At 45.1% G+C, this 256,986-nt stretch overlaps 4 protein-coding genes across 5 annotated transcripts; all 4 read right to left on the bottom strand.

Moving 5' to 3' along the window:
* Nucleotides 1-35,095: 35,095 nt before the first annotated feature.
* On the bottom strand, nucleotides 35,096-105,113 carry LOC134357511 (arrestin domain-containing protein 3-like). Its single transcript, XM_063069132.1, has 7 exons — nucleotides 104,463-105,113; nucleotides 64,789-64,861; nucleotides 64,553-64,706; nucleotides 56,579-56,681; nucleotides 54,471-54,727; nucleotides 42,305-42,467; nucleotides 35,096-36,468 (listed from the first exon to the last, which is right to left on the bottom strand). Exons 1-7 carry the CDS (start codon nucleotides 104,707-104,709, stop codon nucleotides 36,419-36,421), a joined length of 1,047 nt encoding a protein of 348 aa, XP_062925202.1. The 5' UTR covers nucleotides 104,710-105,113; the 3' UTR covers nucleotides 35,096-36,418.
* A 2,710-nt stretch (nucleotides 105,114-107,823) lies between these two features.
* LOC134357617 (uncharacterized) lies at nucleotides 107,824-155,828 on the bottom strand. Its single transcript, XM_063069241.1, has 3 exons — nucleotides 155,522-155,828; nucleotides 108,315-108,445; nucleotides 107,824-108,075 (listed from the first exon to the last, which is right to left on the bottom strand). The coding sequence occupies exons 1-3, from the start codon at nucleotides 155,766-155,768 to the stop codon at nucleotides 107,824-107,826; spliced, it is 630 nt and encodes a 209-aa protein (XP_062925311.1). The 5' UTR covers nucleotides 155,769-155,828.
* Nucleotides 155,829-178,740: 22,912 nt separating this feature from the next.
* On the bottom strand, nucleotides 178,741-233,435 carry LOC134357203 (arrestin domain-containing protein 3-like). Of its 2 annotated transcripts, none has more exons than XM_063068474.1 (7): nucleotides 232,959-233,435; nucleotides 205,664-205,736; nucleotides 205,428-205,581; nucleotides 197,549-197,651; nucleotides 195,441-195,697; nucleotides 186,726-186,888; nucleotides 178,741-181,807 (listed from the first exon to the last, which is right to left on the bottom strand). In XM_063068474.1, the coding sequence occupies exons 1-7, from the start codon at nucleotides 233,203-233,205 to the stop codon at nucleotides 181,758-181,760; spliced, it is 1,047 nt and encodes a 348-aa protein (XP_062924544.1). In that variant the 5' UTR covers nucleotides 233,206-233,435; the 3' UTR covers nucleotides 178,741-181,757. The 2 variants fall into 2 exon arrangements, with proteins under 2 accessions (XP_062924544.1, XP_062924545.1); XM_063068475.1 differs by lacking the exon at nucleotides 232,959-233,435 and adding an exon at nucleotides 215,152-216,065.
* A 97-nt stretch (nucleotides 233,436-233,532) lies between these two features.
* On the bottom strand, nucleotides 233,533-256,769 carry LOC134357204 (arrestin domain-containing protein 3-like). Its single transcript, XM_063068476.1, has 2 exons — nucleotides 256,269-256,769; nucleotides 233,533-233,699 (listed from the first exon to the last, which is right to left on the bottom strand). The coding sequence occupies exons 1-2, from the start codon at nucleotides 256,513-256,515 to the stop codon at nucleotides 233,533-233,535; spliced, it is 414 nt and encodes a 137-aa protein (XP_062924546.1). The 5' UTR covers nucleotides 256,516-256,769.
* Between the last annotated feature and the right edge of the window lie 217 nt (nucleotides 256,770-256,986).

Raw genomic sequence — 256,986 nt, 5'->3', positions numbered from 1 at the left:
CTTACTTCATCCTCCTTCCCCCACCCACCTGGTCTCACCCATCACTTTCTAGCTTGATCTCCTTAAAAGTCCCCCTTTCTTCCCACTCTTTGCCTCCTGTGAATTGTCCCTTGATTAGGTTAGGGTTAATCAGGGGTTGCTGGGCAGCACAGCTGTATCTCTAAACAAAATCTTTACACAGAATAATTTTAATTATTTACAATGACCAATTAACCTACTGACTTTGACATTATGTCTTTGGACTGTGGGAAGAAACTGGAGGACCTGGGGAAAACCGCATTCTATAGGGAGGACGTACAGACTCCATTCAGAGGATACCAGGATTGAGCTCTGAACTCTGACGCCCTGAGCTATAATTGTGCCACACTAACCATTGCTTAGGTTAATTGGTCATTGTAAATTGTCTCGCGATTAGGTTACGGTTAAATCAGGTGTTGATGGGTGGCGCAACGTGAAGGGCCAGAAGGGCCTATTGCATGCTCTATCTCTATATGAAAACAAACAAACAAATAAACTTGAATCTTGAATCTTGAACGCGCAAGCTGAAGGGATTTAATTTGGCATCAGGCCTGGCACAGACATCCTGGGTGGAAGGCCTATCCCTGTGCTGTGATGTTCTGCAGATGATTTGGCTCCGATCTTCCTCCATTACACCGTCCAGCACTTTAAGTTTTCCAAACATTTTGTCTCCATTCCTAAACTCAGATATCTGTTCCATGTGTTAACTATTCAGTATTCTAAAAATTCCTGATGTTTGTCATATATCAGTTTGAACTTCATCTGCTCCAGGGGTTCCAAGCCTTTTTTATGCCGTGGACCAATACCATTAAGCAAGGGGTCAGTTGACCTCAGGTTGGGAACCCCTGTTCTGCGGATCTCTTGTGCCTATGATGTGCTACTCCACTGTAAATTCTCTTTCAGGGATGCTTATCCTGAAGAAGTTTAAATCTTCTCTTTGACTGGAGTTCAGTGAGACGTTCTCTCTCTGCTCCCCTCCATGATCTCCGCTGCCCCCCCGACTTTTTGATCATGTGTTCACCCTGACTCAGGTTCCTTCCTCTCCAACCCTTTACCTTTCTACCCACCTGGCTTCACCTATCATTTTCCAGGTTGTCCTCCTTCCTCTTCCACCACTTTTTTATCCTGGTGCCTTCCCCCTTCCTTTCCAGTGCTAATAAAGGGTGTCAGCCCGAAACATCAACTGTTTAATAATCTCCATAGATGCTGCCTAATCTGTGAGTTCCTCCAGCATTTTGTGTGTGCCACTCTGAACTTCTCTGCCACTCCCCAATTACAGAGCATTCTGACTGGTTACATCACCTTCTGGTGTGGAGGGGCCACTGCGCAGAGGCTGCAGAACTTAGCCAGCTTCATTGTGGAACAACCCTCCCCACCAGCAAGGACATCCTCAAAAGACGATGCCTCAAGAAGGTAGCATCCATCATTAAGGACCCTCATGCCCAGGACATTCCCCTCAAGTTCAAGTTCCTCGGTATACGTTACCAGAGATCTCACCTGGACTGTGCACACTGGCTGTATGGCAAAAAAAGCAGAATAGCATCTCTTCCACCTCAGGCGACTGAAGAAATTCAGCGTGGGCCTCCAAATCCTCAAGACCTTGACCTTCTACAGGGGCATCATTGAGAGCATCCTGACTGGCTGTATAACCACCCGGTATGGGAACTGCCCCAACCTTGATCGCTGGGCACTGCAGAGAGTGGTACGGACAGCCCAGCGCATCTGTGGATGTGAACTTCCCTCCACTGAGGACGTTTATAGCAACAGGTACGTTAAAAAAGGCCCGGGAGATCATCAGGGATACCAGTCAGCCAAACCATAGCCTGTTTCAGCTGCTTCTGTTTGGCAAATGCTACTGCAGCACTAAAGCCAGGACCAACAGGCTACGGGACAGCTTCTTTTTACAAGCCACTTGACTTATAAATTCACGTCTGTACATTGCGATGGAGTCATAACACAACCATTTTTACTCCCTCACATTGTGGAATAGATGTAAGATTTAAATACATTCAAATTCAAATTCTTCTCATTGCTGCCATTAAAGAGGAGGTACTGGAGCCTGAACACACACTTACCGTTTCAGGAACAGCTTCTTCCCCTCCACCATCTGATTTCTGAATGGACAATGAACCCATGAACACGACCTCATTATTTTTGTCTTCTTTTTGCACTACTTCTTTAAATTTTTATATATATTTCTGATTGCTGTTTATTGTATTGTATTGCTGTGCTATTGCAATACAACAAATTACATGATGTATGAAAGTGTTATTAAACTTGATTCTGATTCCAGTTCTGTTTCCGAGTCCAATTCTGATTCCAATTCCGATCCTGATTCCGATTCCAATACTGATTCCAGTCCCAATTCTGATTCCAATTCCAATTTTGATTCTCCTTCCTCAACCGTCTCTCAGCTTCCTTCATCTAGACCTGACCGTTTTTTTCTCCCTGCTTCCTCTGCGACCTCCCCTTACAGTCACAAAAAATATTTATATTTCTCTGCCATAGATCCCACCTATTGCTTTCCATACCTTTGTTCCCATTCAATGATGAAATCTATTTTGCCCATTTTAGACAAATTATAAGTGACTACATTGCCCCAGGTACTCTTAACATCCTGCAAACTTTACAAAATATCCATCATGTCCCTTTACAAAATACCCACCTTGACCCTTTTCAGAATACCTACCTTGACACCTTTCAGAATACCCATCTTCACCCTTTTCAGAATACCCACCTTGACCCTTTTCAGAATACCCACTTTGACCCTTTTCAGAATACCCACCTTCACCCTTTTCAGAATACCCACCTTCACCCTTTTCAGAATACCCATCTTGACCCTCTTCAGAATACCCCCCCGACCCTTTTCAGAATACCCACCTTGTCCCTCTTCAGAATATCCGCTATGACCCTTTTCAAAATATCGACCTTGATCCTTTTAAATATACCAAACTTTACCCCTTTCTCCTTGCAAAACTCGACTTCATCTGCAATCTTTTCGCTTAAAATGCACAACTGTATTGTAATTCCCAAACCTGCGGCTTTATAAGGCATTGGCCAGCCCATATTTGGAGTACTGCAAGCAGTCTTTGGCCCCTTATTTAAGAATGGATGTGCTGGCATTGGAGATGGTCCAGAGGAGGTTCCCAAGAATGATTTCAGGTATGAAAGTGTTAAAACATGAGGTTTCTCCTGGCTCTGTGCCTATACTTGCTGGAAGTTAGAAGAATGAGAAGGAGATTGCATTGAAACATATCGAATATTGAAAGACCTGGATAGAGTGGATGTGGAGAGGATGCTTCCTATAGTGGATGAGTCTAGAATCGGATGGCACAGCCTCAGAATAGAAGGACGTCCCTTCAGGGATGAGGAGGATTTGCTTTAGCTAGAGAGTGGCGAATCTGTAAAATTCATTGCCATTGATGGCTGTGGAGGCCAAGTCATTGGGTATATTTAAAGTGGAGGTTAATGGATCTTTGATTAGTCAGTGAGTCTAAAATTATGGGGAGTAGATGGAAGAATGGGGTTAAGAGAGATAATAAGTCACCCATAATGGAATGGCGGTGCAGACTCTGTGGGCCAGATTGCCTAATTCTGCTCCCCTGTCTAATGGTGTTATAGTCTTAAGGTTTTGGGCTTTCTAGCCTCAAGCCTACCAGTGTCTCAGGATTTTGTCTAATTCGGTGAGATCACCTTCCATTGTTCGAATTTTCCAATCCTAGCCAATTCTCATTTTGGTCTACAGATGGCGGAGCTTACTGGCAATCACATAGAAAAAACTCGATCTGTTAAATCATATAATTGAAATTAAATGATCTGTCTGGTACATGTAAATAGGATTCTTCCATGAACGGCCTCAAGTGACAGGAGGAGGGTTGGTCATGGGTCTAGTAATCCCATCCTGTGAAAACCCAGAGCTACAGAAACACCAACAGAAGCTCCTGAGGCCTCATCTCTGGGAGAGGAAGGATACTTCAAGAAGATGGGGACAATGTGAAAGACTGGCCCAGGACAAAGGACCAGTGTTGGTGGCCTATGCCCCAGAAGGGGTGATGGGCTTAAGAAGATAATTCTAATGTGTACTCCTGTGGTTATTTTCTTGGAATATTATTACATATTTGTAATCCACTGGAATGTTTCTCTGTGTAAAGTTATTATATAACTTACATTTGCATGTACTGATTGTGTTCTGTCTTTTTATAAACAATTTCCAATTCTTATTGAAATCTTAAAGTTGCCTCCTCATATTCAATGACCCATCTTATTGCATATTGGCTGAAATTTTGGCTGATTTGAAATGAGCTCCAGAAACCATGTTTCCGATGTAAATTAGAAACAGTTTCTGATTCCCCAGTGCCTTGGACACCATGTCCAGACCATCCTCTCTGAAACAGCACTACTTATCAAAGCTGTACTTCCTTCAAATGAAACTTTTTATCTCCTCTTAGCTGTTCGCTCTGAATCCCCATTGAATTAAACTTAACTCCTGTGGGGAAATTGTAACTTCAAAGGTTTCAAAGGTCCAATTCAATGTCAGAGAAATGTATACGATATACATCCTGAAATGCTTTTTCTTCACAACCATCCACGAAAACAGAGAAGTGCCCCAAGAATGAACAACAGTTAAATGTTAGAACCCCAAACTACGCCCTCCCAGCTCTCCTCCCTCCCTTGCGTAAGTGGCAAACAATTCCCCTCCCCCCACCAGCAAAAATAAAGCGCACCCGCTACCAGCACTCAAGTGTGAGCAAAGGGATAGCAAAGACACGGACTTGCAGTTACCCCAAAGACTACATTGTTCATCTGATAATTCGACATGCTGCAGGCTCTCTCTCTCCTAATAAGGGAGAAAGAGATGACTCCATTTTCCAACGACTCCATTTTCTAACTTTAGACAATAATGTAAAATGGGCAAGATCAGATTAGCATCGGAGACACAAGAGATTGCTGATTTTGAAATCTGGAACAATTTGATGCAGGATTTCACCCCGAAATGTTGACAATTCCTTTTCTCCCACAGACGCTGCGTGATCCACTGCATTCTGTAAAATCAGATTGACAGGCTGTTTATACAATGTTCTTGTGCTGGGAGCCATGGCAGTGTAACGGTTAGTGTAATGCTATAACAGTCTTGGTGTCGGAGTCCGGAGCTCAGTTCTGGTGTTCTAGTTTTCTCCTTCAGTCCAAAGATGTACCGGCTAGGTTAACTGGTCATGGTAAATTGTCCAATTGTCCAAAGGGAGTGCAGAAGACAACAAATTGTACAAATACAAAAAAAGGAAACAATAATGATAGATAAATGAATAAGCAATGAATATTGAGAACATGAGATGCAGAGGCCTTGATAGAGAGGATGGTGGGAGAGCCTAAGACCAGAGGACACAGCCTCGGAATAGAGGGATGTCCTTTTAGAAAGGAGATGAGGAGGAATTTGGTTAGCTGGAGAGCGGTGAATCTGTGAAATTCGTTGCTGCAGGTAGCTGTGGAGGGCAAGTCTGTATGTGTATTTAAGGCAGAGGTTGATAGATTCTTGATTGGTCAGGGCATGAAGGGATACGGGGAGAAGGCAGGAGATCAGGCAGAGAAGAGAAATGGATCAGCTGTGAGGAAATGGTGGAGCAGACCTGATGGACCAAATGACCTAATTCTGCTCCTATGTCTTATGGTCTTATGATCTTATGATGCTGAGTCCATTGGTTGTGAGAATATTTTAATGATGGGGCAAGTGAAATTGAGTGAAGTCATCCCCTTTGGTTCAAGAGCCTGATGGTTGAGGGGTAATGACCGTTCCTGAAACTGGTGGTGTGAGTCCTAAGGCTTCTGTACCTCCTTCCTGATGGCAGCAGCGAGAAGAGAGCATGGCCTGGGTGGTGGGCATCCCATGATTAGGTTAGGGTTAATCAGGGTTTTGGGGTGGCTGGCTCTAAGGGACAAGAGGGCCTACACTGCACCGTATGCTAACTAAATGAATAAAAAAACTTCTGAATTAACCTATCATTAAATTTAGTCTCTCTTTAATGATTCTATTTCTAATGCTCCAATTGAAGAAAATATGTCTGCTCTACTCACACTATCAAAACCATTCATACTTTTTAAAGCAACACACACAAAATGCTGGAGGAGCTTGACAGGTCAGGTAGCATCTATGGAAAAGTAAACAGTCGATGTTCCAGGCGTTTACTTTTATCTATTGGTGCTGCCTGACCTGCTGAGTTGCTTCAGCGTTTTATGTGTGTTGCTTTGGAATTCCAGCATCTGCAGATTTTCTCATGTTTGTAATACTTTTCAATACCTTTTAGTTAACTATTAGATTAGCTTAATTTGTCACATGTACATGAAAATCAGTAGTGAAAAATGTCATTTGCGGCAAATCAAATCCGCGAGGATTGTGATGGGGGCAGTTGTCATGCTTCCAGCTTCAATGCAGCATGTCCACGACTCGCTAATCCTAGTCTGTATGTCTTTAGAATGTGGTAGAAAATTAAAGAAACCCAGAGGAAACCCTTGTGGTCATGGGGAGGACGTACAAACTCCTGACAGACAGTGGCGGGAATCGAACTCCAATCGCCGATTGCTGGCGCTGTAAAGTGTTACACTAACTGCTGTGAAGCTGAGCTGTCTGAATTCATATTTTCAAATTGCTATGTTGGGATTTTAAACTGACATTCACCAGACCATTAATCAGAATCAGAATCAGGTTTACTATCACCGGCATGTGATGTGAAATTTGTTAACTTAGCAGCAGCAGTTCAATGCAATACATAATCTAGCAGTGAGAGAGAAAAATAATAAATAAAATAAAACATAATAATAAATAAACAAGTAAATAAATTATGTATAATAAATAGATTATCAAAAATGTGCAAAAACAGAAATACTGTATATTAAAAAAGGTGAGGTAGTGTCCAAAGCTTCAATGTCCATTTAGGAATCGGATGGCAGAGGGGAAGAAGCTGTTCCTGAATCACTGAGTGTGTGCCTTCAGGCTTCTGTACCTCCTACCTGATGGTAACAGTGAGAAAAGGGCATGTCCTGGGTGCTGGAGGTCTTTAATAATGGATGCTGCCTTTCTGAGACACCGCTCCCTAAAGATGTCCTGGGTTCTTTGTAGGCTAGTGCCCAAGATGGAGCTGACTAGATTTACAACCTTCTGCAGCTTCTTTCAGTCCTGTGCAGTAGCCCCTCCATACCACACAGTGATGCAGCCTGTCAGAATGCTCTCCATGGTACAACTATAGAAGTTTTTGAGTGTATTTGTTGACATGCCAAATCTCTTCAAACTCCTAATAACGTATAGCCGCTGTCTTGCCTTCTTTATAACTACATCAATATGTTGGGACCTGGTTAGATTCTCAGAGATCTTGACACCCAGGAACTTGAAGCTGCGCATTCTCTCCACTTCTGATCCCTCTATGAGGATTGGTATGTCTTCCTTCGACTTACCCTTCCTGAAGTTCACAATCAGCTCTTTCATCTTACTGACGTTGAGTGCCAGGTTGTTGCTGCAGCACCACTCCACTAGTTGGCATATCTCACTCCTGTACACTCTGTCGTCACCACCTGAGATTCAACCAACAGTTGTTGTATCTTCAGCAAATTTATAGATGGTAAATTTATATATGACTTATAGATGATAAATTTGTAAAAACTTGCGGGGGGGGTCATAGTAATTCGGCTTATGAAAAGTCAGGAGGTAAAATTTCAGGAGTTAGGAGAGAAGAGAAGGGAGTGGTAGAACTGGATGTCACTAGGGCAAGTCTGAAAGCTGGCACTATTATTTATGGAGATACAGTGTGGGACAGGTCCTTACAGCCCAGCAACACCCAATTTAACCCTGGTCTAATCACTGTACAATTTACAATGACTAATTAACCTACTAAATGTTTCGTCTTTGGACTGAAGGGAAAAAACCAGAGCACTCGAATACAACCCATGCACTCAACAGGGAATTGAACTCTGAACTCTGATGTCCCGCACTGTAACAGCACTGCGTTAACAGCTACTCTCCCGTGGCGCCTTTACCTGGTGCAACAGCATCAGAGTGGTGCCAGAGTGGTCATATAGGACTGGAGGAGATCTCCTGCAGAACAACACCCAAAATGCTGGAGGAAGTCAGCAGGTCAGGCAGCACCTATGGAGAGGAATAAGCAGTCACCATTTCAGGCCAAGGCCCTCCACTGGGAATCAGATGCTGCCTCACCCGCTGACATCCTCCAGCATTTTGTGTGTGTTACTCTGAATCAGAGGGGATAACTTCACTTGCCCCATCTCTGAACTGTCCCACAACCAATGGACTCACTTTCAAGGACTCTTCATCTCATGTTCTTGAAATGTATTGCTATATATTTATAATAATCATTTTTTCTTTCTTTTTTGTCTTTTGCACATTGGATGTTTATCCGTCCTGTTGGGTACGGTCTTTCATTGGTTCTGTTATGTTTCTTGTATTTACTGTGAATGCCCACAAGAAAGTGACTCTCAGGGTTGTATGTGGTGATATATACCTAGTTTGATAATAAATTTATTTTGAACTTTGATCTGCAGAATCTCTTGTGTTTAGGACTAGAGTTGCACAGGGCAACTGACGTTTTCATTTTGGCTTAACACGAAAGAGTGAATGGTATATGTCTTTGGAATGTGGGAGGAAACTTGAGCATCTGGCAGAAACGGGGAAAATGTAGAGACAGCAGTGAAAATCTGTCCCTGGATCTGACAGCAGGTAATGTAATAGTATTATGCTAACTGTTACGCTACCATGCCATCTCCATTACTAGTTGTTGTGTTTTTGTATAAAAGTTTATCTATGTATTACATTAATTGTCAATCATTATGGAACAATGCCACAAAATAGATATTATTCCTTCAATTTCCAGATATTTTCTTGATAGGGTTCCCCGTGCAAGGTTCTTTCAGAAAGTAAGGAGGCATGGGATCCAAGGAGACCTTGCTTTGTGGATCCAGAATTGGCTTCCCACAGAAGGCAAAGGCTGGTTGTAGGTGGTTCGTATTCTGCATGGAGGACGGTGACCAGTGGTGTTCCGTATGGTTCTGCTCTGGGACCCCTCCTGTTTGTGATATTTATAAATGACCTGGATGAGGTAGTAGAAGGGTGGGTTAGTAAGTTTGCTGATGACACAGAAGTTCAGGGTGTTGTGGATAGTCTGGAGGGTTGTCAGAGGTTACAGTAGTTCGTCGATAGGATGCAGAACTGGGCGGAACAGTGGCAGATGAGTTCAACCCAGATAAGTGTGAAGTGGTTCATTTTGGTAGGTCAAATTTGAAGACAGAATATAGTATTAATGGTAGGATGTGTAAACTATAGAAGGAGTGCAGAGGAGATTTAAAAGGATGTTGCCTGGATTGGAGAGTGTGCTTTATGAGAATAGGTTGAGTGAACTTGGTCTTTTCTCCTTGGAGTGACAGAGGAAGAGAGGTGACCTGATAGAGGTGTATTAGATGACAAAAGGCATTGATTGTGTGGATAGCCAGAGGCTTTTTCCCAGGGCTAAAATGGCTAACACAAGGGGGCATAGTTTTAAGGTACTTAGAAATAGGTACAAGGGGGATGTCAGGGGTAAGTTTTTCACACAGAGAGTGGTGGGTGCGGGGAATACATTGCTGGTGACAGTGGTGGAGGCGGATACAATAGGGACTTTTAAGAGACTCTTAGGTACATGGAGCTTAGAAAAATGGAGGGCTGTGCAGTAGGGTATTCTACTGGAGTAGGTTACATGGTCGGCACAACTTTGTGGGCCTGAGGGCCTGTAATGTGCTGTAGATTTCTATGTTATATGCTCTATGTTGATAACAGGCTGGAATATTGCATGCAACCCTATCATTTCAAGGAAAGTAGACATGCTTTCCTTCAGCAGCTTCATGTTCCTGGATATCAACATCACAGAAGATCTACCCTACACCCACCACACTTTTGCAGTCATGAGGAAAACACACCAGCCACTATATTTCATTAGGAGTTTGAGGAGATTTGGTATGTATCAGCAAAGACGATAGATTTACCATGGAGAGCATTGTGACTGATAGTATTACCATCTGGTATGGAGCATCAATGCATGGGATCACAAGAGGCTTCAGAGGGTTGTAGACTTAGCCAACTGCATCATGGATACAACCCTCCATGCCATTGAGGACATCTTTGAAATGCAGTGCCTCAGGAAAGTGACATCTGTGCTGAAGGACCCTCACCATCTAGGACATGTCCTCTTCTCATTGTCATCATTGGGGATGAGGAACAGGAGGCCGAAGATGCACACTCCACATTTTACGAAGCGCTTATTCCCCTCTACCATCAGATTTCTTACACAATCTTGCTATTCCTCTTTTGCTCCTTGTATCTATATTTCTATCTATCTATTGTATTTTAAATAATGCTGCCACAAATCAACAAATTTCATAACCACTGTCAGTGCTAATAAAGCTGATTCAGTTCTGCAAAAGTCCTGTCGTTCTCAGCTAACCAGTGCCCTCTGCTGGAATGTTTGGATGTGTGGTTTAGTTCCTATAAACTTGCGGGACTGAAAATGTTGTCAATATTTTCTCTCTGAAGTGTGATCTTTGAGGTAGCCGAGTAGATCTGAGAGAATTGGGTTAGGGGATAAGGGGTGAGAATATGTAGGTGGAGGATTGACTTCTGGTGGCTTTCCCAATGACCAGTCCTGCAAAAGTAGATAAGAGTTGTGATGAAATTCTGCTCCTTTGGCACCACTGAGATTTGTAAAGAGAAAGTAGCAGAGGTAATGTAGCGGTTATACCTATGATGCTGGACCCTCACACCAAGATTTATGGTTGACTTATGATTGCAACCAGAAGATGGATGGAATGTCCCCCGTGCCCAGGAGTCTAACTGGAGTAGCACACACAAAACATGGAGGAACTCAGCAGGCCTCGCAGCATCCACGATGGTAAATAGTCAACAGTTCATTTCCCTGCCTGATCTGCTGAGTTCCTCCAGCGTTTAGTGTGTGTTGTTCCAGATTTCCAGTATCTGAAGAATCTCTTGCATCTCCAAGGAATTACTATAGGTAGAGAGTGGTGAATCTGTGGAATTCATTGCCACAGACATCTGTGGAAGCCAAGTCATTTGGTATGTTGAAGGTAGAGGTTGATAGGTTCTTGATTAGTAAGGACGTCAATGGCTATGGGAAGAATATACGCATTGACTTGGCCTCCGCTGCGGTCCGTGACAAGAAATTTCACAGATTGCTTATCTTCTGGCTAAAGAAGTTCCTCCTCATCTGTTCTGAAGGGTTGTCCTTCTATTCTGAGGTTGAGCCCTCTGTTCCTAGACTCCCCCACTATAGGAAACATCCTCTCCACATGCATTCTATTTCTTTCAATATTCATTAGGTTTTAATAAGAACCCTCCCCCCCTCACCATTCTCCTAAACTCCAGTAAGTACAGAGCCAGAACCAACAAACACCTCTCATACATTAACCCGTTCATTCCTGGGATCATTCTTAGGTACCTCATCTAGATGCTCTGCAAAGTCAGCACATCCTTTTCTAGATAAGGAGCCCAAAACTGCTGAAAATATTCCTTGAGTAAGATGATGTTACAGGAAGGCTTCTAAAGGAGCAGGGCAAGTTGAAGAGCAACCTCTCAACTTCAGTGTTTGCTTCTCTCTGTGACAGCTGAGGCCTGCTGTCTGATTGCTCCTCAATAGCACTGCTTCATTGTTATTTCAATCAAAAAGAGCCACCCCGCTGAGATAATTGTTTGATGCTGAACAGCTGGAAATTTCAGATTCTGTCATTGGAAAGAAATCAGGAATAGTTGATGAAGACATCCTAAACTTCGTTCTGAGAGGAGGTGGTACATATAAGAGATTAGATTTATTTCGTCACATGTACATTGCAAGATTGAAATGCAATGTTTGCATCAATGACCAACAGAGGCTGGTGTTGGGACAGCCTGCAAGTGTTGTCATACTTCCAACGCCAACACAGCACACCCACAACGTACTGACCCTAACCTGTATGTCACTGCTTGTCTGGAAACCGAGGCACCCATAGGAAGCCTACACGGACACAAGGAGAACACACAAGCTTCTTACTGAGAGCAGTGGGAGTGGAACAAGGGGAATTGAGTATAAGAGCAAAGAGGTCCTTCTGCAGCTGTACAGGGCCCTGGTGAGACCACACCTGGAGTACTGTGTGCAGTTTTGGTCTCCAAATTTGAGGAAGGACATTCTTGCTATTGAGGGAGTTCAGCGTGGGTTCACAAGGTTAATTCCCGGGATGGCAGAACTGTCATATGTTGAAAGATTGGAGCGACTGGGCTTGTATACTCTGGAATTTAGGAGGCTGAGAGGGGATCTTATTGAAACATATAAGATTATTAAGGGATTGGACACGCTGGAGGCAGGAGATATGTTCCCACTGATGGGTGAGTCCAGAACCAGAGGCCACAGTTTAAGTATAAGGGGTAGGCCATTTAGAACGGAGTTGAGGAAAAACTTTTTCACCCAGGGAGTGGTGGATATATGGAATGCTCTGCCCCAGAAAGCTGTGGAGGCCAAGTCTCTGGATGCTTTCAAGAAAGAGATGGATAGAGCTCTTAAAGATAGCGGAATCAAAGGTTATGGGGATAAGGCAGGAACTGGTTACTGATTATGGATGATCAGCCATAATGAATGGCGGTGCTGGCTCGAGGGGCCGAATGGCCTACTCCTGCACCTATTGTCTATTGTCTATTGTCTATTGGAACCCTGTCCGCTGCTGCTGTAAAACGTTACGCTAGCCGTTATGCTACCATGCCGGCAAGCCGCAGATCTATTCAAATAGTGTTTGATGTCTTTCTACGAGCATGTTTGTGTAGACATTTCACTGCATCCTGAAACACTCCAGGAATGTTTTTACTGTGATAAGATAGTAATCCCAGGACAGATCCTCTTCCTCTGATATGAAAATGCTGTCACAAGAAAGCAGCATCCATCATCAAAGATTCCCACCACCATCCATCTCCTCTCACTACTGCCATCTGGAAGGATGTATGGGAGCTTTAGGTCCCAAACCACCAGGTTCAGGAACAGTTATTGCCCGACAACCATCAGGCTCCTGAACCAGCGTGGACAACTTCACTCACCTCAACTCTGAACTGACTCACTTTCAAAGACTCTACAACTCATGTTCTCAGTATTATTTATTTACTTTTCTGGCTGAGACCCTTGGTCAGTCCTGATGAAGGGTCTTGTCCCGAAATGTCAACTGTTTAATCTTTTCCATAGATGTTGTTGTGGCCAGTTGAGTTTCTCCAGCATTTTGTGTGTGTATTCTGGATTTCCAGCATCTGCTAATTTTTTCTTGTTTATTTATTTACTTATTTATTATTATTATTTTATTCTCAGCCAAGCTGCTAAAACCTGAGGTAAGGATATTGTTCATGTTCCATAGTATTTCAATTTCCTCTTTTAATTCAGCATATTTCTGGTGTTTATCACTTATTAATTTCTGTATGTTATGTGTGTTTGGAATGGCTATATCTATTAAGTCTGTTGTTCTTGCTTGTTTATCCTGTAATATTATATGTGGACGGTTATTATGGATTGTCCTATCTGTAATAGTGGATTGGTGGTAATATAAAGTGCAGGGCTCTGACTCTAAAACTCGATCATGCTTGTATTTATAGGAAGATATGGTATCTTTTATGTGTTTGTATTTTAAAGCAAGATATTGGTGAATGATGTTTACCATTTGATTGAGCCTGTGTAAGTAATCAGATTGAGTTAAACTGCTACAAGATCCTATAATCAGTTGGATTGTTGGGTGGGGAAAGATGTGCTTGGTGGTGGGATCCTGTTAGAGGTAGCAGAAGTTACGAAGAATTATGTGCTGGACACGGAGGATAATGGAGTAGTAGTTGAGTAGAAGAGGAACCGTGAACTTGGTGTGGCAGGGGAGGATGGGTTGGGTGCAGATATGTGTGAAATGGAAGAGATGTGGGTGAGGGCAGTGTTGATGATATTAGAAGGGAAGACCCTTTCCTTGAAGAAGGATATCTCAGTTGTTCTGGAATGAAAAGCCTCAAACTGAGAGCAAATGTGATGGAGACAGAGGAACTGAGAGAAAGGGATGGCAATTTTACAAGTGACAGGGTGGGAAGTGGTATAGTCCAGATATTGTGAGAGTCAGTGGGTTTACAAAAGATGTCAGCAGATAATTGTCTGCAGAGATGGAGACAGGGAGACTGAGAAAGGGGAGAGAGGTTTTGGAAAGGGAGCAAGTAAATTTGAGGGCAGGGGGGCATTGGAGGCACAACTGAGGAAATTGACGAGCTCAACATGGGTGCAGGAAACAGCACCAATGCAGTCATCGATGTAGCAGAGGAAGAGTTGGGGAGTGCTGCTGGTGTAAGCTTGGACATGGATGATGTCAGAAGATGAATCTCAAGGTTGTATATGGTATACATACTTCGATAATAAATGTACTTTGAACTTTGAACTTTGAACAAAAGCTGGGTTTGATATCTGACTGCATCAGTCACACCATAAATAGTTAGAGTGCTTTACACTAGCTGGTTAACCACGTCCTGTGAGTGGATTCTGAGATCTATATCTCTATCTTATTTCCTTTCCTGAAAAAGAATAATTTTCTGCATAACCTTAGCCACCCCATGATCTTGGCCACATCATCTCAGCCTGCCAGAGCTATCATGTTGGCTGGAGAACTTGCTATATTGAATATTGTGGATACATTTTTGTAGCATCTTCCTGATCCATCTCTACTGCTCATTTACTGTACACATGGTATCCCAGTTACCTGATTATTGCCCTCTCTGTCAGATTTCTGCCATCAATCGGCATGATTTGCAATGGAATATTGCTCGAAGTGGTTAACCACAACGTGAAAATGTATTATCAAATCTGTATTGTCATCTTGCTAAATTTTCTGGACTAAGAACATATAGTTAGGCACCCTGGGAAAGATTTTGAGGTTTTGGAGAGGGTGCAGAAAAGGTTTACTGGGATTAGAGGGCATGTTCTATAATGAGAGGTTGGACACATTTAGGTTGTTGTCTCTGGAGTGACAGAGGCTGAGGGAGATCTGACAGAGGTTTATTAGTATAGGCAGATGGGGTTAACTGGGTTGATTACTAATTTATTTGGGTGAGCACAACATTGTGAGCCAAAGAGCCTGTTCTTGTGCTGTACTGTTCTAAGTTCTATCAGAGGACAGTACAGTAATGTACAGGCCGCTCAGCCCACAATGTTGTACCGATCTTTTAACCTACTCCAAGATCAACCTATCCTTTCCTCCCACATAGCCCTCCATGAGCCTATCACAGAATTTCTTAAATGTCCCTAATACTGTATATCTGCCTCTACCACTGCCCTTGCCAGCACATTCCATACACCGACCACCCTCTGTGTAAAAAACAAACCTACCCCTGACATCTCCCATATATTATCCCCCAAACAGCTTAAAACTATGCTCTGTTTATTAGCCATTTCCACTCTGAGAAAAAGGCGCTGGCTGACCATTCTATCAATGCTTCAAGAAGGAATAAATACCCATGGATTGGTAGTGGTATGTTTCAAACCCACAACTCTAGGGAACGAAGACTTACTCCAGCGATTTACACTGCTTGGCCACACGACAACACAACAGCTGCGTTGGGCTTGTTTTCCTTGGAGTGAAGCAGCCCGAGAGATGACCTGATTGACGTATGGATAGAGCAGATGGTCAGAGTACAAAAGCAAGAAGACATAAGTTAGGAAGGAAGGAGTTTTGGTGATTCTTCGGGCTGCTCCCAGCACAATCCCTGAAATGACATTTTCCACTGAATGTTTCGATTTCTCATTGTACGTACATGTGACAAACATGTGCGGGCACTTGGGATTTGTGTGGACAGGTTGCACAGATCTCAAAAGCTTCATTCTCTTTGCTGTCGATTTCCAATCTATTCCCAAGCCATTTATTGAATAAAATCAACTCTACGTAGCTGCAACATGACTCCAGGATTAGAACAAAGTTGTTTACAGTAAATTGCCCTTGCAAGCCACTCAGGTCAAGGAGCAACACAGGAGCAGCAATAAATATGCATCTGTTGCATTTGTAACTAGCGGCCTCACACCCCGGTGAGATAAGGACATGCCTGCAAAGTCAGCCCCGGCAGACTATGTGGATGAGATCTACAGTGAGATCCAACTGCCACAAAGGCAGCACTGCCCCACTCCAACACTCCATCGAGAGTAAAAGGCATGAAGAGGCACAGAAGGCGTCATGGTTATCCATTGCAAGCAAGGAAGACCTCAGTTCCTGATGTCTACTCGTACCACTGGACCCGGACTTCTGAAGTCAAGAGAGTGTAACTGCCCCAGTGCAACAGCTTTTCCACTTTAAACGATGTTCCACCCAGGTTTCCCGGCATTGACAGACATGATGGACAACCACCATATTGCAGCTGAATTCTAAAAAATTCAGGCAGAGCATCTTATTTGGACATATCTTTTATAACATGAACAATGGATAAGATAGATTTATCCTACATAATGGTTATTAATATAATTACTTTGTTATTAATTTACATTTGTAGAAGCTTGAAAATGAATAATGGATAAGATGGATTTATCCTATAATGGGCGTTAATATAGTTACTTGTTATTAATTACATTTGTGGAAGCTCGAGACTGGATGGATATTCAACAGGGAGTTCAGTGTTTTCTTCAGAAAAAGCGGCTTTTGAAAAAGGCAATAAACCACTTGTTTGTAAATACCAAAAGAGTTCTTAAATTTGGCGACAGAGGAGGCAAGAAGCTGAATCCCAGATCTTAGTCGACACTGTGGAGTAGCAATTAGTTCAACGCTATTACATCACCAGTGTTAGATTGGGGTTCAATTTCCCCTCCTTACATAAAGTGACTGTTTTGATTTCCTCGGGTGTTCTGGTTTCCTCCCTCATTCCAAAGACATGCAGGTGAGTGTTAGAGAGCTGTGGACATGTTATATTGGCACTGGAAGTGTGGTGACACTTGTAGGTTGCTCAGCACAACCCTCACCGATTTGATTCGACACAAACCACATACTTGGCTGAATGTTTCAATGAACACGTGACAAATAAAGCTAATCTTTAATCTCAATCATTCAGCTATGATTGATCTGGCTGGTAATGCAACATAATCTCATTTAAAAGTTTTGTTTTTCTCCCAGAGAACGTGGAGTTGTTTTCAGTTCCAAGGCCTGGTGAAAATCCAATGCTGGCCTTAAAATTGTCATTCATCACTGCTCTCCCCAGGATCCTGCTGCATCATTATAAGACCTTGTGAAATATACACAAACTTCCAACATATGAAAAATGAACCACAATGTTCACAAATTTAGTTCAAACTTGTTCCAAAGTTTCTTAATGTAACTCTCGCTTCGGCTAGTGGCTTAATATAGGGAGTGATAACCCTCAGCCCGGCCAAACTTAAGAAATCTTGTTTAGGTGGATGCTGCGCGGTGTGTCCCCTGTTACAAATCAGTACCCCGAGATAACAAACAGTACACAATATGCAATTAAACGATTAAGCTTTATAATTCTTACTTTGACTGTATGGTTAGTAAAGAGACGAGAAAAAAAGGGCCCAACCTTATTAAATAGTCTGTTGCGCAAAGTTGAAGCCCACTGATAAGTCGATCATCCACCATCAACCTCCTCTGATCGTCGCTGCCCTTCGGACCCTCGCTCCAAGTCCACCCCATCCGGAGGTCTACCAAGTCTCTACATTTGCGTCTTCTCTCCTCATCTCTACCCAGCAAAAGACCCGTCAAAAATCTCCTTCCAGATTCACAAGACAGAGCAACAAGATCCTGACTGGCTAACATGCATAACTACAGTCCTGTTATCTCCAGCCATAACCCAAACATTGCTGCTGCAGAGAAACCGTTACCTCAGCAGTGAATGTTACAGAGAAACCATTTCATTGGTCTTAGCAGTGAAACATTACAGAGAAGCCATTACATTAGCAGTGAATCCTTACAGCGCGTTATATTAAGCAAGTATGATTTCTGAATGAACGGCTTGATCTTGGAATGCTATATCAGAGAGGATTGATGTTGTCTGCAGGTAGGGTGAGATAGTCAAGGGAGGATTATTTGGTTGCCCCATATAGAGGGTTTAAAGACATTACAGAAGAGGTTCATTGGGTTGCTGCTCGTATTAGAGGGAACATCATTACAAGGGGAGACTGGACAAACTTCGGTTGTTTATTTTGGAGCGACAGAGACTGAGGGGAAACCTGAGAAAGGTTTTCACTATAGATTATAAAAGTCATTGGTGAAGTAGACAGACAGTATATTTTTTCTAGGGGTTGAAAGGTGGAAATGAATTTAAGGTGAGGTTGGTAAGTGTAATGAAAATGCGTGGGGCCAAGTTGTTTGTAGAGAGAGAGGTGTGGGAGCATTGAATGAGCTACCTATGATGGCAATGAAGCGGGGTGATCAAGAGGCTCTTAGATAGACACATGAATGTACAGGGAATGAAAGGATGTGTAGAAAAAGGAACTGGTTTAATTGGGCATTTGATGATAATTTAATGGGTTCAGCACAACATTGTGGGCCAAGAGGCCTGTTCCTATGCTGTTCTGTTCTATAATTGCAGAGCACTACAACACAGATATAGGCCCTTCGATCCATCTAGTCCATGCCAACCCGATATTCTGCCTTGTTCCATATACTTGCACTCCCACCATATTCCACCCATGTACCTATCCAAATTTAAATGTTACAACTGATCCCTTATCTATTACCTCCACTGGCAATTCGTTCCATACACACACTACCCTCTGCGTGAAGAAGTTCGCCCCTTTATTCCCCTTAAACGTTTCACCTTTCATCCTTAATCTATGAACTCTAGTTCTAATCTCACCCAACCTGAGGAAAAAAAACCCTGCTTGATTCAACTTATCTATATCCCTCATAATTCTGGCTATCTCTGCAAGATCTTCCCTTATTTACCTCTATTTCAAGGAATAGAGTGCAAACCTATTAAACCTTTCCCTATAACTCAGGTGCTTAAGTCTTGTAAAAGTTCTCTGTACATTTTCATACTTACTGCTATATTTTCTGTAGGCAGGTGACCAGAAATGCACATAATACTGTTAATTCAGCCTTACCAACATCCTGTACAGCTTCAGTATAACATCCCAGTTCCTGTACTCAGTGCTCAAATTATGAAGGCCGATGTGCCAAAATCACTCTTTATGACCCTATTTACCTGTTGTATGTTCTAGTTCTCCATACACATAATCAAATAGGATGGTATTTAAAATCTCCAGAATCTTGAAAATCGGAAACTGTTTCAAAATCAGGTATAATATCATTGGCATATGTTGTGAAATTTATTGTTATGCAGCAGCTGTATTTGGCAATATGTAATAATAGAAAAAATATAAATTACAACAAGTATATATATATATAATACTTATGTGTTGGCACCTGGCCAAGTAGTTAAGGCATTGGACGAGCGATCTGAAGGTCGCTAGTTCAAGCCTCAGCTGAGGCAGCGTGTTGTGTCCTTGAGCAAGGCACTTAACCACACATTGCTCTGCGACGACACCGGTGCCAAGCTGTATTGGCCCTAGTGCCCTTCCCTTGGACAGAATCGGTGGTGTGGAAGGGGAGACTTGCAGCATGGGCAACTGCCGGTCTTCCATTCAACCTTGCCCAGGCCTGCGCCCTGGAAACCTTCCAAGGCGCAAATCCATGATCTCACGAGACTAACGGATTCCTATAAAAAAAATAGTTAAATAAGTGGGGCAAAAATAAAAATGTTAAAAAGTAGTGAAGTAGTATTCATGGGTTTAAAGTGCATTCAGAAATCTAATAGCAGAGAGGAAGATGATGGCTGCAGTTTTCTGAGGCATTGCTCCTTGAAGATGTCCTGGATATTATGGAGGCTAGTGCCCATGGTGGAGCTGACTTATTTTACAACTCTCTACAGGTTATTTTGCTTTTGTTCCTGTGGACTATCCCCACCCCCCCACCCATACTGGATGTTGATGCAGCCAGGTAGAAATCTCTCCATGGTACGTCTGTAGAAATTTCCAAGTTTGTTAGTCCAATACGTTACTGAGAAGCGTGTCCTGAATGAGATGAAATTCTGAGGCCTCAAGTGGATGAAAAACCTCTTCTGCTTTTCCTCTTGCTGTGTATTTCCCCTGGAGATTGCTGTGATTTGTTTCCATTTCATTTCTGTGCACCGGCCAATACCTGAGTATGATTATATACACACAGACACTAATGGTAGTGTGATTACTCGAGTAGAGTATGCCATTCTCCTTAGGGATTATTCACTTAGTGGAGAACATCTGTACATGACTTTATTTAATGTGGGGAGGCTGATGTATGGGCAACCACCACACAGTCGTTGACAGATCAGGGTTAGGGTCCAGTGACATGGAGTGCAAAGTGACTGGGGACTTGTTACTGCTGCAGCCCCCTCCATCTTCACCGTCATTGTGATGTGTCATCATCTTCTGTCAGCTCCACCATTGAGATCTTGGCTGGATCGCTCTTTGTCTGGGACCACGCCCTTGACCTTACCACTATGGGTGACCCTAGCGAGAGCTAAGTGCCAAATGACACTAATCTCAGGACCTCAGGAACTCACAAACCTCCCTGCCCCGGCAAGGTGGTTTCCCTTGGAGAGGACACTTTAACCACCATTGCACAACATTCCAACATCACAAAAACACTGTTCAGTTTCTCCTTCTGCTCCTGGTGGGGCCTTCCTGGGTTTAAATTTCCTGCACAAAATAATGACTGCACCACAAGGATATTTCATCATCTGTAAAACACTTATTGGACCAGGGGGTGAAAGATGTAAAAGGAAAAGAATTCTGTCTTCCTGCATCTTCTTGGATAACAAAATATCCAGGGATGTGTACATTGTCCATTCAGAAATCTGATGGCAGAGGGGAAAAGTCAGATCCTAAAATGTTGAGTGTGTGTCTTCAGGCTCCTGTACCTCCTCACGGATTGGTAGCATTGAGAAGAGAGCATCTCCTGGCTGATGAGGATCCTTAATGATGGATGCTGCCTTTTTGAGGCATCACCTTTGGATGCCTTCCACAATGGTAGGGAGGCCTGTGCCCATGAGGGAGCTGGCTGAGTTTGCAACGTTTGGCAGATTTTTCCTATCCTGTGCAGTGGCCCCTCCACACCAGAAGGTGAAGCAATGGTGAACCAGAGGGTGGAGGGGGAGGTGAGGACACTGAAGGATACAACCCTGAACTAATTACATAACTTACAGACTGTTTAAAGGACTCTTTATGACTCATGTACTCAATATTTTCAATACTCAATTTGTCTTCTTTTGCAGGTTGCTTGTTTGTGAGTTCTTGTGCACACAGTTTTTCATAAAGTCGATGGTATTTCTTTATTTTGCTGCATATGCCCACATATGTTGACATATATGTACTTTGATAATGAATTTTAATTAGTATCTGATTTTCTTCTTTCTATGAGCTGGTTATCACATTGTAGAATCTATGTTATTCTTCCTTGCTTCCTCATACACTATCAAAGTTCAGCCTGAAGTTACCGGAACGGCATAAAACTTGTCAACACTTACTGAGGAAGTTAATCCTTGCTCAAAACAATCGAAGCTGAGTTTGAGGTTTATTGTGGTTTTTTTTTAATATATATTTTCCGGCTTTTGTTCTGTTCTGTGTGTATTTTAATTGAGCTAACTTTTTTTTTACTTATTTTTTTACTGTTTTACAATTAGCTGATCCTTTTCATATTTATACCTTTTTTTTAGGGAGCGTATACCGGAAGTCATGGGGGTAGTTTTAGCGCTTGCTTCTTTCTGGCGGGTCTGCTTTAGATTTTGCCTTGGAGTCTTGGGGTGGGGGGTGGTGGGAGGGGCTTCACGTTTTAGTTTGTTTCTCTTTGGGCTATATACATTATTGAAGTACTGGTTGCGTCCTTTTCCCCGGTATCTTTTGTATGTTCTGTTTCCTCTCCGGGTTTGTGGGTCGCGCCTATTGTCAATCCTCCTTGTTGTGGGTTGACTTTAGGATTTATGGAGTCTATTATTAATTTTGTCTCCTGGAATACTAATGGTCTTAATCATCCTATTAAAAGGAAAAAAGTTTTTAAAGTGTTCCGGAGACTTAAAGCACAAATTTTATTTTTACAAGAGACCCATGTACGGAGGGGGGACAGACTACGTTTTTTCAAATTCTGGAAGGGACAACAATTTCATTCGAACTCCAATGCTAAGATTCGAGGCGTCTCTATTTTTATAGATTCCTCAGTTACTTTTATACAACAGGATATTATCTCTGATCCGAATGGTAGATTTTTATTGGTTAGTGGTTTACTATTTAATAAAAAAGTAGTTTTGGTTAATGTTTATGCTCCTAATATGGATTGTCCGGAATTTTATAAATCATTGTTTGATCAGTTTCCGAATTTGAACGAGTTTTCATTGATTTGGGGCGGAGATCTTAATACCTGTTTATCTCCAGCTTTGGACCGTTCGGCTCCTTTACGGACTTTACCTAATAAATCTGCAAATTTGATTAATTTTTTCCTTTCTGATTCTGGGTCGACGGACATTTGGCGTTTTCTGCATCCTCAGGAAAAAGATTTTTCCTTCTTTTCACATGTTCATCATTCCTATTCAAGAATTGATTATTTTTTCATTGATTCTCGTCTCATTCCTTCAGTGATTAAATGTGATTATGATTCTATAACCATTTCGGATCATGCTCCACTTAAGCTTTCTATTAAAATTATGGCCAATATACCAAACATAGACAATGGCGTTTTAATTCGCTGTTGCTTCAGGACTCGGACTTTGTTAATTTTATGAATGAACAGATTGAGCTTTTTTTTACAATTAACCATACAGAAGATATTTCGGTTAACACTCTTCGGGACACTTTTAAAGCCTATATTCGGGGTCAGATTATTTCGTATTCCGTTGCTTTGAGGAAGAAACAGAAGCAGGAGGAGATGGCAATTGTGGACAAGATTAAAGAAATTGATAAGAAATATGTTATGGCTCCTTCTGAGGAGCTATACAAACAAAGAACTGAACTTCAAATGGAACACAGTTTACTACTCTCGTCCTCGATTGTAAACCAATTAAAGAAAACAAGAAGTGATTTTTATGTTCACAGTGATAAAATTGGCAAGCTGCTGGCTAATCAATTGAAATCTAATTATGTTAAATCTCAAATCAATCAGATTTATAACCAAAATGATCGATTGATATTGGATCATGTGGGGATTAATCAAACCTTTTGTGATTTTTATTCTTCTTTATATCAATCAGAGTCTCCTCGAGATTCTAAATATATGAATGATTTTTTAGATAAGTTAGACTTCCCTCAGATTTCACAGGATATGTCTTCTTTATTAGATACTTCCATTACAATGGATGAGATTAAGAATGTTATTTTTTCTATGAATCTGGGGAAAGCTCCTGGCCCTGATGGGTTTACCGTTGAATTTTATAAATGTTTTGCTTCTTTATTGATTCCTTGGCTCTATAAGGTTTTTGAGGCTTCTTTGAAACTTGGTAAACTTCCGGAATCTTTTAATAGAGCATCAATTTCTTTAATACTAAAGAAGGATAAAGACCCTGCTCAATGTGCATCTTATAGACCAATATCTTTATTAAATGTTGATTCTAAAGTTTTTTCTAAGTTATTAGCAAATAGACTAGAAAAAGTACTTCCTTCTATTATTTCGGAAGACCAAACGGGTTTTATTAAAGGTCGTTACTCTTTTTATAATATTCGTACATTGTTAAATATCGTTTATACTCCCTCACAAAATGTTCCTGAGTGTGTTATTTCTTTAGATGCCGAGAAAGCTTTTGATAGAGTAGAATGGCCTTATTTATTTAAGGTGCTTGAAATGTTTAATTTTAGCTTGAAATTTATATCCTGGATTAAACTGTTATATCACTCCCCTGTAGCCTCGGTTCGTACTAACTCTTTAAACTCACCTTTTTTTCCTCTCTTTCGTGGTACTCGACAAGGCTGTCCTCTTAGTCCCCTATTATTTGATATTGCATTAGAACCTCTTGCAATTGCTATTCGAGAATCTTCAAATATTACTGGGATAACTCGGGGATTAAAGTCCCATAAATTATCACTCTATGCTGATGATTTACTTTTATATATTTCTAATCCTGAGAGATCCATTCTTGCTGTTTTAGAGTTATTAGCACAATTTGGTCTTTTCTCAGGTTATAAATTAAATCTTAGTAAGAGTGAACTTTTTCCGATTAATAAACATCTTCCCTTATATTATAAATTTCCATTTAAATTGATTAATAATTACTTTTCATATCTTGGGATTAAAATTACTTGTAAACATAAAGATTTATTTAAGACTAACTTTTTACCATTAATAGACCATATTACTCAACTTTCATCTAAATGGTTTCCCTTATATTTAACTTTGATTGGTCGTATTAATGCAGTTAAGATGTTTTTTTTGCCAAAATTTTTATATGTGTTTCAGGTATTACCAATTTTCGTTCCTAAATCTTTTTTTGATAAAGTTGACTCTAAAATTTCTTCATTTATTTGGCAGAATAAGAATCCGAGACTGGGTAAAATACATTTACAGAAAGCTAAGAGAGATGGAGGTTTAGCATTACCTAACTTTAGATTTTATTATTGGGCTATCAATATTCGACATATGAAATTTTGGTTACTTGACCGGGACATACTATCTATTCCTAAATGGGTAGCATTGGAATTACAATCTGTTCAGGGTTATACACTTGGTTCTATTTTAGGTTCCTCTCTTCCTTTTGATTCGAAACGCCTTAAGCAGGTCTCTAACCCGATAGTTAAATATGCTTTGCGCATTTGGTTTCAATTCAGAAAATTTTTTGATCTTAATCAATTCGGGTTAGCGATTCCTATTTTAGGTAACATATTTTTTCCTCCCTCTTTTACGGATCGCGCTTTTCAAACTTGGAAGACTAAGGGTATTTTACGGTTTTTGGATTTATTTTTAGATGGTTCCCTTATGTCTTTTGAACAATTATCTAATAAATATAACTTATCAAGAATACATTTTTTTAGATATTTACAAGTTAGAAATTTCCTAAGTACTATACTTTCTTCCTTTCCAATGCTTCCTCCTATATATATTTTAGATTCGATAATTAACCTTAATCCATGTCAGAAAGGTGCATCGGCTATGATTTATAATATTATTATGAAACTTAGGAAAGCTCCATTTGATAAGATTAGGGTAGATTGGGAACAGGAATTGGGGCTTACCATTTCTGTGGATGATTGGGGGCAGATTTTACAATTAGTTAATACTTCCTCTATTTGTGCTAAACATTCCCTAATTCAATTTAAAGTGGTTCATAGAGCACATATGTCCAAAGATAAGTTAGCGCGTTTTTACTCGCATATTAATCCTTTCTGTGATAGATGTTCGGGGCAGATAGCCTCTTTAACTCATATGTTTTGGTCTTGCCCTACTTTGGAAACTTTTTGGAGAGATATTTTCAATATTATTTCTAAGGTATTAAATATAGATATCTCTCCTCACCCTATTACTGCTATCTTTGGACTACCTAAAATTTCTAGTAATCTTTCCCCTTCAGCCCGTAGAATGATTGCATTTCTTACTTTAATGGCGAAAAGATGTATTTTACAACATTGGAAAGAGCTTAATGCTCCAACTACCTTTTTTTGGTTTTCTCAGACGATTTTATGTTTGAATTTGGAGAAAATTAGAAGTAACCTTTATGATTCTTCATTTAAATTTGAACAGATTTGGGGACCTTTTATTCGATATTTTCATTTAATGTAATATTTACCCTTCTTGTTTTTTTTCACTGTTTTAATGGAGGTCGGGATTGAGGACGTGATTTTAAGTTTAATTCTGTTTGGTTTCAAGTTAGCCCATTGCTTTGCCTTGCTTTTAGTTAGCTGCACGGTGGGTTTTTTTTGGGGGGGTTTTTTTTTCCTTTTTTTTCCATTGATATATATAAAATTTAGTATACTATTATGTTATCTTGGTTTCTTATGCTTAAATTACATTGTTTGTAGTATTTTCTTTTTGGTATTGTTATCTTTTGGAATTTTATTATACTTTAACATTGTATTAATGTTTATATGGCTTACCTTTTTTGTATACTTACTCAATAAAAAGATTTAAAAAGAAAGAACATCAGCAAGACCAAGGAGCTGATAGTAGACTTCAGGAGAGGGAAACCAGAGGTCCATGAGCTGGTAATCATCAGAGGATCAGAGGATGAGAAAGTCAGTAACTTTACAAACAATGACCTCACCTTAAGGACTCTTTATCTTGTTATTTCTTGTTCTCATTATTTACTGTTATTTATTCACATTTGCATTTGCACAGTTTGTTGTTTTCTATACTCTATTTGATCTTTCATTGATCCTGTTACAGTTACAATTGTAGAGATTTGCTTAGTATGTGTGTAGGAAAAAGAATCCCAGGATTGTATGTGGTAACATATTTGTACTCTGATAATAAAATTTACTGTACTTTGAAAAAAAAACAATCGAAGCAACAGAAAATCTACAGACACTGAAAACCAAAGCAACACACACAAGATGCTGGAGGAACTGGGCAGGCCAGGTGGTATCTATGGAAATGAATAAACAATCAATGTTTCAGGTCGGGACCTCAGCTCTTCTTTCAAGTCCTGATGAAGGGTCTTGGCCCAAAACGTTGACTGTTTTACTCTTTTCCACAAATGCCACCTTGTCTGCTGAGCTCCTCCAGCATTTTGTGTGTGTTGCCTCAACCCAATGCAAAACTCCTTTTGGAAATTTAAGTAACTATAACCAACACAATATAAAGCTTCATAACTAATAGAAAGTATTACAACCAACTACCATTGTACTCCAGCGATCATAGTTTTTTCTCTTAACCTTAACCTGAACTCAAATTGAATTCAAGCCAGCAGTCATTCAAAGGAGTTTACCTGATGTCTGAGTCAGTGATCGATCTTGTCCACAGTCTTTAACAAGTTGCACTCAGCTTGCCCGACACACCCCCATGGTAAACCATATATACATGTTGTAACTGGGTTACCTGTCTGGACACACCCCTCTGCTGACTGCTCCTGTGGCTCCTCCCACAGACCCCTGAATAAAGCCGATTGTGCCACTGCTCCTCCCTCAGTCTAGGGGCAGATACTCAGCATGGTTGAGGTCACATTTTACTGTTAATAAAAGCCTTTCAGTATTTACTCTACTTCCAGTCTTTTGGAGTAATTGATAGAGCATCAATTTTATTAGCAGTAATTCTAAAGCATGGAACACGTTCTGAGATCCAACAAGTTATACCTCGACCCGCAAACACCTGAAGCCGGAAACGCTCTCGAACTCTGGCTGGCCTGCTTCGAATCATACCTGGAGGAGATTGAAGTGACCAAGCCCACCGTGAAGCATAGAGTTCTGCTCTCCAAGGTCAGTCCACGGGTCTACTCGATGATCAGAGACCAGCCGAGCTACGACGGTGCGATGAGCACCCTCAAAAGACAATATCTGTGGCTGGTAAACACCGTCTATGCGCGACATTGCTTAGCAACACGGCAGCAGCGGCCTGGAGAGTCGAGCGCTGAGTTCGTCCGGGCCTGACAGACACTCGTGCAGACCTGCAATTGCCGAGAACTGACGGCTCAACACCACGCGGAACTCCTAGTAAAAGACGCCTTCGTCACAGGGACCAGGTCAGTGTATGTGCGCCAGCGGCTGCTGGAACACGCCGATCTTACCTTATGTTCGGCGATTGAACTGGCTGACATGCTGGAGGCTGCTCTGCACAACTCTGACGCTCTCCAGGCACGCGATCTCCTGACGGCCTCGTGGACGCCGCAGACCCCGCAACCCGCCGGCGAATTGACCTCGGCTGCTGCCAGTCACGAGTCCGCGAAGTGCTACTTCTGCGGACTCGAGAAGCACCCCCGGAAACGCTGCCCGGCCCGAGAAGCTACCTGCTCCAGCTGTGGAAAGAAAGGCCACTTTGCCAAGGCCTATAAGTCCAAACTGCGAGCGGGATCAAGCAGCACCACGTGTGAGGCATGGGGGTCGCCATCTTGCCTGCCGCCATCTTGCATGCACGCCACCACCACGTGCGAGATGGGGGGGGTCGCCATCTTGCCTACACGCCGCCACCACGTGCGAGACATGGGGGTGGCCATCTTACGACCCAGCAGTGCTCACCAAGCACCCCACCACGCCGGACCAAGACAGCAACTCAACTCTGGCCTCCGTGACCCTCGACCAAAGCGCTCCCCACCAGCTCGCAAGGTCAATGATGGATATCCTGGTGGAGGGGTGCAGGACAAGCTGCCTGTTTGACACGGGCAGCATAGAGAGTTTTATCCACCCGGACACGGTACAGCATTGCGGATTTGCGATACGGCTGGTAAGTCAGAGGGCCGCCATGGCTTCCGGGTCGCATACAACAGACATCCGGGGGGATTATGCAGTGACAGTAGTGGTGCAGGGCACAGAATATCGAGACTTTACATTACTGGTCATGCCTCAACTGTGTGCCCCTGTGCTGTTGGGGCTCGACTTCCAGAGCCACCTGAAAAGTGTGACGATGGAGTATGATTAGCCCCTCCCACCAATCACTGTTGGAAATCCTCAGTTTTGTAGGAATATGTCACATACCCCGCTACTGACCACACACACACACACACACACACACACACCGACCCGCGCATCCTACCCAACATCATGCCAACTGCCGCACTACCAACGCCACTTGCGGCCTCTCCACCCTCAGGATCCCTCCCCCACCGCTGTTCGCCAACCTGACCCCTGACTGTAAACCTGTGGCAACTAAAAGCAGGAGGTACAGCGTGGGGGACAGAGCCTTCATTAAGTCGGAGGTGCAGCGGCTGCTCAGGGAGGGGGTCATTGAGACAAGCACAAGTCCTTGGAGGGCGCAGGTGGTCGTTGTTCAGAACGGGTTGAAAAATAGGATGGTTGTGGACTATAGCCAGACCATCACTAGGTTCACGCAGCTCGACGCGTACCCTCTACCCTGCATCGTGGATATGGTCAATCAGATAGCACAGTACAAGGTGTACTCGACCATAAACCTAAAATCCGCTTACCATCAGCTCCCCATCCGCCGGGAGTACCGCCCTTACACTGCCTTCGAGGCAGACGGCAGGGTTTATCACTTCCTGCGTGTCTCCTTCAGTGTCACAAATGGTGTATCTGTCTTCCAGAGGGAAATGGACCGGATGGTGGACCAGTGCCAACTGAAGGCCACGTTCCCATATCTGGATAACATCACCATCTGCGGTCACAACCAGCAGGATCACGACAACAACCTCCAAAAATTTTTCTAAGCGGCCAAAACTTTCAACCTCACCTATAACGAGGACAAGTATGTGTTCGGAACCACCCGACTTGCTATCCTTGGGTGTGTCGTGGAGGACGGAGTCATTGGCCCTGACCCCCCTGTTGGAACTCCCTCTTTCCAACGCCCTCAGAGCCCTCAAAAGGTGCCTGGGCTTCTTTTCATATTACGCCCAATGGGTCCCTAACTACGCAGACAAGGCCCGCCCCCTGGTCAAGTCCACCACATTTCCCCTCTCAGACGAGGCCTGCGCGGCCTTCAGCTGCATTAATGGGGATGTTGCCAAAGCAGCAATGCGTGCGGTGGATGAGGCCATTCCCTTCCAAGTAGAGAGTGATCCCTCTGACTTCGCACTGGCTGCTACCCTCAACCAGGCAGGAAGACCGGTGGTGTTCTTCTCCCGCACCCTTCAAGGCCCTGATATTCGGCACTCCGTGGTGGAGAAAGAGGCCCAGGCCATAGTGGAAGCTATTAGGCACTGGAGGCACTATCTCGCTGGCAAAAAGTTCACCCTGCTGACTGACCAGCGCTCAGTTGCATTCATGTTTAGTAACCAACAGTGGGGCAAAATCAAAAATGATAAAATTCTGAGGTGGAGAATCGAGCTCTCCACCTACAACTATGACATCATGTATAGGCCTGGGAAGCTCAATGAGCCCTCCGATGTCCTATCCCAGGGAATGTGACCAGTGCGCAGATCGACCGGCTATATGCCCTACATGTAGATCTTTGCCACCCAGGGGGTCACCCGGCTTTTCCACTTCGTGAAAACCCGGAACTTGCCTTACTCCCTTGAGGAGATCAGGACGATGACCAGGGACTGCCAAGTCTGCGCAGAGTGCAAACCGCACTTCTACCGACCCAAAAAGGCACAACTCATCAAAGCCACTCGCCCCTTTGAGCGACTGAGTGTTGACTTTCAGGGCCCCCTTCCCTCCACCAACCGCAATGTGTACTTTCTTAACATTATCGACGAGTACTCGCGGTTCCCGTTCGCCATCCCCTGCCCCGACACCACTACCACGTCAGTTATAAAAGCCCTGTGCAAGCCCTTCACTCTGTTCGGATACCCATGCTATATCCACAGTGACAGAGGGTCCTCATTTGAGTGATGAGCTGCGCCAATACCTACTAGCTAGGGGAGTTGCAACTAGTAGGACCACAAGCTGTAATCCCCGGGGGGAATGGACAGGTGGAGAAGGAGAATGCCACGGTGTGGAAAGCCACACTCTTAGACTTCAGGTCAAAGGGACTGCCGGTATCCTGCTGGCAGGAGGTCCTTCCCGAGGCACTCCACTCCATCCGCTCCCTGTTATGCACGGCCACCAATGCCACCCCTCATGAGTGACTCTTTTCTTTTCCCAGAAAGTCGACCGCTGGGACCACCCTACCAACTTGACTGATGTCCCCGGGGCCAGTGCTGCTCCGGAAACATGCGAGGAGCAATAAATACTCCCCGATGGTTGAGAGGGTTCACTTACTTCATGCGAACCCCCAGTATGCCTACGTGGTTTTACCTGATGGGCGGGAGAACACGGTCTCCATCCGCGACCTGGCGCCCGCAGGAGCTCCGGGCCCCTAACCTGAACACTCCATGGTGACTATTAACCCCGTACCCACCGATGTATATACCCACGAGACACTGCGCACTCCAAGCCCTACACAGACACCACACGACACTCCCATACCGGGCATGACGCACACGCATGAGGGATTACCGACGCCTAACGTGCTGACACCTCAAGTCAGGCTGGAACCAGCACAACCACCGTTGCCGGTGCAATTACCAGCGGTGCTACGTAGATCACAGCGATGGACTCGACCGCCTGATAGACTTGACCTGTAAATATACTTGTTTTTAAATATTGTCAGTCGCTTCACCCCACGGGACTCTTTTTAAAGAAGGAGGGGTGAATGTGGTAAACCATATATATATGTTGTAACTGGGTTACCTGTCTGGACAGGCCCCTCTGCTGACTGCTCCTGTGGCTCCTCCCACAGACCCTGAATAAAGGTGATTGTGCCACTGCTCCTCCCCTCTGTCCAGGGCAGATACTCAGCATGGTTGAGGTCACATTTTACTGCTAATAAAAGCCTTTCAGTAGTTACTGTACTTCCAGTCTTTTGGAGCAATTGATAGTGCATCAACCCTTTGGCAAAAGATTGATGCAATCAGCTAACACTTTACTTTTGTATTCAAAGATACAGCATGGTAACAATGAGCCAGCACCATGTGACCCATTAACTTGCCGATTGGGCAAGTTTGATTTGGCAGTCCTGCCGAAGGGTCTCTGCCCGAAATGGTGACTGTACTCTTTTTCATAGATGCTGCCTGGCCTGCTGAGTTCCTCCAGCATTTTGTGTGTGTTGCTCAGATTTCCAGCATCTGCAGATTTCCTCGCTTGTGATTTAATGTTTCAGGCACAGGATTGATGAAGATGATAGATACATGTTTCCTTTTATTCTTCATCCATTCTTTTGTTTTTTAATCTCTTTATATTCTGGTAGTATTCCAGGTCCAGCTGAATCTGGACAGACTTGTAGAGACACAAGAAAGCCTTGTATCAGTAGCAACACACACACAATGCTGGAGGAACTCAGCAGATCAGGCAGCATAAAGCATAGACATAGAAGCAGAATTAGACCATTCAGCCCATTGAGTCTGTTCCACCAATCCAGCATTATCCTTCTTTTGCCTTCTCATTGTAAACTTTGCCGTCCTTAATAATAAAGTACCTAACAACCTCTGCTTTAAATATAGCCACTGACTTGCCTCCACACCATCCGCTCTTCAATAAAAATGAATAAAGAGTCAACATTTTGGACCAACACTCTTCATCGGAACTGAAAAGGAAGAGGGAAGAAGCCAGAATAAGAAGGTGGAAGGAGAACAAACTGGCAGGTGGTAGGTGAAGCCAGGTGAGTGGGATGAAGAAAGAAGCTGGGACCTGATAGATAGAAGAGGTAAAGGGTTGAACAAGGAGGACTGGAGAGTGGACTATGGGAGAAAGAGAAGGAGGAGGGTCACTAGGGGAAGTTGAGGAAGGAGAAGAGGTGTCTTAAACCCGTAAACAATTTCATGATGCTTAACCTGCATTATAGTAGATGGAATACATTTTCCTGAATAGTCACTATTGTAATCCATGTAACAATGGGATCTAGGATCAGCCATGATGAAATGGCGGAACAGACTCAATGGGCTGAATGGCCTAATTCTGCCCCCATGTCTTATGGTCTTAGTGTAAAGGGTTAACTGATGAGCGTTTGGTGGCTCTGGGCCTGTACTCGCTAGAGTTTAGGAGAATGAGGGGGGATCTTATTGAAACCTCTCAAATATTGAAGGGCCTAAATAGACTGTATGTCGAGAGGGTGTTTCCTATAGTTCCTATAATCTCTTTAGCCAGTGGTGAATCTGTGGAATCCAAGTCATTGTGTATACTTAAGGCGAAAGTTGATAGGTTCTTGATTAATAAGAGTGTGAAATGTTATGGGCAGAAGGCATAAGAGTAGGGTTGAGAAGGATAATAAGTCAGCTATGACTGAATGGCGGAGCAAACTCGATAGGCCAAATGGCCTAATTCTGCTCCTGTGTCTTATGTAATCCGGAAATACGTAATCAAACAAAATCAGAGAAAAGAAGAAAAAGTAGGAGCTTTTAACCCCAATACTGAGCGTAGAACATTCAAAGACAATAATAAAGAAAACAAAGCCAATAGATTAGAGTGAAACTGATTTTACGAAGCTGGGAAATAGAAGATAAGAAGTTAAACACACTGACAAGTAACGATGCAAATATTATGCTGAGAACATTTCACGAGGTGTTCGGAGTTCATAAAAAATAGATTTGTTGAAAAGAACAAGTGAAACATTCAACACACATAAAAATTGCTGGTGAACGGAGCAGGCCAGGCAGCATCTATAGGAAGAGGAACAGTCGACGTTTCGGGCCGAGACCCTTCGTCAGGACTAACCAAAGGAAGAGCTAGTAAGAGATTTGAAAGTGGGAGGGGGAAGGGGAGATACAAAATGATAGGAGAAGACAGGAGGGGGAGGGATGGAGCTAAGAGCTGGAAAGTTGATTGGCAAAAGGGATATGAGAGGATCATGGGACGGACGGGAGGCCTAGGGAGAAAGAAAGGGAGAGGGGGGAAGCCCAGAGGATGGGAAAGGGGTATAGTGAGAAGGATGGAGGGAGAAAAAGGAGAAAAAGAAAAAAATATGTAATAATAAAAGATAAATAAATAACGGATGGGGCATTAACAGGTTAGAGAAGTCATTCACAAGACTCCATGCATGAATTAGTCATAAGCAAAGGCATACTTTCAAAATGTAGACACCACCAGCTGCACAGTGAAAAAATATGGAAGGAAATGGAAAGAACGAAGAAAGTCAACTTAGAAGGTAAAAAGGATTTAAGAAATTAAATTAAAGGTATATTAAAGCAATACTTACAAGGTTGATATCAAAAATGTGGGAGTTCATATATTTAAAAAAGGTGTTGGTACAGATCTTTTTTCTCTTAACAATCTAATTTTATTTTATTTAGGGATACAACACATTAACAGGATCTTGTTACCACAAGCCTGCACTGCCCAATTACACCCATGTGACCAATTAACCAACTACCTGGTACATCTTTGGACTGAGCGAGGGAACTGTAGCTCCCAGAGGAAACATACGAGGTCACAGGGAGAACGTACAGCTTCCTTACCGAAAGTGATGAGAACCAAATCTGGATCGCTGGTACCCCCAAAAATGTGGAATGTTCATGAATATGCAGGATCTTCTTTATGTTGTTCCAGTATTGCTGAAATGAGCAGAATGTAACAGTGGAGGACTTTAAAAATATAAAAAAGCTGTAATGAAATGCCTCCACCTGTCGGGAAAGAGCCTCTTTAGAGAATTTAGAACGTCAATAACAAACCTAAAACGCAAACAACAGGAATTCTGCAGATGCTGGAAATTCAAGCAACACACAAAAACCTAAGAAGGGAATTTAAATAAAATTTCTTTGGCCAAGGAGTGGTGGGAATGTGGAATTCACTACTCTATGGTGATGGTTGTGGCAAATATGTACTGTGCAAAAGCCTTAGGCATGTATATATACTGTAGTTAGGGTGCCCAAGCCTATAGCTAGGATGCCTAAGTACTGTATTTGGCAAAGTGGAGTGGAGAGTGAGTTTGTAAACTTGGTAGGTGCAGAGGATGTTGGGAACAGTGAGGGTGGAGTGCCACAGAAGATGCATGAGACAGGTGGCAAAAGAGTTTGGGGGCAGGGGCTGGCATGGATGCAGATACACCCAGCTCGGAGACACCAGGCAAGGTCATTTGATTCCAGACAATCAGTTTATTGATCATTACAGAATGTCTCTCTGGTGCTTCCCACTTCCACACATCTCCCTTCCCTTTTTCCCAACCATGATTCCCTTCTTCCTGTCCCCATCCCACTCTCAGTCCACAGTAAAGACCCAGATCAGCATCAGGTTTCATTTTCATTTTTAAATCTTTTTATTAATATATAGTCTTCTACAGCTATAAAATACAGAAATTCAACAAATTAGTATACATATAATTAATAAAGCTGAAAAAAAACATATATGCTAATAGGAAAAAAAATTATAAAAGAAGGAAAAAAGAGAACCCCAGCTAACTAAAAAAAAACTCCACTAACTATAACACAAAAAAAGAGAAAAAACCCATTAGGAACCAACTCCCGGAGCAATACGTCTTACAATAATTTATGTATATAAAAGAAGAAAAAGAAAACAACAACCGCCAAATCACATTTATATAATGTAAAATTGGAAGGAAACCATATAAATTGATTCAAATTAAATGATAATATTTAGCAAAAGAGCCCCACCTTCTGTCAAAATCAAATCGGGGATCAAAAGTTCTACTAATTTTTTCCAAACTAAGACATAACATTACTCGGGAAAACCATTGAGTTAGTGTAGGAGCAGAGATATCTTTCCACTTTAATAAAATAGCTCTTCTTGCCAACAATGTAATGAATGCAATTACATGTTGGTTTGAAAATGAAATACCCTGAATGTGATGTGGAACTATTCCAAATAGAACAGTCAATGTATTAGGTTGTAAATTAATTTTCAAAGCTTTAGAAATTGTAGAAAATAAAGATTTCCAAAAAGATTTCAATGAGGGACATGACCAGGACATATGTGACAAAGTAGCTACTTCATTTTCCCAACCATGATTCCCTTCTTCCTGTCCCCATCCCACTCTCAGTCCACAGTAGAGACCCAGATCAGCATCAGGTTTATCATCAGCCATGTATGCCATGATTTTTTTTGTGGCAGTACAGTGCAATACATGAAATTAGTACAGTATTGTCCAAAGGTATTAGGCAACCTTGCTATATACACATACAAACACACAAGACCATTAGACATGGAAGCAGAATTAAGCCATTTGGTCCATTGAATGTGCCGAAGAATTTTGCACATAACTGTACATTGAAGAGGTTGAACAAACAGAATAAGAACAGAGGAGTATGCCGGCAGATTCAGCTGCGTCTAGAGGTTCAATTGGACATGTCGTATTAAAGAACTTGTATAATGCAACCTATCTTAAAAAATCTGCTCCAGTTTAATTACTGCTATATACATTGCAGATTCATGGGTACAGAATGTACATAAATGTAAGACATCAGTTGATGATATTATGACAACACAAACATACACATTTGTAATGTATCAACTCATTAAAAATTAAGAACGTTTATAACTTTCTCTGAAGGTTAATAGAAAATTACACCAACATATTGAAGAACACTATTGTTGAAGTGTACTGGCTAATGTGCAAGTATTTTATTGTCTGTTAATATCATTCATAAAGATAATAAAATACAAATGCGATATAGTACAATGAATGATTTTTTTTGTTTCAAGCTTATTGTGTTTTTAAGTAGAAGACACTTTCCTGAGGAATTGTACTATACCAAAGGACAGAGGAGCCAACTAGACATCATATATCCGACCCTGCAGGATTCATTTAATCTTCATTCCGTGATACCTCTGAAGACTTTTCATTCCCTTCATGAGTAGAAGCCAGTATTCTTGTTGTTCACTATAAACCCAGCACGTACTGAAAAAGTAGAAAATTAAACCATTAACTATCTACCAATATACAATCAATTGTCTCATTTGAGTTTGACTCGCATTCCAAACAACCCACCCAGCAATCCAACCAAAATCCATCTGCCCTACCTCAGGCAGGTTCCGCAGAGCTACACACAGGCCTGAGGCTGCAATTGGTTTTAAAACATGAATTGAAAACTAAAATTAATGTAAATAAATCAAATAAAGTAATTAAATTATAAAAATTAAACAAAATAATAATCACTCACTTAAACGTTTGCATACTTAATGCATATTATGTTAATTTCCAGGTAGTAATATTACTGTATATGTTATGTGTGTGTTATATGTACTGTGTGGTGCACCTTGGTCTGGAGGAACATTGTTTTGTCTGGTGGTATACATGTGTACAGATGAATGACAATAGACTGAACTTGAACTTGAAGTCATGCACAGGCAGAGTGAACTACTTGAGTGAATATCTCCAATCTGAGGCCAGGCCATGGTGAAATGGTGAGATGATTCCCGTGCGTAAAGGCCTCTGTAATGTAAATACAGCTGCATAACCCTCGGACATCAAGATGGGCAAATGTGATTCTCCTTCTTTAACTTTCAGCATCTCATGTTCTTTCACGAAGGGGCACATTGAGTATACAGTTAGAATCAGATTTAATATCACTGGTATAGGTTTTGGAATTTGTTGTTTTGTGGCAGCAATACAATAGATAATACAGAAACAGTAAATTACAATTATATATGTATATACAGGATTACATTAAATAAGCAGTGCAAAAAGAGGAAAAATGGTGAGGTAGTGTTCATGGGTTTATTGTCCATTCAGAAATCTGATGGTAGAAGGGAAGAAGCTGTTCCTGAAACATAGAGTGTGTGTCTTCATGCTCCTGCACCTCCTCCATGATGGTAGCAATGAGAAAAAAGATATGTCCTGGGTGATGTGGGACTTCAATAACAGATGCCACCTTTTTGAGGCATTATCTATTGAAGGTGTCCTCAGTGCTGAGGGAGGTTGGTGCCCACGATGGAGCTGGCTGAGCTTACAACTTCTGGCAGTTTCTTCTGATTCAGTGCAGTGGCCCCTCCACACCAGACCGTGATGTAGCCCCTCCACACCAGACCGTGATGTAGCCAGTTAGAATGCTCTCCACAGCGTATCTGTCAAAATTTGTCAGTGCCTTTGGTAACAAACCAAGTCTCCTCAAGCTCCTAATGTATCAATATCTTTGGCCCAAGATCGATCTTCGGAGATGTTGACACCCAGGATTTTAGAGGAAAGGTCTTCTGGCTGTAGAACCAAGGTACGTCTCCTCTGACAACACAAGTAATCAAGATGAAATAGCAGCTAGGGGTGGTGGTGAAAAAGTCAAGGTTGGGCGGGTCAGTTTAGACTGCTGCCTGATGCTTTCCGGAACCCAGATTTAATCCTGACCTCACCTGCCATCTGTATGGCACTTGGTTCTTTTACATTTCAAAAATCAACTTTATTTGTGATAAAAATCTATACAAAAGGAATAAACAGTACAAGTCTTTATGAGAGAGACACAGAGACACACACATAGCACTCTGCCATGATGTGGCCCTCCTTCTCACGTCCAAGTGCTTCCTCTGTGTGCAGTAGCTGAAGGAGACAAGACTGTGGGTAGTTCTCCCAGCAATCGTGTGTTTTCAGCCGAGCATTCTGGTTCATTCTCACTTCCCAGATAGGTTAGTAGCCAACACTAACTTCTTCCTTAGTGCGGACAGGTGATAAAAGAATCAAATGGAGGTTGGTGCTATCAGTCAGGGGATGTTTACAATTACAGGTGGGGAACTCAGAAAAGTAGGGGTGAGACTGATGGGAACTAGTGTGCGCAATCGGGCCTTTTATCTTGCCAAACTAAATAGTAGAGATATCAACCTAAAAATTGTAATGTTGGGAAGTGAGTGTTTATGAAATATCCATTTTAACATTGTGTAAATAAATCTCAAGAATTTCCTGACAGTGAAGATCTTTGTACTCTTGCCATTCACCAGCCTGCCAAGTCTAGGACCAGAGGGCACAGCCTCAGAACAGAAGGAGGTCCCTTCAGAACAGGGATGTGGAGTAATTTCTTTAGCCAGAGGATAGTGAATCTGAGGAATTCATTGCTTCGGATGGCTGTGTAGGCCAGGTGATTGGGTATATTTAAATTGGAGGTTGATAAGTTTTTGATTAGTCAGGGCATCAAAGGTTAAAGGGAGAGGGTGGGCGAAGGGGTTGAGGGATAATAAATCAGCCACAATGGAAAGGCAGAGCAAACTCAAAAGGGCCAAATGGGCTAATGCTGCTCCTATCTTATGACCACAAGTTCACCCTTTCCCAAACAGATCCCCTAACAGCAACGCCCTCAATGGGGCAGACTCTAATCAGACTGACGTCCCAACATAGACACTATTGTGGGGTGGACACTAAATAATGCACATGGAAATGAAGAAAGAAATGCCCCAAGTTATAGGGATAGATTGAATAGTTTAGAACTTTATTCCCCTTGTACGTAGGAGAACGAGTGAAGATTTTAAAGAAGGATACAAATTTCTGATATGGTGTGCATTCAGCTTCTCCCTTTCAGGTTGTGTGAGATTAGACCTAGGGGTCATAGGTTAAGGAAGAAAGGTGAGATATTTAAGGGGAATCTGAGGGGGAACTTCATTCAGAGGGTGGTGAGAATGTGGAACTAACTACTAGTGGAAGTGCTGGATGTGGGTTCATTTCAAGATAGTTGAATATAATTTCCCATACACAAGTGTAAAGAAGAACGAAGTAATTATTACTCAGGATCTGATTTGTAACAGTTAGGAGAAGTTTTGGTAGGTACATGGATGGCAATGGTGTAGAGGATGATGGTCCAGGGCTGAGTCATTAGGACCTGGCAGATTAACAGTATGTCTAGACTGAACAGGCCTGGGGTGGACTTTGAACCACTGGGACTTTGCAGTTCTCCCTGTAACCCACAGCCCCATACTGTTTTTTCTCACTTCCCAGCAAAAATGATGATCAGGTGGGGCAGTGAGGGGGCTTAATACACGGCTAACCAGTCCTCCTATCCAGGTCCCCACCTTGCTCTGTCCCAATGAAGTCGCAGGTTCTTGTGTTTCTTGTATTTACTGACTGTGAATGCCCAGGAGAAAATGAATCTCAGGGTTGTATATGGTGACATATATGCATTTTGAGCTTTGATTGTACTTGGCAGTGGCTCACAAGAAGGTCAGTGGTTTAACTGCAACACTGGAGGTCAAGGGTGAACTCGGGATCCTGCTCTCTGGTACTGCCAGTATGAAGTTTGTTTGTCATAAATACAAGAGGTTCTGCAGATGCTGGAGGAACACAGGTCAGGTAGCATCTAGAGGAATAAACAGTCAACATTTTGGTTCAAGCATCTCCACTCCATCTTCCACAGATGGACTTTTACAGAGGCCAACCAGTTAAATTCCTATCCCAAATCACAGTTTGACATGTCAGTCCATGGCCTCCCCTTTTCCCATAATGAGCCCACTTTCAGGGTGGAGGAGCAAATCCTCATATTCCACCTAGGTAACCTCCAAACTGATGGCATGAACATTGACATCTCCTGCTACTTTTTTTCTTTTCCCCTCTCCCTTTATTCCCCAATCTGGCTTTTTATCTTTTCTCCTTATCTGCCTATCACCTCCTCCTCTCCCCATCTCCCACGGTCCACTGTCCTCTCCTATCAGATTCCTTCTCCAGCCCTTTACCCTTCCCATCCATCTGGCTTCACCTATCACCTTCTAGCTTTTCCTTTTTCCCTTCCCCATCTTTCTATTCTGATGTTTTCCTCCTTCCTTTCCAGTCCTGATGAAGGGTCTTGTGTCACACTGGCAGGGCATTGGGAGCAAGGGTGGACCCAAATGCAAGACACATCTTGTGAGGTTACTTAGATTTAGTTTATTGTTCGATACCAGGAGAGCTGGGCAGGAGCAGGAGTAGCGAACTGGACAAGGACTCAGGACTACGACTAGGCTGGGACAAGGGTCTGGGCTTGGACTCGGAATCGGCTCCCAGAACTAGAGGAGACATGAAGAGGCTAGGGTATGGACTCCGAGCCAGAGACTGGGCAAGGACCCAGTACCTGGGTCTTGCCTCGGGCTCGGACCCCAGAACCAGGCAAGGACATGACATGGGCTAGGGAGAGGAAGAACATGGGAACATAGAGCCTCAGTCTCGGGGAGCAGGTACATGGAGCCATGGATACCCACTCAGAACACAGAGTCGGGACCCCTCCTTGGGTACAGGATATAGGGCCGGGACTCACACACAGAACAGAGAGCCGGGACCCCTCCTCGGGTACAGGCCGGTGGGTTAACTGACAGACCCACCTCAGTGAGGAAACTTTGCAGGCTCGCTTTGGCAGGGGAGCTTGACAGGGTTGCTCAGGTGAGGAAAGGCGAATTACCAGCACTCGCTTCGGGCGGAGACTAGGCTTGCTCCGGCCAGATGACATTGGCACGCCATACCTTGGTGACTTTGCAAACGCTCCCACACCGAACGGCTGGAAGCCAGAGACTATAAACTACCGGTTCAGCCAAGTGTTAATTGCCTCTAATCACCAAAGTTGAGGGACATGGGAAAACAGGGAATCAACGGTCCGGATCGTAACGTAAACAAGCTAAATATAAACGGACCCCGATCCGGACCATGACATCTTGCCTTGAAATGTCAACTCTTCCTCACCCCCACCACCCCACCCCCCCCGCCCACCATAGCTGCTACCTGACTTTCTGAGTTCCTCCAGAAATTTATGTGTGTTGCTCTAGAGTTTGTATGGTCTCCTTTCCTTATGACTAGGTGGGATCTCCCAGTGCTGCAGTTTCTTCTCTCATCTGAAAGAGGTGCAGATTGATAGGCTAATTGTTCTTATTGCAAGAGTGATAGAAGAGAATAGGAATGGTTTAGTGTAGAATTTGTGGAAATGGGTTCTCTATGATGTATGGTGGGGTGGAGATGCATCTCTACCCAAGGAGGTGCAAGGCACTCCTTCCCTCTGCCATCCTGCAGGTCACACTTGGCCAAGTGTAGCACCTGCTTACCACCCACTTTCCCCGATCAGGGTCACGTGAAGCCATGGGAGCAGGCGGTGGATGGCCGCATGTACAGCTGGTGCATATCACTGACTACAGGCAGACAATCTCTGAAGAGAATTGATAATGGCTGGGTCACCCGTCTTGCAAAGACACTGCCCAGCAGTGCAATGGCAAACCACTTCTGTAGAAAAATTTCCTCAAGAACAATCATGGTCGTGGTCTTTCCATGACCACCCACATCATATGACATGTCAGATTACACACAAATGATGGTTAATGAAAAAAGTTTTGATTATCTGAGCCTCTGTTCCACTGCATTATACTTTATTATCATTGCTGTGATGGAATAATGCTGTAAAAATTGTTAACTTTAAGCTAAAAGGTTAAAGCAAACAGAATTCATTTTAATTGTGACTCCATAAAAACTCCACATGGATGGTCCCAAGCCCGGCTGTAAAAGGAGGAATGAGCATGGGGCTAGCATCCCATCCCGTAAAGACCCAGATCTCCAGAAATTCCAACAGAAGCTATAAGACCTCATTCCTGAGAGGAAGAGGAAGGCTTATCGAGAAGATGTATGAAGTAGTGTGGTGAAAGTGGAAGCCACAGGGCCAATCACCCTCCCATTAGCCCATGACTGAGGACTCTGGTGACCTCCTGTGGACGGACTCTGCCCCAGTATGAGTGATGGGCCGAAGAAGAATGGTCGGTGGACCCAACAGGCTGTTTCTCTGCTCTATCACCCAATAACTCAACCTTGCCCTTACCTTCAGGTCCAACAGGGAGTGCTTGGTTTACCCCACTGTAATCCATCCCATAATGGACATTAAAATCACCCGCTGGTTCAGCGTAAGGATGCTTTGGAAGTGTACCAATAACTATTGGCAAGTTGACGGTTAAATTCGTTGCTCTTGGAATCTGCACTGACACCTGAAAAACAAACATTTCCTTAATGATTTAAAAACTATATTGTCTATTTCTTTGCAAAATGTGTGCTATTGTCTTTTGTCCTTGCTCAGCCACTGTAGTTGCCACACTGATTCAAACATTTGATGGTTCACATCCAGTCTGCAAACTTCTACTGAAGAACGAGGAAACAAATTTTGTTGAATTATTCCATTGTTTATAATCACTTTGAGAAGTACAATTTACTGGATGCCATGATAACATAGCAGATAGTGCAACACCATTACAGCTCGGGACTTTGGAGTTTGGAGCTCAATCCAAGCATCCTCTGTAAGGAGTCAAGCCAATATAAGGTACACTATATAGAAAGACAATGTTTCTTCAAACCAAGGTGTAAACCTCATAACACACGATAAGGATAAAAATCTCCAGATGAATTACACATAAATAGCAAACTAAGGTGCATTGATATTAAATATTGTAAAGGTATGGAACAGAGGTATGAATACGATGTGGCAAGGAGTTCATTAGCCTAATGGCCTGGAGGAAGAAACTGTTTCTTATCCTGACCAGTCTTGTTTTTATGCATCATAGTCCCTGCTGATGGTAGAAAAGTCAAGAAAAATGCTGGATGGATGGGTGGGATCTTTAATGATACGAAGGGCCCTGTGTATGCAGCACTCCTGATAAATGTCCCCGATGGATGGTAGGGAGATCCTTATGATCCTCTCATCTGTTCTCACAGTCCTTTGGAGGGACTTCTAGTCTGATGCTTGACTGCTCCCACACCAGATGGAGATGCAACTTGTCAGGATGCTCTCAATGGTGCTCCTGTTGAGACAAGGTGGAGGTGGGAGGGTGCGAGCCTTGCTTGCATCAATCTTGTTAGGAAGTGGAGGCGTTGCTGTGTATTCTTGTTCAGGGAGGTGATATTAAGGGACCAGGTGAGGTCATTTGTGATGTGAATTCCCAGGAACTTTGTGCGCTTAACTCTCTGTATGGAGGAGCCTTGTATTCACAGAGGGGGATGGTTTGCCTGCACTTTTCTGAAGTTCACAATGACTTCCTTTGTCTTCTCAAAGTTCAGCCTTAGGTTGTTGTTCTTCTCACACCGACTCACCAGTTGCTCCACTTCCTCTCGATACTCCCTCTCATCATCGCTTTTGCTGAGGCCAACCACTGTTGTGTTATCTACACACTTGATGACACGGTTTGAGCTGGATCCTGCGACACAGTCGTGTATAAGCAGTGTGAACAGTAGCGGACTGAGCTCACAGCCTTGCGGAGTGCCAGTGCTCAGGGTCATGGGATGAGAGATGTTGCTGCCCACGCAGACTGACTAATTCCAGTATCCAATTGCAGAGGGAGGTGCTGAGACTCAGCGAGGACAGTTGCCCCACCAGTTTCTCGTGTATAATGGTACAGAATACTGAACTGAAGTCTAAACAGCAGTCTGGCATATGAGACCCCCAGTTGCCAGGTGGGACAGGACAGAGTGGAGGGCAGAGGCTATGGCATCAGTGGATCAATTCAAGTGATAAGCAAACTGGAAAGGGTGCAGTGTAGCTGGGAGAAAGGCATTAATGTGCTCCATGACAGTCACTCAAAGCATTTCATAATGGTTTCCCCATAGAAAGTATTGGTTTTCTCCAGTTCTTCTGGTTTTCTCCCACAGTCCAAAGTTATACTGGGTAGTAACGTAATTAATCATTTTAAATTGTGCTGTGATTAGGCTAGGGTTAAATCAGTGGGTTGCTGGCAGTGTGGCTCAAAGGGCCGGAAGGGCCAATTCCACACTGCATCTCTGTATTTATTCAAATGAATAAATTTGAATTGCCTGTAAACAGCTTTGCAATCTAAAATCCAGTTACGATATTGATATTGTATTGTTCACTGTATTATATTGAAACAGGTGCCTAATTATATCTCATGCATATCACAGCTTTAAATGTGCTCTGGAAATGCAGCCAAGTACAGCTCTCCCTTACGTCTGTATACAGGCAAAACAAGTATATCAGATTACAGCCAAACCTTAATAAGGACCCCTCAGAGGAAAATAGAAATTAATACTCTGCCACCCATCACAGAATCCATTTTTAGAAAAGGCCTCTATCCCTGCTCATTAATTTAATGGCAGCTTTAACTGAGGAGATATGTTGCAGCAATAATTTGGAATAGGTTATCAGAACTTAGTCTCAGATTTGCACAAACAACTGGTGACAGACCAGTCTATGGCCTTATCTTTACTACCAAGATGAGGCCAAACTGAGTTTGGACATGTGACACCTCATTGCGTCTGGGTAGCCTTCAACCTGATGGCATAAAAATTGATTCTCCAACTTCCAGGAATTTTTCCAACCTCCTCTTTTTTCCATTCCTCACATGGCTACCCCTCATCTCCTTCTACTGGCTCCCCTTCCCCTTCCTCCACAGCTCACTCCCTTCTATTAGATTCGCCTCCTTCAGCCCTTTACCTCATCCAACTACGTCTTACCAGTTTCCTATTTCATTTTCACTCCCCCACCTACCATCTTTCCCTTCATCTGTTCTCAGCCATCACCTGGCAGCAGGTACTCCTCCCTCTCCCCACCCCTCCTTATTCTGGCTTCCTCTCCCCTTCTTTTCCAGTCCTGATGAAGGCCCCATACATGGTGCCAGATCTGCTGAGTTCCTCCAACATTGTGCGTGCTGGTCACACTGCAAGATGGATCCCAAGACAAAGCACATTCAATCACCGAAGACATGCAATTGCCATTTACAGAAGGAAACATGGGGAACTGGAACAGAAGAAGTTGGCCATTTGGATGTTTAGGTCTACTATGCCAGGGCTCCCCAACGTTTTTGCACCGCGGACCGGTTTATTTTGACAATATTCTTGTGGACTGGCTGACCCCGGGGGGGGGAGGGGTGGGGTAGGGTTGCCAACGGACAAGAGTAGCAGTCAAATACGTTGTGCTTACCCCGAGAAAGACTACCATGACCATGAAGCCTTGCGTGGGCACCTGTGTGTGCATGCGTGACCTGAGCATGCGTGTACGGGCCGATTTTTTTCTACTAATCGTTTTTGACAATTCTGTTCCGGTGGCGGGGGGGGGGGGGTGATGTTAATCACGACTGGAATATAGGTGATAAGTGGCTAATACACTCAATTTTGTTTCTAAAAGGGTTTATCTAACAAATTTAATATTAAACACACAGCACATATTTTCCTCGCATGAATATAGTGATAAGTCAACTATCGGGGGAGGACAGGGGAGCTTGAAGTAAGTGTTGAACAAACTTTCTGCAGAAGTGTTAGAGGCAGGTCCGATATTATCATTTAAAGAAAAATTGGATAGGTATATGGATAGGAAAGGAATGGAGGGTTATGGGCTGATTGCAGGTCGATGGGACTAGGTGAGAGTAGCGTTCAGCATGGACTAGAAGGGCAGAGATGGCCTGTTTCCGTGCTGTAATCGTTATATGGTTATATAAGTCACTTATAAGTCAATAGCATCATAACATTTTAAGTAATGTTTGGATATTAAACACACAGCACGTATTTTCCCCGTATAAACATATAAAATCGTTGCAACACAAAAATATCGCTGAATCAGTGGGATCCCTGGGCTTGTTTCCCTGCAACAAGACGGTGTCAGTGAGGAGTGATAGGAGACAGTGATACTCGAAGGGGGTTCCTTATGTCCAGTCTGTTCCACAATTTAGTTTTCGTTGTATTCATTGCAGAGATAATGTTGGAAATGGAAGCAACGTTTTCAGTGCTTTTGTGACTGTCTCGGGATATTCAGCCTTGACTTTGATCAAGAATGCCGGCAGGGATGTTATGTCAAACATACTTTTCAGCCTGCCGTCATTTGCAAGCTCGAGGAGTTGATCTCCTTTCCGCACTGACATGGATGATGAGCGGGTAATGACCTCGCGTGCGTTCAAGTTCAACAGTGGGCGTGACAGGGAATGAGGAAAGGTGCAGCTGACTCCTATCGCCAAATCATATCATTTCCTCATGGCACGGTAGCACATGCTTTGCGGCCCGGTACCGGTCCATGGCCCAGTGGTTGAGGACTGCGGTGCTATGCCATTTGGTACAATCAGGGCTGACCTCCTGTCTCAATACCATATCCCTGCTCTCTCCATACGTGCCTTTATGACTTCTTTGTCTGGAAATCTATCTTCTTAAGTATACAAGGCCATGGTTAGCGTCACACTATTGCAGCTCGGGATGTCAGAGTTCAAAGTTCAATTGCAACATCCTCTGTAAGGGGTCTCTACGTCCTCCCCGTGGAATGCTTGGGTTTTCTGTAGATCCTCCAGTTTCCACCCACAGTCCAAATATGTACTGGGTAGTATGTTAATTGGTCATTGTAAATTGTCCAGTAATTAGATTAGGGTTAAATTGGGGGTTGCTGGGAGGACTGGAAGGACCCATTCCGACTGTATTTCTAAATAAATAAATTTAATGACATGGCTTCCACCACCTCTCCTTGGCAGAGAACTCCACAGATTCACCACTCTCATCTCAGCTGTAGATATCGCACCTCATGTCTTGAGATTGTGACCCACTGTCTATATTCTGCATATGAGAAGAAAACCCCATCCTGCCCAGATCCATTCTGTGTGGCCCGGCAGGAACTCAACAAGATCCCTCTTCATTCGTCTAAACACATGTGTCTGGCCAGCACACTTCCGACCATAGACTTGCCTTGTCAGAGATCAGTCCGGTGAACCTTTGCTGCTGGTGGTCTAAGGTAAGCATAGTTTTTCTCCAGTCAGGACGCCAAATGTCTAGCAGGCCTCACCAACACTCTCTTGTAACTGAGCCAGATGTCCTAACTGTGCATCCATGTGGAGTTTACACATTCTCCCCGTCAGCTTGTCATTTTAAAGCTCTTACAGTCCCAACAACACGTGGACTAATTGAGGCCATCCATTGACTGAGGTCGACCAAGGATAATGCATCCCAGCTGTCCCATGTGATACGCAAGCCAGGGCAGTATGGTATGGAGAGGAAGCTGTCGCCCATGCAGCAGGTTCCTCCTCTCTATGCACCCGATGAGCCGAAAGGAACGGCAGAGACTGATACAGATTGGTACCAGCAGCATCGCAGGAATTGCCAGTCAGCATTAAATTCAACACAAGACCACCTCAGGGACTCCAGCTCCGAATTTTTTCCTCAGGGTTTACTCCTGAAGCCTTCCCCATGAGTGGGTAGAGCCACAGAGCAGTGAAGGTTAGAGATCGGTTCTCCTTCTCTTAGCCGAGCTGCCAACCACGGCTGACGAGCCCCATCTGCCTGAAGTGACTGATTTAAAGTAGCCAGTAACCCGCCTTTTCCCTTCTCCTGTCAGTAGAAACAGATCCACCAGGCTTAGCAGCTAAGTCACATGTGAAGGCCAGGAGCTGGACTTGGTTGTCAGATGCTATTTGAGATGCACACCATTGGGAGCATTTAATTGGTAGTGGGAGCTTATCCACACCACCTCCCACTGGTTATAACATCGTTAAGGAATCTGGGCTGATTTACAGCATACGGGCTTATTTCATTACTACAGTACAAGAAGTTACCAGAAGAAGTGGTGCAAACAGGTATGAGAGCAGTGTTTAAGAGGCTTTTGGACAGACACACGAGCAGGCAGAGACTGAAGGGATATGGACCACGTGCAGGCAGACGTGATGAGCTTAAATTGGTGTCATATAACCATATAACAATCACAGCACGGAAACAGGCTATCTCGGCCCTTCTAGTCCATGCCGAACTCTTACTCACACCTAGTCCCACCGACCTGCACTCAGCTGACAACCCTCCATTCCTTTCCTGTCCATATATCTATCCAATTTAACTTTAAATGATAACATCGGACCTGCCTCAACCACTTCTGCTGGAAGCTCGTTACACACAGCCACCACTCTCTGAGTAAAGAAGTTCTCCCTCATGTTACCCCTAAACTTTTACCCTTTAACTCTCAACTCATGTCCTCTTGTTTGAATCTCCCCCACTCTCAATGGAAAAAGCCTATCCATGTCAACTCTATCTATCCCCCTCATAATTTTAAATACCTCTATCAAGTCCCCCCTCAACCTTCTATGTTCCAAAGAATAAAGACCCAACTTGTTTAACCTTTCTCTGTAACTTAGGAGATGAAAGCCAGGCAGCATTCTAGTAAATCTCCTCTGTACTCTCTCAATTTTATTGACATCTTTCCTATAATTCGGTGACCAGAACTGTACACAATACTCCAAATTTGGCCTTACCAATGCCTTATAGAATCTCAACATTACATCCCAACTCCTATACTCAATGCTCTGATTAATAAAGGCCAGCATACCAAAAGCTTTCTTCACCACCCTACCCACATGAGATTCCACCTTCAGCGAACTATGCACCATTATTCCTAGATCTCTCTGTTCTACTGTATTCTTCAATGCCCTACCATTTACCATGTATGTCCTATTTTGATTAGTCCTACCAAAATGTAGTACCTCACATTTATTAGCATTAAAGTCCATCTAACATCTTTCAGCCCACTATTCTAACTGGCCTAAATCTCTCTGCAAGCTTTGAAAACCTACTTTATTATCCACAACTCCACCTATCTTAGTATCATCTGCATACTTACTCATCCAATTTACCACCCCATCATCCAGATCATTAACATATATGACAAACAACATTGAACCCAGTACAGATCCTTGAGGCACACCACTGGTCACTGGCCTCCAATCTGACACACAGTTATCCATCACTTCTCTCTGGCATCTCCCATCCAGGTACTGCTGAATCCATTTCACTACTGCGATATTAGTACCTAACGATTGAACCTTCCTAACTAACCTTCTGTGTGGAACCTTGTCAAAGGCCTTACTGAAGTCCATATAGACAACATCCACCACTTTACCCTCATCAACTTTCCTAGAAACCTCAAAAATTCAATAAGATTTGTCAAACGTGACCTTCCACGCACAAGTCCATGTTGACTGTTCCTAATCAGACCCTGTCTATCCAGATAATTATATATGCCATCTCTAAGAGTACTTTCCATCAAGTTACCCCCCACTGACGTCAAACTCACAGGCCGATAATTGCTAGGTTTACTCTTAGAACCCTTTTTAAACAATGGAACAACCTCAGCAATACGCCAATACTCCGGCACCATCCCCGTTTCTAATGACATTTGAAATATTTCTGTCAGAGCCCCTGCTAATTCCACACTAACTTCCCTCAAGGTCCGAGGGAATATCCTGTCTGGACCCGGAGACTTAACCAATTCTTTAACAGATTTGACATTGTGACCCCTGCCCATCCCCCACATGAGCCATCTGTTGTCGGCCCCCAATCAACACATGTTCCACTCTCCTCTCCTACCCCTCCTCACAGTCCCCCACCCCGCTCTCATGACTACACCCCTCCCCAACATAAAACCACCACGGTGAGCTTCACAGCTGAACAGGTGAGAAGACAGCTGAAATGTCTCAACCCAAGCAAAGCTGCAGGACCGGATGGTGTCAGTACCAGGGTGCTCAAAGCCTGTGCCCCTCAGCTATGTGGAGTACTTCGCCATGTATTCAACCCGAGCCTGAGGCTCCGGAGGGTTCTTGTACTGTGGAAAACGTCCTGCCCCATCCCTGTGCCGAAGACGCTGCACCCCTGCGGCCTCAATGACTACAGACCGGTGGCATTGACCTCCCACATCATGAAGACCCTGGAGATACTTGTTCTGGAGCTGCTCCGGCCTATGGTCAGGCCACACTTAGATCCCCTCCAGTTCGCCTACCAGCCCCAACTAGGAATTGAGGATGCCATCATCTACCTGCTGAACCGTGTCTACCCCCACCTGGACAAGCCAGCGAGCACCGTGAGGGTCATGTTTTTTGACGCCTCCAGTGTGTTCAACACCATCCGCCCTGTTCTGCTGGGGGAGAAGCTGACAGCGATGCAGGTGGATGCTCCCCTGGTGTCATGGATTCTTGATTACCTGACTGGCGACCAAAGTAAGTGTGCTTGCAACGCTGTGTGTCCGACAGAGTGATCAGCAGCACCAGGGCTCCACAGGGGACTGTCTTGTCTTCCTTTCTCTTCACTATTTACATCTCGGACTTCAACTACTGCACAGAGTCTTGTCATCTTCAGAAGTTTTCGGATGACTCTGCCATAGTTGGATGCATCAGCAAGGGAGATGAGGTTGAGTACAGGGCTACTGTAGGAAACTTTGTCACCTGATGTGAGCAGAATTATCTGCAGCTTAATGCGAAAAAGACTAAGCAGCTGGTGGTAGACCTGAGGAGAGCTAAGGTACCGGCGACCCCTGTTTCCATCCAGGGGGTCAGTGTGGACATGGTGGAGGATTACAAATACCTGGGGACACGTATTGACAATAAACTGGACTGGTCAAAGAACACTGAGGCTGTCTATAAGAAGGGTCAGAGCCATCTCTATTTCCTGAGGAGACTGAGGTCCTTTAACATCTGCCGGACGATGCTGAGGATGTTCTACGAGTCTGTGGTGGCCAGTGCTATCATGTTTGCTGTTGTGTGCTGGGGCAGTAGGCTGAGGGTAGCAGACACCAACAGAATCAACAAACTTATTTGTAAGGCCAGTGATGTTGTGGGGATGGAACTGGACTCTCTCACGGTGGTGTCTGAAAAGAGGATGCTGTCTAAGTTGCATGCCATCTTGGTCAATGTCTCCCATCCACTACATAATGTACTGGGTGGGCACAGGAGTACATTCAGCCAGAGACACATTCCTCCAAGATGCAGCACAGAGCGTCATAGGAAGTCATTCCTGCCTGTGGCCATCAAACTTTACAACTCCTCCCTTGGAGGGTCAGACACCCTGTGCCAAATGGCTGGTCCTGGACTTATTTCGTAATTTACTGGCATAATTTACATATTACTATTTAACTATTTATGGTTCTATTACTATTTATTATTTATGGTGCAACTGTAGCGAAAACCAATTTCCCCCTGGGATCAATAATGTATGACTATGACTATGACTATATTCCTTAAAAGTGTCAGTACTTCCTCTCCTTTTATACTTTCCATAACTACCCTACTTGTTTCCCTTACCTTACACAATTCAATATCCTCCTCCTTAGTGAATACCAAAGAAAAGAAATTGTTCATAATCTCCCCCTTCTCTTTTGGCTCCGCACATAGCTGTCCACTCTGATTCTCTAAGGGACCAATTTTATCTCTCACTATCCTTTTGCTATTAATATAACTGTAGAAACGCTTTGGATTTATTTTCCCTTACTTGCCAAAGCAGCTTCATATCTTCTTTTAGCTTTTCAAATTTCTTTCTTAAGATTCTTTTTACATTCTTTATATTCCTTGTTTACTCCAAGCTGCCTGTATTTATTGTAGATCCCTCTCTTTTTCCGAACCAAGTTTCCAATAACCCTTGAAAACCACGGCTCTCTCAAACTTTTAACCTTTCCTTTCAACCTAACAGGAACATAAAGATCCTGAACCCTCAAAATGTCACCTTTAAATGACTTCCATTTCTCTATTATATCTTTCCCATAAAACAAATTGTCCCAATCCACTCCTTCTAAATCCTTTCGCATCTCCTCAAAGTTAGCCTTTCTCCAATCAAAAATCTCAACCCTGGGTCCAGTCCTATCCTCCTCCATAATTATATTGAAACTAATGGTATTGTGATCACTGGACCTGAAGTGCTCCCCAACACGTACCTCTGTCACCTGCCCTATCTCATTCCCTAACAGGAGATCCAACACTGCCCGTTCTCTAGTTGGTACTTCTATGTATTGCTGCAGAAAACTATCTTGCACACATTTTACAAACTCCAAACCATCCAGCCCTTTTACAGAATGGGCTTCCCAGTCAATGTGTGGAAAATTAAAATCTCCCACAATCACAACCTTGTGCTTACTACAAATATCTGCTATCTCCTTACAAATTTGCTCCTCCAGTTCTCGGTCCCCATTAGGTGGTCTATAATACACCCCTATAAGTGTCACAACACCTTTCCTATTCCTCAATTCCACCCAAATAGCCTCCCTAGACGAGTCCACTAATCTATCCTGCCAGAGCACCGCTGTTATATATTCTCTGACAAGCAATGCAACACCTCCCCCTCTTGCCCCTCCTATTCTATCACACCAGAAGCAATGAAATCCTGGAATACTTAGTTGCCAATCACACCCCTCCTGCAACCACATTTCACTAATAGCTACAACATTATATTTCCAGGTATCAATCCATGCTCTAAGCTCATCCACCTTTCTTACAATGCTCCTAGATTTAAAATAGATGCATTTAAGAAACTCTCCACCTCCCAATCTCTGTCCATCCCTAATGGAGCAAACAACTTTGTTACCTTTTTTTTTCCTTTTCCCCTCCATCTTCGGTCTGTGGGCTCCCATTCTCTGTCCCCTCCCTATTCTCCCTCACACACTGTCTATGAGCTTTCTCTATTTGTGAACTACCCTCCTCTCTCCTAGTCTCTTCAATTTGATTCCCACCCCCCAACCATTCTAGTTTAAAGTCTCCTCAGTAGCCCTCACAAATCTCCCCGCCAGGATATTGGTCCCCCTAGGATTTAAGTGCAACCCATCCTTTTTGTACAGGTCACACCTGCGCCAAAAGAGGTCCCAATGATCCAAAAACTTGAATCCCTGCCCCCTGCTCCAATCCCTCAGCCACGCATTTATCCTCCACCTCATTGCATTCCTACTCTCACTGTCGTGTGGTACAGGCAGTAATCCCGAAATTACTACCTTTGCGGTCCTTTTTCTCAACTCCCTTCCTAACTCCCTATATTCTCCTTTCAGGACCTCTTCCCTTTTCCTACCTATGTCATTGGTACCTATATGTACCACGACCTCTGGCTCCTCACCCTCCCACTTCAGGATATTTTAGACACGATCAGAAACATCCCAGACCCTGGCACCAGGTAGGCAAACTACCATCCGGGTCTCCTGACTGCATCCACAGAATTGCCTATCTGACCCCCTAACTATCGAGTCCCCTATTACTACTGCCCTCCTCTTCCTTTCCCTACCCTTCTGAGCTACAGGGCCGGACTCTGTGCGGAGGCACGGCCACTGTTGCTTCCCCCAGGTAAGCTGTCCCCGCCCCCCAACAGTACTCAAACAGGAGTACTTATTGTCAAGGGGCACAGCCACTGCGGTACTCTCTAGTACCTGCCCCTTCCCCTTACACTTCCTAACCGTGACCCACTTGTCTTCCTCCCATGGCCTCGGTGTCATCACCTGCTTGTAACTCCTCTCTATCAACTCCTCACTCTCCCTGACCAGACGAAGGTCATCAAGCTGCAGCTCCAGTTCCCTAATGTGGTCCTTTAGGAGCTGCAGCTCAGTGCACCTGGCACAGATGTGGACATCCGGGAGGCTGGGAGACTCCAGGACCTCCACATCCGACACCGAGAACAACAAGCTGCCCTCACACTCATACTTCCCGCCCTTTCCTCAAATAACAGGAAAAATTGAAAACCAAACCTACTTCGCCTCACCCATTTCTGCCTAAGCCCGTCGAGCCAAAGCCCTTAGGCCTTCACTCTGCTCCTGGCTTACTCCGCAGCCTGCAAAGCGACGCTGCCCGCTGTATAAGGCTGTGTTCCTTTTAAATCTTCCGCGCTTCACTGCTCGACATCACACGCCTGCGCAGTCCCGCCTCTCTTAACTCCGATGAAAAAACGAAAAATTCTAAATGGCTTCCGCTGCACTCCCGCTCCGATTCTTAGACTTTCTTCTCCGAATGGTGGGCATGGTGGGCAGAGATATCGCGGGCCAATGTGTTTGTTCTGTACTCTATCATAATCTGGTGTCATTTCCTTCCAATTTAGAAGAGATTTTGAACTAAATCGTACTGATTGGGGTCCTGATAAAAGGTGACAGCAGTCAATAAAGTGGGTGAAGAAATATTAAGACAAACAAGGCAATATCTGTAACAGCAAGTTCCATCTTGAACATTACCACACACTTTGTGGCATGGTCATATTGTCCATTGACCACACTGAAAAGTATAATTCAAAATGCTATCTACCTGAATGGAATACTCCATCTGGATAATAGTGCAGTACATCAGTGTTGGAGGAACTTCTGGAATTTTCAACAGCATTGTAATCCGGCTGTCTTTCTGTCTGGCTAGTACTGCCTCTCCCTGGATTTTGGTAACAAGCTCGGAGGACGTATTTTTTTTGAATTTTGCATGGTAGGTGATTGTTTTAAAAATGGCTGCCGTTGGATTGACTTTGCGGGACGAGTGATTCTCAATTTCAGCAAATACTTGAATTGTTTCACCTGGAAAAAGAGCAAAGTCCAGTTTACATAATCTTATGTATTCCCTCTCAATCAACAGTAGATGAATAAAACAATGAATAAATTACAATAATAATAATGATGGGAAGACTGCCATGGTAGCATGGCTGTTAGCTGAATGTTATAACAGCTCAGGCAGAGTTCGGAGTTCAATTTCAGCATCATCTGCAAGGATTCCGTACATCCTCCCTGTACCAATTGGTAAATTAATTGGTCACTCCAAGTTGTCCCATGATTAGATTAGGATTAAATCAGAGGTTGCCAGGCGGTGTGGCTAGAAAGGCCAGAAGAACCTGTTCTGTACTGCATCTCCAAATACAATAAATAGTTGGGAAAAGTTTTCACAACAATGAACTGCCGTGGTCTGCCTATGATTAGCTTTTTTTGTGACATGTGCATCAAAACAGAGTGAAATGCATTGCTTGCATCAAATCCATCCTGTGAGGATATATAGGGGATAGTCTGCAAAGGTTGCCATGATTATGACACCTACATAACATGGCCACAATTTACTAACCCTAACTGTACGTTCTTGGTATGGAGCAAGAACCCAAGCAAACCCACATGGTCACAGGAAGAACAGAAACTCCTGAAAGACAGCAGTAGGAGTTGAACCTCAATCAGCAATCGCTGGCGCTCTAAAGCGAATACGCTAACCAGTACTCTACAGGGCGGTTAGAGTTTTTAAAATGTGTATATTGAGATAGTATATATATTGGCTGTAATCTTCAAAATCTTTGTTCTGGAAAGCTCTAGACAGATTAAAAACTTCAGACGATAAACCTCTTTCCATAAAAGAAGGGAGATAGAAAATAATTTACTAGATTTATTTATTTCGAGGTACAGAACGCAACAGGCTCTTCTGAACTTGAACCACGCCACTCAGCAACCCTCCTTTAACCCCAGCCTAATCAGAAGGCAATTTACTATAACCAATTAACCTACCAACCGGTACATCTTTGACTATGGAAGGAAATCAGAGCCCCCAGTGAAGAGCCATGCATTCCACAGGAGGACCGACACAGGCTCCTTATGAATGACATTGGGATTGAACTGCAGCATCCCTTCCCCATTCTTTATTCCATATTCCCTAAAGGTCATGTCCAACCTCCGACACCCTGAGCAGTAACAGCATCACACCAACCGCCATCCTGCACGCTGGAGTCAATGAATTTCCTGTTGAAATGTAACAAATTCAGGGTGCGAGTTCCAAGAGCTATGAGGTAATGTTATAAAACATTGGTCAGACCACACATGGAGTATTGTGTTCAGTTCTGGTTGGCTCATTATATTGAAGAATGTGGAAGCTTTAGAGGTGTAGAGGAGACTTACCTGGAAGCTGACATGTGATAGATGAGACCAGATGAGTGGGGGAGAGGGGATAAAGTAAGAAGCTGGAAGGTCACAGGTGGAACAAGTAAAGGGCTGAAGCAGGAATTGGATAGGAGAGGTGAGCGGACCACGGGAGAAAGGGAAGGAGGAGGGGCAACAGGGGGAGGTGCGAAGCAGGTGAGGAGAAGTGGTAAGAGGTCAAGGGATGGGGAATAGAAGAGGGAAGGGGGGAGAAAAAAACAGAGGGAAAAAGTTACTGGAGGTGAAGAAATCAATGTTCATGCCATCAGGTTGGAGCCTAACCAGGCAGAATATGAAGTGTTGGCCTCATCGTGCAGTGAAAACCCTCTCACCACCTTATTCAGTATGACAGAAATAGTTTTGAGAAACCACTTAGAAGTTACTAAATAGAAAGCGTGTGGTGGTTGAATATTACGTTATTGTGAATGTGATATACACAGGGTAGGAAATTCAACAGTTTCCAGTGCTCCAGATTTTTACCTGGAACGTATCCTTTCCGATCAATTTTGGCATTTAGCACGACTGGTCCTGAGGCACAACAGCAGCAACAAATAGTTTTCTCATCCATTACTGATAGCGGTTCCTGTAAAATCAACATTAAACACCGACTTCCATCAAACTTCAAGTATATATACCATATGCAATTTTGAGATTCCACAAAAGCAATAAATAATGCGAACACGAGATAATGAGATAGTAAGTCCATAATGTGAGATCATCAGTTGTGGGATCATTTCAATGATGGGGCAAGTAAATGAAGTTATCCACCTTTATTTAAGAGCCTGATGGTTGAGGGGTAGTTAACTATTCTTGAACCTGGTGGTGTGAATCCTGAGGCTCTTGTACCTTCTATCTGACAGCAGCAGTGAGAAGACAGCATGACCTGGGTGGTGGAGATCTTTGATAATGGATGCTACTTTCCCATGACAGCAGATGTGCTCAGTGGTTTAGGATCATATCCAAAAATATACACAATATCCTCAAAACAACCATGCGAATCAAACACTAATCATACATTGGCCAACAAGATCTTCTGCATTGCCTTCACAGGAAGCAAATGTGCACTGAAAACAAAATTAAAACCACAATCACATTTTACAGAGTGTTTAGTGACCACATACAAAGTGCCACAACAGTCTTCCAAAAAAACTCCAGCAAATTTCAAAATGTTCAAAATACATTTAGTATGTATACCATATACAACCTTGAGATTTGTCTTCTTGCAGGCAGCCACAAAACAAAGAAACAGAATAGAATCCATGAAAAAAATGTCACACAACTGTCGAATACCCAAAGTGTAGAAAAAAAAACAAAACGTGCAAATAATAAAAAAGTAAACAAATAACACACGGAACATGATTCGCAGAGTCCCTGAAAGTGAGTCCATAGTCACAGAGCCATTTCAGAGCTGAGGCGAGTGAAGCTGGTCCAGGAGCTCGACAGCTGCAGACCATGTAGCTGCAGAGTGAGGTCAGAGCTGCAGTGCATTAAGCCTCCCGGAGTAGTGAGCTGAACACCAGCTCATCCTCTGCCCTTGACACCTTGATCATTTTTATCTGGCTCGGCACTTAAATCAGCTAAACATTGGTTCATTTTTCGGTCCAGGTCCCAGGCCCTGCTGCTTCAATCTAGCCAGAAGTCCACTCCAGCAATGGCTGCCGTGGCTATACCTACATTATCGAGAATCCAGTTCACCAAATCCTTCAGGATTCCGCAAAAACACCAGGTCGTACAGTCAGTTCTAAAGCACAACTCCCAAAGGGAAATTACAAGCTGTGGATTGCAGTGTTCGTATTCCAAAAACTGTGTAATTAATAGAAAAGTTAGCAGTTCTGTTTGCTGACCTCAGAAAATCAGGCAGCAGTTAGGGAGAGGAATAAGCAGCCAAAGTTTCAGGACAAGACCCTTTATCAGGACAATTTAACAGCAGAATCTATGTTCTGGCATATTCCAGAATGGGTCAAAGATTTCAATATAAAAATAAAAATCAGAATTGAGGTCAGTTGTTCTTCTCCCAGGCCACAAGACCCCAGAGGAATGTAAGAGGTGGAAACATATGCATAATTCACGACCACTGACACTGTGTTTGGTTTACTTTCAGAGACTGGTCTGTCATGATGACATTACCACGTGCAGTTTTTTTTTAAACCACACTTTCTGTTCAGTGTTTGGAGGACAAGAAGGGAGTTGTTACAGTCTTTCTTAAACTTTCAATGCCTCTGCTATTTTATTTACAAAAACCTACAAGACAACTGAACACCCTGCCACCATGCAGGTTTGATCATGTATGATATGCCAGTAATGTTATACCATTCGCTTTTATGTTGCACCATATACTGTATGCACATTATTTGTTAATATATTTGTCGTAATATTACTTTACATGTTAAGTGTGTGAGGTATATGTACTGTGTTGTGCACCTTGGTCTGGAGGAACATTGTTTCATTTGGTGGTACACATGTGTATGGTTGAATGACAATAAACTGAACTTGAACTCGACTGCAAAATGCCTGGAAGTCTCTAGCCGAATGATTTGTGTGTTTTTTTTTTAAAAAGGTGGAACAAATCTTATTTATGATTTTTGGCCAATCCCCTTTCTTCTGCGATTATCAAATTAGTTAGATACTGCCTGTTATGCAACTGGCATTCAGAGTAGTAATGGAGCCCCCCTCCATTTCTGTCTGCCCTTGGCCATCTTCTCTATTGTGCCCAGGTGTGTTTCGGGGTCCTCATTTCTGCCTCTACGATATGGCACCAAGTTGTCTTTGATCTCTCGTGTTTCCTCCACCCTTCACAGGTCCAATGACGTGATGACTCGATGACAGAGCAAGCCTCTCTTCTCATCGCATGCCCAATCCATCTCCAATGTTTCCTCATGATGATTGTTGGGGATCTTTCTTGACCAGAAAATACAGAGGATCTTCCAGAGGCTCATGGTGTGGAATGATGACAGCTTGGCACGGACGTTCTCTATTATGTGCCAGCATTCTGACCCGTACAAGAGTGTGCGAAGAACACAACTCTGGTACAGCTTCACCTTGATGTGGACACATTCAAGTTAATATATTAATATATTTTCAGAGTTTTAGTGCACATGCATAGCCCTGTTTTATTTTTAAAAATCAGGTTGTGAAGGCAGTGAAATGAATGAATGTAGATACAGAACTCAGCTGAGCGAGGAGGTGGAGATAGAAACATAACCAACAGCAGATATTAGTATCCAGTGTAAGAATGGCAAACAAACAGAGGAACTTGTGTAGAGTGTCAATTTAGCCATATTTTTAGACCATAAGACATAGCAGCAAAATTGGCTATTCAGCTCATCAAGTCTGCTCCTCCATTCAGTTATGGCTGACCCATTTTCCACGTCAACTCCATTCACCGGCCTCCTCCCCATTACCTTTAACACCATTACTAATCAAGAACCTATCAACCTCTGCTTTAAATATACCCAATGACCTGGGCTCCACATCCATCTGTGGCAATAGATTCCACAGATTTATCACCTTCTGGCTAAAGAAATTCCTCCTTTTGTCTGTTCTAAGGGGACATCCTTCTACACTGAGCTGTGCCCTCTAGTCCTAGACTCAGCCACAAAGGAACCGTCCTCACCACATCCACTTTCAATATTCAATAGGCTTCGTTGAGATTCCCCCACCCACACCCTCATCTTTCTAAACTGCAGTGAGTACAGGCCCAGAGTCAAACACTCCTGATACATTAACCCTTTCATTTCTGGGATCACTTTTGAAACGCTCCTCAGGACCCTCTCCAGTGTGAGCACATATGGGGTCCAAAACTACTGACAATTCTCCAAATATGGTCTGACCAATCCTTAAAGTCTCATTATTACATCCTTACTTTTATATTCTAGTCCTCTCTAAATGAATGCTAACATTGCATTCACATTCCTTACCAAAGACCGAGCCCGCAAGTTAGCCTTTAGGGAATCCTGCTCAAGGATTCCCAAGTCCTTTTACACCCGATTTCTGAATTTGTTCCCCATCTATAAAATAGTCAATACCTTTATTCCTTCCACAAAGTGCACAAACATACACTTCCCCACACAGTACTCTGTCTGCCTATTCTCTGAATCTGACCAAGCCCTTCCTCAACACTACCTTTCAATGACAAGGGGAAGATTTCATGGCAAAGAAACATTTCAGTCTCTTAAATGTTGAAACCTTTCAGGAGGCTTTTCCTGTGCAACACACACAAAATGCCTGGGGAACTCAGCAGGTCAGGTAGCATCTATGGGGCAGGAATGAACAACTGTGTTTCAGGCCAAGAGGAAATAGGCTTTAATGATAATTTAGAAATACACTCAATATGATAGTAAGTATAGGAATAGAGTGAGATGGAGGATAAATGCATGGCTGAGGGATTGGAGCAGCGGGCAGGGATTCAGATTTCTGGATCATTGGTACCTCTTTTGGGGCAGGCACGACCTGTACAAAAAGGATGGGTTGCACTTGAACCCGAGGGGGAGCAATATCCTGACAGGGAGGTTTCCCAAGGCTATTGGGGAGAGTTTAAACTAGAATTGCTGGTGCGTGGGAACTGAACTGAAGAGACAGAGGAAGGGGCGGTTGGCTCACAAATAGAGAAATCTTGGAGACAGTGCACAAGGGAGGACAGGCAGATGACAGAGAAGGGATACGCTCAGACCGAAGGTTTGAGATGTGTCTATTTTAATGCAAGCATCGTGAACAAAGCAGATGAGCTTAGAGTGTTGATCGGTACTTGAGGCTATGATGTTGTGGCCATTACAGAGACTTGGATAGCTCAAGGGCAGGAATGGTTACTTAGAGTGCCAGGATTTAGATGTTTCAGAAAGGACAGGGAGGGAGACAAAAGAGATGAGGCTGTGGAACTGCTGATCAGAGGTGGTGTCACGGCTGGAGAAAAGGAGGAAGTCATGGAGGGATTGTCTACTAAGTCTCTGCGGGTGGAAGTTAGGAACAGGAAGGGGTCAATAACTCTACTGTTTTTTTTTATATATAGACCATCAAATAATAACAGGGACATCGACGAGCAGATAAGCAGACAGATTCTGGAAAGATGCAATAATAACAGGGCTGTTGTGGTGGAAGATTTAAATTTCCTCCAATATTGACTGGCATTCTTCTAGAGTGAGGGGTTTAGATGGGGTGGAGTTTGTTAGGTGTGTTCAGGAAGGTTTCTTGACACAATAAATTGATAAGTCTACAAGGGGGGAGGCTGTACTTGATCTGGTATTGGGAAATGAACCTGGTCAGGTGTCAGGTCTCTCAGTGGGATAGAATTTTGGAGATAGTGATCACAATTCTATCTCCTTTATCATAGCATTGGAGAGGGATAGGAACAGACAAGTTAGGAAAGCATTTAATTGGAGCAAGGGGAAATATAAAGCTATCAGGCAGGACCTTGGAAGCATAAACTGGGAACAGATGTTCTCAGGGAAATGTACAGCAGAAATGTGGCAAATGTTCAGGGGATATTTGCGTGGAGTTCTGCATAGGTATGTTCCAATGAGAAAGGGGAAAGATGGTAGGGTACAGGATCCGTGGTGTATAAAGGCTGTTGAAAATCTAGTCAAGAAGAAAAGCCAAGGCTAGCAGGAAGGAGCTTAAGGAGGAAATTAGGAGAGCCAGGAGGGGCCATGGGAAGGCTTTGGCGAGCAGGATTAAAGAAAACCCCAAGGCATTCTCTACGTATGTGAAGAGCATGAGGATAAGCCATGAGAGAATAGGACCAATCAAGTGTGACAGTGGAAAACTGTATGAAACCAGAGGAGACAGCAGAGGTACTTAATGAATACTTTGCTTCAGTATTCACTATGGAAAAGGATCTTGGCAATTCTAGGGATGACTTACAGTGGATTGAAAAGCTTGAGCATATAGACATTAAGAAAGAGGATGCACTGGAACTTTTGGTAAGCATCAAGTTGGATAAGTCTCTGGGACCGGACGAGATGTACCCCAGGCTACTGTGGGAGGTGAGGGAGGAGATTGCTGACCCTCTGGCAGTGATCATTGCATAATCAATGGAACAGGAAAGGTTCCGGAGGACTGTTGGGTTGCAGATGTTGTTCCCTTATTCAAGAAGGAGGGGAGTAGAGATAGCCCAGGAAATTATTGACCAGTAAGTCTTATTTCAGTGGCTAGTAAATTAATGGAAAAGATCTTGAGAGGCAGGACTTATGAACATTTGGAGAGGCATAATACGATTAGGAATAGCCAGAATGCCTTTGTCAAAGGCAGGTCGTGCCTTACGAGCCTGATTGCATTTTTTGAGGATGTGACTAAACATGTTGATGAAGGTAGAGCAGTAAATGTAGTGTACATGGATTTCAAGCAAGGCATTTGATAAGGTACTCTATGCAAAGCTTATTGAGAAAGTAAGGAGGCATGGGATCCATGGGGACCTTGCTTTGTGTATCCAGAACTGGGTTGCCCACAGAAGGAAAAGGATGGTTGTAGACGGGTCATATTCTGCATGGAGGTCGGTGACCAGTGGTGTGCCTCAGGGATCTGTTCTGGGACCCCTACTCTTTGTGATTTTTACAAATGACCTGGATGAGGAGGTGGAGGGATGGGTTAGTAAATTTCATGATGACACAAAGGTTGTGGGTGTTGTGGATAGTGTGGAGGGCTGTCAGAGGTTAAAGCAGGACACTGATAGGGTGCAAAACTGGGCTGAAAAGTGGCAGATGTTCAACCCAGATAAGTGGGAGGTGGTTCATTTTGATAGGTCAAATATGATGGCAGAATATGGTATTAATGGTAAGAATCTTGACAGTGTGGAGGATCAGAGGGGTCTTGGGGTCCGAGTCCATTGGACACTCAAAGCTGCTGCGCAGGTTGACTCTGTGGTTAAGGCGGCATATGGTGCATTGGCCTTTATCAACTGTGGGATTGAGTTTAGGAGTCGAGAGGTAATGTTACAGCTATGTAGGACCGTGGTCAGACCCCACTTGGAGCACTGTGCTCAGTTCTGGTCACCTGACTACAAGAGGAATGTGGAATCTATAGAAAAGGTGCAGAGGAGATTTACAAGGATGTTGCCTGGATTAGGGAGCATACCTTATGAGAATAGGTTGAGTGAACTTGGTCTTTTCTCCTTGGAGCAGTGGAGAATGAGAGGTGACCTGATAGAGTTCTATCAGATGATGAGAGGCACTGATTGTGTGGATAGTCAGAGGCTTTTTCCCATGGCTGAAATGGCTAACATGAGAGGGCACAGTTTTAAGGTGCTTGGAAGTAGGTACAGAGGAGATGTCAGGGGCAAGTTTGTTTTTTTTAAAAAAAACGCAGAGGGTGATGAGTGCGTGGAATGGGCTGCCAGTGACGGCGGTGGAGGTGGATACGATAGGGTCTTTTAAGAGACTCCTGGATAGGTATGTGGAGCTTAGAAATATAGAGGGGTATGGGTAACCCTAGGTAATTTCTAAAGTACATGTTCGGCACAGCATTGTGGGCCTAAGGGCCTGTATTATGCTGTGAGTTTTCTACATTTCTATGTTCTATGTTCCTATGAAGTAGTTTTAGTCATATTTGTTTACTTACCTGCTTTTGAGTACAAATCTAAGACTTAGATAAATACTAATAATCTTTATTTGTCACAAGTACATTGGAATGTACAGTGAAAAGTGCCGTTTGCATCAATGACTAACGTAGTCTGAGGATTGTGCTGTGGATAGCCCGCAAGGTGTCGCCATGCTTCCGGCGCCAATTTAGCATGCCTGAAACTTACCACTACGAGTTGCGAGGTGGAGGTACACCTCTACCACAGGAGGTGTAAGGCGCTGTTTCTGTCTGTTAGCCTGCAAGTACCCATCAGCAAGGTATAGCACCTACTTACTCCTCACACACCCCTGCCTCCCGGATCAGGGTCACATGAAGCCATGGGAGCAGCAGGTGGATGGGTACATCAGCTGATGGTGCATGTCACCAGTCCTGGTTATGACGCCAGGCAGACTGTCTCTGAAGAGTACTGATACTGATTGTGGTCACCTGTATTGTAAAGACACTGCCCAGAAGGTGGCAATGGCAAATCACTTCTGCTGGAAAATTTGCCAAGAACAAACATGGTCACAGACCATGATCACACATGTCATATAACCTGGCATGTAATGGTGATGACACCTTACTAACCCCAACCTGCAGGTATATGGAATTTGAGAGGAGCCTGGAGCACCCAGAGCAAATTCACGTGGTTACAGGGAGAACGTACAAACTGCTTCCAGACAGCAGCGGGAATTGAACCGGATTGTTGGTACTGTAAAGCATTGTGCTGACCACTACACCACCATGCTGTGATCGAATTGCACTTAAGTAATTCAATGCATGAGGGCTTTGACCTTTCTGCCCCCACCCTTTCCCAGTAAAAGCTGTCAGTATTTTGTGAATGAACAGAACCAAATATTGTAAACTGGTTTATTAGACATTCACCCAAAACTCTGTGGAACCTACCAGTAGTGGTCCGGGAGCCCTAACATCGATCTGGTTAAGTACCGTGAATGGTTCTTTTACTTTTGTTCTCAGTTTCCAAGGTCTGTGCAGTTTGGCTGTCATCCAATAGTTCACATAGCCATGCCTACCCTTGAAGGAAGAAGGTACTGGTGGCCTGTTGGAGAACATAAACCAATATGAAGCATCATCTTTATTAATAACGAATCACGTTAATGATTTTCTCTGTCATAACTCACGCCTGTGGAAGCACAAGACTGAATGGATATTCATGCCTGCCGGATGTCAACATAGTAACTTCAGCAGAAGACTCTGTAGAAACAAATTCAGTTAGCATCTGTAGTATTTTGCTTTTGAGTTATCTTCAGAAATATTTATAGATGCAATACTGTGCAATAGTCTAGAGAATACATTATATATAAACGCAGTACTGTGGTAATTTTACAAATTGCACTGTACTGCTGCCACAATAAAAAACAAATTTCATGACATATGTGAGTGATGATAAACCCAATTCTGATGTGGGTCTCTATTGTGGACTGAGAGTGGGAAGGGGGCAAGGAGAGGGGAATCATGGTTGAGTAGAGGGGAGGAAGTGGGAAGCACCAGCAAGACATTCTGTAATGATCAATAAACCAATTATTTGGAATCAAATGACCTTGCCTGGTCTCTTGGTGTTGGGTGTTTCTGCACCCGTAACAACACCACCCGCCCCCCGCCCATCCATCCTGTCCCTGGCACTCCTTCTGTCCCACATCCCTCCCATGGCACATCAGCCTCACCATTCCCAATATCCTTTGCTCCTGCCAGATTTATAAACTTGCTCTCCATTCCATGTTGACGCATATAGTACTCTGCACAAGTCTTAGGCACTCAAGCTATACAAGTGCCAAAGACTTTAGCACAGTACTGCACAGCACGGAATAGGCCCTTCAAGCAGCACTACCCAGCAACCCACTATTTAACCTGAGCCTAATCACAGGACAATTTACAATGACCAATTAAGCTCCGAACCCACACATCTTTGGACGGAGAGGAAACTGGAGCAGCCAAAGAAAACGTACACACTCCTCACAGGTGATGTTGGAATTGAACACAGAACTCTGATGCCCTGAGCTGTGAATGTGTCGTGCTAACCACGGCGCCCAGCAAAAGTAAAGGCAAAAAATAATAGTGGAAATAGTCATAGAACATTCAGGCACAGAAGCAAGCCCTTCAGCCTATGCTGACCCATTAATCCCATTGACCTGCACCTAGACCATGGCCCTCTATACCCCTCCCATTCATGTACCTATCCAAATTTCACTTAAATGTTGATATCGAGCCCTCATCTGCCACTTGCGCTGGCAGCTCATTCTACACTCTCACCACCCTGAGTGAAGAAGTTCCCCCTCATATTTCCCTTAAAGAGTTCATCTTTGACCCTTAACCATGACGTCTAGATCTAGTTCCACTCAATCTCAGTGGAAAAAGCCTGTTTACATTTACCCCATCTATACCACTCAATTTTGTATACCTCTATCCATCTTTACACTCCAGGAAATAAAGACCAAAACTATTCAACTTATAACTCAGGCCCTCAAGTCCTGGTAACATTCTTGAAAATTCCCTCTGCCTCTTCCAATCAATTTGAAATCTTTCCAGTGGGCATGCGAGCAAACCTGCACAATACTCCAAATTAGCCTCAGAGTACTGAGAGACACAATGGATACATTGGTCACGATCTTTCAAGAATCACTCGATTTTGGCATGGTCCTGGAGGACAGACTAATATCTAAATGGGGAGAAGGTTCAAACATTAGAGGTGCATAGGGACTTAGGAGTCCTCATGCAATACTCCCAGAAGGTTAACTTACAGGTTGAGTCAGGGCTGAAGAAGGCAAATGCAAGGTTAGCATTCATTTCAAGGGGAATGGAATATAAAAGAAAGGAGATAATGCTGAGGCTCCATAAGACACTAGTCAGGCTGCACTTGGAGTATTGTCAATAGTTTTGGGCCCTCATCTCAGAAAGGATGTGTTGTTATTGGAGAGTGTCCAGAGGAGATTCACGAAGACAATTCCAGGAATTAAAGGGTGAAAATTTGAGGAGTGTTTACCAACTTTGGGCCTGTACTCACTGGAATTTTGAAGAATGTGTGGGCATCTCTGAAACCTACAGAATGTTGAAAGGACTAGATAGGGTGGATGTGGAGAGGATGTTTCCTAAGGTGGAGATATCCAGAACTAGAGGGCATAGCCTCAAACTTATGGGGTGTCAATAGACAATAGGTGCAGGAGTAGGCCATTCGAGTCAGCACCACCATTCACTGTGATCATGGCTGATCATCTACAATCAGTACCCTGTTCCTGCCTTCTCCCCATATCCCTTGACTCCACTATCTTTAAGAGCTCTATCTAACTCTTTCTTGAAAGAATCCAGAGAACTGGCCTCCACTGCCTTCTTAGGCAGAGCATTCCACAGGTCCATAACCCTCTATGTGAAAAAGTTTTTCCTCAACTTCATTCTAAATGGTCTACCCCTTATTCTTAAACTGTGGCCTCTGGTTCTGGACTCCCCCAACATCGGGAACATGTTTCCTGCCTCTAGTGTGTCCAATCCCTTAATAATCTTATATGTTTCAATCAGATCCCTCTCATCCTTCTAAATTCTAGTGTATACAAGCCCAGTCGCTCTAATCTCTCAATATATGATAGTCCTGCCATCCCTGGAATTAACCCAGTGAACCTATGCTGCACTCTCTCCCTAGCAAGAGTGTCCTTCCTCAAATTTGGAGACAAAAACTGCAGACAATACCCCAGGTGGGGTCTCACCAGGGCCTTGTACAACTGCAGAAGGACTTCTTTGCTCCTATACTCAACTCCCCTTGTTATGAAGGCCAACATGTCATTTTACTTTCAGTGACTGATGAACAAGGACACCCAGATCTCGTTGTACTTCCCCTTTTCCTAACTTGACACCATTCAGACAGTAATCTGCCTTCCTGTTCTTGCCACCAAAGTGGATAACCTCACATTTATCCACATTAAACTGCATCTGCCATGCATCTGCCCACTCACCCAACCTGTCCAAGTCACCGTGTACTCTCATAACATCCTCCTCACATTTCACATTGTCACCCAGCTTTGTGTCATCTGCAAATTTTCTAATGTTACTTTTAATCCCTTCATATAAATCATTAATGTATATTGTAAACAGCTGCGGTCCCAGCACTGAACCCTGCGGTACCCCACTGGTCACCGCCTGCCATTCCGAAAGGGACCCGTTAATCGCTACTCTTTGTTTCCTGTCAGCCAGCCAATTTTCAATCCATGTCAGTACTCTTGCCCCAATACCATATGCCCAAATTTTGCCCACTAATCTCCTATGTGGGACTTTATCAAAGGCTTTCTGAAAGTCCAGGTACACTATATCCACTGGCTCTCCCTTGACCATTTTCATAGTTACATCCTCAAAAAATTCCAGAAGATTAGTCAAGCACGATTTCCCCTTCGTAAATCCATGCTGACTTGGACCTATCCTGTTACTACCAACCAAACGTGTCGTACTTTCATCTTTTATAATTGACTCCAACATCTTTCCCACCACTGACGTCAGGCTAACCGGTCTATAATTCCCTGTTTTCTCTCTCTCTCCTTTCTTGAAAAGTGGGATAACATTAGCTACCCTCCAATCCGCTGGAACCGATCCTGAATCTATAGAACATTGGAAAATGATTATCAATGTGTCCACGATTTCTAGAACCACCTCCTTAAGTACCCTGGGATGCAGACCATCAGGCCTGTGGATTTATCATCCTTCAGTCCCATCCCCAACATCATTTTCTGCCTAATGTGAATTTCCTTCAGTTCCTCTGTTACCCTAGGCCCTCTGGCCACTATCACATCTGCGAGTTTGTTTGTGTCTTCCCTAGTGAAGGCAGATTCAAAGTTCAGCTCATCTGCCATTTCCGTGTTCCCCATAATAATTTCTCCCGTTTCTGTCTTCAAGGGCCCAACTTTGGTCTTAACTAATTTTTTCCTCTTCATATACCTAAAGAAGCTTTTACTATCCTCCGTTATATTCTTGCCTAGCTTACTTTTGTACCTCATCTTCCCCCCCACCCCATATTGCCTTTTTAGTTATCTTCTGTTGCTCCTTAAAAGTCTCCCAATCCTCTGGTTTCCCCCTCATCCTTGCTAAGTTATACTTCCTCTCTTATTTTTTTTATACTGCCCTTGAATTCCCTTGCCATCCATGGCCTCCCCTTACTCCCCTTAGGATCTTTCTTCCTCTTTGGTATGAGCTGATCCTGCACCTTCTGTATTATTCCCAGAAATACCTGCCCATTGTTGTTCCACTGTCATCCCTGCTAGGGTATCTTTCCAGTCAACTTTGGCCAGCTCCTCCCTCATGGGTCCATAGTCCCCTTTGTTCAACTATAATACTGACGTTTCCAATTTTCCCTTCTCCCTCTCAAATTGTAAATTAAAACTTACCATACTATGGTCACTACCTCCTAATGGCTCCTTCACCTTGAGTTCCCTTATCAAATCTGGCTTAATACACAACACTAAATCCAGAATTGCCTTCTCTCTGGTAGGCTCTGATACAAGCTGCTCTAAGAATCCATCTCTGAGGCTCTCCACAAACTCCCTTTCTTGGGGTCCAGTACCAACCTGATTTTCCCAGTCTACCCACATGTTGAAATCCCCCATAACAACCATAGTATTACCTTTGCGACATGCCAATTTTAACTAGCTTGCACCCTATATCCAGGCTACTGTTTGGGGGCCTGTAGTTAACTCCCATTAGGGTCTTTTTGCACTTAGTTTCTCAGTTCTATCCATATTGACTCTACATCTCCTGATTCTATGTCCCCCCTCACAAGTGACTGAATTTCATTCCTCACCAACAGTGCCACCCCACCCCCTCTGCCAACCTGTCTGTCCTTTCAATAGGATGTATATCCCTGAATATTCATTTCCCAGCCCTGGTCCTCTTGCAGCCATGTGTTCTTTTAGGACAGAAGTAAAGAGAAGCCAGAGATTAGTGAATCTGTGGAATGTTCTAGCACAGACTGTGGTGGAGGCCAAGTCTGTGGACGTATTTAAGGTGGAAGTTGATTGTTTCCTGATCAGTCAGGGCATCAAAAGATATGGGAAGGCGGTAGGTGCATGGGGCTGAGTGGAATCAGGGATCAGCCATGATGGAATGGCACAGCAGACTTGATGAGCTGAATGGCCCAATTCTACTCCTGTCTTATAGGCTTCAACAACGTCTTATAGAACTTGAATGTAACATCCTATCTCACGTACTCAGTATTTTGATTTATGAATGTCCTTTATGACCCTATCTAACCATAACGCCTTTTTTTTTGGAATTATGGATCGGTATTCCCAAATTTTCTGTTCTACTGCTCTCGGTGCCTGTCAAGACAAGCTAGGTATTCTAGAAAGTATTAGGACCCAGAGGCAAAAGAAAATAAGGTTTGAAAGTGATAGCAAGAATCCACTGACAGACTGGATGGAACCTGCTGCCTGAGTGCTGCTTCTGCCCGGAACATCGGGAGGACCCGGCAGCATCACAGCAGCAGTCCAGGAGCAGCATTGGACTGATAAAGACAGCGAAGGAGGTGCATGGTTGGTGGAAATGATGGATCCCACCAGGGGATCCAACTCCACATCCCCAAGTTGGTTTCCAAGAAGGCCCACTTCATACGGGCAAGGAGAAAGGAGGATGCTGAAAGACTAACACTGACGGCGTTGGCTTTTCCTCCAATTTTCCCACGCCAGCCATCAGATTAAAATCGATGACCCTTCCCAAGTTTAATGGCAGCAAACGTGATTTTTACAGGTGGAGAAAGGACTGGGAAGCACTCCAGAGGCAGGGAGAGCCAACTGGTTCAAGAAAGGTGAAAAAGGTTCAACTACTGGACAGTCTTGACAACAAAATCAGAAGAGACCTTCGCCTCACTACTTATAACACTGCAGATGACATTTTCCGTGTTCTAGAAAACCGCTATGGAAATCAAACTTGCATTGCTATTGAAATAGTAGAAGAGTTACAGAAAATGCCAGCTGTCAGAAATCATCAGCCACGGAAAATAGTGGAACTAATTCAAGCAGTGGAAAAGGCACTTCAAGACTTGAGTGACCTTGGAGATACAGGTGCTATCAAAACTCTGCTGGTGACAAGATCAATTGAAAGTAAACTTCCAGAAACTCTCAAAAAGGAATGGCTGGTCTATGTCACTGACAGGAAAAATGCTGTGACACCAAATAATCGGTTTGACAGTCTCTTGGAATTCCTCAAAGGGCAAGAGAGCATATATGAGCAGCTTGAGCAACTGAGGAATGAAGAGCCAAGTAGAAGAGAAACCAGGGCTGAGCCAAGACATGCCAGAACCAAGTCTACCAAGTCAGGTGACAACCATGCAGGGTGTGTAGTCTGTGGTGATGGAAAGCACAAAAGGAAGCTCTACTTTTGCAAACAGTTTGGAGCGCTAAAGCTACCAGAGAAAAAGGCTGCAGTAAGAAAGTTGGGGGCATGCAAGAAGCGTCTCGAGGTTCATGATGACAGTTCATACTGCAAACCAGCTTATCTGTGTAAAAACCAGGACTGCAAGGATGAGCATACTCCTGAGCATCATTACTATCTGTGTCCTAATGCTGAAATAAAGAAAAGCAACGCAAGTCAGAAAAAGAGCAGATTTGGTCCAGAGGAAGATAAAGGCAGGAAGAAATATACAGAGGATCAAGAGGGGTTCTTCAGCAAACTTTCACCAGAATTGGCCAAACAATGTCGTGATGTATTTTCAAACACTGCATCCAGAGCCTTCAGCACTGTGAAAGGTAAACTGGGCCTTCTGGTGGAAAGTGGATTGCAAGAGCTGCCAGTGATTATGATGCTTCGAGGTCGCAGCTAATGCTGGGCAAAAAATTGGGACGTTAATTGACTTGGCTTCAGACACCAATTATATAACCCACAAGGCCGCAAGCAGACTGAACCGTAGAAGTGAGGAAATCGCTCTTGTCGTCCATGGAGTTGGGGGGGGGGGGAGTTGGGAATGAAAGTTCAGGTGGAAACAAAGCAGTACCTTCTAGAAATCAGAGTAAACACTCTAAGGGCACTCTCAAATCACACCAATTGGTTTGTTATGGACTAGGCAGCATTGCAAGTGTCCACAAGTAAGTGACACCGAAGCAACTGCAGAAATTCTTCCCAGACATACTGCTTGATGAACTTGTGAGACCCAGAGAAATAAGTCTACTCATAAGCCAGAGAGAAGGTCAACTAGCGCCTCAGAGAACCAGAGCTGTTGGAGACCTCGTGCTGTGGGACGGACCACTGGGGAAGACGGTCGGAGGAGCACATCCTGATCTCTTTGAGGAGCTGTCTCTATCAGCCCTCAAGTCCAAGACACATTTTGCAAGGTCAATGAGAGCGGCTGCTGTAAAGTACGAAGAGCTCGCCAGCAGAGTCCCAGAGCAACTTCCATCAAACAAACAGGATGGCATCAAGCTCCAGGAGTCAGGTACTTCAAGCACCAACCGGGACTTCCTAGAGTGGTGGAAGTGGGATAGTATTGGTGCAGCACGTGAGCCAAAATGCGGGGGTTGTCGCTGCGGAAACTGCCAGCCGGGCAGCAAAGGAATGACTCTTGCTGAGGAGAAGGAACTTGAAGTTGTAAAAAGAGTCCTCACCTATGTCACAGGTGACCGCCACAGCAAGGGACCACATTGGCTCCTTGGTTAGAAGATCCAGCTTCCCTGCCAAACAATAAAAGAACAGTCGAGGCTACATTTCTCAGGAAGGAAAAGCAACTAGCCAAAGAATCCGAGTGGAAAGCTGCCTACACTGCTCAAGTGCATGACATGGTCGACCGTCGATCGAAGGGTTACAATGAAATTGTCCAAAGACACAGTCATCAACTGGAACGGGCCAGTCTGGTACGTGAGTCACCTTATTGCTCTGAATCTGCACTCTGTCACAACTCCGGTGAGACTCGTGTGGAACAGCAGCCAAAAGTTCAAAGGCGTGAGCTTGAACGACCTGCTAATGAAAGGTCCAGATGTCCTCAACCAGGTTTGCACTGTCCTACTCAGATTCAGGGGTGCAGTATATGCTGCCCTGGGTGATATAAAAAAGATGTACAATTCGGTTTGGTTGGAAGACCGAGAAGTGCACCTGCACAGATTCCTCTGGCGAGACTCCGAGGACGAGGAGCTGGGGGAATATGCAATCATAAGAGTGAACATCGGAGATAAACCAGCAGGGTGCATTGCACAGCTAGCAATGCGCGAAACTGTTAACCTCCCTCTTTTCACCCACCTCAAAGAGGAGTGGCAGGTGCTCCAACACGACAGCTACATTGATCACATTCTCATATCCCACAACAACCTTGACCAGCTGAAATCCATCACAGCAAATGTGGGGCAGATCCTGAAGGCCGGAGGTTTCGAGCTCAAGCCTTGGGTCTTTTCTGGGCAAAATGGGAGGAAAGAGTACAATGACAAGCTGGAGAAGTCCAAGGCAGAAACCATGGTCTTGCCAAACCAAATGCGCGATGATGACAACAAGGCAATTGGCCTGGGCTACATAGTAGTAGAGGATAAGCTCCTTGTGATGATTGCAATCAATTTCTTGAAGAGAAAGAAAAAAATGAGACTTGGACAAGACCTTCTACAAGAGCAAATCAGAGACCAGACGCCAAACCCCCTGACATGAAGAGAACTGCTCAGCCTAGTATCAGGGCTGTATGACCCAGTTGGCCTGGTAACTCCTGCTAAGCAGAAGGGAGCTATTTTGGTACAAAGGGTGTTCAAAGAGGCAAAGGGCGAAAGGTGTTCAGTCAAAGACACATGGGACATAGCACTCTCAGATGGCCTCAGGGAGGATGCAATTAAGCTCTTCGAGGAGTATGTTAAACTTGGCAAGGTGAAGTTCATCAGGGCACTGACTCTCCCATGCTTCACTGAGCAACCCTGGGCAATCACGTTCTCTGATGGAAGTGAGCATACTTATGGAGCAGTGATGTATCTAAGGTGGAACTCAGACCAGGACTCAATTGTCAGGCTGGTGGAATCTAAAGCCAAATTAACTCCCTTGGATCACAAAGATGATGCTGTCAAAGCAGAGGTGTGTGGAGCAGTGTTTGCCTCACGCCTGAGAAAGTACTTTGAGCTGCATAGCCGAATCCAAGTTGGGAGGTGGTACCATTTTGTTGATAGCCAAACAGTTCTTGGTGCAGTACAGCGAGAAAGCTATGGCTATCAAACATTCTTTGCAAATAGGATCAGAGAGATTCAAAACAGCACAGGGATCCAGGACTGGCGGTGGATTCCTGGTCCGCAAAATATTGCTGATGTAATCACCAGAGGAGCCAGCCCTCAAGACCCGGATGAAGACTCAGAGTGATAAAATGGGCCAAAGTTTTAGAGTTTGCCAGTGAATGAGTGGCCGATGAAATCAGCCAAAGAACTAGCAGCCACTGCCAGGGAAAGCATCAACAAGTTGCAAAAAAAGGCATTTGTTACTGCTTTGACAAGGGCCAGGGCAAAGAAACAAGAACCAGCACAAAAGCAGAACCAGGTCAAAACAGAACAACGGAGACCGCCTGCAGCATCAGCCATCCAAAGCCTTGTGGACATCAAGCAGTTCAGTGTTCTAACTCGACTAGTCAAAACAGTTGCATGGATCTGGAGAGTAGCAAAAAAGATTATTGGACAAAATCAAGCCGTGGACAGTTCAAAGTGGGAGGCAGTTTCTTTGACAGGAGTCATCTCAGTAAGGGAGCGAGAAGATGCTCTAAGAGACATTTTTCTAGCAGCACAAGAGGTCGAAACCTTCCCAAGCACCACTATAGACAGGCTGGTAGTCTACAAAAACCAAAACTCTTGGCTGTAGGTTTGCAGTGGCTGAGTGCAAATCTTCAAAGAAGATCAAGTTGGTGTCCCCACGTTACCCTATGATGCCTGGGTGTCCACACTGTTAGCTCAGGAGGCCCACACTGAGAGCCATGATGGAGTGGCCGATACCTTGCTCAAGATGAGAAGAAAGGCATGGGTCATAAGGGGAAGGAAAATTACCCAGAAAGTTGTTGTGTCATAAGGTGGTGGCTGGGAACGGACCCAAGTGCAAGACACAGACACTGAAGTACTAGGGACAGGACTAGGATACAGGGTGATAGCAAGGCCATGGACACGAAAACTGGGAACCCGGAACAGGACTGGACAAGAGAGCTAGGAGCCCGGGCTTGGACTCCGAGCCAGAGACTGGACAAGGACCCAGTACCTGGGTCTTGCCTCTGAATCGGATCCCAGAACAAGGAAAGGACGAGGCTTGGCTGGCAGGCAGGACGAGGCTGGAGTCTTCGGGCTAGAGGCTAGGCAGGAGGCTGGAGTCTTCAGTCTTGAGGCTAGAGGCTAGGCAGAAGGCTGGAGTCTTCGGGCTTGAGGCTAGGCAGGAGGCTGGAGTCTTCGGGCTTGAGGCTAGGCAGGAGGCTGGACTCTCGAGACTTGGCAAGAGTCAGGAGGCTGGAGTCTTCAGGCTTGAGGCTAGAGACTTGAGGCGAGGATTGACAGGAGGCTGGAGACGAAGCGAGGCTTGGCAGGAGGCAGGAAACTTGAGGCAAGGCGAGGGTGGAGGCTGGAGGCAGGAGACTGGAAGCTCCTTCTGGGCAGGACGTGGTACTCCACCCGACGGAGGCAAGGGACAGGAAGGGATAGAACCAACTGTAGATAACGGCAAGACGGCCTGGCTTACCCAACGGAGGCAAGGAACAGGAAGGGAGCTAGGTACGGGGTGGCTCCAGGACAAGACAGCAAGACAAGGCAAGGCTTCAGACAATGCAAGGCAAGACAGAACTTCAGGCGAGGCGAGAGTTACCGGCAAGGCTTCAGGCAAGGAAACAGAAGGCAGAGGAAGGGATACAAGGAGTAAGGACGAGAACAATCCATCAGCCACACCCTGGTCTCTGAAGGTATTTATGCAGCCAGCCCCAACGAGCATCAGCTGCCTCAATTAGAGCTCAACAAGAACACAAACAGGATAGACAGGAAAACCTGGAGCAAGGGTCGATGGACTGGACCGTGAACCGGAATACGGACTTCACAGACCGGACCATGACATGTCGATGGCTGCATGCTCTGCAGGAAGGCAAAAAACAAGGAAATGTCAACAAGTAATGGGTACTTGCCGCCAGAAAGAACTGAACCTGCTGCACCATTCCAGTTCACAACGGTGGACCTCTTTGGACCCTACCAAGCAAAAGATGACATCAAGAAAAGAGTAACACTGAAAGTCTGGGGAGTGGTCTTTTGCTGCATGGCCAACAGAGCCATCCACACAGAGTTGGTAAACACCCTATCAACCGAAGGATTCCTGATGGCCTATCAAAGGTTCACTGCAATCAGGGGACATCCAAGAAAGATCTGGTCAGATCCAGGCACGAATTTCATTGGAGCAAAACCAGTCTTGGAGGAGCTGTACAGATTCTTGGATGGCTTGAACGAAGCAGCCCTGCAGGAGACCGCAGCAAAAAATGGAATGGAGTGGATGTGGAAAATCCATCCGCCCGATTCTCCACACAGGAATGGTGCTGCAGAAGCCGCTGTACGCATTGTAAAGAGAGCACTCCAGAGTCTTGGGAAGGAATCTGGGCTCAGTTACAGCGAGTTCCAGACAACTCTTCACATAGCAGCCAACCTTGCCAATGAGCGCTCAATTGATGCCAGGGTACACAGCCGGGAAGACTGTATTCAGTATGTCACACCCAACACTATTCTATTCAGTCCAGCATCTCAAAGCAGGGATTTCAAAAACCTTTGACTTTTCCAGCTACCCCTATAAAAGACTCCGAGCAATGCAGTCAGAGGTGACCAAGTTCTGGAGGTGCAGGAGCCAACTCGCTGGTCCTAATTTGTTTGTCAGGAGCAAGTGGCATACTGCACAGAGAAGCATCACTGTTGGAGACATCGTCTGGTTAAGCAACCAGAATGTACTGAGAGGACATTTCAAGCTTGGCAGAGTCGTCAATACCAATCCAGACAGCAAAGGCATTGTGAGGGACGTCAACGTCAGGATCTTCCCAAGCTAGTGTTCCTGTGACAAAAGCTCTGAAGTAACAAGGCATCCAATCTCTGATGGGAAAAAGACAGGATCCAAGCCACCATCCTTCACAGGGACGTCAGGCGGCTGGTTGTCATACTTCCTGCTGAGGAACAGATGGAAAGTGAAGCCAACAAAACATCGTAAGAACACCGAACTGGGACCACCAAGTTTACCTTTGAAGCTGGCGATCTCCCCAGTGTTTCCATGGGAAGATCGAGTGGGAGATGTCAAGTCAAACTAGAGTTTCTAGAAAGTATTGGGACCTAGAGGCAAAAGAAAATAAGGTTTGAAAGTGATAGCAACAATCCACTGATAGACCGGATGGAACCCGCTGCCTGAGTGTTGCTTCTGCCCGGAACATCGGGAGGACGCGGCAGCATCACAGCGGCAGTCCGGGATCTGCGGTAACTTTAACTTGAGAGACTGTTTCATGGAGAAGCGCGCTGCTGGCACCGCGTTTCGGGTAGCGCCATTAGCTTCGCGTCCGTCACGGGGATCATCGCGCGCAGGCGCCTCGGGGAAATGGCGCCAGGTTTGAGAAGGGCTCGGGAACCTTCGGGAAGGTTCGCCCAGTTTGAAAACATAACGGTCTATGAGGGAGCGGAGAGGTGCAGGTCGGAATCCGTCTACAAAGTCCGCAGAGGTAGCCAGTTTTTCACCTAAATGTCTAATAACTAACGACTTATAGTCATAGTCATACTTTATTAATCCCGGGGGAAATTGGTTTTCGTTACAGTTGCTCCATAAACAATACAGAGTAATAGAACCATAAATAGTTAAATAGTAATATGTAATTTATGCCAGTAAATGATGAAATAAGTCCAGGACCAGCCTATTGGCTCAGGATGTCTGACCCTCCAAGGGAGGAGTTGTAAAGTTTGATGGCCACAGGCAGGAATGACTTCCTATGACGCTCTGTGTTGCATCTCGGTGGAATGAGTCTCCGGCTGAATGTACTCCTGTGCCCAACCAATACATTATGTAGTGGATGGGAGACATGGGAGAATCTGCTCTGGTCAGTCTTCACTGCTATCTCTCCATAGCAAATTTATCCTTTGTGTGGTGAAGACTGTACCTAATACTCCAGGTGTGGTCTCAGCAAGGCACTCCCTATGAAGTAACGGATTGTATTCAGGTCCTCTGGCATAAAGGCTAATGTACTATTTGCCTTCCTATCTGCCCAAATAATAGCTTTCAATTACTTAAGTTTAAACTCACCCAAGTCCTATTGAAAAATCAACATCTTCCAATTTTTTTTCCCCAAAGTAGGAAGTAGAGACAGTCATAGATCACCACAGCACAGAAACAGGCCCTTTGGCCCATCTAGTTTGTGCCAACTTGGTTTTCTGCTTCATCCTATCTACCTGCACCATAGCCTTCCAATGCTCTCATCCTCGTACCTTTCCAAACCCCTCTTAACTGTTACAATTGAACCCACATCCACCATTTCCGCTGGGAGTTTATGCCACACTCACACTACCCTCTGAGTAATGTGGCTCCCTCTCAGATTCCCCTTAAAGATTTCACCTTTCACACTTAACCCTTGACCAGGTCCCACCAAACCTGAGGGGAAAAAGCCTGCACGTATTCACCATCTATACCTCTCATAATTTTATATACAGTACTGTGCAAAAGTCTTAGCCACCCTAGCTGCATACAGGTGAGCCTGAGAGTTTTGCATAGTACTGTGCCTCTATAAGATCTTCCCTCATTCTCCTGCACTCCAGGGAATAAATTCATAACCTATTCAACCTCTCCTTGTACCTCATGTCCTCAAGCCCCTCAAGTTCCCAATGCAGAAGCCACAGGTTAATGAAAACCAATGTGCCGAAAGCTCTCTTTACAACACTATTTACCTGTGATGCCACTTGCATGAAATTATGGACCTGTATTCCCAGATCCACCTAACTGCACCTCTCAGTGCCCAGCGTTTACTGTGCAAGTCCTAACCTGGTTTGTCCTTCCAAAGAGCAACATATCATTGTGTTAGAAATGGTTAAAAAGGGTGTATGATGGGATGCTTGACCATTCTGGAGCAGCTGGACTTAAGACTATTGATGAGAGTCGAGAATAACCTTGGATGACAAGTTTAGTGCCAGGAATTCATACAAACAAGATCCTAGGCCCCTGGGACCAGGAGGGAGAATGTGTCTGGGGGTAAATTATGAGTCCTGATAACAGGGAACTGAGAGGGTTGTTAGACCCGCCTTGAGAGATAATTGACATATCTTTTAAATGGTTGATCATGTACTGACTGTGGGATGCTAAACAAAGTTATGTGAAGTTGTTTGTCTTGCTGTATAAATGAGCTGTGTGTGACCTAAAAATCAGGTCTGGTGGCTGTGGAGACTGCTGCCGACTCTCCATGATATCATGATAGAAAACTCTTAAAACGACACTGGAAGTCACTCTGGTGTTCCTAGTTTGTATTTCCATGACAATCACACTTGACTGCTTTCAATTCTATCTGCTATTTTTCAGCCCATTTTCCAGATCACTTTGGTTGACTTCCTCATTGTTCACTATACTGCAAAATGCTTTTTGTTTTTCTACTTAAGTGGATAACCACTTACGCGTTTTCTATTCAATTAATTGAGATACAGTGTGGGACAGGCCCTTTCAGCCTTTCAAGCCACACCACTCAGCAACCTCAATTTAACCCCAGCCTAATCATGGGACAATTTACAATGACTAATTAACCTACTAATCAGTACTGTGGGAGAAAACCAGAGCACCCGGAGGAAACCCACATATTAGGTTGAGAAACAGCTTTTCCCCCCAGGCTGCAAGACTACTGAACTCCCTGCCACCACCCAGTTCTCATCACGTATGAAGCACCAGTAGCGTTATACTATTTTTTTAAAACTTGTGCTCTATATGCACCTTGTTACTTGTCAATTTGTAGCAATATTATTTTATGTGTTGTGTGAGTTATACGTACCGTGTTGTGCACCTTGGTCTGGAGGAACGTAGTCGCGTTTGATGGTATACATGTGTACGTTTGAATGATGATAAAGCTGAACTTGAAATTGAACCTCTCATTTTCCCCCCACTTTCTTTCTTGTGGTAGCACGGCCACTCAGTTTGCTCATATTTTCTTGAAAGAATTTTGTATCATCATGACTGTCCAGTAACTGTCCTGCCATTTAGCAAACTGATAGATATTGCATTGGGTCCGCTGGGGAACTTGTTGATATAAATGGTTGGCTGAAACAGGAAAGTACTACTCCCTGCCATTCACAATGAACAGAAGCCTGCTAAACTGACTCCTATCGGGTCTCAATCCACACTAGTACATAAATCACTAATTCCATGCACCAATCTCCTACATGTCTTCTGGACATCCACAGTAGAGTAGTAGAGCTACTAGGACTTGATGTTTCAATCCCTATGGTAAGTTGGCACTCTTGATGTTGGCAGTGGTTTTGGAGTGATGACAAGGAGGGAGGGTAGGTACGTCATCAGGGTCAACAGATGGGCACCCTCCTTCTTTGACGTTTCATTGATAAGCCCACGACATCTCCAGAGAGCTCAACGGTGCTACCTGGCGTTCCAGATACATCCCCCTCAGTTCCATACCCTCCTGTCTTCATCTTGCAGCCCAGTTGTTGTCTTTCCTTTTAATCCAAATCCAATTGGTTCTTTCTTCTGCTGCATTTGACAAGGACTTGAATGTTTGTTGGAGGGAGTGACCCCTCACCCCCATCTTCTTCAATAGACTGGTCGTAGATGTAGCAAGGAATCCCCTGCATCCCACTTCTACAGGGAAAATCTTGGTCTTCCAGTCATTCTGGGCAGCTTCAGTTGCCAGTTCAGAGTACTTGGTCTTTTTCCTCTCATAAGCTTCTTCGACTCCATCTTTCTATGGTACTGTCAATTCCACAACATATTCCAGCTTGGCTGTTGTAGACCACAGGACCATGTCTGGCTGGAGTGTTGTAGCTGCAATGTCTGGGGGAAACACAGGCTTTTTTCCCCCAAGTCCATGTCCATTTTCCAATCCCGAGCAACCTGCAGAATGCTTTTTACATCTTTTAATGTTATATGGTGCTCTGGAGGTTGGCCTGCTGGTACATATCGTATAATGTGGACATTTCCTGCTGATGTTTGTGGGAGAGCATTTGTGATGATTCGCCTCTGTTCCAAGATTGATGCCAGCTGTCTGAGAACTTGGTTCTGCCACCAAGTGTACTGCCCCTGGGTGAGGCTCGTGGTGCACCCTGTTAAAATGTGCCTTAGTGATCCAGGTGCTTGACAAAGAGAGCAAATGGGGTCTTCTCCCCACCACTGGTTCAGGTTCTGGGGTGTGGGTAGGAGGTCATAAGTGGCTCTGATGACAAAACTTAGCCGAGATCCCTCCATCTCCCAGATGTCACGTCAGCTAAGTTTCCTCTTTTCCAGAGTCTCCCAATTAGTCCAGTGGCCCTGCTTGGTCATTGAGATGGCCCTGGCGTGTCGCTCTGCCTCCTCCTGTCTTCTCAACTCCTCCACCACGAGTCGTCTCTTCTGCACTGATGTTGCCTTGTGCCATTGAGGAACCTTTGGGACAAGCCCGAGCCTGGCTCTGCAATGTTGGACTTGGCCAACCTCATCCCTGAAGCGAAGAGCAGACTTAGCACTCTGAACAGCTTCAGATGGGGTCCACTTCCTCCCCGTTGCCACACGGGGGGGGGGGCCACTGTTTGAATAACAGTATCTTCAGATTCAGTGAGGGTCATGACCAACCTTGCATTCGAATTCTTCCACAAGACTTGCAATTGGTAATTCCAATTTGCCATTCCCGTACAGTCCAACAGGACTTAAGCATCGTGGAAGTCCAAGCCACTGTTTTACGTGTGTGCTGATCATTCTTTCAAGCTTTTCAACCTTGCTGATGAGGATTTCATACACTGTTAAAGGCCACATGAGTCTTGGGAGTATGCCTAACTGGAAGCACCACAGCTCGAGTTTTCCTGGCAGCGAGGTCTTGTTGATGCGAGCTATGTACATGATGGTATCCTTTTTGAGTTGTTCAAACTGCTCAGTGGCCTTGAGCTGAGCATCATACCATCAGCCCAAGCTCTTGACTGGCATTTCTGAAACAGTTGGGACAGGTGTCCCGTCAATCTGAAATCTTTTATCGGTGACTTGACCTTTGACAATGGAGGTGCTTCTGCACTTGCTGGGCTTGATCTTCATCCTCGCCCATGTGATGTTTTGATGAAGCTTTTCCAGAAGTCTCTTGGTGCAGGGGATGGTTGTCGTCAGTATCATTATATCGTCCAAATAGGTTCGTATCGGTGGTAACTGTTGACCAAACTGTAGCCCTTTTCCTCCCGCAACCCATTTTGAGGCTCTGATAATGAGCTCCATCACCATAGTGAAGGACAATGGGGAGATGGTGCACCCCGCCATGATGCCTACTTCCAGTGGTTGCCACGCTGTGGTGAAATCTGATGTTGTGAGACATATACTATTGAATTCCTATATGATTACATTTACATGTTCAACATAAGCAGATATACTCATTCCTACCAATAGCAGAACTAAGGGTGCAGAGAAGCACGGTGGTTAGCACAATGTTGTAAAGCAGGGGTCCACAACCTTTTTTGGCACCGCGGACTGGTTTAATATTGACAATATTCTTGCGGACCGGCCGACCGGGGGGTGGGGGTGTTCAAGTAGGGTTAAACTCACCTCAACACGTCTTTTACAGTTAGGGTTGCCAACTTTCTCACTCCCAAATAAGGGACAAAAGTAACAGTCAAATCCTGACGAAGGTTCCCAGCCCGAAACGTCGACTGTACCTCTTCCTATAGATGCTGCCTGGCCTGCTGCGTTCACCAGCATTTTTTGTGTGTATTGACAAGACACTTGTGTTTACCCCGAGAAAGACTACCATGACCATGAAGCCTTGCGCGGGCATCTATGTGCGCATGCGTGACGTTCGCATATGTGCCGGTTTTTTCCCATTAATCGGTTTTGCCTTAATCTTCCCGACTACACTGTGCATACATTATTTCTACTTTATATAGGCTGTGTATTTGTCATATCATTAATGCTTTTACTATATGTTAGAATTATTTTAGGTTTTATGTGTTATTTGGTATGATTTGGTAGGTTATTTTTTGGGTCTGGGAATGCTCAAAAATTTTTCCTGTATAAGTTAATAGTAATTGCTTCTTCGCTTTACGCCATTTCGGCACAAAAGGTTTCAAAGGAACGCTCTACCTTAGTGGAGGAAATACGGGACAAGGGCAGTCCTGTATGGGACAATCCAATTTAGCCCAATATACGCGATGTCCCGGCAAATACGGGACAGTTTTCAACCCTATGTTCAAGTTCAACAGTGTGTGACAGGGAATGAGGAAAGGTGCAGCTGACTCATATTGTTTCCTCGTGGCCCGGTAGCAGATGCTTTGCGGCCCAGTGGTTGGGTACTGCTGTTGTAAAGGCTTGGGATAGAGGAGTGCAGAGTTCAGTTCTGACATCATCTGTAAAGTGTCTGTGGATTTTCACCGTAGAACATGTGGGTTTCCTCCCACAGTCCAAAGACATTAGTAGATTAATTGGTCATTGCAAATTGTTCCGTGATTAGGCTAGGGTTAATCGGTGGGTTGCTGGGTGGCATAGCTCGAAGGGCCAACTCTGTAGTACATCTCAAATAAATAAACTCATTCCTACTAAACGGCAGAACTAATTTTTTCTTTTGCACAAATTGCTGGAGGAACTCAAGTCAGGCAGCAGGTATGGAAAAATAAAGAGCCAAGGTTTCGGGCCATGATCCTTGCCTTGATGAAGGCTTATTGGCCATTAATTCTCCTCCATAGATGACCTGCAGAGCTCCTCCGTGTTTTGTGTGTGTTGCTTTGGGTTCCCAGCATCTGTAGGACCTCTCGTTTCTCTCTTTTACCCCTTTCACCTTCTCCTGTTAGTTTGTACTTTTTAAAGTCAGAGTTGGGCGTTTTTGATACTAGTTATTACAATACTGTTCCCATATTAAGTGATTATTATGCATTTTCTGACTTTGCTATTTATGTACTTACCTAAATATTTTTTAAATATTGCAGAGGTTTAGAGGGCTGTGGCCAAACACACGCTGATTGGACAGTCTTGCTAGTCAACTAGAAAGGGTTAATATACTTTGTAGCCTGGGCCTTCCACCTTCGCAGCCTGAGATGCATCCTGACTGAGTCACCAACAATGAGGTCCTGGCCCGCGCCCAGATACCCAGCCCCTTCACCCTGCTCCAACAACACCGTCTCCGTTGGCTGGGCCACGTACACCGCATGTCAGACGGGAGGATCCCGAAAGACCTGCTGTACGGGGAACAGGCCTCCGGCAAGCGAGCACAAGGGTGGGCCCATCTTCGTTTCGAAGATGTCTGCAAGAGAGACATGAAGTCACTGAACATGAACGTCAAGAGGTGGGAGGACATCGCAAGCGATCGCTCTCGCTGGAGGCTGGATCTACGCAGAGGTCTGAAAAGAGGAGAAGAGAAGCTGAGGCTTGCTGCTGAAGAAAAGTGCACTCGTCGGAAAAACAGCACCAAGATAACACTGGAGGACAGCGCCTTCAAGTGCACCAGCTGAGACTGTCACTCCCGTGTGGGCCTCTATATCCACAACAGACGCTGATCTACCAACACAGACTGAAGCAAGATTTTCCAGGTGCAGATCCAGGTCTCGCGAGACCAACGGATGCCACAACAAGCCTGGGAAAAATACACACAGGACAAATACTTCTTTGGGTCTTTAATTCCTTCATCTGTTTTAGATGTTTGAATGCAGAAAAAGGGCATCAAAATAAAACAACAAAATGAATTTTAAAAACCACAGTTCCTGCTGTCACAATCTCAGCTTAATTTTGGTCCACACTTGTGTATCAACTAGTTAAGTACACAGTATGAAAATAAAACAAAAATACAGGTTTCCCCTGCCATCCAAAAATAGAGCGTTCCTATGAAGCGGTTCGTAAGCTGGAATGTCATAAAGCGAAGAAGAAATTACCATTAATTTATATGGGAAAAATTTGTGAGCGTTCGCAGACCCAAATATAATCTAGCAAATCATGCGAAATAACACATAAAACCTAAAATAGCAGTAACATATAGTAAAAGCAGGAATGATATGATGAATACACAGCCTATATAAAGTAGAAATACTTTTCCACAATCATTGCCGCACTGTTCTCCATAGTGAAAATCTCACGCAAGCGCTCTCCAGTAACTTTTAAGCTAAGAAGCTACCAAATCATACCAAATAACACGTAAAAATACGCAGCCAATATAAAGTAGAAATAATGTAAGTACAGTGTAGTATCACTAACCGGAATTGGGACAGCGCCGAGCACACTGATGATGGTGTATTAGGCTGAGTTGTCGGAGGTTGGGGTGGTGCAGTGGCCCTCACCCTCCAGGCCGCCAACTGATACCGATCCACGAAGCATGCAGGGGTACAGCAGTAGCCAGGACGCATCCAGCACATCTTTAAGAAAAAAGCCGAAACAAACAAGCTAGTTAATTAGGTGCCGCCCAGCATGTAAATGACGGCCCAGATCAGAGGTGACGCAATTGGCAATTGCCTCTGATCTGGGCCGACATTTATGTGCCGGGCAGCACCTAATTAATTGGCTTGTTTATTTTGGCTTTTCTCTTAAAGATGTGCTGGGTGCATTCCGGCCACCACTGCATTCTTCGTGGATCGGTATCTGTCCGCGGCCCAGGGGTTGGGGTGGTGGAACACTGGGGTGTCATCTCGTCGTCTGTTTCCATCAGGGCAGGCAGGTCATCTTCTTCCATGCCTGCCTCGATGTCGAAGGTCGAGGTTCGTTGTCTGCTGCGGCTGATGTGGAAGGCTTGCTTGACTGCTTAGCCTCGCGCATTTTTAGATGATACAGTTCTTTGTAAGCACTCAAACCATCTTGAAAATATGCCCTAAACTGACGTACCCTTTCAAAATTAAAATCATACTTTATCATTGCAGCGAAAATCTCACGTAGTTGCTTCACGTTCAGTTCCTGGACGACTTCACTTTCAGTCCGTTCGCTACTGCATTCGGTTTCAATTGTTATCCTTTCCTCTTCCAATTGCATCAGCTCTTTATCTATCAGTTCTTGGTCATGAGATGCCAAAACCTCTTCAACGTCATCTTTGTCAACTTCCACAAGCCAAACTCACTTTGTCCTTATTTCGTTCACCACGATCGAAACGATTAATTATGTCTAGTTTTACGCTAAGTGTAACACCGTTATGAGCTCTTTCAGGCTTTTCCGATACCTTAGAACTCATCTTGCTAACTGCTGCTCACAGGCATGTGTTTAAGCAATGCTGACGAGAATGCATTTCCGAGTCCAGGGGAGAGCGGCTGCTCAGGGCGCGTGCTTGCTTTTTTTCGCATGCTGCCTTTTTTAGTAACAGTGAAAACACCTTCTGTTAGCGAAAACAGGGAACTAATGTAGGTCTTTCATGACAGTAAGGTTTCGTAAAGCGAATGTTTGAAAAGCGGGGGACACTTATGTACAGAACCAATAGGGTAGTGGTAATTTTTGGCATACCTGTGCCTAACTTCCGAACATATATAGGCTAGACCCCAAAACGAATTGTCCTTGCTCATAAGGAGATAAGGATCTTCACACAACCATGCTACCCAGCATCGATACCTTACTCATGAAAATCTTTTGTTACCACATGCCCAACAGTCATTTGGGAAGAAAGCAGCTCCAAGTACTTGATGTTCTTTCTAGAACATTATAACTCTTGTTTCTACTCTGTATGTGCAAAATGATGTCACTGTTTTCTCTTGAAGGCACAGGTGGCTATTTTAGTGTTACCAGGATGAATACACAAGTGCACTTCAACAATAAATAATTATATCCAATGGTCACCTGGTTACATTCTCCTTTGCATACAGGTAAGCATCCTCGATTTCTCACTCACTGCAAAGGTACTTTAACCTTTTTAACTGCTTCTCTGAGTAGAACTGAACTTAGACTAACCAGTATCTGTGACACTGCTGCAGGACTTATGGAGGCCACATCTAGGACTGACCTTGGTTTGTGAAGTGGATTAGAGTCTGTCCAGCATTTACTCTTTTATTCCTGCGGGATGCTGCAACAGGAAGACTACCAGCATCTGAACCCGTATCAGCACTCACAGCCCCTATAATCTCAGTTGCAGAAGATACATTGTCAAGGCTAGGGTCGAGATTCCATATACCCTACTCTGACATATCTTCTACCAATATCGCTCCATTCTCTGAATCCCCGGAATCTGATTCATGTCTCAGGGAAGGGCTAGCCTGAATTACAGGAGTTTGCAGTTTCCTTCGAGGAGCTGGGGTGAGAATGTTCTCACAGGGGCTGATGTCTACCTTGTTTACCCTCTTAATAGGCCCTCCCTCCAAAGGTTCCAATGCGTATGTGTTATTTAGCATCTCTACCATCCTGTAGACAGTTGACTTCCAAACATCCTGGACCTTACTACGGCCTAATGTTCTGTTCTGGAGGTAAACTGGTGCATTTATGTCAACCTTAGGACAATGAATTTTATCCTTCTGTAAGGCAGTATATTCTACAGCCTTCTGTTCAGAGTATTCTTTTGCTCTGGCATGAGCATCACTCAGTCGTTTCTGGTGTATGGCTAACCTGTCATACTTCCTGTCTGCAAACTGTTCTTGCCCCAGCAGAGCATCCACGGGCAAGTGGGAATCAATACTGGACAGTAGGTAATAAGGGGACTATCCGGTGTTTGCGTGAGGTGTCACATTATACGCATACATTAACTCGGGTAGATGCTCTGGCCACCCGCGTTTCTTTTCTGGGACAACACACACAACAAATCTCGCATCGTCTTGTTGAAACACTCACACTGAATATTTCTTTACCCCGTACAGTTTGCAAAGCTCAGTTATAACCTCACTTTTGAAGTTACAGCCCTGGTCAGAATGCAACCACTCAGGAACACTGTACTTAATAAACCAAGAGCACCTTTGCTGTGGTGTCTGCCTTTTGATCCCGAGTTGGGAATGCTTGGGTGAATTTTGTAAAAACAACTGACTACTAAAACAATCTCACACCCATCAGCTGCCGGCTCAAGCACAGTGAAATCTACAGCAACTTTGAGCAGCAGAGAAGCAAGAAATTATTTCACGGGGGAGGGAGGGGGGGATGGATCTTAGGGTGCGGCATTTTAGTTAACACAACGTAGACAATTTTTGATCCACTGCCACATCCTCATGCATGCCCACCCAATAACACCTGCTTCTGAACAAGTGCACACTGTGCTCTATGCCTTGGTGGCCCATAAGAGTCATGTACATACCCTAACCATTTACTCCTCAAGCTGGTAGGTAGCAGAAGCTGATAAAACTCCCCATGCTTCTCATCCTCAACTGCACGATACAGTAATCCCTTACACTCCCTGATAGTGTCTCAGTGCTTTAACAGAGACAAAACAGGTTTATGCAGATCTTTACATTACTTGCCATTCGGCTTTTTTTTCTGTCCCACAAGTTTCTGAAGACGCTTAACACAGGGTCTTGCTGCTGAAAGGTGTACAAGTCTCCATTAGAATAACCCAGGAGGGTTGGAATATTTTCTTGCATCAGACCACTTACATCGCTGGTACCAGCTTCAGGAACTCAAATTTGCTTAACCTTACTGCTTTTAAGACCAGTGATAACCAGTGCCGGGTCAAGACAGTGCCGAGACTGTTCAGACTACAGATTGCCACAGAGCTGTCAAACTCAGCATCCTCTGAGATAGGCTCAAGCTCCCTAGAGAGAGAGTATCAGCCACGGTATTGCTCCGACCTGGATGATACTGAAAAAAGTCAAACACTGACAACTAAGATCCGTCTCTGCTCAATTGCTCCCAACTTTGCAGTTATCAAGTGGGATAACAGATTATTGTCAGTATTTATGGTGAACTGGGAATCCAATAAGAAACCTTGAAACTTCTCTACCATAGCCAGTAAAGGCCTTAGCTGAGCTTATTGTTCTTCACTACCCCAATGTCGAGCTGGTCTAGAATTGACTTTAACTTGTAGTTACTACACTTCTCCTTTATACCAACTGTCACTTGTTTAATGCCAGCTGAAGACTGCTGAAATTTTACAGCACATTGCTGATCACTATCTACGCACTCTACCTTTGACAGGATACCCAGCAGGCCCTAGGTGAGAGCCATACACCCTCTCGAAGGAGGTTTAAAACCTGTACTGATTGAGGTGAAGGAACCCTTAGGAGGCAGTGATCATAACATGATTGAGTTCACTGTGAAATTAGAAAAAGAGAAGCCGAAATCTGATGTGTCGGTGTTTCAGTGGAGTAAAGGAAACTACAGTGGCATGAGAGAGGAACTGGCCAAAGTTGACTGGAAAGAGACACTGGCGGGAAAGACGGCAGAGCAGCAGTGGCTGGAGTTTATGCGAGAAATGAGGAATGTGCAAGACAGGTATATTCCAAAAAAGAAGAAATTTTCGAGTGGAAAAAGGATGCAACCGTGGTTGACAAGAGAAGTCAAAGCCAAAGTTAAAGCTAAGGAGAGGGCATACAAGGAAGCAAAAATTAGTGGGAAGACAGAGGATTGGGAAGTCTTTAAAACCTTACAAAAGGAAACCAAGAAGGTCATTAAGAGAGAAAAGATTAACTATGAAAGGAAACTAGCAAATAATATCTAAGAGGATACTAAAAGCTTTTTCAAGTATATAAAGAGTAAAAGACAGGTGAGAGTAGATATAGGACCGATAGAAAATGATACTGGAGAAATTGTAATGGGAGATGAGGAGATGGCAGAGGAACTGAACAAGTATTTTGCATCAGTCTTCACTGAGGAAGACAGCAGGATACCGGACACTCAAGGGTGGCAGGGAAGAGAAGTGTGCGCAGTCACAATTACGACAGAGAAAGTACTCAGGAAGCTGAATAGGCTAAAGGTTGATAAATCTCCTGAACCAGATGGAATGCACCCTTGTGTTCTGAAGGAAGCAGCTGTGGAGATTGCGGAGGCATTAGCAATGATCTTTCAAAAGTCGATAGATTCTGGCATGGTTCCGGAGGACTGGAAGATTGCAAATGTCACTCCGCTATTTAAGAAGGGGGCAAGGAAGCAAAAAGGAAATTATAGACCTGTTAGCTTGACGTCGGTGGTTGGGAAGTTGTTGGAGTCGATTGTCAAGGATGAGGTTACAGAGTACCTGGAGGCATATGACAAGATAGGCAGAACTCAGCATGGATTCCTTAAAGGAAAATCCTGCCTGACAAACCTATTACAATTTTTTGAGGAAATTACCAGTAGGCTAGACAAGGGAGATGCAGTGGATGTTGTATATTTGGATTTTCAGAAGGCCTTTGACAAGGTGCCACACATGAGGCTGCTTAACAAGATAAGAGCCCATGGAATTACAGGAAAGTTACATACATGGATAGAGCGTTGGCTGATTGGCAGGAAACAGAGAGTGGGAATAAAGGGATCCTATTCTGGTTGGCTGCCGGTTACCAGTGGTGTTCCACAGGGATCAGTGTTGGGGCCGCTTCTTTTTACATTGTACATCAACGATTTGGATTATGGAATAGATAGCTTTGTGGCTAAGTTTGCTGACGATACGAAGATAGGTGGAGGGGCCGGTAGTGCTGAGGAAACGGAGAGTCTGCAGAGAGACTTGGCTAGATTGGAAGAATGGGCAGAGAAGTGGCAAATGAAGTACAATGTTGGAAAGTGTATGGTTATGCACTTTGGCAGAAAAAATAAACGGGCAGACTATTATTTAAATGGGGAAAGAATTCAAAGTTCTGAGATGCAACGGGACTTGGGAGTCCTCGTACAGGATTCCCTTATAGTTAACCTCCAGGTTGAGTTAGTAGTGAAGAAGGCGAATGCAATGTTGGCATTCATTTCTAGAGGAATAGAGTATAGGAGGAGGGATGTGATGTTGAGGCTCTATAAGGCGCTGGTGAGACCTCACTTGGAGTACTGTGGGCAGTTTTGGTCTCCTTATTTAAGAAAGGATGTGCTGACGTTGGAGAGGGCACAGAGAAGATTCACTAGAATGATTCCGGGAATGAGAGGGTTAACATATGAGGAACGTTTGTCCGCTCTTGGACTGTATTCCTTGGAGTTTAGAAGAATGAGGGGAGACCTCATAGGAACATTTCGAATGTTAAAAGGCATGGACAGAGTGGATGTGGCAAAGTTGTTTCCCATGATGGGGGAAGTCTAGTATGAGAGGGCATGACTTCAGGATTGAAGAGCGCCCTTTCAGAACAGAAATGCGAAAAAATTTTTTTAGTCAGAGGGTGGTGAATCTATGGAATTTGTTGCCACGGGCAGCAGTGGAGGCCAAGTCATTGGGTGTCATTAAGGCAGAGATTGATAGGTATCTGAGTAGCCAGGGCATCAAAGGTTATGGTGAGAAGGTGGGGCAGTGGGACTAAATAGGATAAAATGGATCAGTTCATGATAAAATGGTGGAGCAGACTCGATGGGCCGAATGGCCTACTTCTGCTCCTTTGTCTTATGGTCTTATGGTCTATACGACTACACTTGCCAACAAGTGTGGGAATATCTACAAGACCTCCTGGTAGAGGGATGTTAGACAGCTCAAGTAACATCTTATGGTCACTACCAGCATCTTCAGTGGCCTTCTTGCCACAATGGTAACTACAGATTCAGCAGGTATATGCTCAGCATCTTTTCCCAATACTTGGGACGATGGCTTTCTTTTCGTTAGTGTGCACCTGCACTTTCTGGAAAATATTTCTCCAGTCAGAATCCAACTTTCCTTCCAGGGTAGTGTCAAATTTGGTACCGAAAAGTTGTCTACTAGAAAGCCACAATTGGGTATCTTCACGCCCATTGCTTGAACCTCTAGCTCTAGGTACCCAAGGTGAGGAATATCAAGACTGTTAGCAGTTGTTAACCTAAGCCAGCCAGCAGTGGACAACATATCCTCATCCTCTCCATTCAGGTGTTCTTGAAAGAACTGCTCAGTCATGGTGTTCACTTGACTACCTGTGTTCAACAGACAACGGACAGCAACACCTGATATCTTAAGCTCAACAACAGGACATGTTCTACGGTATGTTGCAGCACATGGTCACGAGATGGCTGTACATTACCTGAGTCTAGGATTTTCCCTGAATTGTCCGACTCACAATAACCTGAGGACTGGAGGGTTCTGGTTCTACATCCCTTGCACTTTGTTTCTATGGGCAATTCTTGGCCACATGCCCTGCCACCTGACACTTGAAACATATTGGTTGCCCATCCTCTGTGAGCCTGGGCTGTAACTTAGGGCTACTACTAGTAGCATGTGCAACACCTCTCTGTACAGCAAGATCTTTCACTGCTTGAGTCAACTCACTAATGGCTTTGCCCTGCTCTGTAAATACGTTAAGGACATCGTCTAGAGTGACAGACTTAGATTCCTGCGCTTTAAGGGTTGAGCACTGTGTCTGGCTACTATTACACTTTTACCTTACAGTCTTTGCATTTCCTGAGGATTCTTCTAAACACCACAGATGAGCCTCTTGCACTTCTATTGTTGAGGATTCAGGGTTGTTCTGCTCAAATCTGTGGAGCTCCCTTCTAAGGGAAGAATTTCTGATCCTCTATAAATTGATCTCTTAGCACCATCTTCTCATTGCCCACAGCTTTAGGGAACGCTTTAGCAGCAAGTTAGAGCTTGGGCTAGGGCACATGAAAACTTTCTTATGCTGTCACCCTCATGCTGTTTGCGACTATAGGAGCTATACAACAGTTGGGTGCCTTATGGTTGTCACTAAAAGCTTCCCTAAGATAGGTGAACAGTCATCAGCCTGGTCTTCCTCATCATCACTGTGCATATGTTCTTCTTCTAGAGCTGCACCCCTGAGCAGTGACATAACAAAATCAAAGTGATCCTGCTCAGACTGATTTCTAGCACAAGCACCTGTTCGACTTCTTCAATAAGATCCTCAATAGACGTTCCATCTTTCTCAAAATCCCTGTAAACTGAGCAATGCGTCTTTTCCTTGGAACACATACATAGGACCTTTTGTTAAATTTATCTATAGTTGCCATGGCTTCCTTATACCTACTACTACACAACTCTCTAATTTACTCATTCAAATCAGGTTCGGTCTGTCCATCTTCTGAACGTAACACTGTGAAAACTCAAGTTCTTTAAAGTCTCTACGACGTGCCTGGTTGCTGATGTCTCCTGCAGAAAACACGATGGTTCACAGCCGCAGTTATTCTGGATCACTGTCACAATTCTAAGTCTTGGCGTCTGTCCTGGTGCTCTTCAACAATAATAAAAAAAGTATTCAACTGCCACCTGGTTACATATATAAGGAGTGGAGTTTAGAAGAATGAGGGGGGTTGTTTCCTATTGTGGGGGAATCTAGCACCAGAGTGTGCAGCCTCAAAATAGAGGGACATCCGTTTTGAACTGTGATGAGGAGGAACTTCTTTACCAGAGGGAGGTGAATCTGTGGAATTCATTGCCACGGATGGCTGTGGAGACCAAGTCATTGGGTATATCTAAAGTGGAGGCTTCCACAAACAAAACATAAATCTGCAGGTGGTGGAAATCCAAGCAACACTCACAAAGTGCTGAGGAATGTGTGTGTGTTGATATGTTCTGGATTAGTCAGGGTGTCAGAGGTTATGGGGAGAAAGCAGGAGAATGGCATTGAGAGGGATAACAAGTCAGCCGTGATGGAACAGTGGAGCAGACCCAAATGGCCTCATTCTGCTCTTAGGTTTATGGTCAACTCAGTCAGCAAGGGCGAGTTGGGCAAAAGGACCCATTTCTGTGCTGACCATGAATTATAATTAATTTTGTCTTATAGATGTCTGTAGAAAGGGAGAAGATTTTGTTTGTACATACAGGATCAGCCTGTATAAAATATTGAGCATCTTGACTTCAACAAGCTCTTTGACCCACTACCATCAAGCAGGTGGTACTGTAGCATTAGGACAAGGACTGTTAAGATAGGAAACAGCTTCTTCCCCCAGGCCATAAGACTACTCAACTCCCTATCACCACCCAGTTCTCACAAGACCACAAGATGTTGGAGCAAAATTGCACCACTTGGCCCATCGAGTCTGCTCCACGATTTCAGCATGGCTGATCCTTTTCCTTCTCAGCCCCAATCTACTTCTTTCTCCCCGTATCTATTCATGCCCAGACTAGTCAATAATCTATCTACCTCTTCCTTAAATATACCCAATGACTTGGCCTCCATAGCTGCCTGTGGAAACGAATTCCACAGATTCACCACTATCTGTCTCATAATGTATGAAGCACTCATAGCATTATGTTTACTTTTTAAAACTTGTACTGCAAATACATGTTATGATTTGTTAATTTATTTGTGGTAATACTATATTGTGTTATGTGTGTGTATTATATGTAGTGTGTTGTGCACCTTGGTCTGGAGGAATGTTGTTTCATTTGGTGGTGTACATGTGTACGGTTGAATAATGTGAACAGACATTATTTATCCTCAAAGATGAAGTGAATTGTTATCATTTTTATATATTAAAAAGTTAATGTTTTTCTGATTGCTGTGGAATACAACTTTTAGATATTCCATCTGAACAAAATGCCACACAATGTTCTCATTGATGTAAAACTGCTCTTATTCAGAAACAAATAATTAAGTAGCTCCTACAAAACATACATTTCAGAAACTATACACAAGATCATAACATGAGCAGAATTAAGCCATTCAGCCCCTCGAGTCTGCTATCACTGATGTATATGGTGACATTCTGGATTGTATGATTCCATCAGGTTATCATAGCCAGGGTGGGGGATGGTAGGGATAAGCATGCACCTCAAATAACCTCTGGCAACCAAGTCTAGCTCCTGGCCTTCACATGCGGCTTATCTGCCAAGCCCATGGAACCATTTCTACTGACAGAAAAAGGGGCAAAGTGCATTACTGGTTCCATAAAGAAACAATCTTCTTGGGTAGATAGTGCTCATCAGCTGTGGTTGGCACCCCATCTAGGAGGAGGAAAATTCTGATCTCAAACTTGCGTTACCTTGCGGCTATACCCACTCATGGGAAAGGCTTCAGGAGTAGACCCCGAGGGAAAAATCCGGAACCAAGTCCCTAGGCAGTTCAATGCTGGGTGGTGCCAAACTGTATCGATCTCTGGCATATATTTGGATTCAGCAGCTACGTGGAGAGGCGGAGCCTACAGCACAGGCAACAACTTGCTCTCCATATCGTACTGCCCTGGCTTGTAGGGCAGCTAGGATGCAATATTAATGGTGCACCCTGACCAATGGAGGGCCTCCAGGGTGGTATAATATTTAACATTGATAATATTTTGGAGGACACGTACAGATGCTGGACACAGTTTGGCATGCTCCTCTTGGGGGTCTGCAGTCACACACTGGAATTCAGAATCATGAAGTCATAGAAAAGTACAGCACAGAAACAGGCCCTTCAGCCAATCTAGTCTGTGCCAAACCATTTAACTGCCTACTCCCAGTAATCTACACCAGAACCATTGCCCTCAATACCCCTCCCTTCCATGTACCTATCCAAACTTCTCTTAGAAACATAGAAACATAGAAAATAGGTGCAGGAGTAGGCCATTTGGCCCTTTGAGCCTGCACCGCCATTCAGTATGATCATGGCTGATCATCCAACTCAGAACCCTGTACCAGCCTTCCCTCCATACCCCCGATCCCTTTAACCACAAGGGCCATATCTAACTCCCTCTTAAATATAGCCAATGAACTGGCCTCAACTGTTTCCTGTGGCAGAGAATTCCACAGATTCACCACTCTCTGTGTGAAGAAGTTTTTCCTAATCTCGGTCCTAAAAGGCTTCCCCTCTATCCTCAAACTGTGACCCCTCGTTCTGGACTTCCCCAACATGGGGAACAATCTTCCTGCATCTAGCCTGTCCAATCCCTTTAGGATTTTATACATTTCAATAAGATCCCCCCTCAATCTTCTAAATCCCAACGAGTATAAGCCTGGTTCATCCAGTCTTTCATCATATGAAAGTCCTGCCATCCCAGGAATCAATCTGGTGAACCTTCTTTGTACTCCCTTTATGACAAGGATATCTTTCCTCAGATTAGGGGACCAAAACTGCAAACAATACTCCAGGTGTGGTCTCACCAAGGCTTTGTACAACTGCAGTAGTACCTCCCTGCTCCTGTACTCGAATCCTCTTGCTATGAATGCCAGCATACCATTCGCCTTTTTCACCGCCTGCTGTACCTGCATACCCACTTTGAATGACTGGTGTATAATGACACCCAGGTCTCGTTGCACCTCCCCTTTTCCTAATTGGCCACCATTCAGATAATAATCTGTTTTCCTGCTCCTGCCACCAAAGTGGATAACCTCACATTTATCCACATTAAATTGCATCTGCCATGAATTTGCCCACTCACCTAACCTATCCAAGTCACTCTGCATCCTCTTAGCATCCTCCTCACAGCTAACACTGCCGCCCAGCTTCGTGTCATCTGCAAACTTGGAGATGCTGCATTTAATTCCCTCATCTAAGTCATTAATATATATTGTCAACAACTGGGGTCCCAGCACTGAGCCTTGCGGTACCCCACTAGTCACTGCCTGCCATTCTGAAAAGGTCCCGTTTATTCCCACTCTTTGCTTCCTGTCTGCCAACCAATTCTCCATCCACATCAATACCTTACCCCCAATACTGTGTGCTTTAAGTTTGCACACTAATCTCCTGTGTGGGACCTTGTCAAAAGCCTTTTGAAAATCCAAATATACCACATCCACTGGTTCTCCCCTATCCACTCTTCTAGTTACATCCTCAAAAAATTCTATGAGATTCGTCAGACATGATTTTCCTTTCACAAATCCATGCTGACTTTGTCCGGTGATTTCACTGCTTTCCAAATGTGCTGTTATCACATCTTTGATAACTGACTCTAGCATTTTCCCCACCACCAATGTTAGGTTAACCGGTCTATAGTTCCCCGGTTTCTCTCTCCCTCCTTTTTTAAAAAGTGGGGTTACATTAGCCACCCTCCAATCCTCAGGAACTAGTCCAGAATCTAAAGAGTTTTGAAAAATTATCACTAATGCATCCACTATTTCTTGGGCTACTTCCTTAAGCACTCTGGGATGTAGACCATCTGGCCCTGGGGATTTATCTGCCTTTAATCCCTTCAATTTACCTAACACCACTTCCCTACTAACATGTATTTCCCTCAGTTCCTCCATCTAACTGGACCCTCTGTCCCCTACTATTTCCGGAAGATTATTTATGTCTTCCTTAGTGAAGACAGAACCAAAGTAGTTATTCAATTGGTCTGCCACGTCCTTGCTCCCCATAATCAATTCACCTGTTTCTGTCTGCAGGGGACCTACATTTGTCTTAACCAATCTTCTTCTTTTCACATATCTATAAAAGCTTTTACAGTGAGTTTTTATGTTCCCTGCCAGTTTTCTCTCATAATCTTTTTTCCCTTTCCTAATTAAGCCCTTTGTCCTCCTCTGCTGGACTCTGAATTTCTCCCAGTCCTCAGGTGAGCCACTTTTTCTGGCTAATTTGTATGCTTCTTCTTTGGAATTGATACTATCCCTAATTTCCCTTGTCAGCCACGGGTGCACTACCTTCCTTGACTTATTCTTTTGCCAAACTGGGATGAACAATTGTTGTATTTCATCCATGCGATCTTTAAATGCTTGCCATTGCATATCCACCGTCAACCCTTTAAGTGTCATTTGCCAGCCTATCCTAGCTAATTCACGTCTCGTACCTTCAAAGTTACCCTTCTTTAAGTTCAGAACCTTTGTTTCTGAATTAACTATGTCACTCTCCATCTTAATGAAGAATTCCACCATATTATGGTCACTCTTACCCAAGGGGTCTCTCACGACAAGATTGCTAATTAACCCTTCCTCATTGCTCAATACCCAGTCTAGAATAGCCTGCTCTCTAGTTGGTTCCTCGACATGTTGGTTCAAAAAACCATCCCGCATACATTCCAAGAAATCCTCTTCCTCAGCACCCTTACCAATTTGGTTCACCCAATGTATATGTCGATTGAAGTCACCCATTATAACTGCTGTTCCTCTATTGCACGCATTTCTAATTTCCTGTTTAATACCATCCCCAACCTCACTACTACTGTTAGGTGGCCTGCACACAACTCCCACCAGCGTTTTCTGCCCCTTCGTGTTATGCAGCTCTACCCATATCAATTCCACATCCTCCCGGCTAATGTACTTCCTTTCTATTGCGTTCATCTCCTCTCTAACCAGCAATGCTACCCCATCTCCTTTTCTTTCATGTCTATCCCTGCTGAATATTGAATATCCCTGAATGTTGAGCTCCTATCCTTGGTCACCCAGGAGCCATGTCTCTGTGATCCCAACTATATCATATTCATTAATAACAATCTGCACTTTTAATTCATCCACCTTGTTACAAATGCTCCTTACATTGACACACAAAGCCTTCAGGCTCGCTTTTACAACACTCTTAGCCCTTATACGATTATGTTGAAAAGTGGCCCTTTCTGATTTTTGCCCTTGATTTGCCGGCCTGCGGCTTTTACTTTTCACCTTACTACTTTTTGCTTCTACCCTCATTTTACACCCCTGTCTCTCTGCACTTGTTCCCATCCCCCTGTTGTGAACTAACCTCCTCTCTCCTAGTCTCTTTAATTTGATACCCACCACCCAACCATTCTAGTTTAAAGTCTCCTCAGTAGCCCTCGCAAATCTCCCCGCCAGGATATTGGTCCCCCTAGGTTTCAAGTGTAACCTGTCCTTTTTGTACAGGTCACACCTGCGCCAAAAGAGGTCCCAATGATCCAAAAACTTGAATCCCTGCCCCCCTGCTCCAATCCCTCAGTCACACATTTATCCTCCACCTCATTGCATTCCTACTCTCACTGTCGCGTGGCACAGGCAGTAATCCCGAGATTACTACCTTTGCGGTCCTTTTTCTCAACTCCCTTCCTAACTCCCTATATTCTCCCTTCAGGACCTCTTCCCTTTTCCTACCTATGTCATTGGTACCTATATGTACCACGACCTCTGGCTCCTCACCCTCCCACTTCAGGATATCTTGGACACGATCAGAAATATCCTGGACCCTGGCACCAGGTAGGCAAACTGCCATCCGGGTCTCTGGACTGCGTCCACAGAATCGCCTATCTGACCCCCTTACTATCGAGTCCCCTATTACAACTGCCCTCCTCTTCCTTTCCCTACCCTTCTGAGCTACAGGGCCGGACTCTGTGCCGCAGGCACGGCCACTGTCGCTTCCCCCAGGTAAGCTGTCCCCCCCAACAGTACTCAAACAGGAGTACCTATTGTCAGGGGGCACAGCCACCCAGTACTCTCTATTACCTGACTCTTCCCCTTCCCCCTCCTAACCGTGACCCACCTGTCTGCTTCCCGTGGCCCCAGTGTGACCACCTACCTGTAACTCCTCTCTATCAACTCCTCACTCTCCCTAACCAGACGAAGGTCATCGAGCTGCAGCTCCAGTTCCCTAACGCGGTCCCTTAGGAGCTGCATCTCGGCACACCTGGCACAGATGTGGACGTCCGGGAGGCTTGGAGACTCCAGGGCCTCCCACATCCTGCACCGAGAACAACAAACTGCCCTCACACTCATACTGCCCCTGTCCTCAAATAACAACAAAAAATGACATTGAAATTCTTCTACATTGAAATCAAGCTTGCAAGCACCATCTGCACTGTAGCTGATTCCACACTCACGATCCTCTGAATGAAGTTTCCTCCAATGTTCTCCTTAAATATTTCACCCTTAACCCATGACCTCTAGTTGTAGTCCCACCCAACCTCAGGGTAAACACAAGTAGGCTTTTTCCACCATCTATAATTTACCCCTCAATTTTGTATGCTTCTCTCAAATCTTCTCTCAGCCTTCCGTGTTCCAAGGAATAAAGTCCAAATCTATTCAATCTTTCCTTATAACTCAGGTCCTCCAGTCCCAGCAAAAGAGAAATTTTTTTCTGTACTTTTTCCAACTTTATTTACATCTTTCTTGTAGTTAGGTGACCAAAACTGCACACAGTACTCCAAATTAGGTCTCACCAGTATCTTATACAACTTCATAACATCCCACCTCCTGTACTCAATACATTGATTTATGAAGGCCAATGTGCCAAAAGCTTTCTTTATCTACCACTGCCACCACTTTCAATTAATTATGGACCTATATTCCAAGATGCCTTTATCCTACCACACTCAATGCCCTACCGTTCACTGTACAAGACCTACCTGGTTGGTCCTACCAAAGTGCAACACCTCGCCCGTGTCTGCATTAAATTTCATTTGCCATTTTTCCGCCCATTTTTTCAGCTGGTTCAGATCCCACTGCCGGCCATGATAGCTTTCCCCACCGTCTGCTACACCCCCCAATCTTAGTGTCATCCACAAGTTTGCTGATCCAGTTAACTACAATTATCATCCAGATCATTGATATAAATGACAAACAACAGTGGACCCAGCACCAATCCCAGCGGCACACCATTGGACACTGGGTACAGTCAGAGAGGCAACCATCTACTACCACTCTCTGACTTCTCCCACAAAGACAATGTCTAATCCAATTTACTACCTCATCGTGAATGCCAAGCAACTGAACCTTTTTGACCAACCTCCCATGCAAGGACCTTGTCAAATGCCTTGCTAAAGTCCATGTAGACAACATCCACTGCCTTGCGTTCCTCAACTTTCTTGGTAACTTCCTTGAAAAGTTATAGGATTAGACATATCTAGCCAAAGACTCATAATTGGTCCCTTAGAATACTTTCCAAAAACTTTCCCACTACTGATGTCAAGTCCACTGATCTACAATTTCCTGGTTTATTTTTAAAGCCTTTCTTAAACAGTGGACCAACACGGACTATCCTCCAATTCTTGGTACCTCACCTGGCACCAAGGATGATTTAAGTATCTCTGCTAGGGCCCCTGCAGTTTCTGCACTTGCCTCCTACAGGATCCAATGGAACACCTTGTCAGGCCCTGGGGATTTATCAATCAAATCAAGTTTAATTATCACTCAAACCATACATGGGTACAGCCGAACAAGGCAATGTTCCTTTGGGGCAGAGGAACATGACATGCATTCAAGATAGTGAGGAAACACACACACACACACACACACACACACACTTACTTAAGAAAACATGTATACTCTTATGACCCTGAATAACATGCAAATTGATGTACAGCTCACAGCATTTCAATCTGTCATTCCACCAATTGAACACTTGAGGGCAGCACCAACAGGAGAGGCCAGCTCCCAACCGAGCACAAACTCCACACTACAGCGCCTCCAGCGTCTTCTTACCTGGACTGCAGCAGCAGGGAAGCCCTTGGCTTGAGTCCTAATCCTTGCTACAACCAAAGCCAAGCTGTTGCTTTGTCAACAAGGCTTTTGCGATTGCAAGAAAAACGACCAGACAATCACTCACGATTATACTGCATGCTGCTTTTGTGCACCAACTCCGATGCCTTCGAGTAGCAGAAGGCAACAGAGTCAGCACCCAGGTCAGTTCCTCCAAACCCTCTCCAGCCTGAGCCCCGGTTCCTTCAATGCCTCGGCCAGCTGCTCTGAACAAAGAGCAGATCACTGAAGCAGTGGACCTGCTGTACCCATTGTTCTTGGAGTCCAGTCTATCATAAAAAACATTTTAAAAAGAACAGTTCAACTTTGGTTGCCCCCTCCCCCCGAGAGGCCGCTGCATTCAAACATGCTGCCATCTTGCTGCAAGAATTGTATCCACTCGAATTAGTTTCAAGAGAGTAAACAGCTTCTCCTCTAATCTGTATAGGGTCCATGACTTTGCTGCTGCTTTTCCTCACTTCAATGGACTCTGTATCCATCTCCCATGCAAATACAGATCCAAAAAAAATCCACTTAAGATCTTCCCCATCTCATTTGGCTCCACATATAGATACCATTCTGATCTTCCTGAGGACCAGTTTTGTCCCTTGCAATCCTTTTGCTCTTAACATATCTGTAGAATCCCTAAGGATTCTTCTTCACCCAACCTGCTAGGGCAACCTCATGCTTTCTTTTAGCCCTCCTGATATCTTTCTTAAGTGTTCTCTTCCATCTCTTATACTCCACAAATACGTCATTTGTTCTTACCTGCTCTTTCCTTAACCATGGCCTCAATAATCTTGAAAACTAAAAGTTCCCTACACCTCTTATTTTTACCTTTTATTCTGACAAATACATGCAAGCTGCCTTCCCAAAATTATGTTTTTGAAGGCCTCCCACTTATCAAATACACCTTTGCCAGAAAACATCCTGTCCTAATCCATACTTGCCAGATTCTTTCTGATATGATCAAAGTTGTTCTTTCTCCAATTTAGAATCTCAACCCATGGACAAAACCTATTATCACGCTGCTTCCTGCACCCATATGGAGCATGTCGACTTCCAACTTTGCCTTGAACTTCCACCCTGCCCTCAAATTCACCTGGTCCATTTCTGACACCTCCCTCCCAATTCTTGATCTTCAGAGTGTGACGAAAAACCAAGTTATCAGAAGATTGATGCTGATGAGAGAGATAAGAGAGACAAAAGGGAGAAGCGTTCAAAATGTTAATGAGAGACGAGAGAGATTAACGAAAAGAGACACAGTTCCGAGTATTGACAGACCGGTTGCTTTGAACCTGAACTGTTAGCAGTTTGATGGACAGGCGATACCCCAGCAGGGGGATAAAAGGAACAGGTTCGCTAAGGCAAGACAGACACCACGAGATAACGAGACCCTGGAAGTGTGGTGTGCCCCCACAAGTTGGTGGGGTTTGGAGGTCTGGTCACGGGACCAACCATAGACGCGCAGGGTGAGAAGGTACGATCGGCGGGAACCTGGTGTGTGTGTCCGCCCTTGCCTGGGTGCCAGGTTCACCGCGGAAGAACAATCGTATCCGGAACGGAAGGGTCACAGTCGGTGACCTCCGAAGATATTAAAAGGGCTCGCCCGAAAGCTAACTGCGGGAAACATCAAAGGTCTGTGAATCGAAATTTGCATTCGCTCTCTCTCTCTCCAACGGCACAACAGCGTTTGCTGCGAACTGTACTCAGCTGAACTGAACTCTGCGTCACTTGAGACTGATCATTTTACCCCTGGACTGCGATAGAGCTTGATTGATTCCTATTATCCTAGTTCTGTGTACTTGTGTGTTTTATCATTGCTAACCTGTTGCATTTATATCCTTACGATTACAGTACTGTGTTACTTATTTCTTTAATAAAACTTTCTTAGTTCCAGTAATCCAGACTCCAAATAAGTGGTCCATTTCTGCTGGTTTGGCAACCCAGTTACGGGGTACGTAACAAGAGATATAGAGAGGCAGCTTATCTACTGATGTCTATTAAAAACCTATAGACCCTCACAGCTACCTGGACTATACCTCTTCCCACCCTGTTCCATGTAAAAATGTGATCTCCTTCTCTCAATTCCTGCATCTTCACCGCATTTGCTCTCAGAATGAGGCTTTTCATTTCAGACCAAAGGAAATGTCCTCCTTCAAAGAAAGGAGCTTCCCCTCCTCCACCATCAACACTGCTCTCAACTGCATCTTTTCACACACGTCTGCCTTCACCCCATACTCCTGTAACCCCACCAGGGATAAAACTCCTCTTGTCTTCGTTTACCACCCTACCAGTTTCCCCATCTACTACACAATTCTCTGTAACTTCTGCCATCTCCGACGGGATCCCACCACCAAGCACATCTTTCCCTCCCACCACTTCCTGCTTTATTCAGGGATCGCTCCCCACACGACTCCCTCGTCCATTCGTCTCTCCTCACTGATGTCCCTCATGGCACTTACCCTTGCAAGCATAACAAATGCTACACCTGCCCCCACACCACCTCCTCCCTCACTACCATTCAGGGCCCCAAACAGTCCTTCCAGGTGAGGCGGCACTTCACTTGTGAAACTGTTGAGGTCACCCACCGTGTCCGGTGTTCACAGTGTGGCCTCCTGTATATTGGTGAGACCTGATGTAGACTGGGAGACCGCTTCACCAAGCACCATCCGCCAGAAAAAGTGGCACGATGAGGCCACACTCAGGTTGGAGGAGCAACGCCTTATATTCTGTCTGGGTAGCCTCCAACCTGATGGCATGAACTTCGACCTCGAACTTCCGGTAATGACCCCCCCCCCGTTTCCCTCACTCACCTCATCTCCTTACCTGCCCATCACCTCCCTCTGGTGCTCCTCTGCTTTTTTCTTTCTTCCATGGCCTTCCGTCCTCTCCCCTCAGATTCCTTCTCCAGCCCTGTATCTCTTTCACCAATCAACTTCCCAGCTCTTTACTTCACCCCTCCCGCTACCGGTTTCACCTATCACCCAGTATTTCTTCCTGCCCCCCCCCCACCTTTTCTAGTCATTTTTTCCTCCAGTCCTGGTGAGAGGACGCCGCCCACAACGTCCACTGTACTCTCTTCTCCATAGATGCTGCCTGGCCCGCTGGGTTCATCCAGCATTTTGTGTGTCGCTATCGTTTTCCATATTTACTTGGAAACTAATGGCATTATGATTACCAGATGCGAAGTGTTCTACAGTACAAAGTGTACATACCGAGTCATGCGATCAAGCTATCCGAACGCCCACAATTTGGAAGTTAGAATTTTTACATTAATCTTCTACATCTTTAATCGTTTTCCGAGCTGACTAAAAGCTCCAGTGGCGCAGAGCACATCAGCCGCTGCCGCCTCTCCTCCACTGGCGGCCACACAAACTATTGTCAGCCAGAGAACGGGACACACGCCAGCTGCTGGGTTTGTGGACACTTTAAAGCCGGATTGTTTAAGATCCACGTGTAACGTGAGCGCGCACCTACCTGTCCCAATCAACATGTGCTTGTGCTTGAAGTATCGCAGCTGCTGAATGTAATGCTGAATCTCGTTGGTCTCGGAAGAAGTGTCCATTTCTGCCCAGTGAACGAACGCCTGGCCCTTGGCGTGGATTTTAAGAGCCTTCACCCGGATCTGCTCCGTAAGCTCCACCACAACCCGTCCGGAGACCAGCTCCCCGCAGGAGTAGGTGGGGCGGTCGTAGAGGATCGCGAAGGTCTTCACTTTGCCCATGGCTGCGGTGCGGGGACCGTGCTGGGACCTTCCGAGCAGCCGAACACCGATTCGGGATGATGTCTGACTCTGGGCTGGGAGCCGGCAATGGGCTCGACTCCGCTAAAAAAGGTTCCGTGACGAATGCCCACGGAAAAGGAGAGGCTTGTCAGACCGCACAGTGGTTCTGCTTCTGTTCTGAGGGAAGGGGAACTATTCAGTAGTACACGGATGTCCAAACCGCACACACCCTCAGTGCAAGATGCCCATCAATGTAAAGCTCACCTTTTGGGGTTTATACGGTTCCCATTTTTGTCGGGTTTATAAACTGAACAATCACGGAAAACGCGGGTAAGGATGGTGAACCGTGATCAGTCCGTGTGCTCCGTCGTTGTGAAACGGGAAGTTTCAAGTTGAAAGACGGACTCCGCCCGCTGCCCGCGTTACACAAACAACCAGCTGCAACACCAAACTCATTGTCAAGATACCTTGTCTAATCTGCAACTGGCAGCAGACATAGTAAAAAGCAGGAAACGCCCTTCAACCCACCGTGTGGTTGCCTGTCCTCCAGAACCAGCCGAATTTAGTTAACATTTCTATTTTTAGAATCACGATCAGGTTTAACATCACCAGCATACCTTGTCAAATTTGTCGTTTTGCAGTAGCAATACATAACAATAAAACGCTCTAAATTACAATAAATGTATTTGGGATATCGAACTGGGTGGCGGGGTGAAGGGCGTTTCTACCAATTGAATTTTTTTAAGTCTTACATCCATCCCACAACGTGAGGAAGTAAGAATCTTTGCGTTATGACTCCGTCACAATATTGAGTCGTGAATCTACAAGTCTAATTGCTTGTAGAAAGAAGCTGTCCCGTAGCCTGTTGGTCCTGGCTTTAATGCTGCGGTACCGTTGCCAGGCGGAGGCAGCTGAAAGTTCGTTGCAATTGCATCAATATATTGGGCCCAGGATACATCGTCAGAGATGTCGACACCCAGGAACATTCCCTTGTGCCCTACCATTCATTGTATAATCCTACACTAATTTGACTTTCCAAAATGCATCACCTCACAATTGAATGCATTCAGATCCGTTCGCCACTCCTTGGCCCTCTTCCTTATCTATCAAGATCACCTCTTGTGAGGTCTACAATGGCCTCTTTGCCCTCCTGGAATTAAAATGGGTGGCCACTGGAAGATCCCGTTTCGACTGGCGGATGGAGTGTAGGTGCTTGGAGAAACGGTCTCCCAATCTACGTCAGGTCTCACCAATATACAGGTGGCCACATCGGGAGTACCGTACACAGTACCGGACCCAGAGGCCATCCATTTTAATTCCACTTCCCATTCCAATTCCAATATGTCAATCGATGGCCTCCTCTACTGTTGTCATGAGGCCACACTCAGGTTGGATGAACAACGCCTTATATTATGTCTGGGTAGCCTCTGACCTGATGGCAGGAACATCAATTTCTCAAACTTCCGGTAATGGCGCCCTACCCTCCTTCACAATTCCCAATCCCATTGCCTCCCTCTAGTGCTCCTTGCCCCTTTTCTTTCTTCCATAGCCTTCTTTTCTCCCCTATCAGACTCCCCCTTCTTCAGCCCCCAATCAACTTCCCAGCTCTTTACTTCATCCCTCCCCCAACTGGTTTCACCTATCACCTTGTGTTACTCTCTCCACTACCCGACCTTTTAAATCTACTCATCTTTTTTTCCTCCAGTCCTGCCAAAGGGTCTCATCCTGAAAAATCGACTGTACTTTTTTCCCATGGATGCTGCCTGGCCTGCTGTGTTGCTCCAGCATTTTCTGTGTATTGCTGAGAATTGCCAGCATCTACAGATATTCTCTTGCAGGAAATATTTCTCAATGAGTACTGCCTGGTGGTTCAGGCAGCATCGATCGATCATCACAGCATCGAGAGGCTGGACAAAGCACGCATTAAGCCCTTGATCCGCTGCAATTTGCCCACCGCTGAAATCGGTCTACAGCACACACTATCTTATAGCCCTAATCTCTAAAGCATCTAGAAGGTAAAGGTATTTACATTCATCATCGTCATTGTCATTATGTGCCAAGTTGTATGATGTAGGTGATTAAGCTCTTTCCATGATCATGATTGTTCTTGGTAATTTATTCTACGGAAGTGGTTTGGCATTGCCTTCTTCTGGGTAGTGTCTTTCTTTACAAGACAGGTGACCACAGCCATTATTAATACTCTTCAGAGGTTGTCTGCCTGGCATCAGTGGTCCCATAACCAAGAGTTGTGATATGTGGCAGATGGAATACAGTGTTGGGAAATGTACGATAATGCATTTTGGTAAAAGGAGCAATAGTGTCGCACAGCGGCGTTTGATATGGCCCCACCCACAACAGGGCGTGAGGATTTGCGGCCCCTTTCACTCTTGATTCCAAGAGAGAACAGAGAATGTACACATGCCCAGACGGCGATGAAGCCGTCCGTACGCCCACAGTTGTAAAGTTTAGAAGTTTACACATTTATCGCCCGAATCTTTCACCGTTTTCTGAGCTGACTAAAGGGAGCCTAAAGAGCTGACTAAAGGGTCCCCCTCCCCCCTTGTCTTTCTCCCCGGACCTCCTGTCCCATGATCCTCTCATATGCCTTTTGCCAATCACTTGTCCAGCTCTTGGCTCCATCCCTTCCCCTCCTGTCTTCTCCTATCATTTTGGATCTCCCGCTCCCCCTCCCACTTTCAAATCTCTTACTAGCTCTTCCTTCAGTTAGTCCTGATGAACGGTCTCGGCCTGAAACGTCGATTGTACCTCTTCCTAGAGATGCTGCCTGGCCTGCTGCGTTCACCAGCAACTTTGATGTGTGTTGCTTAAAGGGAGCTCCAGTGGCTCAGAGGACATCAGCCGCTGTCGCCTCTCCTCCACTGGCGGTCACACTATTGTCAGACGGAGAACAGGCCTGTTGCTGGGTTTGTGGACACTTTAGAGCCGATTTGTAGAGATCTCCGTGCAACGTGAGCGCGCACCTACCTGTCCCAATCAACAGGTACTTGTGCTTGAAGTACAGCAGCTCCTGAGTGTAATGCCGAGTCTGTCTGGACTTGGAGCCGGATTGTCTCTCCGTCCAGTGAACGTACGCCTGGCCCTTGGCGTGGATTTTCAGAAGTTTAACCTCGATCTGCTCCCTGCTCCGTGCTCCGTAAGCTCCACCACAATCCGTCCGGAGACCAGCTCCCCGCAGGAGTAGGTGGGGCGGTCGTAGCGATCGCGAAGGTCTTCACTTTGCCCATGGCTGCGGTGCGGGGACCGTGCTGGGACCTTCCGAGCAGCCGAACACCGATTCGGGATGATGTCTGACTCTGGGCTGGGAGCCGGCGATGCGCTCCACCCCGCTTGAGAAATGTTGGTAAACTGCCAGCGGAGGCTTGTTTTACTTAGTTTCTGTTTGCGTTCTGAGGAACTAGTATTTTATAACAGTACACCATCTTCGTACTGTGCCACGATGAGGCACCATATGCCCTTTTGGTGTTCTTGCAGTCATCGTCCGCTTTTGTGTACGGAATGGCATAAATTAAATAGCTGATGAAAACTCATTAGTTTTCCAAAATTAAACTTTATTAATGATGTATACTAGAAATACAAAATCTCGCGCTGCAAGCCTTCATCGTAGCTTTCAGTCTATCCATTCGTGGAGTTACTTGTGTTGTTGACACGTTCTCTGTACAAGGCACCCATGATGCTCTTGGAGCCTCTAGACGATACAGACTAGACTTCTCAGAGGCTTAAATAAAGATGTAAAGATTAGCTTTATTTGTTACATGTACATTGAAATATTGAAACATAAAGTGAAATGTCTCATTTGCGCCCACAACCAACACAGCCCAAAGACGTGCTCACAAGTGTCACCACACTTCCCATATGCTCACTACTTACTAACCCTAACCTGTGCATCTTTGGAATGTGAGAGGAAACCCGAGCACCCGGAGGAAACCCATGCGGTCACGAAGAGAATGTACAAATGGTGCAATTGAACCCAGGTCGCTGGAAAATCTTCCAGCAACACCTGCTGATTGCATTTGTTATGCCAACTGCTACGCATATGCGCCACCATCGATGAACCTCAAAGCCCAGCAGCAGCAGGGCTTCCAACTGCAGTTCTTGCCCATGAAACCTCGGCATTGCACTGAGCTCCAGTGCACCCTGGAATGTGCCTGGCTGCAGAATTCCCAGACTGTCATCTTATTGTTCTGGAAGCGCAACAGGTTTTGGTGCATCTGTCACCGATTTGAAAATCTTCCAGCAACACCTGCTGATTGCATTTGTATCTGTCCCTGGAAACAGCCAGTCAAGCAGAATTACTGTTTGGAATGAAGCTTTTCAAGAACTCTCGCTTGTGACTTGTATCTACATCCATTTCCCTGCCTTCTTTACAAAGGGGTTGGCGATCATCTCATCTTCGTTGTTACCCCCATGGACTCTGCCACAGATTTTGAGCACCCTTGCAGGCAGACAGCTGAAAGGCGTCAGGACAATCATGCTGGTGAGTAGGCACATTCCAGCCAATTAGTGTTTCTTTGTGGTTGTATTTAACTTCCCTCCTCTCGTTTCAGTCTTGTCGGGGCTTGACCAAAGCATAGTGACGGCAACACTCCCTGCTCACCTTAATCCCCATTCCAGGAAAGAAGACTACAGTTTAGATTGATGCTGTAAAGTAGCAGAATTGATTTAGTATTAAGTTACTTCTTTCAAACTGCAGTGACAGTGCTAGCTTTTATTTTGAGAGTTTTAGTTAATGGCCTTGTTGGCTGAGCATTTGTTATTTCCCTTTTGTTCCATATAATTCTTATTAAAAACTAATGAACTGTTCAATCCACTTCAGTGTCTCTCCCTCTGCACATGGGCCATCATTGCACATCCTCATCACCCACAGGTATTCTTTTGAGGGTGTTGTGAGTGAGGGGTCCCTTTAATGTCACCTGTCAACTGTGGTCCAATTGGAGATGTTTGTAGTTTAGTATCAATTCCACACACCTGCTCCCCACACAATGTGAAGAAATGGGAAGTATCATTAATAAGAGAAGATCTACAGATGCTGGAAATTTGAGCAACATGCACAAAATGCTGGAGGATCTCAGCAGGCCAGACTCTTCAAACCCCCTCCCCCACCTTTTTCTATCTTCCATGGCCTTCTGTCTCTTTCACCAATCAACTTCCCAGCTCTTTACTTCATCCGTCCCCCTCCAAGTTTCACCTGTCACCTGGTGTTTTCTCTCTCCCCTCTCCCTACCTTTCAAACCTACTCCTCAGCTTTTTTTCTCCAGTCCTGCTGAAGGGTTTTGGTCCGAAACGTCGACTGCTTTTTTCCATAGATGCACCCTGACCTGTGAGTTCCTGCGGCATTTGTTGTGTGTTGCTGGGAAATACCATTGTTGCTGCTGAGTTGTTTTAGCAAGAAATGGCATCACATCTGACCAAACCTATGACTGGCAACAGGAATAGGCCCTTTGCCCTATTTTGTCACTGCAGCTACAAATCACTGATCCATACTGATCCCATTTCCCAGCACTCAACCTGTCACCTTCTCTTCCCTGGCATTTCATGTTCTTATCTAAATGCTTCATAAATGCAGAGAGTGTCACTGCCCCACTTCCCTGTCCTCTTAGGAAGTGAGACCTGTATTCCAACCATTGTCTGTGTGAAAAATTATTTTTTAAGTTTCATCTAATACGCTTTTCTCTCACTTTAAACCATTCCCTTTGGGTGTAGAAAACTCTTCTTCTTCTTAAGCTCATCACCCCTATTGGGGCATAAGCCACCAACAGCAGCCCACCAGAATCCTCTATCCTGGGCCAATAGAAGGTTGATCAGCCCCTTGGCTTCTGTTTTCACCAAAGAACTTCATACACCTTCTAGATGAAGATTCTTCCTCTCCCGGGAATGAGGCCTTTGGAGCTACTGTTAGTGTTTCTGTAGCTCTAGGTTTTTATGAGATGGGGTTGCTCACTCCATGCCCAACTCTTCCTCTTTCTCAGCTGGGCTTGGGACCGTCCATGGTGGAGTTGTAGAAAACTCTCCAAAGGGAAAGCCCAGTTCATAACATGTGAAGTCCTCCCAAACATTGAGCAAGTGTTTCCACAACCAATGGACTCACTTTCAAGGACTCTTCATCTCATGTTCTTGATATTTATTGCTTATAGTAATAGTCATAGTCATAGTCATACTTTATTGATCCCGGGGGAAATTGGTTTTTGTTACAGTTGCACCATAAATAATTAAATAGTAATATGTAAATTATGCCAGGAAATAAGTCCAGGACCAGCTATTGTCTCAGGGTGTCTGACCCTCCAAGGGAGGAGTTGTAAAGCTTGATGGCCACAGGCAGGAATGACTTCCTATGACGCTCTGTGTTGCATCTTGGTGGAATGAGTCTCTGGCTGAGTGTACTCCTGTGCCCAACCAATACATTATGTAGTGGATGGGAGACATTGTCCAAGGTGGCATGCAACTTGGACAGCATCCTCTTTTCAGACACCACCGTCAGAGAGTTCAGTTCCATCTCCACAACATCACTGGCGTTACGAATGAGTTTGTTGATTCTGTTGGTGTCTGCTACCCTCAGCCTGCTGCCCCAGCACACAACAGCAAACATGATTGCACTGGCCACTACAGACTCATAGAACATCCTCAGCATCGTCCGGCAGATGTTAAAGGACCTCAGTCTCCTCAGGAAATAGAGACGGCTCTGACCCTTCTTGTAGGCAGCTTCAGTGTTCTTTGACCAGTCCAATTTATTGTCAATTCATATCCCCAGGTATTTGTAATCCTCCACCACGTCCACACTGACCCCCTGGATGGAAACAGGGGTCACCGGTACCTTAGCTCTCCTCAGGTCTACCACTAGCTCCTTAGTCTTTTTCACATTAAGCTGCAGATAATTCTGCTCACACCATGTGACAAAGTTTCCTACCGTAGCCCTGTACTCAGCCTCATCTCCCCTGCTGATGCATCCAATTATGGCAGAGTCATCAGAAAACTTCTGTAGATGACAAGACTCTGTGCAGTAGTTGAAGTCCGAGGTGTAAATGGTGAAGAGAAAGGGAGACAAGACAGTCCCCTGTGGAGCCCCAGTGCTGCTGATCACTCTGTCGGACACACAGTGTTGCAAGCACACGTACTGTGGTCTGCCAGTCATTTATTTATTTATTATTATTATTTCCCGATTTGTATTTGCACAGTCAGTTGTCCTCTGTACTCTAGTTAAACGCCCCAGTTGGGTGGTCTTTTATTGATTCTGTTAATGGCTATTATTCTATCGATTTATTGAGTATGCCCACAACAAAATGAATCTCAGGATTGTATACACTGACATAATTTACTGATGGTACAACTATTGCTGGCAGAATTTCAGATAGTGGCGAGAAGACATACAGGATGGAGATATATCAGCTAGTTGAGTGGTGTCGCAGCAAAAACCTTACACTCAACATCAGTAAGACCAAAGTATTGGTTGTGGACTTCAGAAAGGGTAAGATGAGGGAACACACATCAGTCCTCACAGAGGAATCAGAAGAGCAAAGAGTGTCAGAAGTGTGTCTACATCTGTGAGGATCTATCCTGGCCTAACATATTGATGCAGTTACAAAGAAAGCACAATTGAGGCTATATTGCAGTAGGAGTTTGAGAAGACTTGGTATCACCAAAGGTACTGGCAAATTTCTACAGATTTACCATGGGAGCATTCTAACTGGCTGCATCACCATCTGATATAGTGGGGGGGGGGGCGGGTGGGGAGGTGGGGAAGCACTGCACTGGATTGGGAAAATCTGCAGAAGTTGTAAACTTAGTCAGCTCCATCATGGACACTAACCTCCCCAGCATCCAGTACATCTTCAAGGAGTGAAGCCTCAAAAAGGTGGCATCCATGATTAAGGACCCATATCACCCAGGCCATGCCACCGTCTCATTGCCACTATCAAGGAGGAGGTACAGGTACCTGAAGTCGCACACTCAGTGATTCAGGAACAGCTTCTTCCCCTCTGCCATCAGATTTCTGAATGGACATTGAACCCATGAACACGATCACACTACTTTTTTTTAACATTTATATATATTTCAAACTGGAGATCATGGTTTTCATTATTATGTATTGCAATGTACTGCTGCTGCAAAACAACAAATTTCACGACATGTGCTAGTGACATTAAACATGATGCTGGTTCTGAATTTACAAACTGTTCTATATCATGCTGTAACCAAAGACCACTATTCTCACCATCCACAACATCACCAACCTTCATGTCATCTGTATTCTTACTGATTGCCTCTGTTACATTCGCATTCAAATTATTACGGTATTGTGAGGAAAGAGTTAAAAGCAATGCCTCCTTGGTATATGCTAAAATAAAATTGAAGATGAGAGACAAAATGGTGTCAGCTTGGAATATGGTAATGGCCTGTTTTCCCCTTTATTAACCAACATTTAGTCTTTGTTTTGAACACACATCATTACAAGTAGATATCAGTGAAGGATGCTTTCCCCCTTACACCTGCTGTCTCTTTCGAGTTCAGTACGTCTCGGCTGAAGATTGTGAGAGATAAAAAGGGGTCTTGAAGGGTATTAAAGGGGAAATTTCTTTTTGCAAGGGAGGGTGTCTTCTCTTTGGCTGGGTCATGACTAATACTAAGAATTAGAGACAAGGTCAAGAACGTTGAGAGAGTGAGAGGGAAAGAGAGAGAAATCTGTGTGGGATATTGCTGGATGCTCCAACATTATGCAGATCAGCTCTTTAAGTGGATGATGAGTATTATTTTGCTTGCTGCACTATTACTACAGCAATCAATTGTCTTTCTGTATTGTATGCTTTATATAACAAATAATATGCTTTATAAGGGATCTCCCCCTCTGTGATTCCCTTGTTCATTCATCCCTCACCATTAATCTCCCTCCCTGCAAGTGGCCTAAGTGCTACACCTGCCCATTCACCTCCTCCCTCACCTCCATTCATGGCCCCTAACTGTCCTTCCAACAGTTCACCTCTGAATCTACTGGGATTGCCCATTGTGTGTGGTGCTCCCGATGCAGCCTCCTTTACATTGGTGAGACCCATCGTAAAATGAGAGACTGGTTCATTGAGCACCTCTGCTTCATTCACCAAAAGTGGAACTTCCTGGTGGCCAAACATTTTAATTCTGATTTCCATTCCCATTCTGACATGCTGGTCCATGGCCTCTTCTTGTGCCACAATGAGACCACTCTCAGGGTGGATGAGGAACACCTTATATTCTGTCTGGGTAGCATCCAACCTGATGACATGAATGTCAATTTCTCCTTGTGGTAAAAGCACTTTTCCCTCCCTCTCCCGTCTTCTTCTATTCCCCTCTCTGGCCTCTTACCTCTTCTTACCTGCGAACCCCTCTCCCTGGCGCCACTTGTTCATTTCTTTCTCCTCTAGTCTAGTGGACCCCAACCTCCGGGCTGGGAAGCATGCAGGGGTGCAGCGGTAGCTGGAGCACACCCAGCACATCTTTAAGAAAAAAGCCAAAATAAACAATCTAATTAATTAGGTGCCACCCAGAAGCCCGTCTTCATTAGAGGAACTGAGGTGGAGAGGGCCAATAACTTTAAATTCTTCGGTATTAAGGATCGACGTTTCTCTCTGAAAAATGTCAGAGGATCTGTCCTGGGACCAGCATGTAACTGGTCATTACAAAGAAAGCACGGCAGCGCCTATACTTTATTAGAAGTTTGTGTAGATTCAACATGTCACCTCGATCCTGACAGCCCTGTCTTTTCAGCCTGTCTGGGCTGGCGTTTAAATTGCCCAAACAATGGAACAGCTAAAGGCTCCAGCGCCCTGGAAAGAGGAGTGAACATCACGTAGAGCAAATGAAATCGGCAACGGCCTTTGATCTGGGCCGGCATTTACGTGCCGGGCAGCACCTAATTAATTAGCTTGTTTATTTTGGCTCTTTTCTTAAAGATGTGCTAGGTGTACTCTGGCTACCGCTGCACCCCTGCATGCTTCGCAGCCCGGTTTCGGTCTGCAGCCCGAAGGTTGGGGACCACTACTCTAGTCCACTGTCCTGTCCTATCAGATTCCCTCATTCCCAGCCCTTTACATTTTCTACCCACCTGGATTCACCTATCACCTTCCGGCTGTCCTTCCCCTCCCCCCCACCTTTTTATTCTGGCACCTTCCCCTTCCTTTCCAGTCCTGATGGAAAGTGTCAGGCCTGAAACATTCGACAAGTTATTCATTTCCGTAATTGCTACCTGACCTGCTGAGTTCTTCCAGCATTTTGTGTGTGTTGCTGTGGACTTCCAGGACTGCAGAATCTCTTGTGTATATGCTTTATAAACGTATGTCTGATTCATCAGGATGAGATATTTGGAAACAAAGGATGTATAATACACATGTGTACAGTACCTCCTTTGTTTATGGATACCTCGTTCTGCTGAATCAGCAAAGAACATGGAAATGGTTTAAAAATATTTTTGTTACAGGTATATAGCAAACAGTAGAGGTCCAAGCATTAACCCCTGTGATATACAATTAAGCAACGGTCCCTGCACTAACCCTTGTGATATACAATCGAGCAAAGACTCCTGCACTAACCCCTGTGATATACACCGAACAAAGTTCCCTATGCTAACCCCTGTGATATACACCGAACAAAAGTCCGTGCACTAACCCTTGTGTCATGCAAACCCTCATAGGTCCCTGGACTAACTTCTGTGGTTTATGACTGTGCAAAGGCCATCAGCCACAAAAACAACCTTTGAAGATCTATCCTGGGCCTGGCATATTAATGCAATTACAAAGAAAGCACAACAGCGACTATATTTCTTGAGGAGTTCGAGGAGAGTTGGTATTTCACCAATAACTCTAGCAATGTTCTACAGCTGTACCATGGAGAGCATTCTAACTAGTTGCATTACTGTATGGTTTGAAAGTGCCACTTCACAGGATCAGTAAAAACTGCAGAGTTGCAAACTCAGCAAGTTCCATCATGGGCACTAGCCTCCCCAGCATCGAGGACACCTTCAAAAGGGGATGGTCAAAAAGTGGCACCCATTATTAAGGACCCCATCACCCAGGACATGCCCTCTTCTCATTGCTACTATCAAGAAGGAGGTACAGAAGCCTGAAGACTTCTCATCAGGTGTCTGAATGGACAATGATTCCATGAACACTACTTCAGTATTTTCCCTCTCTTTTTGCACTACCTACCTAATTTAATTTTTTTTATATAGAGAACTGTTCAAAGGTCTGAGGCACACACACACACACACACACACACACACATATATATACTGTAGTTAGGGTACCTAAGACTTTTGTACTGTACTGTATATCGGTTAAAATAAGGTGGTTTGGATACAGAAGTAAGAGTACTTAGCTTTTTATTAGCTCAGCAGTATTTAGTATTACATGGTAACTGGAAAGACATAATATACAGTACTGTGCAAAAGTTTTAGGCAGCCTACCTATATATATGTGCCTAACACTTTTGTTCATGACTGCATATACTTCTTATTGTAATTTATAGTTTTTATTATTTATAATCATCATTATGTGTCATGTCATATGATGTAGGCGATCACGGTCTGTGACCATGATTGTCCTTGGCAAATTTTCTCCAGAAGTGGTTTGCCATTGCCCTCCTCTGGGCAGTGTCTTTATAAGATGGGTGACCCCAGCCACCCAGCCATTATCAATACTCTTCAGAGATTGTCTGCCTGACATCAGTGGTTGCATCACCAGGGCTTGCGATGTGCACCTCCTGCTCATACGACCATCCACCACCTGCTCCCATGGCTTCACGTGACCCTGATTGTGGGTTTAAGCAGGTGCTACACCTTTCCCAAGGGTGACCTGCAGGCCTGCGAAGAGAAGGAGCACCTTACAGCTCCCTTGGTGGAGAAGTATCTCCACCCTGCCACCCAAAGTTGTTTTTTTATTATGTATTGTAATGTACTGCTGCCTCAAAACAACAAATTTCATGACATATGCTGGTGATATTAGAGCTGATTGTGATTCAGATTCTGGTAGAGACAGATGCATCAGGGACATTTACAGTATGTGATTCTTAGATAGGCGTATAGATGACAGAAATGTGGGAGGGAATCAGAATCAGAATAAGGTTTATTATCACTGGCGTGTGTCAGGAGTACATAGCAAATCATGATAATAAAGAAAGAAAAAATAAGTAGATCAATTATAGTAAATATACAAATGTATATTATACAGATTAAAACAGTGCAAAAACAGAAATAATATATACTAGACAACGGGGTGACCCGTTAGGGCACCCTTTGAGAGGAGGGTAGTGCAGTCTGATATGACCAGAATGAACATTAAATTTTCCTGAATGCTATTAGTATCGCTTTGCTTTGAAAACTGAAGTAGAAAACCTCAGTTTATTAAAGAAAAACGACGCGTAGCAAAGCAAATATAGCCCCTCCTTGTTTAACGAAGGACACTTTTGATGGCATCACTTCTGGTTTATCTGCCACCCTTGTGGCTCTCGTTATTCTGGAGACATGCAGTCCTTTCACCCTCCGTCTCTTTATCACCTCTGCTGTTTGTTCTTTGTCTCTGATCGTGGAGATGTGCACTTCTCAGCTCCTTTGTCTCTTCCTCTCACCTCCTTCTGTGCCTGCTTTTGTCATTCTGGAGACGTGCAGCCCTTTCATCCCCTGTTTCTTCATCCCTTCCACTGTTTGTTGTTTGTCTCTGATCCTGGAGATGTGCATGCCTCTCCTCCTCTGTCTCTTCTTCTCTCATTTTTTTTTGTCCTGACTCTTTGATCCTGGAGTCGTGCGGCCCTGGCCTCATCTGATTCTTGTTCTCTCCCTCTCTTTGCCGCTTCCTGACGATGTTTGGTGTCATCTCTTGACCATAATATCCCCCTTCCCTTTCCACGTGGCATAATTAGGCTGACCATTTTTTTTTACCCTAATGCTGGATAGAAGATATGAAGCAGTAACACCAAAGGATACTGATTATTCTTGATGATGTGGCTGGCGCTCTCCTTAATGGACGTGATATAGTCACTGCTGTCTTTTGATTGCAGCAAAGGGTTTTATGGGTGTCTCGAAGTACGTCATTACAATAAGATTTAATTATCTCTTATTGATGGGTGGCAGTTAGATCTGTCCCAATCCTGCACATACTGATGGTGATTAGCAGAATGTATATCTCTAAGGATAAGTTAGCTCGTTTTTATGGTCATATAAATCCTGTCTGTGACAGATGTAATTCTGAGGTAGCTTCCTTGACACATATGTTCTGGTCTTGCCCTCTTTTGGAAAAATATTGGAAAGATATTTTTGATATTATTTCAGTAGTTTTACGTATTGATTTACAACCTCAACCAGTTATGTGAAGAGCATAAGGATGACAGGAGTGAAGGTAGGACCAATTAGAGATAAAGGTGGGAAGGTGTGCCTGGAAGCTGTGGAAGTGAGCGAGGTCCTCAATAAATACTTCTCTTCGGTATTCACCAATGAGAGGGAACTTGATGATGATGAGGACAATATGAGTGAGGCTGATATTCTGAAGCATGTTGATATTAAGGGAGAGGAGGTGTTGGAGTTGTTAAAATACATTAGGTCGGATAAGTCCCTGGGGCCTGATGGAATATTCCTTAGGCTGCTCCACGAGGCAAGGGAAGAGATTGCTGAGCCTCTGGCTAGGATCTTTATGTCCTCGTTGTCCATGGGAATGGTACTGGAGGATTGGAGGGAGGCGAATGTTGTCCCCTTGTTCAAAAAAGGTAGTAGGGATAGTCTGGGTAATATAGACCAGTGAGCCTTACGTCTGTGGTGGGAAAGCTGTTGGGAAAGATTCTTAGAGACAGGATCTATGGGCATTTAGAGAATCATGGTCTGAGCAGAGACAGTCAGCATGGTTTTGTGAAGGGCAGGGGGAGGGAACTTCGACTCAGACCATGAGAGGCCTGCGTTGGGCATTTTCATGCCTTACAAGGCACATATTGGAAGTCTATGTGGGGTGCCACTCCTCGCACAGACTAGAGCAATGTGTGATTAAGTGCCTTGCTCAAGGGCACAAACATGCTGCCACAGCTGAGGCTCGAACTAGTGACCTTGAGGTAACTAGACGAACGCCTTAACCACTTGGCCACGTGTGAAGGACAGATCGTGTCTAACAAGCCTGATAGAATTCTTTGAGGAGGTGACCAGGCATATAGATGAAGGTAGTGCAGTGGATGTGATCTACATGGATTTTAGTAAGACATTTGACAAGGTTCCACATGGTAGGCTTATTCAAAAAGTCAGAAGGCATGGGATCCAGGGAAGTTTGACCAGGTTGCTTTAGAATTGGCTTGCCTGCAGAAGGCAGGGGGTCATGGTGGAGGGAGTACATTTGGATTGGTGGTTTGTGACTAGTGGTGTCCCACAAGGATCTGTTCTGGGACGTCTAGTTTTCATGATTTTTATTAACGACCTGGATGTGAGGGTAGAAGGGTGGGTTGGCAAGTTTGCAGACGACACAAAGATTGGTGGTGTTGTAGATAGTGTAGAGGATTGTCAAAGATTGCAGAGAGACATTGATAGGATGCAGAAGTGGGCTGAGAAGTGGCAGATGGAGTTCAACCCGGTGAAGTGTGAGGTGGTACACTTTGGAAGGACAAACTCCAAGGCAGAGTATAAAGTAAATGGCAGGATACTTGGTAGTGTGGAGGAGCAGAGAGATCTGGGGGTGCATGTCCACAGATCCCTGAAAGTTGCCTCACAGGTAGATAGGGTAGTTAAGAAAGCTTAAGGGGTGTTAGCTTTCGTAAGTTGAGGGATAGAGTTTAAGAGTCGCGATGTAATGATGCAGCTCTATAAAACTCTGGTTAGGCCACACTTGGAGTACTGTGTCCAGTTCTGGTCGCCTCACTATAGGAAGGATGTGGAAGCATTGGAAAGGGTACAGAGGAGGTTTACCAGGATGCTGCCTGGTTTAGAGAGTATGGATTATGATCAGAGATTAAGGGAGCTAGGGTTTACTCTTTGGAGAGAAGGAGGATGAGAGGAGACATGATAAAGGTATACAAGATAATAAGAGGAATAAATCGATTGGATAGCCAGCGCCTCTTCCCCAGGGCACCACTGCTCAATACAAGAGGACATGGCTTTAAGGTAAGGGGTGGGAAGTTCAAGAGGGATATTAGAGGAAGGTTTTTTACTCAGAGAGTGGTTGGTGCGTGGAATGCGCTGCTTGAGTTAGTGGTGGAGGCAGATACACTAGTGAACCTACAACTGACAGGTATATGGAGGAATTTTAGATGGGGGCTTATATGGGAGGCAGGGTTTGAGGGTCGGCACAACATTGTGGGCCGAATGGCCTGTACTGTGCTGTACTCTTCTATGTTCTATGTTCTTTTACCACAATTTTTGGATTAGCAATGATAGACTTTATTAATTTATCCCCTTCAGCTTGTCGTTTGCTTGCATTTGTAACATTAATAGCCAGAAGATCCATTTTATTTAAATAGAAAGATTCTAATTCCCCTACTATATTTCAATGGTTTTCCCAAATTATAACATGTTTAAATTTGGAAAAAATTAGGAGTGGCACCACTGGTCCTTCGGTTAAATTTGAAGAAACTTGGAAGCCATTTATTCAACATTTTCATATGATTGTAGGGATGTGCTACACACAGAGCTAGAAATAATGACACGCAGTCTATAAGTTGCACTCAAGACTAGTTTATTCAAACTTCGCAGCACTGTCTTTTACGCAGTTCCGTTCCCGCCCTCTCCGGGCGGAAATGTCATCAGAGGTGCATTACAAAAGTCTCTTCCCACACATGGGCTTTCTTCCCTTGCTGGTGAAGAAGAAGGCCCAGCACCATTTTGGGGCCAGCCTCTGCTGACGCGCGGGCCATTTTGTGAGCCGGTTCGCCTGCGTAGAAAGTGGGTCTCCACATAACTCTCACCCCCCCCCCAGAACCGGTGATACACCCCCCCCCCAATGTCTGCAGTCTGGATCAGTCTCTGTTTGGGTGGTCTGCCTCTGCGCCGCGGTGCCTGAACCTCGACCGGCTGCACCAAGTCCACATGGGCCGGTTTGAGTCAGTCCACTGTGAAAACCTCCACTTTCCCCCTAACGTCCACGTGGACCCGTTGTTCCTGATCACCTTGAATGACCCCTCGTATGGCTGCTGTAGTGGTGCCCGGTATGTGCCCCTTCGTACAAATACAAACTTAACAGTTCTGCAGGTCTTTGGGTACGCAGATCGGGATCTGTCCATGCTGTGAAGTCGGTACGGGGGACAGGTTGCCAAGCCTTTCGCGTAGTCTGTCCAGGACTGCTGCGGGTTCTTCCTTTTGCCCCCTTGGGGCTGGTATGAACTCTCCTGGGACAACCAGGGGTGCGCCATACACCAGCTCAGCCGACGAGGTGTGCAGATCCTCTTTGGGCACTGTGCGGTTTCCAAGCAGGACCTAGGGAAGCTCATCCACCCAGTTAGGCCCTTTCAGGCAGGCCATGAGAGCCGACTTCAGGAGACGGTGGAAACGCTCCACTAGTCCGTTCGACTATGGGTGGTAGGCAGTTGTGTGGTGTAGCTGTGTTCCCAACAGGCTGGCCACAGCCAACCACAGGCTGGAGGTGAACTGGGCACCTCTGTCGGAGGTAATGTGGGCCGGTACCCCGAAGCGTGCTACCCAGGTTGCAGTCAGCTCTTGGGCACAGGAATCGGCAGTGGTGTTGGTGAGCGGGACCGCCTCTGGCCATCTCATGAACCGGTCTATCATAGTTAGGAGGTACCGCGCTCCTTGCGACACTGGCAGGGGCCCCACGATATCCACATGAATGTGGCCGAACCTCCAGCGGGTGGGTTCGAACTGCTGCGGTGGGGCTTTGGTGTGCCGCTGCACCTTGGCTGTTTGTCACCGCGTGCACATTTTGGCCCATTCGCTGACCTGTTTGCGAAGTCTGTGCCACATGAACTTGTTGGAGGCCATCTGGACAGTTGTCCTGATAGATGGGTGCACCAAGCCATGTATGGAGTTGAAAACTCGCTGCCGTCAGGCTGCCGGAACGATGGGGCGAGGTTGGCCGGTAGCCACCTTACACAGGAGGGTCCTCTCATCTGGGCCTACGAGAAAGTCTTGCAGCTGCAAACCAGAGAATGCAGTCCTGTAGCTGGGCATCTCATTGTCTGCCTGCTGCGCCTCCGCCAGTTCTGCATAGTCCACCCCCGGGACAGGGCCTGGATAGCTGGTCTGGAGAGTGCGTCCGCCACGACGTTGTCCTTTCCCGAGACATCCTGGATGTCCATCGTGTACTCGGAGATGTAGGACAGATGTTGCCACTGGCAGGCTGACCAGGGATCGGACACCTTCGTGAACGCGAAGGTCAATGGTTTGTGGTCTGTGAACGCGGTGAACGGCCTGCCTTCTAGGAAGTACCTGAAATGCTGGATTGCCAGATATAGTGCCAACAGCTCCCGGTTGACGGCACTGTACTTGAGTTCAGGTGACTGTAGGTGCCTGCTGAAGAACGCCAGGGGTTGCCAGTGCCCCTTGATGAGTTGCTCCAGCACCCCACCGACTGCTGTGTTGGATGCATCCACTGTGAGGGCGGTTGGAAAGTCCGTTCTGGGGTGCAGCAGCATCGCGGTGTCTGCCAAGGCTTCCTTGGCTTTAATGAAAGCAGCCGCGGCCTCTTTGTCCCAAGTAATGTCCTTGCCTTTACCCAACATCAGGGTGAACAAAGGGCGCATGATACGGGCTGCTGAGGGGAGGAAGCAGTGGTAGAGGTTCACCATACCAACAAACTCCTGCAGGCCTGTGTTGGGCCGGGCGAAGTGGTGGATCGCGTCTACCTTGGCGGGCAGAGGTGTTGCCCCGTCTTTAGTAATCCTGTGGCCCAGGAAGTCTATGGTGTCGAGTCTGAACTGGCATTTGGCCGGGTTGATCGTGAGGCCGAAATCACTCAGGCGGGAGTAGAGCTGGCGGAGGTGGGACAGATGCTCCTGACAACTACTGTTGGCTATGAGGATGTCGTCCAAATAGATGAACGCAAAGACCAGGTGGCATCCCACCGCATCCATTAGCCGCTGGAACGTCTGTGCAGCATTCTTTAGGCTGAACGGCATTTGGAGGAATTCGAACAGGCCGAACGAGGTGATGAGTGCTGTTTTGGGGATGTCTTCAGGGTGTACAGGGATTTGATGGTATCCCTGGACGAGCTCTACTTTGGAAAAGATGCTTGCTCCGTGCAGGTTTGCTGCAAGGTCCTGAATGTGCAGCACGGGGTAGCAGTCTGGAGTTGTAACCTCGTTCAGTCTGCAGTCGTTGCCGCATGGTCTCCAGTCCCTGGCTGGTTTGGGCACCATGTGCAGGGGGGAGGCCCATGGGCTGTCGGACCGCCGTATGATCCCCAATTCCTCCATCCTCTTGAACTCCTCCTTTGCCAGGCGGAGCTTGTCCGGGGGGAGCCTTCGTGCGCGGGCATGGAGGGGTGGTCCCTGGGTCAGAATGTGGTGCTGTACTCCGTGTCTGGGCATGACCGCCGTGAACTGCGGTGCCACAACCGATAGAAAGTCCGCCATCATTCTGGTGAATTCGTTGTCAGACAGCGTGATGGAGTCCAGGTGCGGGGCCGGCAACTTGGCTTCACCCAAGGAGAATGTCCTGAAAGTCTTGGCATGGACCAGTCTTTTCCCTTGCAAGTCGACCAGCAGGCTGTGAGCTCGCTGGAAGTCCGCCCCCAAGAGCGGTTGGGCCATGGCGGCCAGTGTGAAGTCCCACGTGAACCAGTTGGCGCCGAACTGCAGCTGCACTGTGCGGATGCCGTAGGTCTGTATCGTGTTGCCGTTTGCGGCCCTCAGGATGGGTCCCAGCTCCCTGTTGTGGGTGCCGTACCCCATCGGGGGTAAGACGCTGAGTTCCGCTCCAGTGTCGATCAAGAAGCGGTGTCCCGACTGTTTGTCCCAGACGTACAAGAGGCTGTCTTGGTGGCCAGCTGTAGCCATTAGCAGAGGCTGGCCCTGGCCTTTTCCAGGAACTTGCAGGGGGGGATTCTGTGCCCCACCGCTGGTGGTAGAAACCACTGTTCATTGGCCTCCTCACTCCTGCCTCTGGGTTGTGTGTGCTCCGTTGCCAGTCCTGGTCTGGCCTGCTGTTGGGCACGTGGTTTGGTAATCTGTCCGACATACGCCCCGCTCTCCCTCTTGGCTTTCCACAGCACATCTGCCCGGGCCGCCACCTTCCGGAGGTCACTGAAATCTGAGTCGGCCAGCAGCAGATGTATATCCTCGGGCAGTTGCTCTAGGAACGCCTGCTCAAACATGAGGCAGGGCTTGTGTCCTTCTGCCAGGGCCAGCATCTCGTTCATTAATGCTGACAGCGCTCTGTCTCCCAAACCGTCCAGCAGCAAGCATTATTAGAAATAATGACACACAGTCTGTAAGTTGCACTCGAGACTAGTTTATTCAAACTTAGCGGCACTGGCTTTTACGCAGTTCCGTTCCTGCCCTCTCCGGGTGGAAATGATGTCAGAGGTGCATTACAAAAGTCTCTTCCCGCATGTGGGCTTTCTCCCCTTGCTGGTGGAGAAGAAGGCCTAGCGCCATTTTGGGGCTGGCCTCTCTGCCAACCCACGTGCCATTTTGTGAGCTGGTTCGCCTGCATAGAAAGTAGGTTGCCACATGATGTAAGCTGACCTTTTCCGAATCCTTTTTAATAACTTTTATTTGTGTATAGAGGAGCAGAGTTAATGACAAATAATGATTTTAACCAATGAAATATGGGAGCCCAGTTTCTATTTTGTTTTGTTTTTTTTAGTGTAGGGGGTAAAAACTTTTGTTGAAACTTCTTCACGTTCAGTTATTAAGAGATTGGGAGATTTCAATTAAATATGTTACTTGGAGTCTGTGTCTGTATACGTTAACAGTTATTAATGAATCCCAATCTCTTTTTATCATTATCATTGTTCTGTTTATCAATTTGAAACTCAATAAAAAAGATTGTAAAAGAAAGAAAGATTAGCAGAATGTGACCCCTCGAAATAGAGCCGCCCTGCCCTTTTGGTCCGGTAGGTGTCACTGCTGAGGCTGGCTGTGCGCATGCATCGGGCTGTCGCGTCCCGATTTCCATGATGACGGATTGGCTGTCAGATGAATGCGAGCCTGTTGATTTTGGCGAATGAGCAATTTTATATGAAGATATAACCCTGAAATTTGCCTGCATTCTGTAAGTTAGCACATTTTAATTCGATTTAGCCAAAAAAAGTGCCGCTGTAATGCACCGTTTGCGCTATTTGGAGGTCACAGACAAACAGACAGACAGAGCATGAGAGTTTTAGTAGTATATAGATTTTAAAAAGTGAGGTAGTTTTCATGGGTTCAATGTCCATTTAGGAATTGTATGGCAGAGGGGAAGAAGCTGTTCTTGAATGGCTGAGTGTGTGCCTTCAGGCTCTGGTACCTCCTTCCTGCTGGTAACATTGAGCAGAGGGCATTCCCTGGGTTATGGGGATCCTTAATGATGGACGCCATCTTTCTGAGGCACTGCACCTTTAAGATGTCTTGGATACGACGAAGGCATGCACCCAAGATGGAAATGATTAATTTTCCAACTTTCTGTAGTTTTTTTCGGTCCTGTGCAGTAGCCCACCAACCTAACAGTAATGCAGCCTGTCAGAATGCTCTCAATGGTACACCTATATATAAGTTTTCAAATGTTTTGGTTGACAAACCGAATCTCCTCAAACTACCAATGAAATATAGCTGCTGTCTTGCCTTCTGTATAGCTGCATTGATATGTTGGTACCAGGTTAGATCCTCAGAGATATTGCCATCCAGGAACTCAAAGCTGCTCACTCTCTCCACTAATGATCTCTATGAAGATTGGTTCGCGTTTCCTCATCTCACCCTTCCTGATGTCCACAGTGAACTTTTTCATCTTACTGACATTCAGTGCAGGGTGTGCTGTGACACAACTCAACTAGCTGTTATATTTCACTCCTGTACACCCTGTCAACTCTCTCTGAGATTCTACCAGCAATGGTTGTATCATCAGCAAGTTTCTAGATAGTGTTTGAGCTATGTCTAGCCATACAGTCGTGGGTATAGGGGGAGTAGAGCAGTGGGCTAAGCACACACCCCTGAGGTGTTGATCGTTAGTGAGGAGGAGATATTATCGCCAATCTGCACAGATTGTGGTCTCCCAGTTATGAAGTCAAGGAACCAATTGCAGAGGGAGGTACAGAGGCCCAGGTTCTGTAGCTTATTCATCAGGACTGTGGGAATGATGGTGTTAAATGCTGAGCTATAGTCTATGAACAGCATCCTGATATAGGTGTTTGTATTGTCCAGGTGATCTAAGGCTGTGTGAAGAGCCAATGAGATTACATGCACTGTAGACTTATTGTGGTGATAGGCAAATTACAGTGAGTCCAGGTCCTTGCTGAGGCAGTAGTTCTTTCTGGCCATGACCAACTTCTCAAAGCATTTTATCACCGTAGATGTGAGTGCTACTGGACAATAGTCATAAAGGCAGCTTACACTACTCTTCTTGGCCACTGGTATAATTGTGACCTTTTAGAAGCAGGTGAGAACGCCAACTGTAGCAGTGAGAGGTTGAAAATATCCTTGAATACCCCTGTCAGTTGGTTTTCAGAGCCTTACCAGGTAGTCCATTGGGGCTTGCTGACTTGCAAGGGTTCACCCTCCTGAAAGACAGCCTGACATCGACACCTGACACTAAGGCCACAGGGTTACCAGGTGCAGCAGGGATCTTCACAGCTGTAGTTATATTCTCCTTTTCAAAGTGTGCATAGAAGACATTGAGCTCATCTGGTAGTGAAGCATCACTGCCATTCATGCTATTGGGTTTTGCTTTGTCGGAAGTAATGTCCTGCAAACCCTGCCATAGTTAACGTACATCTGATGTTGCCTCCAACCTCGCTGGGAATTGTCTCTTTGCTCTTGAAATAGCCCTCCGCAAGTCACACCTGGTTTTCCTGTACAGACCTGGGTCACCAGACTTAACTCCACAACTCTAGCCCTCAGCAGATGACATTCATCTTGGTTCATCCACGGTTTTTCATTAGGGAACATACAGCAAGTTTTCATAGGCATGCACACATCCACATACGTTTTAATGAAGTTGGTAACAACTGCAGCATACGCATCCAGATTTGAAGCTGAATCCCTGAATGCAGTCCAGACCACCGATTCAAAGCAGTCCTGTAGGCGCTCCTGTGCTTCCCTTGTCCTCACTACTGGTGCTGCAGTCTTCAGTCTCTGCCCATACTCAGGGAGTAGAAGTACAGCCAGGTGATCAGACTTCCTGAAGTGAGGGTGTTGAATAGCACAGTCGGCATTCACTGTCACTGGTGTAACAGTGGTCCATTGTGTTGCTTCCTCTAGTATTGCAAGTGAAATGTTGATGGTAATTGATTAGTGATTTTTTTCAGACCGGCCTGGTTAAAATCTCCCAAAACGATGAAGGTGTTCGGGTACACTGTTTTGTGCTTGTTGATGCCATTGCTCAAATCATCATTGATTAACATTGGCATGAGGTGGAACATATACTGCTACCAAAATGATCATGGAAATTTCCTGTGGCAGATAAAATGGATGTTACTGTAATTGCAAGATATTCCCGGTCTGGTGAGCAGAATTGGTACATTTGTGCACCAAGAGCAGTTGATCATGAGGCATACACCTCCACCTATGCTTTTGAGAGACTCTACAATCCTATCCTGAGTGTATAGTGAATCCATCAATATGAAGGGAATGCCCTGTATAAAAGGGGTTAACCAGGATTCCGTGAAACAAGGAAGCATGCAGTACTAATGTCCCTCTAATACAACATCCTAGCTCTGAGATCCTTGATTTGATATAACAGAGACTGTATATTTGCCAGCAAGACAGTTGGTAATGGGAGTCTAAAACCCCATTTCCTTAAATGCAGCTGTGTCCCTGACCTGCAGCCATGTTTCTTATGAGGAAATACGGCCACAATCGGTATTGCTTCCATCGGTTTTAAGCACAAGCACCGGTAGTTCATTCAATCGCATCTTTATAGCTGTACAGACCTTGGAAGAACAGTTGTGATTCTCAGTAGTATCAGGCTAAAGAGGAATATTTAATCGTAAGCATTGAGCCCTGCTGCACGAGATCGCTGTTCCCAAGGCTCCCTGGAAGTCTTCGGAAGGGTTATTTTATAAAAGATCAGCATGACGCCTTGAGCCAAAGGCTCTGTATTGTACTGCACTGTTCTACCCTCTATGTTCTTAGTCCGGTGTGACGAAGGCCCATCACTAACTACGGACAGCACATGGCGCACTCAGTAAAACACTCATCCCCAGCAGTAACAGTGACTGGGTCTGAAACAGAGCTGTTGCATGGAGCTGTCTCATATAGAGGCAGCAGCTACCTGCACAGGTGTGCTGATGGTGGAGGATACCATCTTTCATTGGATAATTGAGTTAATTAGCTTTTGGTTGGTCTAGGGGGAGGGGCTTAGCAGTTATAAGCCTCAGGTTACCAAGGCTTTGGGGTTAGTTTTCTTTGGTGTTTAGTCTGAGGGTGGCTATATATATATATGTATAGTTTTTGTCTTGTTTTGAGGTAAATAAAAGCACCGCAATTTATTTTTGTGACTCAAGCCATCTGGTTATTTTTCTTAAACAATTGACCCACAGTTTTTTGTGACATCCAGAAAAGTAGCTAGATGACGATACAGTTTTGATAATATATTTCCAGGATGTGGTTAACTACTTAGAGCCACATTCTGTCACAATTAATGCCAACTGATGCCAGAAATAGGATGGGGGGATGGGTGTAAGCATCGGGTGGTTGGGACACTATGTGTACGGTAAATGGACAGCAGACACGGATCAGGAAGATGCTACAAAAGAATGAGCTACCATATTCAATATAGCAATTTCTCCAGCCAGCACGATGAATCTGGCAGACTTAGATGATGCGGCCAAGGCTGTCCACCATGGGATGGCTAAGGTTATGCAGAAAATGTATCTCTTTTTTAGGAAATGAAATAAGATAGAGATATAGTTCTCACAATCCATTCACAGGATGTGGTTAACCAGCTAGTGTAACACGCTCTAACTATTGATGAAGTCAGACTTCAAATCTACCTGTGAACCCATGAACACTAACTCACAAGTTATTTTGCTTTTTGCACTACTTATTTTTAATACATTTCTTGTTGTAATTTATATTTTTATTATTTATATATTGCATTGTACTGCTGCCACAAAACAACAAATTTCATGACATATGTCAATGATATTAAATTTGATTCTGACTCTCACTCTGGTTTGGATTCTGATTCTGGTTCGGAGACATCCAGTAAGATTATAGCTGACAACATCTCTACAAAGGTATAAAGTTTGTTCTCCCTAGTACAAATTTCTCTCCAGAGTGCCAACATTGAGTATATTTGGGATAGAGTGTGCTGTAGGTTGTAGGGGAATGTAATCGGAAGAAACATAATATATGTAATGATGCATAATATGTAACAATAAAAATTACTATATATATATAAAATTAAATAAGTGGTGCACAAACAGAGCAGAAAAAGAAGAAACAAATGAGGTAGTCTTCATGGGTTCATTGTTCATTCAGAACCTGATGGCAGAGGGGAAGGAGCTGTTCCTGAAACATTGAATGTGTGTCTTCAGGTTCCTGTACCTCCTCCTTGATGGTAACAATGAAAAAAGTGCATGTCCTGGGTGATGGGGGTCCTTAATGATGTATGCCACCTTTCTGAGGCATCATGTTTTGAAGATGTCCTTGATTGTTGGGGAATCAAGTGTCAATGATGGAGCTGACCGGGGTCCTCAATGAGGGGCACCACCTTTTCGATCGGGAAGCTGGTGCCCATGATGGAGCTGGCTGAGTTGACAACTTTCTGAGCTTTTTCCAATCTTGTGCAGTGGCCCTCCATACCAGATGGTGATATAAGCAGTTAGAATGCTCTCCATGGTATATCTGTAGAAATCTGTGAGCATTTTTGGTGATGTACCAGGCCTTCAGGAACAGTTTCTTCCCCTCTGCCTCCAATTTCTAAATGAACATAGAACCTATGAACTTTTTTATTAACGCACACACATCGAAGTTGCTGGTGAACGTATCAGGCCAGGCAGCATCTCCAGGAAGAGGTACGGTCGACATTTCAGGCTGAGACCCTTCGTCAGGACTCGGCCCGAAACATCGACTGTACCTCTTCCTAGAGATGCTGCCTGGCCTGCTGCGTTCACTAACAACTTTGAGGTGTGTTGCTTGAATTTCCAGCATCTGCAGAATTCCTCACGTTAACTTTTTTATTATTTCTGTTTTTGCACTACTTATTTCAACTTAACCATTTAATATACATATAAATATATATACTTGCTGTAATTCATTTATTTTTTCTCTACATTTATCATGTATTGCATTGTACTGCTGCTGCTAAGTTAACAAATTTCACAATATATGTTGATGATATTAAAGCTGATTCTGATTCTCATCAAACTCCTAATGAAATGCAGGTGCTGTCCTACCATTTTTGTAATTGCATCAATATGTTGGGCCCAGGATAGATCTTCAGAGATTGCCATACATTGTAATGAAGAGCTGTAACATATCTATTGGAATCACGACAGTGAACAGCTGACATTTGTAATAAAATGGGGGGCATTCATTAATGAAGATTCAGATCAAAGCGATGAAAGACAGACTAAATTGCTGTAAGCCAGGTCTGTGGGTAACATAGAGATGGTGAACAATTGGCGTATGAATTGTGAATAGATGCAAGATGTGTCTGTTGCTAAGGACTGCATTCAGTGGTAATCAGACAAGTTAATACTGTATGATCAGGGATCAGAGACACAATACACTTGAGAATTTGGCTGTGCAATACAATTATATCAGTGAAATCTATTGGGCTTTTATGTATCAAACGTATGCACACGTTAATGACCCACAACTGTGCCATAAATGCTGATTCAGTCAGCTCCTTCATGGCCACAACCCACCGCACCAGCGAGGACATCACCAAGTGGTGGAGCCTCAAGGAGCTGACACCAATTACTACTGACACTCACCACCCAGGACATACCATCTTCTCATTGCTACCATCGAGGGTTAGGTGTAGGAGTTGAAGACCTACACCCAATGTTTGAAGACCAATCTCATGGGCACTATGGTAGCATAGCAGTGAGTGCAATGCTATTACAGCTTGGAGCGTCGGGATTCGGAGTTGAATTCCAATGCCATTTGTACATTTTCCTTGTAAACATGTGGTTTCCTCTGGGTGTTATGGTTTCCTCCCACATTCCAAACACGTATGGATTAGTAAGTAAGTTGGCCGTTGTACATTGAGCTGTGATTAGGCCTGGGTTGCTGGGTGCAGCTCATTGGGCAGAAGGGCCTGTTCCACATTGCATCTCAAATTAATAAATAAATAGATTTCCAAATGGTCCATGAGCACAAACCAATTAATCCTTTATTTGCACTGTTTACTTGTTTGTACTTGATGGTAATTTTATGTCCTAGCAGACTCCTGCTGCCACAAAACAATAAATTTCACATGTATGACGGATAATAAATCTGATTTTGATAAATGGTCATGGCCACATTTGATGGGCAGGTAATTATTAATTATTTATCTAATCTGTTAAAAAAAATTATGTATTCAGATTCCAGTTCAGGTTCTCATTTTACCTCCTTTGCATTGGTCTTGGCCTTCTCTTCTGCTGCAATGAGGCCACTCTCAGGGTGGAGAAGCAGCTCCTCATATTCCATCAAGGTAGCCTCCAACCTAATAGCAAGAACATTGATTTCTCCTGGTTTTCCTCCTTCTTCCCTTTCTCCCATGGTCCAATATGCTCTCCTGTCTGATTCTTTCTTCGCCTATCCTTGGTGGCCCTCCTTTTTCCCATTCTCTCATGATCCAAAATCCTCTCCTATCAGATTCCTTCCTCTCCAGCCCTTTGCCTTTCCACCCACCTGCCTTCACCTATCACCTTCCAGCTTGTCCTCCTTCTCCTCCCCTCACCTTTTAATTCTTGTATCTTTCCTCCTTTCCATTCCTGACAAAGGATCTTGGCCTGAAATGTTGACTGTGTATTCATTTCCATAGATGTTGCCTGACCTGCTGAATTCCTCCAGCATTTTATGTGTGTTACATAGGATTTCTAACATCTTCAGAATCTCTTGAATTTATCAAATAAGGCTTGTTGCAACTTTTTGCATTTCCTACTCTGGTCTCCATACAGCTAGACACCAGATGTGAAAATAAAACAGAAAGAATTCCCCTGTTTAAATGACATTGAATGGATAGGAAAGGTTTAGAGTAGGGGTTCCCAAACATTTTTACACCATGGACCCCTACATTAACCAAGGGAGGTGTGGAGCCCAGGTTGGGAACACTTGGTTTAGAGGGATATGGGTCAACTGCTGGCAAATGGCACAAGCTCAGGTAGACACTTTAGTACATAGAACATAAACACAACAGTCCCTTCACTGCTGTATGACACCAGGATTCCAGCAATAAACAAAATTAGCTTTTCAGTTTTATTTTTGTTGGCAACCATTTTTGAGAAATCAGTTGAACCAGTTTAATTGCAATTTTCGTGTTGGCCTATCCTGGTCTACTGCAACGATGACACAGTTCTTAAAATTTAGAGATACAGTACGGTAACAGATCCTTCCAGCCCAATGAGTTCATGTCACCCAGTTATACCCATGTGACCAATTAACCTACTAACCCATACATCTCGGGAATGCAAACAACAGGAATTCTGCAGATGCTGGAAATTCAAGCAACATACATCAAAGTTGCTGGTGAACGCAGCAGGCCAAGCAGCATCTATAGGAAGAGGTGCAGTCGACGTTTCAGGCCGAGACCCTTCGTCAGGGTCTCGGGAATGCAGGAGGAAACCAGAGCACCAAGAGGAACCCACACAGCCACAGGGAGAATGTACACACTCCTTACGGACAGTGGCGAGAATTGAACCCTGGTTGCTGGTGCTGTAAAGCGTTATGCTAATCACTACGTTACCAAGGTGACCTACTGCCAAAGAAGGTATGAGGGGTGGTGGTAACAGAATTCAAGAATGACTAGGTATTTAAAAAACAAATTTCCAGTGTACGGTACGTTTAATACATGGCTTTAAAACTGCAAGAAGGACCACATCCAGGGAATGAATTTTAGCTTTAAAGATTAGCTTTAGTATTTGTCACATAACGTTGAAACCTACAGTGGAATGCGTTGTTTGAGCAACCCCTCGGAGTATGTGCTGGGGACAGCCAGCCAGCATGAAATACCATTTGTGGAGTGGTGTGCAGCTTAAACAATTGGTAATAAAGTTTCAATTATCTGAGCCTTTTTAAAAGTGTTCTAATGAGTCATACTTTACGGTCATTGCTGGAATGGAACAATGCTGTAAAGATTGTTAACATAACGATAAAGGCTAAAGCAAACAGAACACATTTTAACTACATATATACAGAAAGGTGCCTAAAAAGGGCCAGTAATATCATAAAGGATCCCACCCACCCTGCTCATAGACTGTTTGTCCCACTCCCATCTGGGAGGAGGCTACGTAGCATCCACACCAGGACCACCAGGCTCAAAAACAGTTACTTTCCCCAAGCAGTAAGGCTGATCAACCCCTCCACCCACTAACTCCACTGCTACTTTATTATTTCCTGTCAGTCACCTTATGTAAAGCCTAGTGTCACTTTATATATTTTATATTTATGTTTATATTTTTATATTTATTGTATTTTTGATTATTATTGTGTTATTTATCTTTTTTTTTGTGCTGCATTAGATCTGGAGTAACAATTATTTCATTCTCCTTTACAGTTTTGCGTACAGGAAATGACATTAAACGGTCTTGAATATTGAATCAAGAATACAGCTGACTCCAAAGAAGGTGCTGAAACATACTTATGTTTAAAACACCGAATATGAAAATATGCATTAATGTATGAAGGGAACACAAACAAAAGTCTTCAATATATCTCAGTATTTGTGACCCAAATAGATTAATGTTATCAATATTATCATTGAGTATGGAACAGTTGGAAGCAAACCGACATCATGGAACAGACATATACTGTGGATCAGGTCTACCAGAACATGGTAATGAAACATGGCATTGGGTTGGCAACATGTACACTGATAAAGAGATGAGAGAGAACAAAGGCAGGGCAAAGGTTCATTGGACTGAAGCAAATTAAGCCTAGGGCTTCAGAAATACGATTTTTGAGTTCAAAAGCGAGCAAGTAACATGAATCCTCACTGAGCTCTAACCAGGTGCTAACAAAGAAACTAAAGTGGCCCAGTACTGATGCTCTTTACTTGCTGCTGCTATGAGGTATGAGCATCAAGGCTCACACCACCAGATTCAAGAACAGTGGCTACCCCATAACCATCAGGCTCTTGAACAAAAGGAGATATCTACACTCACTTGCCCATCCATTGAGATGTTCCCACAACCAGTGATGTCACTTTAAGGACTCTTTATCTTGTTATCTCGTGTTCTCGTTATTTCTTGCTATTTATTTATGTTTGCATTTGCACAGTTTATTGTCTTCTGCACTCTGGTTGGTCTTTCACTGATCCTGTTACAGTTACTATTCTACAGATTTGCTGAGTATGCCCATGGGAAAATGAATCTCAGGGTTGTATATGGTGATATATATGTACTTTAATAATACGATTTACTTTGAACTTTGATCCTCTCACTTTAGAAATGATATGAAGATCCTCGAGCGATTTACAGGTATGGTTCCATTTTTTTTGGCATAAGGATAGGTTCCTAATGTTGTCATAGTTGGGGAGGGGGGGTGAAGTGTGAATAAGATCCCACTACCTACCAAATACTCCCAATAGCGTGCACCTCTATCTCCGACTATTGGTTGATAGATTCTTGATTGGTCAGGACATGAAGGGATATGGGGAAAAGGCAGGAGATTGGGGCCGAGAGGAAAATTGGATCAGCCATGATGAAAGGCAGAGAAGACCCAAATGCCCTAATTCTGCTCCTATATCTTATGGACAATCAAGTCCAGTTCCTGGCTTTCAAGTGGCCTAGCTACTAGGCCCGGCTGGACCATTTCTACTAACAGGTGAAGGGGCAAAGATGGATTAAAACCAGTCATTTTGGGCAGACGGGGCTCATCAGCTATAGTTGGTAGGTCATCTATGAGAAGAAAAACTCTGATCTCAAATCTCTGCTGCCTTGCTGTACTTTCAAGTACTCACTCATGGAGAAGGCTTTGTGAGTAGACCTAGAGGAAAAATCCAAAGCTGGAGTCCCTAAGGTAGTCCTTTGTTGAGTTCAACATAGACTGGCAATGCTGGTGCCAAACTGTATCGGTTTTTGCCATTCCTTTGGATTCATCAGCTGGGTGCAGTGGGGGAACCTGCTCTCCATATTGTACTGCCCTGGCTTGGGTACTGGATTGTGTAGACAGCTAGGATGCGACACCCATGATGGACAGAGACCAACAGAGCACCTCAGGTCAGAAAGATGTTGCTCTTATCAATGGGGTAAAGGAGATTGCTGAGGGATTTGACACAAACAAACAACAGTTTTAATGATTAGCTACGGTTGACAAGAATAAGTATCTCGATAGTTAATGGTACTTGGACCAACACTCCAGTAAGTACAGGTTGAGTGGGTTCTGCACTCATTGCAGTTTAGGAGAATGAGGAAAGAGAATTACAATTAGAATCAGGTTTAATATCACTGGCATATGTCGTGAAATTTGTTGTTTTGCAGCAGCAGTATATTGCAGTACATAATAATTTTAAAAACTACATTACAATATGAAATATATATATATAATTAAATGAAGTAAATAGTGCGAAAAGAGAGCAAAAATTAGTGAGGTAGTTCTCATTGTCCATTCAGAACTCTGATGGTGGAGGGGAAGAAGCTGTTCCTGAACCACTGAGTGTGTGTCTTTAGGCTCGACCAGAAGCTCAGAGACCTCGGCCTTCACCCTGCCTTGTGTAGCTGGAACCTGGACTTCCTGTCAGATCGCTGACAGGTGGTAAGAGTGGGCTCCCTCACCTCTGACCCTCTGACCCTCAACACAGGTGTCCCTCAGGGCTGTGTCCTAAGCCCCCGCCTTTACTCTCTGTATACCCCTGACTGTGTCGCCACCCACAGCTCCAATCTGCTAATTAAATTTGCTGACGATACTACATTGATTGGCCTAATCACAAATAATAATGAGGCAGCCTACAGAGAGGAAGTCGGCACCCTGATACAGTGGTGTCAAAAGAACAACCTCTCCCTCAATGTCACAAAAACAAAGGAGCTGGTTGTGGACTACAGGAGGAACGGTGACAGGCTAACCCCAATTGACATCAATGGATCTGGGGTTGAGAGGGTGAACAGCTTTAAATTCATATGGAAACATAGAAAACCTACAGCACAACACAGGCCCTTCGGCCAACAAAGCTGTACCGAACATGTCCTTACCTTAGAAATTACCTAGGGTTACCCACAGCCCTCTGTTTTTCTAAGCATCATGTACCTGTCCAGGAGTCTCTTAAAAGACGCTATCATATCTGCCGCCACCGTGCTGGCAGCCCATTCCACGCGCTCACCACTCTCTGCAAAATAAACTTACTCCTGACATCTCCTCTGTACCTACTTCCAAGCACCATAAAATTATGCCCTCTCATGCTAGCTATTTCAGCCCTGGGAAAAAGCCTCTGACTATCCACACGATCAATGCCTCTCATTATCTTGTACACCTCTATCAGGTCACCTCTCATTCTCCGTCGCTCCAAGGAGAAAAGGCAGAGTTCACTTAACCTATTCTCATAAGGCATATTCCCCAATCCAGGCAACATCCTTGTAAATCTCCTCTGCACCCTTTCTATGGTTTCCACGTCCTTCCTGTAGAGAGGCAACCAGAATTCAGCACAGTACTCCAAATGGGGTCTGACCAGGGTCCTATATAACTGCAACTTACCTCTTGGCTCTTAAAATCAATCCCACGGTTGTGAAGCCTTCTTAACCACAGAGTCAACCTGCGTAGCAGCTTTGAGTGTCCTAAGCGATGTCCCCTTGGATCCCACGCCCCCTTACTTTCTCAATAAGCCTTGCATGGGGTACCTTATCAAATGCCTTGCTGAAATCTATATATACTACATCTACTGCTCTACCCTCATCAATGTGTTTAGTCACATCCTCAAAAGATTCGATCGGGCTCGTGAGGCATGACCTGCCTTTGACAAAGTCATGCTGACTATTCCTGATCATATTATGCTTCTCCAAATGTTCATAAATCCTGCCTCTCAAGATCTTTTCCATCAACTTGCCAACCAGTGAAGTAAGAGTCACTGGTCTATAATTTTCTGTGCTATCTCTACTCCCTTTCTTGAATAAGGGAACAACATTCGCAACCCTCCAATCCTCCAGAACCTCTCCCATCCCCATTGATGATGCAAAGATCATTGCCAGAGGCTCAGCAATCTCCTCCCTCACCTCCCACAGTAGCCTGGGGTGCATCTCATCCGGTCCCGGTGGCTGATCCAACTTGATGCTTTACAAAAGCTCCAGCACATCCTTTTTCTTAATGTCTATTTGCTCAAGCTTTTCAATTTGCTGTAAGTTATCCCTACAATCGCCAAGAATCTTTTCCATAGTGAATACTGAAGCAAAGTATTCATTAAATACTTCCGCAATCTCCTCCAGTTCCATACACACTTTTCCATTGTGACACTTGATTGGTCCTATTCTCTTACGTCTTATCCTCTTACTCTTCACATACTTGTAGAATGCCTTGGGGTTTTCCTTAATCCTGCTCACCAAGACCTTCTCATGGCCCCTCCTGGCTCCCCTAATTTTGTTCTTAAGCTCCTTCCTGCTAGTTTTATAATCTTCAAGATCTCTATCATTACCTAGTTTTTTGAGCCTTTTGTAACCTTTTCCTTTCTTTTTGACTAGATTTACAACAGCCTTTGTACACCACGGCACCTATATCCTACCATTTGTTCCTTGTCTCATTGGAATATACCTATGCAGAACTCCTCACAATTATCCCTTGAACATTTGCCACATTTCTGCTGTACATTTCCCTGAGAACATCTGTTCCCAATTTATGCTTACAAGTTTCTGCCTTATAGCCTCATATTTCCCCTTACTCCAATTAAACACTTCCCTAACTTGTTTGTTGTTATCCCCCTCTAATGCTATGGTAAAGGAAGTAGAATTGTGATCACTATCTCCAAAATGCTCTCCCACTGAGATCTGACACCTGACCTCAGCATACACATCACCGAGGATCTCACTTGGTCTGTACTTACCAGCTGTGTGGTGAGAAAAGCACAACAGTGTCTCTTTCACCTCAGACCATTGAAGAATTTTGGTATGGGCCCCCAAATCCTAAGGACTTTCTACAGGGGTATAATTAAGAGTAGCCTGAGTAGCCTGCTATGGGAAATGTACTTCCCTCAGTCGCAGGACTCTGTGGAGAGTGGTGCGGACAGCCCAACACATCTGTAGATGTGAATTTCCCACTATTCAGGACATTTACAAAGACAGGTGTGTAAAAAAAGCCCGAGGGATCATTGGGGACCCGAGTCATCCCAACCACAAGTTCCTGCTGCTACCATCTGGGAAACGGTACCGCAGCATAAAAGCCAGGACCAACAGCCTCTGGGACAGCTTCTTCCATCAGGCCATCAGACTAATTAATTCATGCTGATACAACTGTATTTCTATGTTATATTAACTGTCCTGTTGTACATACTATTTTACAAATTACTATAAATTGCAGATTGCACATTTAGATGAAGACATAACGTAAGGATTGTTACTCATGTATGTGAAGGAAGTAAGTCATAAAGTCAATTCAATTCAATTCATTGAAACCTACTGAATATTGAAAACCCTAGATAGAATGGATGGGGAGAGGATTAGGATCAGAGGGCACGGCCTCAGAATAGAAGGACGTCCTTTTAGAACAGAGATGAGGAGAAGTTTCTTTAGTTGGGGGCTGGGATGGGGAGGTGAATCAGTGGAACTCATTGCCACAGGTGGCTGTGGAGGCCATGTCATTGGCATATTTAAACCAGAGGTTGATAGGTTCTTGAGTAGTAAGGGTGTCAAAGGTTACGGGGAGAAGACAGGAGAACGGGGTTGAGAGCGAAAATTAATCAGCCATGATTGAATAGCAGCCTAGACTCGACAGGCTGAATAGCTAAATTTTGCTCCTATACGTTCTGGTGTTGTAGTCCACTGGAGAGAAATTTCGTGCTTCGACAGGGCCCTCTCATACAGCAGTTGTCAAGGAGCTGAAACTTTCTGCGTAGGAAAATTGTGGAAATGAAGATAATTGATTTTTTTCAGAAGGAAATGGGACAGGGTGTGAGAGAAAAAAATGCAAAGTAGACATAGGAGAGGAATTAAATATTCTAGACCATTCTACAACTAGGAAGGATTCCACAGTTTTTATAGCTTCATCACACGCAGTAAGGTGTACAAGGTGTATGCATGTCCAGGGAGGGGTAGCACCTTTGGTGAAGGGACTTGTTGCATCCATTCTGGGGCAGCTTGCTCATGTTTGGTCCCGACCAGACACTCAGCTCTCACCTGTGGCTCCAAGTAGCTGTTTGCATGTGACAGCAGCCACACTCCGGTACATTGTTTTGACAGGTACGTTAAACCAGGTGAGACTAGCCAGTGGCCTCAGAGCCCAGTGAGATAGGGACATGCCTGTTCTAGCATGTGAATTCAGGTCCCGTGGCCTTGAAAAGAGCAAAGGGCACGACGAGGCACAGAAGACGCACTGGAACCATGGAAGACCCCGGATGTGACACTTTCTTGTACCACTGGACTCAGACCCCTGAGGCTGAGAAGTGGAACTACCCCAGTGAAATGTCTTTTCCACTTAAAACTCTCCCACACAGGTTCCATCTTCTTCGGACATGCCAGACAACCACCTTACCACACACAGTAAGTTGAGCCTCCCTGTAGAGATCTATTCTATCTGTCCACACAATAAACACAACTTCAACGACAGACACATGCAGAATCTTACCTGCTCTCTGACACCACGTAACCTGAGGCTCCTGTGCTGGTTGGCACAGGTCTGTCACTGTATAACTCTGGGACACACTACTAGTGAGCTCTGTTCTGTCACTGCACTTGGTACTGAGATTTGGGATGTCACCAATGACTCCCACAAATTCCTACAGATGTACCATAGAGCAGCAACCCCCAACTGGCTGTATCAACATCTGGTACAGAGGGCCCATTGCACAGGATTGGAAAAAGCTGCAGAATGTTGCAAACTCCGTCAACTCCTTCACTGACATTTGACTCACCAACATGAAGGACATCTTCAAAACGTGGTGCCTCAGAAAGGTGGCATCCATCATTAAGGACCCCCATCACCCAGGACATGCCCTCTTCTCATTGCTACGTCAGGGAGGAGGTACAGAAGCCTGAAGACACACACTCAGCAATTCAGGAAGAGCTTCTTCTCCCTGACATCAGATTTCTCAATGGATAGTGAACCCATGAAAACTACCTGATTATTTTTTTGCTTTCCTTTTGCACTAATTTAATTTTTAATGTATATTTCTTACTGTAACAGTTTTATTATTATTGTGTATTGCAATGTACTGCTGCCGCAAAACAATAAATTTCATGAATTATGCCCGAGATATTAAAGCTGATTCTGGGTCTGCATCTCTGAGGGAGCAGACTGGCAAGTAGACTTTGCAGTGTGTTTCACTGGGTTACAGTGTCCGTAGTCAACTGGGTCCAAGTGCATACAGGAACAGAAACCATTCGGTACTGGTGGGTACACATCTGCCTTTAAATAGTAACACTGCGAAGTATTGGTTGCGTTATATGTGACTAGCATGATCGTATCACAGTTTGGTGCATTGCAGTTCAGGGTTTAACCCCTGCATCCTTTGACAGGAGTTTGTACGTCCTCCCCGTGTATGTGTGGGTTTCCTCCGGGTGCTCTGGTTTCCTCCCACGTTCCAAAGATGTACTGGTTAGTAGGTTAACAGCTGATTGTAAATTGTCCTCTGATTAGGATTAGGCTAGGGGTAAATTGGGGAGTTGGGTTTGGGTTAGGGTAGGTACTGCTGGCGACAGGTCTGCACTGTATAACACTAGGGTGGAGTACACGTGGGGATGGGTCTGTCACCATGTAATACTGGGGTACGGTACCGGAGGGGATGGGTCTGTCACTGTGTAACACTGGGGTACAGTACAGGTGGGGACAGGTCTGTCACTGTGTAACACTGGGGTATAGTACCGGTGGGGACAGGATGACTCTGTATTTCACTGGGGTACAGTACCGGTGGGGACAGGTCTGTCACTGTGTACCACCGGGGTACAGTACCGGTGGGGATGAGTCTGTCACTGTATAACATCAGGGTACAGTACCGGTGGGGATGGGTCTGTCACTGTATAACATCAGGGTACAGTACCGGTGGGGATGGGTCTGTCACTGTATAACACCAGGGTACAGGACCAGTGGGGATGGGTCTGTCACTGTATAACACCAGGGTACAGTACTGGTGGGGATGGGTCTGTCACTGTATAACATCAGGGTACAGTACCGGTGGGGATGGGTCTGTCACTGTATAACACCAGGGTACAGTACCGGTGGGGATGGGTCTGTCACTGTGTAACACTGGGGTACAGCACCAGTGGGAATGGGTCTGTCAGTGTATAACACCGGGGAACAGTACCGGTGGGGACGGGTCTGTCACTGTGTAACACCGGGATACAGTACCAGTGGTGACAGGTCTGTCACTGTGTAACACTGGGGTACAGTACAGGTGGGGACAGGTCTGTCACTGTGTAACACTGGGGTACGGTACCGGTGGGGATGGGTCTGTCAGTGTATAACACCGGGGAACAGTACCGGTGGGGACAGGTCTGTCACTGTGTAACACTGGGGTACAGTACAGGTGGGGACAGGATGACTCTGTATTTCACTGGGGTACAGTACCGGTGGGGACGGGTCTGTCACTGTGTAACACCGGGTTACGGTACCGGTGGGGATGGGCCTGTCACTGTGTGACACCAGGGTACAGTACCGGTGGGGACGGGTCTGTCACCGTGTAACACTGGGGTACAGTACCGGTGGGGATGGGTCTGTCAGTGTATAACACCGGGGAACAGTACCGGTGGGGACAGGTCTGTCACTGTGTAACACTGGGGTACAGTACAGGTGGGGACAGGTCTGTCACTGTGTAACACTGGAGTACAGTACCAGTGGGGACGGGTCTGTCACTGTGTAACACCGGGGTACAGTACCAGTGGGGACGGGTCTGTCACTGTGTAACACCGGGGTACAGTACCAGTGGGGACGGGTCTGTCACTGTGTCACACCGGGGTACAGTACCGGTGGGGACGGGTCTGTCACTGTGTAACACCGGGGTACAGTACCAGTGGGGACGGGTCTGTCACTGTGTCACACCGGGGTACAGTACCGGTGGAGACGGGTCTGTCACTGTGTAACACCGGGATACAGTACCGGTGGGGACGGGTCTGTCACTGTGTAACACTGGGGTACAGTACCGGTGGGGACAGGATGACTCTGTATTTCACTGGGCTACAGTACTGGTGGGGATGGGTCTGTCACTGTGTAACACTGGGGTACAGTACCGGTGGGGACGGGTCTGTCACTGTGTAACACCGGGGTACAGTACCAGTGGGGACGGGTCTGTCACTGTGTCACACCGGGGTACAGTACCGGTGGAGACGGGTCTGTCACTGTGTAACACCGGGATTCAGTACCGGTGGGGACGGGTCTGTCACTGTGTAACACTGGGGTACAGTACCGATGGGGACAGGATGACTCTGTATTTCACTGGGGAACAGTACCGGTGGGGACGGGTCTGTCACTGTGTAACACTGGGTTACGGTACCGGTGGGGACCGGTCTGTCACTGTGTAACACCGGGGTACAGGACCGGTAGGGATGGGCCTGTCACTGTGTGACACCGGGGTACAGTACCGGTGGGGACGGGTCTGTCACTGTGTAACATAGGGGTACAGTACCGGTGGGGATGAGTCTGTCACTGTATAACATCAGGGTACAGTACCGGTGGGGACGGGTCTGTCACCGTGTAACACTGGGGTACAGTACCGGTGGGGATGGGTCTGTCACTGTGTAACACTGGGGTACAGTATTGGTGGGGAGGGGTCTGTCAGTGTATAACACTGGGGTACAGTACCGGTGGGGACGGGTCTGTCACTGTGCAACACTGGGGTACAGTCAGGGCTGGATTTAGTGGGGCCAGGGCCCCTGCCGACACCGTAAAATGCTGTTGTGCTAAGGAAAAAAAGGCAAGAACAAGAGCAAAGGTTGTACTGTTCGAAATATCAACGCTGTGGACCAAGACATTGGTTTAGTACAATACGTAGGCTATAAACTTACAGGCCTTAAGAGGGAGGACAGAAAGTAATGCAGATTCTTAGTTTGAAGGATAGCATCTAAAGCACTCAAAAATTGTCCTAGGCTTAGTTGGCTTAGTTGTGATGGAGACGAAGTATGATGTACCCAATCTTAAATCTTTATTTAGCTATTTCTGCACATACCATAGGCCTTATTTCTCAAACAATGCCAAAGCATTTCTATCTCGGTATTTTTCCTCTATCGTGTGCTCTGAGAAAGTAAAATGGACATGAGAGACAAAAAGGCCAAGAAAGATAGTCAATGGCAAACTAGGCAACTTGACAATACTCCAACAATCTTTTTGAAAAATGAGATCTAGCACATACTAACCTATTGCTGTACTGTGTGGCTTGCAGAGTAAAGACCACTTATTACTTACTAGGTTTGTAAACAGTCAACTATTAGCCTATTGCCGCAAAAACAGGAACAGCACTGACACACAAGCCTAGATATTTACAAAGTCAGATGCCTGTTTATCAAAATTAAAGCCTAGTTCTTCTGGATTTCTTCGTAGCAAGGTCCTTGATCAGATCACTAAAATCCAGTTTCCGAACAGGATCACTTTCAAGTGACTTCACAGTAAGATGATTCAGCCTGTCCTGTCCCATCGTGGATCTGAGCCTATTCTTCACTAGCTTGAGCTTGCAGAAAGATCGCTCACCACTTGCATTAGTGACAGGGAGAGTCAGGTAAAGTCTGAAAGCAATGCTTACATTTGGGAAGATGACCTGCAAGTTTTTTTTCCTCTGAGGAAACATAAAAGCTGTGTTGCAGATGAAATATCTTTACCACTTACAAATTCCCTGAAATGGACAATCTCCTCCATAAAGTCTAACTCCAGGTCAGCTGAATATCTGCTTTGGAGATCAGATGCTCCCTTGAGCAGATCCTGTACGGAGAGAAGGGATATTGTTTAGGATGCCAAATGTGTTGTTAAGGTCATTATATGATGCAAATCTGTGATCAATTTCTGCAAGTAATCTATCCATCACGACCAAACAAAAACAGTAGCTGGGAATTTTTCTCTAGCTGACAAGCCAACATCAGGTGTTGTGGATTCACCCAGAAAGGCTTTACGTTTTCTTTTCTTTGTCGTTGGGTGTCTTCTTTGTACACTTGTGAGACTGTTGGAGACATAGTTTTATCTTAGGTCTCAAAAGTATCAAATTGATTACGCAAGCTTGCTATGTATCCCCGTAGTGATCTCACTAAATCCACAGCATTACACAGGTCTAGATTTTCAGCTTGAAATGCAGCATTTGCACTTTCAAAGCACTGAAGAATGCAATGCCACAATTTGCTCAGAAAAGCTCAAGCTTGTCCATTTTTTGTAGTGACCTTGCTTCATTTCTAGTTGCCACATTCCAATTAATGTCCTCTGCAATGCTCTTTAACGAATCTTGAATATTGGCATAATTTCCGCACAATGCCTGTGTGGCTTCTGCATGTGCAGCCCATCTAGTATTGGAGAGAGACTTCAGAGTTTCAATGCGCTTGTTCGCATTAGGCTGAAGTCCTGCGGTCACCACCTTCCACCTAGAAGTTGACTTGGAGCAGAAGTTGAACATATTCAGCACGAAGCTGAAAAAAATCAGCTGTTTCAACACAACAGTTGGCACTGTTGATTCCAACAAGATTCAATGTGTGTGCCGCAGATGGAACCCACTCAGCAAGAGGATTGATTTCCTTGATACGGGATTAAGTCTTTGTATGCACCGGACATATTTGCAGCATTGTCACAGCACTGCCCCCTGCAGTTGCTTATGTCAATATTCATCTCTCCTAAAACTTAGAGCAGAGACTCACATAAAGTGGCTCTCAATAGGTAGAAATGGTAAGAATCGCTCCTGAATGTTTCCATCAGTTGACACATAACATAAAATGAGTGTGAGCTGATCTACGTGTGCAACATCTGTGCTTGAATCGATGCTAATAGAAAAGTATTTGGCCATTTTGACTTCACTCTACGATCTCTGACAGAACTCGATCGCTCATGAGCTCAATGAACTCCTCACATGTTTTAGGTGAAAGATATGAAGGGGTGCCTGATCCTGCATTACCAAATTTCTGTATGTGCGCCTTCAAAAACGGGTCAAACTCACTTATTACCTATAGAATGCCCATCATGTGGTTGCCGTTATCAGGCCTGCCGAATATGTCACTGGATCTTCGGATAGCCAGTCCCCTCGCGACCAAAAACTTCACAACCGCCACCACTCTACTCAATACGTCGGTCCAGTAGACACACTCTGACTCGAACTGTTTTTACAGTTCTGTATCTATTCTTCTGCTGTTAGATGCTCGTGTAACGTAGGTCAGAATCGTTTTCCTGTGGTGTTCGCTATTTTCATACTCTCCTGTGCGCTCAGCGGCACGCTTCCAGTCGCTAAAGCCAGTTTCGAAGATGGACTGAACAGTTACCGTCACTGAAGATGCGGCATGCAAAACATAACACACAGCCGGTGAAAGGGGAATATAAGATCCATTGCCTTGAGATGTACTCGCCGTTTACGAACTTGCGTTTGAAGTGAAATTTGGAAAAAAAAAGTCTCTGCTGTTTGTATACTCGCTCCGAAGCTTTGATATCCACATCGTTATTCCGGCAGGACTCCGGCCCTTTCTTAGCCCAGTATGCTCGGACTGAATCATCCAACGTTTCCTTTCCCCAGCGAGCAGGATCAGTGCTGTAAGATCCTCAGTAGCGGTAACGTTAACATTAATGGCGACCCGACCTCGTTGTTCGGAGGCCTCTGTGGTCGGGAATTCCAAAGTCATGCTCTCTGCCTCTTACCGTTAGCTGCTGACAGTGGCAAGGACTGTGGTCCTGTGCTAACGCTGGTGCTAGCGCTAGCTGTTGAACAAGTCTCCGTTTGTCCGCCGGTCTCAGACTGTGACAAGAGCGATGGTACTGCTGCATCATCGAGAACAGGTTTTAAAAATTCAGTCAATTTCAATATATTTTTAACGCTTCTTTCTCACGGTCCTCTTTTTCTTGTTTCTTTTATCTTTTCTGTGCTCCACTCTCGTATTTTTTTGTCCGCCATGATGATAGCTACCTATTTTGAGACCCCTCTACAGCTCGGGCCCCTGGGCTGCAGCCCAGTCTAGTCCTGCCTAAAGTCCGGCCCTGGGTAGAGTACCGGTGGGGATGGGTCTGTCACTGTGTAACACTGGGGTACAGTACCGTTGGGGACGGGTCTGTCACCGTGTAACACTGGGGTACAGTACCGGTGGGGACAGGTTGATTCTGTATTTCACTGGGGTACAGTACCGGTGGGGACGGGTCTGTCACTGTGTAACACAGTGGTGCAGTACCAGTGGGGACAGGTCTGTCACTGTATAACACTGGGGTACAGTACCGGTGGGGGCAGGTCTGTCACTGTGTAACACTGGGGTATAGTACGGGTGGGGACAGGTTGATTCTGTATTTCACTGGGGTACAGTACCGGTGGGGACGGGTCTGTCACTATGTAACACTGGGGTACAGTACCGGTGGGGACGGGTCTGTCACTGTGTGACACCGGGGTACAATACCGGTGGGGACGGGCTTGTCACTGTGTGACACCGGGGTACAGTACCGGTGGGGACGGGTCTGTCACTGTGTGACACCGGGGTACAGTGCCGGTGGGGACGGGTCTGTCACAGTGTAACACAGTGGTACAGTACCGGTGGGGACAGGTCTGTCACTGTATAACACTGGGGTACAGTACCGGTGGGGACAGGTCTGTCACTGTGTAACACTGGGGTATAGTACCGGTGGGAACAGGTCTGTCACTGTGTAACACTGGGGTATAGTACCTGTGGGGACAGGTCTGTCACTGTGTAACACTGGGGTACAGTACCGGTGGGGACAGGTTGACTCTGTATTTCACTGCGGTACAGTACCGGTGGGGACGGGTCTGTCACTGTGTAACACTGGGGTACAGTACCGGTGGGGAACTGGTCTGTCACTGTGTGACACCGGGGTACAGTACCGGTGGAGACGGGCCTGTCACTGTGTAACACTGAGGTATAGTACCGGTGGGGACAGGTTGACTCTGTATTTCACTGGGGTACAGTACCGGTGGGGACGGGTCTGTCACTGTGTAACACTGGGGTACAGTACCGCTGGGGACGGGTCTGTCACTGTGTGACACCGGGGTACAGTACCGCTGGGGACGGGCCTGTCACTGTGTGACACTGGGGTACAGTACCGGTGGGGACGGGCCTGTCACTGTGTGACACCGGGGTACAGTACCGGTGGGGACGGGTCTGTCACTGTGTGACACCGGGGTACAGTGCCGGTGGGGACGGGTCTATCACAGTGTAACACAGTGGTACAGTACCGGTGGGGACAGGTCTGTCACTGTATAACACTGGGGTACAGTACCGGTGGGGACGGGTCTGTCACTGTGTAACACTGGGGTATAGTACCGGTGGGAACAGGTCTGTCACTGTGTAACACTGGGGTATAGTACCGGTGGGGACAGGTCTGTCACTGTGTAACACTGGGGTACAGTACCGGTGGGGACAGGTTGACTCTGTATTTCACTGGGGTACAGTACCGGTGGGGACGGGTCTGTCACTGTGTAACACTGGGGTACAGTACCGCTGGGGACGGGTCTGTCACTGTGTGACACCGGGGTACGGTACCGGTGGGGACGGGTCTGTCACTGTGTAACACTGGGGTACAGTACCGCTGGGGACGGGTCTGTCACTGTGTGACACTGGGGTACAGTACCGGTGGGGATGGGTCTGTCAGTGTATAACACCGGGGAACAGTACCGGTGGGGACAGGTCTGTCACTGTGTAACACTGGGGTACAGTACAGGTGGGGACAGGTCTGTCACTGTGTAACACTGGAGTACAGTACCAGTGGGGACGGGTCTGTCACTGTGTAACACCGGGGTACAGTACCAGTGGGGACGGGTCTGTCACTGTGTAACACCGGGGTACAGTACCAGTGGGGACGGGTCTGTCACTGTGTCACACCGGGGTACAGTACCGGTGGGGACGGGTCTGTCACTGTGTAACACCGGGGTACAGTACCAGTGGGGACGGGTCTGTCACTGTGTCACACCGGGGTACAGTACCGGTGGAGACGGGTCTGTCACTGTGTAACACCGGGATTCAGTACCGGTGGGGACGGGTCTGTCACTGTGTGACACCGGGGTACAGTGCCGGTGGGGACGGGTCTATCACAGTGTAACACAGTGGTACAGTACCGGTGGGGACAGGTCTGTCACTGTATAACACTGGGGTACAGTACCGGTGGGGACGGGTCTGTCACTGTGTAACACTGGGGTATAGTACCGGTGGGAACAGGTCTGTCACTGTGTAACACTGGGGTATAGTACCGGTGGGGACAGGTCTGTCACTGTGTAACACTGGGGTACAGTACCGGTGGGGACAGGTTGACTCTGTATTTCACTGGGGTACAGTACCGGTGGGGACGGGTCTGTCACAGTGTAACACAGTGGTACAGTACCGGTGGGGACAGGTCTGTCACTGTATAACACTGGGGTACAGTACCGGTGGGGACAGGTCTGTCACTGTGTAACACTGGGGTATAGTACCGGTGGGAACAGGTCTGTCACTGTGTAACACTGGGGTATAGTACCTGTGGGGACAGGTCTGTCACTGTGTAACACTGGGGTACAGTACCGGTGGGGACAGGTTGACTCTGTATTTCACTGCGGTACAGTACCGGTGGGGACGGGTCTGTCACTGTGTAACACTGGGGTACAGTACCGGTGGGGAACTGGTCTGTCACTGTGTGACACCGGGGTACAGTACCGGTGGAGACGGGCCTGTCACTGTGTAACACTGAGGTATAGTACCGGTGGGGACAGGTTGACTCTGTATTTCACTGGGGTACAGTACCGGTGGGGACGGGTCTGTCACTGTGTAACACTGGGGTACAGTACCGCTGGGGACAGGTCTGTCACTGTGTAACACTGGAGTACAGTACCAGTGGGGACGGGTCTGTCACTGTGTAACACCGGGGTACAGTACCAGTGGGGACGGGTCTGTCACTGTGTAACACCGGGGTACAGTACCAGTGGGGACGGGTCTGTCACTGTGTCACACCGGGGTACAGTACCGGTGGGGACGGGTCTGTCACTGTGTAACACCGGGGTACAGTACCAGTGGGGACGGGTCTGTCACTGTGTCACACCGGGGTACAGTACCGGTGGAGACGGGTCTGTCACTGTGTAACACCGGGATTCAGTACCGGTGGGGACGGGTCTGTCACTGTGTAACACTGGGGTACAGTACCGGTGGGGACAGGATGACTCTGTATTTCACTGGGCTACAGTACTGGTGGGGATGGGTCTGTCACTGTGTAACACTGGGGTACAGTACCGGTGGGGATGGGTCTGTCACTGTGTAACACTGGGGTACAGTACCGGTGGGGACGGGTCTGTCACTGTGTAACACCGGGGTACAGTACCAGTGGGGACGGGTCTGTCACTGTGTCACACCGGGGTACAGTACCGGTGGAGACGGGTCTGTCACTGTGTAACCCCGGGATTCAGTACCGGTGGGGACGGGTCTGTCACTGTGTAACACTGGGGTACAGTACCGATGGGGACAGGATGACTCTGTATTTCACTGGGGAACAGTACCGGTGGGGACGGGTCTGTCACTGTGTAACACTGGGTTACGGTACCGGTGGGGACCGGTCTGTCACTGTGTAACACCGGGGTACAGGACCGGTAGGGATGGGCCTGTCACTGTGTGACACCGGGGTACAGTACCGGTGGGGACGGGTCTGTCACTGTGTAACATAGGGGTACAGTACCGGTGGGGATGAGTCTGTCACTGTATAACATCAGGGTACAGTACCGGTGGGGACGGGTCTGTCACCGTGTAACACTGGGGTACAGTACCGGTGGGGATGGGTCTGTCACTGTGTAACACTGGGGTACAGTATTGGTGGGGAGGGGTCTGTCAGTGTATAACACTGGGGTACAGTACCGGTGGGGACGGGTCTGTCACTGTGCAACACTGGGGTACAGTCAGGGCTGGATTTAGTGGGGCCAGGGCCCCTGCCGACACCGTAAAATGCTGTTGTGCTAAGGAAAAAAAGGCAAGAACAAGAGCAAAGGTTGTACTGTTCGAAATATCAACGCTGTGGACCAAGACATTGGTTTAGTACAATACGTAGGCTATAAACTTACAGGCCTTAAGAGGGAGGACAGAAAGTAATGCAGATTCTTAGTTTGAAGGATAGCATCTAAAGCACTCAAAAATTGTCCTAGGCTTAGTTGGCTTAGTTGTGATGGAGACGAAGTATGATGTACCCAATCTTAAATCTTTATTTAGCTATTTCTGCACATACCATAGGCCTTATTTCTCAAACAATGCCAAAGCATTTCTATCTCGGTATTTTTCCTCTATCGTGTGCTCTGAGAAAGTAAAATGGACATGAGAGACAAAAAGGCCAAGAAAGATAGTCAATGGCAAACTAGGCAACTTGACAATACTCCAACAATCTTTTTGAAAAATGAGATCTAGCACATACTAACCTATTGCTGTACTGTGTGGCTTGCAGAGTAAAGACCACTTATTACTTACTAGGTTTGTAAACAGTCAACTATTAGCCTATTGCCGCAAAAACAGGAACAGCACTGACACACAAGCCTAGATATTTACAAAGTCAGATGCCTGTTTATCAAAATTAAAGCCTAGTTCTTCTGGATTTCTTCGTAGCAAGGTCCTTGATCAGATCACTAAAATCCAGTTTCCGAACAGGATCACTTTCAAGTGACTTCACAGTAAGATGATTCAGCCTGTCCTGTCCCATCGTGGATCTGAGCCTATTCTTCACTAGCTTGAGCTTGCAGAAAGATCGCTCACCACTTGCATTAGTGACAGGGAGAGTCAGGTAAAGTCTGAAAGCAATGCTTACATTTGGGAAGATGACCTGCAAGTTTTTTTTCCTCTGAGGAAACATAAAAGCTGTGTTGCAGATGAAATATCTTTACCACTTACAAATTCCCTGAAATGGACAATCTCCTCCATAAAGTCTAACTCCAGGTCAGCTGAATATCTGCTTTGGAGATCAGATGCTCCCTTGAGCAGATCCTGTACGGAGAGAAGGGATATTGTTTAGGATGCCAAATGTGTTGTTAAGGTCATTATATGATGCAAATCTGTGATCAATTTCTGCAAGTAATCTATCCATCACGACCAAACAAAAACAGTAGCTGGGAATTTTTCTCTAGCTGACAAGCCAACATCAGGTGTTGTGGATTCACCCAGAAAGGCTTTACGTTTTCTTTTCTTTGTCGTTGGGTGTCTTCTTTGTACACTTGTGAGACTGTTGGAGACATAGTTTTATCTTAGGTCTCAAAAGTATCAAATTGATTACGCAAGCTTGCTATGTATCCCCGTAGTGATCTCACTAAATCCACAGCATTACACAGGTCTAGATTTTCAGCTTGAAATGCAGCATTTGCACTTTCAAAGCACTGAAGAATGCAATGCCACAATTTGCTCAGAAAAGCTCAAGCTTGTCCATTTTTTGTAGTGACCTTGCTTCATTTCTAGTTGCCACATTCCAATTAATGTCCTCTGCAATGCTCTTTAACGAATCTTGAATATTGGCATAATTTCCGCACAATGCCTGTGTGGCTTCTGCATGTGCAGCCCATCTAGTATTGGAGAGAGACTTCAGAGTTTCAATGCGCTTGTTCGCATTAGGCTGAAGTCCTGCGGTCACCACCTTCCACCTAGAAGTTGACTTGGAGCAGAAGTTGAACATATTCAGCACGAAGCTGAAAAAAATCAGCTGTTTCAACACAACAGTTGGCACTGTTGATTCCAACAAGATTCAATGTGTGTGCCGCAGATGGAACCCACTCAGCAAGAGGATTGATTTCCTTGATACGGGATTAAGTCTTTGTATGCACCGGACATATTTGCAGCATTGTCACAGCACTGCCCCCTGCAGTTGCTTATGTCAATATTCATCTCTCCTAAAACTTAGAGCAGAGACTCACATAAAGTGGCTCTCAATAGGTAGAAATGGTAAGAATCGCTCCTGAATGTTTCCATCAGTTGACACATAACATAAAATGAGTGTGAGCTGATCTACGTGTGCAACATCTGTGCTTGAATCGATGCTAATAGAAAAGTATTTGGCCATTTTGACTTCACTCTACGATCTCTGACAGAACTCGATCGCTCATGAGCTCAATGAACTCCTCACATGTTTTAGGTGAAAGATATGAAGGGGTGCCTGATCCTGCATTACCAAATTTCTGTATGTGCGCCTTCAAAAACGGGTCAAACTCACTTATTACCTATAGAATGCCCATCATGTGGTTGCCGTTATCAGGCCTGCCGAATATGTCACTGGATCTTCGGATAGCCAGTCCCCTCGCGACCAAAAACTTCACAACCGCCACCACTCTACTCAATACGTCGGTCCAGTAGACACACTCTGACTCGAACTGTTTTTACAGTTCTGTATCTATTCTTCTGCTGTTAGATGCTCGTGTAACGTAGGTCAGAATCGTTTTCCTGTGGTGTTCGCTATTTTCATACTCTCCTGTGCGCTCAGCGGCACGCTTCCAGTCGCTAAAGCCAGTTTCGAAGATGGACTGAACAGTTACCGTCACTGAAGATGCGGCATGCAAAACATAACACACAGCCGGTGAAAGGGGAATATAAGATCCATTGCCTTGAGATGTACTCGCCGTTTACGAACTTGCGTTTGAAGTGAAATTTGGAAAAAAAAAGTCTCTGCTGTTTGTATACTCGCTCCGAAGCTTTGATATCCACATCGTTATTCCGGCAGGACTCCGGCCCTTTCTTAGCCCAGTATGCTCGGACTGAATCATCCAACGTTTCCTTTCCCCAGCGAGCAGGATCAGTGCTGTAAGATCCTCAGTAGCGGTAACGTTAACATTAATGGCGACCCGACCTCGTTGTTCGGAGGCCTCTGTGGTCGGGAATTCCAAAGTCATGCTCTCTGCCTCTTACCGTTAGCTGCTGACAGTGGCAAGGACTGTGGTCCTGTGCTAACGCTGGTGCTAGCGCTAGCTGTTGAACAAGTCTCCGTTTGTCCGCCGGTCTCAGACTGTGACAAGAGCGATGGTACTGCTGCATCATCGAGAACAGGTTTTAAAAATTCAGTCAATTTCAATATATTTTTAACGCTTCTTTCTCACGGTCCTCTTTTTCTTGTTTCTTTTATCTTTTCTGTGCTCCACTCTCGTATTTTTTTGTCCGCCATGATGATAGCTACCTATTTTGAGACCCCTCTACAGCTCGGGCCCCTGGGCTGCAGCCCAGTCTAGTCCTGCCTAAAGTCTGGCCCTGGGTAGAGTACCGGTGGGGATGGGTCTGTCACTGTGTAACACTGGGGTACAGTACCGTTGGGGACGGGTCTGTCACCGTGTAACACTGGGGTACAGTACCGGTGGGGACAGGTTGATTCTGTATTTCACTGGGGTACAGTACCGGTGGGGACGGGTCTGTCACTGTGTAACACAGTGATGCAGTACCAGTGGGGACAGGTCTGTCACTGTATAACACTGGGGTACAGTACCGGTGGGGGCAGGTCTGTCACTGTGTAACACTGGGGTATAGTACGGGTGGGGACAGGTTGATTCTGTATTTCACTGGGGTACAGTACCGGTGGGGACGGGTCTGTCACTATGTAACACTGGGGTACAGTACCGGTGGGGACGGGTCTGTCACTGTGTAACACAGTGGTGCAGTACCAGTGGGGACAGGTCTGTCACTGTATAACACTGGGGTACAGTACCGGTGGGGGCAGGTCTGTCACTGTGTAACACTGGGGTATAGTACGGGTGGGGACAGGTTGATTCTGTATTTCACTGGGGTACAGTACCGGTGGGGACGGGTCTGTCACTATGTAACACTGGGGTACAGTACCGGTGGGGACGGGTCTGTCACTGTGTGACACCGGGGTACAATTGGGGACGGGCTTGTCACTGTGTGACACCGGGGTACAGTACCGGTGGGGACGGGTCTGTCACTGTGTGACACCGGGGTACAGTGCCGGTGGGGACGGGTCTGTCACAGTGTAACACAGTGGTACAGTACCGGTGGGGACAGGTCTGTCACTGTATAACACTGGGGTACAGTACCGGTGGGGACAGGTCTGTCACTGTGTAACACTGGGGTATAGTACCGGTGGGAACAGGTCTGTCACTGTGTAACACTGGGGTATAGTACCTGTGGGGACAGGTCTGTCACTGTGTAACACTGGGGTACAGTACCGGTGGGGACAGGTTGACTCTGTATTTCACTGCGGTACAGTACCGGTGGGGACGGGTCTGTCACTGTGTAACACTGGGGTACAGTACCGGTGGGGAACTGGTCTGTCACTGTGTGACACCGGGGTACAGTACCGGTGGAGACGGGCCTGTCACTGTGTAACACTGAGGTATAGTACCGGTGGGGACAGGTTGACTCTGTATTTCACTGGGGTACAGTACCGGTGGGGACGGGTCTGTCACTGTGTAACACTGGGGTACAGTACCGCTGGGGACGGGTCTGTCACTGTGTGACACCGGGGTACAGTACCGCTGGGGACGGGCCTGTCACTGTGTGACACTGGGGTACAGTACCGGTGGGGACGGGCCTGTCACTGTGTGACACCGGGGTACAGTACCGGTGGGGACGGGTCTGTCACTGTGTGACACCGGGGTACAGTGCCGGTGGGGACGGGTCTATCACAGTGTAACACAGTGGTACAGTACCGGTGGGGACAGGTCTGTCACTGTATAACACTGGGGTACAGTACCGGTGGGGACGGGTCTGTCACTGTGTAACACTGGGGTATAGTACCGGTGGGAACAGGTCTGTCACTGTGTAACACTGGGGTATAGTACCGGTGGGGACAGGTCTGTCACTGTGTAACACTGGGGTACAGTACCGGTGGGGACAGGTTGACTCTGTATTTCACTGGGGTACAGTACCGGTGGGGACGGGTCTGTCACTGTGTAACACTGGGGTACAGTACCGCTGGGGACGGGTCTGTCACTGTGTGACACCGGGGTACGGTACCGGTGGGGACGGGTCTGTCACTGTGTAACACTGGGGTACAGTACCGCTGGGGACGGGTCTGTCACTGTGTGACACCGGGGTACAGTACCGCTGGGGACGGGTCTGTCACTGTGTGACACCGGGGTACAGTACCGCTGGGGACGGGCCTGTCACTGTGTGACACTGGGGTACAGTACCGGTGGGGACAGGTTGGCTCTGTATTTCACTGGGGTACACAGACTCCCTCTACTAAATGCAGGTTCAAAGAGCTGATTTATGCGCGGGTTTTAAAAGCTGTGTTTTGGACGATCTGTGCTCTCCCCAGTGGAAGTCATTAGTGCAGTGGGTGAGTTGCACATTGGGTTGATCGAAGCTGTTCTGTCAGATCGCCTGCACTGTCTCGACACTCTTACCCGTTCCAGTGAGAAGGTAGTCGTGTTTGAAGAATCGACGCTCCTGAGTATAAACCCGCGTGTGGTTGGAGGTCGAACCAGCGTGTCCTTCGGTCCAGCGAACGAAGGCATGGCCCTTGGCGTGGATTTTCAGAAGTTTAACCTCGATCTGCTCCGTAAGTTCCACCACAATCCGTCCGGAGACCAGCTCCCCGCAAGAGTAGGTGGGGCGGTTGTAGAGGATCGCGAAGGTCTTCACTTTGCCCATGGCTGCGGTGCGGGGACCGTGCTGGGACCTTCCGAGCAGCCGAACACCGATTCGGGATGATGTCTGACTCTGGGTTGGGAGCCAGGAATAGACTCCACCCCGCTGAAGGATTCTTGGTAAACTGACAGGAGAATTGTTTGTACTTCGATCCGGTTCGGTCCCGAGGAACCGGAGTTTTACAGAGGATTATCAATTTCTAAACTGTGCGCAAATTGCGCAAAATAGGGTGCGTTTGCCCCTTCCCACTAATCTCCCTCCTGGCACTTACCTCTGCAGGTGGAGAAAGGGCTGTAGTTCCTCCCTCACCTGCGAGCGAGGCAAAACTTCACCTGCGAATCTCTTGCTGACGTCTACTGTATCTCGTTCTCCTGGTGCAGATCTCTCTACATTGGCGAGACTCCACGTAATTTTAGTCGAGCAATTTACCTTCATCCGCAAAAAGTGTTAATTTCCCGGTGACCCAATCCCCTTTCGCATTCCGACCCGCCGGTCCATGGCCTCATCTTCTGCCACGATGAGGCCACCCTCAGGCTGGAGAAGCACTACCTCATATTCCGAATGGGTAGCCTCCAACCCGATGGCAATAGACAATAGACAATAGGTGCAGGGGTAGGCTATTCGGCCCTTCGAGCCAGCACCGCCATTCACTGTGATCATGGCTGATCATCCACAATCAGTACCATGTTCCTGCCTTCTCCCCATATTCCTTGACTCCGCATGAACATTGGTTTCTCCTCCCGCTTTTTTTCTCCCTCCCCCTTCCCTCTTCTAATCCTCACTCTGGTCTCTTACCTCTTCTCCTCACCTGCCAGCACCTCCCCTGGTGCCTCTCCACCTTTCTCCTATGGTCCACTCCTCTCTCCTATCAGATGCCTTCTTCTCCAGTCCTTTGCCTTTCCCACCTACGTCTCCCAGCTTCTTACTTCATCCCCCTGTCCCTTTCACTAATTTTTCCAGCTGATCCAGATTATGGGTGGGTGTCACAGGTGACCTTAAACAAGGGAAAACATACATTTGATAAACAACTTGGCATCCCTACCTGTTCAATTTAAACCTGACCTGGAGAGGAAGAAGATCCCATAAGGTACGTGGCTAGAAGGCGATAGGTGAAGCCAGGTGGGTGAGAAAGGGGAGACCGCTGGAGAGGAAGGAATCTGATGGGGAGGAGTATGGAGCGTGGGAGAAGGGGAAGGAGGAGCAGACCCAGGGGCAGGTGACAGGCAGCTGAGAAGAAGAGGTAAGAGGCCGAATTAATGGTTTGAAAAGGTGACTGAGGAATTGTACAAGTAAGTTTCAATGGATGTTATGTCTAGTCTTTTCACCAAACAAAACAACATTCCTGCAGACTAAGATGCAATACACAGTACATGTAACTCACATAGGGTACATAACACATAAAGTAATATTACCACAATTAAATTAACAAATAGTTAGGTTCATGTAGGATATAACTTAAAAGTAAACCTGTCATGGTCTGGTCGGTGAAATCCGCATTCCGGTTCACGGTCCGGTTCATCGATCCTTATTCCGGGTTTTCCTGTTTTCCCTTGTTCCATTGGGTGCCTTAATTGAGGCACCTGATCCTCTTCAAATCAAGGACTCCCTGCTGGACTGTTCCCTTCCCCTCCCCATCTGAATCCCTGACAGTTACCTTGGCACTCATCCCGGCCCTGCTTCCTAGAAAGCACCCTGGCCCTGTGACCAAGAAAAGTTCCTAGCCCTGCGTCCAAGAAAGGGTCCCGGCCCTGCATCCTAGGAAGCATCTCGGCCCTACGTCCTAAGAGGGTCCTGGCTCTGTACCCAAGAGCCTAATGAAGCCGAGTCCAGGAACCGAGCCAAGCCTAGTCCAAGAGCCTCGTCCTCATCCTGTGCTGGAGTTCCTTGTCCCGTGCTGGAGTTCCTCATCCTGTGCTGGAGTTCCTCGTCCTGTGCTGGAGTTTCCTCGTCCAGTCCAGGAGTACCTCGCTCAGCCCAGGAGTACCTCACCCAGCCCGGTGCTGGAGTTCCCTCGCCCAGCCCAGTAGTACCTTGCCCAGCCCAGGAGTACCTCACCCAGCCCGGTGCTGGAGTTCCCTCGCCCAGCCCAGGAGTCTCTCGTCCAGTCCAGGAGTATCAGTTTGAACTTCATCTGCTCCAGGGGTTCCAAGCCATTTTTATGCCATGGACCAATACCATTAAGCAAGGGGTCTGTTGACCTCAGGTTGGGAACCCCTATTCTGCGGATCTCTTGTGCTTATGATTTGCTGCTCCACTGCAAATTCTCTTTGAGGGATGCCTATCCTGAAGAAGTTTAAATCTTCTCTTTGACTGGAGTTCAGTGAGACACTTCCTCTCTGCTCCCCTCAGTGATCTCCGCTGCCCCCCCCGACTCTTCGATCGTGTGTTCATCCGACTCAGATTCCTTCCTCTCCAACCCTTTACCTTTCTACCCACCTGGCTTCACCTATCATTTTCCAGGTTGTCCTCCTTCCTCTTCCACCACTTTTTTATCCTGGCGCCTTCCCCCTTCCTTTCCAGTGCTAATAAAGGGTGTCAGCCCGAAACATCAACTGTTTAATAATCTCCATAGATGCTGCCTAATCTGTGAGTTCCTCCAGCATTTTGTGTGTGCCACTCTGAACTTTTCTGCCACTCCCCAATTACAGAGCATTCTGACTGGTTACATCACCTTCTGGTATGGAGGGGCCACTGCGCAGAGGCTGCAGAACTTAGCCAGCTTCATTGTGGAACAACCCTCCCCACCAGCAAGGACATCCTCAAAAGACGATGCCTCAAGAAGGTAGCATCCATCATTAAGGACCCTCATGCCCAGGACATTCCCCTCAAGTTCAAGTTCCTCGGTATACGTTACCAGAGATCTCACCTGGACTGTGCACACTGGCTGTATGGCAAAAAAAGCACAATAGCATCTCTTCCACCTCAGGCGACTGAAGAAATTCAGCGTGGGCCTCCAAATCCTCAAGACCTTGACCTTCTACAGGGGCATCATTGAGAGCATCCTGACTGGCTGTATCACTACCCGGTATGGGAACTGCCCCAACCTTGATCGCTGGGCACTGCAGAGAGTGGTACGGACAGCCCAGCGCATCTGTGGATGTGAACTTCCCTCCACTGAGGACGTTTATAGCAACAGGTACGTTAAAAAAGGCCCGGGAGATCATCAGGGATACCAGTCACCCAAACCACAGCCTGTTTCAGCTGCTTCTGTTTGGCAAATGCTACTGCAGCACTAAAGCCAGGACCATCAGGCTACGGGACAGCTTCTTTTTACAAGCCACTTGACTTATAAATTCACGTCTGTACATTGCGATGGAGTCATAACGCAACAATTTTTACTCCCTCACATTGTGGAATAGATGTAAGATTTAAATACATTCAAATTCAAATTCTTCTCATTGCTGCCATTAAAGAGGAGGTACTGGAGCCTGAACACACACTTACCGTTTCAGGAACAGCTTCTTCCCCTCCACCATCTGATTTCTGAATGGACAATGAACCCATGAACACGACCTCATTACTTTTGTCTTCTGTTTGCACTACTTGTTTAAATTTTTATATATATTTCTAATTGCTGTTTATTGTATTTTGAGTATTGCTGTGCTATTGCAATACAACAAATTTCATGATATATGAAAGTGATAAAAAACTTGATTCTGATTCCAATTTTGTCTCCGAGTCCAATTCTGATTCCAATTCTGATTCTGATTCCGATTCCAATACTGATTCCAGTTCTGATTCTGATTCCAATGCCAATTTTGATTCTCCTTCCTCAACCGTCTCTCAGCTTCCTTCATCTAGACCTGACCGTTTTTTTCTCCCTGCTTCCTCTGCGACCTCCCCTTACAATCACAAAAATTATTTATATTTCTCCGCCATAGATCCCACCTATTGCTTTCCATACCTTTGTTCCCATTCAATTATGAAATCTATTTTGCCCATTTTAGACAAATTATAAGTGACTACATTGCCCCAGGTACTCTTAACATCCTGCAAACTTTTCAAAATACCCATCATGTCCCTTTAGAAAATACCCACCTTGACCCTTTTCAGAATACCTACCTTAACCTTTTCAGAATACTCACCTTGACCCTTTTCAGAATATCCACCTTGACCCTCTTCAGAATACCCACCTTCACCCTTTTCAGAATACCCACCTTCACCCTTTTCAGAATACTCACCTTGACCCTTTTCAGAATATCCACCTTGACCCTTTTCAGAATGCCTACCTTCACCCTTTTCAGAATGCCCACCTTCACCCTTTTCAGAATACCCACCTTGACCCTCTTCCGAATACTGTACCCACCTTGACCCTTTTCAGAATACCCATCTTCACCCTTTTCAGAATACCCACTTTGACCCTTTTCAGAATACCCACCTTGACTCTTTTCAGAATACCCACCTTGACCCTTTTCAGAATACCCACCTTCACCCTTTTCAGAATACTCACCTTGACCCTTTTCAGAATATCCACCTTGACCCTTTTCAGAATATCCACCTTGACCCTTTTCAGAATGCCTACCTTGACCCTCTTCAGAATATCCGCTATGACCCTTTTCAAAATATCGACCTTGATCCTTTTAAATATACCAACCTTTACCCCTTTCTCCTTGCAACAGTCTACTTCATCTGCAATCTTTTCTCTTAAAATGCACAACTGTATTGTAATTCCCAAACCTGCAGCTTTATAAGGTATTGGCCAGCCCATATTTGGAGTACTGCAAGCAGTCTTTGGTCCCTTATTTAAGAAAGGCTGTGCTGGCATTGGAGATAGTCCAGAGGAAGTTCCCAAGAATGATTTCAGGAATGAAAGGGTTAATGCATGAGGTGTGTCTCCTGGCTCTGTGCCTATACTCGCTGGAAGTTAGAAGAATGAGAAGGAGATTTCATTGAAACCTACTGAATATTGAAAGGCCTGGATAGAGTGGATATGGAGAGGATGCTTCCTATAGCGGGTGAGTCTCGGATCGGATGGCACAGCCTCAGAATAGAAGGACGTCCCTTCAGGGATGAGGAGGAATTTCTTTAGCTAGAGAGTGGTGAATCTGTGGAATTCATTGCCATAGGTGGCTGTGGAGGCCAAGTCATTGGGTATATTTAAAGTGGAGGTTAATGGATCTTTGATTAGTCAGTGAGTCTAAAATTATGGGGAGTAGATGGAAGAATGGGGTTGAGAGAGATAATAAGTCACCCATAATGGAATGGCGGTGCAGACTCTGTGGGCCAGATTGCCTAATTCTGCTCCCCTGTCTAATGGTGTTATAGTCTTAAGGTTCTGGGCTTTCTAGCCTCAAGCCTACCAGTGTCTCAGGATTTTGTCTAATTCGGTGAGATCACCTTCCATTGTTCGAATTTTCCAATCCTAGCCAATTCTCATTTTGGTCTACAGATGGCGGAGCTTACTGGCGATCACATAGAAAAAACTCGATCTGTTAAATCATATAATTGAAATTAAATGATCTGTCTGGTACATGTAAATAGGACTCTTCCATGAGCGGCCTCAAGTGACAGGAGGAGGGTTGGTCATGGGTCTAGTAATCCCATCCGGTGAAAACCCAGAGCTACAGAAACACCAACAGAAGCTCCTGAGGCCTCATCTCTGGGAGAGGAAGGATACTTCAAGAAGATGAGGACAACGTGAAAGACTGGCCCAGGACAAAGGACCAGTGTTGGTGGCCTATGCCCCAGAAGGGGTGATGGGCTTAAGAAGATAATTCTAATGTGTACTCCTGTGGTTATTTTCTTGGAATATTATTACATATTTGTAATCCACTGGAATGTTTCTCTGTGTAAAGTTATTATATAACTTACATTTGCATGTACTGATTGTGTTCTGTCTTTTTATAAATAATTTCCAATTCTTACTGAAATCTTAAAGTTGCCTCCTCATATTCAATGACCCATCTTGTTGCATATTGGCTGAAATTTTGGCTGATTTGAAATGAGCTCCAGAAACCATGTTTCCGATGTAAATTAGAAACAGTTTCTGATTCCCCAGTGCCTTGGACACCATGTCCAGACCATCCTCTCTGAAACAGCACTACTTATCAAAGCTGTACTTCCTTCAAATGAAACTTTTTATCTCCTCTTAGCTGTTCGCTCTGAATCCCCATTGAATTAAACTTAACTCCTGTGGGGAAATTGTAACTTCAAAGGTTTCAAAGGTCCAATTCAATGTCAGAGAAATGTATACGATATACATCCTGAAATGCTTTTTCTTCACAACCATCCACGAAAACAGAGAAGTGCCCCAAGAATGAACAACAGTTAAATGTTAGAACCCCAAACTACGCCCCCCAGCTCTCCTCCCTCCCTTGCGTAAGTGGCAAACAATTCCCCTCCCCCCACCAGCAAAAATAAAGCGCACCCGCTACCAGCACTCAAGTGTGGGCAAAGGGATAGCAAAGACACGGACTTGCAGTTACCCCCAAGACCACGTTGTTCATCCGATAATTCGACACGCTGCAGGCTCTCTCTCTCTCCTAATAAGGCAGAAAGAGGTGACTCCATTTTCTAACTTTAGACAATAATGTAAAATGGGCAAGATCAGATTGGCATTGGAGACACAAGAGATTGCTGATTTTGAAATCTGGAACAATTTGATGTAGGGTTTCACCTCGAAATGTTGACAATTCCTTTCCTCCCACAGACGTTGCATGATCCACTGCATTCTGTAAAATCAGATTGACAGGCTGTTTATACACTGTTCTTGTGCTGGGAGCCATGGCAGTGTAACGGTTAGTGTAATGCTATAACAGTCATGGTGTCGGAGTCCGGAGCTCAGTTCTGGTGTTCTAGTTTTCTCCTTCAGTCCAAAGATGTACCGGCTAGGTTAACTGGTCATGGTAAATTGTCCAATTGTCCAAAGGGAGTGCAGAAGACAACAAATTGTACAAATACAAAAAAAGGAAACAATAATGATAGATAAATGAATAAGCAATGAATATTGAGAACATGAGATGCGGAGGCCTTGATAGAGAGGATGGTGGGAGAGCCTAAGGCCAGAGGACACAGCCTCGGAATAGAGCGATGTCCTTATAGAATGGAGACGAGGAGGAATTTGGTTAGCTGGAGAGCGGTGAATCTGTGAAATTCATTGCTGCAGGTAGCTGTGGAGGGCAAGTCTGTATGTGTATTTAAGGCAGAGGTTGATAGATTCTTGATTTGTCAGGACATGAAGGGATACGGGGAGAAGGCAGGAGATCAGGCAGAGAAGAGAAATGGATCAGCTGTGAGGAAATGGTGGAGCGGACCTGATGGACCAATTGACCCAATTCTGCTCCTATGTCTTATGGTCTTATGATCTTATGATGCTGAGTCCATTGGTTGTGAGAATATTTTAATGATGGGGCAAGTGAAATTGAGTGAAGTTATCCCCTTTGGTTCAAGAGCCTGATGGTTGAGGGGTAATGACCGTTCCTGAAACTGGTGGTGTGAGTCCTAAGGCTTCTGTACCTCCTTCCTGATGGCAGCAGCGAAAAGAGAGCATGGCCTGGGTGGTGGGCATCCCATGATTAGGTTAGGGTTAATCAGGGTTTTGGGGTGGCTGGCTCTAAGGGACAAGAGGGCCTACACTGCACCGTATGCTAACTAAATGAATAAAAAAACTTCTGAATTAACCTATCATTAAATTTAGTCTCTCTTTAATGATTCTATTTCTAATGCTCCAATTGAAGAAAATATGTCTGCTCTACTCACACTATCAAAACCATTCATACTTTTTAAAGCAACACACACAAAATGCTGGAGGAGCTTGACAGGTCAGGTAGCATCTATGGAAAAGTAAACAGTCGATGTTCCAGGCGTTTACTTTTATCTATTGGTGCTGCCTGACCTGCTGAGTTGCTTCAGCGTTTTATGTGTGTTGCTTTGGAAGTCCAGCATCTGAAGATTTTCTCATGTTTGTAATACTTTTCAATACCTTTTAGTTAACTATTAGATTAGCTTAATTTGTCACATGTACATGAAAATCAGTAGTGAAAAATGTCATTTGCGGCAAATCAAATCCGCGAGGATTGTGATGGGGGCAGTTGTCATGCTTCCAGCTTCAATGCAGCATGTCCACGACTCGCTAATCCTAGTCTGTATGTCTTTAGAATGTGGTAGAAAATTAAAGAAACCCAGAGGAAACCCTTGTGGTCATGGGGAGGACGTACAAACTCCTGACAGACAGTGGCGGGAATCGAACTCCAATCGCCGATTGCTGGCGCTGTAAAGTGTTACACTAACTGCTGTGAAGCTGAGCTGTCTGAATTCATATTTTCAAATTGCTATGTTGGGATTTTAAACTGACATTCACCAGACCATTAATCAGAATCAGAATCAGGTTTACTATCACCGGCATGTGATGTGAAATTTGTTAACTTAGCAGCAGCAGTTCAATGCAATACATAATCTAGCAGTGAGAGAGAAAAATAATAAATAAAATAAAACATAATAATAAATAAACAAGTAAATAAATTATGTATAATAAATAGATTATTAAAAATGTGCAAAACAAAACTACTGTATATTTAAAAAGTGAGGTAGTGTTCAAGGGTTCAATGTCCATTTAGGAATCGGATGGCAGAGGGGAAGAAGCTGTTCCTGAATCACTGAGTGTGTGCCTTCAGGCTTCTGTACCTCCTACCTGATGGTAACAGTGAGAAAAGGGCATGCCCTGGGTGCTGAAGGTCTTTAATAATGGATGCTGCCTTTCTGAGACACTGCTCCCTGAAGATGTCCTGGGTACTTTGTAGGCTAGTACCCAAGATGGAGCTGTCTAGATTTACAACCCTCTGCAGCTTCTTTTGGTCCTGTGCAGTAGCCCCTCCATACCAGACAGTGATTCAGCCTGTCAGAATGCTCTCCATGGTACAACTATAGAAGTTTTTGTGTGTATTTGTTGACATGCCAAGTTTCTTCAAACTCCTAATAAAGTATAGCCGCTGTCTTGCCTTCTTTGCAACTACATCGATATGTTGGGACCTGGTTAGATTCTCAGAGATCTTGACACTGAGGAACTTGAAGCTGCACATTCTCTCCACTTCTGATCCCTGCATTAACAGCTACGCTCCCGTGGCGCCCTTACCTGGCGCAGCAACGTCAGAGTGGAGTGCGAGAGTGGTCATATAGGACTGGAGGAGACGTCCTGCAGAACAGCACCCAAAATACTGGAGGAACTCAGCAGGTCAGGCAGCACCTATGGAGAGGAATAAGCAGTCACCATTTCAGGCCAAGGCCCTCCACTGGGAATCAGATGCTGCCTCACCCGCTGACGTCCTCCAGCATTTTGTGTGTGTTACTCTGAATCAGAGGGGATAACTTCACTTGCCCCATCTCTGAACTGTCCCACAACCAATGGACTCACTTTCAAGGACTCTTCATCTCATGTTCTTGAAATGTATTGCTATATATTTATAATAATCATTTTTTCTTTCTTTTTTGTCTTTTGCACATTGGATGTTCATCCGTCCTGTTGGGTACAGTCTTTCATTGGTTCTGTTATGTTTCTTGTATTTACTGTGAATGCCCACAAGAAAGTGACTCAAGGGTTGTATGTGGTGATATGTACCCAGTTTGATAATAAATTTTCTGGACTCATATAGTTAGGCGCCCTGGGAAAGATTTTGAGGTTCTGGAGAGGGTGCAGAAAAGGTTTACTGGGATTAGAGGGCATGTTCTATAATGAGAGGTTGGACACACTTAGGTTGTTGTCTCTGGAGTGACAGAGGCTGAGGGAGATCTGACAGAGGTTTATTAGTATAGGCAGATGGGGTTAACTGGGTTGATTACTAATTTATTTGGGTGAGCACAACATTGTGAGCCAAAGAGCCTGTTCTTGTGCTGTACTGTTCTAAGTTCTATCAGAGGACAGTACAGTAATGTACAGGCCGCTCAGCCCACAATGTTGTACCGATCTTTTAACCTACTCCAAGATCAACCTATCCTTTCCTCCCACATAGCCCTCCATGAGCCTATCACAGAATTTCTTAAATGTCCCTAATACTGTATATCTGCCTCTACCACTGCCCTTGCCAGCACATTCCATACACCGACCACCCTCTGTGTAAAAAACAAACCTACCCCTGACATCTCCCATATATTATCCCCCAAACAGCTTAAAACTATGCTCTGTTTATTAGCCATTTCCACTCTGAGAAAAAGGCGCTGGCTGACCATTCTATCAATGCTTCAAGAAGGAATAAATACCCATGGATTGGTAGTGGTATGTTTCAAACCCACAACTCTAGGGAAGGAAGACTTACTCCAGCGATTTACACTGCTTGGCCACACGACAACACAACAGCTGCGTTGGGCTTGTTTTCCTTGGAGTGAAGCAGCCCGAGAGATGACCTGATTGACGTATGGATAGAGCAGATGGTCAGAGTACAAAAGCAAGAAGACATAAGTTAGGAAGGAAGGAGTTTTGGTGATTCTTCGGGCTGCTCCCAGCACAATCCCTGAAATGACATTTTCCACTGAATGTTTCGATTTCTCATTGTACGTACATGTGACAAACATGTGCGGGCACTTGGGATTTGTGTGGACAGGTTGCACAGATCTCAAAAGCTTCATTCTCTTTGCTGTCGATTTCCAATCTATTCCCAAGCCATTTATTGAATAAAATCAACTCCACGTAGCTGCAACATGACTCCAGGATTAGAACAAAGTTGTTTACAGTAAATTGCCCTTGCAAGCCACTCAGGTCAAGGAGCAACACAGGAGCAGCAATAAATATGCATCTGTTGCATTTGTAACTAGCGGCCTCACACCCCGGTGAGATAAGGACATGCCTGCAAAGTCAGCCCCGGCAGACTATGTGGATGAGATCTACAGTGAGATCCAACTGCCACGAAGGCAGCACTGCCCCACTCCAACACTCCATCGAGAGTAAAAGGCATGAAGAGGCACAGAAGGCGTCATGGTTATCCATTGCAAGCAAGGAAGACCTCAGGTCCTGATGTCTACTCGTACCACTGGACCCGGACTTCTGAAGTCAAGAGAGTGTAACTGCCCCAGTGCAACAGCTTTTCCACTTTAAACGATGTTCCACCCAGGTTTCCCAGCATTGACAGACATGATGGACAACCACCATATTGCAGCTGAATTCTAAAAAATTCAGGCAGAGCAACTTATTTGGACATATCTTTTATAACATGAACAATGGAGAAAATAGATTTATCCTACATAATGGTTATTAATATAATTACTTTGTTATTAATTTACATTTGTAGAAGCTTGAAAATGAATAATGGATAAGATGGATTTATCCTATAATGGGCGTTAATATAGTTACTTGTTATTAATAAGTGAAAGCTCGAGACTGGATGGATATTCAACAGGGAGTTCAGTGTTTTCTTCAGAAAAAGCGGCTTTTGAAAAAGGCAATAAACCACTTGTTTGTAAATACCAAAAGAGTTCTTAAATTTGGCGACAGAGGAGGCAAGAAGCTGAATCCCAGATCTTAGTCGACACTGTGGAGTAGCACTTAGTTCAACGCTATTACATCACCAGTGTTAGATTGGGGTTCAATTTCCCCTCCTTACATAAAGTGACTGTTTTGATTTCCTCGGGTGTTCTGGTTTCCTCCCTCATTCCAAAGACATGCAGGTGAGTGTTAGAGAGCTGTGGACATGTTATATTGGCACTGGAAGTGTGGTGACACTTATAGGTTGCTCAGCACAACCCTCACCGATTTGATTCAACACAAACCACATACTTGGCTGAATGTTTCAATGAACACGTGACAAATAAAGCTAATCTTTAATCTCAATCATTCAGCTATGATTGATCTGGCTGGTAATGCAACATAATCTCATTTAAAAGTTTTGTTTTTCTCCCAGAGAACGTGGAGTTGTTTTCAGTTCCAAGGCCTGGTGAAAATCCAACGCTGGCCTTAAAATTGTCATTCATCACTGCTCTCCCCAGGATCCTGCTGCATCATTATAAGACCTTGTGAAGAATACACAAACTTCCAACATATGTAAAATGAACCACAATGTTCACAAATTTAGTTGAAATTTGTTCCAAAGTTTCTTAATGTAACTCTTGCTTCGGCTAGTGGCTTAATATAGGGGGTGATAACGCTCAGCCCGGCCAAACTTAAGAAATCTTGTTTGGGTGGATGCTGCGCAATGTATCCCCTGTTACAAATCAGTACCCGAAGATAACAAACAGTACGCAATATGCAATTAAACGATTAAGCTTTATAATTCTTACTTTGACTGTATGGTTAGTAAAGAGACGAAAAAAAAGGGCCCAACCTTGTTAAGTAGTCTGTTGCGCAAAGTTGAAGCTCACTGATAAGTCGATCATCCACCATCAACCTCCTCTGATCGTCGCTGCCCTTCGGACCCTCGCTCCAAGTCCGCCCCATCCGGCGGTCTACCAAGTCTCTACATTTGCGTCTTCTCTCCTCATCTCTACACAGCAAAAGACCCGTGAAAAATCTCCTTCCAGATTCACAAGACAAAGCAACAAAATCCTGACTGGCTAACATGCATAACTACAGTCCTGTTATCTCCAGCCATAACCCAAACATTGCTGCTACAGAGAAACCGTTACCTCAGCAGTGAATGTTACAGAGAAACCATTTCATTGGCCTTAGCAGTGAAACATTACAGAGAAGCCATTACATTAGCAGTGAATCCTTACAGCGCGTTATATTAAGCAAGTATGATTTCTGAATGAACGGCTTGATCTTGGAATGCTATATCAGAGAGGATTGATGTTGTCTGCAGGTAGGGTGAGATAGTCAAGGGAGGATTATTTGGTTGCCCCATATAGAGGGTTTAAAGACATTACAGAAGAGGTTCATTGGGTTGCTGCTCGGATTAGAGGGAACATCATTACAAGGGGAGACTGGACAACTTCGGTTGTTTATTTTGGAGCGACAGAGACTGAGAGGAAACCTGAGAAAGGTTTTCACTATAGATTATAAAAGTCATTGGTGAAGTAGACAGACAGTATATTTTTTCTAGGGGTTGAAATGTGGAAATGAATTTAAGGTGAGGTTGGTAAGTGTAATGAAAATGCGTGGGGCCAAGTTGTTTGTAGAGAGAGAGGTGTGGGAGCATTGAATGAGCTACCTATGATGGCAATGAAGCGGGGTGATCAAGAGGCTCTTAGATAGACACATGAATGTACAGGGAATGAAAGGATGTGTAGAAAAAGGAACTGGTTTAATTGGGCATTTGATTATAATTTAATGGGTTCAGCACAACATTGTGGGCCAAGAGGCCTGTTCCTATGCTGTTCTGTTCTATAATTGCAGAGCACTACAACACAGATATAGGCCCTTTGATCCATCTAGTCCATGCCTACCTGATATTCTGCTTGTTCCTTATACTTGCACTTCCACCATATTCCACCCATGTACCTATCCAAATTTAAATGTTACAACTGATCCCTTATCTATTACCTCCACTGGCAGTTCGTTCCATACACACACTACCCTCTGCGTGAAGAAGTTCGCCCCCATATTCCCCTTAAACGTTTCACCTTTCATCGTTAATCTATGAACTCTAGTTCTAATCTCACCCAACCTGAGGGAAAAAAACCCTGCTTGATTCAACTTATCTATATCCCTCATAATTCTGGCTATCTCTGCAAGATCTTATCAAAGATGTGATAACAGCACATTTGGAAAGCGGTGAAATCATCGGACAAAGTCAGCATGGATTTGTGAAAGGAAAATCATGTCTGACGAATCTCATAGAATTTTTTGAGGATGTAACTAGTAGAGTGGATAGGGGAGAACCAGTGGATGTGGTATATTTGGATTTTCAAAAGGCTTTTGATAAGGTCCCACACAGGAGATTAGTGTGCAAACTTAAAGCACACGGTATTGGGGGTAAGGTATTGATGTGGATAGAGAATTGGTTAGCAGACAGGAAGCAAAGAGTGGGAATAAACGGGACCTTTTCAGAATGGCAGGCGGTGACTAGTGGGGTACCGCAAGGCTCAGTGCTGGGACCCCAGTTGTTTACAATATATATCAATGACTTCGATGAGGGAATTAAATGCAGCATCTCCAAGTTTGCGGATGACACGAAGCTGGGTGGCAGTGTTAGCTGTGAGGAGGATGCTAAGAGAATGCAGAGTGAATTGGATAGGTTGGGTGAGTGGGCAAATTCATGGCAGATGCAATTTAATGTGGATAAATGTGAAGTTATCTACTTTGGTGGCAAAAATAGGAAAACAGATTATTATCTGAATGGTGGCCGATTAGGAAAAGGGGAGGTGCAACGAGACCTGGGTGTCATTATACACCAGTCATTGAAAGTGGGCATGCAGGTACAGCAGGCAGTGAAAAAGGCGAATGGTATGCTGGCATTTATAGCGAGAGGATTCGAGTACAGGAGCAGGGAGGTACTGCTGCAGTTGTATAAGGCCTTGGTGAGACCACACCTGGAGTATTGTGTGCAGTTTTGGTCCCCTAGTCTGAGGAAAGACATCCTTGCCATAGAGGGAGTACAAAGAAGGTTCACCAGATTGATTCCTGGGATGGCAGGACTTTCATATGAAGAAAGACTGGATGAACTGTGCTTGTACTCGTTGGAATTTAGAAGATTGAGGGGGGATCTGATTGAAACGTATAAAATCCTAAAGGGATTGGACAGGCTAGATGCAGGAAGATTGTTCCCGATGTTGGGGAAGTCCAGAACAAGGGGTCACAGTTTGAGGATAAAGGGGAAGCCTTTTAGGACCGAGATTAGGAAAAACTTCTTCACACAGAGAGTGGTGAATCTATGGAATTCTCTGCCACAGGAAACAGTTGAGGCCAGTTCATTGGCTATATTTAAGAGGGAGTTAGATATGGCCCTTGTGGCTACGGGGATCGGGGGTATGGAGGGAAGGCTGGGGCGGGGTTCTGAGTATGGATGATCAGCCATGATCATAATGAATGGCGGTGCAGGCTCGAAGGGCCGAATGGCCTACTCCTGCACCTATTTTCTATGTTTCTATGTTTCTATCTTCCCTTATTCACCTCTATTTCAAGGAATAGAGTACAAACTTATTAAACCTTTCCCTATAACTCAGGTGCTTAAGTCTTGTAAAAGTTCTCTGTACATTTTCATACTTACTGATATATTTTCTGTAGGCAGGTGACCAGAAATGCACATAATACTGTTAATTCAGCCTTACCAACATCCTGTACAGCTTCAGTATAACATCCCAGTTCCTGTACTCAGTGCTCAAATTATGAAGGCCGATGTGCCAAAATCACTATTTATGACCCTATTTACCTGTTGTATGTTCTAGTTCTCCATACACATAATCAAATAGGATGGTATTTAAAATCTCCAGAATCTTGAAAATAGGAAACTGTTTCAAAATCAGGTATAATATCATTGGCATATGTTGTGAAATTTATCGTTATGCAGCAGCTGTATTTGGCAATATGTAATAATAGAAAAAATATGAATTACAACAAGTATATATATAGATAAAATAGTTATGTGTTGGCATGGGCCAACTTGTTAAGGCAATGGACGAGCGATCTGAAGGTCGCTAGTTCAAGCCTCAGCTGAGGCAGCGTGTTGTGTCCTTGAGCAAGGCACTTAACCACACATTGCTCTGCGACGACACCGGTGCCAAGCTGTATTGGCCCTAGTGCCCTTCCCTTGGACAGCATCGGTGGTGTGGAGGGGGAGACTTGCAGCATGGGCAACTGCCGGTCTTCCATACAACCTTGCCCAGGCCTGCGCCCTGGAAACCTTCCAAGGTGCAAATCCATGATCTCACGAGACTAATGGATTCCTATAAAAAAAATAGTTAAATAAGTGGGGCAAAAAAAAAATGCTAAAAAGTAGTGAAGTAGTATTCATGGGTTTAAAGTGCATTCAGAAATCTAATAGCAGAGGGGAAATTATGATGGCTGCAGTTTTCTGAGGCATTGCTCCTTGAAGATGTCCTGGATATTATGGAGGCTAGTGCCCATGGTGGAGCTGACTTATTTTACAACTCTCTACAGGTTATTTTGCTTTTGTTCCTGTGGACTATCCCCACCCCCCCACCCATACTGGATGTTGATGCAGCCAGGTAGAAATCTCTCCATTGTACGTCTGTAGAAATTTCCAAGTTTGTTAGTCCAATACGTTACTGAGAAGTGTGTCCTGAATGAGATGAAATTCTGAGGCCTCAAGTGGATGAAAAACCTCTTCTGCCTTTTCCTCTTGCTGTGTATTTCCCCTGGAGATTGCTGTGATTTGTTTCCATTTCATTTCTGTGCACCGGCCAATACCTGAGTATGATTATATACACACAGACACTAATGGTAGTGTGATTACTCGAGTGGAGTATGCCACTCTCCTTAGGGATTATTCACTTAGTGGAGAACGTCTGTACATGACTTTATTTAATGTGGGGAGGCTGATGTATGGGCAACCACCACACAGTCGTTGACAGATCAGGGTTAGGGTCCAGTGACATGGAGTGCAAAGTGACTGGGGACTTGTTACTGCTGCAGCCCCCTCCATCTTCACCGTCATTGTGATGTGTCATCATCTTCTGTCAGCTCCACCACTGAGATCTTGGCTGGATCGCTCTTTGTCTGGGACCACGCCCTTGACCTTACCACTATGGGTGACCCTAGAGGGAGCTAAGTGCCAAATCACACCAATTTCAGGACCTCAGGAACTCACAAACCTCTCCGCCCCGGCAAGGTGGTTTCCCTTGGAGAGGACACTTTAACCACCATTGCACAACATTCCAACATCACAAAAACACTGTTCAATTTCTCCTTCTGCTCCTGGTGGGGCCTTCCTGGGTTTAAATTTCCTGCACAAAATAATGACTGCACCACAAGGATATTTCATCATCTGTAAAACACTTATTGTACCAGGGGGTGAAAGATGTAAAAGGAAAAGAATTCTGCCTTCCTGCATCTTCTTAGATAACAAAATAACCAGGTATGTGTACATTGTCCATTCAGAAATCTGATGGCAGAGGGGAAAAGTCAGATCCTAAAATGTTGAGTGTGTGTCTTCAGGCTCCTGTACCTCCTCACGGATTGGTAGCATTGAGAAGAGAGCATCTCCTGGCTGATGAGGATCCTTAATGATGGATGCTGCCTTTTTGAGGCATCACCTTTGGATGCCTTCCACAATGGTAGGGAGGCCTGTGCCCATGAGGGAGCTGGCTGAGTTTGCAACGTTTGGCAGATTTTTCCTATCCTGTGCAGTGGCCCCTCCACACCAGAAGGTGAAGCAATGGTGAACCAGAGGGTGGAGGGGGAGGTGAGGACACTGAAGGATACAACCCTGAACTAATTACATAACTTACAGACTGTTTAAAGGACTCTTTACAACTCATGTACTCAATATTTTCAATACTCAATTTGTCTTCTTTTGCAGCTTGCTTGTTTGTGAGTTTTTGTGTACACATAGTTTTTCATAAAGTCTATGGTATTTCTTTATTTTGCTGCATATGCCCACATATGTTGACATATATGTACTTTGATAATGAATTTTAATTAGTGTCTGATTTTCTTCTTTCTATGAGCTGGTTATCACATTGTAGAATCTGTGTTATTCTTCCTTGCTTCCTCATACACTGTCAAAGTTCAGCCTGAAGTTACCGGAACGGCATAAAACTTGTCAACACTTACTGAGGAAGTTAATCCTTGCTCAAAACAATCTAAGCAACAGAAAATCTACAGACACTGAAAACCAAAGCAACACACACAAGATGCAGGAGGAACTGGGCAGGCCAGGCGGTATCTATGGAAATGAATAAACAATCAATGTTTCAGGTCGGGACCTCAGCTCTTTTTTCAAGTCCTGATGAAGGGTCTTGGCCCAAAACGTTGACTGTTTTACTCTTTTCCACAGATGCCACCTTGTCTGCTGAGCTCCTCCAGCATTTTGTGTGTGTTGCCTCAACCCAATGCAAAACTCCTTTTGGAAATTTAAGTAACTATAACCAACACAATATAAAGCTTCATAACTAATAGAAAGTATTACAACCAACTACCATTGTACTCCAGCGATCATAGTTCTTTCTCTTAACCTTAACCTGAACTTAAGTGGAATTCAAGCCAGCAGTCATTCAAAGGAGTTTACCTCATGTCTGAGTCAGTGATCGATCTTGTCCACAGTCTTTAACAAGTTGCACTCAGCTTGCCCGACACCCCCCCATGGTAAACCATATATACATGTTGTAACTGGGTTACCTGTCTGGACACGCCTCTCTGCTGACTGCTCCTGTGGCTCCTCCCACAGACCCCTGAATAAAGCCGATTGTGCCACTGCTCCTCCCTCAGTCCAGGGGCAGATGCTCAGCATGGTTGAGGTCACATTTTACTGCTAATAAAAGCCTTTCAGTATTTACTCTACTTCCAGTCTTTTGGAGTAATTGATAGAGCATCAATTTTATTAGCAGTAATTCTAAAGCATGGAACACGTTCTGAGATCCAACAAGTTAGACCTCGACCCGCAAACACCTGAAGCCGGAAACGCTTTCGAACTCTGGCTGGCCTGCTTCGAATCATACCTGGAGGAGATTGAAGTGACCGAGCCCACTGTGAAGCACAGAGTTCTCCTCTCCAAGGTCAGTCCACGGGTCTACTCGATGATCAGAGACCAGCCGAGCTACGATGGCGCGATGAAAGCCCTCAAAAGACAATACCTGCAGCCAGTAAACACCATCTATGCGTGTCATTGCTTGGCGACGTGGCAGCAGCGGCCTGGAGAGTTGAGCGCTGAGTTCGTCCGGGCCTGACAGACACTCATGTGGACCTGCGATTACCGAGAACTGACGGCTCAACACCACGCGGAGCTCCTAGTAGGAGACGCATTTGTCACGGGGACCAGGTCAGTGTATGTGCGCCAGCAGCTGCTGGAACATGTCGATCTTACCTTATGTTCGGTGATTGAGCTGGCTGACACGCTGGAGGCCGCTCTGCACAACTCTGACACTCTCCAGGCACGCGATCTCCCGACAGCCTCGCGGACGCCGCAACCCGCCAGCCAATTGACCTCGGCTGCCGCCAGTCACAAGTCCGCGAAGTGCTACTTCTGCAGACTCGAGAAAAACCCCTGGAAACGCTGCCTGGCCTGAGAAGCTACCTGCTCCATCTGCAGAAAGAAGGGCCACTTCGCCAAGGCCTGTAAGTCCTTGAGGTGTGTGAGGCATAGGGGTTGCCATCTTGTCTTCCGCCATCTTGCGTGCAAGCCGGCATCACATGCGAGACATGGGAGCGGCCATCTTACGACCCAGGGCTGCTCACCAGGCACCCCACCACGCTGGACCAAGACAGTGACTCAACTCTGGTCTCCGTGACCCTCGACCAAAGTGCTCCCCACCAGTTCGCAAGGTCAATGATGACATCCTGGTGGAGAGGCGCAGGACAAGCTGCCTGTTTGACACGGGCAGCATGGAGAGTTTTATCCACCCGGACACGGTGCAGTATTGCGGACTCGCGATACGCTGGTAAGTCAGAGGGTCACCATGGCTTCCGGATCGCATACAACAGACATCCAGGCCCCTCCCACCAATCACTGTCGGAAACCCTCAGTTTTGTAGGGATACGTCACATACCCCGCTACTGACCACCCACACACACCGACCCGCACATCCCACCCAACACCATGCCAACAGCCGCACTACCGACACCGCTTGTGGCCTCTCCACCCTTAAGATCCCTCCCCTACCACTATTCGCCAACCTGACCCCTGACTGTAAACCTGTGGCAACTAAGAGCAGGAAGTACAGCGCGGGGGACAGAGCTTTCATTAAGTCGGAGGTGCAGCGGCTGCTCAGGGAGGGGCTCACTGAGGCAAACACAAGTCCTTGGAAGGCGCAGGTGGTCGTTGTTCGGAACGGGGAGAAAAATAGGATGGTTCTGGACTATAGCCAGACCATCAATAGGTTCACGCAGCTCGTCGCGTACCCGCTACCCCGCATTGTAGATATGGTCAATCAGATAGCACAGTACAAGGTGTACTCGACCATAGACCTAAAATCCGCTTACCATCAGCTCCCCATCTGCCAGGAGGACAGCCCTTACACCGCCTTCAAGGCGGACGGCAGGCTTTATCACTTCCTGCGCATCCCCTTCGGTGTCACGAATGGTGTATCTGTCTTCCAGAGGGAAATGGACCGGATGGTGGACCAGTGCCAACTGAAGGCCACCTTCCCATATCTGGATAACATCACCATTTGCGGTCACGACCGGCAGGATTACGACAACAACCTCCAAAAATTTTTCCAATCGGCCAAAGCTTTCAATCTCATATAACGAGGAGAGGTGTGTGTTTGGAACCACCTGACTTGCTATCCTTGGGTGTGTCGTGGAGAATGGAGTCATTGGCCCTGACCCCGACCGTATGTGCCCCCTGTTGGAACTCCCTCTTCCCAACACCCTCAGAGGCCTCAAAAGGTGCCTGGGCTTCTTTTCATATTACGCCCAATGGGTCCCTAACTACGCAGACAAGGCCCACCCCCTGGTCAAGTCCACCACATTTCCCCTCTCAGCTGAGGCCTGCGCGGCCTTCAGCCGCATTAATGGGGACATTGCCAAAGCAGCAATGCATGCGGTGGATGAGGCCATTCCCTTCCAAGTAGAGAGTGACGCCTCCGACTTTGCACTGGCTGCTACCCTCAACCAGGCTGGAAGACTGGTGGTGTTCTTCTCCCGCACCCTTCAAGGCCCTGAAATTAGGCACTCCGTGGTGGAGAAAGAGGCCCAGGCCATAGTGGAAGCTATTAGGCACTGGAGGTACTATCTCGCCGGCAAAAAGTTCACCCTGCTGACTGACTAGCGCTCAGTCGCATTCATAACCAACAGTGGGTCAAAATCAAAAATGATAAAATTCTGAGGTGGAGAATCGAGCTCTCCACCTACAACTATGACATCATGTACAGGCCTGGGAAGCTCAACGAGCCCTCCGATGTCCTATCCCGGGGAACGTGCGCCAGTGCGCAGATCAACCAGCTATACACCCTACATGTAGATCTTTGCCACCCGGGGGTCACCCGGCTTTTCCACTTCATGAAAGCCCGGAACCTGCCTTACTCCCTTGAGGAGATCAGGATGATGAGCGGGGACTGCCAAGTCTGCAAACCGCACTTCTACCGACCCGAAAAGGCACAACTAATCAAGGCCACCCGCCCCTTTGAGCGACTGAGTGTTGACTTTAAGGGCCCCCCTTCCCTCTACCGACCGCGATGTGTACTTCCTTAACATTATCGACGCGCACTCGCGGTTCCCCTTTGCCATCCCCTGCCCCGATACCACTACCACATCAGTTATAAAAGCCCTGTGCAAGCTCTTCACTCTGTTCGGATACCCATGCCATATGCACAGTGTCAGAGGGTCCTCGTTTATGAGTGACGAGCTGCGCCAATACCTGCTGGCTAGCGGTATTGCAACTAGTAGGGCCATGAGCTATAATCCCCGGGGGAATGGACTGGTGGAGAAGGAGAATGCCACGGTGTGGAAAGCCACACTCTTAGACCTCAGGTCAAAGGGACTGCCGGTCTCCCGCTGGCAGGAGGTCCTTCCCGAGGCACTCTACTCCATTCGCTTCCTGTTATGCATGGCCACCAATGCCACCCCTCATGAGTGACTCTTTTCTTTTCCCAGAAAGTCGACCAGTGGGACCACCCTACCAACTTGGCTGACGTCCCTGGGGCCAGTGCTACTCCGGAAACATGTGAGGAGCAATAAATACTCCCCGATGGTCGAGAGGATTCACTTACTTCATGCGAACCCCCAGTATGCCTATGTGGTTTTACCTGATGGGTGGGAGGACACCGTCTCCATCCGCGACCTGGCGCCCGCAGGAGCTCCGGGCCCCTAACCTGAACACTCCATGGTGACTATTAATCCCGCATCCACCGATATATATATATACCCACGAGACACCAAGCCGTATACAGACACCACACGACACTCCCATACCGGGCGCGACGCACACGCACGAGGGATTACCGACACCTAACATGCTGACACCTCAAGTCAGGCTGGAACCAGCACAACCGCCATCGCCGGTGCAATTACCACCGGTGCTACGTAGATCACAGCGATGGACTCGACCGCTTGATAGACTTGACCTGTAAATATACTTGTTTTTAAATATTGTCAGTCGTTTCACCCCGCGGGACTCTTTTTAAAGAAGGAGGGGTGAATGTGGTAAACCATATATATATATTGTAACTGGGTTACCTGTCTGGACAGGCCCCTCTGCTGACTGCTCCTGTGGCTCCTCCCACAGACCCTGAATAAAGGTGATTGTGCCACTGCTCCTCCCCTCTGTCCAGGGCAGATACTCAGCATGGTTGAGGTCACATTTTACTGCTAATAAAATCCTTTCAGTATTTACTGTACTTCCAGTCTTTTGGAGCAATTGATAGTGCATCAACCCTTTGGCAAAAGATTGATGCAATTGGCTAACACTTTACTTTTGTATTCAAAGATACAGCATGGTAACAATGAGCCAGCACCATGTGACCCATTAACTTGCCGATTGGGCAAGTTTGATTTGGCAGTCCTGCCGAAGGGTCTCTGCCCGAAATGGTGACTGTACTCTTTTTCATAGATGCTGCCTGGTCTGCTGAGTTCCTCCAGCATTTTGTGTGTGTTGCTTGGATTTCCAGCATCTGCAGATTTTCTCGTTTGTGATTTAATGTTTCAGGCACAGGATTGATGAAGATGATAGATACATGTTTCCTTTTATTTTTTATCCATTCTTTTGTTTATTAATCTCTTTATATTCTGGTAGTATTCCAGGTCCAGCTGAATCTGGACAGACTTGTAGAGACACAAGAAAGCCTTGTATCAGTAGCAACACACACACAATGCTGGAGGAACTCAGCAGATCAGGCAGCATAAAGCATAGACATAGAAGCAGAATTAGGCCATTCAGCCCATTGAGTCTGTTCCACCAATCCAGCATTATCCTTCTTTTGCCTTCTCATTGTAAACTTTGCCATCCTTAATAATAAAGTACCTAACAACCTCTGCTTTAAATATAGCCACTGACTTGGCCTCCACACCATCTGCTCTTCAATAAAAATGAATAAAGAGTCAACATTTTGGACCAACACTCTTCATCGGAACTGAAAAGGAAGAGGGAAGAAGCCAGAATAAGAAGGTGGAAGGAGAACAAACTGGCAGGTGGTAGGTGAAGCCAGGTGAGTGGGATGAAGAAAGAAGATGGGACCTGATAGATAGAAGAGGTAAAGGGTTGAACAAGGAGGACAGGAGAGTGGACTATGGGAGAAAGAGAAGGAGTAGGATCACTAGGGGAAGTTGAGGAAAGAGAAGAGGTATCTTGAATCCGTAAACAATTTTATGATGCTTATCCTGCATCATAATAGATGAAATACATTTTTCCGAATAGTCACTATTGTAATCTATGTAACAATGGGATCCAGGATCAGCCATGATGAAATGGCAGAACAGACTCAATGGGCTGAATGGTCTAATTCTGCCGCCATGTCTTATGGTCTTAGTGTAAAGGGTTAACTGATGAGCGTTTGGTGGCTCTGGGCCTGTACTCGCTAGAGTTTAGGAGAATGAGGGGGGATCTTATTGAAATCTCTCAAATATTGAAAGGCCTAGGTAGACTGTATGTGGAGCGGATGTTTCCTATAGTTCCTATAATCTCTTTAGCCAGTGGTGAATCTGTGGAATCCAAGTCATTGTGTATACTTAAGGTGAAAGTTGATAGGTTCTTGATTAATAAGAGTGTGAAATGTTATGGGCAGAAGGCATAAGAGTAGGGTTGAGAAGGATAATAAGTCAGCTATGACTGAATGGCGGAGCAAACTCGATAGGCCAAATGGCCTAGTTCTGCTCCTGTGTCTTATGTAATCCGGAAATACGTAATCAAACAAAATCAGAGAAAAGAAGAAAAAGTAGGGGGAGCTTTTAACCCCATACTGAGCATAGAACATTCAAGGACTTAACAATAAAGAAAACAAAGCCAATAGATTAGAGTGAAGCTGATTTTACGAAGCTGGGAAATAGAAGATAAGAAGTTAAACACACTGATAAGTAACGATGCAAATATTATGCTGAGAACATTTTACGAGGTGTTTGGAGTTCATAAAAAATAGATTTGTTTAAAAGAACAAGTGAAACATTCACTAGACTCCATGGATGAATTAGTCATAAGTAAAGGCATACCTTCAAAATGTAGACAACACCAGCTTCACAGTGAAAAAATACGCAAGGAAATGGAAAGAAGGAAGTAAGTCAACTTAGAAGGTAAAAAGGAATTAAGAAATTAAATTAAGGAATATTAAAGCAATATTTACAAGGTTGATATCAGAAATGTGGGAGTTTACATATTTAAAAAAGGTGTTGGTACAGATCTTTTTTCTCTTAACAATCTAATTTTATTTAGAGATACAACAGATTAACAGGACCTTGGTACCACAAGCCCGCACTGCCCAATTACACCTATTACCCCAATTAACCAACTACCTGGTATGTTTTTGGACTGAGAGAGGGAACTGCAGCTCCCAGAGGGAACATACGAGGTCACAGGGAGAACGTACAGCCTCCTTACCGAAAGTGAGAAGACCCAAATTTGGATCGCTGCGCCCCCAAGAATGTGGAATGTTCATGAATATGCAGGATCTTCTTTATGTTGTTCCAGTATTGCTGAAATGAGCAGAATGTAACAGTGGAGGACTTTAAAAATATAAAAAAGCTGTAATGAAATGCCTCCACCTGTCGGGAAAGAGCCTCTTTAGAGAACTTAGAAAGTCAATAACAAACCTAAAAAGGGAATTTAAATGAAATTTCTTTGGCCAAGGAGTGGTGGGAATGTGGAATTCACTACTCTATGGAGATGGTTGTGGCAAATATGTACTGTGTAAAAGCCTTAGGCATGTATATATACTGTAGTTAGGGTGCCCAAGCCTATAGCTAAGATGCCTAAGTACTGTATTTGTCGAAGTGGAGTGGAGAGTGAGTTTGTAAACTTGGTAGGAGCAGAGGATGTTGGGAACAGTGAGGGTGGAGTGCCACAGGGGTGGCATGAGACAGGTGGCAAAAGAATGTGGGGGCAGGGGCTGGCATGGATGCAGATACACCCAGCTCTGAGACACCAGGCAAGGTCATTTGATTCCAAACAGTTTATTGATCATTACAGAATGTCTCTCTGGTGCTTCCCACTTCCACCCATCTTCCTTCCCCTTTTCCCAACCATGATTCCCTTCTTCCTGACCCCATCCCACTGTCAGTCCACAGTAGAGACCCAGATCAGCATCAGGTTTACCATCAGCCATGTATGCCATGATTTTTTTTTGTGGCAGTACAGTGCAATACATGAAATTAGTACAGTATTGTCCAAAGGTATTAGGCAACCTTGCTGTATACACACACACACACAAGACCATAAGACATGGAAGCAGAATTAAGCCATTTGGTCCATTGAATGTGCCGAAGAATTTTGCACATAACTGTACATTGAAGAGGTTGAACAAACAGAATAAGAACAGAGGAGTATGCTGGCAGATTCAGCTGCGTCTAGAGGTTCAATTGGATATGTTGCATTAAAGAACTTGTATAATGCATCCTATCTTTAAAAAATCTGCTCCAGTTTAATTACTGCTATATACATTGCAGATTCATGGGTACAGAATGTACATAAATGTAAGACATCAGTTGATGATATTATGACAACACAAACATACACATTTGTAATGTATCAACTCATTAAGAATTAAGAACATTTATAACTTTCTCTGAAGGTTAATAGAAAATGACACCAACATATTGAAGAACACTATTGTTGAAGTGTACTGGCTAATGTGCAAGTATTTTATTGTCTGTTAATATCATTCATAAAGATAATAAAATACAAATGCAATAAAGTACAATTGATGATTTCTTTTGGTTTCAAGCTTATTGTGTTTTTAAGTAGAAGACACTTTCCTGAGGAATTGTACTATGCCAAAGGACAGAGGAGCCAACTAGACATCATATATCCAACCCTGCAGGATTCATTTAATCTTCATTCTGTGATACCTCTTGAAGACTTTTCATTCCCTTCATGAGTAGAAGCCAGTATTCTTGTTGTTCACTATAAACCCAGCACCTACTGAAAAAGTAGAAAATTAAACCATTAACTATATACCAATGTACAATCAATTGTCTCATTTGAGTTTGACTTGCATTCCAAGCAACCCACCCAGCAATCCAACCAAAATCCACCTGCCCTACCTCAGGCAGGTTCTGCAGAGCTACACACAGGCCTGAGGCTGCAATTGGCTTTAAAACATGAATTGAAAACTAAAATTAATGTAAGTAAATCAAAATATAAAGTAACTAAATTATAAAAATTAAACAAAAATAATAATCACTCACCTAATCCTTTGCATACTTAATGCACATTATTTTAATTTCCAGGTAGTAATATTACTGTATATGTTTTGTGTGAGTTATATGTACTGTATGGTGCACCTTGGTCTGGAGGAACATTGTTTTGTCTGGTGGTATACATGTGTACAGATTAATGACAATAGACTGAACTTGAACTTGAAGTCATGCACAGGCTGAGTGAATTACTTCAGTGAATATCTCCAATCTGAGGCCAGGCCATGGTGAAATGGTGAGATGATTCCCGTGTGTAAAGGCCTCTGTAATGTAAATACAGCTGCATAACCCTCAGACATCAAGGTGGGCAAATGTGATTCTCCTTCTTTAACTTTCAGCATCTCATGTTCTTTCACGAAGGGGCACATTGAGTACACAGTCAGAATCAGATTTAATATCGCTGGTATATGTTTTGGAATTTGTTGTTTTGTGGCAGCAATACAATAGATAATACAGAAACAGTAAATTACAATTATATATGTATTTACAGGATTACATTAAATAAGCAGTGCAAAAAGAGGAAAAATGGTGAGGTAGTGTTCATGGGTTTATTGTCCATTCAGAAATCTGATGGTAGAAGGGAAGAAGCTGTTCCTGAAACATTAAGTGTGTGTCTTCATGCTCCTGCACCCCCTCCATGATGGTAGCAATGAGAAAAAAAAATGTCCTGGGTGATGTGGGCCTTTAATAACAGATGCCGCCTTTTTGAGGCATTATCTATTGAAGATGTCCTCAGTGCTGAGGGAGGTTGGTGCCCACGATGGAGCTGGCTGAGCTTACAACTTCTGGCAGTTTCTTCCAATTCAGTGCAGTGGCCCCTCCACACCAGACCGTGATGTAGCCAGTTAGAATGCTCTCCACAGTGTATCTGCCAAAATTTGTCAGTGCCTTTGGTAGCAAACCAAGTCTCCTCAAGCTCCTAATGTATCAATATCTTTGGCCCAAGATCGATCTTCAGAGATGTTGACATCTAGGATCTTAGAGGAAAGGTCTTCTGGCTGTAGAACCAAGGTACGTCTCCTCTGACAACACAAGTAATCAAGATGAAATAGCAGCTAGGGGTGGTGGTGAAAAAGTCAAGGTTGGGCGGGTCAAGTGAAAAGCCCCAAGTGGGTGTGTATCAGTTTAGACTGCTGCCTGATGCTTTCCGGAACCCAGATTTAATCCTGACCTCACCTGCCATCTGTATGGCACTTGGTTCTTTTACATTTCAAAAATCGACTTTATTTGTGATAAAAATCTATACAAAAGGAATAAACAGTACAAGTCTTTATGAGAGAGACACAGAGACACACACATAGCACTCTGCCATGATGTGGCCCTCCTTCTCACGTCCAAGTGCTTCCTCTGTGTGCAGTAGCGGAAGGAGACAAGACTGTGGGTAGTTCTCCCTGCAATCATGTGTTTTCAGCCAAGCATTCTGGTTCATTCTCACTTCCCAGATAGGTTAGTAGCCAACACTAACTTCTTCCTTAGTGTGGACAGGTGATAAAATCGTCAAATGGAAGTCGGTGCTATCAGTCAGGGGATGTTTACAATTACGGGTGGGGAACTCAGAAAAGTGGGGGTGAGTCTGATGGGAACTAGTGTGTGCAATCGGGCCTTTTATCTTGCCAAGCTAAATTATAGAGATATCAACCTAAAAATTGTAATGTTGGCAAGTGAGTGTTTATGCAATATCCATTTTAACATTGTGTAAACAAATCTCAAGAATTTCCTGACAGTGAAGATCTTTATACTCTTGCCATTCACCAGCCTGCCAAGTCTAGGACCAGAGAGCACAGACTCAGAACAGAAGGAGGTCCCTTCAGAAGGGATGAGGAGTAACAGGGGGAAATGGGCTAATGCTGCTCCTATCTTATGACCACAAGTTCATCCTTTCCCAAACAGATCCCCTAACAGCAACACTCTCAATGGGGCAGACTCTAATCAGACTGACATCCCAACATAGACACTATTATGGGGTGGACAATGAATAATGCACATGGAAATGAAGAAAGAAATGCCCCAAGTTATAGGGATAGATTGAATAGTTTAGAACTTTATTCCCCTTGTACGTAGGAGAACGAGTGGAGATTTTAAAGGAGGATACAAATTTCTGATATGGTGTGCAATAAGGCTTCTCCCTTTCAGGTTGTGTGAGATTAGACCTAGGGGTCATAGGTTAAGGAAGAAAGGGGAAATATTTAAGGGGAATCTGAGGGGGAATTTCATTCAGATGGTGGTGAGAATGTGGAACTAACTGCCAGTGGAAGTGCTGGATGTGGGTTCATTTCAAGATAGTTGAATATAATTTCCCGCACACAAGTGTAAAGAAGAACAAAGTAATTATTAGTCTGGATCTGATTTGTAACAGTTAGGAGAAGTTTTGGTAGGTACATGGATGGCACGGGTGTAGAGGACGATGGTCCAGGTATGAGTCATTAGAACCTGGCAGATTAACAGTATGTCTAGACTAGACAGGCCTGGGGTGGGCTTTGAACCACTGGGACTTTGCAGCTGTCCCTGTACCACCCGCCCCCCCGCCCCGTACTGTTTTTCCTCACTTCCCAGGAAAAATAATGATCAGGGGTCAGTGAGGGGGCTTAATACATGGCTAACCAGTCCTATCTAGGTCCCCACCTTGCTCTGTCCCACTGAAGTCACAGGTGCCCAAAAACAAATAGCTTTATTTGTCAAACACACATCGAAACATACAGTGAAATGTGTCATTTTGCAACAATGGCCAACACGGGTCAAGGATACAAAGAAACACAATAGAATCAATGTGGTTTTTCATTGATTCTTGTGTTTCTTGTATTTACTGACTGTGAATGCCCAGGAGAAAATGAATCTCAGGGTTGGATATGGTGACATATATGCATTTTGAGCTTTGGTTGTACTTGGCAGTGGCTCACAAGAAGGTCAATGGTTTAACTGCAACACTGGAGGTCAAAGGTGAACTCAGGATCCTGCTCTCTGGTACTGCCAGTATAGAGTTTGTTTGTCATAAATACAAGAGGTTCTGCAGATGCTGGAGGAACACAGTAGGTCAGGTAGCATCTAGAGGAATAAACAGTCAATGTTTTGGTTCAAACATCTTCACTCCATTGTCCACAGATGGAATTTTGCAGAGGCCAACCAGTTAAATTCCTATCCCAAATCACAGTTTGACATGTCAGTCCATGGCCTCCCCTTTTCCCATAATGCGCCCACTTTCAGGGTGGAGGAGCAAAACCTCATATTCCACCTAGGTAACCTCCAAACTGATGGCATGAACATTGACATCTCCTGATATTTTTTTTTATTTTCCCCTCTCCCTTTATTCCCCCCTCTGGCTTCTTTTCTCCTCACCTGCCTATCACCTCCTCCTCTCCCCATCTCTCATGGTCCACTGTCCTCTCCTATCAGATTTCTTCTCCAGCCCTTTACCCTTCCCATCCATCTAGCTTCATCTATCACCTTCTAGCTCTTCCTTTTTCTCTTCCCCCCTCTTTCTATTCTGATGTCTTCCCCCTTCCTTTCCAGTACTGATGAAGGGTCTTGGCTTGAAATATCAACTCTTCCCCCCACCCCCCATAGCTACTACCTGACCTTCTGAGTTCCTCCAGAAATTTATGTGTGTTGCTCTAGAGTTTGTATGATCTCCTTTCCTTATGACTAGGTGGGATCTCCCAGTGCTGCAGTTTCTTCTCTCATCTGAAAGAGGTGCAGTTGTTCTTACTGCAAGAGTGATGGAAGTGAATAGGAATGGTTTAGTGTAGAATTTGTGGAAATGGGTTCTCTATGATGTGTGGTGGGGTGGAGATGCATCTCTACCCAAGGAGGTGCAAGGCACTCCTTCCCTCTGCCATCCTGCAGGTCACACTTGGCCAAATGTAGCACCTGCTTACCACCCACTTTCCCCGATCAGGGTCACGTGAAGCCATGGGAGCAGGTGGTGGATGGCCGCATGAACAGCTGGTGCATATCACAAGTCCTGGTTAGATGACCACTGACTCCAGGCAGACAATCTCTGAAGAGAATTGATAATGGCTGGGTCACCCGTCTTATAAAGACACTGCCCAGAAGTGCAATGGCAAACCATTTCTGAAGAAAAATTTCCTCAAGAACAATCATGGTCATGGTCTTTCCATGACCACCCACATCATACGACACGTCACATAACAGACAAATGATGGTTAATGAAAAATGTTTTGATTATCTGAGCCTCTGTTCTGCTGCATTATACTTTATTATCATTGCTGTAATGGAATAATGCTGTAAAAATTGTTAACTTTAAGCTAAAAGGTTAAAGCAAACAGAATTCATTTTAATTGTGACTCCATAAAAACTCCACATGGACGGTCCCAAGCCCGGCTGTAAAAGGAGGAATGAGCATGGGGTTAGCATCCCATCCCGTAAAGACTCAGATCTCCAGAAGCTCTAAGGACCTCATTCCTGAGAGGAAGAGGAAGGCTTATCGAGAAGATGTATGAAGTAGTGTGGTGAAAGTGGAAGCCACAGGGCCAATCACCCTCCCATTAGCCCATGACTGAGGACTCTGGTGACCTCCTGTGGACGGACTCTGCCCCAGTATGAGTGATGGGCCCAAGAAGAATGGTCGGTGGACTCAACAGGCCGTTTCTCTGCTCTATCACCCAATACCTCAACCTTGCCCTTACCTTCAGGTCCAACAGGAAGTGCTTGGTTTACCCCGCTGTAATCCATCCCATAATGGACATTAAAATCACCCGCTGGTTCAGCGTAAGGATGCATTGGAACTGTACCAATAACTATTGGCAAGTTGACGGTTAAATTCATTGCTCTTGGAATCTTCACTGACACCTGAAAAACAACAAGCATTTCCTTAATGATTTAAAAACTATATTGTCTATTTCTTTGCAAAATGTGTGCTATTGTCCTTGCTCAGCCACTGTAGTTGCCACATGGATTCAAACATTTGATGGTTCACATCCAGTCTGCAAACTTTTACTGAAGAACACGGAAACAAATTTTGTTGAGTTATTCCATTGTTTATAATCACTTTGAGAAGTACAGTTTACTGGGTGCCATGATAACATAGCAGATAGTGCAACACCATTACAGCTCGGGGCTTTGGAGTTTGGAGCTCAATCCAAGCATCCTCTGTAAGGAGTCAAGCCAATATAAGGTACACTATATAGAAACGAGACAATGTTTCTTCAAACCAAGGTGTAAAGCTCATAGCACACGATAAGGATAAAAAATCTCCAGATGAATTACACATGAATAGCAACCCAAGGTGCATTGATATTAAATATTGTAAAGGTACGGAACAGATTAACCAGTGACTCTTTGAATACGATGTGGCAAAGAGTTCATTAGCCTAATGGCCTGGGGGAAGAAACTGTTTCTCATCCTGACCAGTCTTGTTTTTATGCATCATAGTCCCTGCTGATGGTAGAAAGTTAAGAAAAATGCTGGATGGATGGGTGGGATCTTTAATGATACTAAGGGCCCTGTGTATGCAGCACTCCTGATAAATGTCCCCGATGGATGGTAGGGAGATCCTTATGATCCTCTCATCTGTTCTCATAGTCCTTTGGAGGGACTTCTAGTCTGATGCTTGACTGCTCCCACACCAGATGGAGATGCAACTTGTCAGGATGCTCTCAATGGTGCTCCTGTTGAGACAAGGTGGAAGTGGGAGGGTGCGAGCCTTGCTTGCATCAATCTTGTTAGGAAGTGGAGGCGTTGCTGTGTATTCTTGTTCAGGGAGGTGATATTAAGGGACCAGGTGAGGTCATTTGTGATGTGAATTCCCAGGAACTTTGTGCACTTAACTCTCTATGGAGGAGCCATGTATTCAGAGAGGGGGACGGTTTGCCTGCACTTTTCTAAAGTTCACAATGATTTCCTTTGTCTTCTCAAAGTTCAGCCTTAGGTTGTTGTTCTTCTCACACCGACTCACCAGTTGCTCCACCTCCTCTCGATACTCCCTCTCATCATCGCTTTTGCTGAGGCCAACCACTGTTGTGTTATCTACACACTTGATGACACAGTTTGAGCTGGATCCTGCGACACAGTCGTGTATCAGCAGTGTGAACAGTAGCGGACTGAGCTCACAGCCTTGCGGAGTGCCAGTGCTCAGCGTAATGGGATGAGAGATGTTGCTGCCCACACAGACTGACTAATTCCATTATCCAATTGCAGAGGGAGGTGCTGAGACTCAGCGAGGACAGTTGCCCCACCAGTTTCTGGTGTATAATGGTACAGAATACTGAACTGAAGTCTAAACAGCAGTCTGGCATATGAGACCCCCAGTTGCCAGGTGGGACAGGACAGAGTGGAGGGCAGAGGCTATGGCATCAGTGGATCAATTCAAGCGATAAGCAAACTGGAAAGGGTGCAGTGTAGCTGGGAGAAAGGCATTAATGTGCTCCATGACAGTCACTCAAAGCATTTCATAATGGTTTTTGTAAGTCCTCCCCATAGAAAGTATTGGTTTTCTCCAGTTCTTCTGGTTTTCTCCCACAGTCCAAAGTTATACTGGGTAGTAATGTAATTAATCATTTTAAATTGTGCTGTGATTAGGCTAGGGTTAAATCAGTGGGTTGCTGGCAGTGTGGCTCAAAGGGCCGGAAGGGCCAATTCCACACTGCATCTCTGTATTTATTCAAATGAATAAATTTGAATTGCCTGTAAACAGCTTTGCAATCTAAAATCCAGTTACGATATTGATATTGTATTGTTCACTGTATTATATTGAAACAGGTGCCTAATTATATCTCATGCATATCACAGCTTGAAATGTGCTCTGGAAATGCAGCCAAGTACAGCTCTCCCTTACGTCTGTATACAGGCAAAACAAGTATATCACATTACAGCCAAACCTTAATAAGGACCCCTCAGAGGAAAATAGAAATTAATACTCTGCCACCCATCACAGAATCCATTTTCAGAAAAGGCCTCTATCCTTGCTCATTAATTTAATGGCAGCTTTATCTGAGGAGATACGTTGCAGCAATAATTTGGAATAGGTTATCAGAACTTAGTCTCAGATTTGCACAAACAACTGGTGACAGACCAGTCTATGGCCTTATCTTTACTACCATGATGAGGCCAAACCGAGTTTGGACATGTGACACCTCATTGCGTCTGGGTAGTCTTCAACCTGATGGCATAAACATTGATTCTCCAACTTCCAGTAATTTTTCCAACCTCCTTTTTTCCATTCCTCACTTGGTTACTCCTCATCTCTCCCCCTCACCTTCTACTGGCTCCCCTTCCCCTTCCTCCACAGCTCACTCCCTTCTATTAGATTCGCCTCCTTCAGCCCTTTACCTCATCCAACTACGTCTTACCAGTTTCTTATTTCATTTTTACTCCCCCACCTACCATCTTTCCCTTCATCTGGTTCTCAGCCATCACCTGGCAGCAGGTACTCCTCCCTCTCCCCACCCCTCCTTATTCTGGCTTCCTCTCCCCTTCTTTTCCAGTCCTGATGAAGGCCCCATACATGGTGCCAGATCTGCTGAGTTCCTCCAACATTGTGCGTGCTGGTCACACTGCAAGATGGATCCCAAGACAAAGCACATTCAATCACCGAAGACATGCAATTGCCATTTACAGAAGGAAACATGGGGAACTCGAACAGAAGAAGTTGGCCATCTGGATGTTTAGGTCTACTATGCCAGGGCTCCCCAACGTTTTTGCACCGCGGACCGGTTTATTTTGACAATATTCTTGTGGACTGGCTGACCCCGGGGGGGGGGAGGGGTGGGGTAGGGTTGCCAACGGACAAGAGTAGCAGTCAAATACGTTGTGCTTACCCCGAGAAAGGCTACCATGACCATGAAGCCTTGCGTGGGCACCTGTGTGTACGGGCCGATTTTTTCCTACTAATCGTTTTTGGCAATTCTGTTCCGGTGGGGGGCGGGGCGGGATGTTAATCACGACCGGAATATAGGTGGTAAGTGGCTAATACACACAATTTCGTTTCTAAAAGGGTTTATCTAAAGAATTTTATATTAAGCACAGCACATATTTTCCTTGCATGAATATAGTGATAAGTCAATTATCAGAGGAGGACAGGGGAGCTTGAAGTAAGTGTTGAACGAACTTCCAGCAGAAGTGGTAGAGGCAGGTTCGATATTATCATTTAAAGTTAAATTGGATAGGTATATGGACAGGAAAGGAATGGAGGGTTATGGGCTGAGTGCAGGTCGGTGGGACTAGGTGATAGTAGCGTTCGGCATGGACTAGAAGGGCAGAGATGGCCTGTTCCCGTGCTGTAATTGTTATATGGTTATATAAGTCACTTACAAGTCAATAGCATCATAACATTTTAAGTAATGTTTGGACAGCACATATTTTCCCCTATTGAACATATAAAATCATTGCAACACACCAATATCGCTGAATCAGTGGGAGCCCTGGGCTTGTTTCCCTGCAACAACAGGGTCCTATCGAGGGGTGATGGGAGACAGCGATACTCGAAGGGGGATCCTTATGTCCAGTCTATTCCGCAATTTAGTTTTCGTTGCATTCATTGCAGAGGTATGTTGGAAATGGAAGCAATGTTTTCAGTGCTTTCGTGACTATCTCAGGATATTCAGCCTTGACTTTGATCCAGAATGCCGGCAGGGATGTTGTGTCAAACATACTTTTCAGCCCGCTGCCACTTGCAAGCTCGAGGAGTTGATCTTCTTCCCGCGCTGACATGGATGACGCGCGGGTAATGACCTCGCGTGCGTTCAAGTTCAACAGTGGGCGTGACAGGGAATGAGGAAAGGTGCTGCTGACTCCTATGGCCAAATCATATCATTTCCTCACGGCCCGGTAGCACATGCTTTGCGGCCCGGTACCGGTCCATGACCCAGTGGTTGAGGACCGCGGTGCTATGCCATTTGGTACAATCAGGACTGACCTCCTGTCTCAATACCATATCCCTGCTCTCTCCCTACGTGCCTTTATGACTTCTATGTCTGGAAATGTATCTTCTTAAGTATACAAGGCCATGGTTAGCGTCACACTATGCAGCTCAGGATGTCAGAGTTCAAAGTTCAATTCCAACATCCTCTGTAAGTAGTCTCTATGTCCTCCCCGTGGAATGCTTGGGTTTTCTCTAGATCCTCCAGTTTCCACCCACAGTCCAAATATGTACTGGGTAGTAGGTTAATTGGTCATTGTAAGTTGTCCAGTAATTAGATTAGGGTTAAATTGGGGATTGCTGGGTGGTACAGCTCGAAGAACTGGAAGGACCCATTCCGCACTGTATTTCTAAATAAATAAATTTAATGACATGGCTTCCACCACCTCTCCTTGGCAGAGAACTCCACAGATTCACCACTCTCATCTCAGCTGTAGATATCGCACCTCATGTCTTGAGATTGTGACCCACTGTCTATATTCTGCATATGAGAAGAAAACCCCATCCTGCTCAGATCCATTCTGTGTGGCCCGGCAGGAACTCAACAAGATCCCTCTTCATTCGTCTAAACACATGTGTCTGGCCAGCACACTTCCGACCATAGACTTGCCTTGTCAGAGATCAGTCCGGTGAACCTTTGCTGCTGGTGGTCTAAGGTAAGCATAGTTTTTCTCCAGTCAGGACGCCAAATGTCTAGCAGGCCTCACCAACACTCTCTTGTAACTGAGCCAGATGTCCTAACTGTGCATCCGTGTGGAGTTTACACATTCTCCCCGTCAGCTTGTCATTTTAAAGTTCTTACAGTCCCAACAACACGTGGACTAATTGAGGCCATCCATTGACTGAGGTCGACCAAGGATAATGCATCCCAGCTGTCCCATGTGATACGCAAGTCAGGGCAGTATGGTATGGAGAGGAAGCTGTCGCCCATGCAGCAGGTTCCTCCTCTCTATGCACCCGATGAGCCGAAAGGAACGGCAGAGACTGATACAGATTGGTACCAGCAGCATCGCAGGAATTGCCAGTCAGCATTAAATTCAACACAAGACCACCTCAGGGACTCCAGCTCCGAATTTTTTCCTCAGGGTTTACTCCTGAAGCCTTCCCCATGAGTGGGTAGAGCCACAGAGCAGTGAAGGTTAGAGATCGGTTCTCCTTCTCTTAGCCGAGCTGCCAACCACGGCTGACGAGCCCCATCTGCCTGAAGCGACTGATTTAAAGTAGCCAGTAACCCGCCTTTGCCCTTCTCCTGTCAGTAGAAACAGATCCACCAGGCTTAGCAGCTAAGTCACATGTAAAGACCAGGAGCTGGACTTGGTTGTCAGATGCTATTTGAGATGCACACCATAGGGAGCATTTAATTGGTAGTGGGAGCTTATCCACACCACCTCCCACTGGTTATAACATCGTTAAGGAATCTGGGCTGATCAACAGCATACCGGCTTATTTCAGTAGTACAGTACAAGAAGTTACCGCAAGTGGTGGGAACAGGTGTGAGAGCAGTGTTTAAGAGGCTTTTGGACAGACACACGAGCAGGCAGAGACTGAAGGGATATGGACCATGTGCAGGCAGACGTGATGAGCTTAAATTGGTGTCATATAACCATATAACAATTACAGCATGGAAACAGGCCATCTCGGCCCTTCTAGTCCCTGCCAAACTCTTACTCTCACCTAGTCCCACCGACCTGCACTCAGCCCATAACCCTCCATTCCTTTCCTGTCCATATACCTATCCAATTTAACTTTAAATGACAACATCAGACCTGCCTCAACCACTTCTGCTGGAAGCTTGTTCCACACAGCTACCACTCTCTGAGTAAAGAAGTTCCCCCTCATGTTACCCCTAAACTTTTCCCCTTTAACTCTCATGTCCTCTTGTTTGAATCTCCCCCACTCTCAATGGAAAGTGCCTATCCACATCAACTCTATCTACCCTGCCCTCATAATTTTAAATACCTCTATCAAGTCCCCCCTCAACCTTCTAAGCTCCAAAGAATAAAGACCCAACTTGTTCATCCTTTCTCTGTAACTTAGTTGAAACCCAGGCAGCATTCTAGTAAATCTCCTCTGTACTCTCTCAATTTTATTGACATCTTTCCTATAATTCGGTGACCAGAACTGCACACAATACTCCAAATTTGGCCTTACCAATGCCTTATACAATTTCAACATTACATCTCAACTTCTATCCTCAATACTCTGATTAATAAAGGCCAGCATACCAAAAGCTTTCTTCACCACCCTATCCACATGAGATTCCACCTTCAGGGAACTATGCACCATTATTCCTAGATCCCTCTGTTCTACTGCATTCTTCAATGCCCTACCATTTACCATGTATGTCCTATTTTGATTAGTCCTACCAAAATGTAGCACCTCACATTTATCAGCATTATACTCCATCTGCCATCTTTCAGCCCACTCTTCTAAGTGGTCCAAATCTCTCTGCAAGCTTGGAAAACCTACTTCATTATCCACAACTCCACCTATCTTAGTATCATCTGCATACTTACTCATCCAATTTACCACCCCATCATTCAGATCATTAATATATATGACAAACAACACTGGACCCAGTACAGATCCCTGAGTCACACCACTAGACACCGTTCTCCAATCTGACACACAGTTATCCACCACTACTCTCTGGCGTCTCCCATCCAGCCATTGCTGAATCCATTTCACTACTTCGATATTAATACCCAACGATTGAACGTTCCTAACTAACCTTCCATGTGGAACCTTGTCAAAGGCCTTACTGAAGTCCATATAGACAACATCCACTGCTTTACCCTCGTCAACTTTCCCAGTAACCTCAAAAAATTCAATAAGATTTGTCAAACATGACCTTCCACGCACAAATCCATGTTGACTGTTCCTAATCAGACCCTGTCTATCCAGATAATTATATATGCCATCTTTAAGAATACTTTCCATCAATTTACTCACCACTGACGTCAAACTCACAGGCCGATAATTGCTAGGTTTACTCTTAGAACCCTTTTTAAAACAATGGAACAACATGAGCAATATGCCAATCCTCCGGCACCATCCCCATTTCTAATGACATTTGAAATATTTCTGTCAGAGCCCCTGCTATTTCCACACTAACTTCCCTCAAGGTCCGAGGGAATATCCTGACTGGACCCAGAGACTTAACCACTTTTATATTCCTTAAAAGAGCCAGTATTTCCTCTTCTTTAACCATCATACTTTCCATAACTACCCTACTTGTTTCCCTTACCTTACACAATTCAATATCCTTCTCCTTAGTGAATACCGAAGAAAAGAAATTGTTCAAAATCTCCCCCATCTCTTTTGGCTCCGCACATAACCGTCCACTCTGATTCTCTAAGGGACCAATTTTATCCCTCACTATCCTTTTGCTAGTAATATAACTGTAGACACCCTTTGGATATATTTTCACCTTACTTGCCAAAGCAGCCTCATATCTTCTTTCAGCTTTTCTAATTTCTTTAAGATTCTTTTTACATTCTTTATATTCCTCGTTTACTCCAAGCTGCCTGTATTTATTGTAGATCCCTCTCTTTTTCCAAACCAAGTTTCCAATATCCCTTGAAAACCATGGCTCTCTCAAACTTTTAACCTTTCATTTCAACCTAACAGGAACACTTCCTAACCGTGACCCACTTGTCTTCTTCCCATGGCCTCGGTGTCATCACCTGCTTGTAACTCCTCTCTATCAACTCCTCACTCTCCCTGACCAGACGAAGGTCATTGAGCTGCAGCTCCAGTTCCCTAACGTCGTCCTTTAGGAGCTGCAGCTCAGTGCACCTGGCGCAGATGTGGACGTCTGGGAGGCTGGGAGACTCCGGAACCTCCCACATCCGACACCGAGAACAACAAGCTGCCCTCTCACTCATACTTCCCCCCGCTTTCCTCAAATAACAGGAAAAATTGAAAACCAAACCTTCTTCGCCTCACCCATTTCTGCCTAAGCCCGTTGAGCCAAAGCCCTTAGGTCTTCACTCTGCTCCCGGCTCACTCTACAGCCCGCAAAATGATGCTGCCGGCTGTATAAGGCTGTGTTCCTTTTAAATCTTCCGCGCTTCACTTCCCGACGTCACACGCCTGCGCAGTCCCGCCTCTCTTAACTCCGAAGAAAAAACGAAAAATTCAAAATGGCTTCCGCTGCACTCCCGCTCCGATTCTCAGACTTCCTTCTCTGAATGGTGAGCATGGTGGGCAGAGATATTGTGGGCCAATGTGTTTATTCTGTGCTCTACTCTATTATAATATGGTGTTGTTTCTTTCCAATTTAGAAGAGATTTTGAACTAAAATGTACTGATTGGGGTCCTGATGAAGGGTGACAGTAGTCAATAAAATGGGTGAAGAATTATTAAGACCAATAAGGCAATATCTGTAACAGCAAGTTCCATCTTGAACGTTACCACACACTTTGTGGCATGGTCATATTGTCCATTGACCACACTGAAAAGTATAATTCAAAATGCTGTCTACCTTAATGGAATACTCCATCTGGATAATACTGCAGTGCATCAGTGTTGGAGGAACTTCTGGAATTTTCAACAGCATTGTAATCCGGCTGTCTTTCTGTCCGGCTAGTACTGCCTCTCCCTGGATTTTGGTAACAAGCTCGGAGGACATTTTTGTTTTGGATTTTGCATGGTAGGTGATTGTTTTAAAAATGGCTGCCATTGGATTGACTTTGCGGGACGAGTGATTCTCAATTTCAGCAAATACTTGAATTGTTTCACCTGGAAGAACAGCAAAGTCCAGTTTACATAATCTTATGTATTCCCTCTCAATCTACAGTAGATGAATAAAACAATGAATAAATTACAATAATAATAATGATGGGAAGACTGCCATGGTAGCATGGCTGTTAGCTGAATGTTATAACAGCTCAGGCAGAGTTCGGAGTTCAATTTCAGCATCATCTGCAAGGATTCCGTACATCCTCCCTGTACCAATTGGTAAGTTAATTGGTCACTCCAAGTTGTCCCATGATTAGATTAGGGTTAAATCAGAGGTTGCCAGGCGGTGTGGCTAGGAAGGCCAGAAGAACCTGTTCTGTACTGCATCTCCAAATACAATAAATAGTTGGGACAAGTTTTCACAACAATGAACTGCCGTGGTCTGCCTATCATTAGCTTTTTTTGTGACATGTGCATCAAAACAGAGTGAAATGCATTGTTTGCATCAAATCCATCCTGTGAGGATATATAGGGGATAGTCTGCAAAGGTTGCCATGATTCTGACACCTACATAACATGGCCACAATTTACTAACCCTAACTGTACGTTCTTGGAATGGAGCAAGAACCCAAGCAAACCCACATGGTCACAGGAAGAACAGAAACTCCTGAAAGACAGCAGCAGGAGTTGAACCTCAATCAGCAATTGCTGGCGCTCTAAAGCGAATACGCTAACCAGTACTCTACCGGGTGGTTAGAGTTTTTAAAACGTGTATATTGAGATAGTATATGTATTGGCTTTAATCTTCAAAATCTTTGTTCTGGAAAGCTCTAGACAGATTAAAAACTTCAGATGACAAACTTCTTTTCATAAAAGAAGGGAGATAGAAAATAATTTACTAGATTTATTTATTTCGAGGTACAGAACGCAACAGGCTCTTCTGAAGTTGAACTGTGCCACTCAGCAACCCTCCTTTAACCCCAGCCTAATCAGAAGGCAATTTACTATAACCAATTAACCTACCAACCGGTACATCTTTGACTGTGGAAGGAAATCGGAGCCCCCAGTGAAGAGCCATGCATTCCACAGGAGGACCGACACAGGCTCCTTATGAATGACATTGGGATTGAACTGCAGCATCCCTTCCCCATTCTTTATTCCATATTCCCTAAAGGTCATGTCCAACCTCCGACACCCTGAGCAGTAACAGCATCACACCAACCGCCATCCTGCACGCTGGAGTCAATGAATTTCCTGTTGAAATGTAACAAATTCAGGGTGCGAGTTCCAAGAGCTATGAGGTAATGTTATAAAACATTGGTCAGACCACACATGGAGTATTGTGTTCAGTTCTGGTTGGCTCATTATATTGAAGAATGTGGAAGCTTTAGAGGTGTAGAGGAGACTTACCTGGAAGCTGACATGTGATAGATGAGACCAGATGAGTGGGGGAGAGGGGATAAAGTAAGAAGCTGGAAGGTCACAGGTGGAACAAGTAAAGGGCTGAAGCAGGAATTGGATAGGAGAGGTGAGCGGACCACGGGAGAAAGGGAAGGAGGAGGGGCAACAGGGGGAGGTGCTAGGCAGGTGAGGAGAAGTGGTAAGAGGTCAAGGGGTGGGGAATAGAAGAGGGAAGGGGGGAGAAAAAAACAGAGGGAAAAAGTTACTGAAGGTGGAGAAATCAATGTTCATGCCATCAGGTTGCAGCCTAACCAGGCAGAATATGAGATGTTGGCCTTATCATGCAGTGAAAACCCTCTCACCACCTTATTCAGTATGACAGAAATAGTTTAGAGAAACCATTTAGAAGTTACTAAATAGAAAGCGTGTGGTGGTTGAATATTACGTTATTGTGAATGTGATACACACAGGGTAGGAAATTCAACAGTTTCCAGTGCTCCAGATTTTTACCTGGAACGTATCCTCTCCGATCAATTTTGGCATTTAGCACGACTGGTCCTGAGGCACAACAGCAGCAACAAATAGTTTTCTCATCCATTACTGATAGCGGTTCCTGTAAAATCAACATTAAACACCGACTTCCATCAAAGTTCAAGTATATATACCATATGCAATTTTGAGATTCCACAAAAGCAATAAATAATGCGAACACGAGATAATGAGATAGTAAGTCCATAATGTGAGATCATCAGTTGTGGGACCATTTCAATGATGGGGCAAGTAAATGAAGTTATCCACCTTTATTTAAGAGCCTGATGGTTGAGGGGTAGTAACTATTCTTGAACCTGGTGGTATGAATCCTGAGGCTCTTGTACCTTCTATCTGACAGCAGCAGTGAGAAGACAGCATGACCTGGGTGGTGGAGATCTTTGATAATGGATGCTACTTTCCCATGACAGCAGATGTGCTCAGTGGTTTAGGATCATATCCAAAAATATACACAATATCCTCAAAACAACCATGCGAATCAAACACTAATCATACATTGGCCAACAAGATCTTCTGCATTGCCTTCACAGGAAGCAAATGTGCACTGAAAACAAAATTAAAACCAAAATCACATTTTACAGAGTGTTTAGCGACCACATACAAAGTGCCACAACAGTCTTCCAAAAAAACTCCAGCAAATTTCAAAATGTTCAAAATACATTTAGTATGTATACCATATACAACCTTGAGATTTGTCTTCTTGCAGGCAGCCACAAAACAAAGAAACAGAATAGAATCCATGAAAAAAATGTCACACAACTGTCGAATACCCAAAGTGCAGAAAAAAAAAATCGTGCAAATAATAAAAAAGTAAACAAATAACACACGGAACATGATTCACAGAGTCCCCGAAAGTGAGTCCACAGTCACAGAGCCATTTCAGAGCTGAGGCGAGTGAAGCTGGTCCAGGAGCTCGACGGCTGCAGACCATGTAGCTGCAGAGTGAGGTCAGAGCTGCAGTGCATTAAGCCTCCCGGAGTAGTGAGCTGAACACCAGCTCATCCTCTGCCCTTGACACCTTGATCATTTTTATCTGGCTCGGCAATTAAATCAGCTAAACACTGGTTCATTTTTCGGTCCAGGTCCCAAGCCCTGCTGCTTCAACCTAGCCAGAAGTCCACTCCAGCAATGGCTGCCGTGGCTATACCTACATTATCGAGAATCCAGTTCACCAAATCCTTCAGGATTCCGCAAAAACGCCAGGTCATACAGTCAGTTCTAAAGCACAACTCCCAAAGGGAAATTACAGGCTGTGGATTGCAGTGTTCATAATCCAAAAACTGTGTAATTAATAGAAAAGTTAGCAGTTCTGTTTGCTGACCTCAGAAAATCAGGCAGCAGCTAGGGAGAGGAATAAACAGCCAAAGTTTCAGGACAAGACCCTTTATCAGGACAATTTAACAGCAGAATCTATGTTCTGGCATATTCCAGAATGGGTCAAAGATTTCAATATAAAAATAAAAATCAGAATTGAGGTCAGTTGTTCTTCTCCCAGGCCACAAGACCCCAGAGGAATGTAAGAGGTGGAAACATATACATAATTCACGACCACTGACACTGTGTTTGGTTTACTTTCAGAGACTGGTCTGTCATGATGACATTACCACGTGCAGTTTTTTTTTTAAAACCACACTTTCTGTTCAGTGTTTGGAGGACAAGAAGGGAGTTATTACAGTCTTTCTTAAACTTTCAATGCCTCTGCTATTTTATTTACAAAAACCTACAAGACAACTGAACACCCTGCCACCATGCAGGTTTGATCATGTATGATATTGCCAGTAATGTTATACCATTCGCTTTTATGTTGCACCATATACTGTATGCACATTATTTGTTAATATATTTGTCGTAATATTACTTTACATGTTAAGTGTGTGAGGTATATGTACTGTGTTGTGCACCTTGGTCTGGAGGAACATTGTTTCATTTGGTGGTACACATGTGTATGGTTGAATGACAATAAACTGAACTTGAACTCGACTGCAAAATGCCTGGAAGTCTCTAGCCGAATGATTTGTGTGTTTTTTTTTAAAAAGGTGGAACAAATCTTATTTATGATTTTTGGCCAATCCCCTTTCTTCTGCGATTATCAAATTAGTTAGATACTGCCTGTTATGCAACTGGCATTCAGAGTAGTAATGGAGCCCCCCTCCATTTCTGTCTGCCCTTGGCCATCTTCTCTATTGTGCCCAGGTGTGTTTCGGGGTCCTCATTTCTGCCTCTACGATATGGCACCAAGTTGTCTTTGATCTCTCGTGTTTCCTCCACCCTTCACAGGTCCAATGACGTGATGACTCGATGACAGAGCAAGCCTCTCTTCTCATCGCATGCCCAATCCATCTCCAATGTTTCCTCATGATGATTGTTGGGGATCTTTCTTGACCAGAAAATACAGAGGATCTTCCAGAGGCTCATGGTGTGGAATGATGACAGCTTGGCACGGACGTTCTCTATTATGTGCCAGCATTCTGACCCGTACAAGAGTGTGCGAAGAACACAACTCTGGTACAGCTTCACCTTGATGTGGACACATTCAAGTTAATATATTAATATATTTTCAGAGTTTTAGTGCACATGCATAGCCCTGTTTTATTTTTAAAAATCAGGTTGTGAAGGCAGTGAAATGAATGAATGTAGATACAGAACTCAGCTGAGCGAGGAGGTGGAGATAGAAACATAACCAACAGCAGATATTAGTATCCAGTGTAAGAATGGCAAACAAACAGAGGAACTTGTGTAGAGTGTCAATTTAGCCATATTTTTAGACCATAAGACATAGCAGCAAAATTGGCTATTCAGCTCATCAAGTCTGCTCCTCCATTCAGTTATGGCTGACCCATTTTCCACGTCAACTCCATTCACCGGCCTCCTCCCCATTACCTTTAACACCATTACTAATCAAGAACCTATCAACCTCTGCTTTAAATATACCCAATGACCTGGGCTCCACATCCATCTGTGGCAATAGATTCCACAGATTTATCACCTTCTGGCTAAAGAAATTCCTCCTTTTGTCTGTTCTAAGGGGACATCCTTCTACACTGAGCTGTGCCCTCTAGTCCTAGACTCAGCCACAAAGGAACCGTCCTCACCACATCCACTTTCAATATTCAATAGGCTTCGTTGAGATTCCCCCACCCACACCCTCATCTTTCTAAACTGCAGTGAGTACAGGCCCAGAGTCAAACACTCCTGATACATTAACCCTTTCATTTCTGGGATCACTTTTGAAACGCTCCTCAGGACCCTCTCCAGTGTGAGCACATATGGGGTCCAAAACTACTGACAATTCTCCAAATATGGTCTGACCAATCCTTAAAGTCTCATTATTACATCCTTACTTTTATATTCTAGTCCTCTCTAAATGAATGCTAACATTGCATTCACATTCCTTACCAAAGACCCAGCCCGCAAGTTAGGGAATCCTGCTCAAGGATTCCCAAGTCCTTTTACACCCGATTTCTGAATTTGTTCCCCATCTATAAAATAGTCAATACCTTTATTCCTTCCACAAAGTGCACAAACATACACTTCCCCACACAGTACTCTGTCTGCCTATTCTCTGAATCTGACCAAGCCCTTCCTCAACACTACCTTTCAATGACAAGGGGAAGATTTCATGGCAAAGAAACATTTCAGTCTCTTAAATGTTGAAACCTTTCAGGAGGCTTTTCCTGTGCAACACACACAAAATGCCTGGGGAACTCAGCAGGTCAGGTAGCATCTATGGGGCAGGAATGAACAACTGTGTTTCAGGCCAAGAGGAAATGGGCTTTAATGATAATTTAGAAATACACTCAGTATGATAGTAAGTATAGGAATAGAGTGAGATGGAGGATAAATGCATGGCTGAGGGATTGGAGCAGCGGGCAGGGATTCAGATTTCTGGATCATTGGTACCTCTTTTGGGGCAGGCACGACCTGTACAAAAAGGATGGGTTGCACTTGACCCCGAGGGGGAGCAATATCCTGACAGGGAGGTTTCCCAAGGCTATTGGAGAGAGTTTAAACTAGAATTGCTGGTGGGTGGGAACTGAACTGAAGAGACAGAGGAAGGGGCGGTTGGCTCACAAATAGAGAAATCTTGGAGACAGTGCATAAGGGAGGACAGGCAGATGACAGAGAAGGGATACGCTCAGACCGAAGGTTTGAGATGTGTCTATTTTAATGCAAGCATCGTGAACAAAGCAGATGAGCTTAGAGTGTTGATCGGTACTTGAGGCTATGATGCTGTGGCCATTACAGAGACTTGGATAGCTCGAGGGCAGGAATGGTTACTTAGAGTGCTAGGATTTAGATGTTTCAGAAAGGACAGGGAGGGAGACAAAAGAGATGAGGCTGTGGAACTGCTGATCAGAGGTGGTGTCACGGCTGGAGAAAAGGAGGAAGTCATGGAGGGATTGTCTACTAAGTCTCTGTGGGTGGAAGTTAGGAACAGGAAGGGGTCAATAACTCTACTGTTTTTTTTATATACAGACCATCAAATAATAACAAGGACATCGACGAGCAGATAAGCAGACAGATTCTGGAAAGATGCAATAATAACAGGGCTGTTGTGGTGGAAGATTTAAATTCCCTCCAATATTGACTGGCATTCTTCTAGAGTGAGGGGTTTAGATGGGGTGGAGTTTGTTAGGTGTGTTCAGGAAGGTTTCTTGACACAATAAATTGATAAGTCTACAAGGGGGGAGGCTGTACTTGATCTGGTATTGGGAAATGAACCTGGTCAGGTGTCAGGTCTCTCAGTGGGAGAGCATTTTGGAGATAGCGATCACAATTTTATCTCCTTTGCCATAGCATTGGAGAGGGATAGGAACAGACAAGTTAGGAAAGTGTTTAATTGGAGCTAGGGGAAATATTAAGCTATCAGGCAGGACCTTGGAAGCATACACTGGGAACAGATGTTCTTAGGGAAATGTACGGCAGAAATGTGGCAAATGTTTAGGGGGTATTTGCGTAGGGTTCTACAAAGGTACATTCCAATGAGACAGAGAAAGGATGGTAGGGAACAGTATCCGTGGTGTAAAAAGGCTGTTGAAAATCTAGTCAAGAAGAAAAGCTTATGAAAAGTTAAAAAAACTAGGTAATGACAGAGATCTTAGAAGATTATAAGGCTAGCAGGAAGGAGCTTAAGGAGGAAATTAGGAGAGCCAGGAGGGGCCATGGGAAGGCTTTGGTGAGCAGGATTAAAGAAAACGCCAAGGCATTCTACAAGTATGTGAAGAGCATGAGGATAAGCCATGAGAGAATAGGACTAATCAAGTGTGACAGTGCAAAACTGTGTATGAAACCAGAGGAGACAGCAGAGGTACTTAATGAATACTTTGCTTCAGTATTCACTACGGAAAAGGATCTCGGCAATTCTAGGGATGACTTACAGTGGATTGAAAAGCTTGAGCATACAGACATTAAGAAAGAGAATGTGCTGGAACTTTTGGGAAGCATCAAGTTGGATAAGTCTCTGGGACTGGATGAGATGTACCCCAGGCTACTGTGGGAGGCAAGGGAGGAGATTGCTGACTCTCTGGCAGTGATCTTTGCATAATCAATGGGGACAGGAGTGTTCCGGAGGACTGCAGGGTTGCAGATGTTGTTCCCTTGTTCAAGAAAGGAGTAGAGATAGCCCAGGAAATTATTGATCAGTAACTCCTACTTCAGTGGTTGGTAAGTTAATGGAAGAGATCTTGAGAGGCAGGATTTATGAACATTTGGAGAGATATAATATGATTAGGATCCAAGGCATTTGATAAGGTACCCCATGCCAGGTTTATTGAGAAAGTAAGGAGGCATGGGATCCAAGGGGACATTGCTTTGTGTTTCCAGAACTGGCTTGCCCACAGAAGGCAAAGAGTGGTTGTAGATGGGTCATATTCTGCATGGAGGTCGGTGACCAGTGATGTGCCTCAGGGATCTGTTCTGGGACCCCTACTCTTTGTGATTTTTATAAATGACCTGGATGAGGAAGTGGATGGATGGGTTAGTAAATTTTCTGATGACACAAACGTTGGGTGTGTTGTGGATAGTTTGGAGGGCTGTCAGGTTACAGCGGGACACTGATAGGGTGCAAAGCTGGGCTGAGAAGTGGCAGATATTCAACCCAGATAAATGTGAGGTCATTCATTTTGATAGGTCAAGTATGATGGCAGAATATAGTATTAATGATAAGACTCTTGGCAGTGTGGAGGATCAGAGGGATCTTGGGGTTTGAGTCCATAGGACACTCATAGTTGCTGCGCAGGTTGACTCTGTGGTTAAGGCAGCATACAGTGCATTGGCCTTCATCAACTGTGGGATTGAGTTTAGGAGCCGAGAGGTAATGTTACAGCTATGTAGGACCCTGGTCAGACTCCACTTGGAGCACTGTGCTCAGTTCTGGTCACCTCACTACAAGAGGAATGTGGAATCTATAGAAAAGGTGCAGAGGAGATTTACAAGGATGTTGCCTGGATTAGGGAGCATACCTTATGAGAATAGGTTAAGTGAACTTGGTCTTTTCTCCTTGGAGCAGTGAAGAATGAGAGGTGACCTGATAGAGGTCTATCAGATGATGAGAGGCACTGATTGTGTGGATAGTCAAAGGCTTTTTCCCAGGGCTGAAGTGGCTAACACAAGAGGGCACAGCTTTAAGGTGCTTGGAAGTAGCTACAGAGGAGATGTCAGGGGCAAGTTTGTTTGTTTTTTTAAAAAAAAACGCAGAAGGTGGTGAGTGCGTGGAATGGGCTGCCAGTGACAGTGGTGGAGGCGGATACGATAGGGTCTTTTAAGAGACTCCTGGATAGGTATGTGGAGCTTAGAAATATAGAGGGGTATGGGTAACCCTAGGTAATTTCTAAAGTACATGTTCGGCACAGCATTGTGGGCCTAAGGGCCTGTATTATGCTGTGCGTTTTCTACATTTCTATGTTCTATGTTCCTATGAAGTAGTTTTAGTCATATTTGTTTACTTACCTGCTTCTTGAGTACAAAGACTTAGATAAATATTAATAATCTTTATTTGTCACAAGTACATTGGAATGTACAGTGAAAAGTGCCGTTTGCATCAATGACTAACGTAGTCTGAGGATTGTGCTGTGGATAGCCCACAAGGTGTCGCCATGCTTCCGGCGCCAATTTAGCATGCCTGTAACTTACCACTACGAGTTGAGGGGTGGAGGTACACCTCTACCACAGGAGGTGTAAGGCGCTGTTTCCGTCTGTTAGCCTGCAAGTACCCATCAGCAAGGTATAGCACCTACTTACTCCTCACACACCCCTGCCTCCCGGATCAGGGTCACATGAAGCCATGGGAGCAGCAGGTGGATGGGTACATCAGCTGATGGTGCATGTCACCAGTCCTGGTTATGACACCAGGCAGACTGTCTCTGAAGAATACTGATACTGATTGTGGTCACCTGTATTGTAAAGACACTGCCCAAGAGGTGGCAATGGCAAACCACTTCTGTTGGAAAATTTGCCAAGAACAAACATGGTCACAGACCATGATCACACATGTCATATAACCCAGCATGTAATGGTGATGACACCTTACTAACCCCAACCTGCAGGTATATGGAATTTGGGAGGAGCTTGGAGCACCCAGAGCAAATTCACGTGGTTACAGGGAGAATGTACAAACTGCTTCCAGACAGCAGCTGGAATTGAACTGAATTGGTGGTACTGTAAAGCGTTGTGCTGACCACTACACCACCATGCTGTGATTGAATTGGACTTAAGTAATTCAATGCATGACCTTTCTCCCCCACCCTTTCCCAGTAAAAGCTGTCAGTATTTTGTGAATGAGTAGAACAAAATATTGTAAACTGGTTTATTAAACATTCACCCAAAACTCTGTGGAACCTACCAGTAGTGGTCCGGGAGCACTAATGTCAATCTGGTTAAATACCGTGAATGGTTCTTTTACTTTTGTTCTCAGTTTCCAAGGTCTGTGCAGTTTGGCTGTCATCCAATAGCTCACATGGCCATATGTACCCTTAAAGGAAGAAGGTAGTGGCGGCCTGTTGGAGAACATAAACCAATATGAAGCATCATCTTCATTAATAATGAATCACATTAATGATTTTCTCTGTAATAACTCACGCGTGTGGAAGCACAAGACTGAACGGATACTCATGCCTGCCCGATGTCAACATAGTAACTTCATCAGAAGACTCTGTAGAAACAAATTCAGTTAGCATCTGTAGTATTTTGCTTTTGAGTTATCTTCAGAAATACTTATAGATGTAATACTGCGTAGTCCAAAGAATGAATATAATATATATATATATACATATATATATACACATATATATATATATACACATATATATATATATACACATATATATATATACACACACACACAGTACTGTGGTAATTTTACAAATTGCACTGTACTGCTGCCACAATAAAAAACAAATTTCATGACATATGTGAGTGATGATAAACCCAATTCTGATGTGGTTCTCTATTGTGGACTGAGAGTGGGAAGGGGGCAAGGAGAGGGCAATCATGGTTGAGTAGAGGGGAGGAAGTGGGAAGCACCAGCAAGACATTCTGTAATGATCAATAAACCAATTATTTGGAATCAAATGACCTTGCCTGGTCTCTTGGTGTTGGGTGTTTCTGCACCTGTAACAACACCACCCGCCCCCTGCCCCCCATCCCGTCCCTGGCACTCCTTCTGTCCCACATCCCTCCCATGGCACATCAGCCTCACCATTCCCAATATCCTTTGCTCCTGCCAGATTTATAAACTTGCTCTCGATTCAATGTTGACGCATATAGTACTCTGCACAAGTCTTAGGCACTCAAGCTATACAAGTGCCAAAGACTTTAGCACAGTACTGCACAGCACGGAATAGGCCCTTCAAGCCGCACTACCCAGCAACCCACTATTTAACCTGAGCCTAATCTCAGGACAATTTACAATGACCAATTAAGCTCCGAACCCACACATCTTTGGACGGAGAGGAAACTGGAGCAGCCAAAGAAAACGTACACACTCCTCACAGGTGATGTTGGAATTGAACACAGAACTCTGATGCCCTGAGCTGTGAATGTGTCGTGCTAACCACGACGCCCAGCAAAAGTAAAGGCAAAAAATAATAGTGGAAATAGTCATAGAACATTCAGGCACAGAAGCAAGCCCTTCAGCCTATGCTGACCCATTAATCCCATTGACCTGCACCTAGACCATGGTCCTCTATACCCCTCCCATTCATGTACCTATCCAAATTTCACTCAAATGTTGATATCGAGTCCTCATCCACCGTTTGCGCTGGCAGCTCATTCCACACTCTCACCACCCTGAGTGAAGAAGTTCCCCCTTATATTTCCCTTAAATCAGCGGTCCCCAACTACTGGGCCACAAAGCATGTGCTACCGGGCCGCGAGGAAACGATACGAGTCAGCTGCACCTTTCCTCATTCCCTGTCACGCATTGTTGAACTTGAACATAGGGTTGCCAACTGTCCCGTATTTGCCGGGACGTCCCGTAAATTGGGCTAAATTGGTTTGTCCAATATTTCCCCCGCTAAGGTCAAGCGTTTCTATGAAACCTTTCATGCCGAAATGGCGTGAAGCGAAGCAGCAATTAGAATTAACTTACATGGGAAAAATTTTTGAGCGTTCCCAGACCCAAAAAATAACCTAACAAATCATACCAAATAACAAATAAAACTGAAAATAAGTAACACTAACATATAGTAAAAGCAGAAATGATAATGACAAATACACAGCCAATATAAAGTAGAAATAATGTACGCATAGTCGGGAAGATGAAGGCAAAACTGATCGGTGGGGGGAAAAATTCAGCACGTACACGCATTCGCATGTCATATATGCGCATGTCTTTGCCCGCGCAAGGCTTCATGGTCATGGTAGTCTTTCCTAGGGTAAAGTGTCCTGGGATTTGACTGCTACTTTTGTCCCTTATTTGGGAGTGAGAAAGTTGGCAACCCTAACTGTAAGAGACACGTTGAGGCGAGTTTAACCCTACTTGAACACCACCCGCCCCCTCCCACCAAATCAGCCGGTCTGCAAGAATATTGTCAATATTAAATTGGTCAGCGGTGCAAAAGAGGTGGGGACCCCTGCCTTAAATAGTTCATCTTTGACCCTTAACCATGACCTATAGTTCTAGTACCACTCAATCTCAGTGGAAAAAACCTGTTTACATTTACCCCATCTATACCCTTCAATTTTGTATACCTCTATCCATCTTTACATTCCAGGGAATAAAGACCAAAACTATTCAACCTATAACTCAGACCCTCAAGTCCTGGCAACATCCTCGAAAAATTTCTCTCCCTCTTCCAATCAATTTGAAATCTTTCCTGTAGGCATGTGAGCAGACCTGCACAATACTCCATGGGGTGTCCTTTCAGGACAGCAGTAAAGAGGAATTTTTTTAGCCAGAGATTAGTGAATCTGTGGAATGTTTTACCACAGATTGTGGTGGAGGCCAAGTCTGTGGGTATACTTAAGGCGGAAGTTGATTGTTTCCTGATCAGTCAGGGCATCAAAGGATATAGGAAGGTGGCAGGTATATGGGGTTGAGTGGAATCACAGATCAGCCATGATGGAATTGTGGAGCAGACTTGATGGGCTGAATGGCCCAATACTACTCCTGTCTTATAGGCCTCAACAACGTCTTATAGAACTTGAATGTAACATCCCATCTCACGTACTCAGTATTTTGATTTATGAATGTCCTTTATGACCCTATCTACCCATGATGCCTTTTGTTTGGAATTTTGGATCACTGTTCCCAAATTCTCTGTTCTACTCGGGCATCAGTACCCTACCTACCACTCATTGTGCAAGTCCTTCCAACTTCTGCCATTTGTCAGCCCCTTTTTCCCAGCTGGTGCAGATCCCACTGTAAGCTATGAAAGTTGCTCAGTGTAAGAAGGCATATGGTCTGTTGGCCTTCATTAGTCGAGGGATTGAGTTCAGAACCACAAGGCCAAGTTCATAATCAGATTTAATATCATTGGCCACACTTACACAATGATGGAGGAACTCAGCAGCATCTTAACAAAAAAAAAAAGTATAATTGATGATTCAGGCCAAGACCCTTCAGCTGCCTGGCCTCCTGAGTTCCTCCAGCATTTTGTGTGTCTTGCATTGATTTCTAGCAACTGCAGATTTTCTCTTGTTTGTAACATCATTGGCACATGTCCTGAAATTTATTGTTTTGCAGTGGGAGGAGAAGATGGCGGCGCGACGCAGCTTGCAGCAGCTACTCCGGCGAATGATGCCTGTTATCTGTCAAGTAGGGTGCTGTGCACAGCCCTGATTTGATGGAAACAGACGTGAGAGCATGGAGGAACATCTGTGAAACTTCTGAAGTGCCTGCTTCGCTGCTGCTGTTACTGTGTGATCCTGAATCTCTGGAGGGGAAGGCTCCGAGTCCTTGGCTTCGCTTGTTGCTCGGCGGCCAGGGTGGGGTCGAAGCGCTCAGCAGAGATGGTGCTCAGTGCCTGGTGTCAGAGGGCTGGTCAGAGGCTCGAAGTTTTTGGACGTACTCAGAGTCGACAGCGGTCGGGTGCTTCCAATGCATCGGCAAGTCTGCGGCACTTGGAGTTCATGGCAGGGAGAGTTTCTCCTTTCTACCGTCTACGTGAGATGATGGGGCTATCAGGACTTGAAACTTTTTTTAAACCGTGCCCATGGTCTGCTCTTTATCAAATTATGGTATTGCTTTGCACTGTTGTAACTATATGTTACAATTATGTGGTTTTGTCAGTTTTAGTCTTGGTTTGTCCTGTGTTTCTGTGATATCACTCTGGAGGAACATTGCATCATTTTTTTAATGCATGCATTTCTAAATAACAATAAACAAGGACTGAGTGCCCTCATAATCTAAAAAACTATAAATGATGATAACACAGACACATGCACCAAATTAAGTATTGCAAAAAGAGCAAAAAAAGAGGTCATGCACATAGATTCGCTGTCCATTCAGAAATGTTACAGCTTTGTAAAACTCTGGTTAGAACACACTTTGAATATTGTGTATAGTTCTGGTCACCTCATTATTGGAAGCATGTGGAAGCTTTAGAGAAGGTGTACAGCAGACTTACCAGGATGCTGCCTGGATTAGAGAGCATTTCTTATGAGGGTCGATTGAGTGAGCTAGGGCTATTCCCTTTAGAGCAAAGGAGGATGAGAGGAGACTTGATCGAGATACCAGAGGCATTGGTGGAGTAAGCCAGCACCTTTTACCCAGCACAGAAATGGCTAATACAAGACGACATAATTTTAAGGCAATTGGAGAAATGTATATGTGGTGTGATGTCAGAGGAAACGTATAGGTGGTGTGATGTCAGAGGTAGTTCTTTCACCGCCCCCTCCCAAAGCGAGTCAGGGAAAAATACATACACAGGACAAGTACTTCTTTGGGTCTTTAATTCCTTCATCTGCTTTAGATGTTTGAATGCAGAAAAAGGGCATCAAAATAAAACAACAAAATGAATTTTAAAAACCACAGTTCCTGCTGTTACAGTCTCAACTTAATTTTGGCCCACACTTGTGTATCAACTAGTTAAGTACACTGTATGAAAATAAAACAAAATATACAGAACCAATAGGGTAGTGGTAATTTTTGGCATACCTGTGCTTAACTTCCAAACATGTATAGGCTAGACCCCAAAACGAATTGTCCTTGCTCATAAGGAGATAAGGATCTTCACACAACCATGCTACCCAGCATCGATACCTTACTCATGAAAATCTTTTGTTACCACATGCCCAACAGTCATTTGGGAAGAAAGCAGCTCCAAGTACTTGATGTTCTTTCTAGAACATTATAACTCTTGTTTCTACTCTGTATGTGCAAAATGATATCACTGTTTTCTCTTGAAGGCACAGGTGGCTATTTTAGTATTACCAGGATGAATACACAAGTGCACTTCAACAATAAATAATTATATCCAATGGTCACCTGGTTACATTCTCCTTTGCATACAGGTAAGCATCCTCGATTTCTCACTCACTGCAAAGGTACTTTAATCTTTTTAACTGCTTCTCTGAGTAGAACTGAACTTAGACTAACCAGTATCTGTGACACTGCTGCAGGACTTATGGAGGCCACATCTAGGACTGACCTTGGTTTGTGAAGTGGATTAGAGTCTGTCCAGCATTTACTCTTTTATTCCTGCGGGATGCTGCAACAGGAAGACTACCAGCATCTGAACCCGTATCAGCACTCACAGCCCCTATAATCTCAGTTGCAGAAGATACATTGTCAAGGCTAAGGTCGAGATTCCATATACCCTACTCTGACATATCTTCTACCAATATCGCTCCATTCTCTGAATCCCCGGAATCTGATTCATGTCTCAGGGAAGGGCTAGCCTGAATTACAGGAGTTTGCAGTCTCCTTCGAGGAGCTGGGGTGAGAATGTTCTCACAGGGGCTGATGTCTACCTTGTTTACCCTCTTAATAGGCCCTCCCTCCAAAGGTTCCAATGCGTATGTGTTATTTAGCATCTCTACCATCCTGTAGACAGTTGACTTCCAAACATCCTGGACCTTACTACGGCCTGGTGCATTTATGTCAACCTTAGGACAATGAATTTTATCCTTCTGTAAGGCAGTATATTCTACAGCCTTCTGTTCAGAGTATTCTTTTGCTCTGGCATGAGCATCACTCAGTCGTTTCTGGTGTATGGCTAACCTGTCATACTTCCTGTCTGCAAACTGTTCTTGCCCCAGCAGAGCATCCACGGGCAAGTGGGAATCAATACTGGACAGTAGGTAATAAGGGGACTATCCAGTGTTTGCGTGAGGTGTCACATTATACGCATACATTAACTCGGGTAGATGCTCTGGCCACCCGCGTTTCTTTTCTGGGACAACACACACAACAAATCTCGCATCGTCTTGTTGAAACACTCACACTGAATATTTCTTTACCCCGTACAGTTTGCAAAGCTCAGTTATAACCTCACTTTTGAAGTTACAGCCCTGGTCAGAATGCAACCACTCAGGAACACTGTACTTAATAAACCAAGAGCACCTTTGCTGTGGTGTCTGCCTTTTGATCCCGAGTTGGGAATGCTTGGGTGAATTTTGTAAAAACAACTGACTACTAAAACAATCTCACACCCATCAGCTGCCGGCTCAAGCACAGTGAAATCTACAGCAACTTTGAGCAGCAGAGAAGCAAGAAATTATTTCACGGGGGAGGGAGGGGGGGATGGATCTTAGGGTGCGGCATTTTAGTTAACAGAATGTGGACAACTTTTGATCCACTGCCACATCTTCATAACATCTCAACTTCTGTACTCAATACATTGATTTATGAAGGCCAATGTGCCAAAAGCTTTATCTACCTGTGCCACCACTTTCAATGAATTATTGACCTGTATTCCAAGATGCCTTTATCCTACCACACTCAATGCCCTACCATTCACTGTACAAGACCTACCTGGTTGGTCCTACCAAAGTGCAACACCTCACCCGTGTCTGCATTAATTTTATCTGCCATTTTTCAGCCCATTTTTTCAGCTGGTTCAGATCCCACTGCCGGCCATGATAGCTTTCCCCACTGTCCGCTACACCCCCCAATCTTAGTGTCATCCACAAGTTTGCTGATCCAGTTAACTACAATTATCATCCAGATCGTTGATATAGATGACAAACAACAGTGGACCCAGCACCAATCCCAGCGGCACACTATCGGACACGGGGTAGAGTCAGAGAGGCAATCATCTACTACCCCACTCTGACTTCTCCCACTAAGACCATGTCTAATCCAATTTACTACCTCATCGTGAATGCCAAGCAACTGAACCTTTTTGACCAACCTCCCTTGTCAAATACCTTGCTAAAGTCCATGTAGACAACATCCACTACCTTGCGTTCAGCAACTTTCTTGGTAACTTCCTTGAAAAGTTATAGGATTAGACATGTCTATCCAAAGACTCATAATTGGTCCCTTAGCATTCCTTCCAAAAACTTTTCCACTTCTGATGTCAAGTTCACTGACCTACAATTTCCTGGTTTATTTTTAAAGCCTTTCTTAAACAGTGGACCAACACGGACTATCCTCCAATTCTTGGTACCTCACCTGGCACCGAGGATGATTTAAGTATCTCTGCTAGGGCCCCTGCAGTTTCTGCACTTGCCTCCTACAGGATCCAATGGAACACCTTGTCAGGCCCTGGGGATTTATCAATCAAATCAAGTTTAATTATCACTCAAACCATACATGGGTACAGCCAAACAAGGCAATGTTCCTTTGGGGCAGAGGTAAATGACATACATTTAAAATAGTGAGGAAAAACACAGTTACTCAAGAAAACACGTATACTCTTATGACCCTGAATGACATGCAAATTGATGTACAGCTCCCAGCAATCCAACCTGTCATTCCACCAATTGAACACTGGAGGGCAGCACCAACAGGAGAGGCCAGCTCCCGACCGAGCACAAACTCCACACTACAGCGCCTCCAGCGTCTTCTTACCTGGACTGCAGCAGCAGGCAAGCCCTTGGCTTGAGTCTTAATCCTTGCTACAACCAAAGCCAAGTCCCTTGCAATCCTTTTGCTCTTAACATATCTGTAGAATCCCTAAGGATTCTGCTTCACCCTACCTGCTAGGGCAACCTCATGCTTTCTTTTAGCCCTCCTGATATCTTTCTTAAGTGTTCTCTTGCATCTCTTATACTCCACAAGTACCTCATTTGTTCTTACCTGCTCTTTCCTTAAACATGGCCTCAATAATCTTGAAAACTAAAAGTTCCCTACACCTCTTATTTTTACCTTTTATTCTGACAAATACATGCCAAAATTATGTTTGTGAATGCCTCCCACTTATCAAATACACCCTTGCCAGAAACCAGCCTGTCCTAATCCATACTTGCCAGATTCTTTCTGATATGATCAAAGTTGTTCTTTTTCCAATTTAGAATCTCAACCCATGGACAAACCCTATTATCATGCTGCTTCCCGCACCCATATGGAGCATGTCGACTTCCAACTTTGCCTTGAACTTCCACCCTGCCCTCAAATTCACCTGGTCCATTTCTGACACCTCCCTTCCAATTCTTGATCTTCAGAGATACAGAGGCAGCTTATCTACTGATGTCTATTAAAAACCTATAGACCCTCACAGCTACCTGGACTATACCTCTTCCCACCCTGTTCCATGTAAAAATGTGATACACTTTTCTCAATTCCTCCATCTCCACCACATTTGCTCTCAGAATGAGGCTTTTCATTTCAGACCAAAGGAAATGTCCTCCTTCAAAGAAAGGAGCTTCCCCTCCTCCACCATCAACACTGCTCTCAACTGCATCTTTTCACACACGTCTGCCTTCACCCCATACTCCTGTAACCCCACCAGGGATAAAACTCCTCTTGTCTTCGTTTACCACCCTACCAGTTTCCCCATCTACCACACAATTCTCTGTAACTTCTGCCATCTCCGACGGGATCCCACCACCAAGCACATCTTTCCCTCCCACCACTTCCTGCTTTATTCAGGGATCGCTCCCCACATGATTCCCTCGTCCATTCGTCTCTCCTCACTGATGTCCCTCATGGCACTTACCCTTGCAAGCATAACAAATGCTACACCTGCCCCCACACCACCTCCTCCCTCACTACCATTCAGGGCCCCAAACAGTCTTTCCAGGTGAGGTGACACTTCACTTGTGAAACTGTTGAGGTCACCCACCGTGTCCGGTGCTCACAGTGTGGCCTCCTGTATATTGGTGAGACCTGATGTAGACTGAGAGACCGCTTCACCAAGCACCATCCACCAGAAAAAGTGGCACGATGAGACCACACTCAGGTTGGAGCAGCAACACCTTATATTCTGTCTGGGTAGCCTCCAACCTGATGGCATGAACTTTGACCTCGAACTTCCGGTAATGACCCCCCCCTCCCCCGTTTCCCTCACTCACCTCATCTCCTTACCTGCCCATCACCTCCCTCTGGTGCTCCTCTGCCTTTTTCTTTCTTCCATGGCCTTCCGTCCTCTCCCCTCAGATTCCTTCTCCAGCCCTGTATCTCTTTCACCAATCAACTTCCCAGCTCTTTACTTCACCCCTCCCGCTACCGGTTTCACCTATCACCCAGTATTTCTTCCTGCCCCCCCGCCCCCACCTTTTCTAGTCAATTTTTCCTCCAGTCCTGGTGAGAGGACGCCGCCCACAACGTCCACTGTACTCTCTTCTCCATAGATGCTGCCTGGCCCGCTGGGTTCATTCAGCATTTTGTGTGTCGCTATCGTTTTCCATATTTACTTGGGAAACTAATGACATTATGATTACCAGATGCGAGGTGTTCTACAGTACAAAGTGCACATACCGAGTCATACGATCAAGCTATCCGAACGCCCACAATTTGGAAGTTAGAATTTTTACATTAATCTTCTACATCTTTAATCGTTTTCCGAGCTGACTAAAAGCTCCAGTGGCGCAGAGCACATCAGCCGCTGCCGCCTCTCCTCCACTGGCGGCCACACTAACTATTGTCAGCCGGAGAACGGGACACACGCCAGCTGCTGGGTTTGTGGACACTTTAAAGCCGGATTGTTTAAGATCCGCGTGTAACGTGAGCGCGCACCTACCTGTTCCAATCAACATGTGCTTGTGCTTGAAGTATCGCAGCTGCTGAGTATAACTCTCAGTCTGGTTGGTCTCGGAAGAAGTGTCCGTTTCTGTCCATTCAACATACGCCTGGCCCTTGGCGTGGATTTTAAGAGCCTTCACCTGGATCTGCTCCGTAAGCTCCACCACAATCCGTCCGGAGACCAGCTCCCCGCAGGAGTAGGTGGGGCGGTCGTAGAGGATCGCGAAGGTCTTCACTTTGCCCATGGCTGCGGTGCGGGGACCGTGCTGGGACCTTCCGAGCAGCCGAACACCGATTCGGGATGATGTCTGACTCTGGGCTGGGAGCCGGCAATGGGCTCGACTCCGCTAAAAAAGGTTCCGTGACGAATGCCCACGGAAAAGGAGAGGCTTGTCAGACCGCACAGTGGTTCTGCTTCTGTTCTGAGGGAAGGGGAACTATTCAGTAGTACACGGATGTCCAAACCGCACACACCCTCAGTGCAAGATGCCCATCAATGTAAAGCTCACCTTTTGGGGTTTATACGGTTCCCATTTTTGTCGGGTTTATAAACTGAACAATCACGGAAAACGCGGGTAAGGATGGTGAACCGTGATCAGTCCGTGTGCTCCGTCGTTGTGAAACGGGAAGTTTCAAGTTGAAAGACGGACTCCGCCCGCTGCCCGCGTTACGCAAACAACCAGCTGCAACACCAAACTCATTGTCAAGATACCTTGTCTAATCTGCAACTGGCAGCAGACATAGTAAAAAGCAGGAAACGCCCTTCAACCCACCGTGTGGTTGCCTGTCCTCCAGAACCAGCCGAATTTAGTTAACATTTCTATTTTTAGAATCACGATCAGGTTTAACATCACCAGCATACCTTGTCAAATTTGTCGTTTTGCAGTAGCAATACATAACAATAAAACGCTCTAAATTACAATAAATGTATTTAGGATATCGAACTGGGTGGCGGGGTGAAGGGCGTTTCTACCAATTGAATTTATTTAAGTCTTACATCCATCCCACAACGTGAGGAAGTAAGAATCTTTGCGTTATGACTCCGTCACAATATTGAGTCGTGAATCTACAAGTCTAATTGCTTGTAGAAAGAAGCTGTCCCGTAGCCTGTTGGTCCTGGCTTTAATGCTGCGGTACCGTTGCCAGGCGGAGGCAGCTGAAAGTTCGTTGCAATTGCATCAATATATTGGGCCCAGGATATATCGTCAGAGATGTCGACACCCAGGAACATTCCCTTGTGCCCTACCATTCATTGTATAATCCTACACTAATTTGACTTTCCAAAATGCATCACCTCACAATTGAATGCATTCAGATCCGTTCGCCACTCCTTGGCCCTCTTCCTTATCTATCAAGATCACCTCTTGTGAGGTCTACAATGGCCTCTTTGCCCTCCTGGAATTAAAATGGGTGGCCACTGGAAGATCCCATTTCGACTGGCGGATGGAGTGTAGGTGCTTGGAGAAACGGTCTCCCAATCTACGTCAGGTCTCACCAATATACAGGTGGACACATCGGGAGTACTGTGCACAGTACCGGACCCAGAGGCCATCCATTTTAATTCCACTTCCCATTCCAATTCCAATATGTCAATCGATGGCCTCCTCTACTGTTGTCATGAGGCCACACTCAGGTTGGATGAACAACGCCTTATATTCTGTCTGGGTAGCCTCCGAGCTGCTGGCAGGAACATCAATTTCTCAAACTTCCGGTAATGGCGCCCTACCCTCCTTCACAATTCCCAATCCCATTGCCTCCCTCTAGTGCTCCTTGCCCCTTTTCTTTCTTCCATAGCCTTCTTTTCTCCCCTATCAGACTCCCCCTTCTTCAGCCCCCAATCAACTTCCCAGCTCTTTACTTCATCCCTCCTCCAACTGGTTTCACCTATCACCTTGTGTTACTCTCTCCACTACCCGACCTTTTAAATCTACTCATTTTTTTTCCTCCAGTCCTGCCAAAGGGTCTCATCCTGAAAAATCGACTGTACTTTTTTCCCATGGACGCTGCCTGGCCTGCTGTGTTGCTCCAGCATTTTCTGTGTATTGCTGAGAATTGCCAGCATCTACAGATATTCTCTTGCAGGAAATATTTCTCAATGAGTACTGCCTGGTGGTTCAGGCAGCATCAATCGATCATCACAGCATCGAGAGGCTGGACAAAGCACGCATTAAGCCCTTGATCCGCTGCAATTTGCCCACCGCTGAAATCGGTCTACAGCACACACTATCTTATAGCCCTAATCTCTAAAGCATCTAGAAGGTAAAGGTATTTACATTCATCATCGTCATTGTCATTATGTGCCAAGTTGTATGATGTAGGTGATTAAGCTCTTTCCATGATCATGATTGTTCTTGGTAATTTATTCTACGGAAGTGGTTTGGCATTGCCTTCTTCTGAGTAGTGTCTTTCTTTACAAGACAGGTGACCACAGCCATTATCAATACTCTTCAGAGGTTGTCTGCCTGGCATCAGTGGTCCCATAACCAAGACTTGTGATATGTGGCAGATGGAATACAGTGTTGGGAAATGTACGATAATGCATTTTGGTAAAAGGAGCAATAGTGCAGACTATTATCTAAATGGGGAGAAAATTCAAACATCAGAGGTGCAGAGGGACTCAGGAGTCCTCGTGTAAGACTCCCAGAAGGTTAATTTACAGGTTGAGTCTGTGGTAAAGAAGGCAAATGCAATCTTGACATGTATTTCAAGGGAATAGAATATAAAAACAAGGAGATAATGCTGAAGTTTTATAAGTCATTCGTCAGGCTGCACTTGGAGTATTGTCAACAGTTTTGGGTCCCATATCTCAGAAAGGATGTGTTGTCATTGGAGAATGTCCAGAGGAGGTTCATGAGGATGATTCTAGGAATGAAGGGGTTAACATATGAGGAGTGTTTGGCAGCTTTGGGCCTGTACTCACTGGAATTTAGAAGAATGCATCAGGATCTCATTGAAACCTACCAAATGTTGAATGGACAAGATAAGGTGGATGTGGAGAGGTTGTTTCCTCTGGTGGGGCTATCCAGAACTAGAGGGCACAGCTTCAAAACTGAGGGGTGACATTTTAGAACAGTGGTCCCCCATTATTCTATATCCAGCCTCATTATCTATTGGTCCTATATCAACTCTCATCTTCTTTTTATTTTTTATATACTTGAAAAAGCCTTTACTATCCACTTTGATAAACCAATCTACCAATTTATTTACTCACCTCCCCAGCATCTAGGACACCTTTAAAAGGTGATGCCTCAAAAAGGCAGTATCCATCACTGAGGTCCCCCATCATGCAGGAAAAGGCGTCTTCTCATTGCTCCCATCACAGACCCTGAAGACTCACAGTCAGTGTTCCAGGAACAGCTTCTTCCCCTTCGTCATCAGATTTCAACGAACCCATGAACAGTACCTCACTATTTTCCCTCTTTTTGCACTAATTATTTATTTCTCATTGTATTTTTTATTATGTATTGAATTGAATTGACTATATTTCTTACATCCTTCACATACATGAGGAGTAAAAATCTTTACGTTACATCTCCCTCTAAATGTGCAATCATAGTAATTTGTACTTCATAATAAATAGAACAGTCAATGTAGCATAGAATCAGCGTGAGTTAATCAGTCTGATGGCCTGGTGGAAGAAGCTGTCCTGGAGCCTGTTGGTCCTGGCTTTTATGCTACGGTACCGTTTCCTGGATGGCAGCAGCTGGAATAGATTGTGGTTGGGGTGACTCGGGTTCCCAATGATCCTACAGGCCCTTTTTCACACCTGTCTTTGTAAATATCCTGAATCATGGGAAGTTCACAACAACAGATGTGCTGGGCTGTCCCCACCACTCTCTGCAGAGTCCTGTGATTAAGGGAGATATAGTCCCCATACCAGGCAGTGATGCAGCCAGTTAGGATGCTCTCAATTGTTCCCCTGTAGAAAGTTCTTAGGATTTGAGGGCCCACACCAAACTTCCTCAACTGTCTGAGGTGAGAGAGACACTGTTGTGGCTTTTTCACCAGACAGCTGGTGTGTACAGACCACATCAGGTCCTCAGTGATGTGCATGCCTAGGAACATAAAGCTATTTACCCTCTCAACCCCGGATGCATTGATGTCAAAAGGGGTAATATGCTGCCAATGCAAAACAACATTTTTCACGACCAATGCAGGACACACACGAGATTGTCCCGATGCCCCGCTGCTCCCCCGGAGGTCTCCTGTCACACAGCGGCGTTTGATATGGTCCTACCCACAACAGGGCGTGAGGATTCTCCCCTTTCACTCTTGATTCCGGGAGCGAACAGAGAATGTACACATGCCCAGACGGCGATGAAGCCGTCCGTACGCCCACAGTTGTAAAGTTAGAAGTTTACACGTTTATCGCCCGAATCTTTCACCGTTTCCCGAGCTGACTAAAGGGAGCTCCAGTGGCGCAGAGGACATCAGCCGCTGTCGCCTCTCCTCCACTGGTGGTCACACTATTGTCAGACGGAGAACAGGCCTGTTGCTGGGTTTGTGGACACTTTAAGGCCGATTTGTAGAGATCTCTGTGCAACGTGAGCGTGCACCTACGTGTCCCAATCAACAGGTACTTGTGCTTGAAGTACAGCAGCTCCTGATTGTAATGCCGAATCTATCTGGACTTGGAGCCGGATTGTCTCTCCATCCAGTGAACGTACGCCTGGCCCTTGGCATGGATTTTCAGAAGTTTAACCTCGATCTGCTCTGTAAGCTCCACCACAATCCGTCCAGAGACCCACTCCCCGCAGGAGTAGGTGGGGCGGTCGTAGAGGATCGCGAAGGTCTTCACTTTGCCCATGGCTGCGGTGCGGGGACCGTGCTGGGACCTTCCGAGCAGCCGAACACCGATTCGGGATGATGTCTGACTCTGGGCTGGGAGCCGGCGATGGGCTCCACCCCACTTGAGAAATGTTTCGTGACAAATGCCCACGGAAAAGGGGAGGCTTGTCCATATACGGATACGTGTACTGTGATCAGTCCGGCCGGGTGCTCCATTGTTGTGAAACTAGATGTTTCAGATTGAAAGACATGTTCCGCCACTTCCTGTATTACCCAAACAACGTGGTGCAAGCGACCAGCAGTAGCAACACCAAACTCTACCACACCTTGCCTAATCTGCAAACGGCATCAGATACAGAGTACAGCACAGAACATGCCATTCGGCCCACAATGTTGGGCCAATCAAGCTAAAAAGCAAATCAAAAACACCCAAACATTAATCCCTGCCACCTACACCATGTCCATATCCCTCCATCTTCCTTACATCCAAGTGCCTGTTTAAATGTCTCTTAGAAGCCTCTAATGTATTTGACTCTACCACCACATCAAGCAGAGCATTCCAGGCACCCACAACTCGAGATTAAAATATTTACTCCTCACACCCCCTTGAACCTACACCCTTTCACCTTCAATGCTTTCCCTCTGGCAGACATCCCACCCTGCAAAAACTCATTTCAGGGAGGTAGCACCATCAATTTGCGGGAGACTCCCGGAACTTCCGGGAGATGTGGGATGTCTGCAATAGAGTAGCTCCTTAGCAGCTGGCCAGCTAGTTTAAATAACGTTAGCTCTGCTAATGAACGAATGACACCTGTTAAACTCACCTGAACATGACTTTTACAGTCTTATGGGCAATAGAAAAGTCTCTGTTGCAAACAGTGCAGCGAGCAACACTGTCATTATTTTTGACCCCTATTAGGCAGGGGTACACTTTAGGGTAGTCTGGGGTGACGTACGGTTTATATTTTCTTTTTTTGGAACACTCTGCCATGGCGTGCTCTCTCGCTCGCTCTCTCATGGTCGCTCTGATGCTCTCTCTCTCACTCTCTCTCTCTCTCGTGGTCGCTCTCTCGCTCTCTCTCTCTCTCGTGGTCGCTCTCTTGTGCACTCTCTTGCTTTCTCTCTCTTGCTCACTCTCAAAAAATTGATATCCAGGACATTGTATATAATTTGTGGGCATCAGGGAGCCACTATTAATATGTGGGAGACTCCTGGAACTTCTGAGAGAGGTGGGATGTCTGCTCTGGTGTGCGACATTACAATCCTGGGAAACAGATACTCTCTGTCCACTCCACCCACGTGTCTCATAATCAGATCTTTCCCCAGCCTCTGACACTCTAGAGCAAACAACCCAAGTTTATCCAGCCTCTTGTGATAGTACATGTTCTCTAATAGAGCAAAACTTAGTGGGAAGTTAGAGGATTAGGAAGCTTTTAAAAAGCAATGGAAGGCAACTAAAAAGTCATTAAGAAGGTAAAGAACATAGAACATGGAAGATAGAAAACCTACAGCACAATACAGGCCCTTCGGCCCACAAAGCTGTGCCGATCATGTCCTTACCTTAGAGCTACCTAGGCTTACCCATAGCCCTCTATTTTTCTAAGCTCCATGTACCTATCCAGGAGTCTCTTAAAAGACACTACCGTTTCCGCCTCACCACCACCACCGGCAGCCCATTTCACGCACTCACCACTCTCTGCGTAAAAACTTACCCCTGACATCTCCTCTGTATCTACTTCCAAGCACCTCAAAACTGTGCCCTCTCATGCTAGCCACTTCAATCAGGGGAAAAAGCCTCTGACTATCCACACGATCAGTGCCTCTCATTGTCTTCTACACCTCTATCAGGTCACCTCTCATCTTCCGTCACTCCAAGGAGAAAAGGCCGAGTTCACTCAACCTAGTCTCACAAGGCATGCTCCCCAATCCAGGCAACATCTTTGCAAATCTCCTCTGCACCCTTTCTATGGTTTTCACATCCTTCCTGTAGTGAGGCGACCAGAACTGAGCACAGTACTCCAAGTGGGGTCTGACCAGGGTCCTATACAGCTGCAACATTACCTCTCGGCTCTTAAACTCAATCCCATGGTTGATGAAGGCCAATGCACCGTATGCTTTCTTAACCACAGAGTCAACCTGCTCAGCAGCTTTGAGCGTCCTATGGACTTGGACCCCAAGATCCCTCTGATCCTCCACACTACCAAGAGTCTTTACCACTAGTGCTATATTCTGCCATCATATTTGACCTACCAAACTGAACCACTTCACACTTACTGGGGTTGAACTCCATCTGCCACTACTCAGACCAGTTTTGCATCCTATCAATGTCCTGCTGTAACCTCTGACATCCCTCCACACTATCCACAACACACCCAACCTTTGTGTGATCAGCAAATTTAATAACTCATTACTCCACTTCTTCATCCAGGTCATTTATAAAAATCACAAAGAGTAAGGGTCCCAGAACAGATCCCTGAGGCACAACACTGGTCACCAACCTCCATGCAGAATATGACCCGTCTACAACCACTCTTTGCCTTCTGTGGGCAAATCAGTTCTGGATCCACAAAGCAATGTCCCCTTGGATCCCATGCCTCCTTACTTTCACAATAAGCCTTGCATGGGGTACCTTATCAAATGCCTTGCTGAAATTCATATACACTACATCTACTGCTCTACCTTCATCAATGTGTTTAGTCACATCCTCAAAAAATTCAATCAGGCTCGTAAGGCACGGCCTGCCTTTGACGACGCCATGCTGACTATTTCTAATCATATTATGGCTCTCCAAATGTTCATAAATCCTGCCTCTCAGGATCTTCTCCATCAACTTACCAATCACTGAACCACTCAGGAGCCTATATTTTCCTGGGCTATCTCTATTCCCTTTCTTGAATAAGGGAACAACATCCGCAACCCTCTAATCCTCCAGAACCTTTCCCTTCCTCATTGGTGATACAAAGATCATCGCCAGAGGCTCAGCAATCTCCTCCCTCACCTCAAACAGTAGCCTGGGGTACATCTCATCCGGTCCCGGTGACTTACCCAACTTGATGCTTTCCAAATGTTCCAGCACATCCTCTTTCTTAATACTGTATCTACATGCTCAAGCTTTTCAGTCCGCTGCAAGTCATCCTTACAATTGTCAAGATCCTTTTCCATAGTGAATACTGAAGCAAAGTATTCATTAAGTACCTCTGCTGTCTCCTCTGGTTCCATACACAGTTTTCCACTGTCACACTTGATTGGTCCTAATCTCTCATGGCTTATCCTCATGTTCTTCACATACCTGTAGAATGCCTTGGCCTTTTCTTTAATTCTGCTCACCAAAGCCTTCTCATGGCCCCTCCTGGCTCTCCTAATTTCCTTCTTAAGCTCCTTCCTGCTAGCCTTATAATCTTCTGGATCTCTATCATTACCTAGTTTGTTGAACCTTTCGTAAGCTCCTCTTTTCTTCTTGACTAGATTTACAATAGCCTTTGTACACCAATATGAAAGTAAGCTAGCCAATAATATTAAAGTAGATACCAAAATGTTCTTTAGATACTTTGTACTTTGTTATACTGCTACTTCAATACTGGTTTTATGGCTGTCATGCATCTGAGTTGCGCTTTTGTACCGCTGGACATGTTTGTACCGGCTGGTTACTTGATTTTATTTCTTGTTTATTTATTTTATTTGTCGTTTTATAGAATTGAGTACGAGATTTGCAAACTCATTTTCGCTGTATTGGTGCATGACAAATTGTACTATGCAATGACAATAAAGATATTTCATTTCATTTCAAGTGTGAAAGAGAGGTGAGAGTAGATATTAGACCACTGGAAAATAATGCTAGGGAGGTAGTAATGTGGGACAAAGAAATGGCGGATGAACAGAATAAGTATTTTGCATCAGTCTTCACTGTGGAAGACACTAGCAGTATGGTGGAAGTTCTAGGCGTCAGGGGTTATGAAGTCTGCAACATTACCACTACCAAGGAAAAGTTTCTTGGGAAACTGAAAAGTCTGAAGGTAGATAGGTCACCTGAACCAGATGGTGTACTCCCCAGTGTTCTGAATGAGGTTGCTGAAGAGATTGTGGAAGCTTTAGTAATGATCTTTCAAGAATCACTAGATGCTGGTATGGTTCTGAAAGACTGGAAAATTGCAAATGCCACTCCATTCTTCAAGAAAGGAGAGAGGCAAAAGGAAGGAAATTATAGGCCAGTTAGTCTGACCACGGTTGTCAGGAAGATGTTGACTGTTAAGGATGTGGTTTTAGGGCATTTGGAGGCACATGATAAAATTGGCCATAGTCAGCATGGTTTCCTCAAGGGAAAATCTTCCCTGACAAATCTGTTGGAATGCTTTGAAGAAAATACATGCAGGATAGACAAAGTAGAATCAGTTGATGCGTACTTGGATTTTCAGAAGGCCTTTGACAATGTGCCGTGCATGAGGCTTCTTAACAAGCCATGAGCCCGTGGTATTACTGGAAAGATTCTAGCATGGACAACGCAGTAGTTGATTGGCAGGAGGCAAAGGGTAAGACCATAAGACTATAAGACATAGGAGCAGAATTAGGCCATCTGGCCCACCAATTCTGCTCTGCCATTCAATCATGGATGATCCTTTTTTTTTCTCCTCCCCAATCCAAGTTCCCGACCTTCTCCCTGTAACCTTTGATGCCATGTCTAATCAAGAACCTATCAATCTCTGCCTTAAATACACCCAACAACCTGGCCTCCACAGCTGCATGCGGCAACAAATTCCACAGATTCACCACGCTTTGGCTAAAGAAATTTCTCTGCATCTCTGTTTTAAAAGGGCAGCCCTCTATCCTGAGGCTTTGCCCTCTTGTCCTGGACTCTCCCACCATGGGAAACATCCTTTCCACATCTACTCTTTCTAGGACTTTCAACATTTGAAAGGTTTCAATGAAATCCCCTCTCATCCTTCTGAATTCCAGCGAGTACAGACCCAGAGCCATCAAATGTTCCCCGTATGATAACCCTTTCATTCCTGGAATCATCCTAGTGAACCTCCTCTGGACCATCTCCAATGCCAGCACATCTCTTCTAAGATGAGGGGCCTAAAACTGTTCACAATACTCAAGGTGAGGCTTCACCAGTGTCTTATAAAGCCTCAGCATCACATCCTTGCTCTTGTGTTCTAGACATCTTGAAATGAATGCTAACATGGCATTCACCTTCCTAATCACTGACTCAACCTGCAAGCTAACCTTCAGATTGTTCTGCACGAGGACTCTCAAGTCCCTCTGCATCTCAGATTCCTGGATTTTCTCCCCATTTAGAAAGTAGTCTGCGTGGTCATGCACTACTACCAAAGTGCATGACCATGCATTTTCCAACATTGTATTTCATTTGCCACTTCCTTGCCCATTCTCCTAATCTGTCTAAGTCCTTCTGCATCCTACCTGTTTCCTCAACACTACCTGCCCCTCCACCAATCTTCGTATCATCTGCAAACTTGGCAACAAAGCCATCTATTCCATCATCTAAGTCATTGATATACAGCATAAAAAGAAGTGGTCCCAACACTGACCCCTATGGAACACCACTAGTCATTGGCAGCCAACCAGAAAAGGATCCTTTTATTCCCACTCTCTGCCTCCTACCAATCAGCCAATATACAACATCCACTGCATCCCCTTTATCTATCCTACTTGTAACCTCTTCAAAGAATTCCAATGGGTTCGTCAGGCAGGATTTTCCCTGAAGGAAACCATGCTGACTTTGCACTATCTTGTCCTGTGTCACCAACTACTCCATCACCTCATCCTTAACAATTGACTCCAACATCTTCCCAACCACTGAGGTCAGGCGAACTGGTTTATAATTTCCTTTCTACTGCCTTCCACCTTTCCTAAAGAGTGGAGTTACATTTGCAATTTTCTAATCCTCTGCCAGAGTCCAATGATTTTTGAAAGATCATTTCTAATGCTACCTCTTTCAGAACCCTAAGGTACAGTTCCACTAGTCTGGATGACTTATGTACCTTCAGGTCTTTCAACTTTTTGAGCACTTTCTCTCTTGTAACAGAGACTGCACCCAGTTCTCTTCCTTCACACACTACAACATCAGGCATACTGTTAGTGTCTTCCACAGTGAAGACTGATGCAAAATACTCACTTAATTCAGCAGCTATCTCCTTGTCACCCATTATTATTTCTTCTGCCTCATTTTCTAGCGGCCCTATATCCACTCTCATTTCTCCTTTATTTTTAAAATACTTGAAAAAACTTTTAGACCCATTTTGATATTATTTGCTAGCTTGCTTTCATATTTTATCTTTTTCCTTCTAATGATTTTTTTTTGTTGTTCTCTGTAGGTTTATAAAAGCTTCCCAATCCTCTATCTTCCCACTAATTTTTGCTTTGTTATATGCCCTTTCTTTTCCTTTTACAATAGCTTTGACTTCCCTTGTCAGCCACGGTTGTACTATTTTACCATTTGATTATTTCTTCATTTTTGGAAAACACCTGTCCTGCACCTTCCTCATTTTCCCCAGAAATGCATGCCATTGCTGCTCTGCTGACATCCCTGCCAGCAGCTCGTTCCAGTTTATTTTGGCCAACTCCTCTCTCATACCACTGTAATTTCCCTTACTCCACTGAAATACTGCTATGTCAGACTTTACTTTCTCCCTATCACATTGTGTTCACTGGTTCCTAGGGTTCTTGTACCTTAAGCTCCCTAATCACCTCTGTTTCATTATATAACACCCAATCTAGTATAGCTGATCCCCTAGTAGGCTCAACAACAAATTACTCTAAAAAGGCATCTCTTAGGCATTCAACAAACTTGGTCTCTTGAGATCCATTACCAACCTGATTTTCCCAATCGATCTGCATGTTAAAATCTCCCATGACTACCATAATATCACCCTTTTGACTCGCCTTTTCTATTTCCTGCTGTAACCTGTGGTCCAGCTTCCAGCCACTGTTGGGAGGCCTGTATATAACTGCCATCAACGTCTTTTTATCCTTGCAGTTTCTTAACTCAACCCACAAAGATTCAATATCTTCTGATCCTATGTCACATCTTTCTACTGACTTGATGAAATTCTTTACTGGTAGAGCCACACCACCCCCGCTGCCTACCTTCCTATCCCTCAAATATAATGTGTAACCATGAACATTCAGCTCCCAACTACAACCATCCTTCAGCCACGATTCAGTGATGGCCACAACATCATAACTGGCAATCTGTAATATTGCAACAAGATCATCCACCTTATTTCTTATACTCTGTGCATTTAGATACAACTCCTTGAGTACCGTATTTGCTGTCCTTTCCGACTCTGCATTCCTAATGATTTGATACTCAGCTTGTTGGCTGCAACTAAGAATAAGGGGAGCCTTTTCTGGTTGGCTGCCAGTGACTAGTGGCATTCCACAGGGGTCTGTGTTGGGACCGATTCTTTTTACGTTATATGTTAATCATTAGGATGATGGAATTGATTGCTTTGTTGTTAAGTTACAGATGATACGATGATAGGTGGAGGGACAGGTAGTTTTGAGGAAATAGAGAGCCTGCAGAAGGACTTAGACAGATAAGGAGAATGAGCAAAGAAGTAGCAGAAGGAACACAGTGCACTTTGGTAGAAGAAGTTAAAGGGTTGACTACTTTCTAAATGGAGAAAAAATACAAAAATCTGAGGTGCAAAGGATTTTGAGAGTCCTTGTGCAGGACTCCCTAAAGGGTAGTTTGAAGGTTGAGTCTGTGATGAGGAAGGCAAATGCGACATAAGCATTCATTTCAAGAGGAATCAAATATAAAAGCAAGAATGTAATATTGAGACTTTATCATGCAGTGTGGAGGCCTCATTTGGTGTACTGTGAGTGGTTTTGGACACTTAGCCTAGAAAGGATGTGCTGAAGCTGGATATGATTCAAAGGAGGTTCACAAAAATAATTCCAGGATTAAACGGCTTGTCATATGAAGAGCATTCAAGGCTCTGGGCCTGTATTCATTGGAATTCAGAAGAAAGAGGGGAGACCTAATTGAAACCTATCGAATGATGAAACGCCTTGATAGAGTTGATTTGGAAAGGGTGTTTCCTATGGTGGGAATGTATGAGACCAGAGGACACAGCATCAGAATAGGTTTTTATAGAAGGAGGAATTTCTTCAGCCAGAGTGTATTTACTCTGTGGAATTTGTTGCCACAGGCAGCTGTGGAGACCAAGTCTATATGTATATTGAAGGCAGAGGTTGATAGATTCTTGATTGGTCACTGCATGGAAGGATACAGAGGGGTAAAGCAGGAGATTGGGCTGAGAAATAAATAGATCAGCCATGATGGAATGGCAGAGCAGACTTGATGGACTAAATGGCCTAATTTTGCCAGTGTATCTTATGGTTTTAACCAGCCAGCATCCTGGTAAATCTCTTCTGTACCCTCTTCAAAGCCTCAACATCCTTCTTATAGAGAGGCGACCAGAACTGTATGCAATACTCCAGAAGTGGCCCAGCCAGTTTTATAAAGTTGCAACATAACATCTTGGCTTTTGAACTCAGTGCCTCGACTAATAAAAGCATTCATTCCATAAGCCTTCTTAACCATCTCATCAACCTGTGTAGCCACTTTCATGGAGCCATGAACTTCTGAGGAAAATTGTCAAGGACCTTGCCCTTAATAGTACACTGTCTCCTTGTATTTGCCTTAGCGAGGTGCAACACCTCACTTTTATCTGGGTTAAACTCGATCTGCCATTTCTCAGCCCATATCTGCAACTGGTCTACATCGTGCTGCATTTTTTGCCAGTCTTCTACACTATCCACAACTCCACCAATCTTGGTATCATCTGCAAATTTATTAACTCACCCATCCACATTTTCATCCAAGTTATTTATATACATTAGAAACAGCCAAGGTCCCATCACAGATCGCCGTGGAACTCCACTAATTACAGACCTTCAGCTTGAGTAACTCCCTTCAACCACTGCCCTGTGTCTTCTATGCAAAAGTCAGTTCTGAAGCCAAACAGACAATTCACCGTGGATGCCATGCATCTTAATCTTCTGGATTAGCCGCACATGAGGGACTTTGTCAGAAGCCTTACTAAAATCCATTTGGAGAACATCCACTGCCCTACCCTCATCCATCTCTCATCACCTTGTCAAAAAGCTCAATCAAGTTGGTAAGGTATGATCTGCCACACATGAAGCCATGCTGGCTCTCCCTAGGCATGGGTTTCCAAATGCTCATATATCCTATTCTTCACACAAAATAATCTGCAGATGCTGGGGTCAAAGCAACACTCACAACATGCTGGAGGAACTCAGCAGGTCAGGCAGCATCCGTGGAAACGATCAGTCGATGTTCCGGCCCGAAACGTCGACTGATCGTTTCCACGGATGCTGCCCGACCTGCTGAGTTCCTCCAGCGTATTGTGAGTGTATCCTATCCTTAAGAACTTTCTTGAGTAATTTCCCGACAACTGCCATGTGACTCATTAGTCTATAGTTTCCAGGAATTTCCCTTGTTCCCTTCTCAAATAAAGGTACAACATTAGCCTCTTGCCAGTCCTCCAGGACTTTGCCTGTAGCTAGATAGGACACAAAGATACTGGTCAAGGCCCAGCAATCTCGTTGCTTCCCCCTTCGATTACCTGGGGTAAATTCCATCAGGCTGTGGGGACTTATCCACCTTAATACTCATTAGAAGGCCCAACACTTCCTGCTCCTTGACCTCTAAATGCCCTAACATATTAATACACTCAGCACTGATCTCCTGGTCCACCATATCATTTTCCTTGGTAAATATTGAAGCAAATTACTCATTATGAATCTCACTCACATTCTCTGCATCCATGCAAATGTTCCCCCCTTTATCCTTGAATGGTCCCACCTTCTCCCTAGTTATCCTTTTACTCTTTATGTATGTATTGAATGTCTTGGGATTCATCTTCATCCTACTTGCCAAGGAATTTTTATGGCTTCTCCTGGCTTTCCTAATTCCCTTCTTTAGTTCTTTTCTGGCTTCTTTATACTCCTCATGTGCTTCGTTTGATCTCAGCTCCTGAAGCTTTACATGCTTTACTCTTTTCTTCTTGACTAAATTCATCACCTCTCTGGACATCCGAGGTTTCCATATTTTTCCATCCCTGTCCTTCCTTCTAACAGGAACATACCTTTCCAGTACTCTGTGCAATTCATCTTTAAACACCCTCCACATGTCTGATGTGGACTTGCCAGAGAAAATGTATTCCCAATCAACACTTAGATCCTGCTAATGCCCTCGTGATTTTCACTACTGTAATTCTAAAGTCTCCTGCAGGGACCATACCTATTCTTATCTATAGCTATCCTGAAAATTAAGGGGTTATGGTCACTGTTTCCTAACTATTCACTCACTGAAAGGTCTGTCACCTGGCCAGGCTCATAACTCAACACCAGGTTCCAGTGCGGCCTCTCCTCTCATTGAACTATCCACATATTGATTTATGAAACTTTTCTGGATACGCTTTACAAATTCAGCCCCATCTAAACCTCTTACACTAAGAAAATCCCAGTTTATATTAGGGAAGCTGAAATCCCCCATGACAACAACCCTGTTATTTTTACTCATTTCCTTAATCTGATTATATACCTGTTTCTCAGTGTCCCGGTGGCTATAGGTGGCGGGGGGGGGGGGGTCACTCTGTCGTTCAATCCCATCAGTGTGATTGCACCCTTCCTATTCCTGAGTTCTACCCAAATGGACTCAGTGTCTGGCCCCTCCATTCTGTCTCCTGAGTGCAGCTGTGATATTGTCCCTGATTTGTACAGCAGCTTCACCCCCTCTTTTACCTCCTCCTCTATGTTTTCTAAAACTTTGTGAAAACCTGGTATATTAATCACCAGTTTCTGCCTCTCTCTGAACCAAGTGTCAGTAATGGCCACAACATTGTAGTTCCATGTACTGATCCATGATCTAAGTTCATCACCCTTACCCATAATACTCCAAGCATTAAAATATACCCACTTCAAACTATCCGACCCACCATACCTGTTATTTTGATTTTGCTGTTCAATTATTTCCCTCACATCGACCTTCTGGTTTGATCCTTCCCTTAGTGACCTGGGACTCTGGTTCCCAGACCCTGCAAAATTAGTTAGGAGTAGGCAAATGCCCTTCAGCCCAGTGTGTGCCTTCCAGCCTTCCAGAATGTGGCAGACTTTGTTCACATTTCTGTCTTTAGAATCAGAATCAGGTTTAATATCACTGACATGTCTTGAAATTTGTTGCTTTGCAGCCACAGTACTCTTAAATACATAATAATAACATTAAAATATATAAATTACAATAAGACTACCTACTATCTGGAACTGGATGTCAGGATGGAGATACATCTCTACCAAAAGAGGTGTAAAGTGCTCCTTCCTTCCGCTAGCCCGCAGTCACCCTTGGGCAAGGTGTAGCGTCTGCTTAGTTGCCCATCAGGGTCACGTGAGCCCATGGGAGCAGGCGGTAGTAGCAGCTGGTGCACATCACAAGTCCTGGTTATGCGACCGCTGATGCCAGGCAAATGATCTCTGAAGAGTATTGATAATGGCTGGGGTCACCCATCTTGTAAAGAGAATGCCCAGAAGGCGGCAATGACAAACCAATCTGAAGAAAACTTTTCAAGAGCAATCTTGGTCATGAGGTGAGGACTGTTGACATCATATGACAAGGTACATAATGATGATTATAACACTCATGATGGCATGGCGAGATTCTGCTCCCTGTCTTTCAATGTGGAGAAGATACTACAGCCTGGTAGCACATCCCAACAAGATGGAAGACAGATTCTATCCCACCGTTTTTAAACCGATGAATGATCCCCCGGTACGATATGATGGACTCCTGACCTTTGTTAAGGAAGTGGTGGATGCAACATTTAAGAGAATTTCAGATTAGTATTTGGATGGGACTGATATGATCCAGCTCTGGATCAATGGGATTAGTCATTGGCTAGATGGGCCAAACGGCCAGCTTCTGAGCTGTAGTGCCCTATGACTCAATGACAGAGCATTGGATTTTATTGATTTCCTGCAATGCACTTTCTCTGTCGCTGTAACACTTTAATCTACATTCTGTTATTGTTTTACCTTGTACTACTTCAACGCACTGTGAAATGATTTGGTCTGTATGAACAGTATGCTACAGAAGTTTTTCACTGTACCCCAGTATATAAACCTTCCAGCACTGGGGACACCTTCAAAAGGCGATGCCTCACAAAGGACGCATCCATCGTTAACGACCCCATTCACCCAGGACATGGGCTCTTCTCACTGCTACCATCAGGAAGGTGGTACAGGAGCCTGATGACTCACAGTCAATATTTCAGCAACAGCGTCGTCCCCTTCATTATCAGATTTCTGAATGGACAATGAACCCATGAGCGTTACCTCACTATTTTAAACACAAAATACTCTGCAGATGCTGGGGTCCTGAGGAAGGGTCTCGGCCGGAAACGTCGACTGATCGTTTCCACGGATGCTGCCCGACCTGCTGAGTTCCTCCAGCATGTTACCTCACTATTTTCCCGCTTTTGAACTACTTATTTATTTCTTACTGTATTTTTATTATGTATTGCAATATACCGCTGCCACAAAACAACAAATTTCACTACGTAGGCAGGACACACACGAGATTGTCCCGATGCCCCGCTGCTCCCCCCGGAGGTCTCCTGTCACACAGCGGCGTTTGATATGGTCCTACCCACAACAGGGCGTGAGGATTCTCCCCTTTCACTCTTGATTCCGGGAGCGAACAGAGAATGTACACATGCCCAGACGGCGATGAAGCCGTCCGTACGCCTACAGTTGTAAAGTTAGAAGTTTACACGTTTATCGCCCGAATCTTTCACCGTTTCCCGAGCTGACTAAAGGGAGCTCCAGTGGCTCAGAGGACATCAGCCGCTGTCGCCTCTCCTCCACTGGCGGTCACACTATTGTCAGACGGAGAACAGGCCTGTTGCTGGGTTTGTGGACACTTTAGAGCCGATTTGTAGAGATCTCCGTGCAACGTGAGCGCGCACCTACCTGTCCCAATCAACAGGTACTTGTGCTTGAAGTACAGCAGCTCCTGAGTGTAATGCCGAGTCTGTCTGGACTTGGAGCCGGATTGTCTCTCCGTCCAGTGAACGTACGCCTGGCCCTTGGCGTGGATTTTCAGAAGTTTAACCTCGATCTGCTCCGTAAGCTCCACCACAATCCGTCCGGAGACCCACTCCCCGCAAGAGTAGGTGGGGCGGTCGTAGAGGATCGCGAAGGTCTTCACTTTGCCCATGGCTGCGGTGCGGGGACCGTGCTGGGACCTTCCGAGCAGCCGAACACCGATTCGGGATGATGTCTGACTCTGGGCTGGGAGCCGGCAATGGGCTCCACCCCGCTTGAGAAATGTTGGTAAACTGCCAGCGGAGGCTTGTTTTGTTTAGTTTCTGCCTGCATTCTGAGGAACTAGTATTTTATAACAGTACACCATCATTGAACTGTGCCGCGATGAGGCACCATGTTCCCTTTTGTTGTTCTTGCAGTCTTCTTCCGGTTTTGTGTACGGAACGGCATAAATTAAATAGCTGATGAAAACTCGTTATTTTTCCAAAATTAAACTTTATTAACAATGATGTATACTAGAAATACAAAATCTCGCGCTGCAAGCCTTCATCGTAGCTTTCAGTCTATCCATTCGTGGAGTTACTTGTGTTGTTGACACGTTCTCTGTACAAGGCACCCATGATGCTCTTGGAGCCTCTAGACGATACAGACTAGACTTCTCAGAGGCTTAAATAAAGATGTAAAGATTAGCTTTATTTGTTACATGTACATTGAAATATTGAAACATAAAGTGAAATGTCTCATTTGCGCCCACAACCAACACAGCCCAAAGACGTGCTCACAAGTGTCACCACACTTCCCATATGCTCACTACTTACTAACCCTAACCTGTGCATCTTTGGAATGTGAGAGGAAACCCGAGCACCCGGAGGAAACCCATGCGGTCACGAAGAGAATGTACAAATGGTGCAATTGAACCCAGGTCGCTGGAAAATCTTCCAGCAACACCTGCTGATTGCATTTGTTATGCCAACTGCTACGCATATGCGCCACCATCGATGAACCTCAAAGCCCAGCAGCAGCAGGGCTTCCAACTGCAGTTCTTGCCCATGAAACCTCGGCATTGCACTGAGCTCCAGTGCACCCTGGAATGTGCCTGGCTGCAGAATTCCCAGACTGTCATCTTATTGTTCTGGAAGCGCAACAGGTTTTGGTGCATCTGTCACCGATTTGAAAATCTTCCAGCAACACCTGCTGATTGCATTTGTATCTGTCCCTGGAAACAGCCAGTCAAGCAGAATTACTGTTTGGAATGAAGCTTTTCAAGAACTCTCGCTTGTGACTTGTATCTACATCCATTTCCCTGCCTTCTTTACAAAGGGGTTGGCGATCATCTCATCTTCGTTGTTACCCCCATGGACTCTGCCACAGATTTTGAGCACCCTTGCAGGCAGACAGCTGAAAGGCGTCAGGACAATCATGCTGGTGAGTAGGCACATTCCAGCCAATTAGTGTTTCTTTGTGGTTGTATTTAACTTCCCTCCTCTCGTTTCAGTCTTGTCGGGGCTTGACCAAAGCATAGTGACGGCAACACTCCCTGCTCACCTTAATCCCCATTCCAGGAAAGAAGACTACAGTTTAGATTGATGCTGTAAAGTAGCAGAATTGATTTAGTATTAAGTTACTTCTTTCAAACTGCAGTGACAGTGCTAGCTTTTATTTTGAGAGTTTTAGTTAATGGCCTTGTTGGCTGAGCATTTGTTATTTCCCTTTTGTTCCATATAATTCTTATTAAAAACTAATGAACTGTTCAATCCACTTCAGTGTCTCTCCCTCTGCACATGGGCCATCATTGCACATCCTCATCACCCACAGGTATTCTTTTGAGGGTGTTGTGAGTGAGGGGTCCCTTTAATGTCACCTGTCAACTGTGGTCCAATTGGAGATGTTTGTAGTTTAGTATCAATTCCACACACCTGCTCCCCACACAATGTGAAGAAATGGGAAGTATCATTAATAAGAGAAGATCTACAGATGCTGGAAATTTGAGCAACATGCACAAAATGCTGGAGGATCTCAGCAGGCCAGACTCTTCAAACCCCCTCCCCCACCTTTTTCTATCTTCCATGGCCTTCTGTCTCTTTCACCAATCAACTTCCCAGCTCTTTACTTCATCCGTCCCCCTCCAAGTTTCACCTGTCACCTGGTGTTTTCTCTCTCCCCTCTCCCTACCTTTCAAACCTACTCCTCAGCTTTTTTTCTCCAGTCCTGCTGAAGGGTTTTGGTCCGAAACGTCGACTGCTTTTTTCCATAGATGCACCCTGACCTGTGAGTTCCTGCGGCATTTGTTGTGTGTTGCTGGGAAATACCATTGTTGCTGCTGAGTTGTTTTAGCAAGAAATGGCATCACATCTGACCAAACCTATGACTGGCAACAGGAATAGGCCCTTTGCCCTATTTTGTCACTGCAGCTACAAATCACTGATCCATACTGATCCCATTTCCCAGCACTCAACCTGTCACCTTCTCTTCCCTGGCATTTCATGTTCTTATCTAAATGCTTCATAAATGCAGAGAGTGTCACTGCCCCACTTCCCTGTCCTCTTAGGAAGTGAGACCTGTATTCCAACCATTGTCTGTGTGAAAAATTATTTTTTAAGTTTCATCTAATACGCTTTTCTCTCACTTTAAACCATTCCCTTTGGGTGTAGAAAACTCTTCTTCTTCTTAAGCTCATCACCCCTATTGGGGCATAAGCCACCAACAGCAGCCCACCAGAATCCTCTATCCTGGGCCAATAGAAGGTTGATCAGCCCCTTGGCTTCTGTTTTCACCAAAGAACTTCATACACCTTCTAGATGAAGATTCTTCCTCTCCCGGGAATGAGGCCTTTGGAGCTACTGTTAGTGTTTCTGTAGCTCTAGGTTTTTATGAGATGGGGTTGCTCACTCCATGCCCAACTCTTCCTCTTTCTCAGCTGGGCTTGGGACCGTCCATGGTGGAGTTGTAGAAAACTCTCCAAAGGGAAAGCCCAGTTCATTACATGTGAAGTGCTCCCAAACACTGAGCAATTTGGGTCTTTATTCTTTGGAAAATAGAAGGTTGAGGGGGTACTTGATAGAGGTATTTAAAATTATGAGGGGGATAGATAGAGTTGACATGGATAGACTTTTTCCATTGAGAGTGGGGGAGATTCAAACAAGAGGACATGAGTTGAGAGTTAATTGAGTAAGTGCTGACATAATTTACTGATGATACAACTATTGTTGGCAGAATTTCAGATAGTGACGAGAAGTCATACAGGAGGGAGATATATCAGTAATTGAGTGGTGTCGCAGCAAAAATCTTGCACTCAACATCAGTAAGACCAAAGAATTGGTTGTGGACTTCAGAAACGGTAAGATGAGGGAACACACATCAGTCCTCATTGTGTTCATCCGTCGCCGACGTCAATGAGGACCTGGAGGTCCAAGACGCCGACTTCTACAAAGAAGGGATCTGTATGCTCTATGACCACTGAACTAAGTGTGTAAATGTAGAAAGAATAAATGTGCTAGGTTTTCTAAAATTGACTCCTTCTACGTTAGGCCATGAACTTAATCAATCATCCCTTGTAGGTCCCTGGACTAACTTCTGTGGTTTACGAATGTGCAAAGGCCATCGGCCACAAAAACAACCTTTGAAGATCTATCCTGGGCCCGGCATATTAATGCAATTACAAAGAAAGCACAACAGTGACTATATTTCTTGAGGAGTTCGAGGAGAGTTGGTATTTCACCAATAACACTAGCAATGCTCTACAGCTGTACCATGGAGAGCATTCTAACTAGTTGCATTACTGTATGGTTTGAAAGTGCTACTTCACAGGATCAGTAAAAACTGCAGAGTTGCTAACTTGGCCAGCTCCATCATGGGCACTAGCCTCCCCAGCATCGAGGACACCTTCAAAAGGGGATGCTTCAAAAAGTGGCACTCATCATTAAGGACCCCATCACCCAGGACATGCCCTCTTCTCATTGCTACTATCAAGGAGGAGGTACAGAAGCCTGAAGACTTCTCATCAGGTGTCTGAATGGACAATGATTCCATGAACACTACTTCAGTATTTTCCCTCTCTTTTTGCACTACCTACTGAATTTAATTTTTTTTTATACAGAGCTGTTCAAAGGTCTGAGGCACATATATATATATATATACTGTAGTTAGGGTACCTAAGACTTTTGCACTGTACTGTATATTGGTTTAAATAAGGTGGTTTGGAAACAGAAGTAAGAGTACTTAGCTTTTTGTTAGCACAGTAGTATTTAGTGTTACATGGTAACTGGAAAGACATAATATACAGTACTGTGCAAAAGTTTTAGGCACCCTAGCTCTATATATATATATATGTGCCTAACACTTTAGCACATGACTGTATATACTTCTTATTGTAATATATAGTTTTCATTATTTATAATCATCATTATGTGCCATATCATATGATGTAGGCGATCATGGTCTATGACCATGATTGCCCTTGGCAAATTTTCTACAGAAGTGGTTTGCCATTGCCTTCCTCTGGGCAGGGTCTTTACAAGATGGGTGACCCCAGCCATTATCAATACTCTTCAGAGATTGTCTGCCTGACATCAGTGGTTGCATCACCAGGGCTTGCGATGTGCACCTCCTGCTCATACGACCATCCACCACCTGCTCCCATGGCTTCACGTGACCCTGATTGTGGGTTTAAGCAGGTGCTGCACCTTTCCCAAGGGTGACCTGCAGTCCTGCGAAGAGAAGGAGCACCTTACAGCTCCCTTGGTAGAGAAGTATCTCCACCCTGCCACCCAAAGTTGTTTTTATTATGTATTGTAATATACTGCTGCCTCAAAATAACAAATTTCATGACATATGCTGGTGATATTAGAGCGGATTGTGATTCAGATTCTGGTAGAGACAGATGCATTAGGGACATTTACAGTATGTGATTCTTAGATAGGCGTATAGATGACAGAAATGCGGGAGGGAATCAGAATAAGGTTTATTATCACTGGCGTGTGTCGTGAAATTTGTTAACTTAGCAGCGGGGGTACATTGCAATACAATATAGAAAGAAAAAAATAAGTAAATCAATTATAGTAAATATATAAATGTATATTCTATAGATTAAAAGCAGTGCAAAAACAGAAATAATATATATTTTAAAAAGTGAGGTAGTGTTCATGGGTTCAATGTCCATTTAGGAATTCTATGGCAAAGGGGAAGAAGCTGTTCTTGAATGGCTGAGTGTGTGCCTTCAGGCTCTGGTACCTCCTTCCTGATGGTAACATTGAGCAGAGGGCATTCCCTGGGTTATGGGGATCTTTAATGATGGACGCCATCTTTCTGAGGCACCGCACCTTGAAGATGTCTTGGATACGACGAAGGCATGCACCCAAGATGGAAATGACTAATTTTTCAACTTTCTGTAGTTTCTTTTAGTCCTTTGCAGTATCCCCACCAACCTAATGGTAATGCAGCCTGTCAGAATGCTCTCAATGGTACATTTATAGAAGTTTTCAAATGTTTTAGTTGACAAACCGAATCTCCTCAAACTACCAATGAAATGTCTTGCCAATGTCCAATGTCTTGCCTTCTGTATAGCTGCATTGATATGTTGGGACCAGGTTAGATCCTCAGAGATATTGCCATCCAGGAACTCAAAGCTGCTCACTCTCTCCACTTCTGATCTCTCTATGAGATTGGTTTGCGTTCCCTCATCTCACCCTTCCTGATATCCACAGTGAGCTTTTTCATCTTACTGACATTCAGTGCAGGGTGTGCTGTGACACAACTCAACTAGCTGTTATATCTCACTCCTGTAAACCCTCTCATCTCTATCTGAGATTCTACCAACAATGGTTGTATCATCAGCAAGTTTCTCGGTGGTGTTTGAGTTATGTCGAGCCATGCAATCGTGGGTATAGAGGGAGTAGAGCAGTGGGCTAAGCACACACCCCTGAGGTGTTGATTGTTATGAGGAGGAGATATTATCGCCAATCTGCACAGATTGTGGTCTCCCAGTTAGGAAGTCAAGGAACCATTGTAGAGGGAGGTACAGAGCCCCAGGTTCTGTAGCTTATTCATCAGGACTGTGGGAATGATGGTGTTAAATGCTGATAGTCAATGAACAGCATCCTGATATAGGTGTTTGTATTGTCCAGGTGATCTAGGACTGTGTGTAGAGCCATTGGGATTACATCCGCTGTAGACTTATTGTGGTGATAGGCAAATTACAGTGAGTCCAGGTCCTTGCTGAGGCAGTAGTTCTTTCTGGCCATGACCAACTTCTCAAAGCATTTTATCACCGTAGATGTGAGTGCTACTGGACAATAGTCATAAAGGCAGCTTACACTACTCTTCTTGGCCACTGGTATAATTGTGACCTTTTAGAAGCAGGTGAGAACGCCAACTGTAGCAGTGAGAGGTTGAAAATATCCTTGAATACCCCTGTCAGTTGGTTGGTACAAGTTTTCAGAGCCTTACCAGGTAGTCCATTGGGGCTTGCTGACTTGCAAGGGTTCACCCTCCTGAAAGACAGCCTGACATCGACACCTGACACTAAGGCCACAGGGTTACCAGGTGCAGCAGGGATCTTCACAGCTGTAGTTATATTCTCCTTTTCAAAGTGTGCATAGAAGACATTGAGCTCATCTGGTAGTGAAGCATCGCTGCCATTCATGCCTTTGGGTTTTGCTTTGTCGGAAGTAATGTCCTGCAAACCCTGCCACAGTTAATGTGCATCTGATGTTGCCTCCAACCTCGCTGGGAATTGTCTCTTTGCTCTTGAAATAGCCCTCCGCAAGTCACACCTGGTTTTCCTGTACAGACCTGGGTCACCAGACTTAACTCCACAACTCTAGCCCTCAGCAGATGACATTCATCTTGGTTCATCCACGGTTTTTCATTAGGGAACATACAGCAAGTTTTCATAGGCATGCACACATCCACATACGTTTTAATGAAGTTGGTAACAACTGCAGCATACGCATCCAGATTTGAAGCTGAATCCCTGAATGCAGTCCAGACCACCGATTCAAAGCAGTCCTGTAGGCGCTCCTGTGCTTCCCTTGTCCATACCTCTTGGTCCTCACTGCTGGTGACACAGTCTTCAGTCTCTGCCCATACTCAGGGAGTAGAAGTACTGTCAGGTGGTCAGACTTCCCGAAGTGAGGGTGTTGAATAGCACATTGATGAAGGTAGAGCCGTAGATGTAGTGTATATGGATTTCAGCAAGGCATTTGATAAGGTACCCTAAGCCAGGCTTATTGTGAAAGTAAGGAGGCATGGGATCCAAGGGGACATTGCTTTGTGTTTCCAGAACTGGCTTGCCCACAGAAGGCAAAGAGTGATTGTAGACGGGTCATATTCTGCATGGAGGTCGGTGACCAGGGTTGTGCCTTAGGGATCTGTTCTGGGACCCTTACTCTTCGTGATTTTTATAAATGACCTGGATGAGGAAATGGAAGGATGGGTTAGTAAGTTTGCTGATGACACAAAGGTTGGAGGTGTTGTGGGTAGTGTGGAGGGCTGTCCGAGGTTACAGTGGGACATTGATAGGATGCAAAACTGGGCTGAGAAGTGGCAGATGGAGTTCAACCCAGATAAGTGTGAAGTGGTTCATTTTGGTAGGTCATATATGATGGCAGAAGAAAGCATTACTGGTAAGACTCTTGGCAGTGTGGAGGATCAGAGGGATCTTGGGGTCCAAGTCCATAGGATGCTCAAAGCAGCTGCGCAGGTTGTCTCTGTGGTTAAGAAGGCGTACGGTGTATTGGCCTTCATCAATCATGGAATTGAATTTAGGTGCTGAGAGGTAATGTTGCAGCTATATAGGACCCTGGTCAGACCCCACTTGGAGTACTGTGCTCAGTTCTGGTCGCCTCACGACAGGAAGGATGTGGAAGCCATAGAAAGGGTGCAGAGGAGATTTACAAGGATGTTGCCTGGATTGGGGAGCATGCCTTATGAGAATAGGTTGAGTGAACTCGGCCTTTTCTCCTTGGAGCGACAGTGAAAGAGGGGTGACAGGATAGAGGTGTATAAGATAATGAGAGGCATTGATTGTGTGGATAGTCAGAGGCTTTTTCCCAGGGCTGAAATGGTTACCACAAGTGGACACAGGTTTAAGGTACTGGGGAGTAGGTACAGAGGAGGTGTCAGGGGTAAGCTTTTTACGCAGTGAGTGGTGAGTGTGTGGAATGGGCTGCCAGGAATGGTAGTGGAGGCGGATACGATAGGGTCTTTTAAGAGACTTTTGGATAGGTACAGGGAGCTTAGAAAAATAGAGGACTATAGGTAAGCCTAGTAATTTCTAAGGTAGGGACATGTTCGGCACAACTTTGTGGGCCGAAGGGCCTGTATTGTGCTGTAGGTTTTCTGTGTCTCTGTGTTATCAGGTGCAGCAGGGATCTACACAGCTTTGTTTTTCAACATACCTTTGCTCATTGCGGCCAAAAGTTCTATTCAAAAGGTTCAAAGGAACATTTAAACAAGCCTGATGCATTTTGGAAACAAGTCCTGTGGACTGATGAAGTTAAGTAGAACTTTTTGGCTGCAATGAGCAAAGGTAAGTTTGGAGAGAAAAGGGTGCAGAATTTCATGAAAAGAACACCTCTCCAACTGTTAAGCACGGGATGGATCAGCCATGCTTTGGGCTTGTGTTGCAGCCAGTGGCACGGGGAACATTTACTGGTAGAGGGAAGAATGAATTCAATTAAGTACCAGCAAATATGGAAGCAAACATCACACCGCCTGTAAAAAAGCCGAAGATGAAGAGGATGGCTTCTACAACAGGATAATGATCCTAAACACACCTCAAAATCCACAATGGACTACCTCAAGAGGTGCAAGCTGAAGGTTTTGCCATGGCCCTCACAGTCCCCTGACCTAAACATCATTGAGAATCTGTGGATAGACCTCAAAAGAGCAGTGCATGCAAGACGGCCCAAGAATCTCACAGAACTAGAAGCCTTTTGCAAGGAAGAATGGGCGAAAATCCCCCAAGCAAGAATTGAAATCCCCAAGCTGGCTACAAAAAGCATTCACAAGTTGTGATACTTGCCATTGGGGGTGTTACTAAGTACTGCCATGCAGGGTGCCCAAACTTTTGCATCAGGCCCATTTCCTTTTTTGTTATTTTGAAACTGTAAAAGGTGGAAATAAAGAAGTTTTCTTGCTTAAAATATTAAAGAAATGTGTCATCTTTAACTTTATGCCTTTTGGAAATCAGTTCATCTTTTACTCGCTTAGCTATTCACAGTAACAGAAATTTTGACCAGGGGTGCCCAAACTTTTGCATGCCACTGTCTATATACTTGCTGTAATTCATTTATTTATTTTTTTCTCTACATTTATCATGTATTGCATTGTACTGCTGCTGCTAAGTTAACAAATTTCACAATATATGTTGAGGATATTAAAGCTGATTCTGATTCTCATCAAACTCCTAATGAAATGCAGGCGCTGTCCTACCATTTTTGTAATTGCATCAATATGTTGGGCCCAGGATAGATCTTCAGAGATTGCCATACATTGTAATGAAGAGCTGTAACATATCTATTGGAATCACGACAGTGAACAGCTGACATTTGTAATAAAATGGGGGGCATTCATTAATGAAGATTCAGATCAAAGCGATGAAAGACAGACTAAATTGCTGTAAGCCAGATCCGTGGGTAACATAGAGATGGTGAACAATTGGCGTATGAATTGTGAATAGATGCAAGATGTGTCTGTTGCTAAGGACTGCATTCAGTGGTAATCAGACAAGTTAATACTGTATGATCAGGGATCAGAGACACAATACACTTGAGAATTTGGCTGTGCAGTACAATTATATCTGTGAAATCTATTGGGCTTTTATGTATCAAACTTATGCACACGTTAATGACCCACAACTGTGCCATAAATGCTGATTCAGCCAGCTCCTTCATGGCCACAACCCACCGCACCAGCGAGGACATCACCAAGTGGTGGAGCCTCAAGGAGCTGACACCAATTACTACTGACACTCACCACCCAGGACATACCATCTTCTCATTGCTACCATCGAGGGTTAGGTGTAGGAGCTTGAAGACCTACACCCAATGTTTGAAGACCAATCTCATGGGCACTATGGTAGCATAGCAGTGAGTGCAATGCTATTACAGCTTGGAGCGTCGGGATTCGGAGTTGAATTCCAATGCCATTTGTACATTTTCCTTGTAAACATGTGGTTTCCTCTTGGGTGTTATGGTTTCCTCCCACATTCCAAACACGTATGGATTAGTAAGTAAGTTGGCCGTTGTACATTGAGCTGTGATTAGGCCTGGGTGATACAGGTGGGTTGCTGGGTGCAGCTCATTGGGCAGAAGGGCCTGTTCCACGTTGCATCTCAAATTAATAAATAAATAGATTTCCAAATGGTCCATGAGCACAAACCAATTAATCCTTTATTTGCACTGTTTACTTGTTTGTACTTGATGGTAATTTTATGTCCTAGCAGACTCCTGCTGCCACAAAGCAATAAATTTCACATGTATGACGGATAATAAATCTGATTCTGATAAATGGTCATGGCCACATTTGATGGGCAGGTAATTATTAATTATTTATCTAATCTGTTAAAAAAAATTATGTATTCAGATTCCAGTTCAGGTTCTCATTTTACCTCCTTTGCATTGGTCTTGGCCTTCTCTTCTGCTGCAATGAGGCCACTCTCAGGGTGGAGAAGCAGCTCCTCATATTCCATCAAGGTAGCCTCCAACCTAATAGCAAGAACATTGATTTCTCCTGGTTTTCCTCCTTCTTCCCTTTCTCCCATGGTCCAATATGCTCTCCTGTCTGATTCTTTCTTCGCCTATCCTTGGTGGCCCTCCTTTTTCCCATTCTCTCATGATCCAAAATCCTCTCCTATCAGATTCCTTCCTCTCCAGCCCTTTGCCTTTCCACCCACCTGCCTTCACCTATCACCTTCCAGCTTGTCCTCCTTCTCCTCCCCTCACCTTTTAATTCTTGTATTTTTCCTCCTTTCCATCCTGACAAAGGATCTTGGCCTGAAATGTTGACTGTGTATTCATTTCCATAGATGTTGCCTGACCTGCTGAATTCCTCCAGCATTTTATGTGTGTTACATAGGATTTCTAACATCTTCAGAATCTCTTGTATTTATCAAATAAGGCTTGTTGCAACTTTTTGCATTTCCTACTCTGGTCTCCATACAGTTAGACTCCAGATGTGAAAATAAAACAGAAAGAATTCCCCTGTTTAAATTACATCGAATGGATAAGAAAGGTTTAGAGTAGGGGTTCCCAAACATTTTTACACCATGGACCCCTACATTAACCAAGGGAGGCGTGGAGCCCAGGTTGGGAACACTTGGTTTAGAGGGATACGGGTCAACTGCTGGCAAATGGCACGAGCTCAGGTAGACACTTTAGTACATAGAACATAAACACAACAGTCCCTTCACTGCTGTATGACACCAGGATTCCAGCAATAAACAAAATTAGCTTTTCAGTTTTATTTTTGTTGGCAATCATTTCTGAGAAACCAGTTGAACCAGTTGAATTGCAACTTCTGTGTTGGCCTATCCTGGTCTACTGCAACGATGACACAGTTCTTAAAATTTAGAGATACAGTACGGTAACAGATCCTTCCAGCCCAATGAGTTCATGTCACCCAGTTATACCCATGTGACCAATTAACCTACTAACCCATACATCTCGGGAATGCAAACAACAGGAATTCTGCAGATGCTGGAAATTCAAGCAACATACATCAAAGTTGCTGGTGAACGCAGCAGGCCAAGCAGCATCTATAGGAAGAGGCGCAGTCGACGTTTCAGGCCGAGACCCTTCGTCAGGGTCTCGGGAATGCAGGAGGAAACCAGAGCACCAAGAGGAACCCACACAGCCACAGGGAGAATGTACACACTCCTTACGGACAGTGGCGAGAATTGAACCCTGGTTGCTGGTGCTGTAAAGCGTTATGCTAATCACTACGTTACCAAGGTGACCTACTGCCAAAGAAGGTATGAGGGGTGGTGGTAACAGAATTCAAGAATGACTAGGTATTTAAAAAACAAATTTCCAGTGTACGGTACGTTTAATACATGGCTTTAAAACTGCAAGAAGGACCACATCCAGGGAATAAATTTTAGCTTTAAAGATTAGCTTTAGTATTTGTCACATAACGTTGAAACCTACAGTGGAATGCGTTGTTTGAGCAACCCCTCGGAGTATGTGCTGGGGACAGCCAGCCAGCATGAAATACCATTTGTGGAGTGGTGTGCAGCTTAAACAATTGGTAATAAAGTTTCAATTATCTGAGCCTTTTTAAAAGTGTTCTAATGAGTCATACTTTACGGTCATTGCTGGAATGGAACAATGCTGTAAAGATTGTTAACATAACGATAAAGGCTAAAGCAAACAGAACACATTTTAACTACATATATACAGAAAGGTGCCTAAAAAGGGCCAGTAATATCATAAAGGATCCCACCCACCCTGCTCATAGACTGTTTGTCCCACTCCCATCAGGGAGGAGGCTACGTAGCATCCACACCAGGACCACCAGGCTCAAAAACAGTTACTTTCCCCAAGCAGTAAGGCTGATCAACCCCTCCACCCACTAACTCCACTGCTACTTTATTATTTCCTGTCAGTCACCTTATGTAAAGCCTAGTGTCACTTTATATATTTTATATTTATGTTTATATTTTTATATTTATTGTATTTTTGATTATTATTGTGTTATTTATCTTTTTTTTGTGCTGCATTAGATCTGGAGTAACAATTATTTCATTCTCCTTTACAGTTTTGCGTACAGGAAATGACATTCAACGGTCTTGAATATTGAATCAAGAATACAGCTGACTCCAAAGAAGGTGCTGAAACATACTTATGTTTAAAACACCGAATATGAAAATATGCATTTATGTATGAAGGGAACACAAACAAAAGTCTTCAATATATCTCAGTATTTGTGACCCAAAAAGATTAATCTTATCAATGTTATCATTGAGTATGGAACAGATGGAAGCAAACCGACGTCATGGAACAGACATGTACTGTGGATCAGGTCTACCAGAACATGGTAATGAAACATGGCATTGGATTGGCAACATGTACACTGATAAAGAGATGAGAGAGAACAAAGGCAGGGCAAAGGTTCATTGGACTGAAGCAAATTAAGCCTAGGGCTTCAGAAATACGATTTTTGAGTTCAAAAGCAAGCAAGTAACATGAATCCTCACTGAGCTCTAACCAGGTGCTAACAAAGAAACTGAAGTGGCCCAGTACTGATGCTCTTTACTTGCTGCTGCTATGAGGTAGAAGGTACAAGAGCATCAAGGCTCACACCACCAGATTCAAGAACAGTGGCTACCCCATAACCATCAGGCTCTTGAACAAAAGGAGATATCTACACTCACTTGCCCATCCATTGAGATGTTCCCACAACCAGTGATGTCACTTTAAGGACTCTTTATCTTGTTATCTCGTGTTCTCGTTATTTCTTGCTATTTATTTATGTTTGCATTTGCACAGTTTATTGTCTTCTGCACTCTGGTTGGTCTTTCACTGATCCTGTTACAGTTACTATTCTACAGATTTGCTGAGTATGACCATGGGAAAATGAATCTCAGGGTTGTATATGGTGATATATATGTACTTTAATAATACGATTTACTTTGAACTTTGATCCTCTCACTTTAGAAATGATATGAAGATCCTCGAGCGATTTACAGGTATGGTTCCATTTTTTTTGGCATAAGGATAGGTTCCTAATGTTGTCATAGTTGGGGAGGGGGGGTGAAGTGTGAATAAGATCCCACTACCTACCAAATACTCCCAATAGCGTGCACCTCTATCTCCGACTATTGGTTGATAGATTCTTGATTGGTCAGGACATGAAGGGATATGGGGAAAAGGCAGGAGATTGGGGCTGAGAGGAAAATTGGATCAGCCATGATGAAAGGCAGAGAAGACCCAAATGCCCTAATTCTGCTCCTATATCTTATGGACAATCAAGTCCAGTTCCTGGCTTTCAAGTGGCCTAGCTACTAGGCCCGGCTGGACCATTTCTACTAACAGGTGAAGGGGCAAAGATGGATTAAAACCAGTCATTTTGGGCAGACGGGGCTCATCAGCTATAGTTGGTAGGTCATCTATGAGAAGAAAAACTCTGATCTCAAATCTCTGCTGCCTTGTTGTACTTTCAAGTACTCACTCATGGAGAAGGCTTTGTGAGTAGACCTAGAGGAAAAATCCAAAGCTGGAGTCCCTAAGGTAGTCCTTTGTTGAGTTCAACATAGACTGGCAACGCTGGTGCCAAACTGTATCGGTTTTTGCCATTCCTTTGGATTCATCAGCTGGGTGCAGTGGGGGAACCTGCTCTCCATATTGTACTGCCCTGGCTTGGGTACTGGATTGTGTAGACAGCTAGGATGCGACACCCATGATGGACAGAGACCAACAGAGCACCTCAGGTCAGAAAGATGTTGCTCTTATCAATGGGGTAAAGGAGATTGCTGAGGGATTTGACACAAACAAACAACAGTTTTAATGATTAGCTACGGTTGACAAGAATAAGTATCTCGATAGTTAATGGTACTTGGACCAACACTCCAGTAAGTACAGGTTGAGTGGGTTCTGCACTCATTGCAGTTTAGGAGAATGAGGAAAGAGAATTACAATTAGAATCAGGTTTAATATCACTGGCATATGTCGTGAAATTTGTTGTTTTGCAGCAGCAGTATATTGCAGTACATAATAATTTTAAAAACTACATTACAATATGAAATATATATATATAATTAAATGAAGTAAATAGTGCGAAAAGAGAGCAAAAATTAGTGAGGTAGTTCTCATTGTCCATTCAGAACTCTGATGGTGGAGGGGAAGAAGCTGTTCCTGAACCACTGAGTGTGTGTCTTTAGGCTCGACCAGAAGCTCAGAGACCTCGGCCTTCACCCTGCCTTGTGTAGCTGGAACCTGGACTTCCTGTCAGATCGCTGACAGGTGGTAAGAGTGGGCTCCCTCACCTCTGACCCTCTGACCCTCAACACAGGTGTCCCTCAGGGCTGTGTCCTAAGCCCCCGCCTTTACTCTCTGTATACCCCTGACTGTGTCGCCACCCACAGCTCCAATCTGCTAATTAAATTTGCTGACGATACTACATTGATTGGCCTAATCACAAATAATAATGAGGCAGCCTACAGAGAGGAAGTCGGCACCCTGATACAGTGGTGTCAAAAGAACAACCTCTCCCTCAATGTCACAAAAACAAAGGAGCTGGTTGTGGACTACAGGAGGAACGGTGACAGGCTAACCCCAATTGACATCAATGGATCTGGGGTTGAGAGGGTGAACAGCTTTAAATTCATATGGAAACATAGAAAACCTACAGCACAACACAGGCCCTTCGGCCAACAAAGCTGTACCGAACATGTCCTTACCTTAGAAATTACCTAGGGTTACCCACAGCCCTCTGTTTTTCTAAGCATCATGTACCTGTCCAGGAGTCTCTTAAAAGACGCTATCATATCTGCCACCACCGTGCTGGCAGCCCATTCCATGCGCTCACCACTCTCTGCAAAATAAACTTACTCCTGACATCTCCTCTGTACCTACTTCCAAGCACCATAAAATTATGCCCTCTCATGCTAGCCATTTCAGCCCTGGGAAAAAGCCTCTGACTATCCACACGATCAATGCCTCTCATTATCTTGTACACCTCTATCAGGTCACCTCTCATCCTCCGTCGCTCCAAGGAGAAAAGGCAGAGTTCACTTAACCTATTCTCATAAGGCATATTCCCCAATCCAGGCAACATCCTTGTAAATCTCCTCTGCACCCTTTCTATGGTTTCCACGTCCTTCCTGTAGAGAGGCAACCAGAATTCAGCACAGTACTCCAAATGGGGTCTGACCAGGGTCCTATATAACTGCAACTTACCTCTTGGCTCTTAAAATCAATCCCACGGTTGTGAAGCCTTCTTAACCACAGAGTCAACCTGCGTAGCAGCTTTGAGTGTCCTAAGCGATGTCCCCTTGGATCCCACGCCCCCTTACTTTCTCAATAAGCCTTGCATGGGGTACCTTATCAAATGCCTTGCTGAAATCTATATATACTACATCTACTGCTCTACCCTCATCAATGTGTTTAGTCACATCCTCAAAAGATTCGATCGGGCTCGTGAGGCATGACCTGCCTTTGACAAAGTCATGCTGACTATTCCTGATCATATTATGCTTCTCCAAATGTTCATAAATCCTGCCTCTCAAGATCTTTTCCATCAACTTGCCAACCAGTGAAGTAAGAGTCACTGGTCTATAATTTTCTGTGCTATCTCTACTCCCTTTCTTGAATAAGGGAACAACATTCGCAACCCTCCAATCCTCCAGAACCTCTCCCATCCCCATTGATGATGCAAATATCATTGCCAGAGGCTCAGCAATCTCCTCCCTCACCTCCCACAGTAGCCTGGGGTGCATCTCATCCGGTCCCGGTGGCTGATCCAACTTGATGCTTTACAAAAGCTCCAGCACATCCTTTTTCTTAATGTCTATTTGCTCAAGCTTTTCAATTTGCTGTAAGTTATCCCTACAATCGCCAAGAATCTTTTCCATAGTGAATACTGAAGCAAAGTATTCATTAAATACTTCCGCAATCTCCTCCAGTTCCATACACACTTTTCCATTGTGACACTTGATTGGTCCTATTCTCTTACGTCTTATCCTCTTACTCTTCACATACTTGTAGAATGCCTTGGGGTTTTCCTTAATCCTGCTCACCAAGACCTTCTCATGGCCCCTCCTGGCTCCCCTAATTTTGTTCTTAAGCTCCTTCCTGCTAGTTTTATAATCTTCAAGATCTCTATCATTACCTAGTTTTTTGAGCCTTTTGTAGCCTTTTCCTTTGTTTTTGACTAGATTTACAACAGCCTTTGTACACCACGGCACCTATATCCTACCATTTGTTCCTTGTCTCATTGGAATATACCTATGCAGAACTCCTCACAATTATCCCTTGAACATTTGCCACATTTCTGCTGTACATTTCCCTGAGAACATCTGTTCCCAATTTATGCTTACAAGTTTCTGCCTTATAGCCTCATATTTCCCCTTACTCCAATTAAACACTTCCCTAACTTGTTTGTTGCTATCCCCCTCTAATGCTATGGTAAAGGAAGTAGAATTGTGATCACTATCTCCAAAATGCTCTCCCACTGAGATCTGACACCTGACCTCAGCATACACATCACCGAGGATCTCACTTGGTCTGTACTTACCAGCTGTGTGGTGAGAAAAGCACAACAGTGTCTCTTTCACCTCAGACCATTGAAGAATTTTGGTATGGGCCCCCAAATCCTAAGGACTTTCTACAGGGGTATAATTAAGAGTAGCCTGAGTAGCCTGCTATGGGAAATGTACTTCCCTCAGTCGCAGGACTCTGTGGAGAGTGGTGCGGACAGCCCAACACATCTGTAGATGTGAATTTCCCACTATTCAGGACATTTACAAAGACAGGTGTGTAAAAAAAGCCCGAGGGATCATTGGGGACCCGAGTCATCCCAACCACAAGTTCCTGCTGCTACCATCTGGGAAACGGTACCGCAGCATAAAAGCCAGGACCAACAGCCTCTGGGACAGCTTCTTCCATCAGGCCATCAGACTAATTAATTCATGCTGATACAACTGTATTTCTATGTTATATTAACTGTCCTGTTGTACATACTATTTTACAAATTACTATAAATTGCAGATTGCACATTTAGATGAAGACATAACGTAAGGATTGTTACTCATGTATGTGAAGGAAGTAAGTCATAAAGTCAATTCAATTCAATTCATTGAAACCTACTGAATATTGAAAACCCTAGATAGAATGGATGGGGAGAGGATTAGGATCAGAGGGCACGGCCTCAGAATAGAAGGACGTCCTTTTAGAACAGAGATGAGGAGAAGTTTCTTTAGTTGGGGGCTGGGATGGGGAGGTGAATCAGTGGAACTCATTGCCACAGATGGCTGTGGAGGCCATGTCATTGGCATATTTAAACCAGAGGTTGATAGGTTCTTGAGTAGTAAGGGTGTCAAAGGTTACGGGGAGAAGACAGGAGAACGGGGTTGAGAGCGAAAATTAATCAGCCATGATTGAATAGCAGCCTAGACTCGACAGGCTGAATAGCTAAATTTTGCTCCTATACGTTCTGGTGTTGTAGTCCACTGGAGAGAAATTTCGTGCTTCGACAGGGCCCTCTCATACAGCAGTTGTCAAGGAGCTGAAACTTTCTGCGTAGGAAAATTGTGGAAATGAAGATAATTGATTTTTTTCAGAAGGAAATGGGACAGGGTGTGAGAGAAAAAAATGCAAAGTAGACATAGGAGAGGAATTAAATATTCTAGACCATTCTACAACTAGGAAGGATTCCACAGTTTTTATAGCTTCATCACACGCAGTAAGGTGTACAAGGTGTATGCATGTCCAGGGAGGGGTAGCACCTTTGGTGAAGGGACTTGTTGCATCCATTCTGGGGCAGCTTGCTCATGTTTGGTCCCGACCAGACACTCAGCTCTCACCTGTGGCTCCAAGTAGCTGTTTGCATGTGACAGCAGCCACACTCCGGTACATTGTTTTGACAGGTACGTTAAACCAGGTGAGACTAGCCAGTGGCCTCAGAGCCCAGTGAGATAGGGACATGCCTGTTCTAGCATGTGAATTCAGGTCCCGTGGCCTTGAAAAGAGCAAAGGGCACGACGAGGCACAGAAGACGCACTGGAACCATGGAAGACCCCGGATGTGACACTTTCTTGTACCACTGGACTCAGACCCCTGAGGCTGAGAAGTGGAACTACCCCAGTGAAATGTCTTTTCCACTTAAAACTCTCCCACACAGGTTCCATCTTCTTCGGACATGCCAGACAACCACCTTACCACACACAGTAAGTTGAGCCTCCCTGTAGAGATCTATTCTATCTGTCCACACAATAAACACAACTTCAACGACAGACACATGCAGAATCTTACCTGCTCTCTGACACCACGTAACCTGAGGCTCCTGTGCTGGTTGGCACAGGTCTGTCACTGTATAACTCTGGGACACACTACTAGTGAGCTCTGTTCTGTCACTGCACTTGGTACTGAGATTTGGGATGTCACCAATGACTCCCACAAATTCCTACAGATGTACCATAGAGCAGCAACCCCCAACTGGCTGTATCAACATCTGGTACAGAGGGCCCATTGCACAGGATTGGAAAAAGCTGCAGAATGTTGCAAACTCCGTCAACTCCTTCACTGACATTTGACTCACCAACATGAAGGACATCTTCAAAACGTGGTGCCTCAGAAAGGTGGCATCCATCATTAAGGACCCCCATCACCCAGGACATGCCCTCTTCTCATTGCTACGTCAGGGAGGAGGTACAGAAGCCTGAAGACACACACTCAGCAATTCAGGAAGAGCTTCTTCTCCCTGACATCAGATTTCTCAATGGATAGTGAACCCATGAAAACTACCTGATTATTTTTTTGCTTTCCTTTTGCACTAATTTAATTTTTAATGTATATTTCTTACTGTAACAGTTTTATTATTATTGTGTATTGCAATGTACTGCTGCCGCAAAACAATAAATTTCATGAATTATGCCCGAGATATTAAAGCTGATTCTGGGTCTGCATCTCTGAGGGAGCAGACTGGCAAGTAGACTTTGCAGTGTGTTTCACTGGGTTACAGTGTCCGTAGTCAACTGGGTCCAAGTGCATACAGGAACAGAAACCATTCGGTACTGGTGGGTACACATCTGCCTTTAAATAGTAACACTGCGAAGTATTGGTTGCGTTATATGTGACTAGCATGATCGTATCACAGTTTGGTGCATTGCAGTTCAGGGTTTAACCCCTGCATCCTTTGACAGGAGTTTGTACGTCCTCCCCGTGTATGTGTGGGTTTCCTCCGGGTGCTCTGGTTTCCTCCCACGTTCCAAAGATGTACTGGTTAGTAGGTTAACAGCTGATTGTAAATTGTCCTCTGATTAGGATTAGGCTAGGGGTAAATTGGGGAGTTGGGTTTGGGTTAGGGTAGGTACTGCTGGCGACAGGTCTGCACTGTATAACACTAGGGTGGAGTACACGTGGGGATGGGTCTGTCACCATGTAATACTGGGGTACGGTACCGGAGGGGATGGGTCTGTCACTGTGTAACACTGGGGTACAGTACCGGTGGGGACAGGTCTGTCACTGTGTAACACTGGGGTATAGTACCGGTGGGGATGAGTCTGTCACTGTATAACATCAGGGTACAGTACCGGTGGGGACGGGTCTGTCACTGTGTAACACTGGGGTACAGTACCGGTGGGGATGGGTCTGTCACTGTATAACACCAGGGTACAGTACTGGTGGGGATGGGTCTGTCACTGTATAACATCAGGGTACAGTACCGGTGGGGATGGGTCTGTCACTGTATAACACCAGGGTACAGGACCGGTGGGGATGGGTCTGTCACTGTATAACACCAGGGTACAGTACTGGTGGGGATGGGTCTGTCACTGTATAACATCAGGGTACAGTACCGGTGGGGATGGGTCTATCACTGTATAACACCAGGGTACAGTACCGGTGGGGATGGGTCTGTCACTGTGTAACACTGGGGTACAGCACCAGTGGGGATGGGTCTGTCAGTGTATAACACCGGGGAACAGTACCGGTGGGGACGGGTCTGTCACTGTGTAACACCGGGATACAGTACCAGTGGTGACAGGTCTGTCACTGTGTAACACTGGGGTACAGTACCGGTGGGGATGGGTCTGTCACTGTGTGACACCGGGTTACGGTACCGGTGGGGATGAGTCTGTCACTGTGTGACACCAGGGTACAGTACCGGTGGGGACAGGATGACTCTGTATTTCACTGGGTTACGGTACCGGTGGGGATGGGTCTGTCACCGTGTAACACTGGGGTACAGTACCGATGGGGACGGGTCTGTCACTGTGTAACACCGGGGTACAGTACAGGTGGTGACAGGTCTGTCACTGTGTAACACTGGGGTACAGTACCGGTGGGGACGGGTCTGTCACTGTGTGACACCAGGGTACAGTACCGGTGGGGACGGGTCTGTCACCGTGTAACACTGGGGTACAGTACCGGTAGGGATGGGCCTGTCACTGTGTGACACCGAGGTACAGTACTGGTGGGGATGGGTCTGTCACTGTGTAACATAGGGGTACAGTACCGGTGGGGATGGGTCTGTCACTGTGTGACACCGAGGTACAGTACCGGTGGGGATGGGTCTGTCACTGTGTAACATAGGGGTACAGTACAGGTGGGGACAGGTCTGTCACTGTGTAACACTGGGGTACAGTACAGGTGGGGACAGGTCTGTCACTGTGTAACACTGGGGTACAGTACCGGTGGGGACAGGTCTGTCACTGTGTAACACTGGGGTACAGTACCGGTGGGGACGGGTCTGTCACTGTGTGACACCAGGGTACAGTACCGGTGGGGACGGGTCTGTCACTGTGTAACACTGGGGTACAGTACCGGTGGGGACGGGTCTGTCACTGTGTCACACTGGGGAACAGTACCGGTGGGGACGGGTCTGTCACTGTGTAACACTGGGTTACGGTACCGGTGGGGACCGGTCTGTCACTGTGTAACACCGGGGTACAGGACCGGTAGGGATCGGCCTGTCACTGAGTGACACCGGGGTACAGTACCGGTGGGGACGGGTCTGTCACTGTGTAACATAGGGGTACAGTACCGGTGGGGATGAGTCTGTCACTGTATAACATCAGGGTACAGTACCGGTGGGGACGGGTCTGTCACCGTGTAACACTGGGGTACAGTACCGGTGGGGATGGGTCTGTCACTGTGTAACACTGGGGTACAGTACCGGTGTGGATGGGTCTGTCAGTGTATAACACCGGGGAACAGTACCGGTGGGGATGAGTCTGTCACTGTATAACACCATGGTACAGGACTGGTGGGGACGGGTCTGTCACTGTGTAACACTGGGGTACAGTACCGGTGGGGATGGGTCTGTCACTGTATAACACCAGGGTACAGTACCGGTGGGGACCGGTCTGTCACTGTGTAACACCGGGGTACAGTACCGGTGGGGACGGGCCTGTCACTGTGTAACATCGGGATTCAGTACCGGTGGGGACAGGTCTGTCACTGTATAACACCAGGGTACAGTACTGGTGGGGATGGGTCTGTCACTGTATAACATCACGATACAGTACTGGTGGGGATGGGTCTGTCACTGTATAACATCAGGGTACAGTACCGGTGGGGATGGATCTGTCATTGTATAACACCAGGGTACAGGACCGGTGGGGACGGGTCTGTCACTGTGTAATATCGGGATTCAGTACCGGTGGGGACAGGTCTGTCACTGTGTGACACCGGGGTACAGTACCGGTGGGGACGGGCCTATCACTGTGTGACACCGGGGTACAGTACTGGTGGGGACGGGTCTGTCACTGTATAACATCAGGGTACAGTACTGGTGGGGATGGGTCTGTCACTGTATAACATCAGGGTACAGTACCGGTGGGGATGGATCTGTCATTGTATAACACCAGGGTACAGTACAGGTGGAGGTGGGTCTGTCACTGTATAACACCAGGGTACAGGACCGGTGGGGACGGGTCTGTCACTGTGTAACACTGGGGTACAGTACCGCTGGGGACGGGTCTGTCACTGTGTGACACCGGGGTACAGTACCGGTGGGGACGGGCCTGTCACTGTGTAACACCGGGGTACAGTACCGCTGGGGACGGGTCTGTCACTGTGTGACACCGGGGTACAGTACCGGTGGGGACGGGTCTGTCACTGTGTAACACCGGGGTACAGTACCGCTGGGGACGGGTCTGTCACTGTGTGACACCGGGGTACAGTACCGCTGGGGACGGGCCTGTCACTGTGTGACACCGGGGTACAGTACCGCTGGGGACGGGTCTGTCACTGTGTGACACCGGGGTACAGTACCGCTGGGGACGGGCCTGTCACTGTGTGACACCGGGGTACAGTACCGCTGGGGACGGGCCTGTCACTGTGTGACACTGGGGTACAGTACCGGTGGGGACAGGTTGGCTCTGTATTTCACTGGGGTACACAGACTCCCTCTACTAAATGCAGGTTCAAAGAGCTGATTTATGCGCGGGTTTTAAAAGCTGTGTTTTGGACGATCTGTGCTCTCCCCAGTGGGAGTCATTAGTGCAGTGGGTGAGTTGCACATTGGGTTGATCGAAGCTGTTCTGTCAGATCGCCTGCACTGTCTCGACACTCTTACCCGTTCCAGTGAGAAGGTAGTCGTGTTTGAAGAATCGACGCTCCTGAGTATAAACCCGCGTGTGGTTGGAGGTCGAACCAGCGTGTCCTTCGGTCCAGCGAACGAAGGCATGGCCCTTGGCGTGGATTTTCAGAAGTTTAACCTCGATCTGCTCCGTAAGTTCCACCACAATCCGTCCGGAGACCAGCTCCCCGCAAGAGTAGGTGGGGCGGTTGTAGAGGATCGCGAAGGTCTTCACTTTGCCCATGGCTGCGGTGCGGGGACCGTGCTGGGACCTTCCGAGCAGCCGAACACCGATTCGGGATGATGTCTGACTCTGGGTTGGGAGCCAGGAATAGACTCCACCCCGCTGAAGGATTCTTGGTAAACTGACAGGAGAATTGTTTGTACTTCGATCCGGTTCGGTCCCGAGGAACCGGAATTGTACAGAGGATTATCAATTTCTAAACTGTGTGCAAATTGCACAAAATAGGGTGCGTTTGCCCCTTCCCACTAATCTCCCTCCTGGCAGTTACCTCTGCAGGCGGAGAAAGGGCTGTAGTTCCTCCCTCACCTGCGAGCGAGGCAAAACTTCACCTGCGAATCTCTTGCTGACGTCTACTGTATCTCGTTCTCCTGGTGCAGATCTCTCTACATTGGCGAGACTCCACGTAATTTTAGTCGAGCAATTTACCTTCATCCGCAAAAAGTGTTAATTTCCCGGTGACCCAATCCCCTT

Source organism: Mobula hypostoma, chromosome 16 (genome assembly GCF_963921235.1).
Source record: "Mobula hypostoma chromosome 16, sMobHyp1.1, whole genome shotgun sequence".
Classification (NCBI taxonomy): domain Eukaryota; kingdom Metazoa; phylum Chordata; class Chondrichthyes; order Myliobatiformes; family Myliobatidae; genus Mobula; species Mobula hypostoma.
Note: the sequence above shows the minus strand (reverse complement) of the source record. Positions and strands in the feature narration are given on the sequence as shown.

What these genes read in the sequence shown, in the direction of transcription:
- LOC134357511 (XM_063069132.1), bottom strand. Translation starts at nt 104,709, where the DNA reads ATGGGCAAAGTGAAGACCTTCGCGATCCTCTACGACCGCCCCACCTAC. An exon ending in AGTCTTGTGCTTCCACAGGC is followed by an intron (nt 64,707 to 64,788) that starts GTGAGTTATGAC and finishes GTTCTCCAACAG; the next exon opens with GCCACCAGTACCTTCTTCCT. An exon ending in GGGCTCCCGGACCACTACTG is followed by an intron (nt 56,682 to 64,552) that starts GTAGGTTCCACA and finishes TTGATTTTACAG; the next exon opens with GAACCGCTATCAGTAATGGA.
- LOC134357203 (XM_063068474.1), bottom strand. Translation starts at nt 233,205, where the DNA reads ATGGGCAAAGTGAAGACCTTCGCGATCCTCTACGACCGCCCCACCTAC. An exon ending in GTACCTGTTGATTGGGACAG is followed by an intron (nt 205,737 to 232,958) that starts GTAGGTGCGCGC and finishes TTGTTTCTACAG; the next exon opens with AGTCTTCTGATGAAGTTACT. An exon ending in AGATGGAGTATTCCATTAAG is followed by an intron (nt 186,889 to 195,440) that starts GTAGACAGCATT and finishes GTTGTTTTTCAG; the next exon opens with GTGTCAGTGAAGATTCCAAG.
- LOC134357617 (XM_063069241.1), bottom strand. Translation starts at nt 155,768, where the DNA reads ATGGGCAAAGTGAAGACCTTCGCGATCCTCTACAACCGCCCCACCTAC. An exon ending in CTACCTTCTCACTGGAACGG is followed by an intron (nt 108,446 to 155,521) that starts GTAAGAGTGTCG and finishes TCTTTATTTAAG; the next exon opens with CCTCTGAGAAGTCTAGTCTG. An exon ending in CTACGATGAAGGCTTGCAGC is followed by an intron (nt 108,076 to 108,314) that starts GCGAGATTTTGT and finishes CTCCGCTGGCAG; the next exon opens with TTTACCAACATTTCTCAAGC.
- LOC134357204 (XM_063068476.1), bottom strand. Translation starts at nt 256,515, where the DNA reads ATGGGCAAAGTGAAGACCTTCGCGATCCTCTACAACCGCCCCACCTAC. An exon ending in CTACCTTCTCACTGGAACGG is followed by an intron (nt 233,700 to 256,268) that starts GTAAGAGTGTCG and finishes TCTTTATTTAAG; the next exon opens with CCTCTGAGAAGTCTAGTCTG.